This window comes from Notolepis coatsorum (genome assembly GCF_963971535.1).
Source record: "Notolepis coatsorum genome assembly, chromosome: 5".
Lineage (NCBI taxonomy): Eukaryota > Metazoa > Chordata > Actinopteri > Aulopiformes > Paralepididae > Notolepis > Notolepis coatsorum.
In genome coordinates, this window is record NC_140169.1 from 171,533,168 (window position 1) to 171,821,525 (window position 288,358).

Here is a 288,358-nt window from a genome sequence, read left to right on the forward strand (position 1 = left end):
GCCAAGGTGAAGGTTTGTAGGCGAGTGTGGGGGATGGAGAGCAGATCCGTGTCTGAGGATTGCAGCCTCTGGGAGGGGGTCAGATAGGTATTGAGAGGCAAGGGTATGTAGGGATTTGTATGTAAGGACGAGGATGTAAGATACAGGACTTGACTGGGAGCCAGTGGAGGTGGATGGGGGTGGGGGTGATCTGCTGCCAGGGCTTGGTGCAGGTGAGAACCCTGGCAGCTGAGTTCTGCACATACTGGAGCCTGTCCAGGGTGTTGCTGGGTACCTCATACAGGACTACATTACAGTAGTCAAGGTGGGAGGTGATGAAGGCATGGTTGAGGGTGAGTGATGATTCGGTGAGTGAAAGCTGGAGTCTGGAGATGTAAAATAATGCGTTTTTTGTGACATACTTGATGTGGGACTGAAAGGAGATAGTAGAATCCAGTAATACAGTATACTATGTGAGTTAAACTTGAGAAGTAGATATGCCACGTGCCTGTTTGTTAGTATAAATAGAAGAATGGACAGGAATGGGACTAGTGTAAGGCTTTTAGCTGCCCAACCAGAACTTCCTCTTCTTCTTCTTTTCTATTTTATTGGCGGTTGGCAATCACTTTCGATGAGCATTACCGCCATCTACCCAACCAGAACTGGGAGAGGCCAAAGATTTGGAAGGAACCAAGTGTGGTAGAGTACGGGGGGGGGGGGATTTTCATAATGAGAAGGGAATAGGTTTATGAAGCGCCCTAAACACTGTTTAGTGTTTTGTGATGGTAAATTAGTATGGAGTGATGTATCCACGTTGTCCAGAGTTATTGGATGTGTAAATTGATGTCTGTATTGATTAATTGATTGTTGTGTTTTTGGTTTGTCCCTGTAGGAGGAGCTTCCAGGATGAAGCCGGGGATGGAGGCTCCTCTCGGGGAGAAGTAGAGGCAGGCTTGGAAGCGAGACACAGCCTAGTTGTTGATATTTGTTAATAGAAAGTTTAATCGTTTTGTATTATTTTTGTATTTATGTTAAAATATGGTTTTTGCCCGTTTTAACCACTGGGGAGCAACAGAACGAAGAGAATAAAAAAACAACCACTGGGTGATGACAACCTGACTCCGACTGCATTTTTCTATCGCGTTGCCACATCCTCACACCCTCCCACGCCCTCTATGAGGTGCTAGCCAAGATGAGATGCACGTTCAGCCATATCATAGACCAGGGGCATGGACTGCTGCCAGCAGCTGAGGAACTAACAGTATAGCAGAACTTGAGAACTATTAGAAATGTCTGACTCTTAACCACTAAACTCTGATTATAACATATATTATGACCGATAGGGCATACAGACCCTCATCCCGCACCCTTGTCAACTGTTTACCTTTATTCAGATTTTATATTCAGATCAAATAAATTGTATTGCCTATATTTATTGTCTTTCTATTACCCTGCCCATACCTGTACATCCCCCCCCCCCTTGTTCTGCTGTGACACCTGCATTTCCCAACGGAGATCTATAAAGGAATATCTTATCCTATTAATATTAATAATAGTGACGTAAGGTCAGCTGAGTGGAACTTAAATGCCCGCCTGTCTGATATGCCCTGGCACAGAGCCAGTAGCTATCTACCATGCATGTCTGCTCCACTGATACAGCAGGGGTCATTGTAGCCTACTGGGAGACCTGGGTAAGCATGTTGTAATGCTAAACGTCTGTCCCTTAAACAAGGTGCCACATAATTCCTCGCACATTCTGTTCGCTGAAAAGAAAAAGAAAATCTGAATTTGCAGGAGTAGTGCAGCGGTGTAGTCGTTAGCATATAGCGTTGTTAGTGTAGAGGGACTTAGTTAGCATAACATGGTTCCTTGTTTTGCAGGAAAATACATCATCCTTGAGTTCTATACTGTTATGCCTGGGGCTTAACGGGAGCTTCATTCTTCATTCTCAGACCAAACTGCAATCGTTAACTGCACCAGCGTTAGTGAACATCCAACTCTAAAGCTTGCAGTTGGATGGCATACGCATGGACACAAGATCATTAAAAAGTTATTCGCTTTCCTCAGTGAAATCCTCCTCAGAAACAGGTGAATGCTAATCCAGTTGACCCCTATGGACCGACCACATTAGGCATAAATTCAAATATACAAATATTATAAACTGGTTGGTTTTGGAAAATTTATTCGATTATTTTTGTACAAAATACAGGCACTTTTCAAACGATATAGTGTCAGTTCGGCAGTGACTGTACAGGCTATTGCTTTGATCCTGTATGAAAGATGAGTGGTGACGGCACATCTGTCAAAAGCCACAAGCGCCTAATAGGCTCTCGCCACTCGTTTATTTCATCTGGGCTTCATTTTTCCTCACAGGGTGGTAAATGAGATAATTTCTCAAGCAACCTAATCCTAATCCCTGTTCCCTTCCATTTGTCAAATACACAAACTTGATAATGTCTGTTTTCCTGGACTGTTTTCCAATTAACAGTAACAGTTGTGAAAAACATGAAACCTACATTTAAGAACTGTGTGTGTGTGTGTGTGTGTGTGTGTGTGTGTGTGTGTGTGTGTGTGTGTGTGTGTGTGTGTGTGTGTGTGTGTGTGTGTGTGCGTGCGTGCGTGCGTGCGTGCGTGCGTGTGCGTGCATATGTGCGTGCATGTGTGGCCCTGGGTGTGTGTGTGTGTGTGTGTGTGTGTGTGTGTGTGTGTGTGTGTGTGAGTGTGCTTTTAGCTTTTGTGCTCCGGACTAATGAAATAAACTACAAAGCACTTTAAATATTGACTCTGGTGACATTGGGACATTTTTCTTAATGATTTTTGATGATTTTTTATGTTTTAACCAATGCTGATAGTTGTGTCTTATTGTCTGATTTAGTATTATTATTGCTTTCTTCCTATTGTAATGCTGGCATTATTGAAAATGTCAGGAGTCAACCCTCCACCCTCAATAATCTCAGAGGCTCAAATAAAGGTTGAATATGTGTGTGTGTGTGTGTGCGTGAGTGCGTGCGTGTGCGTGTGTGTGCGCGTGCGTGTGTGTGCGCGTGCGTGCGAGCATGCGTGTGTGTGTATAAAAAGCATGGTTGCCAATATTTTCACAGAGAGTCAATATGTATGTGATGCTGGAATGACTGTAGCCTTGAGCAGACCGGTTTATTCTCCTGAAGGACACGGCCGCCCATGGCTGGGTTTGATTGGCACTGATCGGGATGCCTGTGGCTGGGTGCCTATGTCCTCCTAGACCCCCTCAGCAGTCTGCTTTCACCAGTGCTATCTTTCTGTTTATCTTAATCCCTGAATCTTTCATACAATCCAGCCGCAGCACAGTCAATATACGCTTCTATGGGCAGAAATAAATCACTCCAGACATTACAACATGCACCAGGGCAGGAGGTTGTCCATTCTTTGATCAAAGTCCCTTGAGACCTGACCAGATAACATTTTGCAGAGGGAAGATGTCCAGAGTATTTGAATAACGTGTTGGATGTCTTAGTATATGCATGGTCCGTCGTGCCATAATTGGCACCTAATTTCCCACGCCGAATGCGCGCGGTATGTAAATGTGGCGCTACTCCCGGCCCACCTTTATACCTGGGGGAGATTGCTATGCTAGGTGCGCGGTGAGGCCGCGCGGCTGTGGCAAAGCGAATGGAGGAACGCCTGCTGATTAGCATGGAGATCAAAAGTGGCGCCGCATCAGGCCAGACCTCGCCTATTCCCCCTAGGCGCTGCGGTGCTCCATGATCAGCGCTTCCACAAAGTCACAACTCTGGACGGTCACACGGAGAGAGAGAATCAGAACAACACTGTTTTTTTTACCGCGTTCATGAATAAAGAATGCATAAAATATGTACGATACACCTGCTGTGTATCGTACGTCAGGAAGGAAACACGGCCTCCACTTCCACTTCTATGCAGACGACACGCAGCTTTACCTCCACACCAAACCCTCGGCTCCCCTTCCTCCCCCCTCCCTCACTGCCTGCCTCCAGGACATAAAAACATGGATGACCACCAACTTCCTTCAACTCAATAGCAAGAAGACCGAACTAATAGTTGTAGCCTCCCCAGCCCTCCTCCAAAAGATCGACCACCTTGTTCTCTCCATGGATGGCTACTCCATCTGCCCCTCCACAGAGGTAAGGAACCTGGGCGTAATACTGGACTCAACCCTCTCATTTCACCCTCACGTCAAGTCTGTCACCAGATCCGCCTTCTTCCACCGCAGAACCATCTCCCGCCTCCGCCCCTCACTCTCCGACACCTCAGCGGAAGCACTCATTCACGCCTTCATCACTTCCCGCCTCGACTACTGTAACGGAATCCTTCTTGGTGCCTCCAAGAAGGTTCTGGATCGCTTACAGTATGTCCAAAACTCTGCTGCGAGGGTCCTCACGCGCACCAAACCCTGGCAGCACATCACCCCCACCCTGCAAAAACTCCACTGGCTCCCCATCAACTACCGAATCCCCTACAAGATCCTCCTCCTCACCTACAAATCCCTGCACGGGTTGGCCCCTTCCTACCTGACCAACCTACTCCACCCCTACACTCCAGCACGAGGCCTCCGATCCTCCAACTCCGACCTCCTCACCATCCCCCGCACCAGGCGTTCCACACTGGGAGACCGAGCTTTCGCTGTAGCTGCCCCCAGACTGTGGAACTCCCTCTCCCCCCTCATCCGAGGCTCTGACACCATCAACCTCTTCAAAACCAAGCTAAAAACCCACATGTTCACACGTGCCTTCACGTAACACGGCCCCGCTCCCAAGTAGCCCACCCCTGACTTTCTTTTAAGCCACAGATTCCGTTGTTTTGTTTTGTTGTCGTTTGTTTTGTTTGTTAATTCAACCACTTCATCCAATTGGACAGAACCTTGCTTCCTTTTTTATCTCTTTTATCTTATTTGTTTTTTCTTGTTGTTACTATACACAGATATTCATAATTTATTTTTTATCTTTTATGTATTTTATTATATTTTTTTTCAATTTAATTTTTTCAATTTTTCCATCCTTTCCTTGTACAGTGTCCTTTAGTCTGAGAAAGGCGCTTCTCTCTTAAAATCCAATCTATTATTATTATTATTATTATTATTATTATTGCTGTGCCAAAGTATGTCTCGTCTCCCAAGGTCATGAAGCATCCGTGTAGCCTGTGGTCTAACTTTATGCCACTGAAGTCACAATCGACCGTTTACTTTGCCATTTCAGGCACATCTGAGTGGCAGACGAGATACATTGGTATTCCACCGACAGCATTAGTCGACCTATACTGTTTCGAGGGCAGCTCTGTTTCTGTTGGTGCGTTGCACTGTGCTAACTGAGATCATCCCAGCCGGGGCACAAAGTCAGCGTTTTCCTACTTGCGCACCTCATATGGGTCGATGTGTATTTCCTAGTATTTCCTACTGTTCTCATTCCCTCACAACTCCCTTGCAGTCCACTGCCCTCCTCTTCCTCCTCCACCTCCTCCTCCTTCTCCTCCTGCCCCCTCCTCCTCCTCCGCCCCCGATCTCCCTGCCACGTCCTGTCGCTAAATTTGTAAATGGTCTCTAATGAGTCATAACTTGTCAAGCCCATTCTGTCCACCTTCAACATGACATGAGTTATGTTGTTGTGTTAGTTGCAAGAGCGCACTGTGCCAAGTATCATTAGGCGGGATAATTATTGCGTTTCCTCTTAGGATTGTCTCTGGTTTCACTTCACTTCACTTCAGAGAGGGGTTTTGTCGGTGTACATGTCTGGACAAGTGCCTGGGGTGAATAAGTTCATATGTCTGTTGTTGTATGTATAATGACTTAGTCTCTCAAGACAGACACATTGGCGCCCGCTATTTCCAAATGCTTCTTCTGCCTACCCGTCTGTAATTCAGCAGCCTTGGAAGTGAGTAGTAAAATAAGGCGGATATCCAGTCGTTTCCCCACGTCCGTATCCCCTGTGCAATCGCTTAAATAACTCCTACTGGAAAACAAATTACTCAAGGCCTATATAGCTAGCTGCTAATATATATGTATCATTGTTATTGGTCCAATACCTTCTGGTCTGAAGAGCTTTTCTGGTGGAAGATGACAGCTTCCTGTACTCAAAAAGGAGTACCAAGAACCAAGGGGAGCATGTCTATGTTCCCCGGGTCCTATGTTCCCCGCTTGATTGATTGATTGAACATTTTAGACCACCAGCCCTGATTCCAAACTCTAACCTTAACCAACTTCGAAAGAGGGCCTAAGCTTAACCAGTTCGAAACAAGGCGGACATTAATAATGAATAAAATAATAAAAAATTATAAAATGTTAAATCAATTAATCAATCAAGCGGGGAACATAGGACCCGGGGAACATAGGGATGATCCCGAACCAAGCCATAATCTAGTTTGGAAAAGATGTATAAGAAATATATGCAGGAATGATTTCCTTAGCATAATAACATTCACTGTCTTTGCACTGTGTAAGATTTTCCATTTATTTCAAATGAGGACCAGGCTCAACTATATCAAATTAATTAGGTGGAATAAGCACTTCCTGCCACTACCTGCCCTGTGACTCTCAGAGCCCCACGCTGCCCTGTAGCGTCTATTCGTGGCGTAGATAACTGGCGTAGATAAGGGGGGCGTAATAGCGTAGGTCAGTGGCCAATCAGACTGCAAAACTCGAACACGGAAGCACGAGTTGTTTGGGCTTCGAATGCCGGTACAGCCTTCATTGCCAGTCGGTGGAACGAGAACCCTATAGACTCAACCATTGCATCAGATGCCACATGATTGTAGCCTACATGGTTGATTCTATACTGTACTCATACCAAATTAATTGAATGTAATCCTGACAAAAATCTAATTGTGCCTGTTTTGCTGGGATGAAATAAGTATAATGCTGTAGGCTACTTAATTAAGAATAATTATTCTAAGCACTCGCCTACTATACCGCAGAGACCCGGCAGTGGTTACTCCGGCTTGGTCCGACGTCCCTGCACAGTAGCGACTCCTACTGGCCAGTCGGGGCACCTGTTTTGCAGGGAGGAGATAGCTTGAACATCTGCACGTGTTACACTCTCCCAGTGAAACTCCTTGCTGTCAGGTGAAAAGAAGTGGCTGGTGACTCCACATGTATCATGTGCCATGTGAGTAGGGCAGCATGTGATAGTCAACCCTCTCCCCAGACTGACAGTAGGGCAGCATGTGATAGTCAACACCCTCCCCAGACCGACAGTAGGGCAGCATGTGATAGTCTACACCCTCCCCAGGCCGACAGTAGGGCAGCATGTGGTAGTCTACACCCTCCCCAGACTGACAGTAGGGCAGCATGTGATAGTCAACACCCTCGCCAGACCGACAGTAGGGCAGCATGTGATAGTCAACACCCTCCCCAGACCAACAGTAGGGCAGTATGTGATAGTCTCTACACCCTCCCCAGACTGACAGTAGGGCAGTATGTGGCAGTCTACACCCTCCCCAGACCGACAGTAGGGCAGCATGTGGTAGTCTATACCCTCCCCAGACCGACAGTAGGACAGTTGGACAGTGTTGTACTACGACAGTATCTACTTGTATCAGTACAGGTACTGCTATTGTTGGTCTAGCAGCATTCAGTCTTTAACCCTTTCATTACCACACTATCAAATGGTTAACCCTTTCTCTGCGACGATACAGAAGGTGAACCATTTCACTGCCACACAACAAAGGGTTAACCCTTTCACTACCACACTACAGAAGGTTAACCCTTTCACTACCACACCATGAAAGGGTTAATTCATTCATATTAAAGGAACACGCCAACTTTTGGGGAAATTAGACAAGCAGATACATACCCTTTTCTTCTCTGTGCATGCATTAGGCTTAGGGAACAGCCGCACCGTTAGCCTAGCTTAGCGTCATTCACTGGAAGTAGGTGTGCCATTGTAGCCTAGTTCCCAACAGTCACGAAATACACTCAAAATACAACTCCAAAACGTTCCTGTAAACATGTTGTGACCTGTGTATTTACCCTGTGGAGAAATGAAAAAAATAAAATATTTTAATTTGACACTGCGTTTTCTAAGCAGATATATTATACTTGAAAAAAAGACATTCTGAACCACTGCTGCCTGGGCGCAGTGATTTCATCACCTCAAAAGCCCTGTTGCTTTTTAAAAAACTGGGGTTTTGAGGTGATGAAATCACTGTGCCCAGCTGGCAGCAGTGGTTTAGAAACAAATTTATTCAGAGTATAATCTGCTTAGAAAACGAAAATGTCTAATTATTTTTTTTCTTTTCTCCACAGACCGGGAGCTTCACGCAGGTAGGGTAAACAGAACAATGACGCAACACCGGAAGTCAGGAAGACGCAGGCTGATATACAGATACTGATTACAATTGGCCACAGCTGGGGAAACTGACTAAACACGACAAGACTAAATACAGGACAAGACTATATCACAATACAATAGATACAGACACCGGGGAGATATACTAGACTAGATAACGGGACACAGCACAGATAGCTGTACACCGGGAGCAGATTAGTGATGACAGACAACAGACTAACAAATACAGATAAACAGAGACACAGGCAAAAGGTGAACACATGTAGTAGCGACGACAGGCCGCTGGATGGCAGCAGAGGACAATCTATGAACAAGACATGATTGTTCATGAGGTTCATGAGTCCAGAGCGAGGCAGATTACCACACATAGTATTCTGCTCTCAGACATAGTAGGTATTCAATCTGTCTCCAACAACAGGAGCAGAGGTGCCACACAAGAAAAATATCTGAAATGGATGGATGGACTGCATTTATATAGAATTTGTATCCAAAGCGCTTTACAACTTATGCCTCACATTCACCCATTCACACACTGACGGTGGAGGCAACTATGCAAGGTGCCAACCTGCTTATCGGGAGCAGTTAGGGGTTAAGTGTCTTGCTCAATGTCACTTCGGCACACTGCCGGGAGGAGCCGGAATTGAACCGGAAACCTTCTGATTACCAGATGATGGCTCTACCTCCTGACCCACTGTCGCCCCCTCACTGTCACCCCCATTGAGCCACTGTCGCCCTCAAATGCAAGGTAGATGAGCACAACACCCTCCATCACCAAGTATCACATTTGAATGAATTTAGGTTTTTTGAAACAAGTTTGGTCAAGGAGGAGGCCTGATGTTTGATGAAGGCTTCCTTTGCCAAAACGTCGACCTAATGAAATACACTTAGATACTTATGGAGAGAGTGTAGTCGCAATCTATCTCGAACATGTAGTTAGGTAGACATTTTCTCTTAAAGTCGAACTTGCTCCGTACCCCTTTGGTCTCTGCTGTCTGATGCTCTGCCTAATCCTTGGCTGACTTATAGGGATTCCAAGAGTTTGGCTTCCTGCCTTTTTGTCTAATTGGGTTCCCACCCGAACAAATCTACTGCTCAGAGCATCATTCAGATCAACAGCCAGTGTAGACGGTTTCAGTGGAATCTTAAGTAACAGCTCTGACCCAAGTGTATCTCCCGTCTCGGCTGTTTGTCTCCTGTCTGCACTTGCAACTTGACCTAAAAAAGTTTTTCCCTTTCTTAGACGTTTTAGATTTCTCTCATCAATGCCTGGCCGTCCACTGTCAACCTGTAGTTGTTGGGATTTGTTGATGCCATCATGTGAACTCGGAGTCATTGAGAATGAGGGTCCCCCTCATTCAATTGACTCCCAAGTTTAAATAAATAAGTTTGAGTATCAGAAAACACTGCAATGGGAGATAAACCTGGGTCTATTTAGAATCAAGTCAAGTCAAGTCAAGAGTTTTATGTTGTCAATTTTAGACCGTCTATAGCGTAAATTAAAACATCATGAATTTCCCCAATAACAACAATAGACCTATACACTGCAGGACATACACTATGGTCAAAGTATTAAGTTCAAGTTTCAAGTTTCTTTAATATTTGTCATACAGAAGTACAGAATACTTTTATACAAAATGCTTCTTACTGTTACGCTCCAGAGACTGTGCAAGACAAGATAAGTATGAAATAAAATAACATAGTAAAATTAGAAGTAAAAAAATGAGGTCACAGTGTTCAGTTTAGACATATGTACAGTGCAATTTAGGTACAATTCACAGTAGGTGTACGAGTTGTAGTGCAAATCCTTTATCAATAAATATAAAGTGTAAAGTGTGTTTGTGTGATCTAAAGTGTGGAGAGTGGGTGCTGCAGTGTGTTGTTTGTTTGAGTGAGTGTGTGCGTGTGGGTGTGTGTGCTGTGTGCATTTGATGGTTGTTGCATAGTGTTTATTGTTCGTTTAGCAGCCTGATGGCCTGGGGATAGAAGCTTCTTCTGAGTATTTCTGTGCTCGCCTTAAGACTCCGGTATCGCTTGCCTGACCGCAGCAGTTCAAAGAGGCAGTTGTTCGGGTGGCTCGAGTCCTTAATAATTCTCTTAGCCTTCCCCTTGCACCGCTTGTTGTAAATGTTCTGGAGGGTGGGAAGCCCCCCTCCAATTGTGCGTTCGGCTGAACGTGTCACTCTTTGTAGTCTGCTACGGTCTTGTGCAGTGCTATTCCCAAACCAGGAGGTGATGTTGCCGGTCAGGATGCTCTCTATTGTACATGAGTAGAAGTTCCTAAGGATCTTCTGACTGACTTGGAACTTCCTTAGGCGCCTGAGGAAGTAGAGGCGTTGTCGTGCCTTCTTCACAACACTGTCAATCTGTGTGGTCCATGTCAAGTCCTCGGATATGTGGGCTCCGAGGTACTTGAAACTGTTCACTCTCTCAACCGGTGCCCCGTCGATGCTGAGGGAGCTGTAGTCCTTGACCCCCGACCTCCTGAAGTCCACAATCATCTCTTTTGTTTTGCTGACGTTCAGGGAGAGGCAGTTCTCCTGACACCACTGTGACAGGTTCTCTACCTCTTCCAGGTAGGCCCTTTCGTCGTTGGCAGAGATCAGGCCCACCACTACTGTGTCATCAGCAAATTTGATGATGGTGTTGTTGTTCCGCTGTGCTACGCAGTCATGTGTGTACAGGGAGTAGAGGAGGGGGCTCAGAACACAGCCCTGGGGGGCCCCTATGTTGAGCGTGATGGATGAGGAGGTGCAGTTGCCGGCTCTTACCACCTGGGGTCTGCCCGTCAGGAAGTCCAAGACCCACTGGCAGAGGTCATAGTTCAAGCCCAGGTCCCTGAGCTTGGCTATGAGTTTGGAGGGGACTATGGTATTGAATGCTGAGCTGTAGTCGATGAACAGCATTCTCACATAGTTCCCCTGCCTCTTGTCCAGGTGTGATGCTGCTGTGTGCAGCACATGGGCTATGGCGTCCTCCGTGGACCTGTTGGGGCGATATGCAAATTGCAGAGGGTCCAGGTTGATGGGGAGGGAGGAACAGATGTAGCCCTTCACTAGCTTCTCAAAGCACTTCATGGCTATGGAGGTGAGGGCTACAGGGCGGTAGTCGTTGAGGCAAGCGGGCGTAGATTTTTTGGGTACAGGGATGATGGTGGACTTCTTCAGACAGGTGGGGATGACAGCCTGTTCCAAGGACAGGTTGAAGATGTCAGTGAATACCGGGGCCAGTTGGTCGGCACAGACTTTTAGGACGCGGCCGGGGATGCCGTCCGGTCCTGCTGCCTTCCTGATATTCACTTTTTTAAAGATCCGTCTCACCTCATGCTCTGTTACCCTGAACACTGAGTCTCCATCAGCAGACCCCCCCCCCCCCCCATTGCCGTGGTTTGTAGGCTGGTGTTGTTATTCACAGCCTCAAACCTCGCATAGAAGGAATTGAGATAATTTGCTAAGGAGATGTCACTGTTCAGTTTGAGGGGGGTGCCTTTGTAGTCTGTCATTGTTCTGAGGCCCTGCCACATGCCTCTAGAGTCAGCCTGTTCAAACTGAAGTTCAACTTTATCCCTGTAACGCCGTTTTGCCTCTATTACTGCTCTCCTGACGTTGTATCTTGCCATCTTGTGTTCTTCTATGTTGCCTGTCACCAGCCCGGTGTTGTATGCTGATGTGCGCACTTTCAGAGCCTCACGGACGGATTTGTCTACCCAGGGCTTTTGATTTGGGTAGATTTTAATTTTGGTGGAGGGGATTGTTTCTTCTACCAGAGTACAGACATAGTCAATTACCGTTTCGGTGTATTCGTTAATATTGGCTGTGTTATCACGGAATACACTCCAGTCTGTGCATTCAAGTGCAGCTTGGAGTGACTCCTCTGACGTCACGGCCCAACGCTTAACCTCTCGCGAGACCACCGGCGTTCGCTTGAGACTTTGTTTGTACTTTGGCAAAAGAAAGATGGCGGCGTGATCGCTTTTACCGAATGGACTAAGAGCCTGTGACTTGTACCCATTCTTAAATTGCGAGTATACATGGTCTAATATGTTCTCGCCTCTGGTGGGACAGGTCACATGCTGATAGAAATTCGGCAACACCTTTTTAAGACGCGCGCTGTTGAAATCACCCAGAACCAAAATGGCAGCGTCAACATTAGCTGTCTGGAGTTTGTTTACCTCGTCGTGAAGTTTTGAAAGTGCGACCCCAGTGTTCGCGTGTGGTGGAATGTACACTCCGATGAGGATGATGGACGTTAACTCTCTTGGGAGGAAGAAGGGTCGACATTTTATCGTGATAAACTCCAGGTCTGGGGAGCAGTGGTTAGACAGTTCCTTTGCGTTGCCTACATCGCACCACTCCTTGTTTATCATGAAGGCAATGCCGCCTCCTTTCTTCTTTAGTGACTCTTCTGCCTTCCGGTCCTTGCGGAGGACGAAGAAGTGGTCTGCCGGTTCTATTGCGTGATTCGGGACATCTGGACTCAGCCAAGTTTCTGTGAAACAGAGGACGTTACAATCCCGAATGTCCCTCTGGAATTGGATCCGTGCTCTGATGTCGTCCAGTTTATTCCCTATCGATTGCACATTGGCCAACAATATGCTGGGCAATGTGGTTCTGTGTCGTTTGGACCTCAGTCTGTTCCGGACTCCGGCTCTCTTCCCTCTTCGTCGTGGCGTCTCCTGGCTTTGGCCATGGCCACAACAAAAGATCTCAGCTGGCCATTGTTGTTGTTCGGCAATCCGATCCAGAGAGCAATCCAATCGGTAAGTTTTCTTTAATCCAATGTCAATGATTGACTGACGGTCATACACGTATAATGCACCAACAGTAGGTGCAAATAAAACTCTTAATACTATAAAAATTAACAAAAGAAAGCACAGTCTCGACGGAGCGATCAGAGAGGCAGCCGTTCGTTGCAGCGCCATGATCACAGTCCTCCCCCCCCCAAAAAAGAACACATCACACGTAGCTCTCACCCCTCCCCCTACCCATTTCTACGACAATCGCCCCACATCTGCACAATGCTCCCACTTAGTTTTGTCTATTCCTCCACAGAAATATTTTGTTAGCTCGCCCATTCTGTGGAGAAGGTCGCGCATTCATCGCTGCACTTTGTATCTCTCAATGCTGCACATACTTTGATGAATTCCACCTCAAAGAACTCTGTTTGTCCTCCTCCATGAAAAATCATCATCATCAAGCTAGAAGATAAAATGAAGGAAAGCAGAAATATTGCTTTATTTTAAAAAATGTATAAAGGGAATGCTATTAGCTAATTACCAAAAGGAGGAAAGGGGAGGTGATATATTCTCATATTGTAACAAGCTTGAAATAATAAACAAACCTGTCCAGCAATAAAGAATGAGAGTACTGGAACAGTGTTAAATTCAAAGTGTTGTATTAAACAAAAGGAGGATCAAAATAAATGGGGCACCCCATAGCAACGTATGGTACAACAAAAATCATCTCAAACCAATAAGAACGGTCCTGTCAGCTTTACAGTCCATTAGCCCCAACATAAATGTTACCATGTATAATGTTACCGTGTACAATGTTACCATGTATAATGTTACCATGTATAATGTAACCATGTATAATGTTACCATGTATCATGTTACCATGTATGTTACCATGTATGTTACCATGTATAATGTTACCATGTATAATGTACCGTGTATAATGTTACCCTGTATGTTACCATGTATGTTACCATGTATAATGTTACCATGTATAATGTTACCATGTCTAATATTACCATGTCTAATGTTACCATGTATGTTACCATGTATGTTACCATGTCTAATGTTACCATGTCTAATGTTACCATGTCTAATGTTACCATGTATGTTACCATGTATGTTACCATGTATAATGTTACCATGTATAATGTACCGTGTATAATGTGACCCTGTATGTTACCATGTATAATGTTACCATGTCTAATGTTACCATGTATGTTACCATGTATAATGTTACCATGTCTAATGTTCAGGCCTACCAGACCATGCAGCCTGCATGGTAGAGCTAGTAGTGTCCAACAACACTCAAACCTTTGAGTGTCCAAAAGGTGATAAGTCCTGGGTTGATCCACATCTTAGAAAAGGAAAGGAAAAAGAAGTAATCCACTGGGAAGCACCACTGCAGCTGAACTGTCCTTGGTTACTGGAGAATCTTTTAGGAGGCCTGGAAAAATCCCTCCTTCCTCTCACAATAGCAGTAAGCAAACAACACTCCATGAGGCCATGATTCCAATCCAAGATGGCCCCCTGATGGTTAGGACCGCCCCTAACCACACCCATACCTGGATATACCATATAAAGGTCAAGTGACCCAAATATGCTGACATTGGCATATCCTAACATATTGGGCCCACACTTCATTTATCAACACATTGACATCTTCTTCATAAAGTAACGCATGTTACAATATCTTCTGGATTATAAACAGTTGTATTATTAAAAAAAAATTATGTTGTTTTCAATGTTAAGAATGAAGAATTGAAGCTTTAAGTGGGGTGTGACATAGTAACAGGCTTTTAAGTCGCCTATTTAAATGTAAGGGATTTTCATTGTTGTGAAACAATAAAGTCTGTGTCAGTGTTGTTTAGTCCTTTCAAACAGACATGGTCATTTTCTTCAAGATCTACATCTTTGCTGGCAGTTTCCCCGACAACACCATTTCAAGTTTCCATTCGAAGAGGCATTGATTCATTAGCTCATGTAACAGCATTGGGTTTTCATAATTTGTGGAATCCAAAACAAACCAAGAGGTATGTAAAAACTCTTTTAGTGTTTTTCTCATAGTGTTTGTCATATTTGCTGAACTGTCTGCAATTATTTTGTTGCTGAGCAACCAAACTCTCTAAAGTCTTCAAGCAGCTGCCCACTTTCAAAACCACTCTCAAAGCGCACCAGCGGGAGACTGCAATTAGAAACTGGCCCCTGTAAATGTCCTAACCCAACCCCCTCCAATGTACAGTAAATGTCCTAAACCAATAATACACAAGACCCTCTTCTTGGGTTCAAGTAAGGTTTCGTCGATAATCCAATGTACACTTACCCCACCCCGCCTACCCCCCCCCCTCACTGCACCCACCCAACCACCTCCAATGTGCAGTTTCCCCCCCTCCACCCCACCTACCCAACCTCCTCCAATGTACAGTTTCTTCATCAAATGTATATACTCTCTTTCTTAGACTCTTTTTGTATCACAAACAGTACTGTATTTGTAAATCTGGTATGTCATAAATGTATAAATGTAGCAGTAGCCTACTGTCTATCTGTATGAAAAAGGGGGACCCTGATGTAAACAAGACGAAAGTATTTCTCTGGTCTGCATCCCCTTAACAATTGTGTGTATTGAGCCGTACTGTATTGTACCCATTCTGCAATCTGTTAATACAAATTTCAATCAATCAATCAATCAATCAATCAGCTGGAATCATGGAAACATGTCACCTTCATTCACACTCTTCTCAGACTATACCCACCATGAAGCAGAATTATGCTGTGTAGACTATTTTACTAAACATTGACAATACATTACTAATGTACAAAACGTTTACAGCAAAAGCATAGAACTGATCAATCAAAAAGTACAAGTTATGGCTTTTCAAAGTTTGACATTCGACCTTTGATTATAGCGCCACCATCTGGCTGAGTGGAATTTGTTGTGATGCATTGCTACACCAATATCTATCATTGTGTCAAATTGCACCTCTCTACTAATCATGTCATGATGGCAAACAACATTTTGGGTTGTTTGGGATGGACCGACTAGCTGCTTGGTCACTAATATGTCACTATGAATGTGTCTCTAGGAGTCTAGACTAGGACCATTGCTATTATATATGCTATGCTACCCTACTGTTTATGTTTTACAATTTCAGGGCAAATCGACCCTCCTATTTCTTCATTCAATGGACTCATTCATCCACTGAAGGCTCCACTAATATTACAGCAGCATGAAATGGACGCACGGAGGCACCCGGCTTGCTGAAACTGGGCCCAGCCGACGGAATGGCGCCACTGCCATCTTGTGGCCAAGGAGTGAATCGTCGTAATCTCCCCCCTCCGAGGCATTTCCATGCAGACGGTATAATATGGTTGGTTGCCTTTAATATTCACGCGGCCCCGCTCGCTAAAATAGAAGTTATTCTCTGTCCATTGCATTTATCTTATAGGTCGAGAGCAATTCCACTGAGTCTGTTTCTCTTTCTGTATAATGAAGGGCTGCGACGGTGCTTCATCACTTGAACATCCTCATCCCCAACATTAGCTCAGATATAATGAGGGTTACTCAGAGGACGGGGGCCTCTCTGCGGGATGATAGAGGAGCCTGGAGTGCGCCGGTGACACCGCATCGGTCATTAGCCCCGCTCACTGTGCCATTTTCATACATTTCTAAATAAGAGCTTGCAGCAGGTTTAACGGACCACCTAATCTGCCTACTTAGGGGTTTACGCGGAAAACTGTGAGCGTTGTCTAGCAGGTAGATACACCTCTACTAATCAGTGCTCCGACGAGCCTATGGTGGTAACCCCCTAGGCCACAGTCTATTATATGTAGGTATAGTTTCCCAACGGTGACGTTAGGCTAGAGTCTAGAGTCGGATTATCAGAGGGATATATGCAGGCGTGCGTTCCTGAAATCAACTGGGGTTGCACGCACCTAATGGCGCCACGTGCGCGCTCACGCGAATGCGCATAAATGTCCCCTCGCTTGAGCACAGACTACAGACAGTGCCTGAATGGAATGTAACACTTATCATTCACAACAAGTTAGGTGTGAATGTATCTGAGAACGTATTTAACACACCTGACGACCGGCGATAGCCCAGGTGGGTAGGCTACTTATAGCGAGTACTTATCTTACCCTGGGCCTGCACGGAGTGCAACCCCGTCCCATGACGAACGCATGCCTGGATATATGTAACGGATGGTATCGTGAAGCGCAGTCACGAAGGGCTGGGGTGAGTAGCGGTGCTGCTATGGGTTAAACTCACTCTCATCCTCAAAAGACAGATAGACACGTTACAAAGCATCGAGTTCACCTCTTGGTATAGCGGGTCTGTGTTGTTGGCCGCGGCGTGGGAGACCCGGGTTCGAAACTCCCTCGGGGCATCGAAGTTTGAGGTGACGTTGTCACAACCAGTGATGCCAGTTTGCCACAGATTAGTTGTAAAAAATTATCTGATTACTCCTTTAAAAAGTAATCTAGTTACTTTACTGATTATCAAAGTAACTTAGTTACTTTGAATGTAACTAGGTTACAAAGTCGTCGTCTTTTTTGCTTCTGCGAAGCAACATCACCCGTCTCATGGTAAGTGATAACGTTATCCAGTCTCTCTCTCTACCTCTATCTCTCTCTCTCTCTCTCTCTCTCTCTCTCTGTAATGTATGGAGTTAATACAGGGACTACTTAACGTTAGTCTATATACGCCCCTCTGGTCATGCATGCTTACGTTACGCACAGGTCGTATAAATGTACTGCCGGGTTGGGGTACGTCATTAAAGCCAGGCATGCGTTCTTCATGGGACGCCGGGACGGGGTAAGTACTCGCTATTTGCATATCAATAGCGCCGGTCGTCAGGTGTGTTAAATACGTTCTCAGATGCATTCACACCTAACTTGTTGTGAAGACATGTGTTACATTCCATTCGTAGAGGCAATTAGGCACTAGTCTGTGCTCAAGAGAGGGGACATTAAATGCGCATTCGCGGGAGCGCGCGCGCGCGCCGGGAGCGTGCGTGCACGTGGTGCGTGTCACCCCAGATGATTTCAATAACGCACCACTGATTAAAGCCATGGGTTCAACGCTATCAACATCTCCGTGATTATTGGATTATGTAGTTGTGTAAATAGACAACATACACGACAAATTGGCGACGAGATTAAAAGTACCTATGTTTTTTCATTCATGGAACCACCGGAGGATGCCACCAGTCACGAAGGAGAGAAGAATAACTTGAGGTTCACGTGAGTCGGGTGGAAAAGTTTGACAGGAGTAATCTTGGACTGAATGGAAAAAAAGATGTCGTTGATTGGCACTTTGGCTGCATTTGATAGCAGTATTGAAGACTGGACATGTTATGTTGAAAGAGTGGAGCTTTATTGCCAGGCGAATCTTATCGGCGATGAACAAAAAGCTGTTGTTCTGTTGAGTGTGATGGGCGCAAAGACTTACGGACTGCTGCGCAATTTGCTAGCACCTGTGAAGCCCGCGGAGATGACATTCAAAGAAATTCAGGATACTCTTCAAAACCACTTGAGCCCCAAACCATTGGTAATTGCCGAGAGATTCAAATTTCACAAGCGAAATCAGGACAAAGGGGAAAGCATATCTGAATATGTTGCCGAGCTACGCAGATTGTCAGAACACTGTGATTTCAGACTAGGCCTAAATGATGCATTGAGGGACAGACTAGTTTGTGGTATGCATAATGAAGCCACACAAAAGAAACTACTGTCAGAGAAAGACCTTGATTATAAAAAGGCGCTCAACATAGCAATATCTATGGAAACTGCAGCAAGGGGAGCATCAGAAATACAACAAAAGGGGTTAGAGTATGAAACCAATAAAATGTCACTGAAACCAGGAAAGCAATGTTATCGTTGTGGCAAGACATCACACGATCCAGATGAATGTTGGTTCAAAGACAAAGAGTGTAGAAGATGTCAGAAGCAAGGTCACATTGAGAGAGTGTGCAAATCAGGGAAAAAACAGTACTCTGACAAAACACAAGGTGGCAGGAAAGCAGCACCCAAAGGGAAATACAAAAAGCTGCATAGAGTGACTGAAGAGAGTTCAGATGAACATGAAAGTGATGCAGAGAGCAGTGACTTAGGATGTCTAGAGCTGCATCGCATGAAAGAGACAAATGCACGGAAAATAATATGGATCACTCCAGAAGTGGCAGGAGCGAGACTCAAAATGGAGTTGGACACAGGCTCCGCCTTATCAGTAATTTCTGAGAATTACTACAATTATATCCACAGATAGCTCTGAAAATTACAAAGGTGTTGCTGAAGACTTACACCGGAGAAAGTGTGGCTCCAAAAGGGAAAATACGGGTCACAGTGAAATATAAAGACAAAACTAAGGAGCTGGACATGTATGTTATACCAAATGGGGGTCCTCCGCTGTTTGGCCGTGAGTGGCTCAGAAAAATTAAACTGGACTGGCATGCTGTTGAATCTTTGTGTGTGTCAGCAGGAGATGAGAAGAACGCCACGTCTGGGAGACTGTCAAGGATACTCGCAGAGGCACATGAAGTGTTCGGGAAGGAACTGGGAACACTAAAAGGTATAAAGGCAAAGATTGAGATAGAGAACAATGCAAGCCCGAAATTTCATAAAGCCCGGCCCGTGCCTTATGCAATCCGCCCCGCAGTAGAAGCGGAGTTGAAAAGCTTGGAACAGACAGGAGTGCTGTCCAAGGTGGAGTGGAGTGAATGGGCAACGCCCATAGTCCCAGTAATGAAGAAAAACATAGACACAAAGCCAGGAAGTCAAAGTAAAGTGCGCATTTGTGAGGACTTTAAAGTAACTGTAAATGCAGTGCTCCACACCGTACAGTATCCTCTGCCCCGTATAGAGGACATCTTCGCCTCCCTGTCAGGAGGGGAACGTTTCACTAAAATTGACCTGGCTCAAGCCTGGATCGTACCTGCAGATGGAGGTTGAGGATTCATCAAAGACGTATCTGACTATCAACACACACAAAGGCCTTTACCAATACAACCGCCTTGTGTTTGGTATAGCTTCAGCCCCAGCTATCTGGCAGAGGACAATGGACCAGGTACTACAAGGAGTCCCAGGTACACAGTGTTACCTTGACGACATTCTTGTTACCGGCAAGGATGATCAGGAGCATCTATCAAACCTGGAACAGGTGCTCACAAGGCTGCGGGAATATGGACTGCGAGCTAACCAACCAAAATGTGAGTTTTTCAAAAAGGAAATATCCTACTGCGGACATGTGATCAACAAGAACGGCCTACACAAATCTCAGGACAAGATTGAAGCTGTGCTTAAAGCACCACCACCAGAGAATGTGTCTCAGCTCCGTTCTTACCTTGGACTCGTAAACTACTACCACAAGTTTTTACCCAATCTATCAACTGTGCTGCACCCTCTGAACACGCTGCTGCAGGCAGGAACACACTGGAAGTGGACTGACAGCTGCAAGAAGGCTTTTCAGGAGTCTAAGAGTCTCATCACGTCAGAACAGGTGCTCGCTCACTTCAATCCATCTTTACCCATTAAATTAGCATGTGATGCCTCACCTTATGGCATTGGAGCGGTGTTGTCACATACATTTCCAGATGGCTCAGAGAAGCCAATAGCCTTCGCCTCAAGATCATTAACTAAAGCTGAGCGCAACTACGGTCAAATTGACAGAGAGGCCCTCAGTCTCGTATGGGGGGTCAAGAAGTTTAACCACTACCTGTATGGTCAAAAGTTCACGCTTCTGACCGACCATCAGCCTCTCATATCTATCTTCAATCCCCGGAAAGGCGTTCCGATAATGACGGCGCAGCGGCTACAGCGGTGGTCACTCTTCCTGGGGGCACATCAATATGACATCGAGTTCAAGGGGACGAAACAGCATGGGAATGCTGACGGACTGTCACGTCTACCCCTGCAAACCGCAGAGACAGCCGCAGCTGTAGACCCAGCAGAGGTGTTTCACACCACAATCGTCAACCAGCTGCCAGTGACCAACGCTCTCATCCAAAGAGAGACACGCAATGACCCCACACTGTCACAGATCTATGACATCGCTGTGAAGGGGTGGCCACGACACGGTAAATCAATATATCCAGCATTCTCAGCGAGGAGAGAGCAACTGTCAGTGTGCCAGGGAACGCTGATGTGTGGTTCACGAGTAGCAGTCCCGGCGCCATGGGCGGGCATTATGGGGCCGGGCCCGCCCACTGAGTCAGCTGTGCCCACCCTGGTAAAAAAAAAAAATAAAAAAAAATTGTCAATCAAAGTCAACTATCCAAATCCTTAGTCGGGGACAGCCCTAGTGGGCACTGATGTCAACAACAACACTACTGAAGCTAGCACGGCACTCTGTGAGAATTCGTTTTCTACCCTCAAGAACGTCTTTACAGAACATCGCCTTAGTATGCTTCATCGACGCAACTAAGGCCAATTTAATTCAGTTGGCATTTGAGAAGGACTTAACAAAAAAGTTCAGGAATGAGTGGAGGGGCAGTGTTTTAAGAGGATTTCACTCTGTCCCCAAACGCCGCTTGCCGCTCTACTAATGATGGTGAGTAGCCTGTGGAGGAATTTTGTTTGCTTTTTTATGCACCTTATTTTTGTCAGTTCAGTTCAGTTTGTCAGTGAATTCAGAAGTGTTGAATAAATGGAGACTTTTCAAAGATATAGAATAGAATAGAATAGAAATGTATTATCCTGAGGGAAATTTGACACTGCAAATCACTCAACATTAAACATTTAGACAGAACAAGTCACAAATAAGAATAACAAAACAAATGGCCTAATAATAGAATAAAATGAAATAGAATAAAAATAGAATAAAAGATACAGTAAATAAATACAGTAAAAATATACTGAAGTCTACAGTAGGTGTAATAATGCACAGTGCTGTTTAAAAAGTAAGAGTCCAGGAAGATGGTAATTGTCACTCTGTGCTCAGTGATGCAGTGAGGCACAGTGATGCATTGTATAGTCTGATGGCTGTCGGAATGAAGGACTTCCTGTGCCGTTCAGTGCTGCATTTAGGTAGTGTGAGCCTATAACATGCTCCTCCTGTCAGCCAAGTCTGTGTATAGTGGGTGGGAGGGGTTTTCCCTGATGGCCTGAAGCTTAGCAAGGTTCCTCCTCTCCGCCACCCTCGCTAGAGTCCAGCTCCAACCAACCACGCTACTGGCCTTCTTGACCATCTTATCCAGCCTGTTTGTGTCCCCTGCTCTCAGTCCGCTGCCCCAGCAGGTCTGTTATATATATCCGTTCAGTCTGTTTTTGTATAAGTGAAAGTTCTTAAGATAGAGAGAAATTAGATTTTTCAATTGCCTCTCTGCTGTTTAGTTCAGCACCGTGGACAGCGCCAAGCAAGCCACAGCGCCGCTGTCCCAGCTGAAACTTATAAAAGGGAACCTGTGTTGAAAAACCATTGTGCCCCCCCGAGAACATTTTATGCCCCCCCACTAATTTGTTTCTGCAGCCTGGTCTGACGAGTAGTGATTCCGTCCAAGCTGCGCTCCAGAGTGTTGGAAGCATTACATGAAGGACACCTGGGAACCGTAAAGATGAAGAGCCTGGGCCGCAGTTATATGTGGTGGCCAGGAATCGATAAGGAAATTGAGGACATGGCAAAGAGCTGCCCCGGATGTCAGAAGATGCAGAATGCACCACCACAGGCTGCTCTACATCCATGGGAATGGCCATCATCACCGTGGCAGCGAGTACACATTGATTTTGCAGGACCATTCAAAGACTCGATGTTCTTGATCGCTGTAGATGCGCATTCAAAATGGCCGGAAGTGATAAAAATGAAGTCAACTACATCTGAGAAGACCATTTCGGTGCTGAGGACTGTGTTCGCCAGGAATGGTTTAGCACAACAGATATGCACAGATAATGGACGCCAGTTCGTTTCGGATGAATTCCAGATGTTTGTAAAGAGAAATGAAATCAAGCACTTCACATCTGCACCATACCATCCAGCCACGAATGGCTTAGCAGAAAGGTTTGTGCAGACATTCAAGAAAGCAATCAAAGCGATGGATAATGAAGATCTACCGATCCAGCACAAAATCGACAAATTCCTCTTTGCATATCGCAATGCCACACACGCCACTACCAACCAGACGCCAGCTATGCTGTTTCTCAAAAGAAACCTAAGATCTCACATGGACCTTCTCAAACCAGATGTGCGACGTGATGTGGAGGACAAACAGTTCAAACATCTTAATGACAAACCAACAAGGAGCTTCAAAGTAGGACAGACGGTTCTCGCTTGTGATTATCGGAAGGACAAGTGGAACACCGGAACAATCACTTCACGTGATGGACCACTGATGTATACTGTGGACATGGGAGATGATTTATGGAGACGTCATGTTGACCAAATCCTGGACACTCAGGTACAGAGCAGTGTGTCACCTGGCCTGGGCTCACCTGAGCAGGAAATAGACAATCCAGTTTGCTCAGACAATCCAGTTTACTCAGCACCACCCACCGTAGCTCCGTCCGAAACTGAGAGCTCTAGTGCTGATACCTCACCACCTGCGATGTCTCCACAGCCTGGTTCCCCGCTCTCAAGCGAGCCAGTGAGGCGCTACCCAGAGAGGCAGCGTAAACCGCCTCAGAGACTTGATCTGTAGCCCAAAGGCCATATTGTTGTGTATTCAGACATGTTTGAAAACATAATGTCATAATTATTTTGGTTATTTTTTGTTATTATATATAGGTCTACCGTTAAGCTAAAGGGGGAGGATGTGTAATGTATGGAGTTAATACAGGGACTACTTAACGTTAGTCTATATACGCCCCTCTGGTCATGCGTGCTTACGTTACGCACAGGTCGTATAAATGTACTGCCGGGTTGGGGTACGTCATTAAAGCCATGGGTTCAACGCTATCAACATCTCCGTGATTATTGGATTATGTAGTTGTGTAAATAGACAACATACACGACAAATTACACTCTCTCTCTCTCTCTCTACCAAATCCATTCTGAGACAACGGACTCAGTGCGTACTCCGCAAGTCGTGCGTAACATGATGAATCTCTCTCTCTCTCACTCTCTCTCAAGTAGCCAAAGTACACTATAAAACTAACTGGATAGTTGATTTAACTTCATGCTGAAGCCATTCTAAAATCAGCTATAAACGTAAACATGTGTGTGTGGCTGTGTGCGTGCGTGCGCGAGCGCACGTCCCATCTCCGGTCTGGGTTCTGAAGAGGTAGCTGACTGTACCCCTGGCTCTCTTATCAGCTTAACTAAATAGTAATGCACAGCCACTTAAGGAGGGTGAGTGTAACGGATGGAATCGTGAAGCGCAGTCACGAAGGGCTGGGGTGAGTAGCGGTGCTGCTATGGGTTAAACTCACTCTCATCCTCAAAAGACACATAGACACGTTACAAAGCAGTGAATTCACCTCTTGGTATAGGGGTCTGTGTTGTTGCCCGCGGCGTGGGAGACCCGTGTTCGAAACTCCCTCGGGGCATCGACGTTTGACGTGACGTTGTCACAACCGTTACATAGTTAATCGGGTACCATGGCTAATAATGAGCCACTCCACATTGTTTTAATTTAATTTGTGTTGTCAAATTTTGTCTCCATTTCATTTTCTTTCTGGAACAGTCACAAATATTTCACTCAAAGATAAGAGAACCAACACTTTATCAGTGGCCTAATCTCATACTCGAGACAAGTATTGACATCTGCAGAGGTGGTATTTCACTTTCACAACATGCACAGCAGCACACTGCACAGTATCCTATCATCCTGGCCCTACGCCATGCTAGTCAGATCATCTTCTACAACGTGTTTGGGGGGAAATGGACTGTTTCTCATGTGTATACTGCCACCTAGAGGCCTTGATTTATTATGTAAAGTGGTTACTGATATACCCATCATCGCTCTTTCCACAAAGTCGTAGTAATGTGGGGAGAAATCAGTGTTCCAACCATAGATATCTATATAGATATCTATGGTTCCAACCACCACTGAATTTCAAATGAAGAGGTAATGTCTTCTGGGTAGAAAACAGGTGGAGTTTTCTGAGTATGTAAACAGGGGTGAAGAGGTCTCACTTAACCCTTTACTTCCCCTGCACACCAGGGGCGGATTTAGGATTATAGGAGATCCGGGGCTTAGCCCAGATAGGTGCCCGCAGATTTTTTTTTAATTTAATTAACCTGTACGTGCAATTTCCTGCAATATAGAGCCTTCAATCTTGACCAATAAAGCTGCTCTTTTCACTATAAAACTCAGTTAACTCAGTAGTTATGGTTAGATTTATATATTGGGGGTGGATATATCATATTTTTCATATGATCAAAAAGTGGTGGAGCAAGAGCATACCTTTGCTCCCCCAAGTTCAATAGTGGGAGAGCAGAGATGCTCCAAATGCTCTTATGGCCAGGCGTCTATGATTCACTGATACAAAGTAAAATAGTGCAGTGCAATAAAATAGTTAGTAAAATAGAATAAAATAATGCAATAGTGCATTGCAATAAAATAGTTATCATCGTATTTCTTCGGGAGGCCGGTAAGGAGTGCATTACAGTAGTTGAGTTGGCTTGAAATAAAGGCATGGATCTGGTTTTCAGCGTCCTTTTGATTTATAAATGGCCGTACAATTTTTTTAATTTTTTTTTTAAATAGATTCTGGGCTTTTCAGAAAACATTCGGGGCTTGAGCCCAAGTAGCCACCCCCTAGCTCGCCTCTGCAGAAGCTCTTGTTCAGTGAGAGCAGCAGTCAATGGGGATTATGTGATTTAACTAATGTTCTTTTGTTTTATTTGTACTTCATGAACCTAAACTGTTCTGTATGTGAGGATAGTGGCATCACATGAACAGGGATGTAGTAGATGGTAAACCCACATAAACTCAGTTTACCCACTTTTTTAAGCTTTTGATTGAAATTCTTGTGTCATAGTCGATAGTAAATAGTAGGTGATCGGATTGATGCAAGTAAAATAAGGTCTATTTTTAACCCCTTGAGCGTTGTTTTTTTTGGAAAGCTGGATCCCAAGGTGGAGATGCAGCTTGACAACCATAAGTAGGTAAGTAAGTCAACCATAAACTTTTTTTAACTTGCCTATTCAAATTATGCAAATTACGAGTGTATAGGCTGGGGCTTTATGAGATTATGTGATGTTGTAATGATTGCCGTTCCCATGCTCAAATATGATATGGTATGAACATAATAATTAATGACATTATATATTAGCACTACGGGTGTAACGGTGCACAAAAACCACGGTACGGTACGTACCTCGGTTTTGAAGTCAAGGTTCGGTACGGGTTTTCGGTACAGTGGGGGAAAGTTTGGCTTTCCATGTTCCACTCGGGGGTGATGTAGTGTGCAGTGACTAATTGTACTTGTAGGGCTGTCAACGAATATTCTATATTGAAATTAATAATCGACTTGTAAATTGTTTTTAAAATAATAATAATTATTAGATTGTGAAAAAAACAGCCCCTGGTGGGCGGTCGTTAGTGGTTAACATACCGTTGTATTCGTTCAGTACACTACACAGCCGTTCGGTACGGTACACACTGAAACGGTTAGGTTTGGTACAGATACGTGTACCTTTACACCCCTAATTAGCACACATTAGATATTATGACAAAGGCAGTATGGCTAATAGAAATATTGGTAGTCTATTAAACGCAAGAGGACGGTGGAATCCTGGGGCAGCCATAAAAGGAAGGGTCATCACGTCACTGTTTAGCGTTTGAACGCACATTGGTGCCAAGTGTGGAAACTTTCAGTTCGGTCGACATTGTGAGTTGAATGGATCAGCCGTCTCCTCGTTTATGACCTGTAATTTAAACATAATTTAAAAAAATTATGTTGCATTGTTAACTAGCTAACATTTGACATATCAGTTGATGTATATTTCCTCAGATAGCTTGTAAAAAATAATCCTACTCACAATAGACCAACAGTAAAAGAAAAAAATTGCACTGAATTAGGATCTGCTTTTAGCTTGTGCCCCAGAAACATGACTGTTTTGCAATGCACTTTAAAACTCAATTCATCAGTATCTATTGGTCAGTTTAAATCTTTAACAGCAAACCATTTCACCAGTCTGCAGTTGTAATTATCTTAAACGTTTGATTCTTTGTTTCTATAGTTTTTTTTATTATGTGTTGTACCTCTCGACATCATTGTAAATGAGAGCTTACTCTCTCAATGATCCTTTGAGATTAAATACAATTTGTATTAATTAATACATTTTAATACAGGCTTCAATAGAACTGGCACCAAGCCGAGCATAATTACTGGTATCCTGACGTGATGACCCTTCCTTCTTTTATAGTTTCTTTGTGGTAGATGAGGAAGTGTCTAATCAAGTGGGGATGCTCTGCTCCATTATACATCAGTAAAGAGGTGGATATACTTAATTTACCTGTGTATACGTTTGACTACACTATCCATTCCTTCACTGCAATGCAGAGGTACAATCAATGAACCACTGGTAGGGCTATTTGGACCAATTTGACGTGCGAATGCCCCAAAGGGGAAAATGCCCGTAACAAAAGGCAGCAATAAAATCATCTAAAAACTTTGGTGACACCACAGTAATTGTATGTCACTGTCAAATAAGTGGTGGGAATTTAATTGTGCACAATTTACATCTAGTGTCCAGCAGAGGGCGATGTGCAGCATCTATATCATGTCATTTATCTGGCATCCTAGCAGGTTTTAGGCATTCACTGAAATCTAATCTACTGAAATCTAATATTCAAAATGATTAGTCTTCATCCTCTGCCATACAAAAGTGCTCATATCCAATATATTAAGAAATATCCAACATTGTGTTTTCCAAACTATTGTCCATTCTCGACAAATAACTCGAGTCTCGCGTACAAATAAAAAAGAAAGCATTTTATTTGGCAACAGAACATATTTTGAAATCTTCTTTCAGAAACAAGAGGGGAGAGAGAAGAGCCTCTACTCACAGTAGAGAAAATAGAATCCTACTCACAGTAGACTAACAGTAAAAGAAAGAAAAAAAGGAGGGGGGGGCATGTTAGAAAGAGGGGCGGGCAGTGGTAGAACCATGTTGTTCACTGGGAGGTAAAGCACTTGATTAAACGACAACAGTGAAGAAGACCCATGTCCTCGCCAACACTCACACTGACAAAGAGATTAGAAAGTAGTTTTTTTTCTTCTTCTTCTGGTCGATGCACATACATACACTCAAGTTAATTCACATACGTACATATATCCACGAAGAGAAAATATTAGTCGACGTGTTCATCTTCAGTTTTGTTGGCACATACTGCTTAGAAATTCTCCAGCATGAATCCTTTTGACGAGTCCATCGTTAAAGGTATTGGCAATGTAGTGCTTTTTTTTCAGCTTTTTTTAAATATTTCTTTTTTACAAAGGAGGCATTTGAATAAAATTGGTAATAAAAGTATAAAGATCGACAATAACCCAGAAGATGTGTATGACTGATTATGCCAACATTTCATTGTACTGTACTTGTGCTGTATAATGACAATAAATTTGAATCAAACGATTAACCGAGGGCGCGAAGCCCATCCCGGATTAAGACCATCCCACACTGCGAAGTCGGGTAGGCATCCAAACATCGATATCCGCGTAAAAAACCTGGCTGAATGTTGCTTGCTGCTGGAACGGGGCTGGGAGGACCAAACGGGCCTGTCTCTCTGCACATGGTCTATTATCCCCCGCTTTAGTTGCCGCTTATGACCTACGTAAAATTTCAAGTCCCAAATTAACCTTGACGGCCTCGTCACATCCTACAACTCGCAACATAGCTGCAAGGAAGTCTTTTCCGCTGAGCTTCGTGTCCTGAAGAGAGTTGCCTTTGCAACGCTGCCGAAAGACCGCAGGGCATTTACTTGTGGCAAATATGCACAGACTATTGAAAGCTGCAAGTCCTCTGATTAAGACCGTTTACTGCAGTTGAGGACATTTGTGAAAATTGTGGCCCCTGAATTCTAAATAATTGGCAATACCTGGGACGGGACTGATTATATTAAGTAATATATCCAGTGATTTATTCACTATATCAAAAGTCACTGGCAATTCACTGTATCCAGTCATTACCATCTTAAATGGCTGCCCCAGAGCGTGTAAAGGTCCAGGCATGAATGGAGCTTAAAGGCAAAAGGAAATAGTAGGTGTTCTATTTGACCTCCTATCTGAACAGTGCAATGCCAGGAAACCGGCACTGCAAACAATGGTAAAAAAAACTAAAATAAAATAACATCATCCATTTCAAACATGTGTGCTTTACATGGTGGAGGGGAATTTTTGACAATGGGTTGATGTATCGCATGGGGGGAGGGTAAACGTCTTAAGATGACTTGAGGTTCCTTGGATTAATACCAAGACTAAGAATTACACTAAAGGGCAGGTCAACAAAAAAAGATCAAAAGAGCTGCTCACAGGACTGAGATCCAGTCCGATCCTGGACTATAGAACACACACCCTCTCTGGACAGAGAATTCCAAATCATTGACGTTGTTAGTCCAAGGCAACTTGATCTGTGTTTCAGGGAGTAAAAGCAACGAAAAATCAAAGAGTTAGAGTCAGGGGTCAGTTTGGTCACTGGCTTCTAGTCGACGTGAGAGCCGTCGAGCGCTATGTGTAGTCACAGAAGTTTGCAGAATAGTGGTCACCGTCCTTTTAGAATACAAAAAAAGAAAAAGAAATCAGAATTGAACCTTTAGTTTAAAAATAATAAAAATGTGGTTGAGATTATGCTAGATGCTAAAACCATGGCCAGCTATTAATAAAAAAAATCTGACACATTTCTTTTGACAGGATGACAGGAAGGAGGAATTCCCCCGGGGGTGAGACGGTCCATGGAGGGTTCAGAGTAAACAGCATCGCTCTTTGAAGCTCTTCTTGTTCTTGTTCTTGTTCTTTCCTTTGCCGTTTTTGTCCTTGTTCTCCGACATCTTCTTGCCTCGCACCTCACGCATCAGGTCGAAAAACACCTTGCGCGGGGGGGGGGGGGGGGGGGGGAGACGAGAGCAAAATCACTTAAAAAGAACACTGACATTTTGGGGAAACACACTAATTCGCAGTGGCTTCAGAGTTGTCAAAGGTAGTATTTCTTCACATTGACTGAGCTAGGCTAGCTGCTGCACCCTACTATTTCCGGTCCTTGTGCTAAGCTAGGCTAACGTTCACCTCTCTCTCTCTCTCTCTCGTGGCTACTGGACACACAAATATCAAACGTGTGTCCATCTTCTTGTCTGACTCTGGGGAAGATGACAAATAAGGAGTAGGGGTCTCACTACAATGAAATGGTTACTCTGGGGACTAACATCATCACACATTAAGACAATTGGGCTCATTGGATCCACAAGCGCCTCAGCTTTCCAGTAATTTACCATACGCAATTCCAAGACTGTTAAGGGACCCCAGTATGCAGACATGTTCAAATACACCATTTCTAAAATAGGCAAACATTTTTGGATTAGCATAATAGTGTTCATATATGTAAAGGGGAAACCCGTGGCTACCTATAGAACCCATTTTCATTCGGATATTTTGAGGCCCCTAGCCAAACTTTGAAGCCTAAAGTATCTTCGATCTAGCTTCAAAACTGAGCCAGACCCTAAAAGACAGTCCCGCTGGTGGAGAGGAATGTTGTACATGGCTGCATTCATTCAAATAAGCAATATTTGTGGGAGGGGACAGCCTTGGGAATTACTTTTAGTGCTATAGGTAACATTTGTGTCTTGAATGGATTGCCCTGTGATAGAATGGGAGAGGCTAGAGTATTGTGTATATATATTGCACTTGTATTTAATTTAGTTTTAGTTGTATGTCTTGAGAATTGTTTGTTGAATTGCACAATGGAAACGTTGTAAAAAAAAAAAAAAGAACATAACCAAGAACTGGAAAAGGATGGAGGGCGTCTGGTGTACCTTGTCGACGTTGGCCCTGGTCTTGGCCGACGTCTCCACGTACTGAACGCCCCACTCCTCTGCTTTGCCACGGGCCTCGTCCACGGACACCTGTCGGCGCTCCTCCAGGTCAGACTTGTTCCCCACCAGTAAGAGTGGTATCTTGTCTTCCTCCGCCTTCACCCGGAGGATCTGCTCCCTGCAGTGCACGTACACGCACACACAGACACACGCACACAGACACACACACACACAAAGTGTACACTGAACATCTTTGCTGAAAACCCATTTATTCAAGGAAATGTATTCTAGTCCCATGCCGTTTTTTGCATGCAGTAGCCTACCAGTGTTGTAGTACTCAAGTCCAGGGCCCTCATTCATCAAAGTGACGTAGAATATGTTCTATTTCCACACGTAAGCACAGAATTTAGAATCAGTGCACGCACAGAAATATTGGGATTCATCAACCGTGCGTACACAGGTCCTATGCTCCTCCGTGTTGATAAATACCACTTTGTTCTACCGTCAATGCTCGTGCATGATTATCCATATATGGTCATGAAAGTGATGAAACACCCCCCATGGGATGTGAAATAATGGACTGACCCGAGCGGAACTCTGAGAAACTTCACAGAGATTGTTCACTGCTGTCGAACCAAGAAGACACAACGCGTGTTATGGGATAAATAAAAGGCGGACTTGTAAACGGTGATGTCAGATATCAACGGCTCCCTAAGACCATTGCTGCAATTCTGCCTGGACAGCTCAAAATACTAATAAAGACCGTTCGTTGACCACTGTTTGGCGTTGGTTGTGTGTCATTATAACCGTGCTGTAATATGAATGCCTTTATTAGTTGTGTTCGATTGGCTATATGATCTTTAGAGGCATCTATTTTGTTGTCGGTATTACCGACAACAAAATAGATGCCTCTAAAAATCATATACTATTAGGTAGCCTATATGAATTACATATAATAGCAGCCATAGCCTACATTATGCAACAGTAACTTGCGCATACCAGTGTATGCGACGGACCAGTGTATACCTTATATCATATCATATTCATATAATAGTTTACTCTATCAGCATACCAGCATGTAATATGTTCTTTGTTAGAACTCAACTCGTTATTATTTTGCACATAGATTGCAGAAATACAGGAACGTTTTGATTTACATTAAAAGGCTTTGACATTGTAAAACTAAATACGTGGAATTCTGTAAGCATAATACAAGTCATATCACCCACACGATATGCTCTGTGTCCAGAGCATGTATGCTTTTCATTCATTTAAGACACATTATTGCAAGGGTTTTGTAATACACATACACCCTGGTGTCATTGCAATGCGTTTTTTATTCTTTCTTATACAGTAAAAAGGGGGAAGAACACTATATCGTGGGTGTTCATATGACTTGTATTCTGCTTACAGCTTCGAAATTCCACTTGTTTCGTTTAACGTAAAGCCTTTTAAATATAATCAAAACGTTCCCGTGTTTCTGCGGTCTGTGCGCAAAATAATAACGAGTTGAGCTACGCGGAGCGCAGTCAGTCAGTACACCCTGTATATTCCGATAACGCTATATAAGCCATGCTGCATTCATTCTGAGAGAAAGATCTATTATTCCAAATGCTATTTATAGGGTTTTGACCATAATTACACTACTGTTGCTATTTTACAATGAACTATAATGAATTACGGTTCATACAGAACATGCCAGTGTTGAAACTAATGCACAGAAGCTCATTTCCTTGTTGTAATAATATATTCTACCACTGGGCGTCAGCTAAGTGTGCTCCGAGCTGTGCGTAAATATAAGCACGGAGTCAAGTTCAAGTTGAAATTGATGAATCCCACTCTTTGCTTAGAAATGGTCGTACGCACAGGTTAAGCACAAATCTGTGCGTAAGACACGTTGATGAATGAGGGCCCAGGACTCTGACTCGAGTCCAAGTCCTGGTCTGATTTTCAGGACTCGTTGTGACTCGACTTGGACTTGAGCACTGATGACTCGGACTTGGACTCGAGCATTGACTGCATTCTGACTCGGAAGGTGCAGACGAGGACTCAAGACTTAAATGTATTTAATTGATAAATACAGTTATACAACAGGTAGGTCCGACCGCGCATTTGAGATTGGTCGAGAGCGTTCTTCTAAGCCGTGAGTGTATCCATGATGATACATTGACTCACGGTTAAATCGCCATGAATATACCACTGCGCTGGCTTTAGAATGTTGTAGAAAGTTTTCAACTGCCATTCATCAAACGGAAACTGTCAACATGACCTACTCCGCGGACAACGTTACGTTGGAACGAGTGGATAGATAGAGTCTAATGCAAGAGAAAGTCAGAAAAAGTCATCGGCACCTCGGACAGTTCCAGTTCAATGCCCAGGCCGTGGACTTGGTGGCGTTGAAGGATTAATTGAAGCGCGTCCAGCTCATCTTTCGTTGGATTGGCATGTCTAATAATGCTGTGTTTATGAATACCGTTAGATGTAGGCCCGTCCTCTATATCTATCCACTTGTTTATAGTTAACGGGTACGTTAAATTAGACGAATACGTCCTTCGTTTGCATTGCCAAGCTGGTTGATAGCCTACTCCATTTGAAATTCCATAGCAACGATACATCTTTAGGAACAATTTTTCTACGCCAAGTTCAGTGAAATCGATATAAAAGACCCTAGAATCGTCTGTATTCATCCTTTGTTTTATTTTTTTATAATTTTTTAAACATAACATACAGTTAGATATACAAGCATTAATTAACAGTACACATCCAATGAAATCACCATTTAAAAAAATGTAGCATACGAGATATACACCTAATACTTGCTATCTAATACCCTACATACATATGCTCTCGCTCGCTCGCTCCCCCCCCCCCCCCCCCCGGACCCCCACTTGGATAATCCATCCATTATCATTCACTCCTAACCAGGCACTACTATTCATATGCTAGCTTTTATTCTCTCCACCACTTCTAACCACATTGCAATTTTGGTTTCACTGACACCTAGAATTCTTGCTGTAGATATTTCTAGATAAATCACGTCGAGATATGTAAGAACCCAAACCTTCCGACACATTTTTTCCCGTTGAAACCATCTTGATGCTATCAGCTTTTTAGCCGCTGTGATACCAGATAAAACTAATCTCTTTAGCTGTATAGGGACTGCAAACTCGAAAACATCATTCAACAGCAATACAGAGGGGTGTACAGGTATATTCAGAATTAAAAAATTTGATAATTGCTGGGACACTTCTTTCCAGAATATCTTAACTGGTGGGCAATCCCAGTACATGTGCATAAATGTACGCTCATCCCCATTTGTACATAAGGAGCATCTGGAGTCTTGTTTAAGTCCCATTCTGTTCAATCTTATAGGAGTCAGGTATGTCCTATGAATAAAGTTGAGATTAATTTGTTGATGGTCCGGGTTACGTGACGCAAGTCGAACGTTTGCCCAAGCTTCTTGCCAATCAAAATTTATTTCCAGGTCTGGTATATCCCTCCTCCAGACTGAGTCTAGGGGGAGGATTCCATACGAGGACGTTAGTAATTGATGATACAAATCTGATACAAAACCTCTCGATGTTTCTCTTTCATAGAAGAATTTGTGGTATCTGTGGTGTTCAATTGGTATCCTTAATGGGACTCCATGAGCCTTCAAACATACCAATAACTGTGCGTAAAAATAATATGTGGAACTGGTGAGATTACATTTTGTATGTATGTCTTCATACCCTGTTTGTTGAAAACATCTCCTAATGTGTGTATGCCCTGCTTTTCCCATCTAGGGTATCTTATAGGTCGTTTTACAATCAGGAGTGCATTGTTATTGAATAGGGGAGTATGACTATGCCATTTATGTGGGTTAGAATATTTTTTTTGTGTTTCACGCCATATCCGGATCGCATGAGTAATAATGGGGCCAAATTTCAATTCGCATTGCTTAATTGATAATTTGGTGTATACTATGTCCTGCAGTCTATGTGGTGCTACCATATTTACTTCAAAATGTCTCCAGGATACTGATGCTTGGGAATCAAACCAGGTTGTCAGTGGTCTTAAAGTGTACACCTTAAAATAGTGGTAGAAATCTGGAAATGCCAAACCTCCGTCGGCTTTGTTTCTCTGTGCGGTGGATCTTTTTATACGTGGAGGTTTGTTATTCCAAATAAATTTGTATGCGGTAGAGTGTAATTTTTTCCAGTAACCATCTGGAGGGGGTAACGGTAGCATTGAGCTAATGAAGTTGATTCTAGGTAGGACATCCATCTTAACTATTGATACCCGTGCCTGTACTGAGTTTTTAAGTTTTGACCACGTCGTATTTGATCTTATTTTGGATTTTTATGTAATTGTACTTCACCGTTTGGCTTATAGTATGGAATATTTCAACTCCCAAACATCTGAAGTGTTTAACCATTGGTATTTCTTCTGGAAGGAATATATTTTCCTTTGCAGGGGCATTAAGTGGAAGGAAAGCCGACTTTGGCCAATTTATCCTAAATCCCGATAGATCGCCAAAGTCATCAATCAACTTGAGAAGATGAGGTATTGAGGTGTTAGGGTTTTGCATGAACAGTATTACGTCGTCCGCATATAAACTAATTTTATGTTGTGTGCCCTTGATTGCGATTGGTTCTATGGATTGGGATTGTCTTATATATTGTGCTAAAGGCTCTAATGATAAATCGAATAGTCCGGGGCTAAGAGGGCAACCCTGTCTAGAAGAGCGTGATACCGGAAAGATTTCGGAGGTGATTATACCTGTTGTAATCATGGCCAATGGGTCTTTGTATAATACCTTAATCATATCAATGAATCCTTTTCCTAACCCCATCCTTTCTAATACTGCCCATAGATAAGACCATTCCAACCTATCAAAAGCTTTCATCGCATCCAGGGACAGCATCGCCTTAGGTGTGGTGTCATCCTTGCTGGCATCTAGTACATGTAGTAACCGTCTTATTATTATCCGTGATCAAGCGGCCTCTTATGAAGCCAGTCTGATCAGGATGAACTAAAGACGTCATATGTTTTTGAAGTCTGATGGCTAATACCTTGGAGTCTGTATTCATCCTATATTTTCCCCGACGGGGCAAACTTGCTGTATAAAAAGCAATAACATACTCGAGCCAGTGGGATATCATGAATATTGCCACTCTGTGATGCCTACTCTACTCGAGCTTCACTCTCATGGCTGCGGGCGCATCACAGCCATGGCAAGATTCATGATATTCCACTGGTTCTTGTGTATTATTGCTTAATTATAATTTTTTTGTATATTTTCTTAAATAGGCCCTAATCATTTGGCATAATATATTGATGGCTAGTGCATTTATTTGGCTATTGTGTCACAAAGTAAATAAACTCCCTTTGAAATGGTGACCACTGTGTCATTTATGTTTAATGTAGACCTCTTTTTATTTGTATGTCAGCTCTTTGACTGCCAGAGTGAAGTGGACTCAACCTTGATGACTTGGACTCGGACTAGGGTAATGGGGACTCGACTCTGACTCTTCTTTGGTGACTCGGAGTTGGACTGGAACACTGGGGACTAGAGACTCGACTCAGACTCGAGATTTAATGACTCAACTACAACACTGTCGGCAACTCTTGCTTCTGTCATCTACCCAGATAATATTGCCTGTGAAAGTAACCGCAAAGTGCTTAAGTTTCCTCGAGCATGTTCTGGGCTTGGATGGTCTGCCTTTCCCATTGGCTATCCTTCAATGCACTTTAAAGATCAATACTCTATCACTAATCACTGTCCACACATCAGTCCGTAACTGTTTTAGCTCTTTGTTTGTTTAATCTTTGTTTTTATTTTGTATTGTATGAGATTTTCCCTGTTTTTAATCTTTGTTTTTATCTTGTTGCGTTACAACTTTCAATGTTATCTTATTTATTTGAACTCTGTTTACTCGTCATCTTTGTATAATAATAATAATAAAGTCTACTGGCTACTTATATTGTTTTAACTACTTCTTCTCAGGCTACTTAATTGGGAACTGTCAATCAACCCTATTTAATCCTAATTTTGGCTACTTGCTGTGTTGGCAATTCAAGAATTTGAACTTGTTCTACGGTCTATGAAAATCATTCTGGACAGGTGCGTCTGTGAAATGCAATAATTTTTTAATCCAAATTACATCCAAATTCTGTTCAGTGCATTACACATCCTACAAGTAAGTAGTCCATTCTAGCCGTACTGTGTAATGCAGTGTGTAATATATATATAACACATGCTCCTTTACCTTGAACATATTATGAAAACGTAATTTTGAGATTGCTTTTCTGACTGGTGCAACCCAAGCCTTGGTGAGACTGAGAGGAGCAGGAGCCCTCTGTCAATTCCCATTGCTAGTCACAAAAGATTAGGGCTGACCTTCGACATATTTTTTGGCATTCGAAGCTTCGGGGGCGAGATTCGATTTAAATTCGAAGCTTCGAGATTAAAAATAAATAAATAAAAGTATATAATTTTTTCTTTTTTTATGTTGTGGGACTTATACAGCACTTTGTTCATCTTTGTCAGTGCTGTAAAGTTGAAACCTTTTTAAATCTTAAGACAAACGAAACACTTTGCTTTCATGAAATATTGTAAGCCGTCATTTGAGGCTTTAATAAAGCAGCACAATGAACACAAATCTGTCAGTGCCGAGTCCGACCTCATCTTAAATAACAAACAGCAAAGAGAGGCAGAGTTGATTTTGCAAAAAATAAATTAAAATTAAAAATATTTTTTATATATATTCGAATTGTATTTTCCCATTCGAATCCCATCGAACGAAGCTTGGAACCTTCGAAGTATTTAAGACAGCCCTACAAAAGATAGCATTTGCAAATACACACATTACAGCGTGTGTGGCTGCTGTACCTGAACTCTGCGGTGGCAGTGAACGACTCGTGCTCTGTGATGGAGAAGACCAGCAGGAAGCCCTCTCCGCTGCGGAAGTAGTTGTCCCTGATGGCGGCGTAGTCCTCCTGGCCCGCCGTGTCCAGGATGTCGATCTGCACCTCCTCCCCGTCCAGGACCACCTTCTTCCTGTAGCTGTCTGCCTTGGTGGGCTCGTAGTCCTCCACGAACTGAGGAGGGAGAGGGAAATAGGCGCAATTGATTTCTTTCTTTACCACTAGCACGGCCGACAAGGGGTCACATGACCCCTAGGCATTTTCAATAAATGTATCCTCGTCACTCGGTCGAGCTCCAGCTCTGTCACTCAATGACTTTTCCTAAAAGTACCAGTTTTTATCTGGCACGGTTTCTGAAATTTCAAAATGACTTCAGGAAAATGGAATTAGAACTTTATTTCAGCTATTTCTGCTGAGCGGCCACCTCCCTCCCTCCTTGACCCTCCCTCCCTCCTTGACCCTCCCTCCCCTTTCACTCTCTCCCTCCCTTTCTCTCCCTCCCTCCCTCTCTCTAAAAGCCTATCTGATTTGTCCACAAATGTTAACTCTTTTCCCACCCAAGTTCAACCCAGGCTTTGCTAGCAAGATGGAATTAAATAACTTGAAAATAGAATATTGTTCCACCCTAAATACAATCTACAGAAGACTTCTGTGACATGTGCAAATAATTACAGCAATATATAGGCTACCTGGGCTATTTAAAACACCATTTACTTCATGCCGACTTGAAATTGGGAGACTTTACACATTGAAAAGGTGTTGTTCTTTATAGGCTATATTAACCAATCACAACAATAAACACGGGTGCAGTATGTACAGAGTATACAAAAACAGACGATTATAATGTGCAGATATTTGTGCAGGTGTCAGTACAGAACAAAACTATAGGAACTGTATATCCCGGACCGTATTTTATTCTTAGGCTTATTTTAATTCTTATTTGTGACTTTTGTTTTGTCTACCTAAATGTTTACTGTGAGCGATTTGTAGTGCCACATTTCCCTCTGGATGATTGAAGTATTTCTATTCTATTCTGAGCTCCATATCATTTGAAAGTAAAAACATAGAATTCACCGATTTCACATAATTCTCAGTACTGTTAGATCCTGATCAAACTGGCCAGTATCACGTCTTCGTCTGTTTGGCTCTCCATCCAATTCCTCTGCGTTGTGTCATTTTAATGGTCCTGACGTCTCAGATTAGGGCTGACCTTCGAAGCTTTTTTTGGCAATCGAAGCTTCGGGGCCGAGCTTCGATTTTAATTCGAAGCTTCGACATTTTTTTTTTTTTTTTTTATCTTATGTTGTTGGACTTGTACAGCACTTTCATAAACGTTGTTGTTTTTAAATGTGCTCTATAAATAAAGTGGGTTGGATTAATTAATTAAGTAGCCCCTTTCGTGACTGAGCCAACAAGGTTTCACTCGGCTGTGTGATTTAATTCAAGGTGGATCGCTGTTGTCGTTTGAACAACTTCAGATTTCATGGGAACTACCAATCCCCCAAATCAAGAATGTTTAAGATGAATGAAGTAAGATTTTGATTATTTGAAATATGGCCTGTGTAGACTAAACTATGCACATAATTATGTCAGTCTACAAGGTCCGGATTCTACATGGTCCGGCAATGTAGACCTTGTAGACTCCACTACAGACCAATTATCAGTGAATGTTCATGCATTTTTAAGAAGGGCAACTTCCACAAAAAAACAAAGAACTCACCAAAACATCTCAGTAGCACCTTATCTAAATTTTATTTCCTATTTTGTTTATTCATCCCAGTATATTTCTTTCTTATGTGTGGAATTCTACAAGGCATGTAGGTGTATATGTATTTGAGGATGATATCCTTCAAACAGGCAATAGTGATGATATAATTTGGGCAGTGCTGAGCTGGGTTACTTTCCTCCAGTGTATTTGTCCCCCGGCCCCACCCAATGGCCCCATGCGCGCGCGCACACACACACACACACACACACACACACAAATCGACGTAAAAAAATTTTTTTGAAAAAAGAAATTTTTGAAAAGATTTTTTTTTTTAAACTTAGATTTTTTTTTAATGTTCGAAGCTTGTGCCATCGAACGAAGCTTCAAAGCTTCGAAGTATTTAAGACAGCCCTATCTCAGATACTGGTTGATATAATCCTTATCTCTCCCCGTTAGTACAATCCGCAAACCATAATAATTCTCCACCTCCGTAAGAATCCGACACTTCGACAAAACGTGAAATACCTTACAAGGAAAAGCGTGTTTATTTCTCTAAACAGAAACCTCAGCTCAGATGTTAACAGATGTTGTTGTCCTTGAGAAGTCTATTCTAATGACCTTTCGGTGTGTTCAGTCTATCTAATGATCTTTCAGTCCAGTCTATTGTCCCTCTGTCTCTCAGTCCAACAGTGGTCAGGCCTGTTCGTTAGCCAAGACCATCCTCGTGGTAGCCGAAGCTAATGATGATGTGGCATTCTGCCCCCCCCCCCCCCCTCCTCTCTGTGATGAGAGGAGAGAGTATCTTGGTCTCTTCCCTCCTGTGGGATTCGTTTCTTTGGTCTGCCTTACACCCGGAAACACCGTTCGACTTATAGATCTTCGTCATAACAACGACGGCCCCGCCTTCTGGTTGTCATGTGCCGCGCTGTCATGACAACCGCGTTTAACCTTTACACACATTTCACGTTTCATTAAGATGAACCTCTCTCCCTCCTGCTCTGGGCCTACACTCTCTCTTATCAATTTGTTCTTACAAGGAATTCAAAACAAAACACCCTCGCTGGCAGTGTATTCAATCCACTGGTCACCGTTCTATCACCGTCTTCCATGCACATTTCGATCTCACCGTTTTAGCTGTGGTCATCTCCCCCCAATCTATACATCACATATATTGAAAAAGCACCCCAAATCCTTCATTCCCCCCTTTGATTCTTAATCAACCTTCAGAATCAACAGACTACTTGGTTTTTCAATTAATTCTACACAAAAATAGACTCATAACAATGAGGGCCCCGCCGTCTGCTGTTTGCCTTTTGTTTTCCATTACCCGCATCACACCCAAACCAGAAAGGATAAACAACGGTCAGGGAGGAGAGAGAGAGAGAGACAGAGAAAAACACAGATTGCAACTTTTCAGACGACACACCTAAAACCTTCGGCCCCCCTATTAGGTACACCCCACGTCCAAATCAGAGCGCTCCCTTCCCTCTTACAGTACACCTCTCATCTTGGGCCGGTCCCGTCTCCTAGGGCAAGGGCCCCTTTCAGTGACGGCTCCTTTCCTGAGCTGGTCCCCCTTCCAGAGCGGTCCCCTAGGCAAAAATGTCTCCCCTGGTCTGCTACTGCTCAGTGTCTCTGGCTGTCCTCTCCACATCTGCTCCTCCACCGCCGCCGTCTCCTCTCTCTCGTCGTGGATGATCTGTGTACCAGGCTGCGGTGCCTGGCCCCTGCTGCTTCCTCCTCCTCCAGTCTGTCTCCTGGTCGTCTCCACCGCTGTCGGTGTCTCCCCCCGCTGAAAGCAGAAACACAACACCGGCAGTCGTCTGTACATTCGACTTCCCTTGTTTTGCTATTAGTCTACCACCTTCTCCACACCCATATCTATCCTACAGGGCTGTTCCCTGTTTGTTGTCTTCCGGCGTGACACCCGCAGCTAAACGATACCCACTCCGCGCTCTATCTGTTCATCCCAGGTTGACCCCCAGCGCGCGCCAGTTCTTCTGGTGACATGTCTTCAAGACTCTGCCTATTAGGTGTGAGAAAGCCCCACTAGAATTCAAACTCCCTCTTTATTCCATAATTAACCCATTCAAATAACTGCACCTCCTCTCTGTGCAATTATTATTTAATCCATTGTATGATTAAACTCTATTCGAATTAACCTGTATAATCTATATTATTATAATAGATCCACTCTCTGTGCTGCAGTAGATTCTCTAACTTGACTCACTCCCCCACTCCGCCACTAGATGGTAGTACAGACTTATATCTAAATATTCCCCTATGGGTAATGAAAACTCCCCTGCACTACCCCCCACCGCCACTAGGTGGCGACCTACTCCTCCTCTATGGTGTTTTAGTTGACGTGTCACTTCCTGGTTCTTATCTGTTGTTATCTCCTCGTGGTGCTCACGGCCATTTTGTCTCGGTGCAAATGGCTACTCTCTCAAACAAATGGCCGCTGCCCTTCCTTCCAAGGCCTAAAAACACAGCTGTTTTTCCTCTCTTTCCTATCCATTATCAGGAGACGCTTTCTCAGACTAATACTCTTGCCTGATCGGACATAATACACACTGGTACAATCTCCTTTCGACTTTCCTTCTGTTATGAAAACAGTCCCGCCATTAACAATTTTTCGATCTGGTTCAAGCGTTCCCCCCCCCCTTTCCTCATCTCGCATTTACCCTCCTTAAACCAAAACTGTGCAGCCTGCCTCATTTGCTTTTCATTCTCTGTAGATAACACCCTCGATTTTCACCATGGCTCTCTGCTCATATTATTCCAGCTGGCTTCTCTGTCGCTACTTATTTACGGGATGCACTATCTGTTCGTTTTTATTTGGCTTAAAAGATCAAAACAACCGTGTGTGCACAGTGAACTCACATTTTTGATCAGAGCGCTGTTTCTCCTACAGCGCTGGTTCGCCTCCTGACCGCTCGACTCGCCGCTCTCTCCCAGGGCTGGCCGGCCTTGCTCGATCATGATTCTCCCACACACGATGACTGTTGTCCACTGTCGTCCCATTATTGAAAAAGTCTTTTTCCGTTGTTCTTATCTCTCTGCAACCAACTGTTCCCGTTGTTTTTATCTCTTGCAAATCCGGGTCACGGCACCAACTGTTAGATCCTGATCAAACTGGCCAGTATCACGTCTTTGTCTGTTTGGCTCTCCATCCAATTCCTCTGCGTTGTGTCATTTTAATGGTCCTGACGTCTCAGATACTGGTTGATATAATCCTTATCTCTCCCAGTTAGTACAATCCGCAAACCATAATAATTCTCCACCTCCGTAAGAATCCGACACTTCGACAACGTAAAATACCTTACAAGGAAAAGCGTGTTTATTTCTCTAAACAGAAACCTCAGCTCAGATGTTAACAGATGTTATTGTCCTTGAGAAGTCTATTCTAATGACCTTTCGGTGTGTTCAGTCTATCTAATGATCTTTCAGTCCAGTCTATTGTCCCTCTGTCTCTCAGTCCAACAGTGGTCAGACCTGTTCGTTAGCCAAGACCATCCTCGTGGTAGCCGAAGCTAATGATGATGTGGCATCCCCCCCCCCCCCCCCCTCTCCTCTCTGTGATGAGAGGAGAGAGTATCTTGGTCTCTTCCCTCCTGTGGGATTCGTTTCTTTGGTCTGCCTTACACCCGGAAACACCGTTCGACTTATAGATCTTCGTCGTAACAACGACGGCCCCGCCTTCTGGTTGTTATGTGCCGCGCTGTCATGACAACCGCGTTTAACCTTTACACACATTTCACGTTTCATTAAGATGAACCTCTCTCCCTCCTGCTCTGGGCCTACACTCTCTCTTATCAATTTGTTCTTACAAGGAATTCAAAACAAAACACCCTTGCTGGCAGTGTATTCAATCCACTGGTCACCGTTCTATCACCGTCTTCCATGCACCGGTCACCGTTTTAGCTGTGGTCATCTCCCCCCAATCTATACATCACATACATTGAAAAAGCACCCCAAATCCTTCAGTACTGAACACGTTTTTTATCAAACAGAGTCTTACTACAGATCTCAACAGCCCGTTTCTCTTTAAACTGCTAGAAAACAGCCTCCTTAATCAATGCCAATATTAACTTTATCTTTATGGATGTACAATTATTAAAGTCCTGTTCTCTGAAATAATATGTGAATATGTCCTGCCCAAGGGCCACACATCTGCATATCCCACATAAACAGTTTATTATAGTCTATAATCTAGTCTTGTACTAAAAAATCTATTCCACAATCTACTCATACATACTGTAGCCAATGTACTTCACAGGATTCCCATCCCATAGCTCCTGCAATAACTAGGATTGGGACACATGTGTTGACTCCCAAAAAGCCTGTTAACATCCCTTATAGATTTATACATTTTGTATAGTTCAAGTATGTATCCCCAAAACTAAACTGAAACTTACTTTTGGTCTGTGATGGGAGTTTTGAAGTGCATTATTTGGAATTTGTTATTGTTTATTAACTCATTGGGGGCCAACAGCAGAGGGCGCTGATGGCCATTCAGCGTCAGTGCATTATCCAATGTAGGGATCGCTTTACTTGCGAGTGCTTTAATATATGAAATATAATAGCAATAGATCTAAATAACAAGTTGATCGTCAGTGAGTTGCTTCCAGTCAACATGCACAAAACAGATAATTTTTGCATACATACATTTCCGTTTTATACCGTGATGAATATGAATATATTCGTTCTGTCTAATCTCAATAAACTCCAGCAAATCGAGCTTCAATGTATTTCCTTAGAAACCGTGCCATTTGTCGCTTGATTTATGAATTGTTTTCAAATAAACGCTAGATTATCGATATTATATGTGTCATCATGCACAAACAGAAGCAGGGTCTGAAAAATCGCTTCTCCGTACCTTGGTCGGCGCGAACCTCACACACACACACACGCGCGCTCCGATTGTGGTGAAAGAAACATCGGATTAACCCAAGATTCGTAACATAGAGTCCTTACCTCACATCTGATGTAGTGCAAAAAGATTAATCCAATTCCTGATCGCCATTCCAAATATTAAATATTATAGCTATGGATCTAATAACACAATTGTCAGTGTCGATTGTCAGTGAGTTTCTTCCGGTCAACATGCAAAAAAACAGATCCATTCATTTCCGTTTTATACCGTGGTGAATACGAGCATAGTTCCAGAGCGATTCTGTGTAATCCCAGGAAACGCAGCCAAACAGCGCTTTACTGCATTTCACTATAAATCGTGCCATTTCTCGCCTGGATCAATAATCAATCTGAAATGTTATGTTTCATTATGTTTCATCATGCATGCAACAAAGGGTGGGTGGGAGGTTGTTCTTCTATGCTTCGATCGCCACCAACGGACACGGCACACACACACACAGCAGACACACGCTCCGATCGCGGGGAAAAAATAATCGGATCAACGCAAGATTGATAATATATAGCCCTTACCTTGTCTATGTTGTACTGCAAAAAGAATAATCCAATTATCTGATCGCCATTCCAAATACTGATCGCGATCATGTTTCCAACGTAATCCAGCAATGAATATGAACGGGGGGGGGGCTCGTCGAGGCAAACGGGGATAACCGCTTGTCTCGCCCGAGTGTTCAGACCCCGCCCCCCACGCCGCAGCTCGGCCCAGACGCCAAGCCACATCGTTTCAAAATGGAGCGCAATAGCGTTATTGGCCGTTTGCGATCTCAGACACATTCAGGACAGCCTGCACAAGGTGCCTCGATGGATTATGAACAGCAATAGCGAATAAAAGAAATAACGACCCAGAAACGAGAATCTTCATTTTTCAGCACTCAACCGCTGGGCCACAGAAAAGAGATTTCTCGTGAACGGCACTGAAAGGGTTAACAAGGCCATTTATGTACTGTAGACTGCAAATAATGACGGAGAGAGAACATCACCCTGCTTAACACCCAGTGGTGTTGGGAACCAGTTAGTGACGCTGACACAAGTCTCTGGAACTCTGCAATAAGGCAATAAAAGTTGTGAACAATGTTAGTTATCTCCATCCTACAAACACACTGTTTTTTGAACTAAGGGCATTAAAGTTCCTTGACTTAGTTGACCTTAAAACAGCAGATAGTTTTTAAAGCTAGAAGTTATCAACTGGCAAGTAACTTACACATTTTGTTTAAATAACGAGAGGTGAGGGGCAGCTGATTGGCGCAGTGGGCAAGGCGCTCGCCTCTAACGCAGGAGACGCTGGGTTCGAGCCCAGCTCTCGACGTTGCTATACCGGCTGGCCGGTCGTTCATACTAACACAATTGGCAAGTGTTAAGAGGGTGGGAAAGCCGGTGGGTGGGGATTTGACGTTGTGGACAGCGACTCCTACAGGTCAGTTTGGTGACGCCGGTGCGACGGAAGCAGGAAGTGACGGGGGCAGCGTGAGCCTCCCACGCGTTACTCCTCGCCACTGAGAGTTTGAGCTGCTGCGGCGAAAAGATGCGTCCGGCTGCCTCCTCGTGTACCGGAGGGGACACGTGATGCAAGGCTTGTCCTCACTACAGCCGACCAGTGGGGGGCATAGTCTAGCAACGCTCAAGACAGGGGAGGGAAGAATTGGATACACGAAATTGGGATGGGAAAAAAATAGAAAATGGGGAGAAAAAGTGGATTAAAAAAAAAAAACGAGAGGTGAGGTATAATTTAAGAAGAGCACTCAATTTCAAACAGCCTAGAGCTCGAACCACACTTAAAAGGATGTCAATTAAAGGAGTGAAACTCTGGAACAATCTACCGGATGAAATAAAAACAGCAGGAGTATTTTTAAGTTTAAAAAGATGTTTAAAAACAGGGTTCCAAAATCTTAGTCAAATTTAACCTACATGTAGAATCTGTTTTCTCTACTCTGCTGTTTTGATTTTTTGTTTGTTTGTTTGTTTGTTTTATCTTGCAAACGTTAACTTTTTTTGTTCTTTTCAGGATCGTTTTTTGTTGATTGTTGATTTTTTGTTTGTTCGTTTTATTTAGCAAACTTTTACTTTTTTGAATTTGTTTTTGAATTAGGGGTAGGTTGCTCTATAAGCCTTGTTGGCTTCAAACTAGGGATGCACCGAATGGGAAATTCTTGGCCGAAACCGATACCGAAAATAGGAAACAGTTGGCCGAAAACCGAAAGCCGAAAGCCCGAAAATTATTCATAGAATAGAATTTTTTTTTACCAATGTTGTTCAGCTACCTGATTATGGAAAAATATATGATTATGGCAAAACTTAACTTAAATAATAAATAATCACTATTATGGGTCTTTTTGTATCACAAACAGTACTGTATTTGCAAATCTGGTATGTCATAAATGTATAGATGTAGCAGTACTGTCTATCTGTATGTCATGTATGTCATATATGTCCTGATGAATTGAAAATGGGGGACCCTGATGTAAACAAGACGAAAGTCTTTCTCTGGTCTGCATCCCCTTAACAATTGTGTGTATTGAGCTGTACTCAGTGGTGCAGTGAAAAAAACTCCCCGTAAAAAACCCACTATGATTGGTTGGTTTGTTTAGATATGAGTGACGACTCACGATTGGGTATGGTAGGCCAAAACTTTACGGGTAGGCCAATCAGAGGCAGGATAGGGCGGGACTCCAGGCCGCAAACCAAGAAGTGAAAATCGAAACGCAGACCACTGAATGAGAATGAATGGATCATGCAATTTACAATAACAGAACCAGTCAGGATTTGATGTTTCCACTGATGGCATTGATGAAGATGATGTCAACAACAATAACAACACTGCATCTCCATGGCCCTACCTGGACATGTTTATGAGTTTGACTGAAAAAACGCCTAAAACATATGTGTTTAGGTGTTTATTGTGTCAACCAAAAACGAAGCTGCTCTCGACGTCCCACACGTCCAAGACTAACTTGAGAACACATATTCAGGTGAGCTGATGAAAACCCTTACTGTCTTTACATAAACATTGTCAACTGTTCCCAAACAGCACACAAGTCAGTGCACTTTTTATCAACAGCTTTAACTAACAGTCTGAGATAGGCTAGCTGCTATGAACAATATTATTGATTGATTGATTGAAAAGTGTATTAACAGATTGCAGAATGGGTACAGTACAGTACAGCTCAATACATACAATTGTTAAGGGGATGCAGACCAGAGAAAGACTTTCGTCTTGTTTACATCAGGGTCCCCCATTTTCAATTCATCATAACATATATATGACATACATGACATACAGATAGACAGTACTGCTACATCTATACATTTATGACATATCAGATTTGCAAATACAGTACTGTTTGTGATACAAAAAGTGTCCAGAAAAAGAGTGTATATACATTTGACGTAGAAACTGTACATTGGAGGAGGTTGGGTGGGTGGGGGCTGTACATTGGGGGGGGGGGGCACACTGTACATTGGAATACTGACAAAGCCATACTTGGTCATTTATTGTACAACTGGGTTTTGAGTGTTTTTGAATAGTGATTCACATTCCTTTACAGCTTTGGGTAGGGCGTTTCACATTGAATCCCTGCCCCTCATCAGGTTTGGTGTGAACGATGGGCTGTGTCTGTCATTGCCATGGAATGTTAACTTGCATCCCATCCATAGAGGCAATTAGTGTCATTGTCTTTCATACGCTGGGAATGTGTTTTGATGTTCTCTGCACAGTAGAGAACTTGCTCTTAATATGCTGGTTAAATCTAGTTTAAGTTGATTCAATTAAAGAAATTGTATCAATACATTTAAAACATTGTTTGTTTTTCAACCATATCTGTTGACAATATAGGCAACATCCTGCTACCTTTTTCAGCTTCTCTATTTCAAGGCAAAAAAAAAAAAAAAAACTGTGCCAAAAAAAACTGTGCATGCGCGCGCGCACGTGCACATGCGCGTGGAGCGTTTGACTTACTGTCAATTTGCCACTGCACCACTGGCTGTACTGTATTGTACCCATTCTGCAATCTGTTAATACAGTTTTCAATCAATCAATCAATCAATCAATGAGAGAGAGAGAGAGAGAGAGAGAGAGAGAGAGAGAGAGAGAGAGAGAGAGAGAGAGAGAGAGAGAGAGAGAGAGAGAGAGAGAGAGAGAGAGAGAGAGAGAGAGAGAGAGAGAGAGGCGGACATCTGTGCTCTATTGAGCGCACCTTTCTAGTCCCCAGATGACTTTGGCACAGTAGACGCGCGACAGACAGCGTCAATGTGAGAAACACAATCCCTCCCCCTCTCGCTCTGAATAATATGCATATTAGATCACTCAGTGATTAACCGCAACGGGCATATAGTAAATAAGGATAAAGTATGTTAAAGACGCATTTATTGGACTCGTTGCGCGCAGAGTTTACATAGAAACAGCGCGACTCCCGAGGAGATGCATTGCTCCCGAGTCCCAAGAGGAGGACGCAGGACTGAAGAGCTCACAGCGCACATGTAATGAATCCGCGTTTTGATGACATCATCACAACAACACGCGTTAGGTTACAGGTTGCTTCTGTTTCGGTGATACATTTTCGGTGAAAAAACTCTTTCGGCCAAAAGCCGAAAGGCCATTTTTGGCCACTTTCGGTGGCCGAATGTTCGGTGCATCCCTACTTCAAACCTATCCTTTTCGCTTGTTTATTTGTAAACATTTCGAAATATTATTTGTTTATTGTTTATTATTTGTATTCAAAATAAAATAATTCATTCATTCTGTAGTAGTGACTGTATAGTGACTGTATGTAAAGTGACTGTAGAGTGACTATGTAGAGTGACTGTATGTAGAGTGACTGTATGTAGTGACTATGTATAGTGACTGTATAGTGAGTGTATGTAGAGTGACTGTATGTAGAGTGACTGTATGTAGTGACTGTAGTGTGACTGTATGTAGAGTGACTGTATAGTGAGTGTATGTAGAGACTGTAGTGTGACTGTATAGTGACTGTATGTAGAGTGACTGTATAGTGAGTGTATGTAGAGTGACTGTATGTAGTGACTGTAGTGTGACTGTATAGTGACTGTATGTAGAGTGACTGTATAGTGAGTGTAACTGAGGGGTACAATTCCCTGACTGTATTGATAAGTATGGTATCATTAAACCACTACCGCTTTATGTACTTTAATTACTGGCCATACAGTACACAATATATGAATATGATGAACACTTCCCACAATGAAATCGGTTCCAGTCAAAGGTATTAATCAAGTATTTAATGGAGCAAAAGGTACATAGGATACTTTACATTATTCTTTGAATGCACTTGTAAGGCAAAGGAGTATGCGTAGGCAAATCAATAATGAATGTCCATTCTCTGGTTACGCAGGAGGTAATTATACAACCTGAATCTTAGGGAATTATATCTATGGTGCACTAGTGATATAGCGGGAGATACTGGAAGGGGTTCCCACTGGTTGTAAGCCAGCAGGGGGGGTAGAAGATCTGTCGGTAGTAGGACGTCTGGTCAACGATGACTAGGAAGACTTCAGGTACAGAAGCCGGTGCAGTAGCCTCTTGATCCACAGACGAATACAGCTTGGTTCTCTTGTAGACTGTAGCTCCACAGGGAAGAAAGCTAGTCGACCTCAGGCTCTCTGGGCGCCGACTCGACTTGACTCCTCTCGGGGTAAATCCAACACGTGCAGCGTTGGCTGGTTCTCCGCTCCATAAATCACAGGACCAAAGCAAATATATTCCAGCCGCAAAGGGCTATGTAGTCGTCGGGTAGATTAATCCAGTGTACATGTCCATACGGTTCTCGCCTAGGTCTCCTCGGGTGAAAGCGCCATGTGGTCGGCCCAGCCTGGATAAGAACTCTAGCTAATACGAGAAAGGCGTTGGAGATGCTGGTCACTGTAGAATTCTAACCGCACGATACACTATACACAAATAGACTATTAAAGACTCAATAGAAATATGTCGCACTCGACGGTATAGCGCCAAACTCTGACAATTCAGTTACTAATTCGCACGCGGTCTCGATGCTCTATTCTGAGGCCAAACAGGCCATACTTCACCGCACGTTGTATCGTGGGTGAGGCTTCAACTTATCGATAACATACTAAATGGACGAAGGGTACGGAGGTAAGGGGGTAAGGGGCTTCTACAGTCACCTGCGCCGTATTTATACGCACGGTGAACAAACTAGTTCCAATCTCATTTCTGTCGCGTATCCCTGGGCAAGGGCGGGCATGTCCAGACACATCTTGACGGTGACTTTGAACCTGGCTCCGGAGGCCGGTCCCTGGCGCCGGTGGACCGCTGTCCAATAGGAGAATGGAATATTATGGTCTGGGCTAAAGGGATATTCCGTGTATATGTACAAGGAATATACAGGGGATATCAAACGATATACAAGTACTATGCAATATATATCAATAAATAAATATATATATTCGGTTTAATCTGATCCTTTGTAACAGCCGCCCCCTAATTAGTCCCACCTAATTAGCTAAGCAGAGACAGATTAACCGCACTGTCCACTACTCAATGTCTGTTGTGAGGGATCGGTCAGTTCACAAAGTCATGGGGTCATGGTCGTCATCGATGGTATCGGGGAGCCTTGGCAGTTCTATTAGCCTCGCCACGGGTCGGGTGAAGGTCCGCCCTTGGACGAGCACTTCGGCTGCTCGGACCTTTCCGTCGGCACCGGTGATCACTTTGCTTACGCGGCCGGCCGGCCACATAGCTCGGGGTAGTGACTGGTCGATAATCATGACGACTGTTCCTTCTGTCAAATTGTCTCTCTCTTTCACCCATTTCTGGCGGGTCTGTAGAGACGGTAGGTAGTGGAGTAGGAAGCTGTTCCAAAACTTGTCAGCCAGTACTTGACTGTACCTCCACATTCTTCGGCCGTTCGCTTCTTCAGGCCTGTACATTGTCTGTGGTAGCGCGGGGTCCAGCCGCACCATCAAGAGTATGTTGGGGGTGACTGGGTCGACATCTGCTACATCACTTGAGACGTAACCGAGGGGCTTTGAGTTCAATACTCCCTCGATCTCCGTGAGGACTGTCATTAAGACTTCTTCCGCCACGGTCTGGGCCCAAGCACGGCGTACAGGGCTGTCTTTATTGAACGTACTTCTCGTTCCCAAGTTCCACCGAAGTGAGGTGCGTTCGGGGGATTAAACTGGAAGTCAATCTGGTATGGAGCGAGGTGGGTCTTAAGTTCTGGGCCCATAGCTTGGAAGCTCTCTCTCAGCTCTCTTTCTCCGCCTTTGAAGTTTGTCCCGTGATCAGACAACAATATAGACGGTTTACCTTTCCGCGATGTGAATCTTCGGAAGGCCATAAGGAATGAGTCTGTGCTCATGGTTGGAAGGAGTTCTATATGCATCGCTCGGGTGGTCATGCATTTGAATACAATACCCCATCGCTTCTCGGTGCCTCTTCCTTTCTTTATATACAGCGGGCCGAAACAGTCCATACCGGTGGAGTGAAAAGGCTTGTCGCCGAGTCGGAGGCGACAGGGAGGTAGGTCAGCCATCCGGGGTATACTGGGCTGCGCTCGCCACTTACGACAGTCTAGACAGGTTCGCTGGAAGCGCCGCACTGCTTCTCTCCCTTGCAGTATCCAATAACGACGTCTGATCTCCGCGAAGACTCCCTCTGCCCCGGCGTGATGCACATCCTCGTCGTATTTCTTTATGATCAGCTCTGTGACCTTGTGTCGGCTGTTTAAGACTATCGGGTACTTGACGTCATCCGGTAAGTCTGGAGCTCTCCGCAGACGACCACCCACTCTGATGAGACCATGGGCGTCGCTCTCGGGGGCTAGGTGGAGCAGTCTGCTGTCTGATGGGGCGGGCTTTGCTCCCTGTAGACCAGGGGTGGCCAACCCGCGGCTCGCGAGCCGCATGCGGCTCTTTGCCCGTCAATGTGCGGCTCTTCCATCCATAAAAAAAAAAAAAAAAAAACATATTCTTTTTTTTTTTTTTTTTACTTTTCTTTTTATTTTTACTTTTTAATTTTTTTTGTCACTCATTCCATAAGGACGTAGAATAAACATTTACAATTTTTTTTCAAATGGTCCATTTGCATGTTCTTGGTATCTGAATCTAGGGACATATATGGATCAGTGTCAGAAATAGTGTGTCTGTTACTAGGCTTGAGTAAATTGTAATGAACCAAAGGAGAATATCAATTCTATTTAAAAAAAAAATTATCTTTGACTGTAAATAACACCATGCTAAAATTGACCAGACCTGAAAAATCTAAGCAAATGAATAACGGGAAGATGATTAAACAGAAGGTTTTGTAGATACAGTACTGAATTCTGCCATCTTTTTTATAATGTAAATTTCTCCACCATTTTTCATCATATTGCAACACCGTTTTTTGCAAGACGTTCACAGAAAGGTAGAGAAACTAACTGCGTTCTGTTTTATGGCAATAACGTTCAGGTTTGTGGGAGATAATCCCAAAAAATAAGAGAAATTAAAAAGTAAATCCAGAAGTCAGATGATTGACAGGGGCTGGTGTGAGCTGGGTAGGGTAGTTTTTCGAAATTTGAAAGCCCTGAGTCTCTTCCTTCAAAAGACTACACTCACTTTTGGCTGTGCCACTTCCTCCTGTCAATATGCGCCGGTTTCCGACTCAATGCCCTGAGATTTCTATAATCTTATATTTCACTAATAACAGTTCAAATAATTGGTAAAGAAACATAATGCTGAAAATATACACTTTTACTGTATATCTCTGGCTTATGAGGTTAACCCTGTGAGGCCCAAATTAAAAAGAAATTAGCAACTTCAGAGGCCAGAGGGTGGGACATATAAACACATTTACTATCAAATAGCATTGTGAGGCTGAACAACAGGACCAATTGACTATACATGTGCTTAAAGGGGAACTATCTTATAAATGGCTTTTTTCAGTGTTTACCATTGTTTCTTAGCTATGTGGACTTATATTAATAGGATATATGTCTCTAATTCTCATATTGGCGAATTCTTCCAATTCTCCTCTCACAATATTCACCCTCACTGAACTGAGTCATCTGAAAATGTGCATATCTGTGATGTCAGAGATTTCTCAGCTGCATAATAATGTGGCAGTTGATGTGGCAGTTGGCACCAGGCCACACAGTGGTTGGAGCCCAGCCTCAAAACGGCTTAAGATCTTAAGGTAGAAAAATGCGGTTTTTAGTACTTGATTAGAAATACAAAACAATGCATTTTTTTTGAAAAAAACCTAGGTGTTCCATAGACTCACAGGAATTGTGTAAAAGTGCCCAAATAGTGAAAGAAATAGTAAAATAGTTCCCCTTTAACATTTTTTAAATAAACATTATTTTTTTAAATGGCTAAAAGTGATTTTGTAATTTTGCAACCGTGGGTCTCACAGGGTACTTTTAACCCTGTGAGGCCCAAATAAAAAAGACATTAGCAACTTCAGAGGCCAGAGGGTGAGACCTATAAACACATGAAGGGTGCCGTGACTGAAAAAAAAGGTTGAGAAACGCTGGTATATGGTGTGGCTCTTTGTGGTACCACAGTCATTTTTTTGTGGCTCTTAGTCTCTGACTGGTTGGCCACCCCTGCTGTAGACAGTCTAGCTCATCGGGGAACGAGTCTCTCTGGGCTCGTTGTAGTAGAAGAAGTTCCGCTTCTTCGTAGTCAGCTGCAGTAATGTCAGTAGTGAGCTGAACCTCTGGGTGGTGCCACAGGAATGTCTTTAGCTGCGCACTCTCTAGGGTGAGGCAATCGTCTATGTCGGGGTCTGTGGAGACGAGTGTGTTCAATCCACAGAACATAGATTTCTTGTTTTCTGCCTCCTCTTTACTCGCTTCCCGTGGGGTGGGTGTAGGCCACTCTTCTTCCGGGAGCTTGAGGAACTCTGGCCCGTCACTGTATAGGTTGTGACGGGTGAGGTCATCCAGGGACATTCCCCGGGTGATGACGTCAGCTGGGTTGTGTTTTGTGTCCACATACCTCCAGCTTGCTACTTCTGTTAAATCTTGAATCTCTGTGACTCTGACTCCCACGAAGACCTTGTATCTGCACGAATCAGACCGGATCCATGTGAGTACTGTCGTGGAGTCTGACCACAAGATTGTTCTTTGCACCGGAATGGTGAGTTCACGTTGGATTAACGTGGCGAGTTGCGCTCCTGCTAGGGCTGCGCAGAGCTCTAGACGCGGGATAGATTGTTGCTTTAGTGGGGCTATTCTTGAGCGAGCCAGGATGAAGGCAGTATGTATTTCTCCTCCCTCCTCTCGGGCACGCAAGTAGGCCACCGAACCGTAGGCTACTTCGGAGGCGTCGCTGAAGACGTGCAGGTCCATCTGGCACGTCTCCGGCCTCACTGTGGGTGGGAAGTAGCTGCGGCGTATGTTAACACCGGGTAGTGAGCTGAGTTCCGTCTCCCACTCTCTCCATGTGGATGCAAGGTGTTCGGGTATGGGGTCGTCCCAGCCCTGGTCCTTGTCCCATAACGCTCTTACAATCATCTTTGCCCTGGTGGTGTAAGGTAGAATACATCCCAACGGGTCATATTGTCTGGCGAGTGTTCTGTATACACTCCGTCTGGTGGTCGGTAGTGCAGTCGACCTTCCCTGCTCCTTGGTCAGGGGTGTGTGTTTATAATGGAGCGAGTCTGTTTTGAAGCGCCAGACTAGTCCTAATGTCATTTCTTGGGCTTCTCCTGGGATGGTCGCCATCCAGGTCTCGCTGCTTGCTGCCTTGTCCTCGGGGGAGAGGCTGCGCAATACTTGCGGGTCGCTGCTGGCCCACTGCCTGAGATCAAAGCCGCCTTTGATCAGGGAGGCGCGGAGCTTGAGTAGAAGGGCCTCGGCTTCTTCTGGCGTCGAGACGTTTTGCAGACAGTTGTCCACGTAGAAACTATTTTCTACACTTTTTCGGACCTCTTCATCAGCTGCTGGGTCCTCTGCGACGTGTTTTTGCAGTGCAAACGTAGCACAGCATGGGCTGCATGTGGTTCCGAAAGGGAGGACTTCCCATTGATAGATGGCTGGTTGCTCATCCCCGATCCTCTCTCTCCATAGGAACCGCAGCAGGGGCTTGTCCTCTGGGGAGAGGCTGCGCAATACTGGGGGGTCGCTGCTGGCCCGCTGCCGGAGATCAAAGCCGTCTTTGATCAGGGAGGCGCAGAGCAGCGCACGACGTCGCCAGTCAATTTTCTTTATGTGTCCCGCTGTGATTCGCTTGTTAATCTCAGCGCGGTACACAGTCTCCTGAGCGGGGTCTCTGGCTAGGCGCCGCTCTGTGTTCAATAGATACCGCTCCGTCGCTTCTTTTGGGGCGTGGAAGGTGGGCATACCCTCTCGCCTCAGGAGTGGAGTTGCGTATCTCATCACTCCGTTGACTTTGACTCTCTTTGTCCCTTGCTCGAGGAGTGCTATGGCGTAAATGTCTTCCTTGGAACGAATGTCTTTCTTTTCGTTCTTAAAGGGCATTGTCTCTAGTGTCCATAGCCTCTCGACATGCTGTAGGAGGGTGGTGTCTTCTTCTGTCACTCTGGAGTGGAGGCAGTTAGTGGCTGCTGTTCGGTTGAGAGACTTAGCAAGGGGGCCTTGTAATGTCCATCCTAGGCGGGTCTCGACTGCTGCAGGACAGCCTCTGGGCCCTGTGTGGACCCGGTCTATCGGGACTATGAGGTCTGCATGGTCGGAGCCTATCAGCAGGGTCGGGGTGGCACCGTCTATGAGCGGGATAGGTAGTTGACGCAGGTGCACATATTTATCCATCAGCTTGGCGATGGGGTAGGTGTACTGCGACAGGCCTATTTCTTGGCTGGTGAAAGCATTAGTAATCCTATACCGTCTCTCTGGCTGCCCGCTTGCTGCGATAGTGAAGGAGACATTCTCGCCCTTTATCGTCTTTAGATCTCTTCTTATTGTCCGAATCGTCATCTGGTTTTCGCTCCCCCGCAGCCCCAGCTGGGCCGCAGAGGATGCGAGGAGAAGGGTCTTCTCTGACCCGTCGTCAAGGACGGCGTAAGTGTCCATGACCTTGTCTTGGTAACTCAGTGTTACGCGGACCACCTTTAAGAGCACTCGGGCGCCCCCGCTGCTGGCGGGGTCAATGTACATAACACTTGCCTTTGTGCTGCTTGAGGGTGCGGGCTTTCTTCTGTTACTGTCGTGTAGGACATCTAGGTGGGCTCCGTCACACCGGCTACACCTCTTCTTTAAGCGGCAGTCGGCTGCCATGTGACTGCGCGCACATCGGTAACAGCGTCGGTTGGACTTTATCCATTGACCCACCTCGTCGGCGGTCATCTTCTTGAATGTGTCACATTGTGACAACCAGTGTTCTTTCTCGCAGTACGGGCACACCATCTTCCACTTCTCTTTCATCGAGGGGGTACTGTGGTTCTTGCTGCTCGGTACTGGTTCTGATTGGTGCATGACGGTCACCAATCTTCGGCCATCGTTTGCTCTCCTAGGTCCCTCTCTGGAGCTTGGAGTGCTCCGCATGAACGTATCCAACCGTAGGCTGTTGACTTCTCTCGCCAGGAAGTCGGCTAGGTCTAGGAGGGATGGCTCGGGACCGTTAGGATCACGGTGGTCTCTTTGCCGCCTGAAGCGCTCTTGTCGGGCGGGAGCTTCTCTAAAATCCTCTCGGCATTAGAGTTCGCGTACAGTTCGTGCATACCCTTTTCTCTTTGCGCCCCCAGCATCCCTACCAGGGATTGTACCTTGATAGACAGGTCATCTAGTGAGCGATTGTCTGTGGCTGGGGGTAGGCGGTCAATATGCCTTATCTCTTGTATTACGTAATCCCATATACGTCCATATCTTTGGTCGAGTGCTGCTAGAGCCGCTGTGTATGGGGTAGTAGAGGTGGCATAGGCCAGCGCTATATTGTGCGCTCGGGGCACCTTGAGGTGCTTCAGTAGGATAGCATACTTGTACGGTTCGTCAGTTACATCGGACATCATTGTCTCTAAGCACATTCGTAACTCGGTGTACTGTGCTCTGTTCTCGTGGGTGAAGTCCGGAAACGTCGGTGTGCCAATGTATGATGCCATGGATGGCTGGCACATCGGTGAGCGTTGGAAGAGAGGCCTCCTAGGCGAGTCTCCTCTTACGCCTCTTGGTGGGCTGGTACCTGCTGGGTACCATGGCCCGCGTATCCAGGTGCTATTCCTCGGGGCTGGTCGTGCGTCAAGCTCACCCGTGAATTGAGTCGGGGGTCTGTAGCGCAGGGGGTGGAGCCTGGGCTGTACTGGACCTCCTGGTCCTGTGGAGTTCTGTGCTGCTGTCGGGCTTGACTCTCCTCCTCTCCCTCTTCTTCTTGCTCTGGCAGGTCCTCTAGATCCTGTAGTCGTCTATTTAGCCTCTCCGCGGTGTAGACCGTTTCTTCCTTGTAGCTGGTCCTCGCGTGGACCGGTCGGGGAAGGAGTTCGGAGGGGGGTATAGGCTCTCTCTGGTGGTCGGGCTCAGGGTCGCTTGATCGGGTAGGGGAGGGTGCCCTTGACCCGTGTCTTGACGAGGCCCTGGAACCCCGTGCGGAGGGAGGGGGTGTCGCCCTGGCGATCAGCTGCTCCATTATCTGCGCTTGTAATCGGTCGCGCTCGGCTTCGCGCTTGGTGAGAGCGATGTCGCGCTCTGCTTCTCTTTGGGCACCGGCAGCGGCGCGCTGGGCTTCGGCGGCGGCGCGCTCTGCTTCTCTTTGGGCACCGGCAGCGGCGCGCTCTGCTTCTCTTTGGGCACCGGCAGCGGCGCGCTGGGCTTCGGCGGCGGCGCGCTCTGCTTCGGCGGCGGCGCGCTCTGCTTGGCCCGGTCTCTTACCATATTCTCTTCCGTCTGAAGGCGTCTAATCTCTAGACGTATACGATCTTCGTCGCTCCGTTGCTGCGCTTGAAGGCGTTCTCTTTCCATGGAAGAATGTTCGCGCTCGCTAAGCATCTGTGCTTGGAGTCGATCGCGCTCTGCTTGGAGTCTATCGCGCTCTGTAGAGGCTGCTAGGCTGGCGAGGAATGCCTGTGCCAGCATCTTGTCCGCCCCGCTGGGGGAAGACGCTGGTTGAGGTGATCCGCTCCTGGCAGTACTCGTTGGAGATCTGCTCTCCTGTGGCGAGTCCTGGAGATCCATCTCCGGGGTCTCTTCTTCTTGTAGCGGGTAGAGTTCCATCCCTGGAGAGCCGTCTTTATCCTGGAGCTCTCCGGGGACTACTTCTTCGGTCTTGGCGGGGGGTAAAGTCGTGTCAGGTCCCTCCTGGTCCCTACCGTGAGCTTGGTCAGTTACATTAGAACCCACTAGGGCCTCTATTGGCGGGGTAACCTGGGCGATAGGGTCGGACATAATTTTACTATCTACTTTTTCCGCGTTTACCGTCTGTAGAAGGCTAGGTAGTATATTGGCAACGTAATCCTCTAAGTACTGAGGTGTCTGCCGTCTACGCTGCGGGCGATCTACTTTAGGAGAACCGTTTTGTGGAGTGTTCATCATAGGCCATGTCAATATTAATACCGCTATATTAATATTACACTAGTTACCATCCGGCTCGAAGGACCAATTGTAACTGAGGGGTACAATTCCCTGACTGTATTGATAAGTATGGTATCATTAAACCACTACCGCTTTATGTACTTTAATTACTGGCCATACAGTACACAATATATGAATATGATGAACACTTCCCACAATGAAATCGGTTCCAGTCAAAGGTATTAATCAAGTATTTAATGGAGCAAAAGGTACATAGGATACTTTACATTATTCTTTGAATGCACTTGTAAGGCAAATCAATAATGAATGTCCATTCTCTGGTTACGCAGGAGGTAATTATACAACCTGAATCTTAGGGAATTATATCTATGGTGCACTAGTGATATAGCGGGAGATACTGGAAGGGGTTCCCACTGGTTGTAAGCCAGCAGGGGGGGTAGAAGATCTGTCGGTAGTAGGACGTCTGGTCAACGATGACTAGGGAGACTTCAGGTACAGAAGCCGGTGCAGTAGCCTCTTGATCCACAGACGAATACAGCTTGGTTCTCTTGTAGACTGTAGCTCCACAGGGAAGAAAGCTAGTCGACCTCAGGCTCTCTGGGCGCCGACTCGACTTGACTCCTCTCGGGGTAAATCCAACACGTGCAGCGTTGGCTGGTTCTCCGCTCCATAAATCACAGGACCAAAGCAAATATATTCCAGCCGCAAAGGGCTATGTAGTCGTCGGGTAGATTAATCCAGTGTACATGTCCATACGGTTCTCGCCTAGGTCTCCTCGGGTGAAAGCGCCATGTGGTCGGCCCAGCCTGGATAAGAACTCTAGCTAATACGAGAAAGGCGTTGGAGATGCTGGTCACTGTAGAATTCTAACCGCACGATACACTATACACAAATAGACTATTAAAGACTCAATAGAAATATGTCGCACTCGACGGTATAGCGCCAAACTCTGACAATTCAGTTACTAATTCGCATGCGGTCTCGATGCTCTATTCTGAGGCCAAACAGGCCATACTTCACCGCACGTTGTATCGTGGGTGAGGCTTCAACTTATCGGTAACATACTAAATGGACGAAGGGTACGGAGGTAAGGGGGTAAGGGGCTTCTACAGTCACCTGCGCCGTATTTATACGCACGGTGAACAAACTAGTTCCAATCTCATTTCTGTCGCGTATCCCTGGGCAAGGGCGGGCATGTCCAGACACATCTTGACGGTGACTTTGAACCTGGCTCCGGAGGCCGGTCCCTGGCGCCGGTGGACCACTGTCCAATAGGAGAATGGAATATTATGGTCTGGGCTAAAGGGATATTCCGTGTATATGTACAAGGAATATACAGGGGATATCAAACGATATACAAGTACTATGCAATATATATCAATAAATAAATATATATATTCGGTTTAATCTGATCCTTTGTAACAGTGAGCGTATGTTGAGTGACTGTATAGTGACTGTATGTAGAGTGACTGTATGTAGTGACTGTAGTGTGACTGTATGTAGAGTGACTGTATAGTGAGTGTATGTAGTGACTGTAGTGTGACTGTATAGTGACTGTATGCAGTGACTGTATAGTGAGTGTATGTAGTGACTGTAGTGTGACTGTATAGTGACTGTATGCAGTGACTGTATAGTGACCGTATGTAGAGTGACTGTATAGTGACTGTATGTAGAGTGACTGTATAGTGAGTGTATGTAGAGTGACTATATAGTGACTGTATGTAGAGTGACTGTATCACTCTACCACTTGGGCGGTATCATTTTTTTCACACCGTCATATCTTCATGACATAATACCCCGGTGTACGGTATATGACGGTATGACTTCCATTTTCATCAGCGGGGGGGGGGGGGGGGGGGGGCAACCCGTGTTACCAAGTAAACAAATCATCGTTAGCTCTCAGGATGGTAGTCAGAAGCCTGCACCGTTAGCGTTAGCATCTAGCCTAGCCATGGCAGACTATTTGATTCCTTAAGGGCTCGAAATTGCCTGGGTTTTGGTCATATGCTCCCGAAATGCTCCCGTTGTTTGGCTACTTCTATGTGCAGTGAAAACTACTCGAATGCTTTATAACCTAGTCATTGATTTAGTTCAGGGTAATCTAAGATTAGCCGGAGAGCTAACGCTAGTTAACGTGAGCTAACGCTAGTTAATCAAGCTCACAGAGAGAGATAAACAGCTGACAGCACAGGACGGTACAAATACAATAAAAAGGCGGGTGGGGGCTGTTGTGTAAACCTTGTACTCTTTAGTTCACATATAATAAGAGACTGATTATTTGCTTGCTCCACTAGTGCACAACAACACAAACCAACTCTAGTTACCACAACGCTTTACGGTATTTTCACAGCACTGTCGCAACATTACCGTAAAACGTGAACACTGTTGTGACCCACTCGCTCCACTAGTGAGGACTGGTCTCGCCCTCTGCTGGCGCGTGTGTGCACTACACTCAAAACTCCGTTTCACTGTAATAGAAACTGAAGCGCATCTGTGATTTTGACGGTGACGGATGGTATTGATTTTCAATACCGTCGGGATTTCTAAATACCCTGGTATATCGTAATACCATCATACCGCCCAAGCCTACTATATAGCTTGATAAAATGTGCCATTTACTCCAATTCCAATACATTTATACAACAAAAGGTTTCTATTTATAAAACCAAAAGCTTTCTGAAAATCTATATAACAAACAAAAGTATGCAGAATCAGACCCTGTTTGCATCTTTTTAAATATGATCAATGCATTTTGTTCCTCAACCAACACATTTGTTGAAGAAAGGTTGTCACCTCCAGGGTCTGAGGCCCCACTTGTATTGGGAATGGTTTCAATCGTATTGATTATTATAGATTTCTGACATTGAAATCTATAAAAAAGACTATTAGCAGGTTTCTGACAAAATAAAAGCAATGCATTAAGTGCAGACATAGAATAAAAGATGAATCCCCCATCAGCCTGTGTCGTGGATGGAAAAAGGGAAAACCTTTTTGTATTGTCATTGGTCTGGCACTTTACATGTAGGCCACTAGAGGGCATACAATCAATTCTACAGTCACATAAATCTGCCAATGCAGTGAATGCACCAATCGCTGGACATTACGAGGGATTTTCCAGTCGACAGAAGGTTTTTATCATTAGTCACTCTGGAAATCGGGATCGATATCCTGTCGGTGGGGAATACGACTTAACCTTTATTCATCCAGAGAAGATTTGCTAGTCACATGTTTGCTCTTTGTTAGCCACTGAAGCAGCTGGATGTTTTAAGTGCCTTGCTCATATCTATAGCAGTTGTAGAGGAAAGAGGGGCAGAGAGCATCACCTATTAATTTAGGAACATTTAAGAGAAGCAGAGAGAATTAAACAAATATTTACAATGACTCATGATGGTGAATACGCTTATATAGTCATACGAAGACGGAATGGAAACGGAAGTAAACTAGTCTTACAATAATATGTGTGAATCTGAAACTACGTTACTTCCCATTTCCATACAGTATTTGTATGACTATGTAACCTTCTTCACCCGAATCACAACAACACTACAATACTTCCTCTTTCTACCATCAACCGAGGCAGAACACTACAGTCTATTCATGTTCGACGGTTATTTTAGGACATAATTGCTGGTTCATTATCTGCTCCAGGGCTCAGTGATGCCTACATGGATACAGTAAGATCACAGCCTATTCATAGACGTGTTTTATTATCAGTCTTGTTGGTATAGCCCCAACATTTGGACTCTAGATGGCTTTGCATTTGGACGTGTCCTGAAGAGCCTCAAAGACTATATCATTACTCACTCATGTGTCGTACCCCTCGTTTTGGTGGCAGTGTCCAAATGGTTGCTCTGTGGTTACTCAAACTTGCCGTCAGGGTCCTACTACTTTGTTTACATTTTGCACAATATGAACATTTGCGGCACACAGCCAGGTAAGGCTGTCCCCGAAGCCTGTTTTTGGGATTCGAACTTCGTCAGGGTTTTTCAAACGAACGTTCGAACATTCGATTTTAATTAAAAAAAACATGTAAAATTAAAAAAAAAAATTAAATATAAATATTTTTTAATATCCTCAAACTAAATCCTCAATTTGAATAAAGTGATTAATCTGATTAAATGAGTCTCTTTTTTATTAAATCAACTTTCTTTAATGAATATAAATAATATTATTAAAAAAAAATTGAATTCGAATTTTGATTTATAATTTAAATGTTAACGTAACGAACGAGTTTGGGAATTTCCAGTTAACTCTTTCTGCGCCAAAAACGAGAATTCTCGTGTTTCAAATCCAACCGTTGAGCGCCAAAAACGAGTTCTCGTTTTTAGATCCTTTTAAAAAATATATATTTTCCCATTCTCAACACTCGCGCGGACCTGCCTGTGTCTCCCTGCCACTGCTGCCTATGTTATAATTGCAATGACGATCGAATCCCGACAGGTGGCAGTATCGCCTACCTTTTGAACTGGGTCTCTCAGTTGTCTTTTAGTACTGAGGTACCTCCTGCTGCAGGAATCCCTTCCCCCTCAAAGTGAATCAGCACACAGCTATCTGTCGGAGATCTGCTTGCCTGAAACCTATTGATTCCCGTATTATAGCCAGACCCAATGCACATGAGTAATGGCGATCGCGATGAATCTACATGGATTATTCATTTTGGAGTACCTTCTGACTAAGGTAAGGTCTATTTTACCGAACCTAAAACATGCTTTTGTATTGCTCACAGCGTCTTATTTTACCAGACCTAAAACATGCTTTTGGTAACGATTGCATCTTTGTGAAAACGACCCCCCCCCCCCCTTGATGATTTTGTGAAGAAACATCTATATATGGTATATAACTTTGATTTGGAAATAATATAGGTTTCAGGCGAGCATGCCGAACGATTTGCGCATATGCATATAACACGTCATATCAATCTCACTATCTAGAAAACGAGACTGGATTATTTTGAAACGGGGTAATGTTTAGCATGGAATAGCGCAAAAACAAAGGTATGTAGAAATGAACTGGTTTGTCAATGTTGGACTATAAATGGTGCCTGTCAAATGAGCCATATGATTGTCTTCATAGCTATAATATAGAATATACGATGGGTCCGCAAACATTGTGAAAATTGTGAATAACGCTGGCGCCAGGCAGTACAGATGGAAAAACAAGTTAATATCCCTTCCTACCTTCCAGTTAAAATGTAGATTTTTTTTTGTTATTATTTGTTATATTTTTCTACGCAGGCTTACATCATTTGCATGTCTTTGGTAAAAACTTTGCAAACTCTTACCTCATCATACATGAACTGCAGGGTGAGTGCAGACTTGCCCACTCCTCCACTGCCCACCATGATCACTTTGTGCAGGGCCAGGGAACTCTGGTTCTTACTCTTACTGGCAGCCATCGCTGGACTATGTCTTTCTAACCCACACATACACACACGCACACTCCTTCCCTGCACCCAAACGCCACCTGTGGATGACAAAAGAAAACAAAGAACAAAACGGTCAATGGCAACAGTGGAAGAATAGAAGCTACACAGTGTCATAGTAAAGTATACACTCTATAGGTGCGAAGCATTCACGCGATTAAACTGGTCATACACAAGATGACACGCTTATGACATCACCAGCGGCAGAGTGGATAACCGTGAGTGAGTGACTGTGAGTGAATCCATCAGCGACGTGCAAAGAATATGCAGAGCTCAAGAGCTCTGAAATGAATGGAAATGGACGTAAATTAAGTCAAAATTAAGCTAATTTGTTTGAGCAAGAACTTTGCAATGATCTGTGTCTTATCCCTGCCATATATAGACAGAATATGAATGTAGTGGCAAGTGGGGACAGATGGCACTTGTTGCATTATTGGACTTACAGGGCTGTACGCTAAGCTTTTTCACTAGGGGCACACTTGCCCCTAAATGAGAAATTTAGGGGCAAAAAATATTTTTTAGGGGCAAATTTTTAAATAACAATTTTACCATTATTAAAAAAAATATGTTCCTGCCTCATTACTGTGGTCCTTTTATTTAACATTTAAGTGCGTTTGTTTTCAGGTTTGTATCTTTTATAATGAACCAACCGAGAAAGTGTGTAAATCACTAATAGAACAAAAACAACAAACTGTGTGTGTGTGTGCGCGCTTGTGTAGTGCTCCTTGAATGAGATCACCACAACACACACACCATTGCATTAATCAGGAGGACAAGAAACTCTGCATACATTTGTTTCACAATGAAAAGTGCTTTAGAAATCAAATGAATTATTATTGTAAATAACCCCATGAAAGGTTTATTATTTGTATGGGTAATTACCTGCTTCATATTTGTGATGTTACTGGTTTCAGTGTGTGCCTAAAGTGATCAATGTGTTGGGCCGTTTATAGAGATCTATGCCAATTAATGTTTATGTACGCATATGTATGTATGCCCGAGGACTTGACATGGACCACACACATTAACAGTGTGGTGAAGAAGGCACGACAACGCCTCTACTTCCTCAGGCGCCTAAGGAAGTTCCAAGTCAGCCAGAAGATCCTTAAGAACTTCTACTCATGTACAATAGAGAGCATCTTGACCGGCAACATCACCTCCTGGTTTGGGAATAGCACTGCACAAGACCGAAGCAGACTACAAAGAGTGACACGTTCAGCCGAACGCACAATTGGAGGGGGGCTCCCCACCCTCCAGAACATTTACTACAAGCGTTGCAAGGGCAAGGCTAAGAGAATCATTAAAGACTCCAGTCACCCGAACAACTGCCTCTTTGAACTGCTGCGGTCAGGCAAGCGATACCGGAGTCTCAAGGCGAGCACAGAAAGACTCAGAAGTAGCTTCTATCCCCAGGCCATCAGGCTGCTAAACGAACAATGAATGAACACTACACAACAACAACCACCAAACGCACATAGCACACACATCCACACGCACACACTCACTTTAAACAAACACACTGTAGCACCCACTCCACACACTTTATAGCACACACCCACTTTAAACAAACACACTGTAGCACCCACTCCCCACACTTTATATTTATGGATGATGAAGGATTGCACTACAACTCGTACACCTTACTGTAAATTGTACCTAAAATTGTACCTCATCCCATTTCTGCTTTGCACTAGATAGTACTGTACATTAGTACACTGCATAGTATTGTGTATTGTATATTATATGGTAACTCAGAACATTGTACATATGTCTATACCGAACACTGTGACCTCATTTTCTTCTTCTAAATTCATGCTATATTATGTTATTATGTTATTTGATACTATCTTGTCTAGCACAGTCTCTGGAGCGTAACAGTAAGAAGTAGGGATGTCCGATATTATCGGCCGACCGATATTATCGGCCGATATCGGCAGTAAAATGTGATATCGGAAAATATCGGTATCGGTTTAAAAACAAAAAAAAACAATAACAATATTTGTTATATATATATCCAGTGAAATTATTAGTTACCTGAAATTATTCAGTTTTTTGGACGGGGAAATCCTGCATATATCGGTATCGGTTGATATCGGTTGATATCGGTATCGGAAATTAAGAGTTGGACAATATCGGAATATCGGTATCGGTAAAAAAGCCAATATCGAGCATCCCTAGTAAGAAGCATTTTGTATGAAAGTATTCTGTACTTCTGTATGACAACTATTAAAGAACTTGAACTTGAACTTGTATATCCGGGACTTTTTTTTAGTAAGAATTGAGAGGTATTTGTATATGTGACCTTTATTTTGAAAACCGTGTTGCGACGCAACCTTATTTACATTTGCGCTTTTGACAGTGAAATGTTCAGTCCAACTTAGCTCGAAGGAAAGACTAATCAAAAAGGTTTAATTGACCCGTATGAGGCTCTTACGGTAGGACTTTGATTGTTTATAGAAGTGGAATGTAATACTATGCTAAACGAGAAATAAACAGTGATTTTACCAGCAGTAAAGTTGCAAGCCACTTTCATTTCATATACGGGGACACCGTGACAATTATTAGTATTATCTTATTTGCATATTGTCTCATTATTAGATAGATAGATAGGTTGATATTTTATAAATTTAAGTAGACAGTATTTCACGTCCTAATAGTGGGCTACTACTACTCACCAAATCGATGGCTGAACCTGAACGTTAGAAGTGTCCGTGTCCGACTCCCCGTCAATCAATCATAACATCATCACGTCAATCATCATCATCTTATCATCTCTCCACATCGGACGTGGTTGTCATAAGATGGACTGATATCCACTCCGTTGTTCTTGCAGAGCAAAATTTGCGTCTTAAATGTATTGAAATGAGGTGCTTCTTTGGCGATGCAATAGTCCATATTGAAAGGAAGAGGCCACATTCAGTTTCGTTTTGCTAGGAATTATGGGATTTGGTGTTGGATGTATAGACTACGCAGATAGGGACATGGTCTTTAATCGCACGATAGACTACAAGTACCAAGTATATAGCGTGACCCAGATTCATTCCACACGCAAATCTTTTTTTTTCACTCAGGCTATCGGTGATCGCAGTAAGTTCATTCATTGCCGACAGATTCTTTCATAGCACCACGACATACACTGTGCACTGTACAGCCTTGGTTGTAGGCTAATGTTTTTTTTAAAAATGTATCCAATTTGTATGGATTAATTTAGGAGTGAAATGCGAATGAAGGGTTGAAATCACAACTCGCAACGTTGCTCCCAAATAATATTTCCAACTCGCAACGGCCAAATTAAGGGGCAATTTGCGACGAGATCATCGCAGTGTACAGGCCTGACTTAGAAGATGGCAATAACTTTCAGTGCCATCTGTCTTGGACTTTATGTCCAACGAGCCAAGATCTCCCGCCACCACCCCATCTGTAAAGGCCATATGAGTGTTTTGGTTATGATTATTGTTATTATTATTATTTCAAATAGAAGGATATGATTTATGGGAATGTTATGATTTATCTGTGTAAGAGCCAAAGCTATATATATTTCGGTTATTGTATTACATGAATGTTTAATATTGATTGGATTTAGATAAAGTCATTGAACCGTCGTATTTGTCATAATAGGGCATTCTGGAACCTAGAACCTTCTAGAGCGTTGTGGTGATGTCATAATAGATCTTTCTGGAACATAAAACAGACTGGAACGTTTGGGGTGATGTCATAATAGACTTTCTAGAACATAGAACATTCTAGAACCACAGTATGACATCATGATAGACCGTTCTGGAACATTCGTGATGTCACTGTATGATGTCATATTGAAAATTATTTTATTGGGAAAACCACATTGAGATACAGTATCTCGTTTTCGAGAGGGTCCCACATTTTGTGCAATGTAACACATGACACACAACAACAACAACAAAAATTAAATAAATACAGGACATACAAAAATCCACAGAACAAGTACACATTGTAAGAGGATATTTACTTCTAAAGAAACTATCTAACATTGGGTTGGATGATAACGCCTGTGTCTGGTTTCAGGATTATCTATCTTCTAGGCGGCAGTGTGTGAAGTTAGGTCAAGCACAATCTGAATTCTTGGCCATGACTAAAGGTGTGCCACAAGGTTCAGTTTTGGGTCCTGTCCTTTTTACAATTTATATTAAGATATTGTTTCTTCTTTGTATGGATGTCATGCCCATCTGTATGCTGATGACACAATTGTGTACTGTATTGCAGACTCTGTACAGCTGGCCTTTGAGAAATTGCAACTTTCCTTTTATGCTCTACAGGATGCCCTTACTAGTCTTAAATTGGTTCTTAATGCTAGTAAGACAAAGTTTATGTTATTTTCAAGAGCAAGGAATATTAACCTTGATGATGTGAGGATATCTACTGTCAGTGGCTCTTGTATAGAGAGAGTCACTGAGTATAAATATCTTGGCCTGTGGCTCGACGAGAAATTAACATTTAACACTTTGATCGCCATGGGTTAAATTCATAATTTACCATCCCTCGCCAGCTCTATTTGTCTATGGAGAAATTCCCCTTCTTTGCAGGGCTATAACTTTTTAAATTCTATTGCTACATTGCCATTATTATGGCCCATTCAATGTCCTATATGTATTGTTCAGGGTGTAGCAACGTTAAACTTTTTCATTCACATATTCATACTAAAATATGGTCTAAAGTATAAGTATGTTTTTATCGTTTTCTGCAGCTTTCTTCAGAACGTGATTTATAGCTCCAAATGCATTATATTGATGATGAAATACAGTTTGGTAGCGATCGGCGCGAGATGAAAAATTTCAACTGGACGTACTTCTAGAATGATCTACGTATGATCTGATGATGACCGGATGGGCGGGGGATCGTTTATAATTCCGTGGGCAGCGTTAGATGATTCATCCAGAGTGGGTCATATGTTCATCATAGCAGTTTATATGGAACACGTTAGAATATAACGCTGAATCTTACCGTATGTTCCTCGCGCCGTTGGACGATCAGCGTGGAGTAGACCGTTTTCTATTATGGGATGTGGATCCTGATGAACCATTTCCAGTTTGTATAATACTATATACGTCCAAATAACGTTGTTTATTGAGTTAGGGCGAGCGATTGATCATCCAGTGTGTTGAGATGGAGTCCGGCTACCGATCGCGAGTGCCCGGAGCACATATGGATGGGCACTTCCTGTTTGGCGCGCCCCTCCCTCTTGGCCGATCTGCCGATCGGCCACCAGATGGCGCTCTCGAACCGTTAGACAGTTGAGTGGAGCTCACCAGTACATCTCAGGGCTCCGGAAAGGAAATATGATTTCGATGACAGATTTTTGAAATATTGACATCAAAGACGAGTTACGGCGTCTTCGGCAGAATGAGCATGGCTAGGAATGACGTGTAAACTCGTCCCCGGCGATCATAGTGTTAAGTTCCATGTGGAAAATCTTGCCACTAAACTGTGACAGAAAATTGGTTTCCTGTACAGAAACAGATCCAATTTTCCTCTATTTAGTAGAAAAAGAATTGTGGAATCAGTTTTGGACTATGGTGATGTAATTTATAGGCATGCTGCGGCATCAACTCTTAAACCTCTGGATTCTGCATATCACTCAGCTCTCAGATTTATAACTGGTGACAGATATGATACTCACCATTGTGTCCTGTATGATAGGGTGGGTTGGCCTTCTCTTGCAGAAAGGCGCAACAAACACTGGTATTTATTTATTTTTAAAGCCCTTATTGGTAAACAACCTGTTTATATCTCCTCACTGTTAAATTGGAATATTGGAACCTATTCAACTCGATCAAATGACTGGATGGTTCTTAGGGTTCCTCAGATTTGTTCTGAGCTAGGGAAGTCAGCCTTTTCCTTTGATGCCTCTAACTCATGGAATGTCCTTCAACTCACGCTAAAATTGGAGGTTCTCCCTTCCCTTGGAATGTTTAAATGTATGATTTCAGACCATTGTGTGACTACCTGTAACTGTTTTAGTTGATATTTTAAATTGATTTTTAAACGTTTTTAATTTGTTTTACTCTTTTGTTTAAATTTCTGTGAATATTGTTTTTATTATGTACTGTACAATCGTTGTTTCTGTAAATGAGGGAAACCTCAGATGCTTACGATTTTAAATAAAGGTTGAAATGAAAAATGTCTAAGAGAATGGATAAGAGGATATGTCTCAATCTCCATCATAAGAGGCCCACTCCACGGCAGTCACATGACGCTGCCACCGCAGGGCAAACAAATATGCTTACCCTGCGATGACACCACCAGGCAGCCGCCGCGAGAAAGGCCCAACAAAACATTCAAAGGGTGAGTAGAATACAGGATGTAATAGAAATTGAGCTCCAGGACTGGCAGGAGAAGAGGAGCAATCAACCCGCCCAACGAGCGCCCAAATCAACCAATCGCCCCCCCCCCCTGCCTAAAAATAGGAGTAGAGCCAACTAGCTAACCCATAACACCCGACCGCATAAAGGACGGCTGTGCCCCACGCAGGGGGCGAAATGAAAGCCAGCCGCCCGCCAGGGGCGCTCAGTTTTTACCTTTGGCGCTTGCCACTGGGGGGTCTGCCCGCCGTGTGGCGTGTAGACGTGTAGTTCATAACGATACTCTTATTTTGAAAATCTGTGCAGGTCTCATTTCCGCTCCAAGCGCAGTTCCAGTCATAATATCGATGGCTCCGGCAGTTAGCAGCATTCGGTTCGTATGATACTCTTATTTTGAAAGAAACCGTGGCAATGAGTCATATCTGCCCAGCCGGGCCAGCCCTGCAGCGGGATACTATTGGCTTCTGCTCATATCAACACAGAGCGAGGCAGTCTGCTCTCGTCTAGACCGGACCTCCATGAGCTACCGTTACTGTTTAAACAATGACCCAGTCAACTATACACTTTTAGTTTAATACATGACGAGGCATTGTCTAACGGTATCTAGCTGGCTAGCTACTGATATCAACAAATGCTCCAGCAATAGTCGACTCGAGTGCATAATACCTCCGTTCCCTCGTTAGCTAGCTCACGTTAGCTAGCTCACGTTAGCTAGCTCACGTTAGATCTATATGTCCCAGTAAACTAAATTGACTTAACGTTACCTAGCGGGCTAGCAGTAGCTACAGATAGCTCCTGATATCAATGTCTTATAACATTGATTCAATGCGTATTGTAGCTGAGGGCTTTATGAATGTGATTTGACCAAAGAACCCTAACATTATACCAATAGGGTCCAGCTGCAGCGCCGGAGAATCCTTGCATGCTGAATGTAGAGTATTAGTATAGGGTCCCGCTGCAGCACAGGAGAATCCTTTTTGGAGCTGGAGGCTACTAGAGTACACACAGACAGTGGAGCTGTTTACAGATAGCGAGCATTTTGACTTATTGCGTGGTGGCGATGTCTCGCAGATAATACAACTACAAGTATGATTATATAATATATATTTTATTTAAAAAAGAAAATTATATAAAATATATATATATATTTTTTTTTAATCAAAAAAATGTTGGCAGGTAAGAAATATGCTTGGTGGGTAGATTCTTCCCATCTACCCGCCACTGGCCGGTGAGTCAAAAAGTTAATTTCGCTCCCTGGCCCCACGTCCCCTCACCAGCGCAGGAGCCCCACCAAGGAAGCATGTACACTTGACCATAAAATTAGAACAAAGAGCATTTTTATACAGGTAAAATGAAGATATGGATCGAATGGTCACCGGAAGATTGTTCCAGTCCGAAGGGGCTTTGAACATGAAAGATTTCTTGGCCATTGCTTTTGAAAATGGAGAAACTGTACAGAGTGTCTTAGACGATAAGTGCAAGAGAAAGGGACCATCAACTGTTTCAGGTAAGCAGGATAGTCAGAATGGATACATTTGAAAATCAATTGCAGCCAATGTCTCTGTCTTCTTAAAGTAGGAGAAGGCCAGTCTAAGGTTTGATACATAGTACAATGGTGGGTTGTGAACGGACAGTCAAGAACAAATCTGCATAGTCTATTGTAAGCCACATTTAGAGGTGATAAATGGGTTTTGGAGGCAGCTTGATAGACAACATCAGCATAGTCCATTCACACTTTAATCGCCGAAAACGCGGAACTCGTCTTTCCTAGCCATGCTCATTCTGCCGAAGACGCCGTAACTCGTCTTTGATGTCAATATTTCAAAAATCTGTCATTGAAATCATATTTCCTTTCCGGAGCCCTGAGACACACTGCAAAGCTCCACTGAACTCTCTAGCGGTTCAAGAGCGCCATCTGGTGGCCGATCGGCAGATCGCCAACCGGAAATTAACCTTTGAACCGGTAGTGCTCATCCATATGTGGTCCGGCCACTCGCTATCGTTAGAGAGACTCCGTCTTGATACAGTGAACATCGATCGGTGCAAATAACTCGAAAAAACAACATGATTTGGACGTATATACTATTATACAACCTGGAAATGGATCGGGCATTTCTACATTCTGTTCCACGCTCATCTGCCAGCGGCGCGAGGAAGCCACGGTGAGTTTCAACGTTATTTTCTAACGTCTTCTATACTAACTGATCTGATGAACATATGACCCACTCTGGATGAATCATCTAACGCTGCCCACGGAATTATAAACGATCCCCCGCCCATCCGGTCATCATCAGATGATACGTAGAAACTTCTAGAAGCACATCCAGTTGACATTTTTTATCTCGCACAGATTCCTACCAAACTGTATTTGATCATCAATATAATGCATTTAGGGCTATAAATCACGTTCTGAAGAAAGCTGCAGAAAACGATAAAAACATACTTATACTTTAGACCATATTTTAGTATGAATATGTGAATGAAAAAGTTTAACGTTGCTACACCCTGAACAATACATATAGGACATTGAATGGGCCATAATAATGGCAATTTAGCAATAGAATTTAAAAAGTTATAGCCCTGCAAAGAAGGGGAACTTCTCCATGTTAAATAGGGCTGGCGAGGGATGGTAAATTAAGAATTTAACCCCGGCGATTAAAGTGTTAATGGCAAAATAAGTTGTTGTGCAAGTCTCTTTCTAACAGTGAAGCAAAAACAATGTCTAGCTCTATAAAGGGCTCCAATGCTGCGATTCATTTTAATAACAGTAGAGGTAATATGGAAATTGAATGAGAGTTCGGGGTCAAGCCATACTCCCAAATACTTGATGCGTTCAGCTTTATGCAGAGGTGTATTATCGGCACATAAGATAACGCATGCCTTAGATTCGGTTGCCTTCAGTCTTTTCCGAGTACCAAAAATCATAAAGTGCGATTTGGTTTTGTTTAGTATTAGTTTATTTTCAGCAAGCCATTTCTGTAGTGTCTTAAAGTCATATTGTAAGGCTTTGATTGATTGAATCTGTGCTACATTATTTTTGGATGTATACAACACTGTATCATCTGCATAAAGATGAACGCTGCAATCAGAACAGACAGAAGGTATATTATTTATAAATATTGAAAAAAGAAGTGGACCAAGGGTTGAACCTTGCGGCACACCACGTTCTTGGACCATTGTATCCGATTTGAACCCTTGGATGACAACACATTGTTTTCTATTATGAAGGTATGTATTGAACCAGAGTAATGCATTGCATGATAGGCCAACAGAGTGAAGTTTATCTAGAAGTAGGTGGTGGTCAACTAAGTCGAAAACTTTGCTCAGATCGATAAAAATTGCACCAGTTAATTTACCATCGTTAGTTGCAGAAAAGATGTCGTTTGTAAGCTTTAATAGAGCTGTTGATGTTGAGAATTTTGACCTAAAACCAGATTGATGAGGTGATACTTGTCAAGAAATTTAGAGAGCTGATTATATATCAATTTCTCAAACACTTTGGCAATAGAACAAATAATTGTGATTGGTCTATAATTATTAATTTCAAGTGCATCTCCACCTTTATGCAACGGGGTAATACGAGAGCACTTCGATATGTCAGGCATTTCGAATGTGGACAGTGACATATTAAACAGATCACATAATGGGTACATTAGAATATGGGATGCAAGTTTGAGGAACTTAGGTTCTAAACCATCTAATCCAGGACCACCACTTACTTTTAGGCTATTGATGGCATCAAAGACTTCCAAAGGTAAAATTTTCATAAAAGAGAAGCTATGATCAGGAGGCCTATTACTGAAGAGATCAGACACGGGATTGAGTGATGATGCAGCAGTGACAGATGAAAAATGCTGTGGATCTCGTATAATAGTGTTCACTTTTATCTGGTCAATAATATTATTTTTGGATACACCAGTTAAAGTTTTAATCTTATTCCAGAATTGTTTGGGATTTTTGAAATCACGAGCTAAGGAGTCCTTAAAATAATTGGATTTGGCATTTCTGACCATAGTCTTGCTAACATTTCTCAGCCGTTTATACTCCTCCCAGACAACTGGGTCCTTGTCTTTTCGGAATCTGGCCCAGACTCGATCCCTATGCCTAAAGCTGCTTATAAGATCCGGTGTTATCCATGGAAGATGACTTCCCTTAACTTTAACAGATTTTAGTGGAGCATGCCTATACAACACTTCAGAAAATTCGGAGTAAAAGAAATCCCAAGAGTCGTGAACATTTGGTATTAATTGATACCTATCCCAGTTGATTGAGATTAGGTCATTGATAAATTGATCCACATTCATTTTCTTATGTTGCCTGATTTGAATCACTTTGGGTGGTGCTTTAGGTAGTCTAATTTTCCAAATACAGTACACAATAGAATGATCACTAAGGCAGTCTGACAAAACCCCTGCTTTTAAGCATCTCTTGGGATGAGAGACTAGGATCCAGTCAAGCAAAGATTCACTGGTAGCTGTGACTCGGGTAGGCATATCAATTAACTGGGTTAGGTTTAAATTAAGAAATATATTTTTAACTTTGGTTAGTGATGTAGCTAGCCAGTTCTTATTAAAATCACCAAGAACTATAAGTTCATTATTACATGAAATAGAATTTAAAGTAGCTTTAATAGAATTAAATCATTCTGCAGGTGCTGAAGGAGGTCTATAAATATTTCCAATAGTTAAGTATTTATTCATATGCAGGGTGACTTTGACAAAAATGCATTCAAAGTCTAGATGCCCAACTTCAGGGATGATTAATTCAGAGACCAAGCTAGATAATACATAAGTAGCAACTCCACCACCTTTCTTAAGGGATCTGTCCAGAGGCGTATTTAGACCACTATCACTAGGGCACGTGCCCTAGTGATGATCATCTGTGCCCCAGTGATGAAAAAAAAATAAAAAAAAATGTTTTTTTTTTTTTTTTTTTTTTTTCAACAAATGTTTTTTATTTTCCCTTTTTTAACATGATCAAATGATCATTTAACATGATCAAATAATTATTATAATATTTTTTACTTCGCTTTGAAATATTATAGTGAAATATTTTGCACTGCATTTATCTTGTTGAAATCCTCCAACAGGCTCTTTTTTGTAAGTTGACTGGTTTGCACACCAATAATACAGTGCAATAATAGAATAGTAGAATAGATAGTAAAATTATGCAATAGAATGGCCAGAGTAAAATAGTGCTACAGTACAATCAACAGCGGGGTGTATTAGAAGGCTATGGTGAAGAGGTACGTTTTTAGCTTATTTCTGAAAATATTAAGAGATCTAGCTTCCCTAATGTCCATAGGTAGTGTGTTCCATAACTTTGGTGCATAGTTAGCAAAGGCTGCATCCCTGATTTTCTTTAGACTGTGGCTTGGAACCTTCAATAGACCAGTAGTAGATGATCACTTACTTGTAACTTCGGGTTTGATCCAAGGAGTAAGTTGCCCCATATTGCTCTGTAACATTTCTCTTTTTGTTATAGGACCGACTAGTAGGATTTCAGTTTTGCCCTCATTTAATTTTAGGAAGTTGTTCGTCATCCATTTGTTTATTGCTAAGAGACAGGCGGAAATGGAGTTTATAGCTGTGTGATCATTTGGTTCAGCGGAGATGTACAATTGTGTGTCATCTGCGTAACTATGGAAACATACATTGTGCTTTCTAATGATGTCTCCTCAATGTTCAATGTTCAATGCAATGTTCAATGCAAGTAAAGCACTTTAAACTTTAAGTATGACTAAATGCTTTATTGACTATATATATAGTAACTGTTCCAAAATGCATAGATTTCTATGTATTTTAGGGGTTTGGGTGGCTAGCTCTTTTTAATTAATATAAATGTCAGATTGTTTTATTTATTTCATAGATTTCTATGCATTTCAGGAGTTTGGGGGGCTGGCTCCCCAAAATAATTAAATAACATAACCCTAACCTAACCATAAAACCGAAATAAAGTTAAAAAAAAATAGTTACAAAATCCACCCATTTTCGCCCACAAACCGGCCAAAACCGGCCAAATTTTTTCCGCGGTCGCGCTACGCGCTCCCGCTTCGTAGTTGTTGGTGCCCTTCTGTGCCCTACTGAAGTGCTGGGTCTAGATACGCCCCTGGATCTGTCCTCTCTATACAAGACATAATTTTCTAGTTTAATTTGTTCATTTGTTATTTTATCGTTAAGCCAGGTCTCTGATAATGTAATTATGCTTGGCCTGTGTTGAAAAACCCATGCCTTAAGTAGATCCATTTTGGGTAACAGACTTCTGATATTCTGATGAACTATTTTTAGACCTTTAACACCATCCATCAGAGCACATCAAGTTTATAAAGAGTGTAAGACCACCCGAGTATGTAAAAGCAACCAACCATTGTAGAAAGGAGATGAGAGACATAATTACACTTGTTATAAGTATGTGTAAATACAAGACAAACAAACAAAATACACAGTTATAAGACACAAAAGCACACAGATACAGGAAAAACAGACAGAACACGTAACTGGCACACACAGAAAACATAAAAACAAAAAACGGAACACAAGACTGGCCCATTGATCCTAGACCCCTTAGGCCCAAGGATTCAGGTGAGTAGGCCAGAACCTCCACCCCACTGAGCTTTGTCTGTTTCATGTTATGTTAGGGCTGGGCGATAAAACGATAACGATAATCATCGCGATAAATTATTTCCTCGAAATAAACATGAAACGTGGTCGCAAAGTTTCGATATATCGATTTTCCCAGCTTGGACCAAACAACATGCATATCCAGTGGCGGTAGGTTGCCCCCTGGTGGAATATAATAATCTATGCACTGGGCCGTGATTACTGCGTAGAAGAATGTGCACGGACTGATGACGACATCAACTCGAGACATTCAGTTGTTTTGGTGGTTTGAAATCACGCGGCATAATAACAAGAAACATTCATTCAGACTGTGTTGGATATAACAAAATGGATTTATATGGATTATGGACTTGGACACATTCATGGAGAATTCAAGCCGGGACCACAACGCTTCTCAAAGGGTTGGCTCGACACGCGACGGCTCCAACTCGTCTCGTAATGACGTCTTCGACTTTTCGTTGGTTCTATCGCAGCAAAACAAGTGAGTCTATGAATAGCCCGTCGGCGCCGGCCATTAGAAGTTAAAGGGGAACTATCTTATAAATTGCCTTTTTGAGTGTTTAGCATTGTTTCCTAGCTATGTGAACTTATATTAATATGATCTATGTCTCAAAATTCTCATATTGGCGCATTCTTCCAATTCTCCTCTCACAATATTCACCCTCACTGAACTGAGTCGTTTGAAAATGTGCCTATAATATGTGATGTCACATAGTCACTGCTGCATGTTAATGTTCAGCAGGCGGCGCAGGCCACACAGTGGTTTAGGTGGCACCTGCAGCTGCGGCTGCAAAACAGCTCGAAATCTTGAGGTAGAAAAATGCTGTTTTTGAGGACTTGATTAGAAATACAAAACAATGAATAAAAAAAATATATATATTACAGAGGTGTTCCATACTCACAGGAATTGTGTAAAAGTGCCCAAATAGTGAAAGAAATAGTAAAATAGTTCCCCTTTAATTAAACTTGACAGAAATGTATATCGACGATAATTATCGATATCGAGTTATATGAAAATAATTTTATTATTTTATCACAATAACGTTTTTGGCCATATTGCCCAGCCCTATGTTATGTATATATATGTAGCTCAGTAGTAACTTAACAAGATAGGTTAGTACCACATGAGAGGTTGGAAAGGGTACAGTGTACATATCAGTGACAAGATTATTTAAAGGGGGGGGGGGGGGGATATATATATATATATATATATATATATATATATATATATATATATATATATATATATATATATATATATATATATATAAATAAATAAATAAATAAATAAATAAATAAATAAATAAATAAATAAATAAATAAATAAATAAATAAATAAATAAATACAACTAATAATTCAATATATACATATATATACACCCCCCCCCCTTTTTTAATAAATAATAATAATACCATCAGTCCAACCTAAAAAGGGGAAAAGAAGAGAGCACTACATAGTAGAAGATAACCTAAAAGAAAACTGAAATAAATTGTTCCTCTTAGTATAGAGATAACAAGACTACACCTTGCGACACTTTGCAACACTATGCTACCGCTTTACGGCAGTATAAAGTAGCCGGAGGCGTCACACTTTCCAGCAAACAAAAAAGTCAGGATACCCAACCTGTTGGACGCAAGTTTAGAAAACGAAAGAATATCAGCCAAAAAAAAAAGACTGACAGAAACAAGGCGATTCCACCGGTTAGTTCAAAGAGTCACTATTTTCATATCGATGTAGTAACAAAGACCATGAAGAGGAATGTTCGCAAACGTAGGATAATTTCGAGAGACTGTCTTAACGTTAGTAGCGAGTGAATGGCTAAAGCTAGCCTGTTGGCATCGATTCGAGTCAGCAACTTTGTCATCCTAGAACATGAGGCGACATCTTCGAAAGACTTTGACGAGAATGGAAGTTAATTACGCTGTAGTCTTGAAGAAAGCTTCGGCAGTTTTGTGATCATGAAACAGCTCCTCTTTACCGTTGACGGTCACACTCAGGGTGCTTGGAAAACGAAGTGAGTATCTTAAATTAAGATCTCTGAGACGCCGTTTCACTGGTAGGAAGGCCTGGCGTTTCCTTGTCAATTCAACACTGTAGTCGGGGAAGATGAAGACACGCGAGTCATTAAGGAACAACTCTTTTTTGTCACGAGCAAGTCGGAGGATCTTGACTTTATCCTGAAAGTGTTGTAGCTTTATCAGGATAGGTCTCGGGTTGGATCTGTCGTCCTGTCGAGAGGTCGGATTGCGATGAGCCCTTTCAATGGATAATGGAGTGGGAAAGTGATCCTGCCCCAGGAGTTGAGGAATCAGGCCAGCCATGAACCCAATCAGGTCCCGACCTTCAGCGGCCTCGGGTACTTTTATGAAGCGGACATAACCGAACATTCTAGAACATTTGTGTCTCTATATATAGCCACAATTCTCTCTCTGTGTCAGTTGCATCTTCGACCAGACTGGACTTACCATCCTTAGCATTAAAATTAGACATGCACCGACATCTTTTGGCTGATTCCGTTTTTATTTTATATTTTAAAGTGTGATTTGCCAATTCAGATTTTGGCAGATTTTCTATAATTGACAGTATAGACAAATGTTTTAAAAACATTTATTTAATGGAAAATGTAATTGTATGTTCATAATAAAACATTGTTACAGAGTTACAGGACCTTCTCTCACTGTCACTCAAACAAAGCTCAAACGTGCTACAGGTTACTGGGCAGAGCTTTTATGTACAAATAAAATCCAACTCAACTGGATTTTCGCCACTGTTCAAAAGTAATGAAACTATAATACCTAAAATCAATATGTCCTTTCTTTCAGGGCACCTCGTGCCAACCTTGTAAAATAAATAAAAAATAATGTTGGCATAGCATGCAGCTGGACATGTCGTAGACAATCAATCAGCTCTATGGGCCTTATTCCTACGGAGGTGAAAACTCAAGAGTATATTGCTTTCAGCTGACGTTTTATGCCACTTGCCATGTCAAACTAACCCGAGTTCAACTTAAACTACCCTGGAGTTTCACACTGTAAACACCTGGCCTGGCCGTCGTATATCTTTACAAGCTCGGCCTTTGATACGTCAAGGTCTGTCAGCTGTGTCAAATGCAGTTACTGGATAGGTAAGGAAGTAAGCAAAAAAGTAAGAATGACAGAAAGAACAAACTGAGAAAGATTGATCTGCCCACTACTCCTAAATAGTTAGGACGCGTTATGTAAACACAAATCTTTAATTTTTTTGTGACCTGCAACAGGGCAGTTTTAAAACCAGAGACAGTGGACAGACTTGTCTTTCTTGCCTGCAACTTAAAGTAATGGCTTTGCTTGTTCAAATGACAATACTGACCAAATTGAGATTTATTTTTCTCTTGTCCATTTATTTTGTTTGCTTTCTAATTTAAAATACAGTTTGAAACCGTCTGTACACAGTAGGCTATGTATGCTAGCAGAGCTAGTCTTCAGTTGCGAGTCACGGTGCACATGTGCAGTGGTTTGTCCACCAAAAAAGCACCAAAAGATAGAAAAGAAACTAGCAGAGCCAGAACTATTCAACTCCCCTGGAGCCACAGCCAGCAGAGAAGCCGGTTTACTTTAGCTTTCAAACCAGCTGCAGCCTGAGAACTGGAGTGTGAGGGGATGTAACACTAAAGATGGCGGCAACAACAAAGAATTGCTGCAAAAAAAAAATTATATATATATATTTCTTTTTTTCTTTTTAAATACTTAACAATATCGACCATTATTGATATGATAACATTATCATATTGTTATCGTGATATCATTTTTGGCCATATCGCCCAGCCCTAATACAGCCTCCTAGAGGCACTGGTTTATTCTGTAATGGGGTTACTGATCCCAATCAAGTGGCAGTAATCAGAAAATGCAGTGTTCCAACCACCGCTGAATCTCAAAATGAGGAATAGATTCAAGATTCAAGAGGTTTATTTATCACATACATTACACATACCAGGGCATACACTGAAATGCGGGTGGCCATACCCGCTTCGATTGTGCAAGAATACAATAGTAAATAAAATAATAAGTAGAAGATAATAAAAACAAGACATAAAATAGACATGTTAAAAGTCCTGGAATGAAGGTCGGTCAGCAGAGGAACGAGGACGACGCAACGGTTTGCCTTTAATGGCAGCAGAGCAGTGGGAGAACTTTGCCTGTATTGTGTGTATGGTTAAGAAGAGAACTGAAGAAAAACAAATGTCATGTTTTGCATATATCCTCTTTACAGGGTTCTTACACCTTTTCCAAAGCAAAATTCAAGCACCTTTCAAGCTTTTTCAAGGTGCATTTTCAAGCTTTTCCAGCATCTTATGCGGCTGTGGTAAATTAAATATTTACTCAAAATGATAATTTTACTTCTTCCATCACATTAAATCAGATGTTATTGTGCTATAAACAACCAAAATGATGTAGACTTGGCATCCTATATAACCTGGCTGAGCCGATATGAAACAATCACTCAAATAATCACCAGATAAAACTTCAATTTCAATCAAATATTTACTGAAATGTGCAAAATAAGAGAACAGTCTTTGAGGTAGGCAGTCAATCAGCTCATTGAGCCTTAAAATGTATACAAAATCAAATCAACCTAGGATTTTTATATAACCCCCCACAGTGGTGTGTTCAGTTGGTATGTCCCAGCAGGGACCAGGATGTAAGCTATACGATGCCCATGTTATTGGTTGCAATACAGATGCACAGTTAGTCGACGCACGTTCTAGTCTCCTCTCTTGTTATTTCACACAAACAGCTACCCCTAGTAGCTGCCTGGCTTCTTATGTGCCTACAGAACATTCCTCAAAATAGAAAGAATTGATTTGCTTGTTAGCCATGTTGATCACAGCGAAACCACAGCTCCGATGCATAATGGCGTTAGCTAAACGAAACTAGTTTGAAGGTAAATTGGCTTTCAGTGTGTCAGAGCGAGCGCACTCAAGTTGTGCAGACTGGACTCTCTGACCGAAGAGTCAGTTTATCAGAGCGGAGCAGTGAATTTATTAACTCACCTTAATATACGGTGTCAACATGAACAATAAACATAGCCGCCTGTGGCAACGCTAGCTCACTAGCTTGCTAACGTCTTCAAAAATTAAATAAGCTTGCTCACGTTAGCTCGCTAACGTTACTGGGATTAAAGCAAGCTTTTCAGGAAGGGCGGGGGGTGCCGTTGGCGGGGCGGGCATGCGAGTGGCGAGGCTCGAGAGAGCACTCCTCTTCATTTTGCGTGAAAGGCGATCTCCGAAATTCTATTTCTTTATCTAAAAACCTAATTATTACAATTTCAATACCTTTCCAGCACTTTATACACAATGCAAGCACTTTTCAAACCTTGAAAACACCACATTGAAATACAAGCATTTTCAAGGATTTCCAGCACCCGTACGAACCCTGTCTTTACCAAGGCTAATATTTGAAGGCGGCGTCACCAGTAAGTCACCCAATGGGAGATGGAGGTATGGCACATGCTCACCTTGCTCTGGTGGAGTGTTCGGGGACCAAAGCCAATGGAAAATGCAGACTGCTATATGTATTCTTAATTCTGCCCCAATCTTTCCCAAATGATGGCAGTGACATATCCTCCATTTACCTTCCCTCCCTCCCCCGAACCCCTCCTTATATCAATACCTCGATTAATCCCTTCCTGAATCCAGGACTCACAGGTAACACTGGTGACTGATAGTAAAGTGAGCCTCGCCCTTAGCAATCCAAACAAACAAACAAACAAACAAACAGTCAGACTGCAGCTCCAGTAGCTGCCACAAGCCGACGCCAGACTCCCTCGACTCCAACCTCCAAGAACACGGTCCAAAAGAACATCCCGCTTCGGCCCATGGCTAAATGTCACCTCGAATCGACAAGCTGACGAGCAGAACTGTTAGCGGAAAAGTAATAGACAAACTAACTCTTTGGAAGACGGAATACTTCTTCTCTCCCCCGTCTGTCAGATTGCAGACGAGACGACTGCAGGCAAACGATGTCATATCATCAGTATGTTATGACAATATGTATTAGGGATGCACCGATATGAAAATTGGCCACCGATACCGATTGTTCAACTAACACAATCGGCCGATACCGATACTTGTGGCAAAAAATAAGTATTTGTAATTTTTTTTTCTTTTTCTTTTTCTTTTTCTTAAATTTTTTTAATGAAACTACTGTATATTTGTATGTGTATGTTTGTATTTGTAGGGCTCTTTACTTACTTAAAAAAAGGAAACATCAAGAAATATGTTTATGGTATCACTATCTAGAGCTGCCGCGGTATTGATGTTTTCCTTACCGCACAAATTTGCGAAATATTTCCTACCGCTGCGGTTATTACCGCACACACACACACACACACAAAAAGAAAAAAAAATGTGAATGCATTTTTTTTTGTAGTCTACTCTTTATAGCATATAGCCTGCCTCTAGTCTAAATGTCTATCTTTAGAGGATGACTTTGCAGCATGAATATTGTTTGGGATTCGGCAAGCACGCATTCGTTATTAAAAGTGAAACACGGATTCGAAGTCTCCCCTCTGTGTCGCGGGCAGGGGTGGTAGCGGCGCGCCCGCCGGTTACCCCCCTGACCCTTTCTTCTTCTTATTATTATTATAACGTTACTACTTATGATTACAAAAGCATTCGTTTTGTGGCATTAACGTTATATAGTTACACGTTCAATAACATCAGCGTATTTACCGGACCATAGCAAGGCAAGCGTTACTCAATTCATATCTCAGTTCCTTTCTTTGCTCAGAGCGTGCCGAGTTGTACCCATTCTGCGGTCTGTTAATAAAGTTTTCAATCAGACAAGTGTATAGAACGAAGGGCTTTTATTATAACATTTCGTTGCAGTAAAATCATTATGCCTCGTTCCCTGAGGAGCGACGGTAATCCACTCCGGTCTCCGGTGGGAGCTAACGTATTAGCCGTGTTGTGACTGTGAGCTCTGATCAATGGCTGACATTCAGGAAGTAAAAGCACTGCAAGACGCTCCAACGTGTGACGCGTATCTCTTCTGACCAATCAGTGGTCTGCAGTGTTTCATGTGACTTTTCTGGTACCCAATAGGGTCGCTTGGAACCTCGACAGAGAAGTAGGGTATATCTGCAGAGCCGCAAGCCCAACGAGAGCAGGGTACTTTATTATTATTATAAAAAACAGCGGTGATGCGGTATTCAGCCCAACTCTGCGGTGGGCATGATGTAACAGCGATACCGCGGTAATACCGATACCGCGGCAGCTCTATCACTATCCCTCTCCCAGTATCGTCTGGCGGCCTGCAGCGGGATACTATTTTCTCAACCAGAGCTTTCAACCAATGCAATGGAACCATTCTGGCGGCCTGCAGCGGGATACTATTCTCTCAACCAGAGCTTTCAACCAATGCAATGGAACCATTTTGATTGACAGTCGATTCGGCCAATTACGCCACACCGCTAGCACCCACCTCCTGCTGTTCTTACCACCAATCGGCAAGCGTTTATTCATTTTCTACTTCGGGGCATGCCGCCATTGATCTGCTTGCGAGTCAAACTCAGAACCACAACAAGCTAATACGTTAGCTGCCCGGCAGTGCCCGCCGACCAGCGCGCTCCACAGGATGGCCAAACGAGACACAATGATTTTACTGCAACAAATGTTATAATAAAACAAAGCCTTTCTATACATTTGTCTGGTTGAAAACTTTATTAACAGATTGCAGAATGTGTAGTTGGGTACGGAATGAGCAACGGAATGGAACCGAGCTATGAACGGCTTGCTTGCTATCTTCGGGTAAATACTATGCTGATGTAATTGAATGTGTAACTAACTATATAACGTTAATGACACAAAACGAATGTTTGTGTCATTTTAACAGCAGATACTTTCTTAAATGCCATCCTCCCGACAGAGCGGTGTTGATGGGGAGCTCTGATGGGTTCGCTTGGTTGTGTTATTAGCATTGAACAGCTAACCGAAAGCTAGCGTTAACTAATGTTAATAATAATATGCTGATGTTTGTGAGGTTTTGTCCGCTGCTCACCTACTCGCTCTGTTCCTTTAAGCCTACTCGCTCTGTTCCTTTAGTTTTCTGTTAATCAATTGCATTCTCCTCACCTCACTAGCCCCCACCCTCGCGTTTGTTTGCTCTTCAGCAACCACACCCTTGGACTACCTGTCATTATGTGTTTGATTGGTCTGGTGCCGAACACACACTTCTAGTTTCAAGTATCAATTACCTTCACGCACCTGATGTGCATTCTAATTAGTTCCCCTGTGGGCTTTAAGTACCTCGCTCTCCCCTCAGTTCCTGTCGGGTCGTTCCGTATCATATCTCTATCACCAAGACTCCTTCGGGAGGTTCGGTTTCTGTCTGTTATGCTGTTTTCATCTCCGGCGTGAGATGCGCTCAAGCCTTCGCCTCCTGTCACCGTTTGGCTGGAAGGAGACACTGGACTGCGCTCTCTAAACTTCCACGGGAGGTATTCCAGTGTTCCACTTCAGACCTCCGCGCAGCAGACGTCCAGACGCGCATCCAGACCTCCGCGCAGCAGACGCCCAGACGCGCATCCAGACCTCCGTGCAGCAGACGCCCAGACGCGCATCCAGACCTCTGCGCAGCAGACGCCCAGACGCGCATCCAGACGCGCATCGCTTCCTAATACTCTACGGGAGGATGCGTCTCACCGAGCCGGCGTGCTCTTCCGCGCAGACGCGCTCTTCACTCCAGACGCGCATTCAGACGCACTCCAGATGCGTCCTCCGTACCGGCGCGTACTCCAAGCAGACGCGCACCACTCAGACCTCCGCGCCAGATGCGCCCTCCGTACCGGCGCGTACTCCAAGCAGTCGCGCACCACTCTGACCTCCGCTTGGACAACCCGTTTCCCCGTGGCGACGGGCTCGCCCTGTTTGATCCCGCTCTCTTTACGCACAGCGCCTGGGTGAGTTTTGCAAAACTGTTTTTGACCCTATTCGTTTTTTGTGTGTTTAATACACTGAAGAGATCCTGCTTTTTGTCTGACTGTCACTCACCCAGTGCCTGCTTTTTGGATAGTTCATTTGGGATAATAATTGCTTGAACATCGCTCACTGTGTGTATTCACACCGAAGATATTATCACCTTGGATTATTATTGGAACATCGCTCACTGTGTGTATTTGCACCGAAGATATTATCACCTTGGATTATTTATTGGAACTTCGCTCACTGTGTCTATTTGCACCGAAGATTCTATCACGTGGATTGTTGTTGGACTTTACTCGCAGTGTGTATTACACCGAAGATTCAGTCACTGGAGTATCTGTTTTGGGACAAGTCACTTCTCCTGTCACCTGCTCTGTTCCCAACTGTACTCTGAGCTAACCCGCTCCCTCTCTCCCTCTCTGTCCCGTTTACCACCTCGGAGAGCTGCCGAGAGGAATCTGCAGAGCGGCTCTGACGTCACCGTCTGCTTCCCCAGACGAACCATCCCGGGAGAAGCTGCAGAGCAGCAACATTCATCTATGCTAGTATCCCAGTCTTGTCTGTTTTTCCCCTCTCTAGTCCTCCTAGTCCTCCCTGTCCCCAGCCCGCCTCCGCGGGCCTCTGTCCCTGTTTCCCTTCTCTAGTCCTCCTAGTCCTCCCTGTCCAGTCCTCCTAGTCCTCCCTGTTCCTGCCTTGTCCCTTGCCCCGGCCCTGTTTCCGTTAGCCTTCCCTTAGCCTTCCCCTTAGCCAGCTCGCCTCTTAAAGGCACTGGGCCTTTTCCCTTTTCTTGTTATCCAGTATTTGTGTTCTCCCTTAAAGGGACAGTGCCGTTTTCTGTGTGTTTCAATAAATGCCCAGTTCTTGGCTTACTCTCATACCTGTCTTGTGTTGTGCGATTGGGGTCGGTTACAAACCATAACAGTACGACCCGACCAATCGACGACCCCAGCCAGCACAGACGGTGTATGTTGAGTTTGCCTTTTTTTTTGTTCCCTCTAGTTCCCTTGTTAGCTCCCCGGTTAGCTTGTTAGACTCCCCTGTTTGCTTCCCTGTTAGCCTCGTTAGCTCCCCTGCAGCTTGTTAGGCCTCTACTACCAGCATGGCCCCAGTCTGCTAGCTTAGCCCCGGCTGCTAGCACAGCCTCTATGTTAATGCAGCCCTTGCTGCTGGCATGGGCCGTGTAGCTAGCCATGCCCTGGCAGCTAACCCAGTCCCTCTGCATGGCCCCAGTCTGCTAGCTTAGCCCCGGCTGTTAGCACAGCCTCTATGTTAATGCAGCCCTTGCAGCTAGCAGAGGCCCTGTAGCTAGCCATGCCCAGGCAGCTAACCCGGTCCCTCTGCATGGCCTCCACTTTTTTGCAGTTTTTCCCACTGCTAGGACTGCCCTTTCAGCTAGCAAGGTCAGTTTCCCCACTGCTAGGACTGCCCCTTCAGCTAGCAAGGTCAGTTTTCTCTCACTGCTAGGACTGCCCCTTCAGCTAGCAAGGTCAGTTTTTCCCCACTGCTAGGACTGCCCCTTCAGCTAGCAAGGTCTGTTCCCCACAGCTAGGACTGTCCTTCCAGCTAGCTTGTTCTCTCATGCTGGTCCAGCCCTGTCTGCCAGCCTAGCTCCGGCAGCTAGCGCAGCCTCTATGTTAATGTAGCAGTACAGCTGGCATAGGCCCTGTAGCTATCAGTGCCCTGGCAGCTACCCTTTCCCTCTGCTAGCCCCTTCCCTGTTCCCCTCTCCGGTGCCCCTGTTCCAGCCCTGTCTGCTAGCCTAGCTCCGGCAGCTAGCGCAGCCTCTTTGTTAATGTAGCAGTACAGCTAGCATAGGCCCTGTAGCTATCTGTGCCCTGGCAGCTACCCTTTCCCTCTGCTAGCCCCTTCCCGGTGCTCCTCTAGTTACCCCTCGGCTCCTCTAGTTACCCCTCAGCTCCTCTAGTTACCCCTCAGCTCCTCTAGTTACCCCTCAGCTCCTCTTGTTACCCCTCGGCTTCCCTAGTTACCCCTCGGCTACCCTGCCCCAGTTGCTAGCCCCACTTTTGTTGTGGCTTCCCCTGCTGGCTTGGCCCAGTACTTTTTGTTTGTTGCCTTGTTTTGTCCCCTGCCACTCTGTCTGTATTTTTGGGTCGCCGGGTGGCTCCCGTGGAGGGGGGGGTACTGTGAGGTTTTGTCCGCTGCTCACCTACTCGCTCTGTTCCTTTAAGCCTACTCGCTCTGTTCCTTTAGTTTTCTGTTAATCAATTGCATTCTCCTCACCTCACTAGCCCCCACCCTCGCGTTCGTTTGCTCTTCAGCAACCACACCCTTGGACTACCTGTCATTATGTGTTTGATTGGTCTGGTGCCGAACACACACTTCTAGTTTCAAGTATCAATTACCTTCACGCACCTGATGTGCATTCTAATTAGTTCCCCTGTGGGCTTTAAGTACCTCGCTCTCCCCTCAGTTCCTGTCGGGTCGTTCCGTATCATATCTCTATCACCAAGACTCCTTCGGGAGGTTCGGTTTCTGTCTGTTATGCTGTTTTCATCTCCGGCGTGAGATGCGCTCAAGCCTTCGCCTCCTGTCACCGTTTGGCTGGAAGGAGACACTGGACTGCGCTCTCTAAACTTCCACGGGAGGTATTCCAGTGTTCCACTTCAGACCTCCGCGCAGCAGACGTCCAGACGCACATCCAGACCTCCGCGCAGCAGACGCCCAGACGCGCATCCAGACCTCCGCGCAGCAGACGCACAGACGCGCATCCAGACCTCTGCGCAGCAGACGCCCAGACGAGCATCCAGACGCGCATCGCTTCCTAATACTCTACGGGAGGATGCGTCTCTCCGAGCCGGCGCGCTCTTCCGCGCAGACGCGCTCTTCACTCCAGATGCGCATTCAGACGCACTCCAGATGCGTCCTCCGTACCGGCGCGTACTCCAAGCAGACGCGCACCACTCAGACCTTCGCGCCAGATGCGCCCTCCGTACCGGCACGTACTCCAAGCAGTCGCGCACCACTCTGACCTCCGCTTGGACAACCCGTTTCCCCGTGGCGACGGGCTCGCCCTGTTTGATCCCGCTCTCTTTACGCACAGCGCCTGGGTGAGTTTTGCAAAACTGTTTTTGACCCTATTCGTTTTTCGTGTGTTTAATACACTGAAGAGATCCTGCTTTTTGTCTGACTGTCACTCACCCAGTGCCTGCTTTTTGGATAGTTCATTTGGGATAATAATTGCTTGAACATCGCTCACTGTGTGTATTCACACCGACGATATTATCACCTTGGATTATTATTGGAACATCGCTCACTGTGTGTATTTGCACCGAAGATATTATCACCTTGGATTATTTATTGGAACTTCGCTCACTGTGTCTATTTGCACCGAAGATTCTATCACGTGGATTGTTGTTGGACTTTACTCGCAGTGTGTATTACACCGAAGATTCAGTCACTGGAGTATCTGTTTTGGGACAAGTCACTTCTCCTGTCACCTGCTCTGTTCCCAACTGTACTCTGAGCTAACCCGCTCCCTCTCTCCCTCTCGGTCCCGTTTACCACCTCGGAGAGCTGCCGAGAGGAATCTGCAGAGCGGCTCTGACGTCACCGTCTGCTTCCCCAGACGAACCATCCCGGGAGAAGCTGCAGAGCAGCAACATTCATCTATGCTAGTATCCCAGTCTTGTCTGTTTTTCCCCTCTCTAGTCCTCCTAGTCCTCCCTGTCCCCAGCCCGCCTCCGCGGGCCTCTGTCCCTGTTTCCCTTCTCTAGTCCTCCTAGTCCTCCCTGTCCAGTCCTCCTAGTCCTCCCTGTTCCTGCCTTGTCCCTTGCCCCGGCCCTGTTTCCGTTAGCCTTCCCTTAGCCTTCCCCTTAGCCAGCTCGCCTCTTAAAGGCACTGGGCCTTTTCCCTTTTCTTGTTATCCAGTATTTGTGTTCTCCCTTAAAGGGACAGTGCCGTTTTCTGTGTGTTTCAATAAATGCCCAGTTCTTGGCTTACTCTCATACCTGTCTTGTGTTGTGCGATTGGGTCGGTTACAAACCATAACAATGTTATTGTCCGTGTAACACTAACTATATAACGTTAATGCCACAAAACGAATGCCTGGCTTGTTAATCATAAGTAGTAACTTTGATGCAGTAGCTTGTGTGTGTGTGTGGGGGACGGCGGGCGTTGTGCAGGTAGGTCGCGAGTGAACTTTTTTTTTTTTTGCCTTTTGACGCTACACAAATTGATGGTTATTTATCGGCGACTGCTATCGGCACATTTGAGCTTATCGGCCGATAGGCCGATAGCAGTCAACAAGGCACTTATCGGCCGATACCGATACCCGACCGATATATCGGTGCACCCCTAGTATGTATAGTATATAGTTTCGGCTAATCTGCTCCTCCCTAACAGCAAACATGACCCTGGCCTTGTTTGACTAGGCTAAACCAGGAAAATAGGTTGTACAATGTCATAATGTAAATTGTAGTCAAGAATATAATGATCGATGTGCTATGGCACACAGGATAGTATACACTTAGTATGCCTTGGGAAAATAAGTGGCTCTTTTGGGGGGCGATTACTGCTGAAGCTATGAGCTATGAATTCATGAATTCTCGAGATGAACGTTTTAAAGGAGGAAAAGTCCTCTTGAAAAAGCATACTAGCAGCAACTTCAACGAATTGGTGTGTGGATGTAAAACATCATCTGAAAGTCACACTGCCTCTACTTTAACAGTGACTGCACGTGCACGCTGATGCTTTGTAAGGAGATTTAAAAGAATCACTAATTTCATTTTATATTTTATTTAATTTTTTTGTCAGTAACATGGGTCAGTAACATGGGTCTCCCAGTCACTCCGCTCTGCAGTAAACAGAAAATATATTATCTGGTATCCCTTCCTACTTTATCCAATCAGGAGAGAAAACCCTAGATATTTTTACTTATTTCAAGTAAGGCTGTCCCCGAAGCCTGTTTTTGGGATTCGAACTTCGTCAGGGTTTTTCGAACGGACGTTCGAACCTTCGTTTAAAATTTTTTTATTTTCTTTTAAAATATATATTTTTTTTATCCTCAAACTAAATCCTCAATTTGAATAAAGTGATTAATCTGATTAAATTAGTATTTTATCTTTTATTAAATCAACTTTCCAGCCCCAGACCCAGCCCAGGGAGAAGCCCCAGCCCAACTAAATCAATTAAATCAACTTTCTAATGAATATAACTCATCGGTTTATTTTACTATAATATTAGTGTAGCCTAATCTTTATCTGCAACTGTGAAGAAAACATTTTTTTTTTTTTTTTTTTACTTTTCATTTTTTGGTAGCACTTTATAATAACACCCTGTTATAATACATTTATAAGGTATTTGTAGATAATGAACTAATCATGAACAAACCATTTATATACATTCATAAATGATTATTAAATCATTTATAACTATATTTGTACACCATTTACAAAGTATTTATAACGCATTAGTGGATAATGAACTAATCATGAACAAACCATTTATATACAGTCGGCCACTACAACATTCATAAATTATTATTAAATCATTTATAACTATATTTGTATAACATTTACAGATTAGTTCTACATTATTTATAACTCATTATCAACATTGTTTGTACTTGATTTGTTCATCATTAAATAATGTTGTTTAATGTGTAGTAACACATTTGTAGATGCTTTGAAAAATGGATATGAAAAAACTACTATAGTGTATCTCTATTTATTTTTCATGTTCAACAAATGATTTGTTAAGACATTCATAAAACATTTATAAATCATTTGCAGATGCTATCGTGGGGGCCAATCTAAAGTGAAGCGTATTCATCATTAACAAGTGTAATACAGTTAATTATTTGTTTACTTTTTCATCACATGTTACAAATGTTGTAGGCAGCTTTCGGATACACCCTTCTTTGTGACATCAAACAGTGACAGAATTAGGACTAAAGATAAATGCAATTTTATTAACATATAAAATACATGTGCATGACATATAGTGTAACATCGGGGGCACTAGGACCCAGGAAGAGTATCTAGAGAGGAAGTCTCACGCGAGCGAGACTTGATGTCACGTGTGTTGCCGTCTGTCTGGCTAAATGGAAGCACAAGTTATCCGTGCTGCGTCTATACTTTCGCTTTTAATAAGGTATGAGCAGGTTAAACACCTTTTTTTGTTGGTAAATCTATTCCATCATTTCCGACCTACAAACAACTCTTATATGTTGTGTGCTCAGTGCTCAGTATGTGATGACGACACAACACACAAGAGTAATAATTATTTGTGTCGTGTCATCATCACTGAGCACACTGAGCACACAAATGTAACGTTAGCGGCCACCACATCTACACGAACGTCTACACAACATATAAGAGTTGTTGTTAATGATGAATAGGCTTCACTTTAGATTGGCCCCCACGATAGCATCTGCAAATGATTTATAAATGTTTTATGAATGTCTTAACAAATCATTTGTTGAACATGAAAAATAAATGGAGATACACTATAGTCGTTTTTTCATATACATTTTTCAAAGCATCTACAAATGTGTTACTACACATTAAACAACATTATTTAATGATGAACAAATCAAGTACAAACAATGTTGACAATGAGTTATAAATAATGTAGAACTAATCTGTAAATGTTATACAAATATAGTTATAAATGATTTAATAATAATTTATGAATGTATATAAATGGTTTGTCCATGATTAGTTCATTATCCACTAATGCGTTATAAATACTTTGTAAATGGTATACAAATATAGTTATAAATGATTTAATAATCATTTATGAATGTATTTGTATATAAATGGTTTGTTCATGATTAGTTCATTATCTACAAATACCTTATAAATGTATTATAACAGGGTGTTATTATAAAGTGCTACCCATTTTTTTATTAACACTTTCAATGCCCAAAACGTGATAAGACGTTTTATCAGCCCAATGCCTGAATGCCCACGACGACAATTAGCGTTTTTTTTTTTATTAGCGATCTGAATTCATATTTCATCAACCGAGTCTCCCGTTGGTATGCAGCCCCTGTAGGAGCTCAGATGTGGAAAAAAACGCCCCCTATCGTCTCCCAGATGGTAATGCACCCTTTTGGAATGGACTCAATGAAAATGGATGAGAAAAGAAAAATCCGGAATCCACATTTTACTTCTCAGGCATGTAACCCGAGCCGATCGGATTCATTGTGGAGCCTCAGAACAGCGTGGAATACATAATACAGTATGTAGCGTTGGATCAATAAAAGCGATCAATTTTTGGAATGGCGATCAGGAATTGGAATGATCTTTTTGGAGAACATCTGATCTGAGGTAAGGAATCTATTTTACAAGTCTTGGGATAATCAGAGTTGTATTCGCTGAGATCTCAGCGGTCGCCCTATGTGTGTGTGTGGGCGATCGCTTTGGGGAAATCAGAGAATCGATTTTTCAGATCGCCTATATAGCGTGCATACATACACATATACTATCGATAATCTAGCGTTTATTTGAAAACTATTCATAAATAGGCCGAAAAATGACATGTATTCTAGAATATTCCAGTGGCGATTATCATGGAATATTTATATTTTCCTTGAAAATGAGGGCTTTTCAAAATGCTATCAAACGAAAATGAACCGATAAAAAAACAATCCGCTTCGACAATGTTGACTGGAAAACGAGTCATTGATAAGCGACGGGCAGATTAGACACATAGCCATAATTTAAAACATAGATTAAGCGTTATTAACGCTAACATTGAAGTGGATGATGGGCATTCAAGCGGTAAATCAAGATTAAGCTTGGGCTCTGAAAGTGTTAAAAACGAAGGTTCGAACGTCCGTTCGAAAAACCCTGACGAAGTTCGAATCCCAAAAACAGGCTTCGGGGACAGCTTTACCTACCACATAGCAGTACATTCAAGTACAACAGGTCGTTGTGGACACTCACCTTTCCATGGCTAAACGGTAAGCAAGGCACCTTGGTTGAGAAATGCAGGCTTCAATCTATGTTGTTTAGTCTATCTGTTCAGTACTGTTCAGTACTGTTTCAAGATGCACAATGAGATCTTCTGAGAGAATTGTTGAATAGATGCACAAATGTTCTAGAATGTTTGATTATGACATCATACTGTGACATGACAAATGTTCTAGAATGTTGTGACATCACAAATGTTCTAGAATGTTTGATTATGTGACATCAAATGTTCTAGAATGTTTGATTATGACATCATACTGTGACATCACAAATGTTCTAGAATGTTTGATTATGACATCATACTGTGACATCACAAATGTTCTAGAATGTTTGATTATGACATACTGTGACATCACAACGGAACATGTTTGAGTTCCATTTGAATAATATAAATAATATGTATGGTAAGGCTGTCCCCGAAGCCTGTTTTTGGGATTCGAACTTCGTCAGGGTATTTCGAACGGACGTTCGAACCTCAGTTTAAAATTTTCAAAAAATAATAATTTAATTATAAAAATGTTTATACATTTTTTCTTTTTTTTTAACACTTTGAGTGCCACGCCGGGTTTTCCTTTTTACCCCCTTGATGCCACCATCCACTTCAATGTTAACGGTAATATCGCCTAATCTATGTTTTAAATTATGGCTATGTGTCTAATCTGCCCGTCGCTTATCAAAGACTATTCTCCAGTCAGTGCTGTCAAGGCAGATTGTTTTTTTATCGCTTCATTTCCCTTTCAGAGCATTTAGAAAAGCACCCGTTTTGACATAAAAAACAGTTCATTCTGGACCATTCTATGAAAATCGTCTTTTACTGGAATATTCCACAACGTTGATATTCAAATAAACGCTAGATGATCAATATTATACGTGCACGCAAGCACATTCGGGCCGCGCGCGGATAATCGCTCCATTGATTTCCTCTTGGACTTTTACAGTGAAACCGAAAGAGCCCATTTCACAAAACAGCTTATAACTTCATCAAAATTAGTCTGATTATCCTAACACTGATAACATAGATTCCTTACCTGACATCAGATGGTATCCAACTGGTATATTCCAATTCCTGATCACCATTCGAAAAAATCGATAAGTGTATAGATCCACCGTGTGTACAGTGCAGTACATGATTCCGCGGGGCTGAGAGGCTCCAGAATGAACTGTGGTAACCCCGGCTGGATCAGTGGACTGGAAAATGTGGAGTACCGGATTTTTTTCCCCATCCATTTTCATTGAGTCCATTCCAAAATCCCTTATGTCATCTGGGAGACGATAGGGGGCGCTTTTTTCCACATATGATCGCCGGCGGTGCTCGGGTATACTCGGTTAGGCTCGCGTGATGCAATATGATTTCAGATCGCTAAAAAAAAATAAAAAATCAGAGAAATCTCGTGAGTGGCTTTCAACCACATATTAATAAACCCGAGATATCTCGTGTGGCAGTTAAAGTGTTAATATCCTCAAACTAAATCCTCAATTTGAATAAAGTGATTAATCTGATTACATTAGTCTTTTTTCTTTTATTAAATCAACTTTCCAGCCCCAGACCCAGCCCAGGGAGAAGCCCCAGCCCAAATAAATCAATTAAATCAACTTTCTAATGAATATAACTCATCAGTTTATTTTACTATAATATTAGTGTAGCCTAATCTTTATCTGCAACTGTGAAGAAAAACCCCATTGGTTTAAACAGAATGAAAAAAAATATGAAAAGAAAATTATTTTTATTTTTATTAAAAATAAAAAATTTGAATGTTGATTTAGAATTCGAATGCCAACGTAACGAACGAAGGTTCGAACGTTTGGGCTCAGCCCTAATTTCAAGACCTCTTGCCAAGCCAAATTTGCTTACGGCAATGATTATTTAACATGTTTCAAGGACAAATTTGCTTAAAGCAATTTTTTATTTCTTATTTTTGTCAGACCATTTTTTGCAGTGTGGAGTTCTCTTTCCTGATTGGATAAAGTGGGAACGGGATGCCAGAAAATGTGTTCTCTGTTTACTGCAGAGCGGAGTTGGGTTCGCAGGCAACATTCAACTGTACGACTAGTGGCTGCATCCAATTGCTGGAGGCAGTGTTGTAGTACTCAAGTCCTGGACACATTCTCAGGACTCGTGACTCAAATCAAATCAAACGTGACTCAACTTGGATTTGAGCACCGATGACTCGGACTTGGACTCGAGCATTGACTGCATTCGGACTCAGAAGGTGCAGATGAGGACTCAGACTTGTTAATTGATAAATACAGTTGTTTAAAAAAAAATATATATATATATATATATATATATATATATTTGAATAGGCCCTAATCATTTGGCATAAGATATTGATGGCTAGTGCATTTGTTTGGCTATTGTGTCACAAAGTAAACTCCCTTTGAAATGGTGACCGCCGTGTCATTTATGTTTAATGTAGACCTTTTTTTATTTGTATGTCAGCTCTTTGACTGCCAGAGTGGACTCAACCTTGATGGCTTGGACTCGGACTAGGGTAATGGGGACTCAACTCGGACTCTTCTTTGGCGATTCGGACTTGGACTCGAACACTGGGGACTCGGGACTCAACTCGGACTCGAGATTTAGTGACTCGACTACAACACTGGCAGGAGGACAATAATGTGGGCCAATGAACGGGAGGCCAGAGGAATCTTGCGTTGTGGAATCATGCTTCTGGCTTGCAAGGCTATCATTTCACTACCAACAGGCTGAAACGAAAGAAGTTCATTGTATTTGCTATTATGGGTACTACCAATAGGACACATGCATTAGGCATTGCACTGTGATTTGTAACACCCATTTATTGGCTTGTAATTGCAGGCACATTTTCCAAAATCATAAAATGTATATTGGACTAGCAGTTTGATCAGTCAAATGTATCAAATGAAATCTGAATATTGAAATTCGTACGGATGACCTATTAGTATGCAGCAGTAGAAGCTAGCCTAGCCGTGGCTATATGCTATATGCTAAGGAAATGGCATCATGTCTCTCTGCTGATGCGGGGTCCTGGGGGGGTCAGTGCTGGAATGCCAGTTAGGTCACCACCACTCTCTCCCCAACCAGGAAACAGTTGTCTGCCCTGAGCACTTCCTGTCTTTGTTTCCAGTAACCGTGGTTACGAAACGCTCACCGGAAGGAAACCTGCAGACCCACACACGCCAGCTGCAGCCAGGTTAGTGGAGCTAAGCAATTTTGCAATTACGGTCAGTGTTTTAACGAATGCTCACACTAGGGCTGCCCTTCGATTATTTTTTTGGAATTCGACGCTTCGGGGCCGAGATTCGATTTTAATTCGAAGCTTCGAGATAAAAAAAAAAATCATAATTTTTTTAACTTTTTTATGTTGTGGTACTTGTACAGCACTTTGTTCAACTTTGTCAGTGCTGTAAAGTTTAAACCTTTTTAAATCTTTAAATAAAAACGAAACACTTTGCTTTCATGGAATATTGTAAGCCGTCATTTGAGGCTTTATAAAAGCAGCACAATGAACACAAATCTGTCAGTGCCGAGTCCGACCTCATCTTAACACTAGCACAGCCATGGAGAAAATGTCACTGATTCCCGCCGGGAACGGGTCAGATGACCCGACAGTCTTTAGAATGGAGATCATGTACTGACACATAATGACTACTGTTGACACTTTCTCTCTCCCTCTCTCCCTCCCTGGCTCACCTATTTACATTGTCAATGACAATGCAGCAACACCCCCCCCCCCCACCCCCACATTAGTGGGGTTGTGTATTGTTGAGTGAACACATCTCTCTCTCACACACACACTATTATGATTGATTGATTGATTGATTTGTATTTAGTATATACAATTTATACAAAAGTATAAAACAAGGGGTACAAGGATAACATGTGAAAGTCTGTCGACTTGTTTCCAACATACAATACATACAGAAGAATACAATAAATCACAAAGAAAGAGTTAAGAAGATAAGTTAGATAAAACAAGTAGATAATAGACAACACAATTTTCTGAAAGAGCCTCATTACATCATGTCATGTTCATGTTCTTCAAGAGTGGTGGCCAAGCACCCACTGCAACCTATTGTTGCAGATGTCGCTTCACACCCCTCTTGAAGACAGCAATAGTGGGTGAGGTTTGGATGGCCCTGGGCAGAGAGTTCCACAGGGGGACAGACAATAATGACTCCAGCCTGGCTGTCCTATTTACATATGAATATTCCCCTATTTAGCAAAGACAATGACACTTGTGTGTGAGTCATCAGTCATCACAGCCCGCTAACACCCCTGTCAGACCACAGCAAAACCACTGTCTGAACCGATTTGAAGTTGTGAATTCATGCTGTTATCTGCAGCTACAGGTATATGGGCAGGGTAATAGTAGAAAGACATAAATATAGGCAATCAAAATTGTATCTGAATATAAGAAAAATAAACAGTGTAAACAACCCTCTCAATTATATAATGTTACAATTAGGGATGCCCCGATCGATCGGCCAGCGATCAGTATCGGCCGATATTCAGTATAAATATGAGATCGGTGAATTCCGCTTTATTTTCGCCGATCGTAAAACATGATCCAATTCTCAGCGGAGTTCTCACTCGCTGACTTCTCTCTCAGGCACACACAGCTGCTGCTGCTATAGACTAGTGCATGAGACCTTGTGAGGTAACGTTAGCTACCTAGCTAACGTTACTGTTTAAACAAAATCAACCCAGTCAACTATTCACTTTTAGTTTAATATATGAGGCATTGTCTAACTTTATCTAGCTGGCTAGCTACTGATAGCTCCTGATATCAACAAATGCTCCGGCAATAGTCTAGTGCATGAGACCTCCGTTAGCTAGGTAGCTAACGTTAGCTCACTGTTTAAACGAAATGACCCAGTAAACTAAATAGTTCACTTTAGTTTAATACATGAGGCGTCTAACGTTATCTAGCCGGCTAGCAGTAGCTACAGATAGCTCCTGATATCAATGTCTTATAACATAATTGACATTATTCGTTTTTGCAGCTGTTGGCTAATTAGCTATCATGCTTCATAACTGAACACTGCGCACATCTTATACGTTTCAGACCCTGTTAGTCAAGTTGAACTATCGCTCTGACTGGGGATGCTGAGGGCATGCTGAATGTGATTTGACCAAAGCAGAGTATACACACAGACAGTGGAGCTGTTTGCAGATAGCGAGCATTTTGACTTGTTGCCTGGTGGCGATGTCTCGCAGATAATACAACTACAAGTATAATTATATAATATATATATTTTATAAAAAAATAAATAATATATAAAAAAATATATATATATTATAAAACCAAAAACGATCGGTATCGGCAGTGTATCGGCCGATATGGCTCATAGACGATCTGTGATCGGTATCGGTGGCAAAAAACGTGATCGGGGCATCCCTAGTTACAATAAATATAGGCAATAAAGAATTTGAATACTATCGAAATACTATTACGGTCTGCAAATATAGCGCTTCTCAGCAAATACCCACGAGAGATTAAAATATCATCCCTCCACATGCTATAGGATAGAGGCCATTGGTGAATATCAGCAAGTTGACCGACCCAGAGCCATCTCAGGAATGGGATATTGCCATAGATGAAGAAATGTGTAATTCTTTAGCTTGAAATGCAAACCATTTCAATTGCAAGGTGGTTGTACGTCATGTAACAACAGGCCGTCGTTTAAAATCATGAGAATTGTAATTTTGTGCCATGATTCAAAATCCTAGCACAAAATACAACCCACATTTTAAAGCAATTTATTTTTTAATTTTTATCTTTGGGGGGGGGGGGGGGGATTCAACCAAAGTTCCCCTCTAAGGTTAAACAGGCTGTGGGGGTGCAGGAGGAGACTGGAGCTTTGTGGCTGGCCGTGGTGGGGACTGTAGCCCGCTATATAGCATGCTGCGCTGACAGCCAGGGGGCTCGGCTGCTGAAATATAAATGACACCAGTGCCAGGCAGGCTGCAGGAATTCATTAAGATTCCCTTGGTGACTGGGCCCGCCCGTTCACAGGCACCAGGATGAGCCACGTGCTCCACACTCATCTGCCCACACACACGTGACACTGACAGAGAGGGTAGAATAGAGCCGATGCTTACTTTAGAGAGCCTTTGACAGTTCGGTGTCCGAATCCATGATATGTAAACTTTACCATTTAATATTTATGATATTCCCCCTTGATGCATATTATATGATCATGTTCTGGTCTGCACTACTAACTTGACAGACGAACTAAGCGAAATGTGGGCTCCCCCATAGAAAATGTAGACGATTCAACTGGAATTGTGTTGCTAGTGTGGAGGTGTAACGGTACATGGAAGCCACAGTTCGTTATGTACCTCGGTTTTGGGGTCACGGTTAGGCGAGAGATCGGTAAAACAGGAAAACGGCAACATAAATCCGAAATGCACAGAGTTGGTACAGCCTGGCCCTGTAGTGTATCAAGAGGTAAACACAACAGTGAACATACATAGACAATGGTTTTGGTTCTGTCTGCTTTGGTATCTACTATCTAGAGCAGACCTGGGCATTGTACGGCCCACGGGATGATTCTGACCGGCCCCCCAACATATTTTCAGTTGCTCATTCGGCCCCCTGGGAAAAATAATTACCCACCCCTGATCTAGAGGCTTAAAAACAGTGGGGATAAGTAGTTGTTGTCCCATTTTTTGTCTGCCTGGCTCCAGTGATTGGCACATCAGGACGCTAACAATATCGAAACTTAGCTATTGAGATCCAAAAAAAGCTAGCTAACGATATTGATCGTTACATTGACATTGATAGTTACATTTAATTTGTACCATGAAACAATTACAATAAAGATGATCAGAAGAAGTGAGAATATATAAACATGTGTATGACTTGTGTAGCGATTATAGAGACAGCTGAGCCCCAGAGACCCATGCAGATCTGAGATATGTTGGATCAGAACCCGGTCGGCCCCCGTGAGACACAGACCCAAACGACACAATTTTTCAAAGTTGCTTATTACAAGTTGTCAAAACAAAACGTTGTGTCTTACCTTCTCCCCCTGGTGCTCGTTATTTTGGCTTACGTCCACTTAAAGGATAACTCCACTTTTTTTTTAAATTAGCTTATTTAACATCTTCCCTGGAGTTAGACAAGAAGATGCATACCTTTTTTGTCTCTGTGTGTGCATTTTAGCTTTGGGAATAGACGCTCCGTTAGCATAGCTTAGCTTCATCACTGGAAGTGGGGGAGGACAGTAGCCTTACAGTGCCTTACAGTGTATTGCAAGGTCTGACATTGACCAAACTTGATATGCATGACCTTGGTGGGCTCTAGGTCAACTCCTGAAAAGGGGGTCAATGTCAGACTTTGCAATCAAAAGTTAGGGGGCTAATAACCCTTGCCATAATTTCAGTGCGCCCCTAACTTTTGATTGCAAGGTCTGACATTGACCCCCTTTTCAGGAGTTGACCTAGAGCCCACCAAGGTCATGCATATCAAGTTTGGTCAATGTCAGACCTTGCAATACACTGTAAGGCACTGTAAGGCTACTGTCCTCCCCCACTTCCAGTGATGAAGCTAAGCTATGCTAACGGAGCGTCTATTCCCAAAGCTAAAATGCACGCACAGAGACAAAAAAGGTATGCATCTTCTTGTCTAACTCCAGGGAAGATGTTAAATAAGCTAATTTAAAAAAAAAGTGGAGTTATCCTTTAACGCTAATGATTCCAAAATTATGTGCGACTCATTTAGAATCAGCTTTGCATTTTTGCATCTTGTTGTATGTAGCATAATAACAGACGCAAAGATAACTTTGACTGTTTGACATTTTTTACTATAACGTTAGTGTACAGTATAATAATGATTCTATATTTTTTTGCGTATATATGTCAATCGACGTCTTCTCTCTAACCCTTCAAATCTGACCAGGGTTGCACTCTCAGGCATTAATTATGATCATTTAGTACCATCTTGTGGCGATAAATGCACATTACACTACATGTATTCGTATTCACATTTGTAATGTGAGTCAGATCATCTTCTACAAACGTGTGTAGGGGAAATTAACTGTTCTCACATGTATACCGCCACCTACTAGAGGCTCTGATTTATGCTTTAAAGAGGTTACTGATCCCAATCACTCTATCCACTAAGTGGCAGTAATGCCGAAAATGCAGTGTTCCAACCACCACTGAATCTCACACGAGGAAGAAGCAGTGTTGTCTTCTGGTAGAGCCATATGGAATCCGCGATCACGGAATCGCGGACGGAATCGCGGAATTGAGCAATAAAAATGGAATCAACTATAAAAAAAAAAGTAATTAAATTTTTCTTTTTTTTTTTTTACTTTTTTTTTTTTTTTATGTTGTGGGACTTGTACAGCACTTTGTTCAACTTTGTCAGTGCTGTAAAGTTTAAACCTTTTTAAATCTTAGACAAACAAAACACTTTGCTTTCATGAAATATTGTAAGCAGTCATTTGAGGCTTCATAAAAGCAGCACAATGAACACAAATCTGTCAGTGCCGAGTCCGACCTCATCATAAATAACAAACGGCATTGCTTGTTGTAGTTAACAAAGAGAGGCAGAGTTGATTTTGCAAAAATATATATACCTTTTTATTTTTTTTAATAATCGAATTTTATTTTCATATTCGAATGAAATAAATGAATGAAGCTTCGAAGTATTTAAGACAGCCCTATTAAATGGACTGTTATATCTTATTAAATTGTGGACATTTATTCATTCCCACTTATTAGACACTATTTCTGATGGTAAAATGAGCGTACAAAGCAAAATACAGAATTCTGAAATATTAAAACGGAAAAAACGGAATTTGGAAAAAAATAAAATGGAATTTGGAAAAAAATAAAACGGATTTCATATGGCTCTATGACAGACTTCTGGGTATAGAAGTGGGTGGGAGTTTTCAGAATTTGCCTCTAATGATGTGGTAGCAGTGGGAGAGCTTTGCTTGTATTGTATTGTACTATGTATTGTATCATAATCTCTCTTCGAGGCACGACCACCACCACCAACACACATTCATGAATATATTTTTTTGGTATCTACTTTTTCAATTTTTTCTCCCATCCCAATTTTCGTATCGTCCAATTCTACCCTCCCCTGTCTCGAACGCTGTTAGGCCATGCCTCCCACAAGCCGGCTGCAATGTGGACGAAGCCTTAAATCACGTGTCCCCTCCGGTACTCGAGGAAGCAGCAGTCGCATCTTTTCACCTGCACAGCGCGATCTCTCAGCGTCGGGGGTCTGCGTTTGGAGGGCACGCCGGCCCCGTCGCTTCCTGATTCTGCTGCGCAGGCGCACCAACCGATCTGTAGGAGTCGCTGTCCACAACGTCCGATCCCCACCCATCAGCTTCCCACCCCCTAATACTGCCAATTGTATTAGTATGAACGACCAGCCAAGCTGATAGCAATGCGGAGAGCTGGGCTCGAACCCAGCTTCTCCTGCATTGGCGGGGAGCGCCTTGCCCACTGCACCACCTAGCCGCCCACACATTCATGAATATTCATGAGAATACCAGCAAACCAAGTAAACAGACAATTATTACATCATGTAGACTGAGTAGGACTAGCTCACGTCCCCCACCTGATGTCCTCAAGTAAGAAATCCAGTCCGTGGGAAGTCCAAGATATTCTACAGAGGCCCTCAGCAGGGCCTCATGCTGATGCTGCTGGGTCTGGTCAACGATTCCACTAGACAAGGATTTATTTCATCTTTATCTAGTTATCTAGGGAAAGGTTGACTTAAGCACTCTTTGCTTTTAGAGCATGCCCTGCTGATTCACAATCTGCAGTTACACACCCCCCCCACACAGACACATGCACGCTCACTCTGCCTTCTGCTTCTTCTACCAGGGTTTCTAACTCAAAGCTCCACGTTGGCCAATGGCCATTTAAACTGCGTTATGGCCGGCCACTTGTTCATTATCCCTTACTTATTACTAGGGGTGGGGGAAAAAAATCGATACTTAGTAGTATCGCAATACTTTGCGTGGCGATACTGTATCGATACAGGGACGCCATTTAATTATTCATTTAAAAAAAATAAAAATAAAAATTGTATAAGGAAGTTGCATTGTTCATTCAATACCTGTAATAGTACAGTAGTCCACACACACACACACACGTGCATTCAGTTCAGTTGGAATATGACTGTAATACAAACAGTTCAGTTTGTCAGGTACATGCAACACAGATTACAATCTTTACATCTGTCTGCTTGAGAAAATAACATGTTCTGCAATAAAAATTATTGAAGTGAGATGAACAGACTGAACTTTATTTTTTTAGATAAAACATGTTGACAAAGTGTTACTTTGCAGTTGAAAAAAGGTAATAAATTCAATTGTATCAAAAACGCAGTATCGCGATAGTATCGTATCGTGAGGTCTCTGGCGATACCCAGCCCTACTTATTACTAGGGGTGGGACGATACATCGATCTAGATCGATACATCGATGTAATTATCAACAATCGAATCGGATCGATGCGATGTAATAAGATCGATTCATATCGATACTCTTATTTTGAAAATCCTGTGGCGAGTCTCATCCGCCCAAGAACAACAGCAGTAGCTCCGTGTGTGTAGATGTTACAGCATAGCATTCTCCCTTTCTGTGTGTGTGTGTGTGCGCGCGTCTTTGGAAAGACCAGATGAGGTCAGAGGAGTTTGATGTTTAAATGTTATTTAAACATAAACAATATAATACATAATAAATGTAGGCCTATACATGATCATGCAACATCAACAAATTGTTGTAGGAACGGTTTGGGAGAGGGAGGTTGTGAGTTTTGAGTTCCAAAAAATTTAGCTTAAAGTTTAAAGCTCAATATATAAAAACGTGGCACTTTACAGTGAACAGGAGGTCTATTTGTATTAAAAACAATAGATTGATTTTCCTTTAAATGTCTGGAAGAGCTCAAAAATACAAATGTCAAATGATATTTTCATTACCTTTTTTTTGTTGATCTAAATGTTACTGATTGTGTTAAATGGGCATATGATATCATCTCATATCGATCGCAGGCACCTGAATCTAATCGTATCGTATTGTATCGTGAGAGACTTTGTGATATCGGCAAATATCGTATCGTTGTCCAAAGAATCGATATCGTATCGTATCATGATGAAACTGGTGATTCCCACCCCTACTTATTACATCTGCATAAACTTGGGGTTGAACGAGAGAAGTTATTGAACCCGGTTGACCTTACACCCTCTCCACAGGGGAGAGAACTGGGAACACTGCAGGGCTCATGTCAGTAGCCAAGCCCGGGAGACGAGGCCAGGAAGCGTCTATTCGAAAGGCAACCGGTTCATGCGTTTTGCTAATCTGATTGGCCACTGACGTTTCTGGTCATGTGACATGTGCGCCCAATCGCGTGACGCGCCCATTTCCGCCTCGACCAGCAGCAAACTACCTAACGCCTAGTTTATCACTGGTTAAGCTTAGGCGACTCTTTCGAAGTTGGTTAAGGTTAGAGTTTGGAATAAGGGCTGGTGTTCTATCGCCATGCTCTAAGACAAACTCTAACCTTAACCAACTTCGAAAGAGTGCCTAAGCTTAACCGGCGAAAGATCTTGCCGTCACACGATCGGTGCAACCAGAAACAGCAGTGGCCAATCAGAGCGCAAAACGCGAACGCAGAGGCATGAACCGGTTGCCTTTCGAATAGACGCGGCCAGGAAGGGTGGGGGGGAGGCAGAAGATGAGCTTTTGACTGCTGCTGATACAACAAACAATTATTTATTTCTCTGTCCATATTTTTACCACAAGGGTTTTGTTTGGGTATTTGCACATTGAAATAGACAGCATGAACTGAAATAACGAGATATTACTTTACATTTTACAATGTGTTCATGTCGTATCATTAAGTATAATTAATACTACTGTACTATCGGTCCGCACCGGGCCTGCCTCTGCCCACCTTGCCTCCGGGCCTAACAATGTTTCTGGAGGAACCCCTGTATTGGTAAATATATGTGTATTAATAATACAGAATATGTATTATTGCAGTAATTGGTATCGGCCAAAATGTTCATATTATTGAAAAGAAATGCGCAGAAAATCAACATTCTTTTTTGCTTTAATTTCTGAAATGTTACACATGACTAGGGCTGTCTTAAATGCTTCGAAGCTTCGAACGTTCGATTCAATGGCACAAGCTTCGAACATTAAAAAAAAATCGAAGTAAAAAAAAAAAAAAAAAGACACTTCTTCAACCATTATCTGAAATGACAAAAAAAAATAAAAAATCTAACCGTGACTAACCTTACTGTCATGCACTTGTCCTAATAAACTAACCTACACTGTAACACGCAACACTTTGATGAACATTGTTACTCAGCTGATAGAGTTGTACCCTTCTTGCTGTCTTGTCGTACAGAACTTGTAAGTCGCTTTGGATAAAAGCGTCAGCTAAATGACTAAATGTAAGTGTGTGTGTGTGTGTGTGTGTGTGTGTGTGTGTGTGTGTGTGTGTGTGCGCGCGCCTTGTAGAATTCCACACATAAGAAAGAAAGATACTGGGATGAATAAACAAAATAGGAAATAAAATGTAGAAATGCATGCAATACATAAATAAATATGAATCTCCATATATGAAATATAACATTTAGATAAGGTGCTACTGAGATGTTTTGGTGAGTTCTTTGTTTTTTTGTGGAAGTTGCCCTTCTTAAAAATGCATGAACATTCACTGATAATTGGTCTGTAGTGGAGTCTACAAGGTCTACATTGCCGGACCATGTAGAATCCGGACCTTGTAGACTGACATAATTCTGTGCATAGTTTAGTCTACACAGGCCATATTTCAAATAATCAAAATCTTACTTCATTCATCTTAAACATTCTTGATTTGGGGGATTGGTAGTTCCCATGAAATCTGAAGTTGTTCAAACGACAACAGCGATCCACCTTGAATTAAATCACACAGCCGAGTGAAACCTTGTTGGATGCGTCAGTCACGAAAGGGGCTACTTAATTAATTAATCCAACCCACTTTATTTATAGAGCACATTTAAAAACAACAAAGTTTACTAAAGTGCTGTACAAGTCCCACAACATAAGATAAAAAAAAAAAATAATAAAAAAAAAAAAAAAATTGCTTCGAATTAAAATCGAAGCTCGGCCCCGAAGCTTCGATTGCCAAAAAAAGCTTCGAAGGTCAGCCCTACACATGACTCTTCTTGAGATGTTAGTTTTGGGGGAATTCTCTAATACTGACACTGTGATACTGATACCAGTAATATTAATAACTATAAAACGTCTTCCTCATCTATGGTTTTAGGCAAAGGCAAACAGACACAAGATAATTATTTACAGTATATAAAAATGCAATTTTTTTTATCATTGTTATTATAGAAAATACAATATTCTGGGCACCCAAGTGGTGACCGATGTAACGCGCTGCGTCGCGAAGCGGCCGACCCGGGTTCGATTCCCGGACCCGGCGTCCTTTGCCGAATGTCTTCCCCCCGCTCTATCTCCCGTTCTTCCTCTCTCTCCCTCTCTACCGGACTGCCCGGTAGTACAAACAAATAAAAAAATCGACCAAAAACATAATTAAAATGTTTAATTATTAGAAATACAATATTCCGGATAAACAATGGATGATCACCACTACTTCCTGTTATGTGTGAGAGAAGGAGAGTCACTGTGCTGACAGACATGAGGAATTAGGCCTAAAGGCCTCTACATGCTACAGCAACTGCAACGCAACTGCAACACAACTGCAACACAACATCAGCACGACTTCAACGCAACATGTTGCAGAGGGTGTTGTAGAGTGTTGTGAGGATGTTGCGTACCTCTCCCCAAAATCTAATCTGAACAACCTTGCGTTGATGTTGCGTAGCAGTGATTGGTTGGTTAGTGAATGGGAGCGGGGCTGTCATAGAATAATATTGGTCCCGCAGGGAGGAATACCATCCTCGAGTTAATGAATTTATACAAATGGAAGTATTGATTTTGCCGTAACGAATCATTAAAAATATATACCGTTAACTGGAATATGTTGTTTCTTTACACATATGTTGGATTATGTAATTGGTGTGTCATGACAAACCAATAGAAAATCGTGAATTAACCGGTGGTTATCCTATAGCCCTAGTTATGTACATTTCAACAAAGTGGAGCCGCAGGGGACTTCCATAGCATACGCCTTCAAATCATCTTACCTTGACGATTAAAAGCCTCCACAATTTAGTAAACAGTGTTCCCATGGCTGGTGTTGATATTTTTTACGATGCCAGCTTGTGATCATTTGTTGTAGCCAGCCAGCTAGCGTTGATGCTATTCAATGCTATCATACCCAACTAACATAATGCCATTCAGAATTTATTAACATAGCTACAACACACAGTAACGTTAATATAATTACATCAGGGTTCCCACACTTGCCTTGACATTTTTTTCCATGCTACCTCCTGGGCACCGTTCCCCGTACCTGGTTCAACTAAGTCGATCAAGATGTCATTATCCAGATTCAGTTAACCCGATGTTTGAAGCCGGGATTTTCCTGTTCCTCGAAGGTGGATTCAGTCTCGTTAACTCAAGCCAGACTTGAGACCCAGGATAAGTGCGCGTGCCCGCCTCAGCCGAGAAGGCAGCAAGTGTCGAGAGCAGAGATCCTGATTCTCTAGCGGCATTGATTGATTAATTGATTTAAAACTTTAGTAACATATTGCAGTACGGCTCAATCGCCTCGCCGACAAGTTAAATGCGTTATCTATAGGCTAATTTTAAGTCCCTCATTACCTCAATCAATCAGATTATATTTCTTTAAACTTGCCTGCTGGATTGAATAATCAAATGAGATCTTGCTAGCGAAAATAATTAGTTAAACTGTTATACAGAATTACGATACGGCTCTCTTACCCATTGATTGATGTGTGGTCGATCTTTTACTTATCTCCACTGTGGTCTAACGGGTTGTTCTTTTGACTTTCACGCAGACGACCGGGGTTCGAAACCCTAGTCTTTTCCTTCTTTTTGCAATATAGGAATAATTCAATTTGGTGCACGTTGAGAGCTATATAAAGAATGACATCCTCAATGCATGTAGATTTATAATATTTTAACTTAAAACCAGGCTACTTTGGCGTATAATCATTAATATTATATTCCAAAAATTTATATTGGAAACACGGGGTTTCGAACACCGGTCGCTGGGTTGGCAGGATTGAGCAGTACCGCTGCGCCACTGTGCCAGATGGGATAAATTCATTGTTTATACATTAATGAATGAGAGACCCGTGTTTAGAATATTCTTTATTTTGAATGAAGTTTTATTTCTTTATCCTCATTCATTAATGTGACGTCAACGGCTCATTCAATTTCTCAAATCCGTCAAACAGCGCATCTCATCAGACATCTTAATCCCAGTTACAATTAAAATAACCACATAATGTGTACATCGCACCGAGCGAGCGCCACGGTATATATAACGTGCATTATTTAGGACAAAGTGAATTTAGTATCAGCATTTTGGGTCTATTTTACATTTCAAAAGCCCCCTCTGGAAGAATGGAGCACAAAAACGTAATTCAGAATGGTATAATGCAGATCGTAGACTGTGGGAATAATTTCAGGAAACGGGCTGTCACTTCTTTGCGGGGGCGTGGCGATGGTTGATCCGGCTAACTTGAACTTAAACCCTGCTTTCGACCAGGCTCAAACTTTTGGATCTGTTGTCATGGTGATTTGGATAATCCAGGTACGGGGAGCCGGAAAGTCCGGCTTAAGTCAGACTTCACCGAAAGTTATCCGGCTAACTCAGTTATCCAGGTACGGGGAACGGGGCCCTGATTTTCCAGGTACCATATTGAGTGATGATCTATAGGCCCCTGAAGCTTTCCGCCCCCATCCGTGCCCCTCCCCTCACACACACAACCCCCTAGGACACCTGACTACTTACTTGATTTAAAAGATGTGCCAGTCAAGGCTACATTGTAAATGCTTAGAGATTATGTCTTATTGATAATATCAATGCATGAAATAATGCAACAAGCTGTAGATGAAAAACTATTTATTGAACTGGAACTTTGAAACACATGAGCACTGGGATTGATATATGTTCTCTCTTCCACTCCTCTCCTATCTCATCCTATCCTCTTCTCTCCACACCTCCCCTCTTGTGTCTGCTCCTGTCTTCTCTTCCTACTCTTCTCAACTCCTCTCCACTCCCTGTTCCTGTCATCCTCTACTCTCTTCTCCTCCTCTTTCATCTTCGCCCCTCTTCTCTTCCTCCTCCCTCTTTCCTTTATTTATTAGTATTATTAGATTACGAGTCTTACGTAGAAGGGGTAGTATGCCTACTCTTCTTTTGTAAATCAAACTAATGAACCTAAAAGGGAAAACATAAGGCTGGTTCCCCTGTGGTTCCTCAGTACAGCAACCCCACTAGTAAGCTTCGCTTAACAGTATAGATGTATAGAATCAGTCTAGGCATGATCAATGATTTTTCAAAAATGTCTCACCCCAAATGTTCCTATTTAGTAGTATACTCTTTTTTTAAGAAGAAAAACGAAAAATCACAAAATAGCTAAAAGTAGATATAAGAATGAATGTTACAAAATGTATCAAGACTAGACTATTCATGTCAACTAGTATAGAAGTAATGTCACAGCCTAATGTGAAAATGTATTGGTAGTTAGCTAGCAATGCAAGCTAGCCAACACTAGCTAGTAGCTAGTTAGTTAGCAAACTGAAAAATAATTGAAGCTTATTTTTGGTCTTTATTTTTAGTTTTATCTTATTTAAATTTTTATTTTACAGGAAAGTGGCCAAGCCACAGTCGACATTCTACTTATGGTAGAATTTAGAGTGTTAGATCCTATGGTATACATAGGAATGTTAAGGATAATTGGATCATTCTGGGATATCCGGTGGTGCAAGGGAGGGAGTCATACGCAAAGGTTGTGTTCATGGAACACAATCCTGTACGACTCTCGGTGGGAGGGAAGGGTAGGGGATTTTTATTTGTATATATGTATGTTTTTAAGCTCGGCTCTCAACGGGACCTCACTAGTGGGATGTATATCTATTATTGCCTCGCACTCTAGAAGCATTACCAAAAATTACACTACAACATGTATAGATTATGGCTAGTTTGAATATAATGATATGGAACACCGGGGGAATAAATAACCAACTCAAACGCAAAAGCGTGCTCACACTGATGAAAAAAGAACATGTGGACATTGCTCTGCTAAGCGAAACGCACATTCTAGAGAAAGACATTGATAAATTAGCGGACAACACATACCATAATATTAGTCACTCTTCTATTGGTACGAGAACTCGGGGTGTAGCAATAGTCGTTAAACGTAAGTTGAATATTGTACTAAAGGGAGTATGGTCTGATGTAGAAGGTCGGATAACTATAGCTAAGATTGAACATAAGAACAGGAAAATAGCGTTGGTAGCGGTATACGCCCCAAATTTGTACGAAGAAGATTTCTTCACTACACTAACCAATGCAATGTTAGACATTCCCGATTACTCATTTATAATAGGTGCGGATTTTAATGCCATCTGGAACCCAAGGATGGACAAATCTTACCTCGTCTTTTCCAGCGAACAAAAGAATTCATCGAAGGCATTAAAGGATTGGTCGAAGATTACAGGTGTAAATGACTTATGGCGGTTACTTAATCCCACGACCCGAAAGTACTCTTGTCGATCTGCGAGACATAATACATTATCCAGAATAGATTATGTCTTTGCATCACAGAGACTATTTGATAATTATGAAGTGGAAATGATACCCAACGCACTATCAGATCACTGTTATTTACTCCTTAAAGGTACATTTGGTATACTATCCTCCCGAGCCCCAAGATGGCGATTTAACTCGTTGCTGCTTAATAACAAGGAATTCATTACACAACTCAAAGAAGCTCTTATAGTATTCCAACGGGAGAATGCAAACTCGGTGCAAGACCCCAGAATATTATGGATGTCGGTAAAGGGAATGATCAAAGATTTCACGGATAGCTTTTCCTCCAAAATGCGCAAGAATCAATGCACAAAACTGGCTGAGCTGGAAACGCTTTACTCAACGTTATTTAATTCTCTAAAATACAACAACTCAACTCGACTAGAGAATCAAGTTAACGTACTAAAAATAGAGATCAATGCCATATACAGACAACAATCGGAAATACAAATACGCAGCACAAGACAACAGCAGTACTCCCATGGTTCCAAACCTAGTCACCTATTAGCCATGCGATTAAGAATTAATGCAAAATTTGCAGATATAACTACCATTAGAGCACAACAAGTACTTGTAACAGATCCTGTAAAAATAAATGATACATTCAAAGAATTCTACTCCGACTTATATAAATCAGAAACGACCTTCGATCAAAACAAAATGGACACATATCTTAATCAAATTATTCTCCCTAAACTTTCAGAGGATGACGCTAAACAGTTAGAAACACAGATCACACTAGGAACTCAAGAAGGCCATAACCGCAATGCAAAGTGGTAAGGCTCCTGGAAGAGACGGTTTCCCATCAGAAATGTACCTTTCTTGTTGGGACATAATTGGTCCCTTATTACTAAATATGATCTTATACTCAGTCAAGGAGGGGAACTTCCATAAGAATGACAATATTGCACTCATAACAGTCCTCCTTAAAAAAGACAAAGACCCCAACGAGTGCGGTAGTTATAGACCTTTAAGCCTCCTCGGAACCGATATCAAACTGTACTCTAAGGTATTAGCCATCAGATTACAAAAGCATATGACGTCTTTAGTTCACCCGGACCAAACTGGCTTCATAAGAGGCCGCCTGATCTCTGATAACATAAGACGAATACTGCACGTACTAGATGCCGACAAGGATGACAACATACCTAAGGCGATGCTGTCCCTGGATGCTATGAAAGCCTTTGACAGGCTGGAATGGTCGTATCTATGGGCAGTATTAGAAAGGATGGGGTTAGGAAAAGGATTCATTGATATGATTAAAGTATTATACAAAGACCCATCGGCTATGATTACAACAGGCACAATCATCTCCAAAATCTTTCCGGTATCACGCTCTGCCAGACAGGGTTGTCCTCTTAGTCCCGGACTATTCAATCTATCATTAGAGCCTTTAGCACAATATATAAGACAATCCCAATCCATAGAACCAATCGTAATCAAGGGCACACAACAAAAAATTAGTTTATATGCGGACGACGTAATATTGTTCATGCAAAACCCCAACACCACATTGCCTCATCTGCTCAAGTTGATTGAGGACTTTGGTGATTTATCGGGATTTAAGATAAATTGGCCGAAGTCGGCTTTCCTTCCACTTAACACCCCTGCAAAAAAAGATATAACCCTCCCAGGAGAGATACCGATGGTAAAACATTTCAGATGCTTGGGAGTGGAAATATTCCCCACCATAAGACAAACGGTGAAGCACAATTACACAAAAATCCAAAACAAAATCAAAGACGACCTTGATAGATGGGCAAAACTTAAAAACACAGTACAAGCACGGATATCAATAGTTAAGATGGATGTACTACCTAGAATCAACTTCTTCAGTTCAATGCTACCGTTACCCCCTCCAGAGGGTTACTGGAAAAGATTACACTCCTCCACATACAAATTTATTTGGAATAACAAACCACCACGTATAAAAAGATCCACCGCACAGAGAAATAAAGCAGATGGTGGCATGGCATTTCCAGATTTTTTCCAATATGTTAAGGCGTACACATTAAGACCATTGACAACATGGTTTGACCCCCAAGCATTAGTATCCTGGAGAAAATTAGAAGAAAACATAGTAGCCCCACATAGACTGAAGGACATAGCATACACTAAACTATCAATCAAGCACTGTGAACGAAAATTTGGCCCCATAATTACTCATGCGATCCGGATATGGCGTGAATCACAAAAAAAAAATCCTAACCCACATAAATGGCACAATCATACTCCCTTATTCAATAACAATGCACTCTTAATTGAAAAACGACCTATAAGATTCCCTATATGGGAAGAGCAAGGCATACACTCATTAGGGGATGTTTTTAACAAACAGGGTTTTTGTAGTGATAAAGAAATACGCAAAAAATTTAATCTCACCAAGTCCACATGGCTTTTTTACAAACAGTTACAGCTATGTTTGAACGGTACAGACCAATTGAACACCACAGATACCACAAATTCTTCTACGAAAGAGAGACATCGAGAGGTTTTGTTTCAGAATTTTATCATCAATTACTAACGTCCTCGTATGAAACCCTCCAACTAGACTCTGTCTGGAGGAGGGATATACCAGACCTGGAAAATGACTTTGATTGGCAAGGAGCCTGGGCAAATGTCCGACTTACATCAAGGAACCCGGATCATCAACAAATCAATCTTAACTATATTCACAGGACATACTTGACTCCTATAAGACTGTGCCGAATGGGGCTTAAACAAGACTCCAAATGCTCCCAATGTACAAATGGGGACGAAGGGACATATATGCACATGTATTGGGACTGCCCACCAGTTAAGGCATTCTGGAAAGATGTGACCCAACAATTATCAAAACTCGTATCTTGGAATATACCTGTACACCCCTCGGTATTACTATTGAATGATGTTTTTGAGTTTGCAGTGAATCCACAGCTAAAGAGATTGGTTTTATCGGGTATCACAGTAGCTAAAAAGCTGATCGCATCACGCTGGTTTCAACCGGAAAAATGTGCCGTAAAGTTTGGTCTCTTACATATCTCGATGTGATTTATCAAGAAATATCTACAGCAAGAATTCTGGGTCTCAATGAATCCAAAATGTCAATGTGGTTAGAAGTGGTGGAGAGAATAAAAGCTAGCTTATAATGGTAGTGTCTGGTTAGGTGCGAGGGATAGTGGAGGTACTTCTCAAGGTGGGGTCCGGGAGGGGGGGGGTTCGAGCTGGAGCATATGTGTGTAGGTTTTTTAGATAACAGGTATTAGGGGTATATCTTATATAAGACAATTAACTAAAATGTGATCTCATTGGATGTGCTCTGACAATTAATGCTTGTATATCTTATCGTGTGTTGTCATGTTTGTTTATGTGTTTGTTTAAAAAATTATAAAAAAATTAAATACAAAAAAAAGGGATATATCCAGCTTTGACGAGCTCTCTCTCCTGTCGATTAAATTCAGCAGATCTTCCTCAACCTCAAGTGCCTGTAGCTGCCTGCATTTGCACAAAGGCGTCCATCCCTGCTGCTAGCTAACGTTAAACGAACCTAACGTTAGTTGTTCACCAACGATCTACAGACAACAACAAACACAGAAGTTACACAAGCAGAATACATAATCTAAACTAACTTTAGATTAGTTTAGGTTCGTGTTAACGTTAGATAATGTACAAAATAAACGTATTTACGGTGCTTTTAGACGTTGCTCTTATATTTTGAAACCCCCCGCCCGGAAGTAAAAATGGTGCTTCTTTTTCTGCTTGTTATCAATGGGTTGGTTGAGAAGGGAAGTTTCATCTAATCTAGGGAACCTAGCTACATCCGGGGTACAATGTTGCATAGGCTGTGCGTCGATGTTGCAGAAGCATAAAGGCAGAGTGTCTGCAACACTGTTGCGTTGTCGATGTTGTGTTGCAGAAGCTTTGCAGTTTCTGTAGCATGCAGAGGCCTTAAGTCATTGAATGAGGTATGATGAGACCAGTCTGCTAGCCTAGTACGGTTCTACTAATGCCCTCAGTCTGAATGCAACCATGTGGCTGGAATCCAGCATGCGAGTGTGTGTGAGTGACAATGACAGTGTTGTGACTTAATGTCAAATGTTGTTTTGTTCATGTATATATTATATTGAGCCAAATCCCGACTTTCCCCAAAGGGATCAATAAAGGAATATTTTATCTTAAATAACTAGCCTGTACTGTATTATACTGCTAATTTGCTTATTAGAGTAAACTTTTTTATTTAGCCTATTATTAATAATAGAAAAAACAATGTTTTCTTTTGACATGATAACTCTATATTGTAATGTGTTTTAAACTGCTTTGGCAATGCTGTTAATTATGTGACATTCATGCCAATAAAGCACCTTTGAATTTAATTTAATTGATAGTCTGTGTGAGAGAAAGAGAGGGAGAATAGGAGGGTGTGTGTGTGCGTGCGTGCGTGCGTGCGTGTGTGTGTGTGTGTAAGAGAGATAGATAAAGAGATTGAGTGTGCATATGAGTATGTGCATATGAGTATGTGCATATGTTCAGTGAGACCCAGTGAAGGCCTCTATGGGGGCTGGGCCAGAGTTGATACACTCCGTCTCCTCTGTCTGTCTCTCTATCCCAGAGTCCCCTTGGGGATTTCCTGCCGTCATTAGATGGAGGAAACAGGGGCTTAGCTGGCCCCAGAAACATCCCCTTAGAACTCTTCTCCCTCCCTTCTTCTCCTCTCTACTAGTAACTAGGGCTGAGCCTAAACGTTCGAACCTCCGTTCGTTACGTTGGCATTCAAATTCTAAATCAACATTTGAATTTTGAATACATTTAATTTTTTTTTTCTTTTTTAAATATTTGTTTCTATTAATTCTGTTTAAACCAATGGGGTTTTTCTTCACAGTTGCAGATACAGATTAGGCTACACTAATATTATAGTATTAAAAGAAACTGATGAGCTATATTCATTAAAGAAAGTTGATTTAATTGATTTAGTTGAGCTGGGGCTTCTCTCTGGGCTGGGTCTGGGGCTGGAAAGTTGATTTAATAATAAAAAAAATACTAATTTAATCAGAGTAATCACTTTATTCAAATTGAGGATTTCGTTTGAGGATTTCTTTTTTTTGTATTAAAGTTTTTTATTTTTTAATTAAAACGATGGTTCGAACGTTCGTTCGAAAAACCCTGATGAAGTTCGAATCCCAAAAACAGGCTTCGGGCACAGCCTTACTAGTAACAAACAGGTCGCTAGTTCAATCCCTGGCACCGGCAAGAGAGTGTATTCCAGCTGTGAGGTGCGACCTGGAGGGTAAGCTAGCTGCCGTCACGTCTACAGTACAAACCAAGGGCCAAAGTGCCCTTGACCAAGACACCGAACCCCAAACCCCCAAAGTGCTCTAGATACACATATTCTGGCCTCTCTGAAGTAATGCATAGGTGGCTGCTTATAATGGTGAAACCTGAAGGGAAAAATCCAGCACAAAGCAACATTAAATTAATTTACCAGATTAGGGCATAACTGATTAACTCTCTCTATGTGGCCAAACCGATCTCATCTGAGAAATATCGGCAGTGGAAGTTGCTAATTTGGTTCACAATTCAGTTTTGAACAACAACAAGCTAATCCCTCCTCTCCTTGTGTGTGTGTGTTTGGTAACCTTTGATTGGCATTGTCTGACGCCCGCCCCTTTTTCCTCCAAGTAGTTTAAGGTTATATCTCTGACCTGATATGTAGACGAGCTGGCTGTGGGCTCCTTTCACTCTGTACTAAAGAAACTTTTCTATAAAGCATAGACTGCTGCCAGCAGCTGGAGAACTAACGGCGGCAGAACTTGAGAACTGTTAGAAATGTAACCACTAGGCTACACCCTGCACAGACTCTAGCTCAGTGTATAATATGACCGATATGTTATACTGACCCTCATCTGCACCTTTTTGTCTATTGTTTACTTTTATTCATATTTTATATTCATATTAAAACTTTTTATTGCCTATATGTTTTGTCTTCATATTACCCTGCCCATGGGGCGGCTGATTGGCGCAGTAGGCAAGGCGCTCGCCTCTAACGCAGGAGACGCTGGGTTCGAGCCCAGCTCTCGACGTTGCTACCGGCTGGCCGGTCGTTCATACTAACACAATTGGCAAGTGTTAGAGGGTGGGAAAGCCGGTGGGTGGGGATTTGACGTTGTGGACAGCGACTCCTACAGGTCGGTTTGGTGACGCCGGTGCCGTGGAAGCAGGAAGTGATGGGGGCAGCGTGAGCCTCCCACGCATTACTCCTCGCCACTGAGAGCTCGAGCTGCTGCAGTGAAAAGATGCGACAGGCTGCCTCCTCGTGTACCGGAGGGGACACGTGATGCAAGGCTTCTGTCCTCACTACAACCGACTTGTGGGAGGCATAGTCTAGCAACGTTCAAGACAGGGGAGGGAAGAATTGGATACACGAAATTGGGATGGGAGAAAAATAGAAAATGGGGAGAAAAAAGTGGATAAAAAAAAAATATTACCCTGCCCATACCTGTACCTCCACCTCCTGCTATGACACCTGGATTTCCTCAAGGTGATCAAAAATAAATATCTTATCTTAAATACAAGAGACCTATGGAATTCCCCTTTGAATGTCACTCACGGCTTTTCTCGGGTTTACCCCCCGCGGGTTGAATGCCCATCACGAGAATACTCAATTTTTTTTTATTAGCGATCTGAAATCATATTGCATCAAGCGAGCCTACCGTTCGAGAGCCAGTCACCCCAGGCGCTCAGATGTTAAAAAAACTAGGGCTGTCAGTTTATCGCGTTAATTAGATTAATTAATTACACAGCAAATTATCGCGTTATGAAAATTAACTCAAAATTAATTACAAAAAAACGTTTTTTTTTTTTAATTTTTTTTTTTAAATAACAATTTTTTTATCTCATTCATTCCATAAGAACGTAGAATACACATTACAGACTTTTTTTTATATGGTCCATTTGCATGTTCTTGGTATCTGATTATAGGGACATCTATGGATCTCAGGGAATGTATTCCCAGTGTCCGAAATACTGTGTCTGTTACTAGGCTTGAGTAAATTGTAATGAACCAAATGAGAATATCAATAACATTTTTTTTTTATCTTTGACTGTGAATAACACCATGCTCAAATTGACCAGACCTGAAAAAACGAAGCAAATTAATAGATGGAAGATGATTAAACAGAAGGTTTTGTAGATACAGTACTGAATTCTGCCATCCGGACACATGCAATTTGAAATATGATTATAGAATATAGAATATCAGGCATAAAATGGTTATGCGATTAAAATGTGATTAATTAGATTAATTAATTACAAATCCTGTAATTAATTAGATTCATTTTTTTAATCGCCTGACAGCACTAGAAAAACACCCCCTATCGTCTCCCAGATGGTAAATCACCCTTTTGGATTGGACTCAATGAAAGTAAATGGGAGAAAGGATTTCTGACTCCACATTTTACTTCTCACTGATGTAACCGGGGTCTACCAGAGTTCATTCTGGAGCCTTGGTGCCGCGGCAAATATGTGTTTTACTGTATACACGATGGAGCAATGAAATTAGCGATATTTTCGAATGGCGATCGGAAATTGAAATAAACCATTTGGATACCATCTGATCTCAGGTAAGGAATCTATGTTATCAGTCTTAGGATAATCAGACTCGTTTTCACGGATATATAAGCGTTTCCCCTATATGTGATATGGCTGTTTTGACTGTAAAAGCCATCAGGAAATAAGAGCAACGATTATCAGCGTGCGTGCGCACACATATACTATCGATTATCTAGCGTTTATTTGAAAACGATTCATAATAGGCAGACAAATGACAACGTTCTAGAATATTCCAGTAAAAGACGTAAATCATAGAATGTGTTTCCGCGAAAACGAGTGATTTTCAAAATGAAATGAAGCGATAAAAAAACAATCTGCTTTGACAATGTTGACTGGAAAATGAGTCTTTGATAAGCGACGGGCAGATTAGACACATAGCCATAATTTAAAACATAGATTAGCAGGGCTCTACAGTGCGACCATATTGCTCGCATATGCCCCTAAAAATATGTGTGTGCAAACCTCAAAAATCAATTACGCGCACGTAGTGTTGTCACGATACTGGAATTTCGACTTCGATACGATACCTTGAAAAGTATCGATACTTCGATACCATTTCGATACCCAAAAAAAAAAAATAATATATATATATATATATATATATATATATATATATATATATATTTTTTTTTTATAAACAAATTTAGCTTTTGTTGCTGGTTGATTCTCCTCAGCTTCGAGTCTGGTACTATAAGAGAAGATAAATATAACACTTTTAAAACCCTTTGTTTATCTTTAGATCACACATTTAAAAATAACTGTTCATCTCACTTCAATCATTTTTATTGCAAATGCAGAACATGGTATTTTCTCAAGCAGTAAACACTGTAATCTGTGTTGCATGTACCTCACAAACTGAACAGTTAGTAACAGTTTCGATTTTTATTTAAAGATAACGAGAGAGAGAGAGAGAGAGAGAGAGAGAGAGAGAGAGAGAGAGAGAGAGAGAGAGGTATCGGTAGATAGAGAGAGAGAGAGAGAGAGAGAGAGAGAGAGAGAGAGAGAGAGAGAGAGAGAGAGAGGTAGTGGTAGATAGAGAGAGAGACAGAGAGAGAGAGAGAGAGAGAGAGAGAGAGAGAGAGAGAGAGGGGCTATGCTCGGAGCATTTTAGTAACGTTACATTTTCAACAAGATTGCTGCTATTGAAACGGGGTAACGTTAACCTTATGTCGACTGTAGTATTGTATGACCTCGACATAACGTTTACACGTTACTCCGTTTCCATGCAGTAATTATAACGGTGGCCAGCTAAGCTAAGGGAGCTAACTGCTAGCAGTAGCTAACGTTAGCTGGTAGCTGTAACGTTACAACGAATCAGCTGTTGATATTATGCGCCATCAGTAGACAACGTATCATGTATTAAACTAGAGTTAATGGTTTAATGCTTCAGTCACAGTGACGTTGAAAGAGCAGCTGTCACGAACCTCTTTCATTTCTTTATGGAGATCCGCGCTGGCACTGCTCTAACACCGCTTGCAAATAGCATTGGGGAAGCTTTAGCTTGTCCTTCGTTGTTTACTTCAAACCCGAAGTACCTCCAAACAGCACTTCTGCTGTTTTCTTTATCCACAAGCACAAGTTGCGGAGGCTCTGCATTTGCCATCATTTTCAGCTAAAAGCTCTTGTTTACAAATACAAACTGAAGACTGCTCTGTGAGGGGGAGGGCTGGACTTGGAGCAGGCGGAACAGCGCGTCAACAACTTGCTGTAGAACACTCGCCAGCTGGTACCGATACTGCAGAAAGTATCGGTATTTCGGGAAATGAGTATCGAAGCCGTTTTAAATATTCAGTATCGATATGTATCGATACTTCGATATTTTTGACAACACTACGCGCACGGTGTGCGAGTGCAGATTACAGCCTCAGTCGTACTTTTTATTCCTCCGCTGAGAATCGTTAAAAAACTACAAGTCCCACATTGCACTCAAGCCAACGGTCCAATCACAGTAGAGTGAAGTGACTCGTTTCATGGGAAATAAAGCAAATGACCAATCGGAAGCTCTCATTTAGCTTGTTTACTAGGGCTGCAACTAATGACTAATTTGGTAGTCGACTAATCTGCCGATTATTTTTTCGATTAGTCGACTAATCGAAAACCAATGTAAACAACAACAACAAAAAAAAAGGATGTTTTTTTTTTTTTAAATTACCTATCTTTGTGAAAGTGGCTTCTCAGCTCTGGTCCAGCTGAAGACAGAGCAGAGGAACAGATTGGACATTGAGCATGACCTCAGAGTTGCTTGTCTACCATCACCCCAGACTTTGAGACTCTTGTCAGGACCAAACAACAACATCATAACATGATCCCATAGCAAATTAAAATAATGACTCATGAAACATTTGAATTTGGATCTTTAAGCCACTTTAAATGAAAATGTATTTGAAGAACAATACAGCAATCACTCATAACAAGATAAATAAATTAAATAATACAAATTAAAGTGGAAGTGTACTTTAAATAACTTTTGTTTGCTGTGTGTGAGAGGAGTCCGTGTGTGTGTGTGTATGTGTGTGTGTCTTACTCTGATCGCTGTGTGAGTGAGAGGAGTGTGTGTACTGTGTAATTTGTGTGTGTGTCTTACTCTGATCGCTGTGTGAGTGAGAGGTGTGTACTGTGTAATTTGTGTATGTGTGTGTGTCTTACTCTGATCGCTGTGTGTGAGTGAGAGGAGTGTGAATGTGTGTGTGTCTTACTCTGATCGCTGTGTGTGAGAGAGAGGAGTGTGAATGTGTGTGTGTCTTACTCTGATCGCTGTGTGTGAGTGAGAGGAGTGTGTATGTGTGTGTGTCTTACTCTGATCGCTGTGTGTGAGTGAGAGGAGTGTGTATGTGTGTGTCTTACTCTGATCGCTGTGTGTGAGTGAGAGGAGTGCGTGTGTAATGTATTGTGTGTCTAGTCTGATCATCATCTCCTGCAGGGGAACAATGTTTTCAATGTCCAAAATTTGCTATGGGATCATCATGTTATGATGTTGTCTGGAACCCTGAGAAGCCACTCTCACAAAGATAGGTAGTGCACAAAAAGGGAAAAAAAAAAAAAAAATTAAATAAAGTTTTTTTTTTTTTTTTTTTTTTTTTTTAATGACTAATCGACGCAACAATTTCTCGTCGACGATTTTTTATAATCGACGTCGTCGATTATGTCGACTAATCGTTGCAGCCCTATTGTTTACTTCCTGAAACTCGGCCATTGCGATCAGGGCTCTCGTTTTCCGAGACACTAACTTATTATAGTCTCTCTCTTACCAATAGCAATAGATTTTAGAACACCTAGATTTATCGATAGCAATAGTAATATAACGTTAATACAACAAAACGAATGCCTTGCTTTGTTAATCATAACGTTGATGCAGTAGCGTATGTCGGTGTGTTGGCTGTAACGGACATGACAATAACATACCGTGTACACATTAAAATTGCGATAATCTATTCTAACATTTTCAAATCGATGCAGTTGAATTTCCCCCTTAGGATCGATGCATTGTTACACCCCTACACCAAAGTCACTGGCCCACTGTGTATCTGTGTGTATAATAACTTGGCTAGCGTTATCAACAGCAGAGATGGGCAATAGGGGCCAGCTGCAGCGCCGGACGGCCGGACTGCAAGCGGTGTGATGTAATTGGCAGACTCGACTGTCAATCAATGGTCTACCTGACACGCAAACTCATAAACAATGTTTCTGTACTGGAGGTGTACAGTATTTCAATAGGCAACCCTGAAAGGATTATTTTTCTAGAAGAGCAACACAGCCAAAACATAGGCATTGTATGCATAAAAGGGGCTAAAGTTAAGTGACTGAACCTTTTGTAGCAGTAGTTTGATTTGATAGTTTATTTGATAGGGACAGCACATGTTAATGAACATAAAGTACAAAATACAAAATGTAAACATGCAGGGTTGTAGCAAGAGCTAATTTACACGCATGCACGCACAGTACAAATATACATTTATTTTTGAAAAAAAAAAACTCTGTTACTTGAAATATTTTTGGGTGCTCCTAAATTTCTTTGTGTGCTCCTAAATTTTTTCATTTAGGAGCACATGTGCTCCTTGGGAAAAAGGTTAGCGTAGAGCCCTGATTAGGCGATATTAGCGTTAACATTAGAGTGGATTTGGGCATTCAAGGGGGTAAAAAGGAAAACACGGCTGGCTCTCAAAGTGTTAACACTTTAATCGCCATGGGTTAAATTCATAATTTACCATCCCTCGCTAGCTCTATTTGTCTATGGAGAAGTTCCCCTTCTTTGCAGGGCTATAACTTTTTAAATTCTATTGCTAAATTGCCATTATTATGGCCCATTCAATGTCCTATATGTATTGTTCAGGGTGTAGCAACGTTAAACTTTTTCATTCACATTTTCATACTAAAATATGGTCTAAAGTATAAGTATGTTTTTATCGTTTTCTGCAGCTTTCTTCAGAACGTGATTTATAGCCCCAAATGCATTATATTGATGATCAAATACAGTTTGGTAGGAATCTGTGCGAGATAAAAAAATTCAACTGCATGTACTTCTAGAAGTTTCTACGCATCATCTGATGTTGACCGGATGGGCGGGGGATCGTTTATAATTCCGTGGGCAGCGTTAGATGATTCATCCAGAGTGGGTCATATGTTCATCAGATCAGTTAGTATAGAAAACGTTAGAAAATAACGCTGAATCTTACCGTTGCTTCCTCGCGCCAGATGAGCGTGGAACAGATTTTTTTCTATTATGGGATGTAGAAATGCCCGATCCATTTCCAGGTTGTATAATAGTATATACGTCCAAATAACGTTGTTTATTGAGTTAGGGCGAGCGATCTATTATCCAGTGTTTCAAGATGGAGTCGCGGGAGCTATAGCGAGTGGCCGGACCACATATGGATGAGTACTACCGGTTCAAAGGTTAATATCCGGTTGGCGATCTGCCGATCGGCCACCAGATGGCGCTCTTGAACCGCTAGAGAGTTGAGAGGAGATCAGCAGTGTGTCTCAGGGCTCCGGAAAGGAAATATGATTTCGATGACAGATTTTTGAAATATTGACATCAAAGACGAGTTACGGCGTCTTCGGCAGAATGAGCATGGCTCGGAATTACGTGAAAACTCGTCCGCGGCGATCATAGTGTTAAAGACATTTAAATTGTCTTGTGTTTGTAAACAGACAGTGAAGTAATATTTTGGGAATTTATTTTTATTTTTATATCGGCTGATATTATATCGGCGGCCGATATATCGTGCATCCAGGGAACAAACTTAACTTTTTGACTTACCAGCCATTTGGCTGGTAGATTTTAAAAACTACCAGCCATCCAGATTTTTTACAAGCCAAAAATTATAAATAGCTTTTTAGTATATCGCCATGTGTTATTATTACTATATAATACTCTCGTATGCTATTTTCAATTAATATCATAAACAACATAAGGAATATTAGCCTAATTTTGAGTGGACTGAAGGAATTAGTCAGCGTTAATAGTTTTAAATGCAAATAATTTATTGCGAATTTATTTACAATATGGAAGCAAAAGAATTAAAGAACATATTAAAACAACTTCAAACAAGATAAACAAATCCATACTTGCCACCTACAAGGCAACAAGGGATGTTAGCGGAGTCTGTAATGCATCCAGCCTTGTATGGAATAATAATATAATAATATATAATATCATGCATTGTTATGTAAACAATTCCACTGGGTAGGCTTTACAACCATAATTAGCTGAAAGTGAAAGCCGACACACCTATATGAACATGCTGGACTAACGTTATAAAAAAAACACAATAAACGTACTCGCACATCCAGGCGAAGTCCCTGTATGGTCTTGATTTTTTCGCTATAGCGTGGGCGTTACGGAATAGTATCCGCATTTTAGCCAGAGTCGACTCTGACAGCTTGGTCAACAGTCGGAGCAGCCAGGAGCGGAGTAGACTGTGCTTTGTATACAACAGAGCAGTCCCTGTGACAGCGTGACGTCTCGTGGCTTTTGATGGCTTCCAGTTTCATCACCGATGTCCCGATGACAAATGAATTTCGTTTTCTTTTATCCGTTGCTTTGGCACGACATGGTATACAAAACTTTACCCCCCCCCCCCTCAAATTTAAGCCATTCTCGTGGTTTCCCGGAATCAGATGTGTACCATTTCTGGTTAAATTTCCTAACTACACCGACGCTAGTAGCAGGTGCAGTGTTATCGGTGGTGCTGGTGGTAGCAACTGACTCGTCAACGTTAATGTTGTCGCCTGTTTTTCTTAATTTTGAGGGGGGACCCGGGGGAGCTACTCCGGGAATATGCCTCCACATATTTGGTCAAATCAAATGCAAAATTAAATATCAGAGCACAATCAAAAACGCGATTGCAGGTTTTTTTTGTAGTAGGCTAAAGAACGGATGAAGACAGATCTCATGTGCGTCTCATGTTAAAAACTTGATCTCGTGAGCAGAGCGCATCTCACACACACACACACAGTTTCACTTTCGTTTCAACTCACCACGCCCGCATCCAATAGGGTCCAGCTGCAGCCCCGGAGATTGTTCCAGATTGGGCAACTTCCGCCCGCTCCCACGACATTTCTCCCGCTCAACTGGACTACTCCCTGCATCATATTAATCCCGACTCATGCAGTGGATTTAGTTGGCCGCCAGATGGCGCCCAGGCCTTAATTTATGACGGCCAAACATTATATCTACAAGCCTGTGGCGGTGGGCGTGTGACTATTTTGTACCCTGCGTGCATCACTATATGAAATTAGGGCTGGGCGAAATGGCCAAAAACGTTATCACGATAAAATTATAAAATTATTTTCATATAACTCGATATCGATAATTATCGTCGATATAATGTCTGTCAAGTTTAATTAACTTATTATGCCCGGCGCGAATGGACGGGCTATTAATAGACTTGTTTTGCTGCTGTGAATGTCTCGAGAGTCGAGTTGATGTCGTCATCAGTCCGCGCACGTTAGCAGTTAGCCAAAGCAAGCGGAGTATCTCATGACAATGTACTAAAAATGACCCTAAAATACTCTGTTCCGCCCAATTCATTGCAACGACGTCCACCGTATACCCCACACTACTATAACAGTTACCCTCAGAATTCAAAACAAGACACACACTAACAAAAAAAAAAATAATTTGAAAAAAAAATGTATGTTATTTTTATTTATTTTTTTAACTTCGATTTTTTTTTTAATGTTCGATGCTTGTGCCATCAAATCGAACGTTCGAAGCTTCGAAGCATTTAAGACAGCCCTAATGACAATGTACTAAAAATGACCCTAAAATACTCTGTCCCTCAGAATTCAAAACACACACCAACTCGGCAGGTAAACTGTAAAATAGCGCCGTGCAAGCTAATTAGCCCTAGCCAGCCTTGTTTACTGAGTCCTACCTCCGTGTCTCCTTCCGGGTCTCCTTCCGCTATCGGCCATCTCCTTCACCGATTGGTTGTTAGTGCGTGTGCTCATATCCAAGCTTGGAAAATCGATATATCGAAACTTTGCGACCACGTTTCATGTAGGGCTGGGCGATATGACGATATTATCTAAATATCGGGTACAGTTCATTAACGATACACTTTTTAAACGTATCGTGGATATCGTGATGTTTTGCCCTCGCGTTAGAGGATTGTGTCGCATCAATCTGGTCCACACGTTCAAACTTTGAAAAAAGTTTCAGTCAAGCGACCTGCACAACCCCGCCCCCACACACGCTACTGCATCAAAGTTACTTATGATTAACAAAGGCATTAGTTTGGTGACATTAACGTTATATAGTTACATGTTCAATAACATCAGCATATTTACCCGACCATAGCTAGCATTGTTGGTCATTCATATCTCAGTTCCTTCCTTTGCTCAGAGTACTGAATTGTACCCATTCTGCAATCTGTTAAAAGTTTTCAATCAGACAAATATAGAAAAGCTTTTATTATAACATTCGTTCCAGTAAAATCTTCATGCCTCGTTTGGTACTCCTGCGGAGCGCTGGTAGTCTACTCGTGGGTGGCGGGGAGCTAACGCTATTAGCTCCGGTAGGTTTGTTATTGATACTCGTGTAGATCAATGGCGGACTTCCCGGAAGTAAAACAACGAATACCGGTAAGCGCTTGCCAATTGGTGGTAAGAACAGCAGAGGCGGGTGCAAGCGGTGTGACGTAATTGGCAGAATCGACTGTCAATCAAAATAGTTCTGTTGCCGTCTACCATGCATTGCTTTGGTTGAGAGAGATAGTGCTCTCTTATTAAAACTCATAAACAAGTTTTGAGCAAGACAAGTTAGTCTGTTAGGTTATGAAAGCCAGTGAGTATTGTATGACTCAGACTTCAGCAATAATCATGACTCATGAGCATTATAAAATAAAAACACACATGGCATGGTGGAATACCATAAACATATTTCTTGATGTTTCCTTTTTTTAAGTAAGTAAAGAGGCCTATGTTCATATCGGTGAGCACAATTTGTAACACAAAAAGAGATGTGTAGCCTATTTATTTATTAATTTTATTATTATTTTATTTGTTTCCATGCCTAAAATAATAAAGTCAAGCATAGGGCTAAAACATTTTCATAAACAATATAATTTTTTGTTATATGGTTATAATAAAAGCTTTTCTATACATTTGTCTGATTGATTGAAAACTTTATTAACAGATTGCAGAATGGGTACAATACAGTACAGCTCAATACAACAACAGTGGACTGGAGGATGAAGACCAGAAAAAGACTTTCGGCTTTTTTACATAAGGGTCCTCCATTTTCAATTCATCAAAACATTTAGAGACATACAAATATACAGTAGTTTCATAAAAAATTTAACTGTTTGGGGAAAAAAGGAAAAACATCGTGATGTGTATCGTGTATCGCCGAAAGGTCAGAAAATATCGTGATATCATATTTAGGCCATATCGCCCAGCCCTAGTTTCATGTTTATTTCGAGGAAATAATTTATCGCGATAGTTATCGTTATCGTTTTATCGCCCAGCCCTATATGAAATGCATCCTTCTTCTACAATTACTACCAGCCAATGATTCCACTACCTCACTAAGAACCCCACTATGACAAACCACAAAAGACAATGATCCCACTACCTCACTAAGAACCCCACTATGACAAACCACAAAAGACAATGATCCCACTACCTCACTAAGAACCCCACTATGACAAACCACAAAAGACAATGATCCCACTACCTCACTAAGAACCCCACTATGACAAACAACAAAAGACAATGATCCCACTACCTCACTAAGAACCCCACTATGACAAACCACAAAGACAATGATCCCACTACCTCACTAAGGCCCCGTTTAGACGGAAACGCTAGCAGGTGAATCCGCAAAAATATTTTTTCGGATGTGCCTTTCGTTTATACGGAAACGGCGTTTTTACGGGGTGAAACCGCAAAAAAGTGAGACTACCTTCCAGGGTGGAATTCCTAGAAACGCAAAAGCTTTGCGCTCTCGTCTAAACTGTTAAAACGTATAAATCTGATAAAACGATGACGAAAGGGTTGTCACGGCTCTGGTCGCGCGTACTGCTTACGTCACAGGTAGCAGGTATGCGCCAGTAGCCGAGACATAAACAAAGCAAGTATGTCTGACTTATATCAACGGAGATCACCTGAAGGCTACATTGGCAGCACTTTTAACCCTTTCACTGCCACACGACAGAAGGTTAACCCTTTACTATCACACAACCGGCTGTCGTGTGGCAGTGAAAGGGTTAAATACACAAGAATCTGTCCCGCGGCGTGAGTGGACCCACTGTCTGTGAGTGACTCTGCTTTGGTGCAATCACATTCCCCATCCACAGTCTGCGAATCAGAGGCAGAGTAGGGCGGGTCTTCACAGCACGTCATGTGACATATGCGCCAATCGTGTGACAGTGGGGCTCCGTCGTCTCGAGTCGTTACAGCGTCGTCTGCACGCAGAATTCCATCCCAAAACGCTCGTCTAAACGTAAAATTAAAAGTGAAACCGCAAGATGACTTTTGCGGTTTCTGTTCACAAAACGCTCGTCTAAACGGGGCCTAAGAACCCCACTATGACAAACCACAAAAGACAATGATCCCATTACAAAGATGAGGCTGCTGTCTTTTTCATCCTTGTTTGAGCCACAACTTCAATGTCCTGCTAATGACCCAGGAGGACTTCAATGTCCTTCTGCTAAGAATCCAGCCACTCTCTGCGGAGAACCGAGCCCTTGGCTAGTGGACCGCTAGTTGGCGGTTGCAACAACTTGCAGCTCAGTTTAGATGAGTCACCTCAGTCATGTCGGCAGGTGCATGTGAACCAAGCTGTAACACTATACGCAGCACCGTGCCACTGGGAGAGAAAACACACATGGGCTTGTTTATTGCAGACTTGCAATGATGATGAATAATTCAACAGAGAGTGGAGAGAGAACGCAACGACATCTTTACTCTCTCAGATATATTCCTCTCTGAAATGTTCACACAGCCTAAAAGGATCGTGTAACACTGATGGTTTAGGGCGCAGTAGGATTCAGCCCTGCTGCTTTGGAATGAGGTACAGGGCAGAGTAAATCTCCAGTGACACCCCATGATGAATACTAACCTCCTCCTGCCCGGGAAGATGCACAGTAGAGCCTTTGAGAAGAAACTGGGCAGCAGGGTGCTAAATTCTCTCCGTGGTACAATCCCAAGCTCCTTCAGCTGCACTAAGTAGGTTGCTCTTTCAAAAGTAGCACACTACTACTACACGTCCCCCTTATTCAGCAGATCATCATCTACGCAGGCTGAACGTAAAAGCGCACAACCTTTGCCGATCCGTCTGAGGAAGAAATACGGCATGTGCGACCTGGAGTATGTGGGGTAGCCGGACGGACACACAGGCGCTCGTGTGTGTGCACAAAAGCAATAATGTAATCAAACACCCGATGACATCAAGGGGTAACAAGCGTTTGGACTGGCTCAGGGCCCAGTAAGTGAAATCCCTAGTTTTCTCCAAAAGTCCATCTGGATGTGATTGTGACTGGGTGGAACACCAACTTCAACTTCATCAACTTCATCGTCCCCCTCGTTACTTCAGCATTCCATACACTTGACTCATCAAGGCACAAGGCAAGGGGGCATTTAGCTCACAATATACATTCACTGACAAATCCATCCCCACATGCTCAACTGGTATTCATTCATTTCCCACATCAACATCTTTCCCATCTCTCTCTCTCTCTCTCTCTCTCTCTCTCTCTCTCTCTCTCTCTCTCTCTCTCTCTCTCTCTCTCTCTCTCTCTCTCTCTCTCTCTCTCTCTCTCTCTCTCTCTCTCTCTCTCTCTCTCTCTCTCTCTCTCTCTCTCTCTCTCTCTCTCTCTCTCTCTCTCTCTCTCTCTCTCTCTCTCTCTCTCTCTCTCTGTTTTGGTTGAGACCCTGGTCTGTCAACAGCTGGACATTCGTTCACCTGAGCCCCTCATAATAATCGAATCTCCTGAAAGTGCTCATGATTCATTAACAAATGAAGTCCAGCCACAACACCACCACCACCCTCTGTGGCCCCTAGGCGCGAATCAGTGGGTTACCATGGGGATGCAGGTCTAACCTCCTTCCCAAAGCAGGCTGGGATAAGGGGTGCCAGGTGGGAAGGGCACTGGGGGGGGGGGGGGGGGTTGCAGGTCTCTGGAGAGGGTCTGCTCACTGACTGGGTCTAGGAGGTGGTCCTATGTTTAAAAACTATTCGGAATGTGAAGGAGCAACGTTCACACAGTCCCATCTTCAGATCCCCCAATACAAACTAGTTTGGGAGGAACTGAGTAAAGACTCAGATCTATATTATCTTGGATAAGTGTAAGCAGCTTTAACCCGTCTTGACACACCCAATCCAAACACTGCTCCTGCTGCACTGGTCCTAATCCAGGGAGTAACCATTAGGGATGCCCCGATCACGTTTTTTGCCACCGATCACCGATCACCGATCGTCGTGAGCCATATCGGCCGATACCGATCCGATACCGATCGTTTTTGATTAAAAAGAAATTAAAATTTATTTTATATAAAAAATAATTTTTATTTTTTTAATAAAATATATATATTATATAATTAGACTTGTACTTGTATTATCTGCGAGACATCGCCACCACGCAACAAGTCAAAATGCTCGCTATCTGCAAACAGCTCCACTGTCTGTGTGTACTCTAGTAGCCTCCAGCTACCAAAAAGGATTCTCCGGCGCTGCAGCGGGACCCTATTGGTAACGTTATGCTTTGGTCATTTCACATTCAGCAAGCCCTCAGCTCGAATACGCATTCAATCAATGTTATAAGACATTGATATCAGGAGCTATCTGTAGCTACTGCTAGCCGGCTAGATGACGTTAAGACAACTATTTAGTTCAATCGGACATTTCGTTTTGAACAGTGAATTAACGTCAGCTAACGCGAGCTAACGGAGGTATCAACATGCACTACAAGACTTGCTGGAGCATTTGTTGATATCAGGAGCTATCGGTAGCTAGCCGGCTAAATACCGTTAGACAATGCCTACTAAAAGTGAATAGTTGACTGGGTCATTTTGTTTAAACAGTAACGATAGCTAGGTAGCTAACGTTAGCTCAGGTCGAATGCACTATCTAGACTCAGCTGTTTACAAACTCTACACGGGTACGGGCGGGGCTAGGGAGGAGGAGCAGTTTGCAGGTCCTGTGCGTCTGAGACAAGCGAGTGAGATATCCACTTGATCAGTTTCCGCGATCGGCGAATATGACTAATTATCGGAATTCCCCGATCGCATATTTATACTAATTATCGGCCGATAACGATCGGTGGCCGATCGATCGGGGCATCCCTAGTAACCATGATGCCGACACTCCTATCTGTCACGGGGGGCCCTTCTAAGCAATGAGCGAGCCGAACCTACTTTCCTTATCTCCAGTAGCATTATTATCACACGTGTCTCGCTCTGGCGCCGCACACACTCATACGGTCCATTTAGAATGATAAGGTCAGTATCTCTGCGGAATGTAGTGTGATTAGTGATGCACGATAATATCGGCCGCCGATATAATATCAGCCGATATGGCGTTTTTTTTACACAGTGGTATCGGTCCGATAAAGATATTTATCTTTCTTTTTATTTTTATTTTTTTTACATGTTTTGGCCTTAAATAGTTTCAAAATATCAGTAATTTCTGAAAATAAGTTCCAAAAGTAAAAAGAAAATGCGTTTTGGAAAATAGTTCTTTATTTGATTATCATAAAAAAGTGTTTTCGATATACATAGATATCGACATCGGTAAATATTGGTATCGGCCAGAACAGCAATATTAATCAGGGTATCTGCAGGTTTAGCCCAGTCAGATTTAAGGCTTTTTAAGACTTTTTAATGCCACTCAGAATTACATTTAATACCAATTTCACAATAACAAAATGGCAAAAATCATGCAACGACACCAATTAGTTTAAGTTTAGGGACACGTTGGTCCAAAGATGTTTATTAAAAAATAACTTGGAAACTTAAAAATCTTGAACTTAAAGGAGTAACTGGATTGGATGAATTTCAACAAAGGGGTGACCAAACATAAATAGCAAATATAGCTATACAAAATATACCAGGGGCCAAGCAGCAAGTGCAACAGCCACATTTCCGTAAGAACACATGATTATCACCATAGGACTGATACCTGTCAGAACACATAACTATTACCACCCTCCCCAGGGTATCAAAAAAGTCAACCAACAAACTAGATTGTTGTACCGGATCTCCTCTCTGGTAAACAAGAATACCCTGAAGACTCTAACAGGAGCACTCATTCAAGGGTACTACGACTATGCTTGCACCTCATGGTACCAAAGCACCTCAAAGGCCCTAAAAACAAGATTACAAACATCACAAAACAAACTGGTCAGACTACTGCTTAACCTCACTCCTAAAACCCACTTTACCGCACCGTAAATGTCCAACACCCCCCCCCCCCCCCCTAATGTACAGTCTCCTCCCCATCATATGTATATATTTTCTGTTAGGATCTCTGGGTAACAGTACTGTATATTTGCATATGTCACAAATGTAACAGTACAGTTACTATGAATTGAAAATGGGGGACCCTGATGTAAACAAGATGAAAGTCTCTCTGGTCTGCATCCCCTTAACAATTGTGTGTATTGATCTGTTATCTGTTAATAAAGTTTTTCATTTATTCATCCAGTCGTTTTGTTTTTGTGGTTTGGTTGAATGAATGAAAACTTTGTTTAACAGATTGCAGAATGGGTACAATACAGTACGGCTCAATACACACAATTGTTAAGGGGATGCAGACCAGAGAAAGACGTTTGTCTTGTTTACATCAGGGTCCCCCATTTTCAATTCATAGTGACATTTATGACACTCAACATACATGACATTTCTGGCATAGGGACATACAGGTATATAGTACCGTTACATTTGTGACATATAAGATATGCAAATATACAGTACTGTTACCCATAGATCCTAACATACATATGATGGGAGGATACTGTACATTAGGAGGGGGTGGGTGGGAGGAAAAAATACATAGTGGGTGACTCTCATCGAACATAAACGTGTCCTTGTTTACATCCGTGAATAGATTATTTTCAAGTTAAGACCTCAGCTTCAAGTGTTGGCGTGGAATGAATGAATGAATGAATGAATGAATGAATGAATGAATGAATGAATGAAAACTTTATTTAACAGATTGCAGAATGGGTACAATACAGTACGGCTCAATACATACAATTGTTAAGGTGATGCAGACCTGAGAAAGACGTTTGTCTTGTTTCCATCAGGGTCCCCCATTTTCAATTCATATAGACATATATGACATACATGACATACAGATAGTCAGTACTGCTACATCTATACATTTATGACATACCAGATTTGCAAATACAGTACTGTTTGTGATACAGAAGGAGTCAAGAAAAGGGAGTATATACATTTGACGTAGAAACTGTACATTGGAGGAGGTTGGGTGGGGGGGGTTGGGTACATTGGGATATTGACAACCATACTGGGTAATTTACATTGGAGGTGGTTGGGGGGGGGCGGGGGGCACACTGTATAAACAAGTAACACTGTACATTGAGGGGGGGGGGGGAGGAGACACTGTACAAACAAACACAATTGTACATTGAACTATTGACAAAACCATACTAGGTAAATGACTGTACATTGGAGGGGGTTGGGTTAGGATATTTACAGGGGCCAGTGTTGAATTGCAGTCTCCCGTAGGTGTCCCTTGAGAGAGGTTTTGAAAGTGGGTAGTGATCCACATTCCTTTACAGCTTTGGGTAGGGCGTTCCACATTGATGTGGCATAATTGCGAAACGTGTTTAGTCCCTTATTTGAGCCGAATCTGGGTTTAACATGATTTGTGGAGCTCCCTCTGGTGTTGTGATCGTGGTATTCACTGACCTTTGGGAAGTATTTTGACATGTACATGGGTACCTTGGTCGTGTAGTGTATCTTGTAGACCAGGCCCATTGCAAATTGTTGTACTCTGTCGTCTACTCTAAGCCATCCTAGGTTGTCAAAGTGGGCAGGGGTGAGGTGGGTTCTAGGAGTAAGGTCAAGCAGTAGTCTGACCAGTTTGTTTTGAGATGTTTGTAATTTTGTTTTTAGCGCCTTTGAGGTGCTTTGGTACCATGAGGTGCAAGCATAGTCGTAGTACCCCTGAATGAGTGCTCCTGCCAGAGTCTTCAGGGTGTTCTTGTTTACCAGAGAGGAGATCCGGTACAAGAATCGAGTTCGTTGGTTGACTTTTTTTATTACATTGGATGCCATTTTGTCACAGGAGAGATTAGCCTCTAGGATGGAACCCAGGTAGGTAATTTCATTTTTCCTTGTGACAATATTGTCACCCACTGTAACTGAGAAGCCGTCGGTCTTGCTGAGTTTGTTATTTGAACCGAAGAGAATGGACTCTGTTTTGCCCATGTGTAATGATAGTTTGTTATCAGCGAGCCATATGCAGATTCTGCCTAGTTCCGAGCTGAGGGTTTTTTCAACCTGTAACTTGTTCTTGTCAGAGACCAGCAGGGCTGAGTCGTCCGCAAACAGGAGCCGCATGTTATCCAGACTTCTGTTGGTGCAGATGTTATAGTCCTACCTGAGATGGCGGGGCCGAAAAGAAATTCGAAATAGTAGTTTGCAGGCGCCGTTTTTGCAGAGGTACGCTTAGCGCTGCTCAGCATGTGCAACTCGACTGCTCTTTTTTTGTTGTTGCAGCGAGCCTCGTAATGGTCTTTGACTTTGACTGGGACCAACCATGGCGCAAACAGTGGATTGTCGAGCCAGTTCTCGTTAAATTGGCACTTTCCCATATTAACGAGTGCAAATGCTAAACTAAACGTAACGTTATCGCTTCCGCTTCGCCTTGCTAACGTTAGCTAGACTCCACTGAAATTGTTCCCGGCCAACATACAGACCTGTGTTGGTTCCGCCCCATTCCGGTCTGCGTGATGCTACAACGCGGTCAATAAAAACTCCCGACTTTATCTCCCGTTAACCGTACTTCCCCAGATTTCATAATAAAACATGACATGGCATTTTATCTTTCCTTTCTATGGCATTTTTAAGACCTCTGAAAATGGATTTAAGACATTTTAAGACAAACTAAGGCCTTAATTATTGATAAACCAATTTAAGACTTTTTAAGACTTTTTAAGGATCCGCGGACACCCTGATTAATATCGGTATCGGCCACAATTTTCACATCGGAGGTGCATCACTAAATTTCTGTAGTGACGATGACGAACATATGGGCCATCTTCCAGTGCTGGCTGGGGCCACCAACTCTTCCTCTCTGGGGCCATGCTGGGACATGTAGTGAGAAGAACTAGCATTTCAAACGCTTTCACACATTAGAGAGAGAGAAAGAGAAAGAGAAAGAGAAAGAGAGAGAGAGATGGGAAGATGCATCAAGCCAAGGAAGCTAACAGATTCATAATGAAAAAAAATAGCAATAAGGAGATCCCAAACCCCCATGTTCTCCTCCTTCCTTATCAGAGCCAGCAGAGCCGGAGTGGGAGTGAAGCTAAGTAGGGCTATACAGCACCTGGGTGCCAAACGTGAGTTATAGCTAAAGCTTGGCCTTCCACGCTGGATGATGGATAAGGGAATGGAGGGAGGAATGGAGAGAGAGCAGCATAGTTTCTCTAGTGTCAGACATGATGTTTTCACAGGCCAGGCCCTGGTCGGTGGTGGTGCCCTGCTCCGATCTCCAATGGCCACAGGGCCAACAAATATCTCATTCATCACCCCGCGGGCCCTAGATAGGAGCCGACACTCAATCCAAATATATAGCTCCCAGCTTCCCTCCCCGCCGACACAAAGCAAGACGATTGATGGGCGCGCGGTGCACTTCGCTCCGCCCCTCCATCTCCCCCCATCGCTCTCACAGGGCAACTCTTTCCAAGCCCCATAAAAAAAAGGCCTTATGTTTGTCTCTTCACCCCCATCCTCCACTACTTCCACTGCCAACGTCGTTAGCAGATGGTTTTGTGACTCCGAGACCGTTATTATGAACTGATCTTCCAAATGACGAGGAGGCCCAGGGAACGCAGCCAGGTCGCAGAGAGAAAGCTTGTTAGAAAATGAAACACGAAAAGACAAGAAAAGTACACTGGGTTCTTTTGAGATGAGCCGGGCCGGCGTGAGTCGAGATGAAAAATCTAAACTGTGGAAAGCATAACACACACGGTGGAATGTGAAGCCTCTCAGACAATACTTGTCATATTCTAATAACTCATCATAACAGGAAGTAACAAGAGGGATTAGTGCGAGGAAGCCTGGGATAAACAGCCAGAGTGTCTTGGAAAAGGGCCCAGATCAGCTCCATTCTCAAGACCTCTCCCCACCTTCGATGACGTAGGGCTGGCTAGAGGGTCGTAGTAGCACGCCAGGCAGAGAGAACTGTATGTTCACTACGTGCAGGGGTGCAGTCGTAATATCAGAACTGCCTGGACGCCACGTGCACGCGCATACATGTTCCCTCGCGTGTGCACAGACCAGCTCAAGCAAACCCCCCACAGGGCTTGTATTTTGGTCTTGCACTTCTTTCTTTGTTATGCTATGCAAAGACTAGGTGATAAGTGCCGGGTACTTGGCGCACGGCGCGACAGTAAAGTGAAAGTTGTGAACGCATTTTTGTGTGCGAGCGCGACGCGCGTGCACATCCGTGCGCGCACTTCTGCTCAGCGAACTGCTAGGATGGCGTGGTACCGAGTGGTACCACCACTGCATCACTGACTACGTGCACAGCCTAATACAGCTGTGTTGTTGTTGTTTAGAGTATAAAGTTTCCATACTACTACACACATAATTAGGCTATATCCCTCAGAGACAAAACACTACAGACACAGACATATCCCAAGAGGGAATTGACAGTGCAGTTTCTGCACCCCACCCCTGGAACAGGTAAGAGATCAGTGCCTTGCTTACAGACACTTTTGACAAGGGGAGACGCATTGGCTATCGCAGGGGTTGAACCTGCAAGTGTGACCTTCCTCTATCCCCCATGCCACCCTGCCGCTCCTTAGCGAAATGGTTACAATGTTGCAATTGCTAGCGTTGTTATCTCAGATTAACGGTATAATCACAAACACAAACTCAACATGTATGAACCCACATTTTTCAACAAAAGACACATTCCTGAACACTGCGAGAGAAAGAATGTCTTCAAACATGCCCTCTGTCATGAAGTTGTGTCAAAGCACCAGTGCAAACCTCATTGCAGGATTATTTTTGTGTGTGTGTGTGTGTGTGTGTGTGGGAATGTAACTAGGGATGGCATGATACCACTTTTTCATGTCCGATACTGATATCACAGCCATGAGTATCTGCCGATACCAATACCCATCGGATACTGTTCCCCCCGCTCTTAAAAACAAAAACCTGTGTTTGTTTAACACATCCAGTGCCGTTCACGAGAGGTCGCTGTGGGCCGTGTGTGCCAGCGCTTTAATGAATGGGGATACATGCCGGTGTTTGCAGTGCTAAAACTATATTAAATATTATAGCTATGGATCTAATAATATAGTCGATTGTCATTGAGTTTCTTCCGGTCAAAAACAGATAATTTTGTTCATCCATACATTCCCGTTTTATACCGTGGTGAATATTCAGTTTTAGAGTAATTCTGTGTAATCCCAGGAAACGCTGCTAAGCAACGTTTACTGCATTTCACTAGAAATCGTGCCATTCCTCGCTTGGATCAACAATCAATCTGAAATCAATGCTATATTATCTATTATGTTTCATCATGCATGCATGAAAGGGCGGGTGGGGGTGGGGGGGTTCTATGCTTCGATCGTCACCAACGGCATACGTTGTGGTGTAACGTTACAATAACACTTTCGGATCACAACGAAGCATGTACTGCAAAAAGGCGGGCCGCACCGCCAAAGCAATGGTAGGGGAAACACTGAATAGAAAGAAACCCTATCGCTACCAGTCTACTAAGAAGACAAGAGAAAGAAACCAGGATCCCTACCAGTCTACTGAGAAGACAAGAGAAAAAAACCTGATCACCTTCAGATTACCAGAGGAGTAATTACTCTACCTCCGAGTCCTGAGCCACTCTCGCCCCTGATTTATTGGAGCCTATTGTTTCCATCTGCATTCCGGATAGGGTCTTTATAAGACCTATGAATGAGCAGCGGACAGGGGTCACGTCGTGGAGAGATGCTAATCTTGTTCTTGGAAATGAAACAAGGATCTGATAGGAGCCGTCAGATGCCTTCCCCTGGAGACAGGCGGACGGCGGGAATGTGAATCCTAAAGTCCACAGCACCACTCTGAAACTCTTCTAAGCACGGGGGGAGCCAAGCGATCACAAATAAGTCTCCCTCAGGGTTCCCGCTGTGCTGGAATCAGCTGTGTATAAGCTCACAATTTCCTTAAAGAGGGATTATATGGCAATGTCAGACATGTGAAGAATGCATGTCTGCTCTACTAAACAATACACTGGTTGACTTGAGTTTATCATAACAAAATAGGGGTATAATGATGCGACCTCACAACGATTCGATTCGATTACGATTCTTCAGGCAACGATTCAATGCATCATGAAATCTCTTCATTTGACCACGATTCAATTCGATTCGATTCGATTAATTTTCTATCAGTTAATTGATTCCCCAAAAAATGTTGAATACACAAATGTGGCTGGGGGAACTGATTCACTCCGCATGAATGGACTATAGGTCAATAAAAACATACAATTAATTCGAATTAATCGATTAATTTCGATTATAATTGATTCTAATATATTCAAATCGATGCATCAAATCAAACACATTAGAATCGATGCATTCCGATTAATCGATGCATCGTTACACCCCTATAACAAAATATTGTTTATTTACTTATAGAGACCTTTATAATCCATTTACCTTTTGGCAGGACCTTTTAATGACAATAAAAACAAACAATTATATTGCTGTGTTCTTTAACCCTTGTCCTGAAGATCCATATAACTTAATTTTGAAAATGTTTGAAAATGGCAAAATAATTGGTAATTTGGTTGAAACAATTAAACATTCAGTAAAATTGTGTTTTTCAATCTCATTGCATTATTCTACAGAAGAATAAAATTGCCCAAAATGGTAGAACTGTTGCTGTTATGAAAATGATGACTAAAGCCTTTTTGATCGCTATCCTCCCTGTATATCAATTATCAAGTCAACAGAATTAAACCATTTCACATCCAACCTGCTTACCTGAAAACATTGCTACTCGGGTTATCAGTGAGTTAGTCTGTCAATTGTCAATAGTTGTCAATCAACTAGCTAGCCCACACAAGTAATGAAACTTGTTCGCTACAATTTAGTTGATTTTAGTAGTTCAAAAACATCCACAGCAACACATCACCTGCTAGCACAGGTTAGCCAATGGTAATCTAATCTGTCATAATGTTTATTTACCATAGCAACCAATCACCACATGGATCGGGCAGCGGTTCCCAAACTTTTTTGGCCGTCACCTGCCGACCTAGCTCGCGCACCCCCCAATGCAAACATAAAAAATAATAAATAAATAAGTCCAGAGACTCCGTGCTGCTGCTGACTTTAAATCAAATAGGTGTCTGTGGGCAGTCAGCCGACATTAATAAACAACAGTGTGTTATAATCACATTTTTATGAGCTAACGAATTCGGTTATATTGGACATTTGTATTAATTATATCAAGCGAATAACTGAGAAATTTGGCAGAGAGAGACGGCAACATTATCGTGAAATATAAACGTTGCATGATGACTATTATATCTCCGCCTCCCAGTCCCAACGAAGAACATACCAATAGTATGCAACGGCAGAGCTGCAGAGCTCAGCAGCGCGCCCCACCCAACAGCTGAATTGCCAATGGCTGAATTGGAGTATTGCACTGTGCGCGCACAACTGTCTGCTCTGCGGCTGCATGCTTCTCGCAAATCTAGCTCTCGCTGCCAAACCAAATTAATCTCGACATCGCTTCACCAATAGTCGTTATCAGAACACTACACACATATCATAATCGTTGTCATTATTACCCTGTTTTCTTGGTGGAGGGCCGGGCTGTTGTGTCTGTGCTCCAGCTGTCATCATCACTCTCTGTCTCCACTCTAACGCTGCTCTCGCCTCCAATTCCTCCTGTCCTCTTTCATTACTTTTATTTACTTTAGATTCACCTGACAGTTTCCCTGTTTTTAGCCAGCTCTGCATGTTGTAAGTGCCACAATCCCGCGCTGGTCCCGCGCTTTTGGCAGGAAGTTATTATGTGCACTGGCTCACGCGCTCACTACTGTCATCGGCCCGCTGTTAAGCCCGCATATAGGAGACCTGAGGAGACAGACTCCAGGCAGAGCGGAGCGCATCAGCACAGACTAAGCGCACCTCGCCCGAGACATTGTTTATTATTATTATTATTAAAACGTATGTTTTTTATTAAAACGTTTCTTGAATTTCATGATTTACACAGTGAAAATCCCCATTTGAAATAATGTATATTAGTTATATATTTATTAGTAAAATAACGCCATTAGCCTTTTCATGTCACGCACCACCTAGAGCAGTGTTTCTCAAAGTGGGGGGCGCGCCCCCCAGGGGGGGCGCAGAGGCATGACAGGGGGGGCTTGAGATTTATTAAAAAAAGAAAAGAAAAAAATGTATTACAGAAAATTATAAGTAAAGTGCTATCTGTTGCAGCTGCACTGTTCTCCATGTAAATACCATTTCTCAAAATCTGAAAATCATTATTTAATAAAACACAGAAAAGGATCACCAAGTTACTCTGGATAAAAAAATTACTTTACAGACAACATTGAGACAAAGCTTCCTGACACATCTCCATCCAAACTCTTGGAAGAACTCTTTGAAATCTCATCTGATACCACCTAGAGCTAGTTTCAGAGTGTGGTGCTGAGTACCAAGTATCTCATCTCATGGCCCACCAAGTATCTCATGATGTAGCAGTTAAGGTGTTGATACCATTCAGCACCACATACAGTATCTGTGTGAAGCTGGCTTTTCATCCATGACAGCTCTGAAAACAAAATATAGGGCCAATTTGAAAGGTCACGATATTGGTGTTATTTCAATAAATTTAAACATGGCCCATTTCATGACTATTTTGTTGGGGCGGGGGGAGGCCCAAAATATTTTGGTCCGCCAAAGGGGGGCCTGACAGAAAAAGTTTGAGAATGCACTGACCTAGAGGTAGCTCGCGCACCCCTTGCACCACAGTTTGGGAACCACTGGGCTAGAGAACAGAATATAGAATAATTAGGCATCATTATTTTCAAACTACATTATTCAGTAGATGATGAATTATCTTTCCTCTTTCCCGTAACAGCATACATTAAAGTGCAGTCACCACTGTGCTGTTTGCATGGAAAGAGAGAGGGTGTGTGTGTGGCTTCCCATATGCTGGCCTCCACCCATCTCTCTCTGTCTGATCCACACACACACACACACACACACACACACAGACAGACAGACAGACAGACAGACAGACAGACAGACAGACAGACAGACAGACAGACAGACAGACAGACAGACAGACAGACAGACAGACAGACAGACAGACAGACAGACAGACAGACAGACAGACAGACAGACAGACAGACAGACAGACAGACAGACAGACAGACAGACAGACAGACAGACAGACAGACAGACAGACAGACAGACAGACAGACAGACAGACAGACAGACAGACAGACAGACAGACAGACAGACAGACAGACAGACAGACAGACAGACAGACAGACAGACAGACAGACAGACAGACAGACAGACAGACAGACAGACAGACAGACAGACAGACAGACAGACAGACAGACAGACAGACAGACAGACAGACAGACAGACAGACAGACAGACAGACAGACAGACAGACAGACAGACAGACAGACAGACAGACAGACAGACAGACAGACAGACAGACAGACAGACAGACAGACAGACAGACAGACAGACAGACAGACAGACAGACAGACAGACAGACAGACAGACAGACAGACAGACAGACAGACAGACAGACAGACAGACAGACAGACAGACAGACAGACAGACAGACAGACAGACAGACAGACAGACAGACAGACAGACAGACAGACAGACAGACAGACAGACAGACAGACAGACAGACAGACAGACAGACAGACAGACAGACAGACAGACAGACAGACAGACAGACAGACAGACAGACAGACAGACAGACAGACAGACAGACAGACAGACAGACAGACAGACAGACAGACAGACAGACAGACAGACAGACAGACAGACAGACAGACAGACAGACAGACAGACAGACAGACAGACAGACAGACAGACAGACAGACAGACAGACAGACAGACAGACAGACAGACAGACAGACAGACAGACAGACAGACAGACAGACAGACAGACAGACAGACAGACAGACAGACAGACAGACAGACAGACAGACAGACAGACAGACAGACAGACAGACAGACAGACAGACAGACAGACAGACAGACAGACAGACAGACAGACAGACAGACAGACAGACAGACAGACAGACAGACAGACAGACAGACAGACAGACAGACAGACAGACAGACAGACAGACAGACAGACAGACAGACAGACAGACAGACAGACAGACAGACAGACAGACAGACAGACAGACAGACAGACAGACAGACAGACAGACAGACAGACAGACAGACAGACAGACAGACAGACAGACAGACAGACAGACAGACAGACAGACAGACAGACAGACAGACAGACAGACAGACAGACAGACAGACAGACAGACAGACAGACAGACAGACAGACAGACAGACAGACAGACAGACAGACAGACAGACAGACAGACAGACAGACAGACAGACAGACAGACAGACAGACAGACAGACAGACAGACAGACAGACAGACAGACAGACAGACAGACAGACAGACAGACAGACAGACAGACAGACAGACAGACAGACAGACAGACAGACAGACAGACAGACAGACAGACAGACAGACAGACAGACAGACAGACAGACAGACAGACAGACAGACAGACAGACAGACAGTAAGGCTGAGCCCGAACCCTGTTTTTAGGGTTCGAACGTTCGCCAGGGTTTATCGAACGAACGTTCGTTTTTTTTTAAAAATTTAATAATTTATTTTTTCATTTTTTTAATAATAATTTTTTTTTTTATTGTATTATTATAGATCCTACAGAGGGCGGCATTGCATAGTCTATTGGTGAAAAACATGTTGTTTACAGTGGTGGCTGTTCATGTAAACATGTAATTAAACAAAGCACTCAGAAGAAAATAAACAAGCTACTGAATCAAAGTATGATAAACAATAGCCCTTGCAGTCACGTAAGGGGCTAGATAAACAAATGCATTAGTTTTGTGGCATTAACGTTATGAATGAATTAATTAATGAATGAATGAATGAATGAAAACTTTATTTAACAGATTGCAGAATGGGTACAATACAGTACGGCGCAATACACACAACACGCCTGCCGCCCGTCCGCCCTAACACCGTTCCGAGGTAGACGGTGGACGGGTCTGTCCACCGTGCGCCTGCTGTTGTTTCCAACGCAACCACCTCCCGCCATGAAGCTCGCGCTCCGTGGCCGAAAAAGGATGGTATTCATTAATGATCCTTCTGCAGGTTCACCTACGGAAACCTTGTTACCGATTACTTCCTCGGCGGGGAGCTAACTACGGCTCCCCAGTAGCTACGGTAAGTCTGTTGAGGCTTGCCGATTGGTGGTAACAGCAGAGGCGGGTGCAAGCGGTGTGACGTAATTGGCAGAATCGCCTGTCAATCAAAATAGAGCTCTGGTTGAGAAATAGTATCCCGCTGCAGCCCGGCAGACCATACTGGTTGAGCCGAGCGCCTCGCATTCACATCACCTCAACCCCGTGCGCATCCTTTATTTTTTTTTTCACCGAACGTTCGAACCTATTAATTAAAGTCCGAATGTCAGCGTAACGAACGAATGTTCGAACGTTCGAACGTTCGGGCTCAGCCTTAACAGACAGACAGATTGATTAACACAAAGACACAAGTACACGCGATAAGGGCGCTAGTCCACACATCATAGCATTCTGTTAAGCGCTATCAGCTCAGTGTAAAAGTTACACCCAGCAGCAACAACTTCTACTGGTGGCAGAGGAAGATAGCAGAAGTCACAAAAATGTTTATAAAATTAAAAATACATCATACAATCATCATACAACACAAGCTATGTGATGACAAGCATTGAGAGTAGAGATGGGCATAGATTTTAGAATAGTCATTAAATAAAATAAAAAATCCAAATGTATATGAGACTCTTGTTTCGTCTTAAAAAATATTTATCTCCCTTGTTTTTACCAGCACATGTCTACTGTATTGAGAGGGGAGCCCTATTAACTGTTACACAGCTGAACGGCATGCTGGGTACAGCTTGCTAGCTAGCCAGGGAGCCTATATTTGAATACCAACGGAGTTGTGCGTTTTGCGAATCTGATTGGCCACTGACGTTTCTGGTCATGTGACATGTGCACCAATCGTGTGACATTAAGTTCTTTCGACGGTTAAGCTTAGGCACTCTTTCAAAGTTGGTTAAGGTTAGAGTTTGTCTTAGAGCAGGGGTCAGGAACCTTTTTGACTGGGAGAGCCATAAAAGCCAAATATTTCTAAATATATTTCATTGAGAGCCATATAGTATTTTTAACGTATAATAAATTAAATATGTCTTACTTTTAATTCGACTTCTGGTGCTGCATGATTTTGCTGATGGCCTTGTAATCTGGTTCATACGTGCTGAGGTTGAGCTTCATGCAGGCGTTGAGGCTTCCATCAGTTAAACGTGAGCGTAGGTTGGTCTTAATGTTCCTCATATGCGAGAATGACTGCCCATATGCATATGTAGAGCCAAACATGGTCAATACGGCAATACTCACGCTGCATTGTGTGGTATGTCACAGGAAGCTCGTTCCAAGTTTTAAGAATCAGCTGGTCTTCAGGTTGAAGATTTTAAATTTCTGTCCACTTGTGTTCCCTCGCCAGCTCTGCTCGCTATATCTTCAGCTACAGATACTATTAGCTGTATCTTCCAAACTAATTTCTGTTTACTTTAAAATGACACAGTATTATTAAGAAATATCACAAGTATTAATTTTTTTTTTTTTTTTTTTTTTTTTTTTTTTTTTTTAATTCTGGGAGCCATATGCTGTCACTAGAAGAGCCATATATGGCTCGCGAGCCATAGGTTCCCGACCCCTGTCTTAGAGCATGGCGATAGAACGCCAGCCCTGATTCCAAACTCTAACCGTAACCAACTTCGAAAGAGTCGCCTAAGCTTAACCAGTGATAAACTAGGCGTTCTAGGTAGTTTGCAGGCTGTTCGACGCGGAAATGGGCTAAGACACAGCTCGTCATGCGATTGGGCGCACATGTCACATGACCAGAAACGTCAGTGGCCAATCAGATTCACAAAACGCACAACTCTGTTGGTATTCGAATAGACGCAGCCAGGTAGCATAACAGTCTGTTAACAGCTGGGAGAACAGAAAAGAGAAAGAGATGTTGCGACTCCCAAATATCTAGCTGTTAGCAATGACACTTATCTCACATTAACTATTAAGTCAAAACAAAACCATACGTTAATGCGGAAGCTCAGACATTTCAAGCATTAACAATGTAACTTTCGGAATGAATGCTTTTGTTCCTGGAAATAACGTTAGCCTATCTAGCTGTTTGCAAAGACAGCAACCAGCTAGCTCGCTTGACTGATTATCTCACATTTGCTATTAACTCATTCTCTGCCACGCTGGCCGCGCATCCTGCGGTTAGTAGGCCGGCTTTTCGTGACTGTTTTCGCAATAATTCATGATCTTTGCAGAGCTATTTGTATATTCTATATTATAGCTATGGGGAAAATGGTATGGCTCATTTGACAAACTATTTGCAGTACAGCATGTAAAAAGGCGTTCATTTCTACACACTGTAGTTTGTAGTTTATTACACGCTGAACATCGCCCATTTCCGAAATAATCTAGTCTTTTTCCATAGATCGCGAGATAGGACGCTTTATGTGCAATAAGCCCAAATCGTTCTGGTTGATTCCCTGAACCCCCAAATAAAAGGTATATAACATGTACATAATGTACCTTCACAAAATCATCATGGGGGTCTTACCCCGAAAATCCAATCGTTAGAAAAAGCCTTGTTTATGACCGGTACATAAACATGTTCCACGTTCGGTAAAATAGACATAGGGGGTCCTTACCGTAGCCAGAAGGTAATCCAAAAAGAATAATTCCAATGATCCCATCGGCGATCGCGATTACAAGTTTATATGTAATTAATTACGCATGTTTACTCGACACTAGGTTTTGAGGCGAGCGGTTCTGCTAGCGATCGCTTTGAAAGAGCTCCTCCCCCACAGAGCCAGTCTCGATGCCTCAATGCATTCAATGACAATAATGATGCCTTCCTATCCGAGTTCAAATGGTAGACGATACTGCCATCTGGTGATATTCGAAGTTCAAGCGTATGTGGCTGTGCCAAAATTATTCAGATAGCTCCGGGCGAGTCTGTAGCGCGGGGATCAAAGGAAAAAGATCAAACGATCTAATAACGTATACATGATTGGCGTTCAACGCATAACGCATGGTGAGCAAACACATATATATACGTGGATGGTGCAGATTGAGTTAAATAACAACAAAATCTATGTTAACGTGTGTGTGTGGGGGGGGGGGGTTAATTAGTAGTTGAATAGTTCCTAGTGACTATTGAATAGAAATGTTGTGAGTTTTGCCCATCCCTAATTGAAAGGGTAATGCTGACTAGGCATATCTTTCTTAATTAAAAGATCAGAAACAACCCTTAAAAAAAAGAAGGTATCATGGTATTTCCAAAGAAATCTATTAGTCTATTCTATTTTCCAAAGTGATGAAATGATCATGGTTGGAATTGGATTATACCATAGTCTTATTTAAACCGGGTAGTTTTTCTGGGGGGAAACTAACCTCTGAAAAGTAAAAAATAAAGTATGAAAATAAAGTATCCTACCCCCCACCACCTCTACCATACAAAGAAGCCTCCTCTAAGCGCAACGTTGGTTCACTTTGTGGGTTAACATTTGGGGGATTTGTATCGAGATTATAAACAATATGCAACCAGTAACTAGTTATTGTAGAGGTAACGTTATCTTCTCAAAACTACTACGGTGCAACTTTAAATAGCAAACATAAATAGTCCATGGCAGAGTACCATATTTAATTCTTTATACAATGGGCAGCACCATGGTAAAACTGCAAATACCATGATATGTTATGATGAATTGAAAATGGGGGGACCCTGATGTAAACAAGACGAAAGTCTTTCTCTGGTCTGCATCCCCTTAACAATTGTGTGTATTGAGCTGTGTACTGTATTGTACCCATTCTGCAATCTGTTAATACAATTTTCAATCAATCAATACATAACTAAGGGAAAACATTATCAAGCTGCTGTCCCAAAAGGAGGTATTTCTGTGTTGACACTAGTAGTGACCCATTTTCACAGGGGTATTACAGCATGTCCGTTACACCCTTATACCACAGCAGTAACTACTAATGCATTGCTAAGATGGTGGGGCAAACAAAACAAAAAAAACACACAACGTTATTATGGAAACAAAGTTTTTGCTGACATATCAGTTTACACTAAAGCAAAACAATGAGCCACCAGGGTGTGTCACCTCCTAAGGGTTAAAGTGTTAACGGGATAGATAGCCTACACGAGCCTACTACTCAGCACTGCAGCATTAGGCTTAGCTACCACATTGGCAAATAACTGACACATTTGATCATATTTGTTTTCATGCATATAGTTGGTTTGCCTATGGCTCTCTTGCTGGGTGCAGATCTGTCTAGATTAGATTCAAGGATCTCCCCAAACGGAGACGTCGGCTTTCCCCAACTTATATTATACAGACAGACAGTGACGATCAACAGAACATGATCACAAAAAGAAGCTATCATCATTATCAAGCTTGATCGGGGGGAAAGAGGCCTATTATTAATGATGTATAGCCGCATTAGCCGGTTATTATAAACCAAACCGGCTATAGTTTCGAAACCAGACTCCATTCACAAACCATACCACACAATCGATAACAGATCGGAGGTCAAGCTATAGACTGGTTTAATTAAATGAACACAACATCAAATCATTAGAAGTATCTAGTTACGAGAAGAAGGCATCATTTGTTGAATGATCGATCCCCGGCCATGCTGCCGCCCGCTACAATGTATCAAACAATAATCAACAAGGACACATAATATTGTCCACATCAGTGATCATTCACATTCCACGGTTGAGTTACATTATGGATACAAAAAAGCTACATAGCATGCGAGACAAAAGCGATCAGACACGTAAAGTTAAAGTTAAAACTGATTAGTGGATTATTATTTCTATCAGTTGCTGTGATACTGTAGGTATTTTGTCTGTACGCCCTTCTTTCACACTCAGTCTGAGGAATGTAATATTCTTACTAGACAATATTTGAGGGAAAACACAGGGTAATGACGTATTTAAATGAGATAGATATTTACAAGACCTTACCGAAGCAAGAACTGTGGACTTCTCCCCTTGCTTGATGTTATCTTGACGAGTGCATTAATGGAGCATACCGAGGCACAGATCTGCCAATAATGAATGTTACTGACCGCTGCAACAAGAAACCCCACCTTCCGGATGTGAAGCATGCAGCGTGGAACCTGTTGTCAAGCAGCGAGCAACATAAGCATTTTGACTTCCGGTCAGGATCCTTCGAAATAAAAGCTCCCGTTCAAACTCGATCAAATCATGAATGAATTAATGAAAACTTTATTTAACAGATTGCAGAATGGGTACAATACAGTACGGCTCAATACACACAATTGTTAAGGGGATGCAGACCTGAGAAAGACGTTAGTCTTGTTTCCATCAGGGTCCCCCATTTTCAATTCATATAGACATTTATGACATACACAACATACATGACATTTATGGCATAGGGACATAGGTATTTAGTACTGATACATTTGTGACATAAACGGTATTCAAATATACAGTACTGTTACCCCTAGATCCTGACAGAGTATATACATATGATGGGGAGGGGACTGTACATTAGGAGGGGGTGGGTGGGTGGGAGAGAGATATACATACGGCGGGGAGGGAATATATACATGCAGTGGGGAGGAGACTGTCTGTTAGGACTGGGAGGTGGTGGGGGTTTTGGGCATTTACGGTGGCCAGTTTCGAATTGCAGCCTCCCGTAGGTGCTCTTTAAGAGCTGTTTTGAATGTGGGTAGGGATTCACATTCCTTTACAGCTTTAGGTAGGGCGTTCCACATTGATGTGGCATAATTGCGAAACGTATTTAGTCCCTTGTTTGAGCCGAATCTGGGTTTAACATGATTTGTTGAGCTCCCTCTGGTGTAGTGGTTGTGGTATTCACTGACCTTTGGGAAGTATTTTGACATGTACATGGGTACCTTAGTCGTATAGTGTATCTTGTAGACCAGGCCCATTGCAAGTTGCTGTACTCTGTCGTCTACTCTAAGCCATCCTAGGTTGTCAAAGTGGGCAGGGGTGAGGTGGGTTCTGGGGGTAAGGTCAAGTAGTAGTCTGACCAGTTTGTTTTGTGATGTTTGTAATTTTGTTTTAAGCGCCTTTGAGGTGCTTTGGTACCATGAGGTGCACGCATAGTCGTAGTACCCTTGAATGAGTGCTCCTGCCAGAGTCTTCAAGTCAAGTCAAGTCAAGAGTTGTATTTGTCACGGCATACAATGAATGAATGAAAACTTTATTTAACAGATTACAGAATGTACAATACAGTACGGCTCAATACATGCAGACCAGAGAAAGACTTTCGTCTTGTTTACATCAGGGTCCCCCATTTTCAATTCATTGACATTTATGACATACACAACATACATGACATTTATGGCATAGGGACATACATGACATACAGGTATTTAGTACTGTTACATTTGTGACATATACGATATGCAAATATACAGTACTGTTACCCATAGATCCTGACAGAGTATATACATATGATGGGGAGGGGACTGTTACATTAGGGGTGGGTGGGTGGGAGATAAATATACATATGGTGGGGAGAGAATATATACATACGGTGGGGAGGAGACTGTACATTCGGAGGGGGTGGGTGGGAGAGAAATATACATACGGTGGGGAGAGAATATATACATGCGGTGGGGAGGAGACCGTCTATTAGCATACAGTGAAATGCAGGAGGTCATGCCCGCAGCGATTGTGCAATAATACAAGTAATAAAAAGGAATAAGAATAAGACATTTGTGCAATAATACAAGTAATAAGAATAAGACATAACAGGTATAATGTACATAAAGTTTACAAAAGCATGGTAAGACATGCTAAGGTCCTGCGATAGTGCAATACAATGTTAGCTACGGATGAGGCACTGGGTCTTATGTACTATACAATGCTATACTATACAATCTACAGTTATACTATATATCCTTATGCTATCTTGCTATATTGATCTATTTACTATACAAGAACCACTCCCACAAATACACAAGTTTAAGTGATGTCACACAAATCCAATATACATACCATTGGGAACGTTTTTTTTTATTTATTTAGATAATCCTTTGATATTGCAGTGCTGAATAATTGTACTCTCAAACTGTATTAAGTGTGCTCACTCAGTCAGAAGGCCATGATATGGGCCAATTTCAAAGCTCTGTAAAATGTTTTGCATTGTTTTTACAGAATGGGGGATTGTCAACACTGAGAACATTTTAAATACCTACATAGTGCTGATTCTGTAGTTCAGCTCTGACAAGAACCCTCCCTCTTGAAACAAGTCATTCAGAATTGCAGCTACAATCACCACAGTTAATAACATGTGGGTGTATGTGTGTGTGAAGAGATCTTGGAAAAATGTGCATGTACAAAATGTTGCTCGTAAATCTTCTTATTTCTACCTAAAGTTTAACCTAACCTGGCTCGCTCATTTCAGGCACTGAAACACCCCGTTGAGAACAGAACAGAGGCTGCTAGAATGCAAACCTGATTGTGTGTTTTTTAGCTAAATACTTCAAAGACATGTTTAATGCATATCTGTGGAAAATGAACTGCTTTATTTGTTTTACTAGTTTAATTTTATTAAAACATTAAACTTGAGGTTCATCTTAGTGTTCTCGTATCCATCTATTGGGTGGCGTTGTTAGATTGCTGCTTTACATTGTAATGTAAAAAGGAAAAAACTGAACGTTCTCACGCTTTTATTTTGAAGGTCAAATCAGTAAACCGGAAAAGACCATGAGGGAAACTGTTGCTGCCTTGGCGGAGATCCGACAGGATATGATGTCAAAAAAGGCTGCGTTCAAATCAAGCCTCTTCGACTCTCACAACAGTGACTGCATGTGCATGAGGCCAGCGGACCCACACATGAATGAATGAATGAATGAAAACTTTATTTAACAGATTGCAGAATGGGTACAATACAGTACGGCTCAATACATACAATTGTTAAGGGGATGCAGACCTGAGAAAGACGTTTGTCTTGTTTCCATCAGGGTCCCCCATTTTCAATTCATATAGACATTTATGACATACACAACATACATGACATTTATGGCATAGGGACATATAGGTATTTAGTACTGATACATTTGTGACATAGGCGGTATTCAAATATACAGTACTGTTACCCCTAGATCCTGACAGAGTATATACATATGATGGGGAGGGGACTGTACATTAGGAGGGGGTGGGTGGGTGGGAGGGAAATATACATACGGCGGGGAGGGAATATATACATCGAGTTCCAGGGGTCCCCAGTAAAATTAGGACTAAGTTAACTTCACTAATATTTCAGTTTATGATTAATTGAAAATGGGTGACCCTGATGTCACAGTGAACTGTGGTGTTCTCAATGGCTCGGAAAAGAAACACATAGACGTCGGAACAGCGGCTATACACACGCTACTAACAGCGAGCCCTGTACGGAAAAACGTACCCCCGACTGGCAGATTGGACCGTAGGACCATGATCATCCTGGTTCTGCTACTTTCGGGAGACATTCATATAAACCCAGGCCCGGTTTTGACCAGAACTCAGGCTAGAAGACTTGGTCTGGCAACGCAAGAAGCGATGGAGGTTCCCATCGCGACCAACAGCATCAACAACGCAACCTGTGGCTACATCCACAGCGCGGGCGGCGAAGCTCCCCCAATGACGCCACAGCAGACGAGCACACGTGAGGCAGTGACGAGAGGAGGTGAACCGAGGGTCGAAACCATGACGACCAACTCGACGCGGGATGTAAACATCTCGACGCCCGTTAGCCGGCTAGCTAGCAGAGCTAACAACGAAAACAACCAGGAACGAGTCCTTTGTTGTTCCAGCACGGCGCGGGACCCGACCCCCCCCTCCCCCCTTCTTTGTTGTTCCAGCACGGCGCGGGACCCGACCCCCCCCTCCCCCCTTCCCACCCACAACAACACAGAGGAACAGATCACAAACGAACAATACTTCGAACCTGCCAACATCAATGAAATAACCAACGCCAATGGACTGAACATTTTTCACATTAACATTAACAGCTTAAAAAACAAATTGGATGAAATCAAACAAATATTCATAAATGGTAAGGCAAACATACTGTGCTTCTCAGAAACTAAGCTCGACGATTCTGTAAAAGATCCAGAGATAGAGATTGAGAACTACTCAATAATCAGGAATGATAGGAACAAACATGGAGGTGGTGTCTGTATGTACATACACAAGGACACCAAATTCATCAACAGAAATGACTTGAATCATAAATCAATTGAAACTGTATGGGTGGAAATCCTATTCGAAAGGGCGAAATACCTACTGGTTGGCACAGTCTACAGGCCGCCAGATCATAGTGGCTTTTATGATACACTGGATGGGTGTTTGGCTGGAGTTGAGGATGTAGACAAATTCTTATTGGAGACTGGAACACGGATATGCAACGAAAAGATGCACCCGTCTTCAAGGCCTTCAGTAGGTTTTGTGATTTGCATGGCCTCAGCCAGCTAATCACCCAACCCACACGTGTATGTGAATCAACTCAGACTACCATTGACCTCATTCTGACCTCCGACAAGTCCAAGATCTCAAATAAAGGGGTTATAGCATGCGGGTTAAGTGATCATTATATGATATTCTGTACCCGAAAAAAACTAAAACAAAAGGCTGGCTGCCACAAAACAGTCACATCTAGAGACCTCAAAACCTACTCTAGCGAGGCCTTCAACCTTGAACTGGAGAGTCTGGACTGGTCAGATGAACTCAATGGTACACTGGTTGAAGAAACATGGCTTGGTTTCAAAACCAAATTCTCAGCAATACTAAACGACATGGCCCCCCTAAGAACCACCAGGGTAAAAAATCGCGCTGAGCCGTGGATGCACTCCGAAATACTGGCCGCTATGAAAACCAGAGACAAAAAATGCTCTGAGTTTCGTAAAAGTCAGTCAAAGCTTACTAAAAGCACGAGCAGTGAACTCCAAGCCCACGTGACTGAACTCAAACTAGAAAGAAACAGACTAAGAAACGACGTAAACTCCATGATCAAAACTGCAAAAAAGAATTTCATCAATGACAAAACTGAGGAAAACAAAAACAAACCACGTGAACTTTGGAAATTACTCAATAATCAACTAGGATGCAGTAAAAAACTTAAAACCAGATTCTCAAACATAAACATAAAAATGGACAACACGCTCATCACAGACAAGCTGGATGTAGCCAATTACTTAAACATTTTCTTCACAAACATAGCCACAACACTGGTAAACAAACTACCCTCCCACTCAGGGCTTTATGGGGTAGAACACATAGTAGCTTACTACAAAAACCTAGGGGTCCGCAAGGACGACTTCAAGCTGGAAATGGTAACAACAGATGAGGTACTCAATAAACTGAGCGCCCTCCAACCTAACAAGGCCACTGGCCATGACAACATCCCCTCCAAATTCCTCAGAGACTCAGCAGCCGCCATCACCCCAATCATCACACACATAATAAACCTCTCCATAAAACAGGGACACGTCCCCAAGGACTTCAAAATTGCGAGGGTGACCCCTCTGCACAAAAAGGGCAGCAAATTAGACCCAGGCAACTACCGCCCTGTTTCTATTCTCACCTCCATCTCGAAAGTCATGGAAAAAATAGTCTACGAACAGGTCGAAAAGTACCTAGCGGAAAAAAATCTAATCTACGAATTCCAATCTGGCTTCAGAACATCCCACTCCACTGACACATGCCTTCTCTATTTGAATGACCACATCAAACAAGAGGTGGACGCAGGCAAATACTGCGGCATGGTCATGCTGGACCTACAAAAGGCCTTTGACACGGTCAATCACTCCATTCTGATTGACAAGCTAAAAGCAATTGGTTTTGATAGTCTATCAGTGAGCTGGATGCAATCCTACCTTGAGGGGAGGGAACAGATGGTGGAGGTAAACGGTACCCTATCCCCCCCCTCACAGTGAGCTGTGGTGTTCCACAAGGAAGCATACTAGGACCGCTACTGTTCCTAATTTATGCAAATGACATGTCGTCAGCTTGTGACTGCAACTTGTTCCTGTTTGCGGACGACTCAGCCCTGCTGGTCTCTGACAAGAACAAGTTACAGGTTGAAAAAACCCTCAGCTCGGAACTAGGCAGAATCTGCATATGGCTCGCTGATAACAAACTATCATTACACATGGGCAAAACAGAGTCCATTCTCTTCGGTTCAAATAACAAACTCAGCAAGACCGACGGCTTCTCAGTTACAGTGGGTGACAATATTGTCACAAGGAAAGATGAAATTACCTACCTGGGTTCCATCCTAGAGGCTAATCTCTCCTGTGACAAAATGGCATCCAATGTAATAAAAAAAGTCAACCAACGAACTCGATTCTTGTACCGGATCTCCTCTCTGGTAAACAAGAACACCCTGAAGACTCTGGCAGGAGCACTCATTCAGGGGTACTACGACTATGCTTGCACCTCATGGTACCAAAGCACCTCAAAGGCGCTAAAAACAAAATTACAAACATCTCAAAACAAACTGGTCAGACTACTGCTTGACCTTACTCCTAGAACCCACCTCACCCCTGCCCACTTTGACAACCTAGGATGGCTTAGAGTAGACGACAGAGTACAACAACTTGCAATGGGCCTGGTCTACAAGATACACTACACGACCAAGGTACCCATGTACATGTCAAAATACTTCCCAAAGGTCAGTGAATACCACGATCACAACACCAGAGGGAGCTCCACAAATCATGTTAAACCCAGATTCGGCTCAAATAAGGGACTAAACACGTTTCGCAATTATGCCACATCAATGTGGAACGCCCTACCCAAAGCTGTAAAGGAATGTGGATCACTACCCACTTTCAAAACCTCTCTCAAGGGACACCTACGGGAGACTGCAATTCAACACTGGCCCCTGTAAATATCCTAACCCAACCCCCTCCAATGTACAGTCATTTACCTAGTATGGTTTTGTCAATAGTTCAATGTACAATTTTGTTTGTTTGTACAGTGTCTCCTCCCCCCCCCCCTCAATGTACAGTATTACTTGTTTATACAGTGTGCCCCCCGGCCCCCCCCCCCCAACCACCTCCAATGTAAATTACCCAGTATGGTTGTCAATATCCCAATGTACCCACCCCCCCCCACACAACCTCCTCCAATGTACAGTTTCTACGTCAAATGTATATACTCCCTTTTCTTGACTCCTTCTGTATCACAAACAGTACTGTATTTGCAAATCTGGTATGTCATAAATGTATAGATGTAGCAGTACTGACTATCTGTATGTCATGTATGTCATATATGTCCTGATGAATTGAAAATGGGGGACCCTGATGTAAACAAGACGAAAGTCTTTCTCTGGTCTGCATCCCCTTAACAATTGTGTGTATTGAGCTGTACTGTATTGTACCCATTCTACAATCTGTTAATAAAGTTTTCAATCAATCAATCATTCCACAAGGAAGCATACTAGGACCACTACTGGTCCTAATTTATGCAAATGACATGTCGTCAGCTTGTGACTGCAACTTGTTCCTGTTTGCGGACGACTCAGCCCTGCTGGTCTCTGACAAGAACAAGTTACAGGTTGAAAAAACCCTCAGCTCGGAACAGTGCATGTGAGCGGATCGGAGCGTGAGCGGCGCGGGGCGCGGAGCGGCCGGTTTTGACGTGAGCGAGGAGTGGGTTTTAAAATGAGTCGGCGCGACGTCCGGAGCGAGAGTTCTCCTCCGCTCCAATCCACTCCAGGCCGCTCACAGTGGTTTAACACTGATGTAATAATATACATGCAGTACAATGCCAAAGCAACAGATGGCGATGTACAAACATGAAGGCCATTTTCAACCAATGAGAAGGGTGAACCTGTGATATCATGTTCAGGCTTCACTCCTCCTCCTTCACTCACTCCTAGAAAAAGTATCGACGCCATTGTTGTTGACGTTAGCTTACATGCTAACGTTAATGGCAGCGACCATAGCATTGTGGCTCGGCTAGCCTATCATCGCTTAGTAGAGCTAGTGAATGGATAAACAACGTTATTTAACATTGCAGAATGGGTACAATTACAATGCGGCTCAATACAAACAATTGTTAAGGGGCCCAGGGGGTGTAGACTGTTGTAGTTTGAGCTAATTTACACCATGCTCAAAAAAAAAAAAAAAAAAAATGCCGAGCGATCTGGCGCGGGGAGCGGGGAGCGCTCGATTCAAGGTGAGCGGGGAGCGAGCGGAGAGCGACTTGGGGGCGGGGTCAACATGAGCGATTAGCGGAGCGGACCAAGCTTTAATGAGCGAAGAGCGGATTTCTCGGCCGCGCCGATCCGCTCACGTGGCCTGGCTCGGAACTAGGCAAAATCTGCATATGGCTCGCCGACAACAAACTATCATTACACATGGGCAAAACAGAGTCCATTCTCTTCGGTTCAAATAACAAACTCAGCAAGACCGACGGCTTCTCAGTTACAGTGGGTGACAATATTGTCACAAGGAAAGATGACATTACCTACCTGGGTTCCATCCTAGAGGCTAATCTTTCCTGTGCCAAAATGGCATCCAATGTAATAAAAAAAGTCAACCAACGAACTCGATTATTGTACCGGATCTCCTCTCTGGTAAACAAGAATACCCTGAAGACTCTGGCAGGAGCACTCATTCAGGGGTACGACTATGCTTGCACCTCATGGTACCAAAGCACCTCAAAGGCACTAAAAACCAAATTACAAACATCTCAAAACAAACTAGTCAGACTACTGCTTGACATGACTCCTAGAACCCACCTCACCCCTGCACACTTTGCCAACCTAGGATGACTTAGAGTAGACGACAGAGTACAGCAACTTGCAATGGGCCTGGTCTACAAGATACACTACAGCTACACGACCAAGGTACCCATGTACATGTCAAAATACTTCCCAAAGGTCAGTGAATACCACGATCACAACACCAGAGGGAGCTCCACAAATCATGTAAAACCCAGATTCGGCTCAAACAAGGGACTAAACACGTTTCGCAATTATGCCACATCAATGTGGAACGCCCTACCCAAAGCTGTAAAGGAATGTGAATCACTACCCACCTTCAAAAACACTCTCAAAGAACACCTACGGGAGACTGCAATTCGAAACTGGCCCCTACAAATGTCCTAACCCAGTTGTACAATAAAGACTGTAACTGAGGGGTACAATTCCCTGACTGTATTGATAAGTATGGTATCATTAAACCACTACCGCTTTATGTACTTTAATTACTGGCCATACAGTACATGATATCTAAATATAATGAACACTTCCCACAATGAACCGGTTCTAAACAAAGTTGTCTTTAAGTATTTATTGCAGCAAAAGGTACATAATACTTCTCGATTATACTTTGAATGCACTTGTAAGGCAAAGGAATGTGCGTAGGCAAATCAACAATGAATGTCCATTCTCTGGTTACGCAGGAAGTAATTATACAACCTGAATCTTAGGGAATTATATCTATGGTACACTAGTAATATAGCGGGAGATACTGGAAGGGTCCCCCTGGTTGTAAGCCAGCAGGGGTAGAAGATCTGTCGGTAGTAGAGAGTCTGGTCAACGATGACTAAGGAGACTCCAGGTACAGGAGACGGTGCAATAGCCTCTTGATCCACAGACGAATACAGCTGTTCTCCGTAGACTGTAGCTCCACAGTGAAGAAAGCTAGCCGGCCTCAGGCTCTCTGAGGCGCCGACTCGACTTGGCTCCTCGCGGGGTAAATCCAACACGTGCAGGCGTCGGCGATTCTCCGCTCCATAAATCACAGGACCAAAGCAAATATATTCCAGCCGCAAAGGGCTATGTAGTCGTCGGGTAGATTAATCCAGTGTACATGTCCACACGGTTCTCGTCTAGGTCTCCTCGGGTGAAAGCGCCATGAAAGCAGCCCAGCCTGGATAAGAACTCTAGCTAATACGAGGAAGCGTTGGGGATGCTGGTCACTGTAGAACTTTAACCGCACGATACACTATACACAAATAGACTATCACTGACTTAATAGAAATATGTCGCACTCGACGGTATAGCGCCAAACTCTGACAATTCAGTTATTAATTCGCACGCGGTCTCAATGCTCTATTCTGGGGCCAAACAGGCCATACTTCACCGCACGTTGTATCGTGGGTGAGGCTTCAACTTATTGGGTAACTCTTAGACTAAGTGCTTCTGTATTCACCTGCGCCGTATTTATACGCACGGTGAACAAATTAGTGCCAATCTCATTTCTGTCGCGTATCCCTGGGCAAGGCCGGGATATCAAACGATATACAAATACTATGCAATATATATCAATAAATAAATATATATATTCGGTTTAATCTGATCCTTTGTAACAGCCGCCCCCTAATTAGTCCCACCTAATTAACTAAGCAGAGACAGATTAACCGCACTGTCCACTACTCAATGTCTGTTGTGAGGGGTCGGTCAGTTCACAAAGTCATGGGGTCATGGTCGTCATCGATAGTATCGGGGAGCCTTGGCAGTTCTATTAGCCTCGCCACGGGTCGGGTGTAGATCCGCCCTTGGACGAGCACTTCGGCTGCTCGGACCTTTCCGTCGGCACCGGTGATCACCCTGCTCACGCGGCCAGCCGGCCACATAGCTCGGGGCAGTGACCGGTCGACAATCATGACGACTGTTCCTTCTGTCAAATTGTCTCTCTCTTTCACCCATTTCTGGCGGGTCTGTAGAGACGGTAGATAGTGGAGTAGGAAGCTGTTCCAAAACTTGTCAGCCAATACTTGACTGTACCTCCACATTTTTCGGCCGTTCGCTTCTTCAGGCCTGTACATTGTCTGTGGTAGCGCGGGGTCCAGCCGCCCCATCAAGAGTGTGTTGGGGGTGACTGGGTCGACATCTGCTACATCACTTGAGACGTAACCGAGGGGCTTTGAGTTCAATACTCCCTCGATCTCCGTGAGGACTGTCATTAGGACTTCTTCCGCCACGGTCTGGGCCCCAAGCACGGCGTACAGGGCTGTCTTTATTGAACGTACTTCTTGTTCCCAAGTTCCACCGAAGTGAGGTGCGTTCGGGGGATTAAACTGGAATTCAATCTGGGATGGAGCGAGGTGGGTCTTAAGTTCTGGGCCCATAGCTTGGAAGCTCTCTCTCAGCTCTCTTTCTCCGCCTTTGAAGTTTGTCCCGTGATCAGACAATAATATAGACGGTTTGCCTTTCCGCGATGTGAATCTTCGGAAGGCCATAAGGAATGAGTCTGTGCTCATGGTTGGAAGGAGTTCTATATGCATCGCTCGGGTGGTCATGCATTTGAATACAATACCCCACCGCTTCTCGGTTCCTCTTCCTTTCTTTATATACAGCGGGCCGAAACAGTCCATACCGGTGGAGTGAAAAGGCTTGTTGCCGAGTCGGAGGCGACAGGGAGGTAGGTCAGCCATCCGGGGTATACTGGGCTGCGCTCGCCACTTACGACAGTCTAGACAGGTTCGCTGGAAGCGCCGCACTGCTTCTCTCCCTTGCAGTATCCAATAACGACGTCTGATCTCCGCGAAGACTCTCTGCCCCGGCGTGATGCACATCCTCGTCGTATTTCTTTATGATCAGCTCTGTGACCTTGTGTCGGCTGTTTAAGACTATCGGGTACTTGACGTCATCCGGTAAGTCTGGAGCTCTCCGCAGGCGACCACCCACTCTGATGAGACCATGGGCGTCGCTCTCGGGGGCTAGGTGGAGCAGTCTGCTGTCTGATGGGACGGGCTTTGCTCCCTGTAGACAGTCTAGCTCATCGGGGAACGAGTCTCTCTGGGCTCGTAGTAGAAGAAGTTCTGCTTCTTCGTAGTCAGCTGCTGTAATGTCAGTAGTGAGCTGAACCTCTGGGTGGTGCCACAGGAATGTCTTTAGCTGCGCACTCTCTAGGGTGAGGCAATCGTCTATGTCGGGGTCTGTGGTGACGAGTGTGTTCAATCCACAGAACATAGATTTCTTGTTTTCTGCCTCCTCTTTACTCGCTTCCCGTGGAGTGGGTGTAGGCCACTCTTCTTCCGGGAGCTTGAGGAACTCTGGCCCGTCACTGTATAGGTTGTGACGGGTGAGGTCATCCAGGGACATTCCCCGGGTGATGACGTCAGCTGGGTTGTGTTTTGTGTCCACATACCTCCAGCTTGCTACTTCTGTTAAATCTTGAATCTCTGTGACTCTGACTCCCACGAAGACCTTGTATCTGCACGAATCAGACCGGATCCATGTGAGTACTGTCGTGGAGTCTGACCACAAGATTGTTCTTTGCACCGGAATGGTGAGTTCACGTTGGATTAACGTGGCGAGTTGCGCTCCTGCTAGGGCTGCGCAGAGCTCTAGACGCGGGATAGATTGTTGCTTTCGTGGGGCTATTCTTGAGCGAGCCAGGATGAAAGCAGTATGTATTTCTCCTCCCTCCTCTCGGGCACGCAAGTAGGCCACCGAACCGTAGGCTACTTCGGAGGCGTCGCTGAAGACGTGCAGGTCCATCTGGCACGTCTCCGGCCTCACTGTGGGTGGGAAGTAGCTGCGGCGTATGTTGACACCTGGGAGTGAGCTGAGTTCCGTCTCCCACTCTCTCCATGTGGATGCAAGGTGTTCGGGTCCTTGTCCCATAACGCTCTTACAATCATCTTTGCCCTGGTGGTGTAAGGTAGAATACATCCCAACGGGTCATATTGTCTGGCGAGTGTTCTGTATACACTCCGTCTGGTGGTCGGTAGTGCAGTCGACCTTCCCTGCTCCTTGGTCAGGGGTGTGTGTTTATAATGGAGCGAGTCTGTTTTGAAGCGCCAGACTAGTCCTAATGTCATTTCTTGGGCTTCTCCTGGGATGGTCGCCATCCAGGTCTCGCTGCTTGCTGCCTTGTCCTCGGGGGAGAGGCTGCGCAATACCTGCGGGTCGCTGCTGGCCCACTGCCTGAGATCAAAGCCGCCTTTGATCAGGGAGGCGCGGAGCTTGAGTAGAAGGGCCTCGGCTTCTTCTGGCGTCGAGACGCTTTGCAGACAGTTGTCCACGTAGAAACTATTTCCTACACTTTGTCGGACCTCTTCATCAGCTGCTGGGTCCTCTGCGACGTGTTTTTGTAGTGCAAACGTAGCACAGCATGGGCTGCATGTGGTTCCGAAAGGGAGGACTTCCCATTGATAGATGGCTGGTTGCTCATCCCCGATCCTCTCTCTCCATAGGAACCGCAGCAGGGGCTTGTCCTCCTCCACTAGTCTCACCTGCAGGAACATCCCTTTGATGTCGCCGCTGATGGCCACCTTGTCTTGGCGGAAACGTAGTAACACGCCTAGTAGAGAGGGGCCGAGTGTTGGGCCGGGCAAGAGCTCTTTATTCAGATTTTGTGATCCGATCTGGTAGCTGCAGTTGAACACAATACGATCCTTGCCGTTGTGGTGGACTTTGTGGTGCGGCACGTACCATGATTCGGTCGTCTGATCGGCCTCTTTAATGTCAATTTTCTTTATGTGTCCCGCTGTGATTAGCTTGTTAATCTCAGCGCGGTACACAGTCTCTTGAGCGGGGTCTCTGGCTAGGCGCCGCTCTGTGTTCAATAGATACCGCTCCGTCGCTTCTTTTGGGGCGTGGAAGGTAGGCATACCCTCTCGCCTCAGGAGTGGAGTTGCGTATCTCATCACTCCGTTGACTTTGACTCTCTTTGTCCCCTGCTCGAGGAGTGCTATAGCGTAAATGTCTTCCTTGGAACGAATGTCTTTCTTTTCGTTCTTAAAGGGCATTGTCTCTAGTGTCCATAGCCTCTCGACATGCTGTAGGAGGGTGGTGTCTTCTTCTGTCACTCTGGAGTGGAGGCAGCTAGTGGCTGCTGTTCGGTTAAGAGACTTAGCGAGGGGGCCTTGTAATGTCCATCCTAGGCGGGTCTTGACTGCTGCAGGACAGCCTCTGGGCCCTGTGTGGACCCGGTCTATCGGGACTATGAGGTCTGCATGGTCGGAGCCTATCAGCAGGGTCGGGGTGGCACCGTCTATGAGCGGGATAGGTAGTTGACGCAGGTGCACATATTTATCCATCAGCTTGGCGATGGGGTAGGTGTACTGCGACAGGCCTATTTCTTGGCTGGTGAAAGCATTAGTAATCCTATACCGTCTCTCTGGCTGCCCGCTTGCTGCGATAGTGAAGGAGACATTCTCGCCCTTTATCGTCTTTAGATCTCTTCTTATTGTCCGAATCGTCATCTGGTTTTCGCTCCCCCGCAGCCCCAGCTGGGCCGCAGCGGACGCGAGGAGAAGGGTCTTCTCTGACCCGTCGTCAAGGACGGCGTAAGTGTCCATGACCTTATCTTGGTAACTCAGTGTTACGCGGACCACCTTTAAGAGCACCCAGGCGCCCCTGCTGATGGCGGGGTCAATGTACATAACACTTGCCTTTGTGCTGCTTGAGGGTGCAGGCTTTCTTCTGTTACTGTCGTGTAGGACATCTAGGTGGGCCCCGTCACACCGACTACACCTCTTCTTTAAGCGGCAATCGGCTGCCATGTGACTGCGCGCACATCGGTAACAGCGTCGGTTGGACTTTATCCATTGACTCACCTCGTCGGCGGTCATCTTCTTGAACGTGTCACATTGTGACAACCAGTGTTCCTTTTCGCAGTACGGGCACACCATCTTCCACTTCTCTTTCATCGAGGGGGTACTGTGGTTCTTGCTGCTCGGTACTGATTCTGATTGGTGCATGACGGTCACCAATCTTCGGCCATCGTTTGCTCTCCTAGGTCCCTCTCTGGAGCTTGGGGTGCTCCGCATGAACGTATCCAACCGTAGGCTGTTGACTTCTCTCGCCAGGAAGTCGGCTAGGTCTAGGAGGGATGGCTCGGGACCGTTAGGATCACGGTGGTATCTTTGCCGCCTGAAGCGCTCTTGTCGGGCGGGCGGAAGCTTCTCTAAAATCCTCTCGACATTAGAGTTCGCGTACAGTTCGTGCATACCCTTTTCTCTTTGCGCCCCCAGCATCCCTACCAGGGATTGTACCTTGATAGACAGGTCATCTAGTGAGCGATTGTCTGTGGCTGGGGGTAGGCGGTCAATATGCCTTATCTCTTGTATTACGTAGTCCCATATGCGTCCATATCTTTGGTCGAGTGCTGCTAGAGCCGCTGTGTATGGGGTAGTAGAGGTGGCATAGGCCAGCGCTATATTGTGCGCTCGGGGCACCTTGAGGTGCTTCAGTAGGATAGCATACTTGTACGGTTCATCAGCTACATCGGACATCATTGTCTCTAAGCACATTCGTAGCTCCGTGTACTGTGCTCTGTTCTCGTGGGTGAAGTCCGGAAACGTCGGTGTGCCAATGTATGATGCCATGGATGGCTGGCACATCGGTGAGCGTTGGAAGAGAGGCCTCCTAGGCGAGTCTCCTCTTACGCCTCTTGGTGGGCTGGTACCTGCTGGGTACCATGGCCCGCGTATCCAGGTGCTATTCCTCGGGGCTGGTCGTGCGTCAAGCTCACCCGTGAATTGAGTCGGGGGTCTGTAGCGCAGAGCCGCGGGGGTAGAGCCTGGGCTGTACTGGACCTCCTGGTCCTGTGGAGTACTGTGCTGCTGTCGGGCTTGACTCTCCTCCTCTCCCTCTTCTTCTTCCTCTGGCAGGTCCTCTAGATCCTGTAGTCGTCTATTTAGCCTCTCCGCGGTGTAGACCGTTTCTTCCTTGTAGCTGGGTCTCGCGTGGACCGGTCGGGGAAGGAGTTCGGAGGGGAGTATAGGCTCTCTCTGGTGGTCGGGCTCAGGGTCGCTTGATCGGGTAGGGGAGGGTGCCCTTGACCCTTGTCTTGACGAGGCCCTGGAACCTCGTGCGGAGGGAGGGGGTGTTGCCCTGGCGATCAGCTGCTCCATTATCTGCGCTTGTAATCGGTCGCGCTTGGCTTCGCGCTTGGTGAGAGCGAGGTCGCGCTCTGGTTCTCTTTGGGCACCGGCAGCGGCGCGCTGGGCTTCGGCCCGGTCTCTTACCATATTCTCTTCCGTCTGAAGGCGTCTAATCTCTAGACGTATACGATCTTCTTCGCTCCGTTGCTGCGCCTGAAGGCGTTCTCTTTCCATGGAAGAATGTTCGCGCTCACTAAGCGTCTGGGCTTGGAGTCGATCGCGCTCTGTTGAGGCTGCTAGGCTGGCGAGGAATGCCTGTGCCAGCATCTTGTCCGCCTCGCTGGGGGAAGACGCTGGTTGAGGTGATCCGCTCCTGGCAGTACTCATTGGAGATCTGTTCTCCTGTGGCGAGTCCTGGAGATCCATCTCCGGGGTGCTCTCCTCTTCTTGTAGCGGGTAGAGTTCCATCCCTGGAGAGCTGTCTTTATCCTGGAACTCTCCGGGGACTACTTCTTCGGTCTTGGCGGGGGGTAAAGTCGTGTCAGGTCCCTCCTGGTCCCTACCGTGAGCTTGGTCAGTTACGTTAGAACCCACTAGGGCCTCTATTGGCGGGGTAGCCTGGTCGATAGGGTCGGACATAATTTTACTATCTACTTTTTCCGCGTTTACCGTCTGTAGAAGGCTAGGTAGTATATTGGCAACGTAATCCTCTAAGTACTGAGGTGTCTGCCGTCTACGCTGCGGGCGATCTACTTAAGGAGAACCGTTTTGTGGAGTGTTCATCATAGGCCATGTCAATATTAATACCACTATATTAATATTACACTAGTTACCCTCCGGCTCGAAGGACCAATTGTAACTGAGGGGTACAATTCCCTGACTGTATTGATAAGTATGGTATCATTAAACCACTACCGCTTTATGTACTTTAATTACTGGCCATACAGTACATGATATCTAAATATAATGAACACTTCCCACAATGAACCGGTTCTAAACAAAGTTGTCTTTAAGTATTTATTGCAGCAAAAGATACATAATACTTCTCGATTATACTTTGAATGCACTTGTAAGGCAAAGGAATGTGCGTAGGCAAATCAACAATGAATGTCCATTCTCTGGTTACGCAGGAAGTAATTATACAACCTGAATCTTAGGGAATTATATCTATGGTACACTAGTAATATAGCGGGAGATACTGGATGGGTCCCCCTGGTTGTAAGCCAGCAGGGGTAGAAGATCTGTCGGTAGTAGAGAGTCTGGTCAACGATGACTAAGGAGACTCCAGGTACAGGAGACGGTGCAATAGCCTCTTGATCCACAGACGAATACAGCTGTTCTCCGTAGACTGTAGCTCCACAGTGAAGAAAGCTAGCCGGCCTCAGGCTCTCTGAGGCGCCGACTCGACTTGGCTCCTCGCGGGGTAAATCCAACACGTGCAGGCGTCGGCGATTCTCCGCTCCATAAATCACAGGACCAAAGCAAATATATTCCAGCCGCAAAGGGCTATGTAGTCGTCGGGTAGATTAATCCAGTGTACATGTCCACACGGTTCTCGTCTAGGTCTCCTCGGGTGAAAGCGCCATGAAAGCAGCCCAGCCTGGATAAGAACTCTAGCTAATACGAGGAAGCGTTGGGGATGCTGGTCACTGTAGAACTTTAACCGCACGATACACTATACACAAATAGACTATCACTGACTTAATAGAAATATGTCGCACTCGACGGTATAGCGCCAAACTCTGACAATTCAGTTATTAATTCGCACGCCGTCTCAATGCTCTATTCTGGGGCCAAACAGGCCATACTTCACCGCACGTTGTATCGTGGGTGAGGCTTCAACTTATTGGGTAACTCTTAGACTAAGTGCTTCTGTATTCACCTGCGCCGTATTTATACGCACGGTGAACAAACTAGTGCCAATCTCATTTCTGTCGCGTATCCCTGGGCAAGGCCGGGCATGTCCAGACATGTCTTGACGGTGACTTTGAACCTGACTCCGGAGGCTGGTCCCTGGCGCCGGTGGACCGCTGTCCAATAGGAGAATGAAATATTATGGTCTGGGCTAAAGGGATATTCCGTGTATATGTACAAGGAATATACAAGGGATATCAAACGATATACAAATACTATGCAATATATATCAATAAATAAATATATATATTCGGTTTAATCTGATCCTTTGTAACAAAGACCAAACATGGCTTTGTCAGTATTCCAATGTACAGTGCCCCCCCCCCTACCCAACCCCCCCCCCCCCACCTCCAATGTACAGCCCCACCCAACCCCCTCCTCCAATGTACAGTTTCTATGTCAAATGTATGTCAGTATTCCAATGTACAGTGTGTCCCCCCCCCCCCCCACCTCCAATGTACAGCCCCACCCCACCTACCCAACCTCCTCCAATGCACAGTTTCTATGTCAAATGTATATACACTCTTTTTCTGGATTTTCTTAGTATCACAAACAGTACTGTATTTGAAAATCTGGTATGTCATAAATGTATAGATGTAGCAGTACTGTCTATCTGTATGTCGTGTAATGGGGGACCCTGATGGAAACAAGACGAAAGTCTTTCTCAGGTCTGCATCCTCTTAACAATTGTATCTATTGAGCTGTACTGTACTGTACAAATTCTGCAATCTGTTAATAAACTTTTCAATCAATCAATCAATCAAAGTGTATTGAGCTGTTGGCTACTGTATTGTACCCATTCTGCAATCTGTTACACAATTTTCAATCAATCAATCAGTCACTAGCCAATTGGCACCATGATATAATCTCGATCCCAGTGACCCCCCCCCCCCCCCCCCCTAAAAAAAAAGAAATATTTTCAAATCTTTTGTTGATCAAATGTTTTTTATTTTCTCTTTTTTTACATGAAACAAGACAAACAATACAGTAACAGTAATAATCAACAATAACAGGACAATAACAGAAATAATAATAACAACAATGACAGTCCGGTAATTAAATCAGAATAAAAATAGACTAAAAGATATAAAAATAATAAATACAATACCATGGACACTCGCTCTCCCCCCCCCCCCCCCCTCAGGACCCCAACGTGGGCTATACATCCACTACATGCACTGGTATTATTGATGTGTGGTAATGGTGCCACCTGTTGGGGCTTGTGATCATTAATGGTTATGCTTATGCACATGCTTTGATTGATTGATTGATTGATTGAAAATTGTATTAACACATTGCAGAATGGGTACAATACAGTACAGCTCAATACACACAATTGTTAAGGGGATGCAGGCAGGGTGGGGGGTAACTGTACATTGGATTATCGACAAAACCTTACTTGGTCCCAAGAAGAGGGTCTTGTGTATTATTGGGATAGAATATTTTCTGTACATTGGAGGGGGTTGGGTTAGGACATTTACAGGGGCCAGTTTCGAATTGCAGCCTCCCGTAGGTACTCTTTGAGAGCGGTTTTGAAAGTGGGTAGTGATTCACATTCCTTTACAGCTGTGGGTAGGGCGTTCCACATTGATGTGGCATAATTGCTAAACGTGTTTAGTCCCTTGTTTGAGACGAATCTGGGTTTAACATGATTTGTGGAGCTCCCTCTGGTGTTGTGGTCGTGGTATTCACTGACCTTTGGGAAGTATTTCAACATGTACATGGGTACCTTAGTCGTGTAGTGTATCTTGTAGACCAGGCCCATTGCAAGTTGCTGTACTCTGTCGTCTACTCTAAGCGGGAGCATGTCTATGTTCCCCGGGTCCTATGTTCCCCGGGTTCTATGTTCCCCGCTTTGATTGATTGATTGATTGAAAATTTTAGACCACCAGCTCTGATTCCAAACTCTAACCTTAACCAGTTCGAAAGAGGGCCTAAGCTTAACCGTTCGAAACAAGGCGGACATTAATAATTAATAAAATAATAAAAATGTATAAAATGTTCAATCTATTAATCAATCAAAGCGGGGAACATAGAACCCGGGGAACATAGGACCCGGGGAACATAGGGATGATCCCCTCTAAGCCATCCTAGGTTGTCAAAGTGGGCAGGGGTGAGGTGGGTTTTAGGAGTAAGGTCAGTAGTGCTTTGGTACCATGAGGTGCAACCTATCATTATTGATGACTGTTGAATTTCCTTCGCCAAAAGAAAGAAACATACACATTGATACCATAGTGAAGAAGATGGGGAGTGGTATCTCCATGGTGAGGAAATGTCTTTCTTATGTCCCTACATATATTGTGGGACAGGTGGCGAAATCTTAAATTTTATGTCACCTAGATTATTGTGCACCAGTATGGTCCTCTGCATCCAAAGGTCAACTAAAGAAATTGCAAACTGCCCAGAACAGAGCTGCAAGGTTAGTTTTACATTGTTCCATGAGAACAAACACCATCACTATGCACCGGCAACTCTCATGGTTAACGGTAGAGAATAGGCTGGTTTTCAACACAGTTAAATTTTTCAGGAACACTGTCTTTTCGTCTCAACCTGTTTTCTTATACAAACAAATTGTCAGATGCAGTCAGGTTCATTCTTATTTTACTAGGTCAGCTGATGATGGACAGATTATGTTACCACGTCCAAAATCAAATGCTTTAAAGAGGACTGTTGTTTATCGTGCCATCAATCATTGGAATAACTTCCCACTGAACATAAGTAAATTGAATAGTAAAGTGTCTTTCAAATACCACCTGAGAATGCACTACTTAAATATGTGAGCAAAATATTCTGATGTTGATAATGATGTCTACAATGTTTTACTGTTTTTAGACAATGTTACAATGTTTTTAGATAATGATGTCTACAATGTTTTACTGTTTTTAGATTATCATTGTGTAGAGGTGGATGGCAATCAATAAGACACTGGAGAGAGTGGATCCATTTCAATTGACTATTCTTTGTTTAGTTCCTGCATAGCATTTCACACATCATGGCATGCAATGCCTCACTTCCTGTATTCATGCTTCTTCTTCATGCCTGTCTAGGCAGGTCACCTCTGTTGACACCAAGTGGTGCAAATAAGTAACTGCATGCTTCACACTGTGTAACAGTAGGACACAACATTTCCTCTCTTTGTAGAAAAAACATTTCCTCAGAGGCTAAATAAAATTATCTCAGAACCTGCATTCAAGCATAACCATTTTCCTTAACTGTACTCAGTACTGTATGAATAAAGGTTAGTAAACCAGAAAATATAAGAAAGGTGAACATGAACACAAAATACTCTGTTTCACAGATCTGAAATAGGATACAACTGTAGGATTTTTTTTTTTTTTTTTTTAACACTACATTGCATACTTTTGAAAATACAACAAAACAAAAGATCTGTTGACAAGCTACATTCGGAAGACCAATATCTAATCAGTCACATATTCTTGCATCCAGTTAGGCTTCTTTCTGACTCGTAGTTTCTTTGGAGAGGATGGAGAGGCAAGGTCAGGTGAAGCAGGAATGTTCTGTGGCTTTACGGCTGCACAGCGATCAGGAGCTAGGTGAGAGGCGTTCCATCTTCGGCCATCTTCCAGCAAGTATGTGCTTTGGCCAACCTTCTTAGTGACTCTCAGGGGAGCACCAAACTTTGGGTGAGCTTTGGGCACATGAAGAGGTGTTTTCACCCGTACACTATCCCCTTCTTGAAAAGGTGGAGTGCATGCGCCTCGTTTTCCATCAGTATAAGTCTTCATCTTGTGTTGATGGCGTGTGACTTTCTCTCGTACCTGTTCATCCGAGACAGGGTCAGTATGAGAGCGCGGCAGGACAGTCAACTTTGTGCGCATCTTCCGGCCATACAGTAGTTGATAGGGAGACACACCTGTAGCTGCATGCGGTGTGGCACGGTAAGCCATCAGGAAGGCAGTAATGGCAGGTTTCCATGGTACAGACTGTATGATAGCCATCTGCACAGTCTCTTTCAGGACACGATTGAAACGCTCTATGGCGCCATTCGCAGCAGGGTAGTACACAGAGACTCTGTGGTGTACAACATCCCGTTCAGCTAGGAAAGCAGCAAAGTCAGCTGAAGTAAACTGTTTTCCATTGTCTGTCACAATGGATTCCGGGTTTCCTTGTTTACTGAAGACGGAGGAGAGGAAGGATGTAACATCCTTTGTAGTGATATTTGCAGTGAAAGCGACCTCTGGCCACTTGCTGTAGTAGTCAATCAGAGTGATGGCATATCGACAGTCCCATGTAGCTGTTTCAAAAGGACCGACAATGTCCATTGCAAGCTTTTGCCATGGCCTGTCCGGGAATGTAACTGGTTGTAGTGGAGCAGGGCGTGGCTTTGCAGTCTTGTCATTGGACTGGCATGGCTGACATGACTGAATTGTAGAGTGGACCAGGTCATCCATCTTTGGCCACCAGTAGTATTCTCTCAGGCGTTGCTTTGTTCGCACCACTCCTTGGTGTGTCTCGTGTGCAAGAGCCACCAGAGTAGCACGCAGTGCGATTGGCACAACCAGACGTGCTCCCCGAAGCACCAGTGAGTTTTCCACTGACAGTTCATGACGTATGGGGAAGTATGGGGCAACTTCTGGACTCAGCATTTTCACCTTTTGTGGCCAGCCACGTGCAATCTGTTTACGGAGTGCAGAAATCTCCGGGCAAGAGGCAGCAGCAGCCTCAAAGTCAGTAATGGGCAGAGCAGCAAGAGCATCAGTGATGTAGGCAACCATTTCGGGCTCCGCATCCAGGGCAGGGTCAGGAGCTCCAGGAAGTGGAAGACGGGACAGGCAGTCAGCCGTGTAGTTGTCTGACCCTGGGCGGTAGATCACATCATAGTCATAGGTCAAGAGCCTGGCAGACCAGCGTGCAATGCGCATTCCAGCACGACATATGCCTTTAGTAGTAAGCAGTGTAGTGAGGGCTTGATGGTCAGTACGTAAGGTGAATTTTCGCCCCCACAAGTATGTGCGCCACTTTTCCACTGCCCAAACACATCCCAGCGCTTCCTTTTCTACAGTGGAGTATTTGCGTTCCACTGTGTTGAGAGCCCGGGAGGCAAAAGCCACTGTATGTTCCTCCCCGTCAGGATGAAGCTGGGTGAACACAGCTCCCAAGCCGTAGTCTGAGGCGTCAGTAGACACCACTGTATGCAGGGAAGGATCGAAAAGGGCAAGGGCAGTACTGTTCACCAGTAGCAGTTTAATTTTCTGAAAACTCTTCTGTGCCTCACTCGTCCAGTGAAAGTCAATGTCTTTCCTGATGCATGCCCGCATTGGCTCAGATTCTGTTGCATAGTTCGGGATGAACTTTGAATACCATGAGACTAGGCCTAGAAAAGAGCGAAGGGCAACGCCATCTGTCGGAGCTGGGGCATTCAAAACAGCTTCGATGTGCTCTTTGTCAGGCGCAATACCTTCAGCTGACACCACGTGGCCCAGGAAGCGTAGACTTGACTGATTATAGCAGCACTTTTCCTCATTCAGGAGTAGACCTGCCTCTTGCAGGCGGTGTAGAACTTGCTTCAGTCGAGCATCATGTACTGTGCTGTTGGCTCCATAGATGATAATATCATCCAGATAATTCTGCACCCCTGGCAGGCCTTTGAGGATGGTAGCCATCATCTTTTGGAATGCAGATGGTGCAGAGGAGAGGCCATAGGGCACACGGCAGTAGCGGAAGAGTCCTTCATGGGTAATGAAAGCAGTCAGGTCCCTACTTTCCTCATGTAGGGGCACCTGGTGGTAGGCACTAGCCAGATCAATGGTTGAAAACACTGTGGCCCCACGCAGAGTGGACAGCAGCTCATCTATGTGTGGAATTGGATAGCAGTCTGTAATGACAGCCTTGTTTGGCTCTCGGAGATCCACACACATACGAATGTCTCTTGTCTTCTTTCGTGTGACAACGATAGGAGACACCCAGGGGGAAGCATCAATCCTCTCTATCACACCAGCAGCCAGCTGTCTGTTTATCTCTTCTGTGACTGCATCTCTCACAGACAGGGGCAAACGGCGCAGTTTTTGTCGAACCGGGGGAACAGAGGCAGAGACTTTGACCCGGTGCACAAACTTTTTAGCACAGCCAACTAGTGGGGGAGAGGTAGAGAGGTGCAGCACAGGGGCAGTTGGAGCAGAGGCAAAAGGAGGAGGAACCACAGCACCTCCTACAATGTGAATGTTCAGTGCAATCATCAAATCCAGGCCCAGCAATGGGGTCCCCTTCTCCACCACAAAGAAGGTTGCTGCAGCAGTGACATCATCTCTAGTCACCAATGCTGAAAGACATCCCAGCACAGGTATAGGTGACTTGGTGTATGTGATTAGTTGAATAGAAGGTGGTGTTAGGTGTGACTCACCAAAATGTTCTTCAAACACACTTCTGGGCAGTATGGACACTGGGGACGCAGAGTCAACAACCAGGTCCATGGCATAGACTGGTGAGCCTGAAGGCTGGATCTTGACATTGCATTTTATTTGATCAGATTTACCGGCAGCCTCTTGAATGCACAGGACAGTCAATTCAGGAATCTCCACTTCTCTTACTTGATGTGTAGGAGCAGAGCGGCACACTCTGGCAAAATGTCCCTTCTTGTTACAAGTTTTGCAAGTAGCCTTAGCAGCAGGACATGAGGGAGCATTTGCTAGGTGACTGTCAGATCCACATCTGAAACATGTACGGGAGGACTTCCCAGTTGCAGCAGTAGGTGCAGGTGTGAATGGTTTATGCTGAGGCCGTGATCGAAATTGTTTCTTTTGCACTGCTTGTACTTGAAAGCTAGGTTTATCTCCAACCATGCATTTAGCTTGTTCAGCTGCAGACTCAATCTGTGTAGCAAGTGTGATAGCCTTGTCTAGAGTGAGATTAGGCTCCAGTAGTAGCTTCTCCCTAATATGGGCATTTGTAACATATTGGATAAGCTGATCACGCAGCATCTCATCATTCTTATCACCAAAGTCACATGATGATGCAAGCTCTCTGAGAGCAACCACATATTGGGCAACAGTCTCATGTGGGCTTTGTACCCTTTTTCTGAATGTGTGACGTTCCACTACCACATTAGTCATTGGTGTGAAGTGTGCACTTAATGCAGTAACAGCAGCATCATAGGTATCACCTGTGTTTGGCAATGAGTGAAAAGTCCTCTGTCCTTCTGTTCCAAGGCAGTGAAGAAGAACAGCTCTTTTCCTTGCATTAGGCCAAGCATTCCCTGTTGCATTTATGACCAGTAGGTAGTTGTCAAACATTAGCATCCATGTCTTGAAAGGAATTGTAGGCTTTCCAGGGCATTGCAAAAACGGAGCAGGATTATGCACATTTACAGCCATCTTCACAAATAAATTGTCAAAAATAGTCTTCTGTAATCAAACTGTAGCAGGTGGGTTATCTCGTCGCCAATTTGTAGAGGTGGATGGCAATCAATAAGACACTGGAGAGAGTGGATCCATTTCAATTGACTATTCTTTGTTTAGTTCCTGCATAGCATTTCACACATCATGGCATGCAATGCCTCACTTCCTGTATTCATGCTTCTTCTTCATGCCTGTCTAGGCAGGTCACCTCTGTTGACACCAAGTGGTGCAAATAAGTAACTGCATGCTTCACACTGTGTAACAGTAGGACACAACACATTGTTAATTGTGATTGTCATATGTATCTCATGTTGTTATGTTTTGTGTTTTCTGTTGTCTTTCTATGTGGACCCCAGGAAGACTAGCTCGCCACTTAGGTGACAACTAATGGGGATCCTTTTAAACAATAAACGCATAATCATTGTGGCCTGTTAGGCCATTTAAGTCAAATAAAAAGAAAACATGATTAGCCTTTGATTATGATGGGGATTAGGTTTCATTCAAAAGAAAGAAAGAAAGAAAGAAAGAAAGAAAGAAAGAAAGAAAGAAAGAAAGAAAGAAAGAAAGAAAGAAAGAAAGAAAGAAAGAAAGAAAGAAAGAAAGAAAGAAAGAAAGAAAGAAAGAAAGAAAGAAAGAAAGAGAAAGAAAGAAAGAAAGAAATAGCAAACACTGAAGCATATAGCATACCAATTACAATTAGGGCTATTATACAATTATTGACTTATCTTATTATCTTAATTCTGACTGAAATATCTTGACATTCTTGGAATTTCCCACTCTGGAAACCAGGGCAGAGTGCGGTCACATGTTAACTTTTTACAAGTTAAATTTCCTTGAATGAATGGAACGTCACCGAAATCATAAAATAACACCAGCTGTTGAAAGTCCAAACATAATCATAATAATAGAGGCTGGAACATACTGGAACTACTGGAAAGAGTGTAGCATGTGACGAGCCGGATTTATGGTTAAAACTAGCTGCATAGCATGTTGTTATTTCTCTACACAGAATGGAGTTATCGCATCTCTATACACACCCTTCCTCCCTTCCTTCCGTCCTAACTCCTCCTTCTGGTAGCGTCCAGCTGCAGCTCCGGAGCGATAACCTCAAGTTTCTCAAGTTTCTTTATTAGTTGTCATACAGAAGTACAGAATACTTTTATACAAAATGCTTCTTTCTGTTACGCTCCAGAGACTGTGCTAGACAAAAGGATAAGTATAAAATAAGTATAGCAAGTATAAAATAGAAGTCACGTACGTGCCTCTGTGCAGTGGCGGCTGGCCACCGGGGGCGCTAGGGCGCCGACCCACCTGTTAAATGAGAGAAGAAGAAAAAAATGTTTTGTTTGTTTTTTGTTTTATAGCCCTATAAATAATATAAACATGTTTCAAATGAATAATATTTACTCATTTTAAGTATGTTTGTGTTTCCAATGCACAATATAACGTTAATATATCAAATAAAAAATACTCGTTTTCCTGAACAGGAAGTGACTCACTCCTGCCGCATTTCTCCTGCCGCATTTCTCCTAGCCGTATTTCTCGGCCCGGGCTAGACGCACTAGCCCTCTGAGTGCGCGTCACTGTTTCATCGCTGTATCCGTCGCAGCCAATCAGTGCGTAACACGCTGTGCGTTGAAATATGATGTTTATGATGGAAGCCGGGCGCGATTTGAAGCGGTTTAAGCAGCAGCGTCTATAATTTTTTTCCGTAGCAGCATTTTTTTCCGTAGCCGCATTTTGCGGAGAAGCTCTCTCTGATTGGCCAACGCAGTTTCTAGGTTCTAGGTTGGATTCTAGGTAGGTAGACTGTGTTGTTGTGATGCAGCTATTTGTCTTAGAGCGTGAAGGCAAGTTCTTTCGACGGTTAAGCTTAGGCACTCTTTCAAAGTTGGTTAAGGTTAGAGTTTGTCTTAGAGCAGGGCGATAGAACGCCAGGTAGTTTGCAGGCTGTTTGACGAGGAAATGGGCAAAGACACAGCTCTTCACAGTACTTGTTGGTTAACAACAAGTTATATGGATGCAGTGTGGACAACTGGACATGCATGGACAATGGACATCAACACAGTCTGGACAGTGGAGTGGATATACTTTATCAAGCCCTTCTGCCTGCTGGACCACTGTGCGTTTCAACTTAACAAGGTATAGTTGCGATCTCTCTCTCTCTCTCTCTCTCTCTCTCTCTCTCTCTCTCTCTCTCTCTCTCTCTCTCTCTCTCTCTCTCTCTCTCTCTCTCTCTAATTTCGCCGCGGGTGGGGCATAACCACTCAGACAATGAATGGTAACTTGTTTAAAATGACAAGATATACATATGTGCTTATTATTGAATGGATCTGAGAGAGAGAGAGAGAGAGAGAGAGAGAGAGAGAGAGAGAGAGAGAGAGAGAGAGAGAGAGAGAGAGAGAGAGAGAGAGAGAGAGAGAGAGAGAGAGAGAGAGCTGTGCATGTTTGTGTTGGGCTATTGGAAACGTGGTTGCATTTGACTGACTGTGATCATATATTGATCGATGGCAATAGTGATAATATTCGCCAATGCGTGCCTTGTACATGTTTGCAAAATGTTTGGTATAGCGCCCCTAGTGGAGAAGAATTCAGCAGCCGCCACTGCCTCTGTGGCGCTGTGGCAACGCCAGAGGCGTCTCTACATTTCGTAGCTCCATTTCTGCAGACCCCTCTCTGATTGGTTGAGCTCCATTTCTGCAGACCCCTCTCTGATTGGTTGAGCGAAGCCCCTCTCTGATTGGTTGAGCGAAGCCCCTCTCTGATTGGTTGATATTGAATGTATAATACATTAATATGGCAGCAAATCTTACAAGACGCGTCAGCAATGATGAGCGTTTTCCCTGTACTCCGCCATGTGAATCTAATCTGGATGCGTACCCTGAACTTGTGGTAGGCCTAGACTTTCGTCTTGTTTACATCAGGGTCCCCCATTTTCAATTCATCGTCTTGTTTACATCAGGGTCCCCCATTTTCAATTCATGATAACATATATACAGGTAGACAGATAGACAGTACTGCTACATCTAGACATTTATGACATAACAGATTTACAAATACAGTACTGTTTGTGATACAAAAAGAGTCCAGAAAAGAGAGGCTATACATTTGACGTAGAAACTGTACATTGAAGGAGGTTGGGTGGGTGGGGGGGACTGTACATTGCTTCTTCTAAGTGTCTATGCTTTTTTTTGTCAGTATTTACTGGCTTTCAAAAAAAAATCAATTCATGATATGACATACAGGTAGACAGATAGACAGTACTGCTACATCTAGACATTTATGACATACCAGATTTACAAATACAGTACTGTTTGTGATACAAAAAGAGTCCAGAAAAGAGAGGCTATACATTTGACGTAGAAACTGTACATTGGAGGAGGTTGGGTGGGTGGGGGGGACTGTACATGGCTTCTTCTAAGTGTCTATGCTTTTTTTTGTCAGTATTTACTGGCTTTCAAAAAAATAACATCTTGTTGCTTGTGTGTTGAAGGACTTTTTACCGAAGGGTTACACATATCATGTCTGCACGTACAGACGTGCGGTGAACCCATCCTGCGTTGACCATACCTCTTTTGAGGCCACTGTGCGAATGACTCACCAGTCTGAGGAGGAGATCCTGGTGTGGGCAAGGTCGATGCAGGTCACCTGGAGAGTGGCCCATACAAGACCCAAGAAGATCATCTTCAGAGTATGTTGTTCTTTTAGAGTTGGTATGGTCAACATTACCTGAGAAGTGATTTTCCACTTTCAGTACATTCAGCTGAAAGGTCATTTATGGCTGATACTATAATATTTGTCTCCAAATATATGGCTCTGGATCATTTGACTCTTATTTACCATTTCAACCACATTTGTATAACTACAGTGGATGTCATTACTTGGGTTCATGGGTTCATGACAAAGCAACATCTTGGGAGGATCTTTCTGGTAAAATAAATATCTTATAATTTGTATACAGAGAGACTACAGGTGCCAGCACAACACCAGGTGCACACCAACCACACCAACACCTGGCAAGGTGTCTAAAAACACAGGTTGCCCGGCTGGAATGAAGATCACCCTTGTGCGCACTGTGGACTCCAGTGGACGACCGAGCACGTATGTGTAACACACAAACCCATTTACATTCCAAATGGAATTCAAATTTTATATTTTTTGTTTTTTATTTCTCTGTTTAACAATATGTTTTACCACACCAGGAGCACTCATCCCCACATTCCCGCCTATCCCATGAGCGTGTATATCAGCAATATCCACAATCACAACATCCATGTGGCTGATGCTGTGCGTCACAAGGATGTGGGCAGCGAAGCCGTAGAGAAGCTCACCAAGCTGTTCGAGTCTGGACACTCGCCGTCCTCTGCACTGGACGTGTTCAAGTATGATCTGCAGGTCGAACATGGGGATGAGTACATCTACGCCTCAGCAGACCGCTCCATCTGTCCTGACCTGCGGTTCTGCTATGGGTATGTATGATGACTGGATAGTACTGACATTACAAAGTCAGCCCATATATTGTTTGTGGTGATGTATACACTTTCACATGAGACAACATCCTGTACCTGTTTTACCGTGATATGTGTTGTATGTTTCATGCCTTGTATTTTTGACACGGCACATTACAAATTGCTCAAATTGGCACAAATCAACATGAACTGATGTCATATTGTTAGATTTGCATTGTGTGTCATGTTCTATTTTAACAGACTGTACCACCAGATATTCAAGGCAGAGTATGGAAGCTCAGAGGGGAAGGGGATGCGAGAGGCTCTGGAGAGGCAGGTTGAAATGTACAATGCTCAGTGTGGGAGTGACTGTGCCAAAGTGAGCCAGACAGGGGATGGTAGGCAGTTCCTTGCCGTGATCTGCTCTCCTCTGATGAAGAGGGTTCATGCTGGCCTTAAGCAGAGTGGAGAGATGGCCTTTATGGATGCATCCGGTAACATGGACAGACAACACTGCCGTGTCTTCCTGATCCTGACACACAGCTGTGCAGGCGGTCTACCCCTGGGGATCCTCATCACCCAGTCAGAAGCGAGTGAGGTCATCTACCAGGTAGCCCCCCATTACAATAGCATAATACTATACTATACTATTACTTAGCTGACGGTTATCCTGATATTGAAAAGGTACAGTAAGTGCTAATACTAGTTAACCAAGGTAATCACAGTAACCGGTTATTGCTACATCCCTACTTCCAGGGACTGTAGATGCTGAAGTCCCTCCTCTCTGAGAATGAATTCTCAGGCAGAGGAATGGCAGGTCCACAGATATTCCTGACAGACGACAGCACAGCAGAGAGAGCAGCCATCCACAGGGCCTTCCCGGAAGCCACGCTCCTCCTGTGTAGTTTCCATGTGCTGCAGGCTGTGTGGAGATGGCTGCTGAACAAAGACCACAACATCCACATGGCTGACAGGCAGGCTCTGTTCACAGTAGTGAAGAACATCATGTATGCCAGGGAGGAGAGTGAGGCAGATGGCTTCTTCCAACAAGCCTTGCAGATTGATCTTGTGAACAGGTACATATCCCAGACAAATGGGAGACTTGGTACACTCGGAGATCACAAGTACATTTCCCTTTATAAACAAGCATTCAAGTGCATAAATCAATGCTTAAGCATCAATGCAGGGCAAAGCAATACAAATGCACTATATTAGCTCAAGGGGAAGGATCTGAGATGTGTAGGTTTACATGACTGTCGTCTGTTGTCCTCCTTGTCCTGTACATTTAGTTTTTTTGTAAAATGCCAGGTACCCCAACTTCAGGGCATACCTGGAGACGTTGTATGGCCGGAAGGAGTCTTGGGCCCTGTGCTTCAGAGCAGCGTTGCCGGTCCGTGGAAACAACACGAACAACTACGCAGAAGCCGCAAATAGGATCGTGAAGGATAAGATCCTGCGCCGGACCAAGGCTTACAACGCGCCCCAACTATTTGATTTTCGCACACTCGCTCAGGCGAATCGCTAACCGTGCTGGGCCAAGCATAGCGGCTCAACCCACCTCTGTTGCCTGTCATAAAATGAAGCTCGGGGGTCGACGCCGGCTCGCTGCGGGGAGGCCGAAGAAAAGTGTGGTGAGCACAGACCATCGCTATAGTTTCCCAACAGGAGTAAAGTCTGGAACGCACCACAGCCTGTCACAAGCAGTAGAGATGTGTCGTAGCAATCCGAAGTGACATTGACCACCAATATAGCATGTACATAAAGACCCAGTGCCTCATCCGGAGCTAACAGTGTATTGCACTACCACAGGACCTAGCATGTCCTACCATGCTCTGTAAATAACTTATGTACATATACCGATATGCCTACTTTGTTTACTTGTTTTATTGCACAATGTCGTTCTATTGACAGGACCTAAATAACTTATGTACATATACCGATATGCCCTACTCTGTTTACTTGTTTTATTGCACAATGTCGTTCTATTGACAGGACCTAAATAACTTATGTACATATACCGATATGCCCTACTCTGTTTACTTGTTTTATTGCACAATGTCGTTCTATTGACAGGACCTAAATAACTTATGTACATATACCGATATGCCCTACTCTGTTTACTTGTTTTATTGCACAATGTCGTTCTATTGACAGGACCTAAATAACTTATGTACATATACCGATATGCCCTACTCTGTTTACTTGTTTTATTGCACAATGTCGTTCTATTGACAGGACCTAAATAACTTATGTACATATACCGATATGCCCTACTCTGTTTACTTGTTTTATTGCACAATGTCGTTCTATTGACAGGACCTAAATAACTTATGTACATATACCGATATGCCCTACTCTGTTTACTTGTTTTATTGCACAATGTCATTCTATTGGATTCTATTATATGTTATTACTATTGTATTATGCACATCGTTGCGGGCAAGACCACCTGCATTTCATTGTAAACTTGTATGCAAATAAACAACTTGTGACAAATAAAACTATTGACTTGACCACCAGCCTCTCTCTCTTAAGGCATTAACTGGGTTAATTTATCTAAATGTTATATTGTAACTGTCTAGTTAGGCATTAACTTTGTTAATCTAAATGTTATATTGTAACTGTCTAGTTAGGCATTAACTGTGTTAATCTAAATGTTACTTAACTGGGTTAAGTGGGGAGTGCGTCATCATGGTACAGTTACAGTAAGTGGGGAGTGTAAACAAGTTGAACGCGTCACGTGAAATAACGTTATGTGAATAAACCTATAACGTTACAATGTACAGTTTCTGACAGCTGGCTGTGTTGTGAAATGTGCATAACGTTATGAATAAACCGCGAAGTCACGCGAAATAACGTTATACGCGAATCTGGTAGTACATAAACCTATAACGTTACAATGTACAGTTTCTGACAGCTGGCTGTGTTGTGAAATGTGCATAACGTTATGAATAAACCGCGAAGTCACGCGAAATAACGTTATACACAAATCTGGTAGTACATTTCTTTTTATTTTCTTGATATGATAACATTACATCCGCCTTTTACCGTGTGACGAGCTAAACCAATCAGAGAGGGGCTTCGCTCAACCAATCAGAGAGGGGTCTGCAGAAATGGAGTTCAACCAATCAGAGAGGGGTCTGCAGAAATGGAGCTACGAAATGTAGAGACGCGGTGACTCCGCCTTAAGCTATCTAGTGTTCTATATAGATATCTATGGTCTCGGCCAGGAATTGATTGATTGAAAACTTTATTAACAGATTGCAGAATGGGTACAATACAGTAAAATACTTCCCCAACCTGATACGATGGGGGTAGGTGAAACACAGTTTGCAGCAAGAGAACGGAATGGAAGAGGCAGAGACGGCAGGATACGTGTAAACAGACTTTACCAACGTGAACATAAACGGTAAAGCCGAGCAGGAGCTAGAGGACGACTGAGTTGTAAAACACGGAAAATAAACAATAACAAAACAAAAGACTAAGTACTCACAAGCGCAAATTACAAACAGCCAGGCACGGGGGAACACAGGAGAGACGGCGAGCAGGATGACACTGAGGACTAGGAGGATACTGAGACAATGACGCCACAAGGAAGTCAGTAACAAGCAGACCTTAAATACTACCACTGATTGTAACGACTGACAGCTGGCGAGGCTGAACACAGATAAACACACTAGGAATACACCAACTAAACACATAAAACATAATCAAACATAACAACCAGACAGGGAGACGCACAGGGATGGCCCAAGATAACAAATAGTTAGATATTAGTTCTATTACTTGGAACCAAAACAAGATGGCCGCCTGTACCATCAGGCTAGTCTGGCCACTAGAGGGTAGGAGACCAATGTTACGCAGAGAGCCAATGTTGGATAGAGGGCATTGCCCAAAGTTAGGTGGAGAGCACTGCCCAATGTTCCCATCCTGCCCCGTCCAGCCAGGACCGGGCCTAGGATCGTGACACCAACCCTAACCCTAACCCTAACCTATATAGTATAACTGTAGATTGTAAAGTATAGCATTGTATAGTAGTGTACATAAGACCCAGTGCCTCATCCGTAGCTAACAGTGTATCGCACGACCTTAGCATGTCTTACCATGCTTTTTGTAAACTTTATGTACATATACCTGTTATGTCTTATTCTTATTACTTGTATTATTGCACAAATGTCTTATTCTCATCCTATTCTTATTATTGTATTATTGCACAATTGTTGTGGGCAAGACTGATTGATTGATTGAATTGATTGATTGATTGATTGATTGAAAACGTTCAATCCCCCCGCATCAGACCCCCCGCATTTCACTGTATGCTTGTATGCCGTGACAAATACAACTCTTGACTTGACTTGACTTGACTTAACCTCTATGGTTGAGGGCCTATGTTGCTTTGTTACAGGAAGGATTACCAGCCCTGACTGTCACTCTGAATGAATGAATGAATGAATGAATGAATGAATGAATGAATGAATGAATGAATGGATGAATGAATGAATGAATGAAAACTTTATTTAACAGATTGCAGAATGGGTACAATACAGTACGGCTCAATACACACAATTGTTAAGGGGATGCAGACCAGAGAAAGACGTTTGTCTTGTTTACATCAGGGTCCCCCATTTTCAATTCATAGTGACATTTATGACATACACAACATACATGACATCATGACATTTATGGCATAGGCCTAGCCTAGGGACATACATGACTCTAAAGATGAGGGCCTAAACCTAACCCTTATTAAGAGAAACTTCCGTACTTTCCGCCAATCAGCGTGCGCTCTCTGTGGCTGCCACAGCGCCTCGTGAGAGGATGGCTCCGGAGCTGCAGCTGGACGCTACTCCCTCCTTCTGGTGTTGCATGTTTATAAGCCTGTGATTAAACAGAGCCAGGCGAGGAGGAGGAGGACCGGTTGGAGAACTATTTGTAAGTTACTTTTCAACTTAATTCTTCTTCTAAAACATGTAGCTACAAGGCTCACATATATATTCATTATCGCAGAACACAAGAAATAGATAATAATTTTAATCGAAAAAGTTGCAGCGCTCTTCACGAGATTGAGCAACTAGTTTATAACTTTCTCAGCCGTCTTTTTCGAGCGACTTGTTCTTTCCTGTTATTATCGTAACAACACGTCTACATATTATAGGTCTGTTGTGTTAAATAAAACGATGGGATGTTTATATTGTAGTTCATATTTCTAAGAATGAAGGATGTAATAATAATAACGGGTCGCATTCTTCAAAAAGGACGTCATGTGATAGGTCGCTGCAGGACACACACATCCAACTGCCTGGATACCGTTATAATGCAAAATGTTTAATAAGGGCAAACACTGCATATAGGCTATGGGCTTACATATAAATGTGTTTAAACAACAGACTAACACACCTATTTTGATGTAACTTTTTTCATCAGAGACAAAGTTACAATAATTTTGAAAATTGTAACAGCCTAAGCAATTGATTGATTGATTGATTGATTGATTGAAAATTGTATTATTGCAGAATGGGTACAATACAGTACAGCTCAATACACACAATTGTTAAGGGGATGCAGACCAGAGAAAGACTTTAGTCTTGTTTACATCAGGGTTCCCCGTTTTCAATTAATCATAACATATATGACAGTCACATACATGCCATACAGATAGACAGTACTGCTACATCTTATGACATACCAGATTTACAAATGAGCATAGGCATACTCTAAACACTATCTAAACACTATCATTCAAGTGTTTCTGAATCCTTTGTCTTGGATAGCAAACTAGAGAAATACATTCACTATGTTTGAACAATGTGTGTTTGGTACAATGTTGAGCACCGGTGTTGACCTCAGGTGTTGGCTCATGATGAACCACTCGACATGGTCATTATTATAGCATGCATAATAGTCAAGGTGAAGAGAAAAACTCTCAATAAATAAGTGGTAAAACACCTAGAACACCTATATATAATTTTTTCTTTATATATATATATTTTTTAATTATTATTATTATTATTTTTATATACAGTTAAATGCTTATGAAAGTTTGATGAAGTGACCATACATTTTCTCATCTAACGTTTCTCATGTAACGAAACAGCGAAGCGTGCTGATCATGTGAGCCTATGTGAGGCTGCTTTCCCATCAAAAAGCTATGACAGAAGCTTATCTGTTAAGAGTAATTGCACTGAACTCACTGCACACTAAAACTAAACTAAAACATATTTGATTGATTTATTGTTGTTAAAGGTCCCATGCATTGCTATTCCTTGCACTATTTGGGCAACTTTACACAATTCCTGTGAGTCTATGGAACACATCTGTAAAGTTTCTTTCAAAAGAATTCATTGTTTTATATGTTTAATCAAGTATTCAAAAGCAACATTATTATAAACGAGTAAAAAAATCACTGAGCTAAAATGGCTGCTTCCGCATTTTGACGCAGGAGCGCTGTGATTGCTGGCTGCTTTTGTCACGTGCCTGGTGCGCCCAGCAATCTCTCTCTCCCTCTCTCGCTCGCTCGTTCTCTGCTGTCTGTCGCACCCTCTGTTTGAGGAAGTAATTTCACTGCTTTGTTGTTGAGCGAATTGTGGGCGGTGACTACAACCAGTAGTATTTATGTCAGCAAAACAGTCACATCAGAATGGCTTAGTTGAGTGAGGGAAGATCTCATGAACTCGAGACTAGACTGATGAGTCAATATGATAATTAGAGACACAGACCACATTGATATAATCCCCCATTGCTAGGAAACAATGCTAAACACTGGAAAATGGCATGGGACCTTAAAAAAAAAAAAAAAAAAAGGAATGTCAATACAGTATATTAATGGAAATTATACTGGTCATAATCTAAAAGATTCTAAGCAAATGTGATTATATTGCTGTTTTAAATTTGGCTTAATCTTCCCTAGAGCTGCTGTATGGAATCAGGTTGTGATATTTTTGGATGTCCGTGTTTTAAGCAGTAATACAGGGAGTGCTATACACCATGAGATTTTGGCACCGCTGTGCTGCAGTCAGACTCAGCACTGTACAGTTGTTGAAACCTCTCCTCTTCATCTCGTCAGCACTGTACAGTTGTTGAAACCTCTCCTCTTCATCTCTTCAGCACTGTACACAGTTGTTGAAACCTCTCCTCTTCATCTCGTCCTGTGGTGGGTGGGGAACACTGTACAACTGTACAAGCAAAACTGTACATTGGAATATTGACAAAACCATACTTGGTCATTTACTGTACATTGGAGGGCAGTGGCGGACTGGGACACAAATTCAGCCCGGGACATTCAGACGCACCAGCCCACACACCGGCCCACGCACCGGCCCACGCACCGGCCGTTATGAAACACTTGTCCAGTATTAAACAACCCAAGGCTGTGGCTAAGGAGTCAACATCAGGGAGACCAAATCTACACCCCGCCCCTAGATGTGCACTTGTGCACAGTGCACACACACACACACACACACACACACACCCACACACACACATATACCGTTACTTCCTGTCATTGGCATATGTTTTTTTTTTTACTAACATCTTAGTGCCTCATTAGCCTAGGGATTAAGGATACATGAAGTATTAACTACACCATAATAATGTCTGTCTGTCTGTCTGCATTCACACTCACACAGTCATATGCTACTGGTGGTCGTGAGCAGCATCAGCAAACACAGCTGCCCTGTGGCAGACTGACGGAATCATGTCTGCTATTCAGCGCCAACCACCATCAACAACCTTCATAAATACATTCAACATTAATGGAATAGGCTAACTACCAACTTAGCTGTAGCAGTTAGCCGTTATATGCAATCACATTTGTTTAACTACGGGGTAGTAGTTGACCTAGTTGTTAGCTTAAGCTAGTTAGCTGTGGTTATTTACAAACATGTAGATGAGACTAATCATATACAGATCGAGAACATGGCTAACAGTTGGGAATTCTAAGGCACATCAATTCAATCAATTAGATTACCAATATATCAACATGAAAATTTGGAAGGGAACATAATAGTATTTTATTTTAGTATTTACTATTATAATATTAGTAGCCGATTAATTTGCAGCCCGTCCTAGGTTCTGATTGGCTCTCTAGGTTAGCACTTTAGCTTCTGTTGCTGTGGTGGGCACTAGTCCTAACATTGCTAACTAAACTTTTAGTCAGAGAAAAAAACTTCACGAGTCACGACTATTTACGTCCACGTGCTGTAAGGAATCAGGAATACGGAAAGCACATTGTCTTGTAATAGAATGACTGAAATCACTGCAAGAGCTAGTATAGGCTAGCTAGCCCTCATGAACCGGCAGACACCAACAGTAGAATATGCACTAGGCTACTGCACTGTTGGTTCCTTCTACTTGAACTTCATCATCATTAGCAGCAGCAGCTACTCTAACGCCAGCCCTTCCTCTACTAAGCATGTCTGTAATTTTAGAACATTGTTCTGCGTCTTTTACTAGCAATTTTAGTTTTTTAATTCTAGCTTTTTCAGCTCCACCCTTTCTTTTTTTTGTGTTCTCCATTTCTGCGCTTCTAGGCCTACTCGCGGTTGGGAGGAAACGTGAATCTCATTCACTGATGTCTCATGTCTCATTCAAGACTGGCTAACAAAAGAATGTCTTTCACTTAACACCAAGAAAACAGTGTGTATGATGTTCACAAAGTCACCAGTAGAAGTCACTCACTCTGATGTGTTTCTGGGAGAAGCGGAGCTGGACATTGTACATTAATTCAAGTATCTTGGGGTCACATTGGACTCTACATTGACCTTCAAAAAGTAATGTAAAGAAAGTGACAAACACAGTCAAGTTTAACATCGAAAACTTCAGGCAGATCAGGCCCTGCCTGCCAGTTAATGCTGCAAGGATGTTTCTGCATTCAATGATTTTATCACACATCGAGTACTGTTTTATCAACTGGTCTCTTTCATATGTCACTACTCTTACACCAATATAATTACTCTACAAAAAAGCCATAAAAGTATTTGATAGGAAACCAATTTAATTTCATCACTGTAATGTTTTAGAAAAACATAACATGCTAAGTTTCGAGAATTTCCAAGTTTTCAAATATACTTGCTTCATGTACAAGGTTCTGCATGGACTTGCCCCTCCCCCATTGAATGAGTTCATCCAACAGAAAGCAGACACTGGCATTACCACCAGGGCCATCAGTAGAGGGGACTGTAAGGTGCCTTTTCGGTATACTACCTTTGCAAAAACTGTGTTCTCTGTTATATATATTTTTTTTCTTTTTTATATTTTAAAATAGTACACTCATTTGAGTAGTGGAAAGGGGGTAGGATTAAATAAGTGTATACTTCTTCCTACTCCTTTTCGAACATGTAGATTGAGTTGTGTTTTGCTTTTGTTATTGTTTGTTTGTATTCATTGCATGTTCGAAATAAAGATTTCAAATCAAAAGGTGGTAACTACTGGAATAGCCTACCAGTTGTGATTAGAGAGTGCCCTACATACTCCATGTTCAAGACCCATCTTAAACTGCATTTTAAGGCAAACCAGAACTGTGATCATTTTTAATCTGATTTAGTTTATGCAACTTGTTTATTGTTTTATTGCCGGCCCACACACTGGCCCACACACCGGCCCACATAATGGCCCACACACTGGCCCACACACTACACCAGCCCACACACTACACCGGCCCACACACCGGCCCACATTAGTGGCCCACACACTGGCCCACACACTGGCCCACACACTGGCCCACACTGGCCCACATACTGGCCCACACACTGGCCCACATACTGGCCCACACACCGGCCCACACACTGGCCCACATTAGTGGCCCACACACCGACTCACACACTGGCCCACACACCGGCCCACACACTGGCCCACATACTGGCCCACACACCGGCCCACACACCGGCCCACATACTGGCCCACACACCGGCCCACACACTGGCCCACACACTGGCCCACACCGGCCCACATACTGGCCCACACACCGGCCCACATACTGGCCCACACACCGGCCCACACACTGGCCCACATTAGTGGCCCACACACCGACTCACACACCGGCCCACACACTGGCCCACACACTGGCCCACACCGGCCCACATACTGGCCCACACACCGGCCCACACACTGGCCCACACACTGGCCCACACCGGCCCACATACTGGCCCACACACCGGCCCACATACTGGCCCACACACCGGCCCACACACTGGCCCACACACTGGCCCACACCGGCCCACATACTGGCCCACACACTGGCCCACACCGGCCCACATACTGGCCCACACACTGGCCCACATTAGTGGCCCACACACCGACTCACACACTGGCCCACACACCGGCCCACATTAGTGGCCCACACACTGGCCCACACACTGGCCCACACACCGGCCCACACACTGGCCCACACACTGGCAAAAAAAAAAAGTTAAAAAAAAAAGTTAAAAAAAAAAAAAAAAAAAACATATAATTTTTTTTTTTTTTTTTTTTTTTTTTTTGGACCAGCCCACTTTGGTTCCGGCCCATCGGGATTCGTCCCGAACGTCCCGATGGCCAGTCCGCCACTGTTGGAGGGGGTTGGGTTAGGACATGTACAGGGGCCAGTTTCGAATTGCAGTCTCCCGTAGGTGTTCTTTGAGAGTGGTTTTGAAAGTGGGTAGTGATTCACATTCCTTTACAGCTTTGGGTAGGGCGTTCCACATTGATGTGGCATAATTGCGAAACGTGTTTAGTCCCTTGTTTGAGCCTGCCAGAGCTTTGGGTAGGGCGTTCCACATTGATGTTGCATAATTGCGAAACGTGTTTAGTCCCTTGTTTGAGCCTGCATGAGTGCTCCTGCCAGAGTCTTCAGGGTATTCTTGTTTACCAGAGAGGAGATCCGGTACAAGAATCGAGTTTGTTGGTTGACTTTTTTTATTACATTGGATGCCATTTTTTCACAGGAAAGATTAGCCTCTAGGATGGAGCCCAGGTAGGTAATTTCATCTTTCCTTGTGACAATATTGTCACCCACTGTAACTGAGAAGCCGTCGGTCTTGCTGAGTTTGTTATTTGAACCGAAGAGAATGGACTCTGTTTGCCCATGTGTAATGATAGTTTGTTATCAGCGAGCCATATGCAGATTTTGCCGAGTTCTGAGCTGAGGGTTTTTTCAACCTGTAACTTGTTCTTGTCAGAGACCAGCATGGCTGAGTCGTCTGCGAACAAGAACAAGTTGCAGTCACAAGCTGACGACATGTAATTTGCATAAATTAGGAACAGTAGCGGTCCTAGTATGCTTCATTGTGGAACACCACAGCTGACTGTGAGGGGGGGGATAGGGTACCGTTTACCTCCACCATCTGTTCCCTCCCCTCAAGGTAGGATTGCATCCAGCTCACTGATTGACAAACTAAAAGCAATTGGTTTTGATAGTCTATCAGAATGGAGTGATTGACAGTGTCGAAGGCTTTTCGTAGGTCCAGCATAACCATGCCGCAGTATTTGCCTGCGTCCACCTCTTGTTTGATGTGGTCGTTCAAATAGAGAAGGCATGTGTCAGTGGAGTGGGATGTTCTGAAGCCAGATTGGAATTCGTAGATTAGAGTTGTTTCCGCTAGGTACTTTTCAACCTGTTCGTAGACTATTTTTTCCATGACTTTCGAGATGGAGGTAAGAATAGAAACAGGGCGGTAGTTGCCTGGGTCTAATTTACTGCCCTTTTTGTGCAGAGGGGTCACTCTCGCAATTTTGAAGTCCTTGGGGATGTGTCCCTGTTTTATGGAGAGGTTTATTATGTGTGTGATGACTGGGGTGATGGCGGCCTCATGCACACTTCATGAAAACAATTCCAAATCTGTCCGTATGAGAATAAATTAATCTGGCAGGTTCGGTGAATAATTATTATTCATATTATTCAGTGAATAATAAGGTTTGGCAGGTTTGGTTTAATTAGATGAAACGAGATGAGTATAGTCAACAGAGTTCAGAGTTTATACAGAATGGATTGAGTATAGTCAACAGAGTTCAGAGTTTATACAGAATGGATTGAGTATAGTCAACAGAGTTCAGAGTTTATACAGAATGTATTGAGTATAGTCAACAGAGTTCAGAGTTTATACAGAATGGATTGAGTATAGTCAACAGAGTTCAGAGTTTATACAGAATGGATATAGTCTAACAGAGTTCTGGAGTAGGTAGAGTGGTAGGGGACTGAAGAGAGGGGGGGGGGGGGGGGGGTCCAGCGGCCGCGTTCAGTGACATGACAGCTGAGGGGAAGAAGCTGTTGCTGAGCCTTCTGGTCCTGTATCGCATTGTGCTGTTGGAGGACAAAATGTCCACTAATCCAAATCAAATTTGGAAAACTCATTTCAGCTGTAAAATTCAGTAAAGTTCTCCTGCAACCCAGGAACTAATGGATTGTGTTGTTTGTTTTCCAAACTAACCTTCTTTGAGAGAAAGTTAAAAATAAAATTAAAAATAAAAAAGATTTTTAAAGAAAATCTACTCAGTGGTGAGTTCATGTTGAAATTCAGTAATAAATACCATTGATACAGGGCAGAGGCAGGAAACCTCAAAAGCTGATTGCTAGAAATCTGAGGTTATAATTTCCCTGAGGTGTAAGGTCATTTAGGCTGGCGAGGCTGCCGTTACACAAGCCAACTTTTACATGCAATTTGGGCATAATGCAACTGAGTGACAGCTGAACACCCCATGCAACTAACAAGAAACTTGTCTGTAACTTTAAAATGATCATTACATCATCATCTGTAACCCACAACTCATTTCCAGGTTGTAGATGACACCACTTTCCCGTCAAGTTCCAGTCAAATTTCAAGTTTCAAGTTTCAAGTTTCTTTAATAGTTGTCATACAGAAGTACAGAATACTTTTATACAAAATGCTTCTTACTGTTTCGCTCCAGAGACTGTGTTAGACAAGATAGTATGAAAAAAAAAATAAAAAAAAAGTATAGCATGTAAAATAGAAGTAAAAATAGAGGTCACAGTGCTCAGTATAGACATATGTACAATGTTCGATGCAGAATAGAAGTAACTGAGTTACCATACAATATACAATATACTATGCAATGTACTAATATACAATACTATATAGTGCAGAGCAGAAATGGGATGCGGTACAATTTAGGTACAATTTACAGTAAGGTGTGCGAGTTGTAGTGCAAATCCTTTACCAATAAATATAAAGTGTAAAGTGTGTTTAGGTGTTTTAAAGTGTGTAAAGTGGGTGCTGCAGTGAGTTGCCCGTTTAAAGTGAGTGTGTGCATGTGGATGTGTGTGCTGTGTGCATTTGATGGTTGCTGCATAGTGTTTATTGTTCGTTGAGCAGCCTGATGGCCTGGGGATAGAAGCTCCTTCTGAGTCTTTCTGTGCTCGCCTTAAGACTCCGGTATCGCTTGCCTGACCGCAGCAGTTCAAAGAGGCAGTTGTTCGGGTGGCTGGAGTCCTTGATGATTCTCTTAGGGCCTAACAAAATTAATAGTTGGTTTCAGGTTGCCGACCGACCCTGCCGATTTAGGTGCGACCCAATATATTTTATGAGTTTTAAAAAAAAATTATAAATAATAAAAGATTTTTTTTTTTTTTTTTTTTTAGAATAAAGTTTCATAGAAATCTTAGTCAAACATTTAGTATTATGGATATTAAACATGCTGGCAGAGTACATGCATCCATGTTGTTGTGAACATTTTAATTAAATAAAGAAATTCCCTATCCATAGTCGCCGTGGGAAAGAATAAAATAAAAAAATAAAATAAAATAAATTCCCTACCTACCCATGGCCAAACTGACAACCAACCTGAAACCAACTATTAATTTTGTTAGGCCTAGCCTTCCCCCTGCACCGCTTGTTGTAAATGTTCTGGAGGGTGGGAAGCCCCCCTCCAATTGTGCGTTCGGCTGAACGTGTCACTCTTTGTAGTCTGCTACGGTCTTGTGCAGTGCTATTCCCAAACCAGGAGGTGATGTTGCCAGTCAGGATGCTCTCGATTGTACATGAGTAGAAGTTCCTAAGGATCTTCTGACTGACTTGGAACTTCCTCTGGCGCCTGAGGAAGTAGAGGCGTTGTCGTGCCTTCTTCACAACACTGTCAATGTGTGTGGTCCATGTCAAGTCCTCGGATATGTGGGCTCCGAGGTACTTGAAACTGTTCACTCTCTCAACCGGTGCCCCGTCGATGCTGAGGGGGCTGTAGTCCTTGACCCCCGACCTCCTGAAGTCCACAATCATCTCTTTTGTTTTGCTGACGTTCAGGGAGAGGCAGTTCTCCTGACACCACTGTGACAGATTCTCTACCTCTTCCAGGTAGGCCCTCTCGTCGTTGGCAGAGATCAGGCCCACCACTACTGTGTCATCAGCAAATTTGATGATTGTGTTGTTGTTCCGCTGTGCCACGCAGTCATGTGTGTACAGGGAGTAGAAGAGGGGGCTCAGAACACAGCCCTGGGGGGCCCCTATGTTGAGCGTGATGGATGAGGAGGTGCAGTTGCCTGCTCTTACCACCTGGGGTCTGCCCGTCAGGAAGTCCAAGACCCACTGGCAGAGGTCATAGTTCAAGCCCAGGTCCCTGAGCTTGGCTATGAGTTTGGAGGGGACTATGGTATTGAATGCTGAGCTGTAGTCAATGAACAGCATTCTCACATAGTTCCCCTGCCTCTTGTCCAGGTGTGATGCTGCTGTGTGCAGCACATGGGCTATGGCATCCTCCGTGGATCTGTTAGGGCGGTATGCAAATTGCAGGGGGTCCAGGTTGATGGGGAGGGAGGAACAGATGTAGCCCTTCACTAGCTTCTCAAAGCACTTCATGGCTATGGAGGTGAGGGCTACAGGGCGGTAGTCGTTGAGGCAAGCGGGCGTAGATTTTTTGGGTACAGGGATGATGGTGGACTTCTTCAGACAGGTGGGGATGACAGCCTGTTCTAAGGACAGGTTGAAGATGTCAGTGAATACCGGGGCCAGTTGGTCGGCACAGACTTTTAGGACGTGGCCGGGGATGCCGTCCGGTCCCGCTGCCTTCCTGATATTCACTTTTTTAAAGGTCCGCCTCACCTCATGCTCTGTTACCCTGAACACTGAGTCTCCATCAGCAGACCCCCCCCCCCCATTGTCGTGGCTTGTAGGCTGGTGTTGTTATTCACAGCCTCAAACCTCGCATAGAAGGTATTGAGATCATTTGCTAAGGAGATGTCACTGTTCAGTTTGAGAGAGGTGCCTTTGTAATCTGTCATTGTTCTGAGGCCCTGCCACATACCTCTAGAGTCAGCCTGTTTTGCCTCTATTACTGCTCTCCTGACGTTGTATCTTGCCGTCTTGTGTTCTTCCATGTTGCCTGTCGCCAGCCCGGTGTTGTAGGCTGAGGTGCGCACTTTCAGAGCCTCACGGACGGATTTATCTACCCAAGGCTTTTGATTTGGGTAGATTCTAATTGTGGTAGAGGGGATTGTTTCTTCTACCAGAGTACAGACAAAGTCAAGCACCGTTTCAGTGTATTCGTTAATATTGGCTGTGTTATCACGGAATACACTCCAGTCTATGCATTCAAGTGCAGCCTGCAGTGTCTCCTCTGACGTCACAGTCCAACGCTTAACCTCTCGCGATACTACCGGCGTTCGCTTGAGACTTTGTTTATACTTTGGCAAAAGAAAGATGGCGGCGTGGTCTGACTTGCCGAAAGGACTAAGAGCCTGTGACTTGTACCCATTCTTAAATTGCGAGTATACATGGTCTAATATGTTCTCGCCTCTGGTGGGACAGGTCACATGCTGATAGAAATTCGGCAACACCTTTTTAAGACACGCGCTGTTGAAATCGCCCAGAACCAAAATGGCAGCGTCAACGTTAGCTATCTGTAGTTTGTTTTCCTCGTCGTGTAGTTTTGAAAGTGCGGCCCCAGTGTTCGCGTGTGGTGGAATGTACACTCCGATCATGATGATGGACGTTAACTCCCTCGGGAGAAAGAAGGGTCGGCATTTGATGGTAATATACTCCAGGTCTGGGGAGCAGTGGTTAAACAATTCTTTTGCGTTGCCTATATCGCACCACTCCTTGTTTACCATGAAAGCAATGCCGCCTCCTTTCGTCTTTTGTGACTCTTCTGCCGTCCGGTCCTTGCGGAGAACGAAGAATTTATTTAGTTGCATCATGGGTGTAATACTATGCAATTCTGACAGCCTTGAAAATGATTAAATTCGGGTGGGTCGAATTGGGGGCTATTTAATTTAATTTAATTTAGTTTTCACCAAGCTATTGCAAGGTTTCAACCTCATTACACCTGGCAACAACAGCAGCCACAACCGGCGTGCAGAAGCGCCCTGCTCAAGCGTTGCCGCCTGATGAAGTGATTTTCTATGGACACACACCAGGAGTCTAATTGACTAGAGAGAAGGGCTTCCCCGGAGCCATAGTCGACTCTACAGGGTATCTATGGCAGTGGGTTTACCCCCAGAGGAACTGAGCACTCACCAGCCATGACAACACTGTCATGGTAACATAATATGGCTTGCCACGCCGTACAATACATCGGTGTCATAATTAGCCTACACAGCACAACCATAGCCTGTAGTGTTACCAGTCAAATGTGTGGGAGCTCAAGGCGCTGAAGCGGGGAAGTGTTGGGAATATCAGGTATCATCAGATTTGGACGCGGCAGAGCCTTGGTGTGCAGGAAGGCTTTTCATTAGGGCTGGAAGCTATACCGTCATGGATCCATGCAAAGGTATGGGTTTTTCCTACACCGTCGTCCACATAATACAAAGGTAAAAGATATATATATACATACTGTATATTTTTAAGTTAATCAAAAAGAGATTCCTTGCAGTACAATGAAAAAGTAAAATAAAATAGATAATTTTGAATGAAATGGGACTATGACAAATGTATTACAATATAAACAATGTAAAAAAAAAGGTGTCATATCACATTGTAATGTGTACTGGAAAACGATATACTATCATAATATACTGTAAATATCGAATATATAATATTTTGCGCATACCGCCTACTTTGCATTTCATTCAGGAAGAGTTCCCATTCTCTGAGGAAATATGTCACGCAGAAGACTCCTGCTTGCGTTTGTTTATTGTGGTTATTTTGCCTTATATTTAAGACTTGAAATGTGATCATTCTTTTATTCAGATTATAAAGAGATTTTTTGACCAAAGGGACACAGAAAACAGGCCTATAGTTGTCAGTAAAAACCCTAGGAAATGCCTTTTTGTTATTCAACAGTTTCTCTGCAAGATATTAAAGACACTAAGTCAACAAATGTATTGCTTGTATTTCTATGGCTAAAACACAGGTAGGAAAACCCAACCTACACATGCAGTGCGTAAAACCATGATCACACTTCGAAATACTCTGTTTCAATATGTAATAGTTTTAGCTAGGGGTGCAGGATATATCAGTGACCATACTATCAGTGGCGTCGCGTGGGTAAAATAACAGGGGAAGCCAAAAAAAATTTATTAAAAAAAAATCTATTCAATATTTTTATTAATAATTTTTTATTTATTTTTTTAAAGTCAAGCAGTCACCATGTACACTACAGTATGGCTCGGCGGCCAGTCAAACGTTATTTTTATTTATTTAACAGATTGCAGAATGGGTACAATACAGTACGGCTCAATACACATTTACGATGAATTGAAAATGGGGGACCCTGATGTAAACAAGACGAAAGTCTTTCTCTGGTCTGCATCCCCTTAACAATTGTATGTATTGAGCTGTACTGTACTGTACCCATTCTGCAATCTGTTAATAAAGTTTTCATTCATTCACACACAATTGTATAAGGGGATGCAGACCAGAGAAAGACGTTTGTCTTGTTTACATCAGGGTCATTAATACTGCTGGAGCATTGGTTAATTTTTGGTCCGATTTTTCCTTGCGCGATTTTGCGCGCCGCGTGGGAGCAAATTCGAGACACATATTCGGTTGCAAAAAGGTGTCCCACGGTCTCCTCTATGGCCGTGAATATTTTCACGCGGATCGGAATCACGGCGCTCCCGTGGGACACTTTTCCGTTTCGGCGAGTTTATTCCACGCTTTCTGTTTTCCTTTTCTAAGCATTTTAGGGGCTACATGTGAATCAGTAAAAGTTGCGGGACGCCCAGATGTTTCCACGATAGAAAGCTCGCGTGGATCCCATAATAGGCTCACTTAATACAGCGTTTTTAAAATCACGCGACATTTTCAGGGTCGCGAGCCGACCTTTTCCCCTCGTTTTCGATGATGGAAGTGATTTAGGAAAAGCTTCGGCACGCCGAGAGGTCCCCATGGATTTAATCTCGCGAGGATTGGGGCAATATTCGGCCCGTGGGAACAGTTACGGGTTAATACAATGTTCAGAGTGCAGAGGGGAAAATATGGCACCTGCCCCGCCTCCAGGTGGAATATTATGCTGAACGTCTTCCTCCCAGCTCCGTTTTAAACTTTTAGGGTGTGGCCAGTGGCAGTCAGCTCGAATCTGATTGGCTAGGATCGGATTTGGAGTTTGGACTCACTCTATAATGCTGGAAGCCTGGAGAAAGAGACCTACCCACTGCTTCTCTCCTATACTAGCTGCAGTAGTGAGCACAGTCTGACAGTGTGTTAGAGGGAGTGAGGAGAAGAGGGAGACATTAAAAAAAAAAAAAAAAAAAAAACACAGATGCACAGATGAAAATGAATGTAAACTATATTAAAAAAAAATTATATTTTAATTTTTTTTTTTTTTCATATTTCATATTTCATAATTTGATATGAAATTTATAGGGAGGCATGGCTTCCGTTGGCTTCCACAAGGATTCGCCACTGCATACTATCAACCAATGATAGTGATTCTTTCACATATTGGTATCGGGCCGATGAGCAAAACTGGGCAGATATATATAGAGAACATAAATCGGCTGTTTAACTTTTTTTTTTTTTACTTTTTTTTTTTTTTTATATTATTTTGGAGAACGATGTCATACTGTGACACTGAAATGAAAAAATATTTCATCAACTAAAATATTTAGTCAACAAAAATATTTCATCAACTAAAATATACAGTACGTCACACCCTGTGCCTCTCCCTGCCGTCTGCAAGTGGCTAATCTTGAGTTTCCGACCCCCCAGTAAGCTAACCATGGATAAATCCAAAAAAAAGGAAAGTCTGAGGAAAATAGAGGGTTTAATTCAGCGTGGACAGAGTAATTTGCTTTCACGACTAACAATGCAGGCTTACCTGTAGCCTATGCCTGATATGTGGTGCGAAATTTGCGAACAACGATTACTGTAATTTTGATTACTGTAGTTTGCCTGGTATGTAGTCTTGGTTAGTGGCTGCCCCACCAATGTTTTACATATAAAAACACCACTGTGCACGTGTATGTGTGTGTGGGGGCCTCCACAAGAGTCTGGCCCAGAGGCCTCTGAATTCTTAATCTGGCCTTGCTAGTAGTAGTGCGGTGGCTTAGCACCAGATTTGAGAAGGATGTGGACACGCCGGACAAAAGCACCAAATTTTTCCCACATGTTCCTCATCATCATAGCTTTCATTTTGGGGTAGGGGCCACGTCATCATGATGGATTTCAAAATGGCCGCCATGTAAAATCAAGGTTCTGCCCATTAATAAATATCTTGGTCCAAAGTGACTTTGATTGGCAAGAAGCATGGGCAAATGTCCGTCTTACATCAAGGAACCCGGACCATCAACAAATCAATCTTAACTATATTCACAGGACATACTTGACTCCTATAAGACTGAACAGAATGGGCCTGAAACAGGACTCAAAATGCTCCCAATGTACAAATGGAGACGAAGGGACATTTATGCACATGTATTGGGACTGCCCACCAGTTAAGGCATTCTGGAAAGATGTGACCCATCAATTATCAAAACTCGTATCTTGGAATATACCAGTACACCCCTCTGTATTGCTTTTAAATTATGTTTTTGAGTTTGCAGTAAATCCACAGCTAAAGAGATTGGTCTTATCGGGTATCACAGTAGCTAAAAAACTGATCGCATCACGCTGGTTTCAACCGGAAAAAATGTGCCGGAAAGTTTGGTCTCTTACATATCTCGATGTGATATATCAAGAAATATCTACAGCAAGAATTCTGGGTCTCAACGAATCCAAAATGTCAATGTGGGTAGAAGTGGTGGAGAGAATAAAAGCTAGCTTATAATGGTAGTGTCTGGTTAGGAGTGAGGGATAATGGAGGTACTATCCAAGGAGGGGTCCGGGAGGGGGGGGTTCGAGCTGGAGCATATGTGTGTAGGGTTTTAGAAAATAGGTATTAGGGGTATGTCCTATATAAACATTTATATAATTGTTAATTTCGCTGGATATACACTGTATACGGTTAAAATGTTATTATAGACTTTTTTTTTTGTCTTGTTTCTGTACTTGCATGTAATTTTAACCACCTTGACTGTTAGTTTCATTATGCATTATGTGTTGAGTACTGACTTTTAATAATTTTTGTTTTGCAATAATAAAAAAAATAAAAAAAAATAAATATCTTGGTCCATAGCGCGCTCAATATTTGAGTGAACACAAAGGTATTGGTATCCCTGTAAACTAGAGAAGCTAAGCTTTCCATTTGGTATCATTTTCATTAAGCCCAACTGTTGGGAAGGGGGTTTTAATAGGCAATGATTCAAAATTATGTTACATTTTCGCCTAGAAAAAACTGCCATGCTCATCTTCCAAAAGGTCCCTTGGCTGTTCACATGAATATATCAGAGTGAACATTGGTTTTATAGGTACCCACAAGCCTCTTCTTTCCAGACATACCCACTTTGTCCAACTTGCATGCTATTTGGGGCAATAATCAAGCAGGTTTGTGCATGTGGTACAAATGTGTCGAAATCTTTTTTTTTTTCTTTTTTTTTTTTTTTATTATTGCAAAACAAAAATTATTAAAAGTCAGTACTCAACACATAATGCATAATGAAACTAACAGACAAGGTGGCTAAAATGACATGTAAGTACAGAAACAGAAAACAAAAAAAAGTCTATAATAATATTTTAACGTATATAGTGTATATCCAACGAAATTACCAATTATACAAATGCCTTAAACAGGATATACCCCTAATACCTATTTTCTAAAACCCTACACACATATGCTCCAGCTCGAACCCCCCCCTCCCGGACCCCTCCTTGGATAGTACCTCCATTATCCCTCACTCCTAACCAGACACTCTATTATAAGCTAGCTTTTATTCTCTCCACCACTTCTAACCACATTGACATTTTGGATTCGTTGAGACCCAGAATTCTTGCTGTAGATATTTCTTGATAAATCACATCGAGATATGTAAGAGACCAAACCTTCCTGCACATTTTTTCCGGTTGAAACCAGCGTGATGCGATCAGTTTTTTAGCTACTGTGATACCCGATAAAACCAATCTCTTTAGCTGTGGATTTACTGCAAACTCAAAAACATCATTCAATAGTAATACAGAGGGGTGTACTGGTATATTCCAAGATACGGGTTTTGATAATTGATGGGTCACATCTTTCCAGAATGCCTTAACTGGTGGGCAGTCCCAATACATGTGCATAAATGTCCCTTCGTCTCCATTTGTACATTGGGAGCATTTTGAGTCTTGTTTAAGGCCCATTCTGTTCAGTCTTACAGGAGTCAAGTATGTCCTGTGAATATAGTTAAGATTGATTTGTTGATGGTCCGGGTTCCTTGATGTAAGACGGACATTTGTCCATGCTTCTTGCCAATCAAAGTCACTTTCCAGGTCTGGTATATCCCTCCTCCAGACAGAGTCTAGTTGGAGGGTTTCATACGAGGACGTTAGTAATTGATAATAAAAACCTGATACAAAACCTCTCAATGTATCTCTTTCATAGAATAATTTGTGGTATCTGTGGTGTTCAACTGGTATGTCTAATGGAACACCGTGAGACCTCAAACATAGGCGTAACTGTATGTAAAAAAGCCATGTGGACTCGGTGAGGTTAAACTTGTTACTGGTTATTAAAAATATCCCCTAATGAGTGTATGCCTTGCTCTTCCCATATAGGGAATCTTATAGGACGTTTTTCCATTAAGAGTGCATTGTTATTGAATATGGGAGTATGATTATGCCATTTTTGAGGGTTAGGATATTTTTTGTGTGTTTCACGCCATATCCGGATTGCATGGGTAATTATGGGGCCACATTTCCGCTCACAGTGCTTGATTGGTAGTTTAGTGTGTGCTATGTCCTTCAGTCTATGTGGGGCTACTATGTTTTCTTCCAATTTTCTCCAGGATACCAATGCCTGGGGATCAAACCATATTGTCAATGGTCTTAATGTGTACGGAACTGCCAAGCCACCGTCTGCTTTATTTCTCTGTGCGGTGGATCTTTTTATGCAAGGTGGTTTGTTATTCCAAATAAATTTGTATGTGGAGGAGTGTAATCTTTTCCAGTAACCCTCTGGAGGGGGTAACGGTAGCATTGAACTGATGAAGTTGATTCTTGGTAGTACATCCATCTTAACTATTGATACCCTTGCCTGTACTGCGTTTTTAAGTTTTGCCCACCTGTCTAGGTCGTCTTTGATTTTGTTCTGTATTTTTGTGTAATTGTGCTTCACCGTTTGTCTTATGGTGGGAAATATTTCCACACCCAAGCATCTAAAATGTTTTACCATGGGTATCTCACCTGGGAGGGTTGTGTCTTTTTTTGCATGGGTGTTAAGTGGAAGGAAAGCCGACTTCGGCCAATTTATTTTAAATCCCGATAAATCACCAAAGTTCTCTATCAACTTGAGTAGATGAGGCAATGTGGTGTTGGGGCTTTGCATGAACAATATTACGTCGTCCGCATATAAACTAATTTTATGTTGTGTGCCCTTGATTACGATTGGTTCTATGTATTGGGATTGTCTTATATATTGTGCTAAAGGCTCTAATGATAGATCGAATAGTCCGGGACTAAGAGGGCAACCCTGTCTGGCTGAGCGTGATACCGGAAAGATTTTGGAGATGAATGTACCTGTTGTAATCATGGCCGATGGGTCTTTGTATAATACTTTAATCATATCAATGAATCCTTTTCCTAACCCCATCCTTTCTAATACTGCCCATAGAAACGACCATTCCAGCCTGTCAAAGGCTTTCATAGCATCCAGGGACAGCATCACCTTAGGTATGGTGTCTTCTTTGTCTGCATCTAGTACGTGCAGTATTCATCTTATGTTATCATTGATCAGGCGACCTCTTATGAAGCCAGTTTGGTCCGGATGAACTAAAGACGTCATATGCTTTTGTAATCTGATGGCTAATACCTTAGAGTACAGTTTGACATCGGTTCCGAGGAGGCTTAAGGGTCTGTAACTACCGCACTCGGTGGGGTCTTTGTCTTTTTTGAGAAGGACTGAAATGAGTGCAATATTGTCGTGTTTATGGAAGCTCCCCTCCTTGACTGAGTATAAGATCATATTTAGTAATAAGGGTCCAAATATGTCCCAACAAGAAAGGTACATTTCTGATGGGATACCGTCTCTTCCAGGAGCCTTACCATTTTTCATTTCGGATATGGCCTTCTTGAGTGATCGGTGCTTCCAACTGTTTAGCGTCGTCCTCCGAAAGTTTAGGGAGAATAATTTGATTAATATATGTGTCCAATTTGTTTTGATCAAAGGTCGTTTCTGATTTATATAAGTCGGAGTAGAATTCTTTGAATGTATCGTTTATTATTTTGGGGTCTGTTACAAGTACTTGTTGCTTTCTAATGGCAGTTATATCTGCAAATTTTGCATTAATTCTTAATCGCATGGCTAATAGGTGACTAGGTTTAGAACCTTGGGAGTACTGCTGTTGTCTTGTGCTGCGTATTTGCATTTCCGATTTTTGTCTGTATATGGCATTGATCTCCGTTTTTAGTACGTTAACTTTTTCTAGTTGAGTTGTTGTATGTTAAAGAATTAAATAACGTTGAGTAAAGCGTTTCCAGTTCAGACAGTTTTGTGCATTGATTCTTGCGCAATATGGAGGAAAATCTATCCGTGAAATCCTTGATCATACCCTTTACCGACATCCATATTATTCTGGGGTCTTGCACCGCGTTTGCATTCTCCCGTAGGAATACTGTGAGAGCTTCTTTGAGTTGTGTAATGAATTCCTTGTTGTTAAGCAGCATCGTATTGAAACGCCATCTTGGGGCCCGGGAAGATAGTATACCAAATGTTGCTTTTAGGAGTAAATAACAGTGATCTGAAAGTGCATTGGGTATCATTTCCACTTCATATTTATCAAATAGTCTCGGGATGCAAAGACATAATCAATTCTGGATAATGTGTTATGTCTCGCCGATCGACAGGAGTACTTTCGGGTCGTGGGATTAAGTGAACGCCATAAATCATTTACCCCTGTAGTCTTTGACCAATCTTTTAATGCTTTAGATGAATTTTTTTGTTCGCTGGAAAAGGCGAGGTAAGATTTGTCCATCCTTGGATTCCAAATGGCATTAAAATCCGCACCTATTATAAATGAGTACTCGGGATGGTTTAACATTTCCGCTGCCAACGCTATTTTCCTGTTATTGTGTACAATCCTAGCTATAGTTATACGCCCCTCAGCATCCGACCATACCCCCTTTAATTCGATATTTAATTTACGTCTGACGACTATGGCTACACCTCGAGTTCTCGTACCAAAAGAAGAGTGACTAATATTATGGTATGTGTTATCCGCTAACGTATCTATGTCTTCCTCTAAAATGTGCGTTTCGCTTAGTAGAGCCACGTCCACATGTTCTTTTTTCATCAGTGTGAGCACGCTTTTGCGTTTGTGTTGTTTGTTTATCCCACCAGTGTTCCATATCATTATATTCAAACTAGCCATAATCTATGCATGTTTTTGTGTAGTTTTTGGTAATGCTTCTGGAGTGCGAAGCTACAATAGATGTACATCCAATTATTGAGGTCCCGTTGAGAGCCGAGCTTAAAAACATATATATATACAAATAAAAATCCCCTATTTTCCCCTCACCCAGAGAGTCGTACAGGCCTGTGTTCCAAAAACACATCCTCCGCGTATGACTCTCTCCCTAGGCCACCGGATTGCCCAAACTGAGCTTTGTAATCCTAATCTTCCTATGCTAATTGCCATAGGATCTAACATTTTCATTCTAATACAATAGAATGTCGCTTTTGGTCTTGCGCCTTCCCTTACTGTAATGAAATATTATGAAAAATGAAAAAAAAAAGAATAAACTTTCATCGATATATTCATTTGAACCCTCTACTAACTTATGTAGGAAACATCAGGAAAAAGGAAAAGATTGTAGAGAAACGTTAACACCTTAATATGAAGAACAATGGAAAAGAACAATGTAAGATAAAAGAGAGAGAAAAAATTAAAAATAAAAAAAAGATAAAAATAAGGAGTGAGAGATAGAATAATACTCAACGTGGAGAAGCCACTAGAACAGAATTGAGTAATTAGATAAAATAGAAAAACAGAGCCTTTTAGAGCTACAATGTGCCAATCTCTTCATCAGTGGAGTGATTACTTAAATTGTTAGAATAACCTTGTTGTGCTCATACGTTTAGGTGTGGTTGATTTTTTTAAAGTTTTATTAAGGCCTGATTAAACGTCAGTCAATTGATCATATGCTATGTTTATACACACCGGATGTTAATGTTAGAGTTGCAAGCCTTCGTTGTTATGGTGCATTATATTCTAGAAGGTTGTAGAATACACTAGTACTAACAGACTGTTGTTGTGTTCCAGAATGATCTAAGTGACCCAGAGCAGTCGAGCGATAAGCCCAGAATCTTCCAGATTGTTCTTATTGTCAATGATATGTTCTTGTCTCCACGGAGACCAGAGGTCTGAAAATATAATGCATTACGAATCGTATTATACACAATTTGCCTTGGTGTAGCCGGCCTGCATATCATCTGCTACTTTTGTTGAGCACAGATAAAGTAATTCTAATACTGATATACACAGAGAAAGAGAGAGATGAGAAGGCTTATCTGTTTTCAGACAGTGTTTCATTCTGCCTTGGGGGTACTGCTCCATATCGATTCCAGTATTCCTCAGCTTCTTTAGGCGTGTGTAATCCAATCCTACGGCTGTCCCTGCCCACGATCGATAACAGCGCCGGGTATGCTAGCCTTGGTCTGAGGCCAGACATGAACAATTTCTGCATCACCTCCTTGTAGGGGAGACGTCGAGCGATGGCCTCTTTGCAAAGATCCTCGTAGATAAATATTGAGTGTTCATTATGTTTCAGCTTTCCCCTTTGGATGCGAGCAATTTTGATGATGTCATCTCTTATTGCCGTCTTCCGCAGAGTAACAATGATGACTCTTGGCCCGTTGCTTCTTTGTTCCCGAGTACCGATTCTGTAAGCTTGGTCCACTGTCGGCACTGTGTTTAGAAAGTTGTTACCCAAAATCACTGATAGCACTGTTGGAAAGTTGTCGTCTGCGCAATTGACTGCTTCATCAAGTCCTACAATGCGGATGTTATTTCGCCTGTAGTAGCGTTGGTTTTCGAGTAGCCTCTCCATCGCTTCATCTTTAACATCTTGTATTTTCCTCCGGCATGCCTCTTCCACCCTTTTTATCTCATTTGTTACCTCTGTCATTCCAACGTCGATGGTGTTCTCGTTCATTTTGACTGCTCGTGTAATATCTGTCACCGTATTCTCCACTGTCGTGATTCGCTCGGACTGTACAGCGTACGCTCTCATAACCTCTTCGAGTTTAGCATCGACGTGTGCTTTGAATTCATCTTTGAGTTCCTCGATGTGTAATTTGAAAGCGACCATCTGTTCTTTCATCAGGATAGTCAGTGAGTTGAAGTCGGGTGGTGTAATTGTACTGCTTGTGTCAGTTGGTGGTGGCGGTGCAGTGAGGGATCCGATGGATTTGTTTGCAATTCTCTTCTCAAAATCACCTGCTTTATCTCTCACGGAGCTTGTTCCTGTCGTTCCTGTTATGTTGACAACTATTGTCTCCCTGTCGGGGCCAATAGTCGATGGTCCCGGTGTAATCTCCTCTGTATTCCCCTCGTCGGGGCTTGTCTCCAACGGCTCTGCAGCAGCGTCGCCTTGAACGTTTTTTTTTGAACGTGTTTCAATCTGCGCCGTCGGAATTGCCGTTTCTTGTTTCTTTCCCATCTTTTCCTTATCCTTTACCATGTTGTCTTTTGATATAGTTAGTAGAAGGTCCTATCAATACATACGATGTGGTCTAATCTCCTTTGGTATTGTCCAAATAAGGTTTTTAAACGAAATTAACGGTAACGGGAGCGGAGCTATTACCAAATGCGTGCGCTACATATTGCAGCTAAACCGGAACATTCTAACAACTGCCAAAAATGTGAATGTTCGGTTAGGGTTTGTTGTTAGAATGTTGAACATAGAAGATCAATTTTGGCGTCAAACTATACATTTTCTGGGTCAATAAATGTGTTAATGCTATGAAGAATGTCACCAGATGAATATTTGTACCATTCTAACAACATATTTACATAATTTTTTACTTGTTTAACAGTCAGACATGCATGAATCGAATAGACATTTTATTAGGATCACTCGTTACATTTATTATTATTATCATAACTCTTTAGCCCGTATAGGCGTATTTAACTGTTATGGAGATATTTTCGCGGGTCTTGTGCAGTGGTCTCGTGCCCGTGAAAATATCAGAATGTTTCATAAAAATTCCCGCAGTATACTGGCCAGCTCTCAGTGCGCGTCTCGTGACAGCTGTCATGGCTTAGCGCAGCCAGAGGACAGCGCGATAAGGGACATGTTTAAAAAGGCAAAACATAATATAAGAGGTAAGTCAAGTGTCATTACTTTAGTTATCAAAGGTGGAATCTCTGGACATAAGCAATAGGGATGGGTACCGGTCACATTTGAACCGATACGGTACCGGTACCTGTGAATCGATACCGGTACCCTTTTTCGGTACTTTAGTCTCTAAAAATGTAATCTACCTACCTCAGTTATAAAAAAAAATCCAAACTTCAAATAACTACACTTTCGACACTGCTTTGTTGTTGAATCAAGTCAAATCCTATAAGCGTATTGTAGAAGAGCCAAAGCTATATATTTAGGTTATTGTATTATATGAATGTTTATATGTTTATTTTTATAACCTTACATTGAAACGGCATTAGGAATATTGATTGGATTTAGATAAAGTCATTGAACCGTATTATTTGTCATAATAGCACCTTCTAGAACATTCGTGATGTCACAGTATGATGTCTTAGTCAAACATTCTAGAACATTTGTGTATCTATATATATTCAACAATATCAGATGGCGATGAGATGGAGGGTTCCCCCTCTTGGGGGGGCCCTCCAAGAGAGGAGACGATGTTTGTATTGTGATTGTATGACAAGAGGAGCAGAGAAGAAGGAGACAGAGATGATAGAAATGTGTTTTGAAGATGAGAAGAAGAAGAGGAGTGTAAACTTTCTCAAGTGTGGGCGAAGCAAGAATTGTGGAGGGCAGTAATACGCCACGATGCGTCTACACTGCCGGAAATTCAAATAAGAAGAAGAAGAAGAAGAAGTTTGGAGTAAGAGGAGGATGGAACAGGACTGAACAGATAGAATAAACAACATAGATTGAAGCCATGCAGATCTCATTGGACTAGCTAACACGAATGAACCGCTGGGTAATGCTGAGGGGGAGTGAGCGGTGGTGGAAGGCGAGCGACGCAGCTTATGGAGAGCGGGGAGAGTGGAGTCCTCGTGAATGGCCCCGGCCGGTGCAAGAATGTCCAGGGTTTTGGGTGAATCGAGATGGGTGCGAGTGGAATGAGGGCTTGCGTCAGGAGGGACACGAGTCACCGGGTGCGAGCCCAGTGTCCCCTCGGGGTGTGACGTGTGGAGAGGGAAGTGAGAAGGAGGTCTCGGAGATGGTGGAAGACTACGGAGAGGGAAGTGAGAAGGAGGTCTCGGAGATGGTGGAGGACTGCGTTTGCTGTGGAACGGTGGGCAAGCCTTGCCCTCCGTTTTGCTGTGGCAAAGGGAAGGAGTCGGATGGTGTAAAGAGGAAGAAGAAGGAAGAGGAAGAACGGCAAATGGAGCTACGAATTTCCAGAACGACCGATATTCGCGATCAGTCGGAGTACAGTGGGGAGGAGAGGGAGAAAGAAGAGAGGGAGGAGGAGGGGTGGGAAACGGTGGGGAAGAAGAGGAAGAAGCGGACGGAGAGGAACGACAGCGATGGGGATAGTGAGAGTAGGGGGGAGGAGAGGAGGGGAGGAGAAGGGGGGAAGAGGAAGAAAGGGGGGGACGATAGCTCAAGTGGGCCGGGAGACGAGGGTGCAGGAAAAGATGGGGCAAAAGCGGAAGTGATCCATATAGTGGTCAGGCTTGAGGGGGAGAGGGATGAGAGGAAAGTAGGTAGGCTCGAGTGGCCCAAACTCATTGCCGAGCGATTAGGAGAGGTAAAGTACGTGAACGTTTTGTGGGATGGGAATCTGGCCGTAGGGTGTGGTAGTGAGGGGCAGGTGGAGGTGGCTAGGAAGATGCAGAGCATTGGGGGGGTGGGTATAAGTAAGGTGGCGAGAGTAGGGGAGAAGAGGGGGGGGGGATGTAAGGGGGTGATAGCTGGGGTACCGGTCGAGGTTACAGTAGAGCAGCTGGTGGAAGAGCTAAAGGAGGACGGGCGTAATGGCATAGTTAAGAGTGCAGCAAGGATGAAGAGGGGAGCGGAGAGGGCAGTGACGGGGACGGTAGTGATTACGTTTGAGGGTGGGGTTGTTCCTAGGGAGGTGTTTGTAGGGCGTAGGATGTATAGGGTTAGGGAATTTGTTCATAATCCTCTTAGGTGCTATAGGTGCCAGGGGTTTGGCCATATAGCTACCACGTGTAGGAAGGGGATGAGGTGCGCTAGGTGTGGCGGGGAACATGAATATGGGAATTGTGGAGAGGGAGTGAAGCCGAAGTGCTGTAGTTGTGGTGGGGAGCATAGTGTAGCGTTTCGGGGGTGCGAGGTGATGATGAAGGAGGTCGCGGATCGGAGAGAGAGAAGGGAGGGTAAGTTGACGTATGCTGGGGCGGTTAGCAGGGCAGGACAGGGTAGCCAAGAAAGGGTGCAGGGGGTTGAAGGAGGGCATTTGGCAGTGAGGGTAGAGCAGGTGGAAAGAGAGAGGGGAAGGGAGGAGAAATTAGGTATTGTGGCCTTCGTGGCAGGGGTAGTTACTGGTATGGCAGAGGCTAAGGGTAGAACAGAGATGGTGAAGATGATTGTTAGGATAGCGGTTCAACATCTGGGATTGGAAGGTCTGGACTGGAAGGAGGTGTGTAATGAATTGGCTGAGGGGGCTGCGAGGGACAAGGCTGCGAGGGACAAAGCAGCCCAGGATAAGATAGCAGGGGGCAAGGAGGGTCCCGCGGAGGGGGGCTCAGGCAGGAAGTAGCAGCAGTAGCTGCACTCCAATGGACAATGTAGTTGATGACGGGGTCCAGTAGAAGAAGAAAAAGAAGGTGAAGAAGGAGAAGAAGGAGAAGAAGAAGAGCCCATAAAAAGAATTGCGGAGGGCAGTAATACGCCACGATGCGTCTACTCTGCCGGAAATTCAAATAAGAAGAAGAAGAAGAAGAAGAAGAGCTCATTGTGCATCTTGAAACAGTGCTGAGCATGTACTGAACAGATAGACTAACAACATAGATTGAAGCCTGCATTTCTAGACCAGGGTGCCTTGCCTACCGTTTTGCTGTTTATTTACGGCTTTCAGGTGAGGAGGAATTTTCATGTGTCGAGTCGGCTGTGATTTTGGAGACTGGGAAAACACAGTTTTCTTACCTTGTAGTAGTGATGTGAATATTTAGGAAAATAGCTTTAGGATCACTTCTGTAAAGAAAGACTTCGCTGTGGAAGAGAAATAAACCATTTGGATATCTTTGTTTTACACCGGAGCAGCTGTGGACCTTATTTTTCTTTATCAACAAACGTACTACTCACAAGTAAGCAACTTTAACCAGTAGAGTGGAACGTCTGCCCTGATACGTATATTGTGCATGTGAAAGTTGACATGAAAAGAAAAAAGGTTAAAAAAGAAATTAAAAAAAGTGCAATTTTTTTTAATTATTTTTCGTTCTTTTACTGTATCTCACGTGAATCGATACTCTGTAGTACTGACGTGTTTCGGTAAGTACCTTTAAAAGTACCGAATTCGGTACCCATCCCTTATTAAGCAATGACGTTATAGTTTAAAGCTAAACTATATACGTTTTTCTCTCTTGTTAGAAGAGGGATAACTTCTTCAGTTAGATTTGATTTGATCTTTATTTATCTCGAACATTTTCAACCATAAACACACATTTGTAATAACACAAAATTAATAAAAACGAAATAAAATACAAATACATTTAAATATATCTTCCTATGGAGGGAATAATCAACATAGCTCAAGACAAATGGTTTTGTTCGAGAAGGGACAGAAAGAAGAAAAGCTTATCTGGTCTTGCCCCTTACAATATCATATTAATATGTAATAAGTTATCTATCAATACATAGTTAACTAACGGAATAGATAGTTAACTAATCAAAGTATCAGAATGTTTATAGAAATTCCTGCGGCCTGCGGGCCATTCTCTCAGTCACGACTCACGAGAGCACTCGCAAATGATGCTGCATGCATGCATATCATTGTCAAACGGTGCACGTCTCGAGTCGTGCCACTGTCGGTCGCTTGGTTGACAGTGGCACGCACGAGACCACAGCACAAGACCAGCGATAATATCAGAATGTTTCATAAAAATTCCCGCGGTATATACTGGCCAGCTCTCAGTGCGTGTCTCATGACAGCTGTCATGTCTGGCGCAGCCAGAGGACAGCGCGATAAGGGACATGTTTAAAAAGGCAAAACATAATATAACAGGTAAGTCAAGTGTCATTACTTTAGTTATCAAAGGTGGAATCTCTGGACATAAGCAATAGGGATGGGTACCATTCACATTTGAACCAATACGGTACAGGTACTTGTGAATTGATACCGGTACCCTTTTTCGGTACTTTAGTCTCTAAAAATGTAATCTACCTCAGTCGTAAAAAAAAATCCAAACTTCAAATAACTACACTTTCGACCGTTTTCGGCTTGCCATTGCCCCGACTGCTTTGTTGTTGAATCAAGTCAAATCCTAGGTAAGCGTATTGTAGAGGAGCCAAAGCTATATATTTAGGTTATTGTATTATGAATGTTTATATGTTTATTTTTATAACCTTACATTGAAACGGCAGTAGGAATATTGATTGGATTTAGATAAAGTCATTGAACCATATTATTTGTCATAATAGAACCTTCTACAACATTCGTGATGTCACAGTATGATGTCATAGTCAAACATTCTAGAACATTTGTGTATCTATATTCAACAATTCTCTCTGAAGATCTCATTGTGCATCTTGAAACAGTGCTGAGCATGTACTGAACAGATAGACTAACAACATAGATTGAAGCCTGCATTTCTATACCAGGGTGCCTTGCCTACCGTTTTGCTGTTTATTTACGGCTTTCAGGTGAGGAGGAATTTTCATGTGTCGAGTCGGCTGTGATTTTGGAGACTGGGAAAATACAGTTTTCTTACCTTGTAGTAGTGACGTGAATATTTAGGAAAATAGCTTTAGGATCACTTCTGTAAAGAAAGACTTCGCTGTGGAAGAGAAATAAACCATTTGGATATCTTTGTTTTACACCGGAGCGGCTGTGGACCTTATTTTTCTTTATCAACGAATGTACTACTCATGAGTAAGCAACTTTAACCATGCAGTAGAGTGGAACGTCGGCCTTGATACGTATATTGTGCATGTGAACTTGACATGAAAAGAAAAAAGGTTGAAAAATAAATTAAAAAAGTGCAATTTTTTTTTAATTATTTTTCTTTCTTTTATGGTATCTCACATGAATGGATACTCTGTAGTACCGACGTGTTTTGGTAAGTACCTTTAAAAGTACCGAATTCGGTACCCATCCCTAAATTAAGCAATGAAGTTATAGTTTAAAGCTAAACTATATGTTTTTCTCTCTTGTTAGAAGAGGGATAACTTCTTCAGTTAGATTTGATTTGATCTTTATTTATCTCGAACATTTTCAACCATAAACACACACATTTGTAATAACACAAAATTAATAAAAACGAAATAAAATACAAATACATTTAAATATATCTTCCTATGGAGGGAATAATCAACATAGCTCAAGACAAATGGTTTTGTTCGAGAAGGGACAGAAAGAAGCAAAGATTATCTGGTCCTGCCCCTTACAATAATATCATATTAATATGTAATAAGTTATCTATCAATACATAGTTAACTAACGGAATAGATAGTTAACTAATCAAAGTATCAGAATGTTTATAGAAATTCCTGCGGCCTGCGGGCCATCCTCTCAGTCACACTCACAAGAGCACTCGCAAATTATGCTGCATGCATGCATATCATTGTCAAACGGTGCACGTCTCGAGTCGTGCCACTGTCGGTCGCTTGGTTGACAGTGGCACGCACGAGACCACAGCACAAGACCTGCGATAATATCAGAATGTTTCATAAAAATTCCCCCGGTGGCCATACTCTCAGTGCACGTCTCATGACAGCTGTCGGTGGCTATACCGGTCATCAACACCGTAATGACCAAATGACCAGGATATTCTTCATAGCATTAACTAGGCCTGCCACGATAACACATTTTGCTGGGCGATTAATTGCCCCCGAAAATATCGCGATAATCGATATTATTGCGACCGGTTAGAGAATTTTTTTTGAGACATTTATTTCCCAAAACTTTTATTTTGAAGCCCACCGCTCCGTCTTTTCCGGTGTTTTAGACTTTTATTTTGAAGCCCACCGACCGGACCGGAAGTATTGTTGTGATTATCCTAAGCAGAAACTATGAGCCGACAACTTGTCTCGTCCGGTTCTGTTTTTGAGCTAATGATAAAACAAATTGTTGGTGAACAACTAACTTTAGGTTAGTTTTAACGTTAGCTACTAACGTTAGATGCAACTACTACAGGCAATCAACGATGAGGAGGAAGCGTCAAAGAAGTATATAATAGAATAGCTGTGGTGCGTAAGCACTGCAGCACGACTCGAAACTACCGGAGTGTTATAATAAATTAATTCATGTTTAACTTGTCCCCGTGTCCAGTCCTTTGACTAGCCCCACCCGTTCATTGTAAACAATGATGCATGTAATTGTATTAACGTTATTCTGTGTTGTACTTGTAGCTATGCTATACGTTGTATTTCGTTTGTTAGCTATTTAGCTAATGTTGTTAGCATGGAATGAGAATCAAAGCTCTATCTTTCATCTTTATTTAGCAGTCCAGTTTCTCCGGGCAGTAGCGAGTAACTACTTGGGTCTAAAAATAGCTAACGTTACACTACAAATAATGCTACTTGGTTAAAAGGAGCAACACTATTGAGAAATGTAGTTAAGCTATGTGACGTTGCCCCACGGAGCTCCCGTGCTGTACTCTAGTAACGTCAGCGGCCCGCCTCCCAACACGGACAGTGACTGACAAGGGGCACTGGTTCCGCCTCATTAAAACAAACGCGCAAATAGCAATTAATCGCGCCCGTCAAAATCATTGCATTCATTTTAATTATCGCAGCAATTAATCGATTTATTGCTTATCGCGGCAGGCCTAGCATTAACACATTTATTGACCCAGAAAATGTGTAGTTTGACTGTTATTTGACACCAAAATTGATCTTCTGTTCAACATTCTAACAACAAACCCTAACCCAATGTTCGACACATTTGTACCACATGCACAGACCTGCTTGATTATTGCCCAAAATAGCATGCAAGTTGGACAAAGTGGGTATGTCTGGAAAGAAGAGGCTTGTGGGTACCTATAAAACCAATGTTCACTCTGATATATTCATGTGAACAGCCAAGGGACCTAGGTGAAAATCTAACATAATTTTGAATCATTGCCTATTAAAACCCCCTTTTCATTAATGAAAACGATACAAATGGAACGCTTAGCTTCTCTAGTTTACAGGGATACCAATACCTTTGTGTTCGCTCAAATATTGAGCGCGCTATGGACCAAGATATTTATTAATGGGCAGAACCTTGATTTTACATGGCGGCCATCTTGAAATCCATCATGATGACGTGGCCCCTACCCCAAAATGAAAGCTATGGTGATGGGGAACACGTGGACAAATTTGGTGCTTTTGTCCGGCGCGTCCACATTTGTTTGCTAAGCCACCGCCCTATAGGCATGGGCAGGGAACAAAATTTACTTTTTGACTTACCAGCCATTTGGCTGGTAGATTTTAAAAACGACCAGCCAGGCAGATTTTTTACCAGCCAAAAATTATAAATAGCTTTTTAGTATATAATACTCTCATATGCTATTTTCAATTAATATCATAAACACCATAAGGAATATTAGCATAATTTTGAGTGGACTGAAGGAATGAGTCAGCGTTAACACTTTGGGTGCCATGGGTTAAATTCATTATATACCATAGGTTGCCGGCTCTATTTGTCTATGGAGAAGTACCCCTTCTTTGCATGGCTATAACTTTTTAAATTCTATTGCTACATTGCCATTATTAGGGCCCATTCAAAGTCCTATATGTATTGTTCATTGTGTAGCAACGTTAAACTTAAACAGAGAGCTCAGTGGGTCCTCCTGGTGGATGTCAGGCCAGCGGAGGGGAAATATGAATCCGATCGCAGATTTTTGAAATATTGATATAAGGACGCTGTACAGCGTCCTCCGGCAACTTGAGCATGGCCGGGAATGACGCTGTACAGCGTTTTCCGGCAGTCAAAGTGTTAATAGTTTTAAAATGCAAATAATCGGGACACACACACACACACAGTTTCAACTAGGCTTGGGCGGTATCCTTTTTTTCACACCGTCATACCTTTATGACATAATACCCCGGTGTACGGTATATGATGGTATGACTTTCATTTTCATCAGCGGGGGGGGGGGGGGCAACCCGTGTTACCAAGTAAACAAATCATTGTCAGCTCTCAGAATGGTAGTCAGAAGCCTGCACCGTTAGCGTTAGCATCTAGCCTAGCCATGGCAGACTATTTGATTCCTTAAGGGCTCGAAATTGCCTGGGTTTTGGTCATATGCTCCCGAAATGCTCCCGTTATTTGGCTACTTCTATGTGCAGTGAAAACTACTCGAATGCTTTATAACCTAGTCATTGATTTAGTTCAGGGTAATCTAAGATTAGCCGCAGAGCTAACGCTAGTTAACGTGAGCTAACGCTAGTTAATCAAGCTCAGTAGCTCACAGAGAGAGATAAACAGCTGACAGCGGATAGTACAGGACGGTACAAATACAATAAAAAGGCGGGTGGGGGCTGTTGTGTAAACCTTGTACTCTTTAGTTCACATATAATAAGAGACGGATTATTTGCTTGCTCCACCAGTGCACCACAACGACACACACCAACTCTCGTCCCAACGCTTTACGGTATTTTCACAGCACTGTCGCAACATTACCGTAAAACGTGAACACCGTTGTGACCCACTCGCTCCACTAGTGAGGACTGGTCTCGCCCTCTGCTGGCGCGTGTGTGCACTACACTCAAAACTCCATTTCACTGTAATAGGAACTGAAGCGCATCTGTGATTTTGACGGTGACGGACGGTATTGATTTTCAATACCGTCGGGATTTCTAAATACCCTGGTATACCGTAATACCGTCATACCGCCCAAGCCTAGTTTCAACTCACCACCCCCACATCATATTGTAGTCTAGTCTGTCTTCAAACTTCCACTCCTCTCGAAACTTTCTTTTTCATCTGAGAAAGGCGCAGTGGGTTTTCTTTAGCGGCAGGCTTACTCCTTCCATATGGTTCCACTTCCACATATTTGTAATTGTAACCCATTTAATAATAATAATATTTACATTTATATATTTTATATATATATATATTTATAGGGCAACCAAGTCCAACCTTTTTACACTGCCATACACTGAGGCATCAGGGCATGTATACTTGCCCAGATGCTTGATCTACTCGCTGTACGTTAACTTTTTTTGCACATAGCACTGGTGCTACAGAGTTTGATAGTTTTGTAGCACAGGCCAAAATCTTGTAGCACAAGTATAAAACGTGTTATATTTGTAACAGTCAAAAATGTGCCTATTGTATTTGTGTTATTTAGTTGCAGTGCCATGTTTGGCTGTCATTTATCATGCTGATAAGTTGACGTCACACAGCCAGACACGTTACGTGTAAGGAATTATGGGATTTGGTGTTGGATGTATGGACTCTACTAGGGGTGGGAATCACCAGTTTCATCACGATACGATATCGATTCTTTGGACAACGATACGATATTTGCAAAACAATCTATTGTTTTTAATACAAATAGACCTCCTGTTCACTGTAAAGTGCCACGTTTTGATATATTGAGCTTTAAACTTCAAGTAAATTCTTTTGGAACTCACAACTCACAACACGCAACCTAAAACCCTTTCCTCTCCCAAACCGTTTCTACAATTGTTTTATGTTGCATGATGATCATGAATTCATTTATTATTATTATTATTAGGGATGTCCGATATTATCGGCCTACCGATATTATCGGCCGATATCGGCATTAAAATGTGATATTGGAAAATATCTGTATCGGTTTTCAAAAAAAAAAGAAAAAAAAAATTATTACATTTCTATAGCCTTTATTTACCCAGACAAGCAAGTAAGAACAAATTCTGATTTTATTTATTGTCAAAAGTATGCATAATGTTGTGTTAATTCCACAACAAGAGATATGTAATGTTAATTACCTGAAATTATTAAATTTTTTGGGGGGGGGAAACCCTGCATATATCGGTATCGGTTGATATCGGTATCGGAAATTAAGAGTTGGACAATATCGGTATAGGTAAAAAAGCCAATATCGAGCATCCCTAATTTATTATTTTTTTTTATATTTGAATATCAACATTATCTGTCCATCCTCAGTAATGCTCAGTTTACTATAATATACTCTTGACTTCATCGTCTTTCCAAACGCACGCACACACACAGAGAAAGGGAGAGTGCCCCCCCCCCCCCATTTCCCTTTCCCCAGTCCACACTTTCTGCTGTTCTCTATGGCCCTGCCTGATCAGGATTAGCTTGTTAGCTTACGCTAACATAACGTTAATTTCGGGCGATGTGGGCATAAAGGAATGGCGACGATGCAAAGCAAAAAAAAAAACACCACAGACTTATTTCGGGTCGCAAAATAGGCGCACTGCTGTGTAGCCCTGCTCTGCTTTAATGCCAGCAGACAGCACGGACTGGGCGGATATGATTCGCCGAGTTGCCACGGGATTTTCAAAATAAGAGTATCGATATGAACCGAACGTTGCTAGCTGCCGGAGCCATAGATATTATAGCTGGAGCTGCGCTTGGGGCGGAAATGAGACCCACCACAGGATTTTCAAAATAAGAGTATCGATATGTGTAACTGAGGGGTACAATTCCCTGACTGTATTGATAAGTATGGTATCATTAAACCACTACCGATTATGTACTTTAATTACTGGCCACACAGTACATGATATAGATATGATGAACACTTTCCCACCATGAAACGAAGTCCACACAAATGTATAAATCGAATATTTTATATAGCAAAGGGTATATACAACGTTCACTTAATGACATTTATGATTTGAATGCACTTGTAAGGCAAATGAGTATTCGTAGGCAAATCAACATTGAATGTCCAATCTCTGGTTACGCAGGGAGCAAATATGCAACCTGGTTCTTTAGGGAACTATAGCGATGGTACTTAAATGATTATAGCTGGATATACTAAAAGGGGGTCCCGCTGGTTGTAAGTCAGTAGAGGGGGGGGGTTAGGAGAGCCACTGCACCACACGTGTATCGTGGGTGAGGCTTAACGTCTTGCCACTAGGTTGGAGGGTAAAGAACTAAGGGCTAAAGGACTAAAAAGAAAGTTCTACTTTACTTGCGCCATATATATATGCGCTGTGAACAAATAGTATCATTCGTATTTCGCCAGACGTATTCCTACGCGGAACCGGGCTAGTAACGACATGTTCGTCGGCACGATTGAACTTGAACCAAGGGGCTTGGCTGCTGGCGCCAGGTTCTTGTCCAATGAGAGAATGAAACTATTATGGGCTGTTAGTAGACTAAAGGGATATTCAGTGTATATGTACAAGGAATATACAAGGGATATCAAACGATATACAAATACTACTAAATATATATCCATAAATAAATATATATATTCGGTTTAATCTGATCCTTCACAACAGCCGCCCCCTAATTAGTCCCACCTAATTAGCTAAGCAGAGACAGATTAACTGCACTGTCTACCACTCAAGGTCCGCTGTAAGGGTCAGTCAACTCACAAAGTCGTGGGGTCATGGTCGTCATCGATAGTGTCTGGGAGTCTGGGCAGTTCTATTAGCCTCGCCACGGGTCGTGTGTAAGTTCGCCCTTGGACGAGCACCTCAGCTGCTCGGACCTTGCCATCGGCACCGGTGATCACTTTGCTTACGCGGCCAGCCGGCCACATAGCTCTGGGTAGTGACTGGTCGATAATCATGACGACTGTTCCTTCTGTCAAATTGTCTCTCTTTTACCCACTTCTGGCGGGTCTGTAGAGACGGTAGGTAGTGGAGTAGAAAGCTGTTCCAAAACTTGTCAGCTAGTACTTGACTGTACCTCCACATTCTTCGGCCGTTCGCTTCTTCAGGCCTGTACATTGTCTGGGGTAGCGCGGGGTCCAGCCGCCCCATCAAGAGTGTGTTGGGGGTGACTGGGTCGACATCTGCTACATCACTTGAGACGTAACCGAGGGGCTTTGAGTTCAATACTCCCTCGATCTCCGTGAGGACTGTCATTAGGACTTCTTCCGCTACAGTCTGGGCCCCAAGCACGGTGTACAGGGCTGTCTTTATAGAACGTACTTCTCGTTCCCAGGTTCCACCGAAGTGGGGTGCGTTCGGGGGATTAAACTGGAAGTCAATCTGGGATGGAGCGAGGTGGGTCTTAAGTTCTGGGCCCATAGCTTGGAAGCTCTCTCTCAGCTCTCTTTCTCCGCCTTTGAAGTTTGTCCCGTGATCAGACAACAATGTAGACGGTTTTCCTTTCCGTGATGTGAATCTTCGGAAGGCCATAAGGAATGAGTCTGTGCTCATGGTCGGAAGGAGTTCGATATGTATCGCTCTGGTGGTCATGCATTTGAATACAATACCCCACCGCTTCTCGGTTCCTCTTCCTTTCTTTATGTACAACGGGCCAAAACAGTCCATGCCTGTGGAGTGGAATGGCTTGTCGCCGAGTCGGAGGCGACAGGGAGGTAGGTCAGCCATCCGGGGTATGCTGGGCTGCGCGCGCCACTTTCGGCAGTCTAGACAGGTTCGCTGGAAGCGTCGCACTGCTTCTCTTCCTTGAAGTATCCAATAGCGACGTCTGATCTCCGCGAAGACTCTCTCTGCTCCTGCGTGGTGTACATCCTCGTCGTATTTCTTTATGATCAGCTCTGTGACCTTGTGTCGGCTGTTCAAGACTATCGGATACTTAACGTCATCCGGTAGATCGGGGGCTCTCCGCAGACGACCACCCACTCTGATGAGATTATGGGCGTCGCTCTCGGGTGCCAGGTGGAGCAATCTGCTGTCTGATGGGACGGGCTTTCCTCCCTGTAGACAGTCTAGCTCATCGGGGAACGAGTCTCTCTGGGCTCGTTGTAGTAGAAGAAGTTCTGCTTCTTCGTAGTCAGCTGCTGAAATGTCGGCAGTGGACTGAATCTCTGGGTGGTGCCACAGGAATGTCCTTAGCTGCGCACTCTGTAGGGTAATGCAATCATCTATGTTGGGGTCTGTGGAGGCGACTGTGCTCAGTCCACAGAACATAGGTTTCTTGTTCTCAGCCTCCTCTTTACTCGCTTCCCGTGGGGTGGGCGTAGGCCACTCTTCTTCCGGGAGCTTGAGGAACTCTGGTCCGTCACTGTAGATGTTGCGACGGGTGAGGTCATCTAGGGACATTCCCCGGGTGATGACGTCAGCTGGGTTGTGTTTGGTGTCCACATACCGCCAGCTCGCTGCTTCTGTTAACTCTTGAATCTCGGTGACTCTGACTCCCACGAAGACCTTGTATCTGCATGAATCAGACTTGATCCATGTGAGTACTGTCGTGGAATCTGACCACAAGATTGTTCTGTGCACCGGAATGGTGAGTTCACATTGGATTAACGTGGCTAGATGCGCTCCTGCTAGGGCTGCGCAGAGCTCTAGACGCGGGATAGATTGTTGCTTTCGTGGGGCTATTCTTGAGCGAGCCAGGATGAAAGCAGTGTGTATCTCTCCTCCCTTCTCTTGGGCACACAAGTAGGCCACCGATCCATAGGCTACTTCGGAAGCGTCACTGAAGACGTGTAGATCCATCTTGCATGTCTCTGGCCTCACTGTGGGTGGGAAGTAGCTGCGGCGTATATTGACGCCTGGGAGTGAGCGGAGCTCCGTCTCCCACTCTCTCCATGTGGAGGCAAGGTGTGCGGGTATTGGGTCGTCCCAGCCCTGGTCCTTGTCCCATAGTGCTCGTACAATCATCTTTGCCCTGGTGGTGTAAGGTAGAATACATCCCAACGGGTCATATTGTCTGGCGAGTGTTCTGTACACACTCCGTCTGGTGGTCGGTATCGCCGTCGACCTTCCCTGCTCCGTGGTCAGGGGTTTGTGTCTATAGTGGAGCGAGTCTGTTTTGAAGCGCCAGACTAGTCCTAGTGTCATTTCTTGGGCTTCTCCTGGGATTGTCGCCATCCAGGTCTCGCTGCTGGCAGCCTTGTCCGCGGGGGAGAGGCTGCGCAATACGTGCGGGTCGCTGCTGGCCCACTGCCTGAGATCAAAGCCGCCTTTGATCAGGGAGGCGCGTAGCTTGAGTAGGAGAACCTCGGCTTCTTCTTGAGTCGAAACGCTTTGTAAACAGTTGTCCACGTAGAAACTGTTCTTCACACTGTGTCGGACCTCTTCATCTGCTGCTGGGTCCTCTGCGACGTGTTTCTGTAGTGCAAATGTAGCACAGCACGGGCTGCATGTGGTTCTGAAGGGGAGGACTTCCCACTGGTAGATGGCTGGGTGCTCATCTCCGATCCTCTCTCTCCATAGGAACCGCAGCAGGGGCTTGTCCTCCTCCACTAGTCTCACCTGCAGGAACATCCCTTTGATATCCCCGCTGATAGCCACCTTGTCCTGGCGGAAGCGTAGTAGCACGCCTAGTAGAGAGGGGCCGAGTGTGGGGCCGGGCAAGAGCTCTTTATTCAGATTTTGGGATCCGATCTGGTAGCTGCAGTTAAACACAATGCGATCCTTGCCGTTGTGGTGGACCTTGTGGTGCGGCACGTACCATGATTCGGTCGTCTGATCGGCCTCTTTAATGTCAATCTTTGTCACGTGTCCCGCTGTGATTAGCTTCTCAATCTCAGCGCGGTACACACTCTCTTGAGCGGGGTCTTTGGCTAGGCGCCGCTCTGTGTTCAATAGATACCGCTCCGTAGCGTCTTTCTTTGCGTGAAAGGTGGGCATTCCCTCTCGCCTCAGGAGTGGAGTTGCGTATCTCATCACTCCGCCGACTGTGACTCTCTTTGTCCCTTGCTCGAGGAGGTTTATGGCGTAAATGTCTTCTTTAGAACGAATGTCTTTCTTTTCGTTCTTAAAGGGCATTGTCTCTAGTGTCCATAGCCTCTCGACATGCTGCAGGAGAGTGGTGTCTTCTTCTGTCACTCTGGAGTGGAGGCAGCTAGTGGCTGCTGTTCGGTTGAGAGATTTAGCGAGGGGGCCTTGTAGTGTCCATCCTAGGCGGGTCTCGACTGCTGCAGGACAGCCTCGGGGTCCTGTATGGACCCGGTCTATCGGGACTATGAGGTCTGCATGGTCGGAGCCTATCAGCAGGGTCGGGGTGGCGCCGTCTATGAGCGGGATAGGTAGTTGACGCAGGTGCACATATTTATCCATCAGCTTGGCGATGGGGTAGGTGTACTGTGATAGTCCTATTTCTTGGCTGGTGAAAGCATTTGTAATCCTATACCGTCGCTCTGGCTGCCCGCTTGCTGCGATAGTGAAGGAGACATTCTCGCCCTTTATCATCTTTAAATCTCTTCTTATTGTCCGAATCGTCATTTGGTTCTCGCTCCCCCGCAGTCCCAGCTGAGCCGCAGCGGACGCGAGCAGAAGGGTCTTCTCTGACCCGTCATCAAGGACGGCGTAAGTGTCCATGACTTTATCTTGGTAGCTCAATGTTACACGGACTACCTTTAAGAGCACTTGGGCGCCGCTGCTGCTGGCGGGGTCAATGTACATGACACTTGCCTTGGTGCTGCTCGATGGTGCAGGTGCAGGCTTTCTTCTGTTACTGTCGTGTAGGACATCTAGGTGTGCTCCGTCACACCGACTGCACCTCTTCTTTAGGCGGCACTCGGCTGCCATGTGATTGCGCGCACATCGGTAACAGCGCCTGTTTGACTTTATCCATTGACTCACTTTTCTGCATTCATCTTTGTGAACAGGTCACATTGTGACAGCCAGTGTTCCTTCTCGCAGTACGGGCACACCATCTTCCACTTCTCTTTTCTCGAGGGGGTACTGTGGTTCTTACTGCTCGGTACTGATTCTGATTGGTGCATGACAGTCACCGATCTTCTTCCATCGTTTATTCTCCTGGGTCCCTCTCTGGAGCTTGGTGTGCTCCGCCCGAACGTATCCAGTCGTAGGCTGCTGACTTCTCTCGCCAGGAAGTCGGCTAGATCGAGGAGGGATGGTTCGGGACCGTTAGGATCACGGTGGTCTCTCTGCCGCCTGAAGCGCTCTTGTCTGGCGGGTGGCAGCTTCTCTAAAATCCTCTCGACGTTAGAGTTGGCGTATAGCTCGTGCATACCCTTTTCCCGTTGCGCTCCCAGCATCCCTACCAGGGACTGCACTTTTATAGACAGGTCGTCTAATGAGCGATTGTCTGTTGCTGGGGGTAGGCGGTCAATATGCCTTATCTCTTGGATTACGTAATCCCATATACGTCCATATCTCTGGTCCAGCGCTGCTAGAGCCGCGGTGTATGGGGTCGTAGAGGTGGCATAGGCTAGCGCTATATTGTGCGCTCGCGGTACTTTCAGGTGCTTCAGTAATATTGCATACTTGTGGCGTTCATCAGCGACATCCACCATCATTGTCTCTAAGCACATCCGGAGCTCCGTGTACTGTGCTCGATTCTCATAGGTGAAGTCTGGAAACGTCGGTGTGGCAATGTATGACGCCGTGGATGGCTGATACATCGGCGAGCGTTGGGGGAGAGACCTCCTAGGCGAGTCTCCTCTTGCGCCTCTCTGTGGGCTGGTACCGGTAGGGTACCATGGCCCGCTGGTCCAGGTGCTATTCCTCGGGGCTGGTCGTGCGTCGTGCTCACCCGTGAATAGAGTCGGGGGTCTGTAGCGCAGCGCCACGGGGGTATAGCCTGGGCTGTACTGGACCTCCTGGTCCGGTGGAGTACTGTGCTGTCGTCGGGCTTGGTTCTCCTCCTCTCCCTCTTCTTCTTCTATCAGGTCCTCTAGATCCTGTAGTCGTTTATTTAGCTTCTCCGCAGTGTATGCCGCTCCTTCCTTGTAGCTGGGTCTCGCTTGGACCGGTCTGGGAAGGGGGTCTGTGGGGGGTATAGGCTTGGTCTGTTGGTCAAGTTCAGGGTCGCTTGCTCGGTTAGGAGACGCTGCCCTTGACTGTTGTCTCGACGAGTTCCTTGAACCCCTGGCGGAGGGAGAGGGTGTTGCCTTGAGGATCAGCTGCTCCATTAGCTGCGCTTGTAGCTTGTCGCGCTCGGCTTGTAGTCTGTCGCGCTCGCCCTGTAGTCTGTCGTGCTCGGTTTCGCGCTGGATGAGAGCGAGGTCGCGCTCTGTTTCTCTTTGGGCACCGGCAGCGGCACGCTGGGTGTCTGCTCGGTCTCTTGCCATATTCTCTTCCGTCTGAAGGCGTCTCATCTCCAGGCGTATGCGCTCTTCTTCGCTCCGTTGCTGTGTCTGGAGTCGATCGCGTTCACCCTGAAGTCGATCGCGTTCACCCTGGAGTCGATCGCGTTCGGTAGAGGCTGTCAGGCTGACGAGGAACGCCTGTGATAGCATCCTCTCCGCTTCGCTGGGGGAAGACGGTTGTAGAGGTGAGCCGCTCCTGGCGGTACTCGTTGGGGAGTCCTGGAGCTCTATTTCCTCGGCGCTCTCCTCCTCTTCTTCCGTGCAGAGTTCTCTCTCTGTAGGGTTGTCTTCCTCCCGGGGCTGGTCGGGGACTACTTCTTCGGTATTGGCGGGGGGTAAAGGCATGTCAGCTCCCTCCTGGTCCCCACCGTGAGCTTGGTCAGTTACATTAGAACCCACTAGGGCCTCTGTGGTCGGGGTAACCTGGTCGTTAAGGTCAGACATAATTTTACTTTCTACTTTTACCGCGTTTACCGTTTGTCGAAGGCTAGGTAGTTGATTGACAGCGTAATCCTCTAAGTACTGAGGTGTCTGTCGTCTGCGCCGCGGGCGTTCTACGTTAGGAGGACCGTTTCGTGGAGTGTTCATCATAGGCCATTTCAATATTAATAACACTATATTAATATTACACTAGTTACCATCCGGCTCGAAGGACCAATTGTAACTGAGGGGTACAATTCCCTGACTGTATTGATAAGTATGGTATCATTAAACCACTACCGATTATGTACTTTAACTACTGGCCACACAGTACATGATATAGATATGATGAACACTTTCCCACCATGAAACGAAGTCCACACAAATGTATAAATCGAATATTTTATATAGCAAAGGGTATATACAACGTTCACTTAATGACATTTATGATTTGAATGCACTTGTAAGGCAAATGAGTATTCGTAGGCAAATCAACATTGAATGTCCAATCTCTGGTTACGCAGGGAGCAAATATGCAACCTGGTTCTTTAGGGAACTATAGCGATGGTACTTAAATGATTATAGCTGGATATACTAAAAGGGGGTCCCGCTGGTTGTAAGTCAGTAGAGGGGGGGGGTTAGGAGAGCCGCCGGCGATATCCCATCTGGCCAACGATTTCTTGGAAGAATTCAGAGTGCTGAACACGGTGCCCACAGAACCTCGGTCCACAGATGAATACAGCTGGGCCCTCTTGTAGACGGTAGCTGCCGGTCCACAACGAAGAGACGTGAGGCGACCTCACTCGGGGTAGAGCGCCGTCTCACCTGGGCTCCTCTCGGGGGTAGTTCCAACACTTACCAGTGTTGGCTGTTATCCATGGCATAATCAAAGCACCCAAAGCAAGTAGATAATCCAAGCCGTGTAGGGCTTGCCGTCGTCCGGGTAAGGTAATCCAATGTGCAGGTCCACTCGTCCTGGCCCAGAACTCCTCGGATGAAAGCACCACACGTGGTCTGCCCAGCCTGGTTAAGACTCTAGATAACGCGAGGAACGATGGGGGTACTGCTCACTTTATAACTCTAACCGAACGATGCACCATACATAATAGACTATTATTAACTTAATAGAAATACGTCCCACTCGACGGTATAGTGCCAAACTATGACAATTCAACTATTAATCCACACGATGTCTCAATGCCATTCTGAGGCCAAGTTGACCATGCTGCACCACACGTGTATCGTGGGTGAGGCTTAACGTCTTGCCACTAGGTTGGAGGGTAAAGAACTAAGGGCTAAAGGACTAAAAAGAAAGTTCTACTTTACTTGCGCCATATATATATGCGCTGTGAACAAATAGTACCATTCGTATTTCGCCAGACGTATTCCTACGCGGAACCGGGCTAGTAACGACATGTTCGTCGGCACGATTGAACTTGAACCAAGGGGCTTGGCTGCTGGCGCCAGGTTCTTGTCCAATGAGAGAATGAAACTATTATGGGCTGTTAGTAGACTAAAGGGATATTCAGTGTATATGTACAAGGAATATACAAGGGATATCAAACGATATACAAATACTATTAAATATATATCCATAAATAAATATATATATTCGGTTTAATCTGATCCTTCACAACAATATGAACTATTTTGTTACCCGCCAGGTGGCGCGCAGACCTCTCATTTTTACTCGCCAAACCTTAAATCTGCCTGCCATTGGCGCTTGGCGGGTACTTATTTTGTTCCCTGGGCATGGGCCAATGTGTGAATTTGGTAGTATGTGCTATTGCACAGATGTCTGTCCCTTAGTATGCCCATGATATGATATGATATGATATTAGCATTTATAATGCGCCCCCCAGCCTATTTTTACATCGGTCCGGGGAGCAGCCCGGGGAAAAAAAATAATATGAATAAATGGACAGGACAAAGAAACAGGGAACCAGGCAGACGGACAGACAGAGAACATAAGAACACCTCAGACACACAACACAACAGCAAAGTGATCATCCAGAGCGAAAAGGTGGGTTTTAAGCAAGGCCTTGAATGTCTGTATGGTGTTGGCAGATTTGATCTTGAGGGGGAGCTTATTCAGTGTCGGCGCCATCACTGCAAAGGCCCGGAAACCCTTTGTCACAAGTTTGGCCCGCGGGACCCTCAGACATAGTTGGTCATTTGATCTGAGGGACCTGGAGCTGATGTGTTGGACCAAGAGTTCCTCAATGTAGGCCGGAGCGAGACCATTGAGGGCTTTGTAGGGCTATCTTAAATACTTCAAAGCTTCGTTCGATGGGCATGGGATTCGAATGGGAAAATAAAATATTCTATTTGAAATCTTTTTTCTTTTTTTTTTGCAAAATCAACTCTGCCTCTCTTTGTTAACTACAACAATCAATGCTGTTTGTTATTTAAGATGAGGTCGGACTCAGCACTGACAGATTTGTGTTCATTGTGCTACTTTTATAAAGCCTCAAATGATGGCTTACAATATTTCATGAAAGCAAATTGTTTCGTTTGTCTAACATTTAAAAAGGTTTAAACTTTACAGCACTGACAAAGTTGAACAAAGTGCTGTACAAGTCCCACAACATAAAAAAAATAAGATTTGAATATTATTATTATAATTTTGTTTATCTCGAAGCTTCGAATTAAAATCGAATCTCTGCCCCGAAGCTTCGAATGCCAAAAAATTATTCGAAGGTCAGCCCTACTCAGGAAAGTAGACTCTCTGTTGTGCCTTCTTCACGATCGCCTTGGTGTTGGTTCTCCAGGTCAGGTCATCCTCCTAGTGGACGCCCAGGAATTTGATGACTGAGACTCACTCCACGCATCCCCCGTCGATGTACAGTACAGGGGCTGTATGTCAGTCTTCTTCCTCCTGTAGTCCACGATCATCTCCTGGGTTTTTAGCTTATTCAGCTGCAGGTTGTTAATTTTGCACAGGGCTGACAGCTGCTCTACCTCATCGCGGTACGCGGTCTCGTCACCTTTTGAGATACAGCCCACCACGGTGGTGTCGTCAGCGAACTTGATGATGGCATTGCTGGGGTGGACTGCGGTGAAGTTGTGAGGGTGTAAATCGAGTAAAATAAGTGACTCAGCACGCAGCCCTGGGGGGGATCCGGTGCTGAGGCTGATGGCTGTGGAGGTGTGGGGGCCTATCCTGACCATGGGTAGGGAGGTGTGTGAGTGCGACTGGACGGTAGTCGCTCAGGCAGCTGATGGAGTTCTTCTTCGGGGACCGGGATGATTATGGAGGTTTTCAGGCAGGGTGGGACGATGGCCCCGGACAGGGACTGGTTGAAGATCTTACTGAAGACCAGTGATGCCACAGATTACTTGTAAAAATAATCTGATTACTGATTACTCTTTTAAAAAGTAATCTAGTTACTTTACTGATTACTTGATTATCGTAACTAGGTTACGAAGTCGCCGTCGTCCCCCCTGCTGCTGCTGCCACAACATAAGAATGACAACAGTTTTTTTTAAATAATGCTTTATTGAAAGTGCATAATGTCATAAATCATGATTGGCTGCTCAGACAGGTCATCATGAGACGTCATCAGCCATCAGGCCATATAAGGTCACAGCTGTCCACTGCTCAGGCACTCCAGGACAGTGGTTCCAAAACTAAATAAAATAGAAAATGTATATAATATAATTTTAATTAAAAATATAATTGTAAAACCGTTGTGTAATATAAAACATGGTATTATAGTTTGTTATTCTCTCAAATTAGGCTTATCATTATGGGTAAATTATGAGATAGTAACTAAATAGTAACAGAGCCACTTGGAAAAGTAACTAATCAGATTACTGGCTTGTAACAAGTTAGATTACTATTTACTGAAAAAGGTTATCAGATTAGAGTAACTAGTTACTTAGTAACTAGTTACTTAGTAACTAGTTACTGGCATCACTGGTGAATACCCCCGTCAGCTAGTCGGCGCAGTCTTTCAGTGTGCCCTGAATGCTCTGAGCTGAGCCATCACATAATAAAACATTTTCTTGATCATATTTTTACAAATCGTCATACTTTTTTTGTTCCCGTTGTTCCTCAGAACATGGTTGCATGAGCTGTGCCTGGTGGTATGAGTAGGAGGAGCCCGTGCCTGTGGACCCAGCTGCCCCAGATCGGTCCGTCTCCGTGTGATCGCCACAAGCACGCCTGCTGCACACATGGTGGGGACGTGTACGTCCTGGGAGGCCGGAAGAACAACGTCCTGAGGGACTTCTGGAGGTACAGTGTCGGTAAGAGTGACATGCATTATTCTGGCAGAATCCAGTCAAACCTTTACCTCTGTTGTCTTTAGGGCTGTCCCCGACTAAGGATTTGTATAGTCGACTTGTAGTCGCCAAAATTAGCCGATAGTCGACTATTAGTCGACTATATAAAAAAATGAAAAAAAATGAAAAAAAGTATAATATATGTAGCAGGGTGGATCATCCCTGCTTTGTGGGAACGGTTGCTGGCAGTCACAAGGTAGCAGGACGCAGTAGAGCTCCGTCTGACTGCACCCTCGTCTTTGGGCCTGGAGCGTCAAACTGGGGCCCGGCAGTGGGAGTGAATGGGGCCCGGGATTTACCAACCTTGTTTGGTACTCTGGTCTTCCTCGCCTCTCCGGGGTGGTCAGCAGTACTCCCCAACTCGCTCTCACTTCCCCCAATACCTCCGTTAACCCTCCCACACCTAGTGACTGATATATGAATAAATAGATTCGTTCCTCCAGCAAGCAGTACCCTCCCTCAGTGTCACTAGAGACCTTAATAACTGAAAGGGGAAGGTGGGTAGGAAAGGGTTAAATGTATTAATGTTACCCGCACCAAAAGGGTTAGTGTTAAGGCTCAGGAATTGACACGCACACAAGACTCCCATCTACATTTACATTTACATTTAGTCATTTAGCTGACGCTTTTATCCAAAGCGACTTACAAGTTCTGTACGACAAGCCATCAGGAAGGGCACAACTCTATCAGCTGAGTAACAATGTTCATCAAAGTGTTGAGTGCTACAGTGTATGTTAGTTTATTAGGACAAGTGCATGACAGTATGGTTAGTTAGGGTTAGATTTTTTTTAATTTTTTTTTAATTCAGATAATGGTTGAAGAAGTGCGTCTTTAGTCGACGGCGAAAGATTGGACGTGTTTCGGCTGTCCTAACTGGGGTGGGTAGTTCATTCCACCATTGTGGGGCAAGGACTGAGAATAGGCGACTTCTCTTTGATGACCCTCCCGGAGCTTGGATAGGAGTAGGTCTGAGGCGGCTAGAAGATGCAGAGTGTAGGGGTCTTGAGGGTGTGTAGTTAGAGACCATTGACCGGAGGTAGGCGGGAGCGGTTCCCTTTGCCGCACGGTATGCTAGGTCGAGGGCCTTGAAGCGGATTCGTGCAGCAATGGGGAGCCAGTGCAGGTCCCTAAGAAGTGGGATGACATGGGCCGACTTCGGTAGGTTTGAGATCAGGCGGGCCGCTGCGTTCTGAATGAGTTGAAGAGGCTTAGTGGCAGTGGCCGGGAGGCCAGCGAGTAGTGCGTTGCAGTAGTCGAGGCGGGAGATGACTGTTGATTGGACGAGGAGTTGGGTGGCTTCTTTTGTCAGGAAGGGGCGGATCCTTCTGACGTTGCTCAGGAGGAATCGGCAGGTTCTGGTTGTCGCTGCGATGTGAGCAGAGAAGTTCAACTGGTCGTCGAGGACAACACCAAGGTTCTTGGCGGTCGGGGACGCGGTCACAGCTGTATTCTCGACTGTGATGGAAAGGTCGGTCAGGGGGGAGGATTTGGCTGGCAGGTGGAGCAATTCTGTTTTGCTTAGGTTCAGTTTGAGGTGGTTGGTCGTCATCCAGGCGGAGATGTCGGACAGACAGGCCGAGATCCGCTCAGAGATGTGGATATCTGAGGGAGGGAAGGAGAGGAAGAGTTGAGTATCGTCGGCATAACAATGGTAGGAGAAGCCATGAGACGTGATAATGTTACCCAGTGATTTATTGTTGAGGGAGAAGAGAAGGGGTCCTAAAACCGAGCCCTGGGGGACACCCGTCCGCAGGGCGCGGGTGGCCGACAGGGTCCCTCTCCATGACACTTGGTAGGAGCGGTCATTGAGGTATGATGACAGCCATGTCAGCGCAGAGCCAGCCACTCCCATTCCTGCGAGGGCCGCGAGGAGGATCTAGTGGTTGACTGTGTCGAAGGCTGCAGATAGATCTAGGAGAATCAGGACAGAGGAGAGGCCTTTCGCTTTTGCTAAGTGAAGTGCCTCTGTGACCGCAATGAGGGCTGTCTCTGTGGAGTGACCAGTCCCAAAGCCTGACTGATTAGGGTCTAGGAGGTCATTCTGTAAGAGATAAGCAGTAAGTTGGTTGGATACAGCACGTTCAAGTGTTTTAGAAAGGAAGGAGAGAAGAGAAACAGGACGGTAGTTGCCTATGACGGTAGGGTTCAGGGATGGTTTTTTTATGAGGGGCGTGACTCTGGCTTGTTTTAGGGAGGTGGGGACCACCCCCGAGTTGAGTGAGGAGTTGATGGTTGCAGTTAGGAATGGGAGGATGTCCGGTGCTATGGTCTGGAGGAGTGGGGAGGGTAGCCGGTCCAGCTGGCATGTAGTCGGACGGTTCGACGTTACCAGTGTCAGGGTCTCGGCTTCTGTAATGGGAGAGAAAGATGACAGAGTGAAGGATGAGGTTCTCGATTCAGCATTTGGAATGGGTGGGGGTTGGGAGAAGGAGCTGCGGATGTTCTCCACTTTTTCCTCAAAGAAGATCGCAAAGTCTTCGGCAGAGAAAGATGAGGGAGGGGGGTGGGGGGGGAGTGAGGAGGGAGGACATGGTAGCATGCAGTTTGTGAAGATTCTTGGCAGAGGCCTCGATCCTATGGTGAAAGAAAGAAGCTTTGGCATTAGTAATGGTTTTGGAGAATGTTAACAAGAGGTTGTGATATGTGTCGATGTCAGCAGTGAGGCGTGACTTTCTACATCCTTTAGTGTTATTTAAGGACTGGTCAGTTACAAATATTCAATAGCAATGGGTCAAATGAAATGTAGTTCTCCTATTATTCGAGTTGTAACTCAATACCTTGCAAACAACTGATATTGTACACCCAAATAATATAGACTCAGATATTGCAGACCCAAAGATAATAGACCCAGATATTGCAGACTCCAATGTAACTGACTCATTACCCACGTCTGGGCTAGTACCAATAATAATACCTCTCTAAGGCTTTACATATATGGCAGTGTTACGTTACCCCCAAGAAGAGAAGGGTTAACTGGATGGGAAATTATTATGAATGAACAATAAACATACACGTTATCACACTCAAATGAAATGAAAATGTGGGCCCACTTTACCAAACAAAAGTCCTAACTAATGCCGGCATGAAATGTTTGTGGGGTACCCCTATGCACTGTGGTTAGCAACCATTATCTTCGCCCGTAAGCCGCAACACACTGTGTAATGTACGATATGATCTTGGTCACCGAAGTGCCACTGTACTTAGCCAAGATGGCGGCCTCGCCCTCACCACCACTCGTCCGGGTGGTAAGATGGCGTCGAGCGCTCTCATCCCAGGAGCTAGCAAGCTGTGGTAGGCAGGGGGGCAGTAGCAGGCTGGAGGCGCGTGCTGGGTGGTGGCGACCTCTGCTGGAGAGGCGGCGTCCTCTGCTCCGACGAGACGAACTCCCGTGCTATGCATGAATACGGTCCAACAGTTTCATACATTAGATCGACAGTCGCACACATTAGACCAACAGTTTCACACACTCGTTCATGAATTGTAAACACTGTTCAACAAACACACTCTTCAGCACGTAGTCCTGGCGATACCGAGCGGGTAACCGACCTCTAGTGCTCCTCTGGGGCCGGATTGGTCCGACTCCCCCCTCTCAGATCCCGTGTCCGTCTTCTTGCCCTCCCGGGTAGCAACACGAGAGGATGTAGGTGGGGTGGAGTCACCAAGGGGGGAATCATCAGACTCGGAAGAGCTCTGTGCAGGTTCATGCATCCTCCAGGGGATCCGCGCGCGCTCCCCCCCGCCTCGGGCAGTCCCGTAGGTGCATGTCCTGGGGCCCAAGCCTTCGGGACCACGTCTCGAGCCGGGGCACACCGTTTACACTGTTGCCTCCAGCCCTTCACCTCGGCCGCCATCCCTGTCCAGTAATAGCCCCGCTCCATTAACCCTAGTCATCATCATCATCATCATCATCATCATCATCATCATCATCATCATCATCATCATCATCATCATCATCATCATCAAACCTTTATTTGAATAGGCAGGTTAATTAAGAACAAGTTCTTATTTTCAATAACGGCCTATTTGGGGGTAAAAAGCCCCCTAGGGGAAAGGGGATGGGGATAAAATCAAATAAATAAAAATAAAACACAAAGGAACATTATTAAAAAGGCAGGACATACATACAGAGCAACAACTGAACTGAACAACAACTGGCGGACAACAGAACAATAGTGGCAGCATGGTGTTAGCACACGGAGAAACATCTACATGAGTGCTCTAGGGAGTTTGTTAAAGTTTCCTTAAACAATCGAATTGAAATAAACGTTTCCATATTTAAGGTTTTTTGTAGTGTGTTCCAGCTATCAGCTGCTGCGTACTGAAAGGAGGAACGGCCTTGTGAGGAGTTGGCATGGGGGGCGTTTACCAGGATATATGTGGCTGACCGGGTGTGGTAATTTGGGAGTGGACGAGGGTGGACTAGGCGAGTAAGGTAAGGGGGATTACGGCCTAGAAGTGTTTTATATACAAAGGCCAGTCAGTGGATGTTGTGTCTAATCTCCAGGGAGGGCCAGTTTACTAGGGAATATAGCTCGCAGTGGTGGGTCCTGTAGGGGGCATTGGTAGCGAAGCGAATGGCGGAGTGATATAGGATATCTAAGCGCTCTAGATCACCTTTACGGGCCAAGCGGTAGATTACATCGCTAAAATCAAATAGCGGCAGGACAGTCAACTGGACCAGGGTGAGTTTAGCAGATCTAGTGAAGGAGGAACGGTTCCTATACAGAAAGCTAAGCCTTGCTTTGACTTTGGCCTAGTGTCCCGCGTTCGCCCAAATGTCCCCCAAGGACATGTTGAATCTCGTATACGTGCCGCCGCAGTGCCCCCGGCACCACCAACTGTAGTATCTCTTCTCCATCTCGAGGGTCACTAACTCGCCTGAATAGCACCTTATTCTTCAGACGGAACCGTTCCCACTGCCCGTAGAACTTACGCATGAGCGGGCTCACCTCTTGCAGTTGCACTCCGGTGGGGTGAATCCCTTTCATCACCGCCTCCCGTACGGGCCCCACCTCCGGGTCTTCCACTTGGAATTGCCGTATCTCGTCCCAGCTATATCCGCCGTCTCCCTTCTGGACCGCTATCTGCCTTACGCCGACCACTGGGATCCCCGACGGATCGGTCCGCTTCTCGGGGCTCCAGCGAGCACGGACGGAGGCCGGCCGACCCCACGCAGCCCGGAGCAAGCAAGCCCGAACTCCTTCCGCCGAAATCGTTACGTAACCTTCGCTGTTGACTTCCGGCGGCTCCCATGGGCTCACCTCTTCGGTTGGCCTTGCGACCAGGGCGGGGGCCTGCGGCGGGCCGGTCCGTGCCTCGGGCCTCCGGCGAGCACAAACGCCTTCCGCTGGGATCGCTAGAACGTCCTTTTCTGTGTCCACTACCTCTGGTCCTGGTCTCATTGGAATGTGCGACCGGGCACCAGCGTGTTCCGTCGGGCCGGCCGCCTTGGTGGCGTATCATCCGGCACGTCACCACACCTCCCTCTCCAGCCCATCATCTGGCGGTCGCCAGGTCGGACGACCCGCCGGCTGCTGTGTGAGTGCCGCCCTGTACTTGTGGGGGAGGAACCTCACAGCCCGGTGCTTCCGTCAGGCGTGGTTTCCCATCGCGTGGGGGCACTCGCGGCCGATATGGCCGGGCTGTTGACAGGCGTAGCAGATCAGTCTCCCATCCTCGCTCCGGCGGGGTAGTCTGCGCGGGGTAGAGGGCACGTCTCCCCTCCGTCGGCTTCCGGCGAAGCCTCTTTGGGGCGTGTCTCGCTCCTGGAAGAGCTGCTCCAGGCGCGCGCCCAACTGCTCCTGGCCGGCGAAGAGCTGTCGGATGGACTCCTGGCGTGCGGCTATGTCCAGAGGTGGCTCGCGTCTCTCCGCGGCGACACCGTGTATCATGCCCCGGGCGGCACCCCTCGCGGGGGGCAGGACCACCTCCTCTTCGGACCAGTCGATCGCCGCCAGCATCACTTGGGGGAACGTCCGCGTCCCATCTTCCCTCACATACCTCCGCATCTCCCGCCTCAGGGTCTCGTCTCTTAGGCCCACCACAAACTGTTCCTGCAGCAGGCCGGCGGCGTCGGCGACCTGTGTGGGCGCCCGACGTCGTAGGTGACGAATCCTTTCCTGCAGGTCGTAGGCGAATTGTCCCACAGTCTCCCCGGCGGCCTGCCTCCGGTCGTAAAACTCCCCCAGGCAGACACTGACAGGGGCCTTGTCTCCATAGGTCTCTTCGAGGAGCGCAAACAAGCCTTCTGTGTCGGGGGCGGTTCCCTCTGTCAGGAAGCGCACCGTCTGTTTCGCCTCGCCTTTCAGGTGGAGCTGTACGACCTCCACTTGTTCCTCCGCCGGCACTCGACTGGCACGGAGATGGGTCCTCATTGCCTGGATCCAGTCCTCCACAGGCAGCTCTTCCCTCTCCTTTTCCCCTCCAAACTCACTGCACTTCCGCTCCCGCTGGACGTACACGTGTGCTTCACGACGGGGCTCCTTGATGATACGACCTCTCAGGTTCACGTTCAACGCCGAAGAGACTGTTTCTCTCCACTTCCGTTCAGGTGACTTGCTTCTTCTCGACGCCTTCCTCCTGCACTCCACCTGCCACTGCCGCCCCCTGCTGGCCACCGCCCACCAGTCCCACAGGAAGAACTGGGTGAATGTGAATATGATTCAGTTAGTGTTTATAATCCATATTCCAGCCGGTGAGAGAAGGAGAAACTTGCGTCATTGTTCAGGAGAATATCAAGGGAAACCGGTTAACATGTCTTTGTGCACCAAGGGGAGATAAAAGGTTAAGTCAGCACTTAATAATAGTCGAATATTCAGGATGCTACATATATATATATTTTATCATTCTATTTGGGCTGTGGGGGGTGCTTAATGTCTGAAGGAGTCGACGGAAGGCTCCTTGTTCTCTGCGAAAGCATGCAATTGGTCCACTGATGGATACATCTTGATATTTGTCTAGTCTAGTGTGTTCATTAGATGGGTGAAATCCTCTTTCAGTGCCTGTTTTCGTAGGCAGTTAGCCTCTGGTATGCGTGCCATTAGCGTTAGCCACGCTTCTAGGCCTCTTTCCTTTTGGAAAGAATGATAAAAAAATTAAGATAAAAGAAATTATATATATATATATATATATTTTTTTTTTCTTTTTTTTTTGCATTCGACTAAGAGGTTGTCAGTCGACTACGGCTCCTTTCGATCGATTAGTCGACTATTCGACTAATAGGGGTCAGCCCTAGTTGTCTTAAATGTTTATTGTGGACTTTATGTTTGTTTGGCCACATGGATGGATAATAAAGTTGTTTAGAATTTTGTATGGGTCTCGCTGTCATCATCACGTTTTTAACGTTGAACCCACTAATTCCAAGCAGCAGTTACTATGGCAATGCAGTCAATGTCGGCTCTCAAGTCCAATGTGATGTCTATATGAATCTATATATCTATATGAATTGAAAATGGGGGACCCTGATGGAAACAAGACCAACGTCTTTTTCAGGTCTGCATCCCCTTAACAATTGTGTGTATTGAGCCGTACTGTATTGTACCCATTCTGCAATCTGTTAAATAAAGTTCTGTATCACACTAGCTCCCGCTCTGCGTCTCATTGCATATATCTCGCTTCAGCATATATACACCGAATAAATTTCAAAATGTACCTTTAAATGCCAGCATTTATCTGACCACACCCCCATACGCTTACCTATATAAGCAGGGGTGGTGCCACACACTCATCTCCTTCTCAAATTTCATCACAAGCAACGTGTTGCTATATGCCCACTTGACGTGGAGAAAAATATTACTCTGAGGAAAGGAAGAACAAGGAGATACGTTGACATCATATCTTTATTTTCTCTCTCACTATTTTCGAGAAAATACGGCGATATTGTCTTCGTACTGGAGTGTCTGGAAGATGATGATCATTCTAAAATCCTCCACCGGTTTTCGTATTGGGAGCACGCCGCTGCATGCCTCTCAACTGCAGTTCCTTGCTGTGTTGGTTGGGGTGAAACCTTTCAGGGCACAGCTGAACTGTAGGACGCGCCGCTGTTGTGAGAAGCGGTGGGTTTCAGGTTGGGTGAGTACTGTTTGCTGGCAGGCTCCACTTGTCTGTTAGTGCTATGGGGGCTAATTGACAATGTTTATGAAAACCGGCCCCAGGCTAGGGTCCTTTGTTCAGCCTCTTAGGCGACAGAAGACCTTGGTCTGAAGCCCATTATAGTTTTAACTAGTGGGCCGCGACCATTAACACTGGTGATCCCTGTGTTTTCTGGACGAGTGGTTATCTCTCTGTCACCGTGTAGCCCCTTCTTTCATATCCAAATGAGAGTATTCCTTCACGAGGAGATATGGGCATAGATGTTCGATAGCGGAAGATCTATGTTCAAGTCAGCTACACAGGCCAGTTTGGGTATTGTGCTGGCTCCGTCGGGTGTTGGTAAAATCACCGTTGTAAAGCTGTGTTGACATCTTGTTTCTCTTTTCTCTTAAAAAGTGAGGAGGGTTTCAGAACGGCGGCCTGTCTGGGTGAGTGTTATATCATTGTGTACAAGTTCAGGTGATAGCTGCTTAGCTTACGGTTAGCCAGTCAGCTGTTAGCTGCGGCGTTAGCCTGCTGGGATCACTGCGTGGCCTACATAGGTTGGGCCTACTGTTAGCCAGTCAGCTGTTAGCTGCGGCGCTAGCCTGCTGTGATCACTAGGAAACGTTAGCTTGCTGCTATCGGCCAAGGCCCAGCGCGGGGTAGCTCCGGCGCCTCGCGCGCCGCCGCAAGCTCCCCTCTGGTCGTGTGCGCCGTTCGCTCGGCGTCTCGCGGGCAGGGGCAGTAGTGACCGACGGTTGGAGCGGCCGTTAGCTTAATGCTACTCTGTTGAACGTGCTTTGATTATAACATGTTTTAAACACTCTTGACTACGACGTCATCTTTGACAGAGGATGTTCGTCGAACCTGCCCTGGGCCAGGACGGCAAAGCCTGCGTCAACAAAGGGGACCGTAGCGACGGGTTGGAGTGGCGACGCTGCCCAGGTCGAACAACACAGGACGGCTGTGTTTTCTACGGGGCCTTGAGACTGCACTTCGTTGATCTACACTCCGGGTAGGACAAGGTTTGGCCAGACCTTATACACGTCTTCTGGCTTTACCTTCTAAATGTTTTGTAAATAACGATGTTTTCCAAAAACGTGTGTTGCTGCAATACATTTAGGATACGACGCGAGTTTTGTGTGAATTGTCTTGTCACTGGTAATTAGCTTCTCTGTGCAAATTGGGTTGTTGTTACAGATGTGAAAATGATCTGGTTGTTGTGTGAGAAACATCATGTGTGTTTATATGTACCGTGTACTCACAACTAAGGGGTAACTAACCTATGAAGCTATGCTTAGTGACAAATGAGTAAAGAATATTCTTTTCTCAGCCTGTGATGACAATAAACAGTGTGTTCACATATTAACAGGTTTTCCTGTTTTAACTGGCCGTATTAAGGGTAAAGTAGGAGGATTGTGTTTCCCCCCGGTTCCCTGGGGACTTCTTCATCCTCCTATCACATGTTGTTGCACTACATTGTGTCTTTGTGTGGTAGGGATGCGATGTAACCCTTAGCTTGATTGCTGAGGTTGTGCTAAGACTGCTGGAGAAACTTTATTTTTCCTAAAAGAAAAGATTGTTTGGTCGCTTTCGTGTGTGCTTAGCAAGGCCTGTGGCCGATACTAATCGAGAATTATGTATTCTCTCATTATGAAAAACGGCGTTCCTCTGTAGAGTGTTTTTGCCATTTTTTGTAGGTGATGATGGGTTGTGTGTGTCATGTGACCTACAACTGGGTTGGACTGGCCACAGAAGCACATGTGTAAGTTTGGACCAGGGCTCTTAGAGAGCCCTCTCTATTTTGTGTTTTTTCCTTAGTAAAAATCAGATAGCAGGTTAGCTCATGCGCTGTGTGAAGCTGTCAAACGCTTCATAGAGCTGACTATGACTGTGTCTTACTCTCTTTTTGTCATTACATCGTATCATGGGTGTGGGGTCGTAAAGGGGTGAACTGGTAACCTTTCCTCTCCCCCTTTTTTCTGTTGGTCAGGGGTACACCCCCTGTCCTTCAAGGTTCCTGTCACGTTGCGGTTCGGCACGTTACGGGGTGGGGGGGTGGGGGGAGGGAGTTTCCTGGTCCCACGGCCTGGAATATTGGGCGTGTGCACCGCAGAAATTCCCCCGCCATAGAGTACGTCACCGTGCGCGTCTCTGTTGGTAGAACTTCCGTGTGCTGTTCAGGTCCATGTGATGGATCTGTTTTCGGGGGGTGGTCAGGGCTCCTCCTCACCAAGCGCCTATTCGGGCCTTCTGTGAGTTCGGACTCCTCCTTCCATGTGAGGGAGCCTCCTTCAGAGTACAGAGCCTCCTCCTCAGATTGTCAAGGTGAGTGGACCCTCTAGAAGGTGTCCTATTCTATTGTGTATGACTATCGATTCAATTAGATTATTGAGTGTGTATGGGTTCAGTGCCTCTTCCCCGGAGAGCCCTAAAACCAATTTTTTACATGGCTCAAGGTGCAATATATTCTTTTCAATCTGTACAGCTCGCGTGGGAAGTCTCTCTGGGGATTCCCGTCTCCTTCCTATGGGAGGGTGGTGGGATGTAAAAATGTGAAAGATTTTTACCCCCGGCTGTGTAGACTGGGATACATACTGTTGGTGCTTCCTTCTTTTCTATTAAAAAAAGAGTTGGAGTTAGGAAGTGTCACACCCCTCTTGTCGTTCCCCTGGGCGCCTTGGGGATTCAATGACAGGTCTAAATAGCCTGTTCATTGATGTGGGTGTGTCCCAACGCACGTATAGTGCTAGCTCGCTGTAAACAGGCGACTGACTGGCACGCCTTGGTTGCTTGAGGTTAAAACGGCGTTTTTATAAAGCAACTGGGATGGAGGTTTTTCCTCTTCCGACGACCACATCCCACGACCACGACGGATTCTCGTTCATGTCTGGGGGATGATGACGGAATGGATCTGAACATATGTAGAGGGGTCTCACGCCCTGGGGGTGGGCCACCGGGCGCGGTTCGCCCGAACGTCTGGGTGGCGCCTTCTTTTCATGTTAAGATCAACACGCATATCTCCCCTTTCTCCTGGAGTAGGCATGTCGGCGTGGTTAGGGCACGGGACTGGTTCTGGTCACGCTGGTCCGGATCAGTTGAACCCGTTGTCCGCCGGGGATGCAGATCTGCTGTTCTGGTACCCTGAGGGACTTGGGCTTTTTTCAGGGGGAAAAATGCCAGGTTGGTCCGGGTGTCACAGGGTTAAGCACTATGGAGACCCTGGTTGAGTACGTTTTTTACTCAGCACTGTCGTAATAGCTTACGGCCATGCCAACCTGTACACGCTCGATCTCGTCAGATCTCGGCCGCTACACAGGTTGGTCCTGGTTAGTACTTGGTTGGGAGACCACCTAGGAATACCAAGTACGGTGTGCTTAGGGGCGGGTTCTCCATTATTTTTCACTCCTCTCTCACGCATGGCGAAGAGGGGCCTGTTGGGGTGGTCTTTGACCTCCTCTGGTGACCCTGTGCTTCCCGTATCGCCAGGCCCGGTCCGAAGTAATGTTTCGTCGACCCGTAGGCCTGGGTTAACCCTTTTTTGAAAACTGAAACACTTGTACTGCGGTGTAGCCGGTGTATACCCGCAGGTGTGTTTTGGATTTTTTTCTTGAGGGGTTATAGGAACAACCACCGCATTGGGTAACACCAAGGTGGTTGATTCCCTGGTGTGTTGGAGCAGTGTCAACTCCCGGGTTCACCGGTTGAGGGTGCCCCTGCACGTTCATGACGTCTGCCAATCGTGTCAGCCTTCTCTGCCTCAACCCCTCTGGGTGGGGGTTTTTAAATGGAGGCTTGGTCATGCAACAACGCCAGCATACGCCCCTTCTGCCGGTGCGGCTGTGTTCAGCTGTCCCCTCTGGCGCCTGTCTCGTCCGCAGTCTCCAGGCTAGGGTTAACAGCCTGTTGCCTGGTTTTTCCCCGGTGCGCTGCCTGCTTCCGTTGGTTAACCTTTTTTGTGTGCTTACGGCCATGCTGACTGCCTGTTCTGCAGGGTCAGTGTGCCAGGCGGTGTACTATTGGGGGGACAGGGCCCGCTCGGCTGAGGGGCCTTTGTCCGAATACGCTGGCGATGTGGGGGGCGGGGTCACTAAGTGCCCACCTGGTGGGGTCTTGATGCTGGCATCATGGACTTCTCCGGGCCCCCGTTCCAGGGGGTCCAGTCCCTTTGGTGGGTCTGGGTCTTCCTTCGCGCTCCGCTGCTACGGCCTTGCCACGGGGTTGGGTTTGCCCTTGACCCCGTGATTCTGGGGGCAGTAACGAGGTTGTTTCCTCCGTTCGTTCCCGGGTGGCATGCGGGTTGTGCGTGTGTGTAGTCGTGGGGTCAAGCCACGCTCTGCTCACCCTGTGCGTTGAGTTGCTTGAGTGCCTCTTCGCACGGTCGGGTCCGTCGCCCTCCCGTGAAGCCACCAATAGGGGGGGTGCCCTCCATTAGGGTGGGTCGGGGGGGCTAGGCCCTCCCTGATCTGATGGCTGTGGGGGGCCTCAGCGGGGTGTATTTGTCGAGCTTCTAGCTCCCGCTCAGCTCCTATTATGCAATGAGACGCAGAGCGGGAGCTAGTGTGATACAGAACGTTAGGTTATGACTATAACCAAGTTCTGTTAACACTAGTGGACGCTCTGCGTCTAGACGCCGCTGCGGCCCTTGATTTTTCATTGTGGTGAAATTTGTTGGGAAGGAGATGAGTGTGTGGCACCACCCCTGCTTATATAGGTAAGCGGATGGGGGTGTGGTCAGATAAATACTGGCATTTAAAGGTACATTTTGAAATTTATTCAGTGTATATATGCTGAAGCGAGATATATGCAATGAGACGCAGAGCGTCCACTAGTGTTAACATAACTTGGTTATAGTCATAACCTAACGTTTTCATTCATTCATTCATTCATGCATTCCAATTAAAAAGCTGAAAAGGATGAGAAATTACTAGTATTCAATAACAGTTTTAGCAATATCAGTGTTTCCCTGTCTCCACAGCCTTGACCAGTGTTTTATGAGCACTTGGTGTGGTTTTGGCCCCTTTGACACTACAGCTCCTTTTACACCGCAGGAAGCTTCCCCTAGAACCAGGGACCTTTTGAGGAACCAGAGTCTAAGCAGAAGATCTATTTGACCCCATTTTACCCCCAAAAACCTCCCTGTTCTGGGCGTAGGACTTTTCCAAAGTCCAAGAACTTTGGGGGGGGTGGTGCTTGTTGCTGGTTTCCCCCAGCAAATCATTTAGTTACATAAATACCGTGCTGTCAGAACAGACCTAAGTTTGTAGTAAGTACTTAATGAGACATTTAACGTCCATTTCACCAATGTCATCTGCTTTCAACCAGGAAATGTGAACATGAAGTGCGTATTATAAGCTGATAAATCTAGCAAAAAGTGATTATTTTTTTCGTAGCAAATCTCTCAATTACAACAAGATTGTATGAACTAAGGTGACATTTTGCAGGTCAGGTATTTAAAGATTATTATTGCATTGCGCGGTCTGTTGCATCATGCTCCAGTCCAAGGACCAATATATGGCAAAAGAGTATTCAGGGGAAATTGGGCTGTTCATTTAACCGTGATCACGAAGATCTGATCAGAGGAAATTGTCCTTCCGTGTTCTAGTGAGACACAGGAATGCCTATAGAGACCTTTTTCCACACACTTTTTCATCAGTGGACTAATTTGCCTAATCTTCGTGGGTCTTTACATCGCTGTAGCGACGCAGACAACAATGGGCTGAAGGAACAACAAGTACCGTAAAATGTAGTTCAGGTAATTCAGGTTATTAAATACAAACCTAAAGTGTACAAGAGGTATTAAAGTATTACATTTAGGTCACTTTGCAAGAGATTTGTAAGAGACTTGAAAAACCAACTTCAACTACATTAACTAATGTAAAACTATTGTAACTGTATGCTGTGATTAGCTATAAATTCTGATTAGTGTGGACCTAAAATCGAGTGACTTGAAAAAAAATTACTTGAGTTGGTTGTTTACCAAAGATTCCAGGATTTTTGTTAAACTAGTTTGGCGATTGAGCGGCAATTATTTAAATCCTCTCTATCGCCACCTTTATGGAAAGGAATCACATGGGCCAATTTCCAAACACTAGGAAATCTGCCCTGTTGAGAGATTAAATAATATGCATTAATTCCTCAGTAATAATTGGAGTTTACAGTTTTAGAAACAATGTATAAATGTATCCTCTCCAGTTTAACCCTGTCCTGATATCAATGGCTTGCAATGTCAAGAGTTTTAGTCAAGAGTTTTATTTGTCACGGCATACAAGCATACAGTGAAATGCGGGGCATACAGTGAAATGCTTCAAGTCATTAGGAGAGAAGGGATGAAAGTCCAACTGCAAAGCATGGTTCATGTAACAGAAGCATCTATAAGAAGGGGCCCCCTGAGGATTCCTTTCCTCAGCATCAGCAGTGTTTGTTAAAGGCTAGGCAAATCTCATTCTGTAATGAGATTTAAGATAATAGCGGTGCTTACTGTATGCCTTTGGACCTGTGTAATGGAATAGAGCAGGGGTCAGCAACCTTTTTGACATGGAGTGCCTGTTTGAAATATAGTTGTAACTAGTGTGCCTCAACAATATTCCATGCATCGTAAATATTTTTTCTCATAATCAGGTATTTTTAATGATAATTTTTACATTATTACATCATTATTGTTATTGTTATTATTAACAATATTATTATGATGGTTGTATCAACCCTAAATCTGAGTTGGGGGGGGGGGGGGGGGGAATGCAATGCAGACAAACAGCTGCATACAGTGCGACCATTTCACTCACATTTGCCCATTCATTTTTGGACACATCACACACCATCGGTGCTGTCATAGCTCCACCTACAGGCCTAATGGAGAACACCAGGAGAACACCAGGATGTGAATGGAGGGTGAATGTGAGGTATATCGTGTAAATAAGTTTTGATTGATCGCAAAACTACACTGTAAAAAAAACAATAATAATAAGTTACCAGAACTTAAAAATATTGAGTTCAGTTACTGTGCATTAAGGTTTTCAGTTTTCAATCCATAATAATCCAGAAAAATAAGTACACAACCACATTATTTCAACCTAATAAAATTATGTTTATTGTCATTGTTTTAAGAACACAAGTTGACTTGGTAATACTCACATTTTGAGTAAAAAAAATTGCTTTTAACATGTGCAATGTTCAATGAAATAGAAAAATAAATAATAAAATGTGTTGATTAATCCCACTGGTCACAATGGTGACCGTAATAATGTTTTTGTTATAAGGCTCTGCAAATGTTACTGAATGATGTAGCAATGTATTTCCAGCTAAATTGAAATAATAAACAAATAAAGGGTCTAAATTAAATATGTGGTAGTAAAAAGAACCTGTGGGAGGATTTCAACAAGATAAATGCGACAACAGTGCAAAATATTTCACTATAATATTTCAAAGCAAAAAAATAAAAATAAATTTTTTTTTACTGCTGCCCCCTGTGCCTATGCAAATGCCCCCGCGTGCCTATGCAGGCACGCGTGCCTAAGGTTGCCTACCCCTGGAATAGAGACTGGGTGAAACTGGGTGTTTTTTTTTGGTCTTTTCTTTTTTATTATTATATAAAATAAAATAACATAGATTTTAGGTGATTTAGCCAAGAATTACAGTATGCAACCTGTTGTGCTTGCCCCTGTCACTCCAATTAATTAACAGTTTAATTAAACAATGGGGTTTGAATGGGTCTCACAGGTCTTCGGTTTATATTCAAACACGAGGTTGGGTGGTTTTGAAGCGACAGCAGTGCGTTGTTCTCTAACACCGTGTGTGTGTGTGTGTGTGTGTGTGTGCGTGCGTGTGCGTGTGTGTGTGCGCGTGCGTGTGTGTGTGTGTTATTGTAGTGCGTAATGAGTGGACTGAGTTGGACTGTTCCGGTGAAGCAGCGCCAGAAGAACTGGAGGAACACTCCATGGTGGCTCATCAGGTATATTCACGTCGTCAACCAGACGTTTCTAGAAAACGGCGCTGCCGGCTTGTCGATTTCGTTTTTCACATTTCTATGGCCTTGTGACAGTCTATAAAGATATATAATTAGTAGGGATGTCCGATATTATCGGCCAATATATATCGGTATCGGTTTTTAAATGTATTTATTTATTTTTTTCTTTTTACATTTCTATAACCTTTATTTACCCAGGCAAGCAAGTAAGAACAAATTCTGATTTTATTTATTGTCAAAAATATGCATAATGTTGTGTTAATTCCACAACAAGAGATATGTAATGTTAATTACCTGAAATTATTCCGTTTTGGTGGGGGGGGGGGGGGGGGGGGGGCTGCATATATCGGTAGCGGTTGATATCAGTTGATATTGGTGTCGGAAATTAAGAGTTGGACAATATCGGTATATTGGTATCGGTAAAAAAGCCAATATCGAGCATCCCTAATAATTAGCCTTCAAAGTCTGTCAATTTTGAATGAAACCACCCTCCCCATGCCCCTTGTTCTATTTCTCTACAGATGTCTCTGTAATGAGCTATAGCTAAACGGTTTTAGGCTTAAATAAGAGAGGCATGTTTGGGAATATCCACACTAGCTATAGCATCTTTGTCACAAAGTTCAGCTAGAGTAAATAAAGAGACGATGTCAGAAGTGGGCGGGACATATAAGGTGACCTATTATAGATGAGTATCAATTTAAACTTAATGTCTTTCACTCAAGAAAGGTCCATCTCTGCAGTAGGCAACTTATGAGAAATGGGCAATAGTGAGTTTACCTGCCCAGCAGAATTAGAGCAAGCTCAGCATCACTTTTCGTTTGTCCAGACTCCCACCAGCAGCTTTAAGCTGAATACATATATTTTTTTAAATGATAATAATATTATTTCCCAGCCTCTGATCAGTAGGTGGTTTTGAACATTGTATGTACTTTTTTTTTTTTTTTTTTTTTTTTTGATATTTTTCCCCCTTCTTTTTCCGTTTTTCTCCCCTCCCAATGTTAGTCGTTATGCCAATTCCCACTCCCCTTCCTGGTCGTTGTGCACTCTACCCCCTACCGTCGGTCTGGGAGGGCAGAGACTATCACATGCTTCCTCCGACACATGTGTAGCCAGCCCTCCGCTTCTTTTCACCTGGCAGCGCGGACTCTCACTGGGAGAGTGTAACGTGTGGAAGGTCACACTAACTCTCCTAGATCCTTCCACGACCAGGACCCACCCTCGCCGGGTTTCCCACTCTCTAACACTGCCAATTGTGTTAGTATGGACGGTCGGCCAACCCGGAGGCACCACAGCTGGATTCGATCCCACTGTCTCTGTGGTGGTAGACAGACACTTAGTCCGCTGCGCTACCCGGCCGCCCTGTATGTACTTTTTGACAAGGAGCGCAATGGTGGTCTTAGTTTTCCGATGGAACCCCCAGTAGCACCACTTGACACGTAAACTCAGGCCCTGTCCACACGAGTATGGGTATTTCGCAAAACGCATTTTCCTCTACGTTTGGGCCTTTCATCCACACGTAAGCGGCATTTTAAAGTGAAGATTTTTGTATCCGTTTCAGTGGATCCGTGCCATGTTAAACGTATCGCCTAGAGCAGGGGTCGGCAACCTGCGGCCCTGGAGCCGCATGCGGCTCTTCAGCCACTCTGCAGTGGCTCCCTGTAGGTTTGAAACATTATAATAATATGGAAATAAATAACGGCTATTTTCTATTTATTTTTATAAATTAAAAAGTGTTTAATATTTCATCAACTAAAATATACGTCACACCCTGCACTTCTCCCTGCCATCTGCAGGTGGTTAATCTTGAGTTTCGGACGCCCCAGTAAGTTAACCATGGATACATAAAAAAAATGTATTGCGAGAAATTAGCGGACAACAAAAAGAACTCACTCGCCACTTAAAAAAGAATCAAAAGCATGTATTTAACAAACAAACATTTTCTAAACACGGTTTTATATTAAGTTAATAAATAAACAAAAATGAAAAATCTAGGGCGGCTAAGTGGCGCAGTGGGAAAGTCGCTCGCCACTAACGCAGGAGATGCTGGGTTCGAGCCCAGCTCTCGGCGTTGCTACCAGCTTGGCTGGTCGTTCATACTAACGCAATTGGCAGTGTTAGGGGTGGGAAAGCCGGTGGGTGGGGATAGGACGTTGTGGACAGCGACTCCTACAGGTCGGTTGGTACACCTGTACAGCAGAATCAGGAAGTATCGGGGGCAGCGTGAGCCTCTCACACGTTACTCCTCGCCACTGAGAGATCGCGCTGTGCAGGTGAAAAGATGCGACGGCTGCCTCCTCGTGTACTGGAGGAGGGGACACGTGATGCAAGGCTTCGTCCACATTGCAGACGACCAGTGGGAGGCATGGCCTAACAACGTTCGAGACAGGGGAGGGTAGAATCGGACAATACGAAATTGGGATGGGAGAGAAAATTTAAAAATGGGGAGAAAAAGTAGATAAAAAAAGAAACATCTACTTATGTCAATGAAAATGTCCAGTAGGCCAAACTAAATAACAGATACGTGCATAACACACTAAAAACAACCAACTGTATTATTATTATTATTATTATTATTATTATTATTATTATTATTATTATTATTATTATTATTATTATTATTATTATTATTATTATTATTATTATTATTATTATTATTATTATTATTATTATTTTGCAACAAGATAGCCTACATAGAACATATAGTCAGCCAGGATTTTTATCCAGGAATTGGGAATTCCACAAGCGCCTCTCTCTCCGTTACGCGCAAGCAGCGTCTGATGGTTGAATCTGTCTGACGCTGCACTGGAGTAGATAGAGAAACTATATGAAATATAGAAATACTGCAGATGCGTCCGTTAGAGAAAACAAATGTCCTTGTTCTATGCCACTGCCAGCCATAGCCTTGATGCGACGGAGATATACACTTTCAATTCTGACAGAGAGAAGCTAATCTCCCGATTCAGATACAATTGAACACAAACGGTTCCAAAAATATTTAATGTTTGTCTGCATATTTTCCCACCGCCAACAAAGTACTGGGTCCGTTGTCTCTTATTCGGATTTTCTGTCACTACATTATTTTACTTTTCAGTTGCTGCCGCCAATGAAAATCAGCTCACTACGCATGCTCAGACTGTTGTTCTATGGTATTTGAGATATCGCTTATTATCGCCAACTACTGGCCCGGCATGCTTGTTGGAGCAATTTCTATGCGTTTCTGCGTTTACGTCTGGACGGAGGTATTTTTAAAAACCCTGCCGTGTGCTCATTTCTCTGAAGTTGCCTACTGCAGCTTAAATACTTTGTATCATTTTTGCATCTAATTTGCATTCAGTTAGGGTGGTGTCACACAAACAACCTAAGTTACCTTCAACTGGGGTACATGCAGCTGAGTTGCATCTGAATTACATAGTATAACTTCCCAAGCATCTTAAAAGGAAAGCAACTGTCTGTAATTTGAAAATGACATCATCTGTAACCTGCAACTGCAGCTAAATTGCAGGTTGCCAGCTTTAGACACCCTGTCAAAGGGGAGAGTACTCTAGTTCTATTTATTATAGTCATAATTAGGGATGTTCGATATTGCTTTTTTACAGATATCCGATATACCGATATTGTCCAACTCTTAATTTTCGATACCGATATCAACCGATACGGATATATGCTGGGTTTCCCCCCCCCCCCCCAAAAACAGAATAATTTCAGGTAATTAACATTACATATCTCTTGTCGTGGAATTAACACAACATTATGCATACTTTTGACAATAAATAAAATCTGAATTTGTTCTTACTTGCTTGCCTGGGTAAATAAAGGTTAAATAAATGTAATTTTTTAATTTTTTAAACCGATACCGATATTCTCCGATATTACATTTTAATGCCAATATCGGGCGATGATATCGGACATCCCTAGTCATAATAAAGAAAGCAAATATGACAGTATGCTCCAGTACTATTCCAGTACTCCACTACTCAGTACTCCCTTCCTACTCATTGACTGTGTGTGACCTTTGCAGGGCTTTCTTTACGTATTTGGAGGAATGCTGGATTCTGCATACACAGAAGGGAGATGTCCCCTCTGGATGTTTGACATTGGTAAGTTTCACTGTGGGAGAACATGTGTTGCACAAAGCCAATACAAACGTTGGGCCTATTCTGCTGCAGACAGTCTAAACCTGTCCAGACATGTAGAGCACACTCATATAACTGACATGGATAAGAGCAGAGCATTGTGTGACATATGCAGTGTTGCGTTGGTGATATCAAAACTGGTTGCACGCACGCTAATGACGCCACGTGCACGCGCGCTCCCGGGCGCGTGCGTGCGCTCCCGCTCATGCGCATAAATGTTCCCTCGCATAAGCACAGACTAAAGACAGTGCCTAATTGTGCTACGAATGGAATGTAACACATTTCATTCACAAGTTTTGTGTGAATGTATCTGAGAACTAGGGATGCTCGATATTGGCTTTTTGACCGATACCGATATACCGATATTGTCCAACTCTTAATTTCCGATACCGATATCAACCGATATCAACCTATACCGATATATGCACAGTTTTCCCCCCAAAAAACGGATAATTTCAGGTAATTAACATTACATATCTCTTGTTGTGGAATTAACACAACATTATGCATACTTTTGACAATAAATAAAATCAGAATTTGTTCTTACTTGCTTGCCTGGGTAAATAAAGGTTCTAGAAATGTAAAAAATAAAAATAAAAAATTTGAAAACCGATACCGATATTTTCCGATATCACATTTTAATGCCGATATCGGCCGATAATATCGGTAGGCCGATAATATCAGACATCCCTACTGAGAACGTATTTGAACACACCTGACGACCGGCGCTATTGATACGTATGCAAAGTAGGCAGGGCCCAGGTGGGTACGTAGCGAGTTGACGCATCAGTCGAGTGCAGCGCATTCCTGTGTGCACGCATCCGCGCATGTGCGTGCACGCGCTTCTGCTCACAAAAGCTTGGTTGCACGTCGTGCAACCCCGTCCCATGAGCAACGCACGTCTGGACATATGTCCAGCTCTTGTGAAGAAGAAATGCAATGAAAAGTAAAGAATCCACAAACTTCAAATCAGGGGTGTAACCAATTACAAGACCCAATTTAATTTCGGATTCTTTGACCAAAGATTATAAATCTTCACATTTTGACCAGTGTTTGATTAGATTAATTTCCATTATAAAAAAAATAGTATAGCTATTCAAATGTGACAGAACGTTTAGTTTAGTTTAGTTTAGTTTAGTTTAGTTTAGTTTAGTTTAGTTTAGTTTAGTTTAGTTTAGTTTAGTTTAGTTTAGTTTAGTTTAGTTTAGTTTAGTTGCAAAGCCAATAGAAGTTATCTGCCCTGCCATCACTGTTGGCAAGGCAAGGCAAGGAGATAAAAAAAGCATACAATTTAAATAATGAATTATTGTGTTGGGGTAAAGCATTACTGTAATCCCATTACATTTAATAAATGTAAGGCATTACTGTCCCAAACTGACTAAAATCACATTACAGTTATTGATGTAACACATAGGCCGATGCGTATTATTGTTCCCTCTAAATTGTTATGGATTATAAAAAAATATTGTGATAATGCCCTCTTTATCAGCCAAATGGGCCCACCCAAAAATATCCTGTTGTTTTTCATCCTCTCGTGTGTTTCCTATGTGCTGTCATATTTATTTATTTGTTTATTTAGACGGGACAGAGCATATTACTGGACACTACAAATAAATGCAGTGTAAATACACCGGATTTAGCAAGGATGCTAATTTTCATCCGCAGTCCCCACACAAAGCATAAAAACTAAACATGCAGGCAGTGAAGCATAACATGCTATGAGACAAGGCATAAAAACATACATACAGAAAAAAGTACAAGGTATAAATGGTGCACTACAATATAATTTTACTACATGGTCACAGCTTTGATTGTCGAGTAACCATTTTTTTTAGATTGAATTTAAAAGATCGTACAATCTCGTATGGTCAGTGGTAAATCATTCCAGATTAAACAGCCCTGGACTGAGAGGGTGTTTTTAGCAAAGGCGGTTTGCCGGCCGGGCACTTCGCAATCCCCTCTGGTTGTTGCTCTAGTGCTGATTCCTCTATCGGGCTTCCTTTCTATGAATTCCCTCAGAGGGGGCGGGCACAGACCATGTAGGGTCTTGTAAATAACAATAGCTTGTTGATATTGCTCAAGTTTAAACCGTTTACTATGTGCTGTGATATTGCTCAAGTTTAAAGAGTGTGAGGGGAGTGGACTGACGTCATAAACTGCTGACTGTGTCTCTGCCCTGAGGATTAACGAGCGAAATCTGTCAGACCTTAGCTTCCTGGCCACTGAGCGGGACGTTTTAGGGTGTACAAATAATTTAATGAGCCGTTTAAACAATCACTTTTCTTTGGGAGTTTTAAAGTTCTTAAAGACCCCCTTCCTGGGGTCCACATACAACAAAAAACATACATACATACATACATACATACTTACATACATACATACATACATACATACATACATACATACATACATACATACATACATACATACATACATACATACATACATACATACATACATACACACACACACACATACACATACATACATACATACATACATACATACATACATACATACATACATACATACATACATACATACATACATACATACATACATACATACATACATACATACATACATGCATGCAGGGCCGCCTCAGGGGGTGTGCGAGCAGTGCCGTCGCACAGGGCCTCGCGGGAAGGGGGGCCTCGCAAAAAAAAAAAAAAAAATCGTTTATTATTATTAGTGTGGGTGACCTGGCGAAGCCAGGTTGCAACCCACACTATACATATCTATACTCTTTTTAGCACCGTCTGGCTACGAATCGACTTTAAACGGTAAAATTTCGGAAATACAGTGCAATTTAGAGTTTCAAACACTTTGCAACACGTAAGCGTTCGCGCACCATACACGTGAAAGGTATCAAAACGAGCGGCTTGCCTATGGCAACTGCGGTCTTCGAACCCGTAAAAGTTTCACCGCACCGTCTGGCTACGAATCGACTTTAAACGGTAAAATTTCGGTCCCATTGGGAATGCATTGCATTTTAGAGTGTAGCAGCTGAAATAATCTTTTTCCCCCTACCTTGGGTGAATTGCGAGTGTGATCTCAATTTTGGACGTAGAAATAAAACAAACACATCAAAACGATGACACGGCTGTCATCCCGCTCACAAAAGAAAAATAAATGGAATTGGACATTTCTATCTCAACTGACGACCATTTGTTTGAAGGTTCTCCTCCCCATTGACCGCCATGCAATCGCCCTCTAGAAATCAATTTTTTCACACAATTTTTTAGCCTTCTGTTCCGATCGCCGAAGGAGTGCCACAATATCGCACAAATGCCACAATCTCGCGCACAACCCTTCGCCTACTCATTGTAGTGCTCTTGTGCGAGTCACAACGCTTCATCTCTTATAGTTTTCTTTTAATCAATGTGACAATGCAGTCATGCATCTGCCTCCATAGAAATGCATTGGATAGAAAATATGCAAGTCATAGTGATTGCTTCACCTGTGTGGCTCATGGCTCACTCATGATTGGTTCAGCTGTGTGGCTCGTGGCTGAGCTGCCAATGACCTCATCCACTTTAACCCATCATTGCCCATCACTGTGTTGCAGTACTGAATTGCTGGACAGCGCCCTCTGTCTTGTGGGTTGTGTCATTGTACTCAGTAGGGATATCCTCTTTCATTTTTCATTGGTCCATGTTGACCACCTTTCATTGGTCGATGTTGACCACTCCCCCGATCATTAGACCACGCCCCATTAGGCCACACCCCCTCAGTGTATCTCTTGAACCGTTTGTCGTAGAGACTTGCGGATTGTGCCATTGGTCGATGTTGACCACCTTTCATTGGTCGATGTTGACCACTCCCCCGATCCTTAGACCACGCCCCCTTAGGCCACACCCCCTCAGTGTATCTCTTGAACCGTTTGTCGTAGAGACTTGCGGATTGTGCCATTGTACTCGGTGTAATAGTGTAATAGTGTGTAATAGTGTAATAGTGTAATAGTGTGTAATAGTGTAATTGTGTAATAGTGTAATAGTGTAATAGTGTAATAGTGTGTAATAGTGTGTAATAGTGTAATAGTGTAATATTGTGTAATAGTGTAATAGTGTGTAATAGTGTAATAGTGTAATAGTGTGTAATAGTGTAATAGTGTAATAGTGTAATAGTGTGTAATAGTGTAATAGTGTGTAATAGTGTAATAGTGTGTAATAGTGTAATAGTGTAATAGTGTGAAATAGTGTAATAGTGTAATAGTGTGTAATAGTGTAATAGTGTAATAGTGTGTAATAGTGCAATAGTGTAATAGTGTGTAATAGTGTAATAGTGTAATAGTGTGTAATAGTGTAATAGTGTAATAGTGTATAATAGTGTATAATAGTGTAATAGTGTGTAATAGTGTGTAATAGTGTAATCGTGTGTAATAGTGTAATAGTGTGTAATAGTGTAATAGTGTGTAATAGTGTAATAGTGTGTAATAGTGTAATAGTGTAATAGTGTGTAATAGTGTAATAGTGTGTAATAGTGTAATAGTGTAATAGTGTGTAATAGTGTAATATTGTAACTATTGAATAGTGTGTAATAGTGTAATAGTGTGTAATAGTGTAATAGTGTAATAGTGTGTAATAGTGTAATAGTGTGTAATAGTGTAATAGTGTAATAGTGTGTAATAGTGTAATAGTGTGTAATAGTGTAATAGTGTAATAGTGTGTAATAGTGTAATAGTGTGTAATAGTGTAATAGTGTAATAGTGTGTAATAGTGTAATAGTGTGTAATAGTGTAATAGTGTAATAGTGTGTAATAGTGTAATAGTGTGTAATAGTGTAATAGTGTAATAGTGTAATAGTGTGTAATAGTGTAATAGTGTAATAGTGTGTAATAGTGTAATAGTGTAATAGTGTGTAATAGTGTAATAGTGTGTAATAGTGTAATAGTGTAATAGTGCAATAGTGTGTAATAGTGTAATAGTGTGTAATAGTGTTATAGTGTGTAATAGTGTAATAGTGTAATAGTGTGTAATAGTGTAATAGTGTAATAGTGTTGCGGGTTGTGTCATTGCACTCAGTAGGGATATCCTCTTTGATTGGTCTATGTTGACCACTCCCCCGATCCTTAGGCCGGGCCCCCTTTTTGTATCCTTTGAACCGTTTGTCATAGAGACTCGCGAGAGACCCTCTCCCCCGTTGGCCGGCGGTGCACAGGCGTCACCCACACTTTCACAATTTCCCCCGCGCGGAATTGTCTAGTTATTATTATTATTATTATTATTATTATTATTATTATTATTTTTTTTTTTTTTTTTTTTTTTTTTCGAGGCCCCCCTTCCCGCGAGGCCCTTTTTCATCACAGACCTAAAATCTAGTTTTGCTTATATGCTTATATATTTCACATTAGACACATTTGTATAATGTGTCTGACTTGTTCCTGGTTCTGCGGCTCTGCAGCAGACATACTCACTATTGGAGCTCTGGGGCTCTGCAGCAGACATACTATTGGTTTCAACGAAGGGAGGGGTTACATCATGTGTACGCCGGCGTGCGTCAGCTGCGTTTGACTATTTCGCGCGTGCAGCTTTGGAGGTTATGCTTAGTTATGCCAGCCAAGACAAAGAGGACGGTCATTCGGCAGATGGACTGAAGATGAAAGTTGTTGCATGTTAGACAGTTCAGTCAGGCTAGCCATGTTGGCTTAGCTAAAGGCAGGGACAGCTAGTTAGCTTTAGCTACGTTATAATATCGAGTGCTAACATGTGGTTCAGTCGGGATAGCCATGATGATGTCGGCTAGTAGCTAGCTTAGCTAAAGGCTAACTAGCGTTAGCTAACCTAGAGAGAGCGCGTGCAGCATTGTTATGCCAAGATGAAGAGGACGGTCATTCGGCAGATGAACTTGGTCAACTCCACGCGGTTGTCTCCATCCTCTTGGACGTTTGGTGAGTTTTTAATGCACTCTATTCTATTCCCGCCGTGGATATATCTCTCTCTCTCTCTCGGGAGCCAAACGGGCCGGCTAGCTGTTGAAGCTAATGTTATATTGAGCCAAAGCGGGCCGGCTAGCTAACATAGCTAACGTTATATTGAGCCAAACGGGCCGGCTAGCTGTTGTAGTAGCTAACGATGTGTGGCCTGGTATCAGTACCTGGTTACTCTATTTGCAGTTAGCCTATTTAGCTGATGTCGGCCATTGGCTTCTTGCTACTTTGTTTTCTCTGGTATAGACCCTCTTCTCTTTGGATTTAAGTGTTGATCTTTGTCCGTTTGGATCTATGTATATTGATGTTGCCTTTGTGAAGTTATCTTTTCCTTCTGTTTTGTTCTTCCATTAAAAGTTGAATGTCCTTTAGGGGCTCATCTTTGCTTATCTCTCTCATACATGCTCTCTCTCTAACACACACACAGACATGCTCTCTCTCTCTCTCTCTCTCTCTCTTTCTAACACACACAGACATGCTCTATATCTCTCTCTAACACACAAAATGACATGCTCTCTCTCTCTATATTTCTCTCTCTTTCTAACACACATATACATGCTCTCTCTCTAACACACACACACAAACAGACATGCTCTCTCTCTATCTCTCTCTTTCTAACACACACAGACATGCTCTATCTATCTCTCTCTTCAATTCAAATGGGCTTTATTTCACATTCTTGTATTTCTCCCAGTAGGTATGGGAGTTTTGAGTTATTGTTGATGTTTTCAAAGTCTCTTTGGGTGTTTGCAATTTGTGGGAAGTATGTCTTGGTATAGTGGGCAGGTTGTTAAGAAGTGGAGCTCGGTTTCCACCTCATCTTGTGTGCAGTGGGTCTGTCTTCGCTTGGGAGCCAGGTCTGCCTATGGCGGCCTTTCTCGATGGCTAGGCTGTGCTCGCTGAGTCTGTACCTAGTCAAGGATCTTCTTAGTATTGGGTCAGTCACAGTGCTCAGGTATTCTGCCACTGTGTACTCTCTGTTTAGGGCCAAATAGCATTTCAATTTGCTCTGGTTTTGGGTTGTTTCTTTCCAATGTGTCTCTCTCTCTCTCTCTCTCTCTCTCTCTGGCCTTGCTCTGGTGGAGGGTCAGGGGCATTGCCGGGTCTGTGCAGCGATAACACTGTATATTGACTGTAGAACGGGAGCTCTCTCTCGCTCTCTCTCTTGCTATATGTTGACTGTATCATGCCCAGCCTTGGGCAGCACTATTATTTAAGAATATGTTGACTGTATAAAAAAATAATAATTATATATATATATTTTTTTACCTTTTGGGGGGGGGGGGGGGGCCCTCGCGTTTAAATCTCGCACAGGGCCTCGCATTTCTCCCAGGTGGCCCTGCATGCATGCATAGATGCATACATGCATACATGCATACTACATATACATACAGTACATACATACACCTATATTTCCAGAAATGTAACAAAAGAAAAGAAAAATTAAGTAACAGACACATTGGAAATCTAAAGACACTGTAGTTGACACATTGAAATAAAAATTCTTAAAAATGTAAATAAATGAACAATAGAAAAGAAGAAGAGAATAACAAACAACTTAAAATCAAACCGAAGAATCAAACAAAAGAAAAATAGGAAGAAAATAATGGACACTATAATACAGACAAAAACCGAGATATCAAGAGCCAGGATATTTCTTAATTATCCATCCCCTTGTTTAAGCACAAATTAAAGTAATTTGTTACTGTTAAAGAAGAAGAGAGTAATATGTACTACAACCTCAGTGCTGGTTGTCTTGTCTTTTCTCAATATGATTGTTTTGTGCTTCCCTTTTCTTTTTCTTGCACTAGATTCCTCTTGACTCAGCAACAGAGTCTGGCAGTGTTGCGTTGCTGATTTCAAAGCTGGTTGCACGCAATGCACAGTGTTTTAGTGACGCCACGTGCACGGCACGCACGCTCCCGGGTGCGTGCGCGCGCTCCCGCGCATGCGCATAAATGTTCCCTCGCATAAGCACAGACTAAAGACAGTGCCTAATTGCCTCTATGAATGGAATGTAACACATTTCATTCACAAGTTTTGTGTGAATGTATCTGAGAACGTATTTGAACACACCTGACGACCGGCGCTATTGTTATGCAAAGTAGCCAGATGGGTACTTAGCAAGTTGGCGCATCAGTCGAGTGCAGCGCATTCCTGTGCACGCATGTGCACATCCGTGCATGTGTGTGCGCGTGCTTCTGCTAACAGAGCCGGTTGCATGGCGTGCAACCCCGTCCCATGAGCAACGCACCACTGGAGTCTGGGTGAGCGAGTAACTGCTCCCTAAAAAAAATTCCACAACTTGTCGCGTCTCGTTTGAACTCAGATTCGGTTGGCTGGGCACATCCTGGCACTTTTCACAGTCTCCCCTGATGTAAATGCTTCGCTTGCCAGCTTCCCATCTAATCTGTCCTCTTGTTTTTCTTTGTCTTCTGCTGTGTGTGTTTCAGCGAAGCAGAAGTGGGTACACTGGCAAGGGAAGAGGAATCCCCCTCAGGTACAGAGATCTCCGCCTACCAAAAGAGTTGACCTATCACACGCCCGCCCTCTTTTCCTCGATCCTCCAATCACAGGTTACTTCCCGGAGGCAGAAAAGAAGGCAGGGCTTCAGACGGGTCAATTGGAACTATGAACATGTACTGTACTGTGAAACCACTCTCTCTCTCCTTCTGGATAGCCTTTGGTCACACGTGTACAGCTGCTCACTCACACATTAAGCAGGCACACGCATGTGCACCTGTGCTTTCAGTCGGAAGCTGCGATATTTTTTACTTATTTTTTGTTACATTTTAAAGCAATGTCTGGACTTTCATAAAATGTATGTTTTCTTCATTAATAATTTCAGAATTTAAATATAGTCGTTAACACTTCAATTATTCAGGTAATATGTACCTGTATACCATGTATGAACACGCACACTGATTCTACAGAATGAAAAGACTAGGATATCGTGGAATACTGTACATATACATATTTTACACCATGCACATTTTAAGAAAGATCTCGTTTAGAAATGTTTATAAATATTACCAAATTAATTATCTTCTCTCACATCTGTGTTTGTGTGTGTGTGTGTGTGTGTGCGTGTGCATGTGCATGTGTGTGCGTGTGCATGTGTGTGTGTGTGTGTGTGTGTGTGTGTGTGTGTGTGTTTACACCCAGGGGCCGTCAAACAGAAAGGGACACAGTGCTGTGATGTTTGGTTCTGGCATGTTCATCTATGGAGGATATGTTGATATTAGAGGATCCTCACAGGAGTTTTGGAGTTTGAATCTGGGTGAGTTTGAATAAGTCCTTCTTTGAATTAAATGCCTCTGTGGAACTGTAGCATGGTATCGTAATGATATAAGATATTCCTTTATTGATCCCCTTGGGGAAATTCAGGGGTAGGATGATAGGAGGATAATACTGGGGCGACAGTGACTCAGTGGGTAGAGCGGTCGTCTGGTAATTGGATGGTTCCCGGTTCGATTCCCACTCCTCCCGGGCAGCCTGTCGAAGTGTCCTTGAGCAAAACACTTAACCCCTAATTGCTCCCAATGAGCAGGTTGGCACCTTGCCTCCGCCGTCGGTGTGTGCGTCATAGCTGTCAACATTGGCAGGAGACAAAACGTGTATATTTTAGCCCGGCCCCACCCCCTCGGCCCCGCCCCCCTCCCACCCGGCCTCACCCCCTCCCAATGGAGCTGCCTCGTCGCTGCCATCTGCTGGTCAAAACCTGTATGTACCCAGCCATTCGTTGTAGGGTAAACTTTTCCTACTTTAAGTGTAAATGCTATGTAAATTATGGTTTTGTTGAACATTTGTATTTCACAGGAGAGAAACTGTATTCAAAGAAAGCTATTAAAATAGTCTTTGAATCTAAATATACTTTCTTTGTGTTGATTTTACATTAATTCCATGATTTTACTCAAGTAAATATCTGTTACAAGCTTCGGTTTTATGTAGAAAAATGCTGTTTTTAATCTAGATTAATCTAGATTGATTACAGAAAATTGTGAGATTGATTCGTTAATTTTTTTTTATCTATTGGCGGCGCTGGTGTATATATTATATATATATGTGTATGTGTATATATGTAATGTGTGTATATATGTCAGAGAATCAGCCCCTTGCGTCCTTAGTGTATAGCATATGACATGGTGTATGTTTGTTCATTGATGTGACAGTGTCTGGCAACATACTATTGTTCTTTTTATTTCTTTTTTCTTTGTGTTTGTGATTTGTCTTGATGTGTTTGTGAAACTATAAAAGCTGAAAATAAAATATTATAAAGTGTAAATGCTATAAAAATACAGTAAATTACATTTTATCAAAATATTAACCATTAAATAAAGGTTGTAATCTGTAAATGTATTTGATTTGACTGTAAATGTTATGAATTGAAAATGGGGAAAGTCCTTCTCTGGTCTGCATCCCCATAACAATTGTGTATTGCGCAATACTGTATTGTACCCATTCTGCAATCTGTTAAATTTAGCAATCAATCAATGTATTACCATAGTGTCTTTATACCTTCATCACTGTAGGCTACATATTAATACTACAACTCGTTAAAGCTATAAAAAATACCTATGGTCATTAATTTAGCAGTGGGAATATCATTTTTGGAACAGTGTGTGTGTCTACAGAGAAACGTGAGATAGAAAAAAAGCCAATGCGATTTTGTGTTTTTCCTCAATATCTCTGCAATGCCTGCGAGTTACCAGTAACTGTATTTGTCATACCAAATATAAATCGCATTCAGGAAAGTGGGCGTCAGTGAATGAAGGCATGCTCTCCGTGGAGGAATGGGAGGAGGGGACGCGTGAACCTTAGGGGACGAGCAGAGCAAACGGCTGTTCACCAAGTTCCAACACATTTACACATTCCTGCATCACATACAGTAACTTTGTATTGTTTTATCCACAGAAGATTTGCAAACCTTTTGTTCCAGAGACAAAAGCCACAGAGTGGGCAATCAAGAGACACTGGCTAAGTTGATTTGACACCCTCGGTGCATCAGTCTCTCCCCTGAGCTCTGAGCAAATCCGCTCGCTGTTCTTACATCCGCTCGCTGTTCTTCTTCGGGTCGCAACGGTCTGACTTCCTGTGATAACATTCTAATCTACACTGCTGCCACCTGTCGTCACGGAAGGGAATTGCAGCCATTTTGTAAAAATTTATAAGTACAAAATACGTGCCAATACGTGAACCGTGAACAGGGCGTGAAGAGGGTTGAAAAAACAGGAGAATCCCGGGAAAAACGGTAGGGTTGACAGCTATGGTGTGAGTGAATGGGTGAATGTGAGGAACAAAATTGTAAAGCGCTTTGGATAAAAGCGCTATATAAAATGCATCATTTATTTACCATTGACAGAGGCCTTGCATGGAATGTTTATGTGGTCCTCTTTCTTCCAACATGGCTGCCGGTAACCATTGATAACCACTTTCAAAAGAAAATGCCTAATTTCTGTGCAGTGATAGAGTAGGTAAAACCCCGGGTGACGGTCCGTCATGTCATTTAATTGTACTTGCTTAGTCACAATTAAAATATTACCTAAACATAAAATCCTCATTTGTCAAACACTCACAACGACGTTGTTGAAACGATCAAACTTCTCAAGATCTCAATGGAGAGCCTGTCTTCTGGCCGCTGACATCGCGATTAGAACATTAAAATTCACTGTTTCCTGTCACATTCGATGCAACATGTCAGCAACATGTCAGCGTCCAGAAATCAGCTGGTCTGGGTCTTGAGGCTGCGTTACCAACAGCTGAAACAGTTTGTGGTTGAGATGGCTTAAAGGTCCTGTGTCTTGTTATTCCTTTCACTATTTGGGCAATGTTACACAATTCCTGTGAGTCTATGGAACACATCTGTAAGGTTTAAAAAACAAAACAAAAAAATGCATTGTTTTGTATTTCTAATCAAGTACTCTAAAAGCAGCATTTTTCCACTTCAATATTTCAAGCTGTTTTGGGCTGGGCTCCGCCCATAAGCGCTTTCAGTGACAGTCACCCACAGTCTGCACTGGCAGACAGAGAGAGACATTGATAGAGAGATTGAAGGGGATACTAATTAATTTCGCTGCAGGGGGCATAATCCCATGGGACAATGCATTGGTAACTTGTTTCAAATTACAATATATATCCCTGTGAATATTATTGCACGGATCGGAATACGGGCGCGCGCGTGGGAGCGTGCGCAATGATATTTTGCAGCAGTTTGACAGTGATATGATAGTTATATAGTGTGTGTGTGAGTGTGTGTGTGTGTGTGTGGGGTGCTCCTGTCCCTCTCTCTCTCTCTCCCTCTGTCTCTCTCTCTCTCCCTCTCTCTCGCTCGCTCGTTCTCTGCCTCTCTCTGTCGGCACCCACGCCACGTCAACCCGTTTGAGGAAGTGACGGTATTTCCACTCGCTCTGTTGTTGAGTGCGCTACAACCATAGAGGGGGCGTTAGTTATGCAGATCAGCTCCGTGCTACGTAGGATAGTGAGTCAAATCAGAATAGCTTAGTTCACTGGGGGAGGATATTGTCTCAACTGAATTGGAGCAATCCGCCAAAATGAGAATTAGAGACACAGACCCCATTGATACAAACCCCCATTGCTAGAAAACAATGCTAAACACTGGAAAAGGCTATTTATAAGACAGGGGACCTTTAATAATCCTGCAGGTTTTGCTGTCCCTTGACTTCTCGTTTCTCTGGACATGAATAAACCATGTGTGTGTGTGTGTGTGTGTCCCTGTTGGCTCTGACAGACACCATGGACTGGTCTCAGCTGGACCGCGGCCGGCAGGCGTCGTCGTGTCCGGGCCCCAGACACAGTCACTCTGCTGTCGTTCATCTGGACAGCATGTATCTGTTCGGGGGCCTGAGGGGCCTGCGGGAGCAGAAGGACCTCTGGAGGTGGAACTTCACCAGCCGCTCCTGGAGCTGCCTCAAAGCCGGGTGAGTCTTTTCCGTCCGTCCCCGAGAGGATAGAGGCCCTACCGTGGGAAACATACCCAGAATGCTGTGTGGTCCGTCTATGACCGAGCACCCGTTGGGATGCTTTTTTCCCCCCACATGCGTACTATGGTCATAGAACCGCTTTGTGATTGTAACGTTAGTGCTAGCCTCTAGCCTGATAGTGAAACAGACCCATTTTTACTAAGCCAGGATTAATAGCATGCTAGTCGCTAACGTTACCAATCGGTTCCGATGCTGTGTTGTATTGTATCAAATGGAACATAAAATACAATCACTGTAGGTCAGCAGGTCAGGACAAGAAGCATATTATAATAGACTGATGCCAATCTATCTATCTACATATAGCCACTAGCATGCAAGTGAAATATACCCATTTGACTGCAGTTAACAAGCTAACGTTCCATTTGATACAACACAGAACACCGATTGGTAACGTTAGCGACTAGCATGCTATGTAGCTTGGCTTTGCTGACTACAGTCAAATGGGTATATTGTGGCTAGCTCTAGTAACGTTAACTTACAATGATCACAAAGAGGGTTGTGGAATATTTTAAAGGAGCCAAGACAGTGAACTGTAGAAATTCAGATAGTAGTTTATTTTCTGTGGCCACAGAAAAGTATCCTCAGTTTACAATCAGAGACAAGTGTAACACCAGAAAGTGAGAAAGAGCTCTGGTCAGACTTACAATTAAATACACCAGTTTGGAATGACAAATGAAAACAAAGATGACTAAATGAAAAACATAGATGAGATTAGGGGTTTTGTCGTATCTGACACAAGATTGATATGAAGACAACAAGAAAATAATAAGATGTGATTTTCTTGGACATGTCGTATAAGTCAAGCTGTCCTGACCCTTAACCCTTTCACTGCCGCACTACCAAACGGTTAACCCTTTCACTGCGACAATACACATAAGGTTAACCCTTTCACATGCCACACAACAGCAGGTTAAGTTGTTTTAAGAACACCGTCAGACTGTCGCCTAATGTCTGAGAAAACTGTATACTAGTTAACTATATTAACTAGTCAAGGCTGTACAGATAATATGTATTTAGAACAGAGAAACATGAAATGTTTCTATAACAGACCGCAGTACGCATGCATTAACAAGCATCCCGACGGGTGCTTTCTTGGACCGCAAGGCATTCTGGGTGTGTGCTCCACAACATCAGGTCTTCTATCTTCTCCCACCCCTGAGCTGTCGCTGGCTTGGTAGTAGAGGGAGGGAGGAAGGGAAGGGAAGGAGATTACTTTGTTAGTTTGTACAAGGCCATTGTAATCTGTCTTTACACATATTCCTCTTAGATATGAGCGCAGTAGTCATGCTCAAGGGAACCCTTGCCGGAAGGGCTGGCACCATAGTAGATGTAACACCAGACACCCTTCATCCAGCAGCTCACAGCGGGAATACACCCTCCTGTGTCAGCGCTGGAGATCAAACCAGCGCTCTTTCAGCTACAGGATAATACACATGTATGAAACAAGGCAAGGCTTATTAAAAGTCTGACTAGCATCCGATCTGACTGAGGGCCAATGTAACTGGAGGCATTGTAGAGACAGGTGGCATATGGCAAAAAAGGAACACCTGAAACGTTCCTTGGCACGTCTAGGAGAGATGAGCTTATGGCTTTCAGAAGCATAAAGGCTGAATTAGATCCACAGCGGTTCTTTAGCTCCTTTGTAGTTCCACGCGACCTTTTTGCTAATCCCTCGTCCACACGAGAGTTTATGTTTATGTTTATTTTAGGATCCCCATTAGCTTTTGCACTTTGACAAAAGCTATTCTTCCTGGGGTCCGGCACTTACAACAATATTCAATATATATATTACATCATTATCAACATCAAGTACATCATTATCAACATCATTAACAATCTCATCCTCAGTTAAGGATGATATTGTACAAGATACTTATTAGTATAAAAGTATTAAAATCAAATAATTAAAAACAAATAAATAGTGCTTCCTGAGCAGCACTCACTGCCATCAACATAAATACAATTAACAGTCAATTGGTTTTCACCGCTATGCCCATAAGGGTTCAGTGCATGCTCGTTAGTAGATGGTATTTACATTTTTTCTTGAAAGTGGTTTTGGATTCTATTTCAGCGAAGTAGCTTGGCAATGAGTTCCATTCCATGATAGCTCTGTAAGTCACAGAAGCTTTTAGTAGATTTGTTCTGGGTTTAGGTGCCATTAGATGGCCTGACGTAGCTTGTCCCTGAAACAAAACCATGAATGAATGATATGTTTGTAACACAGCAGGGTCATTACAATAGGCAAAATTTACTCAGTGGATTCCTGAACACAGAATGACACCGGTATCACTGACTATACCGCGGCAAGCCTAGGTGGAACTAAATATAACTTAATACAAAATTATTATATTTAATAATAATGATTATAATAATTATTATAAATATATAATAATCATAAAAAATATTTGTTTCCTGTTGTACTGAACTCATACCGAACCGTGACCCCAAAACCGAGGTACGTACCGAACCGTGGCTTCTGTGTACCGTTACACCCCTAGTTTCTACACGTGGATCCCCAGTTTGAAATAAAAATAAATAAGGTCATAAAGTCTTTCACAGTGTGTTGATTTGCTACTGTATGCACTTTCGTTGTTGATAGTTGATGAGTTGGCAGAATTCAAATGACATACAAATCCCACACCCGCAGAACCACATAAGAGACACAGCTCAGATTAATTTAATTTGAATGCCTATTGAATAATCCCGTCCTGCTTTCCATTCTGGTGGGACTTCAAACCAAAAACTAGTTTTCTGTGTTCCTCCATGGTCACCCCCTCATGTGGATGTTTTCCAACAGGTCAGGCCCCTCCAGGCTGGTGGGCCACTCAGCCACAGCCTACAGGGACAGCATGCTCCTCTTCGGGGGAGGCGAGAGCCTGAACTCACCTCAGAACTGCCTGTGGAGGTACAGCTTCAGCACACATGCCTGGGAGAGGTTGGCTGTGCTACCCAACTCCAACCCTCCGCCCAGGATCCACCACTGCTGTGCCGGCCTGGGCCCCAGCTACCAGCTCTCCACTGACGGCTCGCACCGCTCCTCCTCGAGCTCAGGACTCAAGCCCGGCCTGCTGGACGGCAAATTCAGGCCCTTCAAGAACAAGTGCTTCCCCACTGCCGTTTTGGCGACCGAGGGTGCCATAGAGCTGGAGACGTTCAGCCCGGACAAGGGCAAATCCTTCGAGGAGTTTGTGGCGGATAACGGCAACGGGGGCTTGACAGGTAAAGACACTCACCAGATCAGAAACTGTCTGACTTTTGAGAACCAGGCTTTCAGTAGGCAGTGGAGCTGTGAGGACCAGCTGGCGGGGACCGGGGAGGAGAGTCTAGCCCATCACCTGCCCGATCTGCTGCTGGTGCTGGGGGGCAAACCTCTAGTGGGGCACACGGCCGTCTCCGTGTGGCAGATGACCCTGACTGACTCCTGAGACTATTACGGGATGCTCTGATGACTGAAGAAATAAATGTTTACCACTCTTTACTGAAACGCTAGAGAAGGATTTGTGCTCTGTTGTATCAAGTGGTTGTTCATAGGTATAGCACGGTGTGTAAGACTAATCAAATCCGTCTCTAGCCAAAGTTTCTCAATGCATGACAAACTGATTTATCTCAGCGAAAGATCTTTAACACTTTGATTGCCTAAGGCTAAATTCATGATATACCATCCGTTGCCAGCTCTATTTAACATGGAGAAGTTCCCCTTCTTTGCAGGGCTATAACCTTTTAAATTCTATTGCTAGATTGCCATTATTAGGGCCCATTCAAGGTCCTATATGTATTGTTCATTGTGTAGCAACGTTAAACTTTTTCATTCACATATTCATAGTAAAATATGGTCTAAAGTATAAGTATGTTTTCATCTCTTTCTGCAGCTTTCTCCAGAACGTGATTTATAGCCCCAAATGCATTATATTGATGATGAAATACAGTTTGATAGCGATCGGTGCCAGATGAAAAATTTCAAATGGACGTGCTTCTAGAAGTTTCTACGTATCATCTGATGATGACCGGATGGGCGGGGGATCGTTTATAATTCCGTGGGCAACGTTATACCATTCATCTAATGTGGGTCAAATGTTCATCATAGCAGTTAGTGTCGAACACGGTAATACTACACGCTAAAACTCACCCCAGTCTCTGCGGGCCGTTGGCCGATCAGCGTGGGGTAGACAGTTTTCCATTATGGGATGTCGAAATACCCGGTCCATTTCCAGGTTGTATAATAGTATATACGTCCAAATAACGTTGTTTATTGAGTTAGGGCGAGCGATCTATTATCGAGTGTTTCAAGATGGAGTCGCGGGAGCTATAGAGAGTGGCCGGAAGTAATATGGGTGATCACCACTTCATCCACATGACTTCCTGTTTGGCGCTTCTGCCGATCGGCCACTAGATGGCGCTCTTGAACCGCTAGAGGGTTGAGAGGAGGCCAGCACTGTGTCTCAGGGCTGTGGAGAAAAAATATGATTTCGATCACAGACTTTGACTGCCGGGAACCGTCTTTAGACGTCTTTGCTGGCCATGCTAAAGTTGCCAGAGGACGTGTTACGTCGTCCTTATATCAATATTTCAAAAATCTGCGATCGGATTCATATGTCCCCTCCGCTGGCCTGAGATCCACCAGCAGGACCCACTGAGCTCTCTGGCGGTTCAGGAGCGCCATCTGGTGGCCGATCGGCGCAATCGCCAAACAGGATGTTGCATAGAGGTTGTCCTAGACGTCCGTAGTACTTCCGGGCGCTCGCTATAGGTCATGGGACTCTGGCTCGTCACGCTACACGGTGATCGATTGGCAATAACTCGATAAACAACATGATTTGGACGTATATACCATTATACAAGCTGGAGATGGACCGGGTAAAAATATATCCCATAATGATAAGATTTCTACTCTACGATGATCGCCCAACGGCGCGCGGAGACTGGGGTGAGTTTCAGCGTGTAACGTTACCATCTTCGATACTAACTGCTATTATCAACATTTGACCCACATTAGATGATTGGTATAACGCTGCCCACGGAATTATAAACGCCCCCTCGCCCATCCGGTCAACATCAGATGACGTGTAGTAACTTCTAGAAGTACGTCTAGTTGGAATTTTTTATATCGCGCTGATTGCCATCAAACTGTATTTCATCATCAATATAATGCATTTGGGGCTATATATCACGTTCTGGAGAAAGCTGCAGAAAGAGATGAAAACATACTTATACATTAGACCATACTTTACTATGAATATGTGAATGAAAAAGTTTAACGTTGCTACACAATGAACAATACATATAGGACTTTGAATGGGCCCTAATAATGGCAATGTAGCAATAGAATTTAAAAAGTTATAGCCCTGCAAAGAAGGGGACTTTCTCCATAGACAAATAGCGCTGGCAATCTATGGTATATCATGAATTTAACCTTAGGCAGCCAAAGTGTTAAAGACGAGTTAGGGCGTCCTCGGCAACTTTAGCATGGCTAGGAAAGACGCCTAAACACGTTTTCGGCACTTAAAGTGTTAAGTTACAATAGGACAGGGCTGATGAAGCGCTTCTGTATTTGCAGTTGAGCTATCTCAACCTGTCTCAACCGGTCTCGTCTCAACCTGTCTCAAACCCCACTCTCTTTTCTTTCTCCTCTAATCACAACAGTTGCTTCCCTCTGACAAAGTTTGTCAGAAGAAACAATTGTGGGGCTTGAGACAGGTCAATAGGATATGAAAGGTATACATTTTAGGTATACAATTCCTCAAATTAAAAAGAAATGCACATATCTAACACGTTTTAAAAATGGCTGCTGAGGGGCTTAAACCACTTCATTAAATTTGCTGTTGTGCTTTTATCACAAAGTGTACAACTATGTGTTGAATGAATTGGAAGTGTTACACAATTTATTGTACATCTATAGTGAGATTAGCTAGGAAGGAATACATTTCAAAAGTATTACAGTGCATTGGTTATACTGTAATTACAGCGCCATTTAAACTTTTACTTACCCATGAAATATATGTTGAGCATGCATGTTCCTTTTATGTTGATCAGCTCCACTGCAGCAGTTGGACATTAACTGCCTTGCTCAAGAGCCTTGCTCGAAGTGATCATCATAGTCTTTGAGAGGGAAGACAGTTACTCACTTGTCCCACCCATACAATAACAGCTGTCCTGGGGGGTTTGAACCAGCAACATCCCACTAACAAGCCTGAAGCCTGCACCCTTAATGTTTAAACTCCCACCTCTCACAACATGATGAGCCATCCACATTCTCCACTGTCATAAGTTTTGGCTATATAACATCCTAGTTGGCTCCTCTTGCCTCAGAATGTCCCTTTTTTCTCGTTATATAAAAAGGTTTTTATATTGATCAAATTGTGACCCACATATAAATGCTGCCACGGTAGAAGAGAGTTAAGTGAATATTGGTCCTCCCAATAAACTCCAAGAATGATGTAGCTAGCTAGCAACTGTCCATATCCTAGACATAATGAGGGTTTATAAGATCAATGATAACTGTAATGTGAATGTGTTGCTTTGTTTTCCTGTATGCATCTCATGTATTAAGGTATTACTGTCATTCCGAAACTCAGAAAATCTGTTGGTTTTTTTATTATGTAAAAGTGTTTACGTAAAACATATTATATAATGTATTTTTGTATAAGCCTGTAAAGATAACAATATTCTCAGTTTTATATTTTGAGTCTATGTTTCGGGACATCTTTTTTAAATCAATTGCATATTTTCTTCCTCCGGTAGCCTAACAAAATTAGTCTTCATAAGTCACAAGTTATTTTGTAGCCTATTAGGTTGCTTCCTGGACTCAGAAGGAACTGGCAGTCTTTAATATCATGTGGAATAAAGGCTACAGTGTGTAGCCTATTTCACAACAGCTGAGCATTTTAACAAATTCAATTACCTAATGCTGTTAGTGTGATTTGTGTGAAATCTGAATCAGGCAGTATTCTTTATAGGCTGCAGTACTTTTACCTGGTTTGCCTGTTAAAGTCTTACTTGTGCATGCGTTGCTGCTTTTTGTCTGTGTGTGTGTGTGTGTGTGTGTGTGTGTGTGTGTGTGTGTGTGTGTGTGTGTGTGTGTGTGTGTGTGTGTGTGTGTGTGTGTGTGTGTGTGTGTGTGTGTGTGTGTGTGTGTGTGTGTGTGTGTGTGTGCGTGCGCGCGCGCGCGCGTGCGTGCGTGCGTGCGTGCAGGGGTGCAGTGCTGGGCAAATGCGGTCAAACGGCGTTTGGCCTTCGTCACTGAGGCCGAAGTGTGCGCATCCTATTATTATGCAAAGTCTAGGTGATAAAATGACTCGTCGCGCCACTTATCACCTAGACTTTGCATAATAATAGGATACCGACAACCAAATACAAGCCCTGTAGGTGTGGTGGGGGGTTGCTTGATCTCCCGACTTCACTGGAAGGATGAGACAAGGTGTATCATCTGTTTTGTGCGCAACAGAGGGAACATGTATGCGCGTGCACGTGCGTGCGCGCGGGCGCGGGCGTTTGGCCTTCGACCATATTACGACTGCACCCCTGTGTGCGTGGGTGCATGCATGCATGCATGTGTGATGTGTGTGTGTCGGGTGTGTGTCAGATCATACAATAGGATCGGCAGTAAAGTCTACATTCCACATGATGGCGCCAGATTCACTCAAATCACTCCAAACCACTTCCCACTTAAAATATAATTTAAATGAACCCTACTTAAAATATGAATTACTTATTAATAGTATTACTTAATTAATCCAAAATATTCCATATACATATTCTTGGAAGAGTTTGACTAATAGATGATTAGATTGTAATCAAACTGTATTTATTTAGTAATGTAGACTGAATTCTTAACGCATCATAACTCAAAATACAGTTTTGTTCTACAAGGAAAAGATTTATATCTGGCACACTTATATATAAATGTACTAGTAATATTTACTATTATTATTATTACGTTTTGATCGAGGATTGGGCTGTTAACCCCTGAATTCATGTTAAATGTTATGAAGGAGCATTCTTTTGTGAAATCGGTGCATTCATTTCTTTGACGGAAGACACATTCCCCTTGTTTTACTCAAGTACTGCATCTAAGCACATTTTGAGGTACTTGTACTTTACTTGGGTATTTAAATTTTTGGGAAATATTGTACTTTACTCCACTACATTTCAAAATAAATATTGTACTTTACTCCACTACATTTCAAAAGAAATATTGTACTTTACTCCACTACATTTCAAAGGAAATATTGTACTTTACTCCACTTGCCTTAAACCTCTACATTTGTCTGAAGCCATCGGTTATTAGTTACTTTGAAGAAAAGGATTTTGGATAGAAAATTAGGCAAAAACTGATGAACAAATCTGAAGCCTGTCAACTTCAAGAGGATGTAATTAAACAGTGAGTGCCTAGTGCACAGACAAAAAACATTTGGATGAAAAAATACAAATAAATAATAAAATGTGTAAATAGGTGCTGGTCCCAATCGGGGAGGTCCCGGATCTGTATTTAATATAGCGCTTTTTATTCAAAGTGCTTTACAATTCATGCCTCACATTCACCCATTCATCGCACATTCACACACCGACGGCAGAGGCACCCATGCAAGGTGCCAACCTTCTCATCGGTAGCAGTTAGCAGTCAAGTGTCTTGCTCAAGGACACTTCGACACGCTGCCGGGAGGAGCTGGAATCGAACCAGGAACCTGATTACCAGACGACCGCTCTACCTCCTGAGCCACTGTCGCCCCCACTGTTCTGGGCAGGATCCAGCACAAATTAAGCCCTATGCCTGTGCCCAAGAAAACAATACCAGGCTGCCTGAATGACAACCGCCCTCTAGCACTTCCCCACCACCCTAGATCCACTGCGGTTTGCCTACCGCTTCAACAGATCAATGGATGATGCCATAATAGCTTACGTCCAGCACACCGCCCCATATCCCATCTGGACAACAGGCAGCGGAATTATGCGAGAGTGCTGTTCATTGACTAAAGCTCAGCGTTTTAACACATTAATCCCTCCCCTCCCCAAGCTTTTCACCAAGCTCAGTGACCTGGGACTGAACTCCACCCTGTGTCAGTAGTAGTACTGGGTCCTCAACTTCCTGACAGGCAGACCACAGGTGGTGAGGGTGGGTAACTACACCTCTTCAACCATCACCCTGAGTAGTGTCCAGCTGCAGCACCGGAGCGATCCCCTCACTAGACGCTGTGTGGCAGCCACAGAGAGCGCACGCTGATTGGCGGAGAGTACGGAAGTGTCTCTACCACAGAGAGCGCATGCTGATTGGCGGAGAGGGGACGTCACTCCACATTGGGCCTAGCCCCTCCCCCTTGACCAAGCTCGGTTGAGACGTGCGGTTGGAGAGCAGCAAGGATTACCACCAGCCCTGACTGTCACTCTAACCTTAACCTCTCTTAGATGAGGGCCTAAACCTAACCCTTAAGAGAAACTTCCGTACTTTCCGCCAATCAGCGCACGCTCTCCGTGGCTGCCACAGCGTCTAGTGAGGGGATCGCTCCGGTGCTGCAGCTGGCGGCTATTGATCACCCTCAGCATGGGTGCCCCCCCCCCCCCGCCTTTGACGCCGTTGTTGGGTTCGCGGAGGATGACAGTGGGATGATATCAGCCAATGACAAGAAGGCCCATGTATAGGTGGAAAACAACCTCTCCCTGAACATCAGCGAGACAAAGGAGCTGATTGTGCACAGAAACAGAAGAGGAACTATACTATCCCCTCAGGATCAATGGGGCACTAGTGGAGAGGGTGAGTAACATCTCAGAGGACCTGACATGGACTACACACACCCTGACGGAGGTGCAGCGGAGCCCTTATCACCTCAGACATCTGAGGAGGTTCTTGTGTGTGTGTGTGTGTGCGTGTGTGTGTGTGCGTGCGTACAACGGTGGCTGTGTTGATGATTATGTCATGAAATTGGGTCCGTTTGCTTATTTTCCATATATTTACAGAATTTGAGAAGATTATATTTTGAAAACCTCTAAAAAAAGTTACCAATATTAGAGGACAAAACGACCCCAGTGGTTTATTTCATGCCATTAGGGGTATATGGTTAGGGTTTCCCTAACCCTATCCCTAACCCTAATCATAAACCTAACCCTAACACAAACGGGAATATAAGGGGTTACAATTAGGAAATCTTTGATAGATATGTTGAGTTAGGTTCATAGTGGTATTCATAAAAAAAGAATTGGAACGGAATATTACAAATTAAGTTTTTTATGACCTTGAACGTGATGCAATCTTTTCATGCACTGATGTGCCAACTCTGTGAGAGGCTCAAGAAAATGTACTGTACCCACAAGCCATCCAGATCCTCAATAGAAAAATAAGGACTTTGTCTAGTAACTGTACATCGACTGCATCGCAAAAAAAACATGCCATTGCCATTGTACTTGTAGCCTATTCATATGGTGTGTGCATGACAAATAAAGATTTTGATTTTGCAGCCCGCCCCCAGCTACTATTGGGTCTAGCGGAAGTCCACATAAGTGGAATGAACAGTATTTGAGTTTTAGTCAAACTAAAAGGCAGTTCAACTAAGCCGTGTCCCCATGTAACCTCACTCTAGGAAAGTAAGCACATTTACTAGCTACCCGCTATACAGTAAGGCTATCATAGCCTGACCAAATCTGTGTCTGTGTGCTTGGCCTACTGACCTACATTAGCTACTGTTTCACAGCGAGGTGTAATGTTATTTACTGGAAAGCCGATTGCTTTCTCCCCTTCAGACTTGCAATCCTGCCTCCAGCAGTGGAAAGAGTACTGAAATGTGACGCCATTAGAAGTGCTGTTACATCAGTTCAATTTCACTGAGGTTAGAGTAGTAAGCTTCTTGTCTAGACAGTTAATCAAGTATAACAAAAATGTTGTAACTTTTGAACTTTTGAAAATCATCAAAGTAATAATCTTGATCACTTTCATTTTAAATAAATGTCTATTTGGCCATTCTCTATTGCCAACTGATGTAACACAATAGTGATTCTACCTATAACCTATAATACCTATAACCATGACTGTTTTTACATTTGTTGTTCTTGGCTGTTCCTAACACTGGTGTCTGGTAGGACATTCCCAGGGAAATAATTAAGCACACAAAGTGGACGTGATGTGTTTTACATCACCAGCAGTGGATCTTGAGGATTTGTACAGTACATGTTCCAAAGCCTCCGACAAAATGAAGTAAGAACTCATTTTGGCATGGTCTTAGTATGTTGATATGTTGATTTAGGTGTTTGATTGGTGATTTCAACATGCATTCTCCCTTTTCTCTCAAAAATACTCAAAGGCACCGTTGCATCACAACTCAAACCAACCTGGACTGCAACCACCGTTACAAACCATTTAAATCCAGACTCAAAACACAGCACAGCACAGAAACCGCTCTCCTCAAAGTCACAAATGATCTTCTCTCCTCTGACATTGGCCTCCTCAATATACTTATCCTACTTGAACTCACTAACATTTGACACCATCAACCACTCCATCCTCCTCGCGTTATTTTTAAACCTAGCCGCATTTTTCGGAGACGCTCTCCGATTGGCCACTGACTGACGCTCTCTGATTGGCCACTGACATGTTTGCCCAATCGCGTGACGAGCTGTGTCTTTGCCCATTTCCGGGTCTAACAGCAGCAAACTACCTAACGCCTAGTTTATCACTGGTTAAGCTTAGGCGACTCTTTCGAAGTTGGTTACGGTTAGAGTTTGGAATCAGGGCTGGTGTTCTATCGCCCTGCTCTAAGACAAACTCTAACCTTAACCAACTTCGAAAGAGTGCCTAAGCTTAACCAGTGTAGAAACAGGCGTCGGCCAATCAGAGAGCCTCTCCGAAAAATGCGGCTAGGTTTAAAAATAACGCATCCTCCTCACCCGCCTAGAATTCTTTCTTGGTATCACAAACACTGCCCTCTCTTGGCTCAAATCCTTCCACTCAGACAGACATCACATCATCCATATCAACAACTTTCAATCTGACCTCGCCCCTGTGTCCTAAGGTGTCCCCCGGGGCTCTGTGCTTGGTCCCCTCCTCTTCATCCTTTACATCCTTGTCATATAATATACCAGCATGGTCTCCATGCAGTTTCACTGTTATGCAGATGACACACAATTATACATAGCTTCTACGGCATTCAATAACACCACCTACTCCACTATCACCAGCTGCCTTAAGGACATACAAATACAGCCTTTTTTTATCTGAAAAACATTGCCCACCTCTGTCCATCCCTCTTTCTATCTGCCGCTGAAACCCTCATCCAGTCATTCCTCAAGACTTCACTGCTGCAATAGTCTACTATACAGCATTTGCTCCAAACTCTTCAGAAAACTCCAATACATCCAGTACTCTGCTGCCTACATGCAGCAAGAAAATATACCATAGGCTCTGTTACCCATTCTGTATGAACATTGAACAATATATATATATATATATTCATTCTTACCTTTTGACATATCTGTAGATACTATAATGTATATATCCCTTACCAACTCTTACTAGTTATGCTGCCTGCCAGTATGACTTAATACCATAGTGTTAGTTTATACCTGCATCACTGCACATATTAATACTACAACTCTGTACATACATCTGATTAGCACGACTATTACTCAGTAGTACTAATTTATATATTTTGTACCCAGTTTAATCATCTGTATATTGTATATTACTATTGTAACTTTATTGTTACATTTGCACTCTGGTTGGATGCCAAACTTATTTTCATTGTACTGTACTTGTGCTGTATAACGACGATACATTTAATCTAATGTAATCTAACACGAATAACACATCCATTTCAAACTTCTCATCACCTATACAAAGCTCTCCGTGACATGCCCCCTTCAAGGACACACTCACACAGCAGACGCTAACCTGCTCAGATTCAGATTTATTTGTTGCCTTTATTTGTCATACATACTTTACAGCATAGAGGAGTGCAATTCTCGTGTTTGCCCTGTAGCATCGGCATCAACAAGTAGGACAACAAAATAAACGATAGAAATAGCAGCATAAACAACCATTAAACAGCTCTCATTCACAATACAATAATCACAGTGTGGACTCGATGAGTGCAACGTGGCAGCAGGAGCAATGACACATAGCTCTCGGGTGTAGCGCTATTAGTACAGTAGCTCTACCAGGGGTTGTCAAAGTGTTGATGACTGAGGGCCAATTTGGGGAACCAACATTGGATTGAGGGCCGCCCAAGAAAAAACAGAAAACAAGTGAATTCCAAAACAATTCCCGCTTTAGACTATAACATAACAATCACAGCGTGGGTGCAGTGTGTACAGAGTAGCAGCAGAACAACGATAAAATAGCACTAGGTTATCATATAATAGTCACAGTATAACAATCACAGTACAGGTTTAGTGTTTGTTTGTGAGGTGGCAGCAGAAACACGATAAATAGCACACATTTGTAATGCAATAAATCACAGTATTGACTCTGTACAGTGACAGTGAGTGAGTAGTGGGCAGACAGGCAGCAGGCTGTTAAGTTATTTGTCCATGAGCCTTACGGCCTGGGGGGGGGAACTGTCCCGGAGCCATGCTGATCCGAGCCGTGAGACAAGGCGGCATCAGTTGAAACATTCCACGGTTTGGGGGTGGTTGGGGTCTTTGATAATCCTGCAGACTTTGCTGATGACACACCGTCCGTTGTATAATGTAAATGTGCTGCAGCAAGTGTCTTGCTCAAGGACACTTCAACACACTGCAGGGAGGAACCGCGGAATCAAACCAGGAACCTTCCAAATACCAGACAACCACTCCTATACCTCCTGAGCCACTGTCACCCCTGGATGGAGGAAAGCTCACATCCGCTGATGCTCTATGGGCTGTTCGTATGACCCTCTGCATCGCTTTGCAATTTAGGGCAGAGCAGTTCCCACACCAGGCGGTGATGCATCCACCTGTGCAGAATTTCTTAAGGCCGCCTGAGGTAGAAGAGGTGTTGCTGCTGTGCCTTATCACCACCTGTCCGGCGTTCGTCCTCCCAGGTGAGGTCCTCTGCGATGTGAACACTGTGAGGAACCTGCTAACTCTCTCCACGGCAGACCCGTTGTCGATGTTGACGGGGTCCAGCCTCTCTTCTCGTCCCCCCCACTCCTGTAATCCACGATGACCAGCTTCTTGGTCTTGTCAACATTGAGAGAGAGAGGTTATTCGCCTGTGCCAGGTTGTCAACCTCACTTCTGTATAGGCCGTTTCGGCGTTGTTGTTGTTGGTGATTATAGTTGTGTCATTATCACTGTTGTGTCATTGTTGGCGAACTTAATCACCATGTTGGAGCTGTGTGTGGCTACACAGTTGTGGGTATACACAGGGAGTAGCGAGGGGGTTCCCAGCCCTGGGGGGCTTCTGTGTTCAGGGTCAGAGATGGGCAAAAGGACAATAAGGACAAGGGCGCCAAACCTGGGGTGACGGAGCATTTTCTGCTGTTGCCCCCGCCCTCTGGAACTCCCTCCCCACTCACTCACACTCACTCCCGTCCTTCCGTCCAGACTTGCACTCAAGTCTGTTTATAATCTGTAATTATATCTTATTTGTTTCTATTAAGCTTCAAATGTCTATTCTGCGATGGTCCTTTTTTTAAAAAATGTATTGTACTGTTTCTACTTAATCTCCTCTGTAAAGTGAGTTGCTAGAAAAGCGCTGCTTAAATTAAATGTATTATTATTATCATCATTATTATTATTATTATTATTATTATTATTATTATTATTATTATTATTATTATTATTATTATTATTATTATTATTATTATTATTATTATTATTATTATTATTATTATTATTTATTATTATTATTATTATGTTAATGGTTCATTATAGTCCCTTTTGTATGATAGTCCAAAAATTACTGTATTTTACTATAAATTACATATCTCATTGTATTCATTACTCTAATAACCAAAACATTGTTAACATTGTTAAAAACATAACCCAATTAGCATTATACATAACTGGAGTAGTTACATGTAATTATTTAATTATCCACATCTGCTTGCTTCCTACTGGAAGTATCATGGCTACAATATCATTTGGTGACAGATTTAATTCTGTAAGGACTAAGGACAAAAGGACGATTTGCTGAATTCAAAAGTCAATTCATACAATTTAATGAGGTGTCAGTTGTGTCGTGTAATGAGGGTTTTTCCCCATAAGGTGGAGCTATTGTATCTCTTCCTTGTGTTCGCTCTGCGTGCCACAATACACTACATACTGTATCATGAATGGCCCTCTAGGTTTAGAAAGTAAGCAGTATACTGTAGCTGGTGTTCATTCCGCCAATTTGACTGTGTGCGTCTCTCCCTCTCTCTTGCTCTTGCCCTGTGTGTGTGAGTGTGTGTGTGCGTGTGTGTGTGCGTGTGCGTGTGTCACTGTGTGTGTGTGTGTGTCACTGTGTGTGTGTCACTGACTGTGTGCGTGGGTGTGTGTGTGTGTGTCTGTGTGTGTGTGTGTGCGTGTGTGTGTGTGTGTCACTGTGTGTGTGTCACTGTGTGTGTGTGTGTCACTGTGTGTGTGTGTGTGTGTGTGTGTGTGTGTGTGTTTGTGTGTGTGTGTGTGTGTGTGTGTGTGTGTGTGTGTGTGTGTGTGTGTGTGTGTGTGTGTGTGTGTGTGTGTGTGTGTGTGTGTGTGTTTGTGAACTTCTACTCATGTACAATAGAGAGCATATTGACCGGCAACATCACCTCCTGGTTTGGGAATAGCACTGCACAAGACCGAAGCAGACTACAAAGAGTGACACGTTCAGCCGAACGTACAATTGGAGGGGGGCTCCCCACCCTCCAGAACATTTACAACAAGCGTTGCAAGGGCAAGGCTAAGAGAATCATTAAAGACTCCAGTCACCCGAACAACTGCCTCTTTGAACTGCTGCGGTCAGGCAAGCGATACCGGAGTCTCAAGGCGAGCACAGAAAGACTCAGAAGAAGCTTCTATCCCCAGGCCATCAGGCTGCTAAACGAACAATGAACACTACACAACAACAACCACCAAACGCACATAGCACACACATCCACACGCACACACTCACTTTAAACAAACACACTGTAGCACCCACTCCACACACTTTATAGCACACACCCACTTTAAACAAACACACTGTAGCACCCACTCCCCACACTTTATATTTATTGATGAAGGTTGAAAAAGCCCTCAGCTCGGAACTAGGCAAAATCTGCATATGGCTCGCCGACAACAAACTATCATTACACATGGGCAAAACAGAGTCCATTCTCTTCGGTTCAAATAACAATCTCAGCAAGACCGACGGCTTCTCGGTTACAGTGGGTGACAATATTATCACAAGGAAAGATGAAATTACCTACCTGGGTTCCATCCTAGAGGCTAATCTTTCCTGTGACAAAATGGCATCCAATGTAATAAAAAAAGTCAACCAACGAACGTGTTTCTTGTACCGGATCTCCTCTCTGGTAAACAAGAATACCCTGAAGACTCTAGCAGGAGCACTCATTCAAGGGTACTACGACTATGCTTGCACCTCATGGTACCAAAGCACCTCAAAGGCACTAAAAAACAAATTACAAACATCTCAAAACAAGCTAGTCAGACTACTACTTGACCTGACTCCTAGAACCCACCTCACCCCTGCCCACTTTGACAACCTAGGATGGCTTAGAGTAGACGACAGAGTACAGCAACTTGCAATGGGCCTGGTCTACAAGATACACTACGCGACCAAGGTACCCATGTACATGTCAAAATACTTCCCAAAGGTCAGTGAATACCACGATCACAACACCAGAGGGAGCTCCACAAATCATGTAAAACCCAGATTCGGCTCAAACAAGGGACTAAACACGTTTCGCAATTATGCCACATCAATGTGGAACGCCCTGCCTAAAGCTGTAAAGGAATGTGAATCACTACCCACTTTCAAAAACACTCTCAAAAAACACCTACGTGAGACTGCAATTCGAAACTGGCCCCTACAAATGTCCTAACCTAGTTGTACAGTAAATGACCAAGTAAGGCTTTGTCAATTTTCCAATGTACAGTGTAAAATGTGTGTGTGTCCCCTACTCAACCCCCCCCCCCCCCCCCCCACCTCCAATGTACAGCCCTCACCCAACCCACCCAACCCCACCCCACCCCACCCAACCAACCTCCTCCAATGTACAGTTTCTACGCCAAATGTATATACACTCCTTTTCTGGACACTTTTGTATCACAAACAGTACTGTATTTGCAAATCTGATATGTCATAAATGTATAGATGTAGCAGTACTGTCTATCTGTATGTCATGTATGTCATATATGTTATGATGAATTGAAAATGGGGGACCCTGATGTAAACAAGACGAAAGTCTTTCTCTGGTCTGCATCCCCTTAACAATTGTATGTATTGAGCTGTACTGTACTGTACCCATTCTGCAATCTGTTAATAAACTTTTCAATCAATCAATCAATCAAGGATTGCACTACAACTCGTACACCTTACTGTAAATTGTACCTAAATTGTACCTCATCCCATTTCTGCTTTGCACTATATAGTACTGTACATTAGTACACTGCATAGTATTGTATATTATATGGTAACTCAGAACATTGTACATATGTCTATACCGAACACTGTGACCTCATTTTCTTCTTCTAAATTACATGCTATACTATGTTATTTGATACTATCTTGTCTAGCACAGTCTCTGGAGCGTAACAGTAAGAAGCATTTTGTATGAAAGTATTCTGTACTTCTGTATGACAACTATTAAAGAAACTTGAGAAACTTGTGTGTGTGTGTGTGTGTGTGTGTGTGTGTGTGTGTGTGTGTGTGTGTGTGTGTGTGTGTGTGTGTGTGTGTGTGTGTGTGTGTGTGTGTGTGTGTGTGTGTGTGTGTGTGTGTGTGAGAGAGAGGGGGGTGGTGGTGTAGTTTGGTGGTCATTTTAGTTTTTCTATGGTACTGGCATGGTAGCCTACTGGTATAAATGATGTACCATGGTTAAAATCATGTATCACCACAATGGTATACCAATTTCATACTTAAATAATGCCACGGTATAATCTAATTTAAACCATGATACAATGGTAATATAATAGTAGTTTCCTTGAAAGAACACTCAGCTCCATCTTCTTCGAGATCTTGAAGAAGGTCTGAGACGTCATCATTTCTTTCATCTAAATAAAAGATAAATCCATAAGGAGTGTCCAGAGTTCCTTCTTTCAAATCTACTTCAAGTGATCAGCATCTCACTACAACCCTTGGTGTGTGTTACGTTCCCGTTGAAAAGATCTAACCCGGTCCCTAACTAACCAGCTCTCCAGACTCCACGACGAGGTAAATAGAATACAAGTGGCGAACGTTAACGCCGCCATTTTGGTGCTGGGCGATTTCAACAGCGCCAATCTGAGAAAGGTATTACCTGACTTCTATCAGCATGTGACTTGCAACACCAGAGGCGGTAACATCCTAGATCACTGTTACACGCAATTTAAAGGTGGCTACAAGGCTCATTCTGATAGTGGCTTTGGTAAATCAGATCACGCGTCAATCTTTCTTTCACCAAAGTACAAACAGAGAATTAAAAGTACTCCTGTAGTCTCGCGAGAGGTGCAGAAATGGGATTTGACGTCAGAGGAGACGCTCCGGTCTGTGTTTCACTGCACAGACTGGAATGTGTTCCGCGACACAGATAACATTAATGTCTACACGGAGACAGTGCTGGACTATGTTTGTACTAGGGTGGAAGAAACAATCCCCACTACCACAATGAGAGTTTACCCAAATCAAAAACCCTGGGTAGACAAATCCGTCCGTGAAGCTCTGAGAGAGCGCACCAAAGCATACAACGACGGCCTAGTGGCAGGCAACATGAATGACCACAAGGTGGCGCGATACAACGTAAGGAGGACAGTGTCAGCGGCCAAACGGCGCTACAGGGATAAAATTGAACTCCAGTTTGAACAAGCTGACTCTAGAGCTATGTGGCAGGGGCTCAAAACGATGACAGACTACAAAGGCGCCTCCCTCAAACTGAACAGTGACATCTCCTTAGCAAATGACCTCAATACTTTCTATGCGAGGTTTGATGCTGGTAATAACAACACCAGCTCACAAGCCACGGCAATGGGGGGGGGGGGGGGGTCGGCTGCTGATGGAGGCGCAGTGTTCAGGGTAACAGAGCATGAGGTGAGGCGGACCTTTAAAAAAGTGAATATCAGGAAGGCAGCAGGTCCGGACGGCATCCCCGGCCGCGTCCTAAAAGTCTGTGCCGACCAACTGGCCCCAGTATTCACTGACATATTTAACCTGTCCTTAGAACAGGCTGTCATCCCCACCTGCCTGAAGAAGTCCACTATTATCCCTGTACCCAAAAAATCCAAGCCTGCTTGCCTCAACGACTACCGCCCTGTAGCTCTCACCTCCATAGCCATGAAGTGCTTTGAGAAGCTAGTAAAGGGCTACATCTGCTCCTCCCTCCCCATCAACATGGACCCCCTGCAATTTGCATACCGCCCCAACAGGTCCACGGAGGACGCCATAGCCCATGTGCTGCACACAGCAGCATCACACCTGGACAAGAGGCAGGGGAACTATGTGAGAATGCTATTCATCGACTACAGCTCGGCATTCAATACCATAGTCCCCTCCATACTCATAGCCAAGCTCAGGGACCTGGGCTTGGGCTATGACCTCTGCCAGTGGGTCTTGGACTTCCTGACTGGCAGACCCCAGGTGGTGAGAGCAGGCAACTGCACGTCCTCATCCATCACCCTCAACATAGGGGCCCCCCAGGGCTGTGTTCTGAGTCCCCTCCTCTACTCCCTGTACACACACGACTGTGTGGCTCAGCGGAGTAGCAATACAATCATCAAATTTGCTGACGACACAGTGGTGGTGGGCCTGATCTCTACCAACGACGAGAGGGCCTACCTGGAAGAGGTCAAGGTCCTGGCAGGATGGTGCCAGGAAAACAGCCTTTCCCTGAACATCAGCAAAACAAAGGAGATGATTGTGGACTTCAGGAGGTCGGGGGTCAAGGACTACAGCCCCCTCAGCATCGACGGGGCACCGGTTGAGAGAGTCAACAGCTTTAAGTACCTCGGAGCCTACATATCCGAGGACTTGACATGGACCACACACATTGACAGTGTTGTGAAGAAGGCACGACAACGCCTCTACTTCCTCAGGTGCCTAAGGAAGTTCCAAGTCAGTCAGAAGATCCTTAAGAACTTCTACTCATGTACAATAGAGAGCATCTTGACCGGCAACATCACCTCCTGGTTTGGGAATAGCACTGCACAAGACCGAAGCAGACTACAAAGAGTGACACGTTCAGCCGAACGCACAATTGGAGGGGGGCTCCCCACCCTCCAGAACATTTACAACAAGCGTTGCAAGGGCAAGGCTAAGAGAATCATTAAAGACTCCAGTCACCCGAACAACTGCCTCTTTGAACTGCTGCGGTCAGGCAAGCGATACCGGAGTCTCAAGGCGAGCACAGAAAGACTCAGAAGAAGCTTCTATCCCCAGGCCATCAGGCTGCTAAACGAACAATGAATGAACACTACACAACAACAACCACCAAACGCACATAGCACACACATCCACACGCACACACTCACTTTAAACAAACACACTGTAGCACCCACTCCACACACTTTATAGCACACACCCACTTTAAACAAACACACTGTAGCACCCACTCCCCACACTTTATATTTATTGATGAAGGATTGCACTACAACTCGTACACCTTACTGTAAATTGTACCTAAAATTGTACCTCATCCCATTTCTGCTTTGCACTAGATAGTACTGTACATTAGTACACTGCATAGTATTGTATATTATATGGTAACTCAGAACATTGTACATATGTCTATACCGAACACTGTGACCTCATTTTTCTTCTTCTAAATTACATGCTATATTATGTTATTTGATACTATCTTGTCTAGCACAGTCTCTGGAGCGTAACAGTAAGAAGCATTTTGTATGAAAGTATTCTGTACTTCTGTATGACAACTATTAAAGAACTTGAACTTGAACTTAACCTTACTGCCATGCACTTGTCCTAATAAACTAACTGTAGCACTCAGCACTTTGATGAACATTGTTACTCAGCTGATAGAGTTGTGCCCTTCCTATCCTGATGACTTGTCGTACAGAACTTGTAAGTCGCTTTGGATAAAAGCGTCAGCTAAATGACTAAATGTAAATGTAGTATTGTTTCCAACATCCCCATCAGGTATCAAGAAATTATGATGGAAATAATAGCACTTTTACGTGCTTCATTTTACACCAATGAATGGCCATTGGCTTAAATAACCTAATGGGATAGGCTATATGATGATATTATAATAGCCTTAGCTAAAAAATAATAATAATAAAAAATAGAAGAAAAGAAAAAAAGAAAAAATATATATATACATCCTAAATAACTTTAAATTAAAATATGGATCTATCATTAAATTCTTTGTTAGCACTCAGGCTACTGCTACCAAAACAAAATATGTTTGACAATCCTTGCCCAGATAGCAAACTGCATAGAAACAACATTGGATCAACGTTGAAGCATCAGTATAAATAACGTTGATTCAATGTTGACATTTACCTGACATTTGGTTGTCAACACTGACTCGTGTTGATTCAATGTTGCTTTTCCAACATAAAAGAGATCAACAGTTGTCATCAACATCCATTTAACGTTGTTAATCAATATGATGATTTTGATGTTTCAACATTGAATCAATGTCACTTTGTTACGTGGGTGTATAGTGCACATTACATTACATTTGGTCATTTAGCTGATGCTTTTATCCAAAGCGACTTACAAGTCAGTAGGAAGGGTCCAACTCTATATCAGCTGAGCTCAAATCACATGCCTATAAGATAACTGAAGCCATTGCCAACAGTGCCCGATATAGTGCCAATTGGCTTTACCAAAGAGCGTGGTCCCACCGTCACGCAACATCAAGTTTCACTTTTCATGTTTTGTTTTATTTGTCACATATAATGTACATTACAGTGAAATGCTTTGTTCTGTATAATAATCCCCCAGAGATTGATTGATTGATTGATTGAAAAGTTTATTAACAGATTGCAGAATGGGTACAGTACAGTACATCTCAATACATACAATTGTTAAGGGGATGCAGACCAGAGAAAGACTTTCGTCTTGTTTACATCAGGGTCCCCCATTTTCAATTCATCATAACATATATGACATACATGACATACAGATAGACAGTACTGCTACATCTATACATTTATGACATATCAGATTTGCAAATACAGTACTGTTTGTGATACAAAAGTGTCCAGAAAAGGAGTGTATATACATTTGGCATAGAAACTGTACATTGGAGGAGGTTGGTGGGGTGGGGTTGGGTGAGGGCTGTACATTGGAGGGGGGGGGGGGGGGGGGGGGGGGGTTGGGTAGGGGACACACACACATTTTACACTGTACATTGGAATATTGACAAAGCCTTACTTGGTCATTTACTGTACAACTAGGTTAGGACATTTGTAGGGGCCAGTTTCGAATTGCAGTCTCACGTAGGTGTTTTTTGAGAGTGTTTTTGAAGGTGGGTAGTGATTCACATTCCTTTACAGCTTTAGGCAGGGCGTTCCACATTGATGTGGCATAATTGCGAAACGTGTTTAGTCCCTTGTTTGAGCCGAATCTGGGTTTTACATGATTTGTGGAGCTCCCTCTGGTGTTGTGATCGTGGTATTCACTGACCTTTGGGAAGTATTTTGACATGTACATGGGTACCTTGGTCGCGTAGTGTATCTTGTAGACCAGGCCCATTGCAAGTTGCTGTACTCTGTCGTCTACTCTAAGCCATCCTAGGTTGTCAAAGTGGGCAGGGGTGAGGTGGGTTCTAGGAGTCAGGTCAAGTAGTAGTCTGACTAGCTTGTTTTGAGATGTTTGTAATTTGTTTTTTAGTGCCTTTGAGGTGCTTTGGTACCATGAGGTGCAAGCATAGTCCGTAGTACCCTTGAATGAGTGCTCCTGCTAGAGTCTTCAGGGTATTCTTGTTTACCAGAGAGGAGATCCGGTACAAGAATCGCGTTCGTTGGTTGACTTTTTTTATTACATTGGATGCCATTTTGTCACAGGAAAGATTAGCCTCTAGGATGGAACCCAGGTAGGTAATTTCATCTTTCCTTGTGATAATATTGGCACCCACTGTAACCGAGAAGTCGGTCTTGCTGAGTTTGTTGTTTGAACCGAAGAGAATGGACTCTGTTTTGCCCATGTGTAATGATAGTTTGTTGTCGGCGAGCCATATGCAGATTTTGCCTAGTTCCGAGCTGAGGGCTTTTTCAACCTGTAACTTGTTCTTGTCAGAGACCAGCAGGGCTGAGCCGTCCGCAAACAGGAACAAGTTGCAGTCACAAGAGATTGTGCTTCATACAGTACAAAGAATAAAGAAGACCAAACACTATACAAAATATACAATCATATATTTGTAAAATATTTTTACAGTGTACAAACTAAAGTATACAAACTAAAGTAAACAATGAAGTACAAAATGCAAACAAAATGCAAGAATGCACAATGAGGTAAGGATGTAGTGCAACGTTCTACACAGTACATTTTGCAGGGTAAATTTGACTCAAACTGAGTACATTTGACTCAAACTGAGTACATTTGACTCAAACTGAGTACAATTTTACTCAGTTGGAGTAAAATGTACTCAGTTTTGAGTAAAATGTACTCTGCGAAATTGACTGTGTATAGTAATAAGTAGATAACATTATGGTGTAGTTTTATAAAATAAAAGGTGTTTAAAAAGTGTTAAAAAACATAATTTGAAGTGTATTCCTTCCAGCGCACACATACAGATTACAGAATCAATGTGTTGTTAGTTACCATAATACGCAAAACCTTGTTCTAACCATCCCGATTCCCAGCCCATAATAACCCTGGCTGAGACGCAGCAGTAGGCTGCTAGAGTCTCTACTATAATCCCCGGCGTCCAGTTGGTGGAACTCCCCACGTGGTTCCCACTCCCGTATAAAGACTGTGGCTGTGCGGTGCCCCTGCGTCGTGATTGCAAAGGGAGGATAGAGGGTTCAAGTGGACAAGCATCTTCCATCCAGCAGCAGGACGCACGGAGCTGTCCATAGCGCGGAGCGCATACACAGAGACAAAGGCACGCACGGGGGTATTATACACACCTCGGCGCAGTTATAGTAGCCTATACTTGTTATATTGACGAGTTCGATTCCCCAAGTTTTATTATTATGTGATGATTTGAATGAAAAAGCGGTCTTAACTTTTTTTTTCTTTTTTTTCCCCTCGTCAGTGGATGTTTCTTTTTCTATAGCTCTGCCACCACCTCGGTCACCACCACCGGATTGCTTTCCAGCCTATTTTGAATCCTTTTGTTTTTGATAGATTATTAATAACGCGACATTTCAATGGCATGAAATTCGCCGGTCAACATTCATCCAAACGACCCTGGAACTACAACAACAACACGCCTCGGTCAACAAACAAATATGAACTTGCATTTTGGACAAACAAAGAAGCATGCCTGGAGGATAACATATTAAAAAATGCATGTCTGGAATTATTAGCCGATCTAGATTCATAGCAGCAACGTTGTAATAGTTGTAAAAACATATTTGGGAATACAAAGATTGCATGGACTGCTTGGATTATATCCTGAAGCTTATCAATTTTGGAATAGAGTTCTTATTGGATGTTCACCGGGACACTAAACTGGTCAAGTTAAAATTAAAATAATTGTTTTAATTAACTTAAATTCTTCTCGCTCTCCCCCAGAGAGCGGTTTGAACTCCTAAGTCTCAAATCGAGGAGAAAATGAGCAGATACAGTCTCACACTGTCTTGTTTAGTGGCTTGCATCCTCTCCATGCGCTGCGTAATAGCGCAGGCGACCACCGGGACGGAGACCCAACACACGGCAGCATCACCCCAGGAGTCGTGCGCTTCGTGCGGCCTCAGGGCGCCCCCCGACCAGTCGGAGGAACGAGTGGACTTGGACTTCTTGGAGGCGGTGAAGAGGCACATATTGAACCGGCTGCAGATGAGAGAGAGGCCGAACATCACCCATCCCATCCCCAAGGCTGCGATGGTCACGGCCCTGCGCAGGCTGCACGCCGGCAAAGTGCGCGAGGACGGCCGGGTGGAGATCCCCAACTTTGACGGACAGGCTGCGTACAGCAACGAGGTGCAGGAGGAGACGTCCGAGATCATCAGTTTCGGTGAATCAGGTATAATAACCATATCAGCAATTTACACTGGTGACCAGTAGTCATGTACTGTCTCTATTTATATAATGAATGAATTGATCAATATTTTATGATGAATTGAAAATGGGGGACCCTGATGTAAACAAGACGAAAGTCTTTCTCTGGTCTGCCTTCCCTTAACAATTGTGTGTATTGAGCTGTACTGTACTGTAACCATTCTGCAATCTGTTAATACAGTTTTCAATCAATCAATCAATCAATCAAACAATCAATCAATCAATCAATCAATGTACATACATTTGATTAGCACTACACTTGACTTTAGTAGTACTAACTTGTATGCACTACACTTGACTTTAGTAGTACTAACTTGTATATTTTTTGGGACCCAGTTAACCACCTGTACATATTGCTGGTGCACTTGACTGATATTTTAGTTGGATGACAAACGTCTTTTCGTTGTACTGTACTTGTGCTGTATAATGACAATACATTTCAATCTGATCTAATCGAATTTAATTTACACACGCCTCATTCATGAGCAGTCAGGCTACAGTAATGATGCTCCCGAGTCCCCATGGATCTCGGAGCGATATCACGTTTATAAACAGTGTTTGGACTTTGTTATGTGATGACGAGCATGCACATGGTTAATACATGGTTAATTAAAAGTGGGTGATTATATTAGGCGTAACTAACTACTTTACCCAGAACTGACTCGGAGAACCAGAGAGAGAACTAGATTGCGTCGAAAAGAAAGTCATTATGAATTGAAAATGGGGGACCCTGATGGAAACAAGACAAACGTCTTTCTCTGGTCTGCATCCCTTAACAATTGTATGTATTGAGCCGTACTGTATTGTACCATTCTGCAATCTGTTAAATAAAGTTTTCATTCATTCATTCATTCATTGAATTGCCCCTGAGTTGTCTACTGGTTGCTCTATAGGGAATAAAAGTCTGAATCCAAGAGAAAGCCTCTCTCTCTCTCTCTCTCTCTCTCTCTCTCTCTCTCTCTCTCTCTCTCTCTCTCTCTCTCTCTCTCTCTCTCTCTCTCTCTCTCTCTCCCCCCACACACACAGACACGCCGAAACTCATCATCTGCGCTGTAGTAGTGATGTGAGAGAGAGACGCGCCTTCTTCGACACGAATTGTTAGTTTTAACAAAGACCACATACAATTAAAGACACCAAAATGGGACGTCTTCATCATAACTCTCTACGTCCGCTCCCACTGCACCACTGGCCCTCTCCTCCTCCCCAACAATTAGCCTGGATGGGCTCTCCCCCCCGGGCCGCTCGGCGTGCACTCTCCGCCCGGGGATGATCTGAGCGTCCTCGTGACAAGAGGAACAAAAGCAGGGGGGGCAATTATTATTGGAGCACTAAGCGTTCTCGTTAAAACCCAACATGTCAACATTGAAGGAGGAGGAGGGAGGAGGAGGGGGGGGAAAACAAA

The 288,358-nt window shown here is 43.5% G+C and overlaps 2 protein-coding genes and 1 pseudogene across 5 annotated transcripts in view; 2 read left to right on the top strand and 1 right to left on the bottom strand.

Moving 5' to 3' along the window:
• Window positions 1–27,849: 27,849 nt before the first annotated feature.
• Window positions 27,850–149,601, bottom strand: LOC311229322 (ras-related protein Ral-B). Of its 2 annotated transcripts, none has more exons than XM_084315398.1 (5): window positions 149,477–149,601; window positions 64,165–64,346; window positions 37,774–37,982; window positions 30,900–31,077; window positions 27,850–29,960 (listed from the first exon to the last, which is right to left on the bottom strand). In XM_084315398.1, the coding sequence occupies exons 2-5, from the start codon at window positions 64,306–64,308 to the stop codon at window positions 29,835–29,837; spliced, it is 657 nt and encodes a 218-aa protein (XP_084171524.1). In that variant the 5' UTR covers window positions 64,309–64,346; window positions 149,477–149,601; the 3' UTR covers window positions 27,850–29,834. The 2 variants fall into 2 exon arrangements, with proteins under 2 accessions (XP_084171524.1, XP_084171525.1); XM_084315399.1 differs by lacking the exon at window positions 149,477–149,601 and adding an exon at window positions 113,010–113,060.
• A 34,279-nt stretch (window positions 149,602–183,880) lies between these two features.
• klhdc3l (kelch domain containing 3-like) lies at window positions 183,881–265,375 on the top strand. Of its 2 annotated transcripts, XM_084315288.1 has the most exons (8): window positions 183,881–183,929; window positions 228,378–228,567; window positions 244,545–244,627; window positions 248,661–248,739; window positions 257,158–257,204; window positions 257,870–257,984; window positions 261,453–261,642; window positions 264,503–265,375. In XM_084315288.1, the coding sequence occupies exons 2-8, from the start codon at window positions 228,408–228,410 to the stop codon at window positions 265,128–265,130; spliced, it is 1,302 nt and encodes a 433-aa protein (XP_084171414.1). In that variant the 5' UTR covers window positions 183,881–183,929; window positions 228,378–228,407; the 3' UTR covers window positions 265,131–265,375. The 2 variants fall into 2 exon arrangements, with proteins under 2 accessions (XP_084171414.1, XP_084171415.1); XM_084315289.1 differs by lacking the exons at window positions 244,545–244,627; window positions 248,661–248,739.
• A 20,372-nt stretch (window positions 265,376–285,747) lies between these two features.
• LOC311229034 (inhibin beta B chain-like) overlaps window positions 285,748–288,358 on the top strand; it is a 10,268-nt pseudogene continuing 7,657 nt past the window's right edge. The window contains exon 1 of the transcript XR_014621057.1: window positions 285,748–286,921. The product of XR_014621057.1 is annotated as an inhibin beta B chain-like (transcript). The remainder of the gene's footprint in view (window positions 286,922–288,358) is intronic.

What these genes read in the sequence shown, in the direction of transcription:
- LOC311229322 (XM_084315398.1), bottom strand. Translation starts at nt 64,308, where the DNA reads ATGTGTGGGTTAGAAAGACATAGTCCAGCGATGGCTGCCAGTAAGAGT. An exon ending in TGCAGTTCATGTATGATGAG is followed by an intron (nt 37,983 to 64,164) that starts GTAAGAGTTTGC and finishes CTCCCTCCTCAG; the next exon opens with TTCGTGGAGGACTACGAGCC. An exon ending in ACTGCCACCGCAGAGTTCAG is followed by an intron (nt 31,078 to 37,773) that starts GTACAGCAGCCA and finishes CGTGCACTGCAG; the next exon opens with GGAGCAGATCCTCCGGGTGA.
- klhdc3l (XM_084315288.1), top strand. Translation starts at nt 228,408, where the DNA reads ATGAGTAGGAGGAGCCCGTGCCTGTGGACCCAGCTGCCCCAGATCGGT. An exon ending in CCTCTGGATGTTTGACATTG is followed by an intron (nt 248,740 to 257,157) that starts GTAAGTTTCACT and finishes TGTGTGTTTCAG; the next exon opens with CGAAGCAGAAGTGGGTACAC. An exon ending in TGGAGCTGCCTCAAAGCCGG is followed by an intron (nt 261,643 to 264,502) that starts GTGAGTCTTTTC and finishes GTTTTCCAACAG; the next exon opens with GTCAGGCCCCTCCAGGCTGG.